Consider the following 288358-nt stretch of genomic DNA (forward strand, 5'->3'; position numbering starts at 1 on the left):
AAAAAAATAAGTCGGGGATATATGTACAGCATGGTAACTACAGTTAATTGCATATTTGTATTTTTTTGTATTTGTATATGTATTGCATATTTGAAAATTGCTAAAAGTCAATCTTTAAAGCCTCTCATTGGAGGTGGGAAAAAAATAAAAACTGTTAAGTATCATGACAGATGTTAACCAGACTTGCCGTGGTGATAATTTCTCAATATATAAAAAAACCTACTAAACATTATGGTGTATACCTGAAATTAACATGTCAATGTCAATTATACTTTGATAAAAAAAAAAATCAGAGTACAGGATCAGGGTAAGCTTGAAGTTTTTTACATAAATTTTGTCATTTGGGTTTTTTTAAAAGGCAAGAAATATCACATTTTTATAAATGAGAGAATGTAAGCTCAAGAGAGGTTAAGTGACCACTTCCAGAACAAAGGTCCCTGTTTCTGTACAACCCCACTAGTCTGCAATTCAATGGCCAAAATGTTTCTAATTCCTGAAAGCCTCAAGGTCATACACTGTCTATGACTACTTAAGTTTTAAACTTTTAATGATTTGTATGCATTCTCTAATAAGGTACAATTATTTCCTTCTCCAGAGGATCTTCCCCGCCCAGGAAACAAACTCAGGCCTCCTGCATTGCAGGCAGATTCTTTACCAACTGCAATACAAGGGAAGACCAAGGTACAATAAACTTCATCAAGTAACATATCCAAATGGTCAAGAGAATGGGCTCTGAGATGAGATTGTCTGAGTTCAAACTCAGGCAGGGAAGTGTTCTAGTTCTATTATCTTAGGCAAATTAACCACTTGTGCTCCAATTTTCTCATCTGCAAAGTGGAATCAAAGAAGTATCTTTGGGTTGCTCTGTATCCTCTGTGGCACCTGAAAGTCACAGAATAGTTTCCCATTAAATCACATTCACTCAGCCAGACATTTGTCAGGAGGACCGAATGAGATAATCAATGTAAAGTATTGTGTGCACAAGTACTCAAAGTCAGCTATTTTTATTTCAACTCCAACATGCTCAGTCACCTCAGTAACACTCACTGGTCACAGTCAAAGCCACACATTTTTTTCAAAATCAGACCCAAATCTGACAAAATAGGAAATGAAAGGCTCTAAGAGGAAAACATCTTAGAAGTTCACAATCCATAAAAGTAAATCAATTGTAAGCATATCACATGCAAAACAGATTCTACAGACTTAAACATTAATTTAACAGTTGAAATATCTGCTAATAGAACAACAGAACTACAAGCTTCTTGTTGGAATAATCCATCATCTAAATGCATAGAAGGAAAAATGAAAAATTATTGAAGTTACGTTACTTAAAACTTTGCTAACCTGAGAATAAGGAAATAAAAAACCCTATTCCACACACTCCACACAGATTTCAGTTGGCTTAATACAGTCAAAAGGTAATCTCAACTTCAACTACTAGCAATTTCCAGAATGCCTTTTAAAATAAATTTTTAATTAAATTCTAATCAAATAAATTATTTAAAGAAAATACAATTTTAATTTATCTGACACCGCAAAGCCACCAGCATACCTACTTTACCTTAAGTTCAGCATAAATCTAGTGTCAGCCTATTATGTTTAGTGAGTACTGAGAGATCAAAAATAAGAAAAAATGTAAAAATTATTACAAAAAAATGCAAAGTTACCAGAATTCTGTAAGTTTAAAATCACTCCCTCTCCCCCACCACAAAAAAAAAAAAAAACAAATCAATGAGTGGGGTGTTTTCTTTCCCTTTTTCGGTGGTACTTAAAATACTCGTAGTAACTTAAAAAAAAAAAAAAACACGTATACCTTGTTTAGTGTTCATTTTTAAAATCCACATTATTTGCAAAATTGTACCCCTTGTCCACACTCTAAATATTCTCCTCATACGCTTCTTACTGTGTTTCCGAGCTTTGTTTTTTGGTTTGGGGTTGTCTTTTACTTTTGGTGGGGGGTTTTGTTTTTTCTTTTTTGGTCTGTAATGCAAAAGACATTTTCCGAGAACACTGGTGTCTGAATAAACCGCCTTGTTCATTTATAAAGCGCCTAAAGCAACTCCTTGCTTCTACACTCAAGGGTCACAGAACAGTTTCCCATAAGACACAATCTAACTTTCCCTCTCAGCTCCCCAAACGTGAATCCTTCCACCCTAGCGAGAGAATTTCTCCAGGTGTTATCAAGCAAACTTTAAACTAGCTTCAAGTGTTTGCTCAAAATTCAGACTCCTGGGCCCCAGACCAACTCAATCGGGGTCTTTGGGGGTGGCACCTAAGCGGTCCCAATGGTTCTTTTTCACTAAAGTCTGAAAACTCCTAGAGATCCCCTCCACACACTCAACCCAAACTCCCAACAACTCCCACCACTCCCAAGTGATACCGCGACAGGAATCGCCAGCTCCGCTCCCGGACGGTCTCAGGGCGACCCTGCCCCTGTCCCGGGAGCCCAGCCCCTCAGTCCCGTCCCCACACCCCAAACCTTTCTCCTCACTTCTTCATATCGCTGCTAAAGAGGCCGAAGGCGCCGGAGGGGGAAATGGTTGAGGTCGCCTCCTGACCCAGCTCCGTCGCCTCCCCTCCTCCCGACTGCTCATTGTAAGCGAAGCTGTTGCTGGACATCGCTGCGGGGTTGCCGGGTGTCGAGCTGGTCCTGCCCGGGGTTCTCTCTGACGGGCTCCGGTCCCAGCGACTGGAAACAAAACTAGTTCTCGTGCAGAGGGGCGCGCGCAGGCGCTTCCGGACTCGTCACCGCTCCCACAGCCGACCCGGCGGGCCACCCTCTGCGCATGCCCCGTGTGCGCGCGGCCAGAGCCCACCCCCCGGCCACTCCCCGGCCGGACTGGAGTTCCCGCCTCCGGGCTTTTGAGGTAGCTGAGCGGCTCGAACCCAGCCTCTGCGCTAGGCAGGCCTTCAGCGTGCTAGAGACTAAGCTCTTTTTAGAGGTGTGTTGTTTGTTTTTTTTTTTGGGGAGACAGATACCCACTTATCCATTTTGGTCCCTTAAGAGATTCCCCGGGCCCGGACACCTCTTTTTTGGATTCCTGTTGTAAACCAGAAGCTTTCAGATTTCTCCTGGAACACCATTTAACACACCAGGTCAAACTTGGCTAAACTGAATCAGGATTGCTTTTCCTGTTTAGGCTGGTTTCTAATGCTTTCCCTCCAGCCTGCTTAGTCTTGCTGTTACATCTGCCCCAGGCAATCTTTATGCAGAGCTCTGCGTTTTAAGGAAATATCTAAAACCCTGTCTTTCTGGGATCTGCCACCTCCAAGATGGGATCATCGTAGCTTCAAAGGAAAATCCTGGGGCCATTGGTTCCAAGGAGCTAAAGGCATGCTTCCTACTGGCGTCTGACTACCAAAAGTAGAATGAAAGAAAATAGAGCTGTCCGGAACACCAGAAGTAGCCCATTATCTGGGCACCTCTTTGTGTTCTTCTTGTGGTAGCACTTACTAAAGTCTTAAGAGGAGTCAAGGCAGAAAGTTGCCTGGCTCCAGAGTAGCACGTGAGAAACTTTTTCAGGAGTAACTTGCCCCCCGAACCCGATATTTCAGGTGAATTTCAGAGCATGCTGCTGCTTCTAAGTCGCTGCAGTCATGTCCGACTCTGTGCGACCCCATGGACTGCAGCCCACCAGGCTCCGCCGTCCCTGGGATTCTCCAGGCAAGAACACTGGAGCGGGTTGCCATTTCCTTCTCCAGGGCATGAAAGTGAAAAGTGAAAGTGAAGTCGCTCAGTCCTGTCTGACTCTTAGCGACCCCATGGACCGCAGCCTACCAGGCTCCTCCGCCCTTGGGATTTTCCAGGCAAGAGTACTGGAGTGGGGTGTCATTGCCTTCTCATACTGCGCACTATTTCCACTGCTTCCCCTTTAGGCAGCTCCGAAACCTAGAGCCCGGAAGTTAGAAACTGTAAGGGGACTAGTGAAACACAGGGAAGCCCTGTTGGTTCAGAAGGTGAAGAATCCCCTGCCACGCAGGAGACCTGGGTTCCATCCCTGGGTGCGGAAGTTCGCCTGGAGAAGGGAATGTATTCTTGCCTAGAGAATTCCATGGACAGAAGAGCGTGGTGGGCTACAATCCATGAGGTCGCAGAGAGTCAAACACGACTGAGCGGCTCACACACACACACAGTGAAACACAACCCAGAGGGCCAGTGCATGGGGCATGTCCGAAGTGTTGTATAAGGATCAGAATGTGGTCTTCATGTCCTCTAATGGCCACACTGAAAACAATAATCAGATATCACTAATATCTTCCCTGATGGCTCAGCAGTAAAACCTACAAGGCAGGAGACACAGGTTCAGTCCCTGGGTGGGGAAGAGCACCCTGGAGAAGGAAATAGCAACCCACTCCAATATTCTTGCCTGGAAAATCCCATGGACAGAGGAGCCTGGTGGGCTACAGGCCATGGGATCTCAAAAAAGAGTAGGACATGACTTACTGTCTAAACAACAACACATACCTACTACTACTAAAATTACCAAAGTCCATAACAATAACAACACCAAATGCTGGTGGGGATATAGAGCACGAGAAACTCTGATTTATTGCTGGTGGTAATGCAAAATGGTACAGCCACATTGGAAGATAGTTTGGCAGTTTCTTACAAAATTAAACATACTTTTATCATATAATCCACCAATTGTGCCCCTTGGTATTTATCCAAAGGAGTTTAAAACGTGTCCACACAAAAGCATGCACAGATGTTTTTAGCATCTGTATTCATAATCACCAAAATGGTAAGCAATCAAGATGTATGTTTAGTGGGTGAATGTGTACTAAAATGTGGCACATCCAGACAGTGGAATATTATTCAGCACTAAAAAGAGAGGAGCTATCAAGCCGTGAAAAGACGTGGAGAAATCTTAAATGCACATTACAAAGTGAAAGAGGAGCTTCCCGGGGGGGCTCAGTGGTAAAGAATCTGCCTGTCAATACAAGAAGATGCTGGAGATACAGGTTCAATCCCTGGATCGAGAAGATCCCCTAGAGAAAGAAATGACAACCTACTCCAGTATTCTTGCCTGGGAAAACCTATAGACAGAGGAGCCTGGTGGGCTACAATCCATGGGGTACAAAGAGCTGGACATGACTTACCAACTGAGCATGCATGCCAGTGAAAGAAGTCAATCTGAAAAAGTTACATATTCTGTGATTCCAACTATATGGCATCTGGAAAATGCCAAACTATATGACAGTAAAAGCATCAGTAGGTGCCAGGGATTCATTTGGGGAGAGGAGGGATGAATAGGCAGAGAAGAGAGGATTTTTAGGGCATTGAGAATACACTGTATACCATGATGATGAATACATACCGGAATACATTTCTCTAAACCCAAAGAATGAATAACACCAAAGGTGAACCTTAATGGACACCGTGAACTTTGGGTGATAATGATGGGTCAGTAAAAGTTCATCAGTTGTAACAAATGACCACTCTAATGAATGCGGTAATGAGGAGGCTGCGCATGTATAAGGGCAGGGCATATATAGGAAACCTCTATACTTTCCTCTCAATATTGCTGTGAATCTAAAACTTCTAAGAAATAAAGTTTTAACAAAAAATAAGAGTTTAGTTTTAAAAAGAAAAGCCACACTGTTACATTGGAAACAAGCATGACTGCAGTTCTAGGCCCTCTAATAGAGAGAGAAGAATGCCCTCCATATTTCATATTCTGATCAAAACGTGGCAGGTTTTTTATTCATGTTTGAATATCCCTCCAGGGATGAGACAATGAACCACTTAAAATGTGTTGTTGTCAATAATGATGATATTGATCGAGCTATGAAATTTAATCTACAGCTGATTATTCATGATGATAATGATGATAATGTTGATGATGATGATATATGCTTAATAGATGGCTTAGGGCTTCCCTGGTGGTTCTGTGGTAAAGAATCCGCCCGCCAATACAGGAGACACGGGCTCAGTCTCTAATCTGGGTAGATCCCACATGCTGCAGAGAAACCAAGCCCGTGGGCCACAACTATCCTGTGCTCTAGAGCCCAGGAGTTGCAGCTCCTGAGCCACATGCCACAGCGACTGAAGCCTGCACACCCTGGAGCCCATGCCCCTCAACAAGAGAAGCCACTAAAATGAGAAACCCATGCACTGCAACTAGAGAGCAGTCCCCATTTGCCACAACTAGAGAAAAGCCCAAGCAGCAACAAAGACCCAGCACAGCCAATTTAAATAAGTAAATAAAATTATTAAAAAAAAATAAATGGCTTAATATGTACCAGGCATATAAATGATTTACATATATTAGTTCATTTAATAGTAAAAGAAGCTAAGCGTTCGTTTCACTGATCTGTGAAATGAGGACACTGATACGTGCATACCCTAGAGAATCTTTGGCATATATTTCTTGGCATAGAATGTCTTGATTGTACATTATATGTACCTTTACTGAATATCCTAAATTGTTCTCCAATATAATTTTACCGGAGCTATCCTTGGTAGCTCAGACTGTAAAGAATCTGCCTGCAATGCTGGAGACCCAGGTTTGATCCCTGGGTTGGGAAGATTCCCTGGAGAAGGGAATGGAAACCCACTCCAGTATTCTTGCCTGGGAAATCCCATGGACAGACCATGGGGTCACAAAGAGTCGGACTCGACTGAGCAACTAACATATAATTTTAACAGTTTACATTCCCACAGCAATGCATGAGAGATCTTCTTTCCTCACATTCTCACTAACACTTTCTTAAAAGTTTTCATCATCATCAATATGATAGGTATGAATATTGTTTTATTATACTTCATTTTCATTTTCATATTCATAATGAATCTGAGTACCTTTTAAAATTATTGTTCCATCTGCATTTTGTTTTCTGAGAATTGCACATGAACATACTTATTTGATTTTACATTGAGTAGTTTGCTTTTCTTATGGATTTTAAGTTCTTTATTCTTGAGTCTGTTATGTTTAATTCACTGCTTGATTTTATTTGGTAATATTTTAATTTTTTCATGCAGACTAGTATAGGAAATTGAGGTACAATTTTTTACATTGTCCTTAAATAGTGTGAGTATTATGATTATATATTCCTCAAAATACTTTTGGGGTAATTTTTCTCTGGATTCTTATGTATAGGGTGCAAAATAAATATTCTTTGGAAAAACAGATGAAACTTTATCACTGAAAAGATGCTAGAGAATTGACAAGAGAAGACTTGAATTCCTTTATGCCTTAAGATTCTAAGATTGTTACAGAAATATTCTTACAGAAATGTACAAAAATACACAAAAATAGTAACTACATAGGTTGAGGTCAAGCTCTCACATTCCTTCAGAATTCAAAAATCTTACATATAGTTGTGATATTTTCTGACAGGAGAAAGGTCATGCTTCTAACCAGAAGAAACTTCAGCTCTAATAGAACCAAATTATTCTTTGATCTCTGTTACCAAGCCCAAACCAATTTTTTCTGTCTCCTATTGACATATATAGAATCTCAGGATCATTGTTAACCATGCTGTTTTTTTCAAAATGTTTTTTTCCCTAACATTTTCATAAAATCTTTATTGAATTGTCTAATTTCAGTTTCTGTTCATTTGAACCCCCATGATAATACATGTTAAATTTGGTATATACATATTTTTGAACTTATTTTCTAAGCATAGAAAAACAAATTATACATGTGTATATTTTACCAAATGTCAGTTAAAACTGTATTATCAGTCTGCATCTTATTTTTTTTAGTGTATTATGGAGATCTTCCAGTGCCAATTTATATGGCTGCCTCATTTTTTAAAACATATATGTAATATTTCATTCTGTGGACACACTTTTACTTGTTTAGTCAGTAGCCTATACAATAACATTGCCCATACATGTTTTTGTACACTAGCATCAGTTTTTCCATAAAGTAAGATCCCAGAAGTCCAATAGCGAGGTCCAGTGATGTACACACTTAAAACTTTTGATAGTGCCAAATTTATAAGCCAAAAGGAGGATTCCAATTATCCCTTCTACAAATATTCCTCTGTTTCATCATACCCCTTCCAGCAATGAATACTGTAAATCGTTTTAACATTTGTTAAACTCATGGGCAAAGTATAAATAATAAGATCCTTATTACTGTTTAAATTCTGTTTTAATTGTTGTTCAGTTGCTAAGTCATGTCTGACTCTTTGTGATCCCATGGACTGCAGGACGCCAGACTCATCTCTCCTCCACCATCTCCCAGAGTTTTACTCAAGTTCATGTCCATTGAATTGGTGATGTTCATATAATAATGCATTGTCCAAATTTCAAACTTTTAAGACTCTTATGAACTAGTCATAATTTTACTGAAAGAACACGTGTAAACTAGGCCTTTCCCAGGGAAGCAGGACTATATAATTACTCCAAATGTGATGGAGTTAAAGCATACATTAAATGATTTTTTTTCTTTTAATTATGTAGAGTTGACATTTGCTTATTTTCAAATGAGTTATAGGTCTTTTTTATTTGTAGGCACATTATAGATAGTAAATGTTAACCTTTTCTCTTTATTTTCTGGGAGAATATAAGCTATAAAATATGGTTCAAAAAGTAGTAGGAAACATGAATAGACTAAATAATTATAGAAAAAAATTTTAAAGTTGTCAAAAATCTACCACTAGAAAGATACTAAACCAATATAGTTCTATCAGGCCTAAAATGATTTCCAGTTTCAGTTATATTCAACTATTACTGAATTTTTAAAAAGACAAAGCACTTTCAAATTCATTTTGTAAGACTAGTATTACTAATGGAGAAGGCAATGGCACCCCACTCCAGTACTCTTGCCTGGAAAATCCCATGGACAGAGGAGCCTGGTAGGCTGCAGTCCATGGGGTCGCTAAGAGTCAGGCACGACTGAGCGACTTCACTTTCACTTTTCACTTTCATGCATTGGAGAAGGAAATGGCAACCCACTCCAGTGTTCTTGCCTGGAGAATCCCAGGGACGGGGGAGCCTGGTGGGCTGCCGTCTATGGGGTCGCACAGAGTCGGACACGACTGAAGCGACTCAGCAGCAGCAGCAGCAGCAGCACCAGTATTACTAATATCCAAGCCTGATTTTTTAATACCAAATAAGGAGACATACAGCCTTTCTAAGTAATATGCTAAACTAATATTAAAGGAAAACCTAAAACTAGCCAGTAGGTTTTATGTATAATAAAAGAACCTTAAACATTAAAAAACTGATTATACTTAGTATATATATTAATAGATATTAGAAATGGATTTAATAATACTGAATCAGTTTTCCTGACTTAAAGACATGCTTGATAGCCCAGGAAATGGAAGAAGTAGTGTCACCATTATTGTGCATATACAGAAGTCCCCATTTGTCCACAGTTTGCCTTCCATGGTTTCAGTTACCTGCGGTCAACCACAATCCAAAAATATTAGATGAAGAATTCCAGAGATCAACAGCCATGCATTTGAAGTTGCATGCTAGCCTGAGTGACACGATGAAATCTTGTGCTGTCCCACTCTGTTTTGTCCAGGACATGAATTATGTTCGTCTAGCATTTCCACGCTATATACCCTACCTGCTCATTGGTCGCTTAGTAGCAATCTTGGTTATCAGTATCACAGGGCTTGTTTTTAAGTAAACCTTATTGTTCTTAATAATGGACATGCAGGAGTAATGTTATTGACAATTTGGATATTCTCTTACTGTGCCTAAGTTAAATGTTATCATTGTTATGCACGCATAGAAAAAAAATCATAGGGTTTAGTACTACTCATGGTTTTAGGCATCCACTGGGGTTTTTTTTTTTTAACATATCCACGGTGGATAAGGAAGTGTGCACTAAGTCACTTCAGTTGTGACCAACTCTTTGTGACTCTATGGACTGTAGCCCACCAGGGTCCTCTGTCCATGGGATTCTCCAGGCAAGAATACTGGAGTGGGTTGCCATGCCCTCTTCCAGGGGATCTTCTCGACCCAGGGATGGAGCCATCATCTCTTACATCTCCTGCATTGGCAGGCGGGTTCTTTACCACTAGGCCATCTGGGAAGCCCGGATAAGGGAGTACTACTACATAAATGTTGTATGTATAGATTATGTTAAAATATTTCCACAAACATACAGAGTAAAACACATTACTGCTTAATAGTGAAACACAAAACTATTCCAGCTACAGTCAGAAAAAGAATAGATATACCTAGTAACAGCATCACAATTTAATACTATCAATTCTAGCTAATACAATAAGAAAGATACACAAAAAATAGGTAGTGGAAAAGAAAAATTACAATATTTATAGATACTATGATTATCTTGCTGGAAAATCTAAGAGAAAAAAAATAGGCCTTTATGTTGATTCAGCAGAGTGGCCAGATTCAAAATCCAATAGCAATCCCACACACCAATATCCACTTATAAAATGTAATTTTAAAAGACCCTATTCCACAGTAGCAACAAATAAGCCTTACAAGTTTATAAGACATAAGTGAAGAAAAACTATAACATTTTACCAAAGGGTGGACAGTGGGGAAAACACCTGAGAAGAGAGTCTATGATTCTGGATAGGAAAGTGGACCTGTAATATTTAACACAATTACCATCAAAATTCAAACTTTTTTTACCAGACAAACTAAACCTAAAGTTTATCTGGACGAATAAACACAGCTTGAAGAAAGAAACTGGAGATGAACGTTAGGAGGAGTACAGCATGATGAAGGAATTACCCTTCTACTCACATAAATGTACTATAAAGTTGTTGCAATTTAAAAGTTTGGTAGTGTCTCAAGAATCAATAGACTGATTGATAAAATAGAAATAAACTAACTCTGAGTGAGTATTGACATTATGATAAAGGTAACATTTCAGAACACTTATGAAATAATGTATTAGTCAATAAATGGTACTGGGACAATTAATTAGTTAGCTATAGGGTGAAAAATTAAGTTGGATTTCTGTATTCATTTCTGATGACTGCTGTAACAAATTACCACAAATCTAGCAGCTTAAACCAACATAAGTTTAATCTCTTGCACTTCTGGAGCTCAGAAGGTTGAAGTCCAGGTAGTAGTAGTAGAGTTAGTCGCTCAGTCGAGTCCGACTCTTTGCAATCCCATGGACTGTGGCCCTTGTGATCCCATGGACTGTAGCCCGCCAGGCTCCTCTGTCCATGGGATTTTCCAGGCAAGAATATTGGAGAGGGTTGCCATTACCTCCTCCAGGGGATCTTCCCAACCCAGGAATCGAACGCACTTCTCTTACATCTCCTGCATTGGCAGGCAGGTTCTTTACCACTAGTGCCACCAGAATGAAGGGGTACATTCTAAAGTATGGGCAGGGCCACTCCTCCCAGAGCTCCAGGGATAAGACCTAAGACCTTCCTTGCCTTTTCTAGCAGCTAGATTGCATTCCTTTCATTCCTTGGCTCTTGGCCCTTCTTTAATCTTCAAGGCCAGAAGCATAACATCTTCAAAACTCTCTGCTCTGACTTTACTTTGCCTTCTTCCAATCTATGACAAACTCCCTCGGCCTCACTCCTACATGGACATTTGTGATTATATTCGGTTGGCCAAAAATTCGTTCGAGTTATATTGGTTCAAGTGTTTCCATAACATCTTATACAAAACCCAAATGAACTTTTAGCCAACCCAATATTTAGGACCTACCTAGGTAATTTAGGGGCTTCCCTGGTGGCTCAGTGGTAAAGAATCCACCTTCCAATGCAGGAGACGTGGGTTCGATCCTTGGGTCAGGAAGATCCCTTGGAGAAGAAATGGCCATTCCAGCATTCTTGCCTGGGAAATCCCATGGAAAGAGGATCCTGGTGGGTTACAGTCCATGGGGTTGCAAGAGTCAGACGTGATTTAGCGACTAAACAACAAGATAATCCAGGTTAATCTCCTCATCTCAAAAACTTTAATCATGTCTGCAAAGTCATTATTGCCCTATAAGGTAACATTCATAGCTTCTAGAAATTAAGATTTGAATATATTTAGGGGTTATTACTACCTAAAAATAAATTCCAGATTGCTGAAAAATAAACCACAAAACGAGTAAATTTTCAGAAAATATTTTCAGGATTGAGGGTCGTTAAGAATTGGGGTAAAAAAGACTCTAAGTAAAAAAGACTTTCTAAATCTAGACTAGAAACAGTAAGTAAATTTACATAAATAGTTTTAGCAGCCTTTATAATTAGAAAGTGACTCTCTTCTGGTTTTTAGCAGAATTTAAATTTCACAGGGTTAGTGAAGACTCAAATTTCACAAGCATTTTTCTAAGTGCTCCCACTTCAAAAAATATTTAAATTTGAATTATGAAGGAAACAATAATTTGTTCTCTAATAGCAAAGATTTTCCATTTATTGAGCTCTTTAGAAATTTCAGAATCCTGGAGAAGGAAATGGCAACCCACTCCAGTATTGTTGCCTGGGAAATCCCACGGACAGAGGAGCCTGATGGGCTATAGACCTTTGGGTCTCAAAAGAGTTGGACACAACTTAGCGACTAAACAACAACAACAAAATAAATACCTGAGTAATAGAATTTTGAATACTGCACAGCCCTGTTATTCTCAATCAGCTTGTTACCACTAACGTCCAAAAATAGCTTCGTGATTATGCTATATATCCGTTGCCTTCCGTGGTTTCTTTTACTTTGCCCTAAACCAGTTCCAAGATGGTAATCTGAAGTGCCACTCCAATATCAGAAAAAAGAGGTTAGATGGAAATATGTTTCCTGTGGTTTTAGAGTACAAAGAATCATCCTACTCTCTGGTTAGTGTACATGTCTGTGGTGTGTAATAAAAATAAAAATGAACTTGCAGAAAAAAAAATGCAGGATTGAAATTAGCTCCATGTGCTTACTGTGGTTCTGCATGATCCTCACTCATATCTAAAGACTTCACTGTGACCCGCTCCCCCTAGTTTACTGCACTCCAGACAGTCGGTGTATTGTCCCTTGATCCAGCAAGTTCGTTCTGACCCAGGAGACCTTACTTACTCAGTGAAATAAAGAACATTGTTTCACTGGGTCTTCAAAAGCCTGATGCCTTCAGCTTTATTCAGGCTTCATTCTATTCAGCTGTTCACTCAAATATCACCCAAGCAGAGGTCTTCCCTGTCCACCCATCCTAACAGTGCTCTTGCCTTCTATTCTCACTCCCATTAGTAATAGAACTGTCTGGGACAGCTGAGTCTTTTAGTTATCTGTGTCTCTCTCTGCAATACAAACCCCTCTGAAGGCTTTGCATTGGGTTAAAGAGGACAATTTTCCCAATAGACTACAAAGTTTCTTTTGCCAAATGAATATGAGATATAATGCCCTCCTGTTTAAAGAAACCCCATGATCAATTATTTGGAAACATGAAGAACCCTTCTGTAATTGAATTTATGCAATTCTCTAATGTATCAAGTATTTGGGGATTTTCACATTTCAGGTTTTCTAAAATGGTACACACTTGTAAATTTACGATTTGAAAATGCCATGATTTCATTATTATATTTTATAATGAAATTGCTCTGGAAAATGCAATGTGATAAGCCCGACTCTAGACAATGACTAATATTTATTTGAAATGATGTTAGAAGACTAGAGAGAAACTATTATCACTAAATATCACAAGGGGAACCTTTAGGCCACTTATCACCCTCTTATTTAAGAATTTCAGAGGGGCTTAATCTCAGAGGCAAAGGGTTAAGTTATACAAAATGATTTTGTTGTTGTATTTTTCCTCATATTCTTAATATATTGAGTGTTTTTATTTAGTCCTAAGTTTTGAAAGAAGTTTAGATACCTAGGGCATGTGCTCAGCAAAGTGAAGTTCAGTTGAAGTAAAAATCTAGTGAAAACCTCTTCCTCATTTCTTTTCTCTGAGGTTTACTTACAAAGTCAGTGAATGTAGCTTTCCTTTCTGCCTCCCTCTTGCGGCAGAAAGAACAATTAACTAGATCCGGGTTTGAACCCTGACTCTGTCACCAGCTAGATGTACAAAGTCAGGCAAGTTTTGATCTTTCTCAGACCCAAAGTTCCTAAAAAGTATTAGCTCTTTTCCTCATTTAAAAATAAAACTGTTTTTTTTTAAAGGAAAAGAAAATGCTTTCAGGATACTGCTCCTCCAGGTATAAATAAACTTTCTAACTTCTTAACAAAATCTCTAGACTTGTTCCTAAATGTTGAAATTATAGAATCAGCTCCATTAGATATCTTCTTAAACTCCTTAAAGTGTGAAAGCTCTGAAGATTCTATATGCAAAGAGCAATCTGAATGTTTTATTAATGTAGTCAATATATACATATGGAGCTTGCATATGGCATGTGCTGGAGACCACGTTTGGCACAAAATTGAGGAAAAGCCAAGCCTTTTCCTGAAAGACAAGACCTTTTCCTTTTGCCTTAAAAAGAAGTGATAACCCTCTACATGAATCTGTGTAATACTCAAGGTGGTAGTGTTGAAAATGTCATATATTGTAAAAGATGAATATATTCAAATTATTTCAGTATATTAAAAAGATTAATTTTTACTTTATTAGTTATATTAAATAATTCAAAACCAATCATTAACACCCCATTGTTATAATTCTGCTGTTTTACTATAAGCCAGACACTCTCTGGGCTTCCCTGGTGGCTCAGCAGTAAAGAATCCACCTGCTAATGTAGGAGACGTGGGTTCAATCCCTGGGTTGGGAGTATCCCTTGGAGAAGGAAATGGCAACCCATTCCAGTATTCTTGCCTGGGACATCCCATGGACAGAGGAGCCTGGCAGGCTATAGTTCATGGGATCACAAAAGAGTCAGACACGCCTTAGCAACTAAACAGCAACAACAGTGACAGACACTCTTCTAAGTGCTTGGCATATATTAACTCATGTGATTCTCATACAGTCCTGTGATGCAGTTACCATTCAGTTCAGTGCAGCTCAGTCACTCAGTCTGACTGTTTGCGACCCTGTGGACTGCAGCACGCCAGGCCTCCCTGTCCATCACCAATTTCTGGAGCTTGTTCAGACTCATGTCCATCAGGTCAGTGATGCCACCCAACCATCTCATCCTCTGTCATCCCCTTCTCCTCCCACCTTCAATCTTTCCCAGCATCAGGGTCTTTTCCACTGAGTCAGCTCTTCACATCAAGTGGCCAAAGTATTGGAGTTTCAGCTTCAGCATCAGTCCTTCCAAGGAATATTCAGGACTGACTTCCTTTAGGATGGACTGGTTGGATCTTGCAGTCCAAGGGACTCTCAAGAGTCTTCTCCAACACCACAGTTCAAAAGCATCAATTCTTCGGCACTCAGCTTTCTTTACAGTCCAACTCTCACATCCACACATGACCGGTGGAAAAACCACAGCCTTGACTAGATGAACCTTTGTTGGCAAAGTAATGTCTCTGCTTTCTTTATAGTCCAACTCTCACATCCATATGTGACTACTGGAAAAACCATAGCTACCATTAGCATCCTCATTTCATAGGTGAAAAAACTGAGGAACTAGGCTTAAGAAATTTGCCCAAGTTTGCACAACTAATAAATAGCAGAGCCAGTCTTTGAACATAGACCAGACTTCGGGTCCAAAATTTTTACCTTATTATATCATCTCTTCAGATACTTAATAATATATCTTGGAAATGTATCAGTGTTTATAAAACTTATTTGTTCTTTTTTCCAACTACATAGTATTCCATTTATGGCTATATCATACTTCATTAAATTAGCCCCCTAATATTGAACATTGATTTGCTCCTAAATTGTTGGTATTATAAATTATGCATCCATAAATTTGATGGTAATATATTTTGTAGTGTAGTATATTGTGACCTACTATTCTCTGAAAGGCAAGTCCATGACTATTACAATCAAGGTATACTTGACTACCTAAATTGGCACTAACCCCATTATTGCATCAACTCTCCTAGGTAAAAGGTAAATTTACTAATGAGAGGTGGAAACAAATTGGAGGAAGTGGTAAAAGAAATCGCATAGAAGGCACTAACATTTGTGCTAGACTTTAAGATGTGGAAAAGCTAATTTATGCAGGTAAAGCAGGTACGTATAGACTTCATAGGAGTGAAACAGTCAGAGACATTTTTCACAGACATTAGGATAATAGAGTAGTATCGTACCTTAAGTGACTGTAAAAGTTTGAAAACTTAAAATTGAACAATATTGGCCTTGCAGTTAATAGTTAAAAGAAATCATAAAGCAGGTCCTACAAGAGTCAGAAATAAATCTTCACAGTACCATAAAGAATTTCCTAAACCACTGACATACCACACTACTGCCTTCAAATGTGCCCATACAGCTGGAGCAGATACTGCCACAACAGTTGGTATAAGCACAGATGGAATGATTGCAATAGAAGTATAAAAGCGAAAGAGAATAAAGCAAAACCAAATGGCCTTAAATTAGATGGTAAATCATTCAATTTTAAATCTTGTAGTTCAGAATTCAAACCAAGGGCCCACGTTTGAGGAAACTAATGGAAAATTTACTAGAAGTCATTCAAAAGGCACTGAAAAAGAGCACTGTATTTATCATGGAAAAAATATCTCAAATCACTTTTAAGTTCAATGTTAGCAGAACAGTTAGGGAAATCATGGCACCACAACTTGAATACTATTTTCTTAATCAGGACTTTTTGCTGTTGTTGTTGCAAGTGAAGAAATCCTTGTTAAACCATCTTAGTAAAAGAATGAAAAAAAAGGGGAGGGGGTTGGGGTGGGAGAGAGTTATTGACAAGGATTTCACTGCCCTTAGATGTGAATGGATATAGAGACTCAAATGATACCATCAGGATTTTCTCTCCCATCTTTCAGCCCCTGCTTTCTGTCTCTGTTGGCTTCATTCTCTTGAACTGCAGATAAGCTGATGACATAGCTGCAGGGAGCTCCAATGTTACAAAGTCACAGTTTTGGTAACCCAGATGAAATAGAGTCTTCTAGCAAATTCACAGGAAAGGGCTTTGACTGGCCCAGTTTGGGTGATATGCCTGTCACTGAGACTGACCATGTGGCTTTGGAAAAGGATTATTATGACTGGTCAGGCTTGATTCACTTGTGCCTGGAGGAAGGACCCTAGAATCAAATGACTAAAGGAGATGCAATTCCACAACAGACAAAGGGGTCCTGTTGCTGGAAGAGGAAGCAGGGTAGATAAAAACAACAAATGTCTGTGTCATACAGCAACAGTGAAAATACTTACTACAAATCAAGTGGAAAAAATAGAATAACATTGCATCTATGCTATGATCACAACTCCATAAAATTTTGAACTCATATTGACTTGTAGTAAAAGCAGAGTTGGTAAATAAAACAAGAACCACTGCCAAAGAAAGAAGCACTTGGCAGGAGTTCTCAATCAGGGATAATTTTGTCCCCACAACCCCATCCCCCAAACCCGCAAATATTTGACATTTTTGATTGTTACAAAGAAAGGAGTGCTACTCGCCCCAAATGGATAGACTCCAGTGACGCGGCTCGCCCCAAATGGATAGACTCCAGTGACGCCACTAACTATCCTACAATGCGCTGGACAATGCTCCATCACAAAGAAACACCCGGCCCAAAACGCCAGTGGGGCTGCTATTGAGAAAATCTGGCTGAAGTGTAACAAAAGTGAATTGGGTTTTGTTTGTTTGTTTTTTATTTGACTGTGCCAAGTCTTAACTGTGGAATGTAGGATCCTCGCTGAGGCACGGGGGATCTACTTCCCTGACCAGGGATGGGACCTGGGCTCCCTGCGGGGAGGGGAGCAGGAATCTCAGCCTCTAGATCACCAGGAAAGTCCCAGAAGTGATTTGGTTTTGTTTTTTTAGTTTGCTTTTTAAAAAAGATCTGTTATTGTTTGCTTGATAGAAAGACGAATGGAAAAAGAGGAAAGGAAGGATTAGAAAAGAAAGGAGATAAAAGGGATGGAAGATGATGGCAGAGAAGATAATGAGAGAATCAGGGACATGAGGATATTGGAAATCAAGACATCTTATTTCTAGTTCCACATTTACAATTAACTGGTGGTGTAACCTTGACAAATTACAGACTTTTTGAGATTCACTTCCCTTACTGCTAAATAAGGAATTTAGCTACTTAATTTGCATCTGAGTTTCTTCCAGCTCAAATATTCGAACGCTATCTTTAATAGTTAAGCACATTCAGGGAAATCTTAATGATCTCTGTGCTCATGGCTAGTTTTAAATCCCAGCATTCCCAATTTCTTGTTATTAGAGAAACATAGGATTTCTGCTTTTTGTCAACATTTTTGATATATTATTAAGTCAAGTTGCCAAGCTAAAGAAGTTAGGCCCAGTAGTTAGGCTTCTTCTCAGGCACTGGCAATAGAAGAAGTAACATGTGGTCCATTTATCTTTACTCTTTTCTCCAAAATTTTTTTTATTAAGACAGAACGCATAGACCTGTACACTTTAAAAAATTCTGTTATGCATATAGAAAGGCAGGGGAACTACTTTAGGATAAAAAATATTAGAGATGCAAAAAACAAATGCAAAGTGCAAAACACCATTGGATCCTGCATTCAAAAAGCAACAACATGAGAAATATCTTGTGGACAATTAGTAGAATGAGGATATGGACTCTGTTCACTAGATGGTATTATTGAACTAATGTCACCTTTTTAGGTATCATAACGGTATTTTGGATAGGCGGGATAAAGTCCTACTTTTTCCCAGAGATGTATGCTGAAACACCTATGGGTAAAATGTCATGATATCGACAACTTATTTTCAAGTGGACTGGGTGAAAAAAAGTCTTTTCAAAAGTATGTTTGTATCTGGACTGATGTTTGAACATGGAAGGAGCCTAGCATCTTTGGTTGATTATGATATATAATGGTTTTTATGCATTGCTAAATTCTATTTGTATAGTTTTCAACAAGGCTTTTGTATTAATATTTATGAAGGTCTTTTTTCACTATTTATTTGGCTGTGCCTGGTCTTAGTTGCAGCAGGTGGGATCTAGTTCCTTGACCAGGAATTGAACCCAACTCCCTGCGCTGAGAGTGCAGTCTTGCTGCATGTCAAGTATATCTCAATAAAACTGAAGGAAAAAAAAAATAAAAACTTAAAAAAAAAAAAACAGTATATATGTATCAAGAGAAAAATGTGACAAAATATAAATATTTGGTGAACTAGGTGAAGAGTACTTATGTATCCCTTGTTTTCTTCTTTCAACTTTTCTATGAAGACAAAAGCAATAAAGAGAAAGCACAGATACCTAGGATGTCAAAGTTGTAGAAGTTCTTAAAGTTATATACAACTTCTTCAAAGTACCTAATTGAGGACAGACTACAGCGTGAATTGGAAAGCCTCCGTGACCTGCTTCACCCGCAGAAACTGCTGGTCTGTGTGACTGTGTTACGTTGGAAGAGTCACCCACTAATACCACTGGTAAAGGAAATGGATCATTAACTTAAAGTTAAATGTGATCACAAAGGAAATTTGACAATCATGTAGGGCCTGATTACCAAGCAAATGAAAAACCAGAAAGATACACTTAGAACATTTTTCCAGGAAATAAACTTACCCAATTATCCCCATTACTTATTTCCATATGTCCAATTTGCAAAGGAAAAAAATTCTGTTCCTTCACCTTTCTCCAAGTCGTGTTGAAAATCAAGGTAAAACATCTCATGATACGAAAACCTTTTCTTTATATTAACATGTGATGATTACTTCTGTATTAGAAAAACTTGATCTCTTTTGACACATGATGTCTATTTCATGGAAATGTTAAGTAACATTTCTTTTTCATACAGAAAGCTTTTTTAATCAGGCATAGAGTGCATTACAATTTCAGCAGTATTTGTTGGCTAGCTTCTTTAAGAAGAGAGGGAGGTGAGACTATAGTTTACTGATGCAAGCATGCCATCGTATTCAATGATAAAGGATTTCTTTCAAGTGGCAGACTTGGAAAGCCCGTCCTTTAGCACAGCAGCTGGAGTAAGAAAGAGCTGCCAGTGATAGTCATACCGCCAATTAGTTGCAGAGATGGGACTGAACTGTTTTTCCAAGTTACCCAAATAAAATGCTCAGAGGATTAGTATTTTAGCTTCTTGGGATCAATGGACTTCATTCTCTTTGAAAAAAAAAAAAAAGATAACTAGTGACATCTGCATTATCTTTCAAAACAAATGTTTATATCTCAGTAAAGGTAGGAGGTAGAATTTATCTTAAGATAACTTTAAGGTGGGAATCCAATATTACCCATATGTCTCCCCAATGAACGACTATTGGTCTAAAATACTTTATATAATAAATCAGAGGATTAAATAAATTGTTATGGGCCAACTTCAATGAATCTAAACAGCTCCATTTAGGCTATAAATTTCCCAAGGCCAGGGACCATAACTTATATATCTTGTTGTCTCTGTCTACCTAGCAGAGTGCCCTACAGATTCAATAAATGCTATTAGTGATCATGCTTGCAATGAAAATAAAGAAACATGCTAAATCTATCAACCCAGCAGAATTTTTGGATGATAATGAAGTTCTTAACCATCATTTGCTATCGCCTTGGTAAGATTCTATTGTTTGAAGAGTTTAGCAAAGGTTATAAAATTTAATTAACTCAGAGAGAGTGAAGAATACTTGAGAATATTTTATTTTCCCTTCATAATTGCAATCGATATAATAAAATTGTCCTCAAGCAGTCATTCCTGTCACATTAGCATATACAGTTACTTTGAAGTCCCAGCTGATATATTCCCCCATTGTTTCATGTTTCTTGACTGTTAAGGTTAATAGAAAGGGCCCACATTCATTAGAATAAAATTGCACTAAAAATATAATCTGACCCAATTAGGAAAAGAAGCTCTTGTCTGGGATAAGTGGCAATTCCAGTTGTAGGCAGCAGAGGTAGTTGTTTTCACAGAAAACATGAGATACTAATTGCTCACACTTAAGTTTCTCTTCTAATTATAATTTCAAATATTAAAATCTTATAATTATTGATCTTCAGCCTTATAATTCCCCCTCTCTCTCCTTTTGCCCTTTCTTTAGAAAGTATGTTTTGCTTTAGGTCAACACAGTCAATTCCTTTTTGTCTACTCAGTGTTCAACTTTCTAATTGCGTCCTCAATTACTCTGACAAGCATAAATATCCCAGGGTGGACACTCCTGTAATTATATCACTATTATAAAATGACTGTTTCCTGTTGCTCCTGTAAGAAGATTTTAAATCAAATTTAACAAATATTTACTAAATAATCGTGATGTACATGGGAAGGTGGCATGGGAAAAACAAAAATGAACAGATGTCTCCTCTAGTATAAGAGGTTTAGAGCAAGAGCCTGGGGATAATGAACACAAGACATTCACCTCTGGAAACCGTTTGATTTCAGATCCTCTCATGTGACCATCTTAGGGCTGTCGAGTCCCGAGATGAGACTCTACTGTCAATATTTAAAAGGACAAGACCAAATCCATGTTGACTTATTCGGTTCCTTCTTTCTCTCTAACTAATGTTGCTGCCGGAGCAATTAGTTTTATTTACTGCATGATGAGTGGAACTCTGGATGAGTTATTTAGTTACTCTCACCTTCAATATCTCCAACAGTAAAATGCAGATAATCACACCAACTTTAGCGGATTATCGTGGTGATCAAATGAGGCATGGAATGTGAAAGTATCCATGCAGTGCCGGTCACCTATAGGTGCTCAATAAATATTAGTTCTTTTTCTCCATTTGAGTGTCTCCCAGCAGCACACCTACCCAATTGGAACATCTAGGCATTCTGAACCACAGGGAAGTACGTGTAAGATAAATGATAATACTAGGCTGATGCCAGTGATAATTCTAGATGCGACTATTAAGATTTTGACTTTAAAGCTTCTCTATTGAATAATTATTTTCTAATTGTTTTCTTTTCCCTCTGCTGCCCTTACTCCTCAACCCCTATCACCACGCCAAGAAACCCAACAACCCAAGGCTCATTTCTGAGTATCCTGTTTTCATAAAGTTCACTCGTTAAAAAAATTTGGAGCTATAAACCCAGAAAAGTACACAAATGTTGATAAAAGAATAATTTAGACGGTACCTTGAGAGCAAAGACAGAAATAGGATGAATAGCAATTTAACATAATTCATTTTCCTGATATGCAGAAAACTGGGCAAATTCCTAAGAGAGAACAAGTAAATTTGATCATTTTAAGTATGGTAAATCATTCGAAGGCACTGCCAAAGAATCAAGAGATGGTGATAATGCCCTCTTCTACTAGGTCGTATTTGTTTTTATCATATTCACGATGAACTGTAGCATTTTTACTACATTCGGGTAGATACGAGCATGTGCTATCTTCACATGTTTGAAACCCTAGTCAAATCAGTAAGAAAAGCCCATTGTTTTAACCTCTTTTAATAGAGGAGGGAAATAAATAATTCAGCCAAAAACTGGTGTCTCTTACACTGACCATGCATTCACTTAAAAACAAAAGGAGAAAAATCCCTGATATATACAACATGAGATCTATATTGGGCTGTACTGGAGAAAACCTTTGTTTTGTCTTGATTACAGTAAATGAATTGTACAAAATTGAGGTAGCAAGTGCTAACATAACTATAACATTTGGAAATATGTTTATCAAAAACATATTCCCAGATGTTTTTTATTCAGTGATTTTTTTCCTAACAGGATACTACTTTACAGTAAAAATGTTTGACTCCATTTTATTTTTTTCTGCTGAACTCAAGGGAAAACAATTAAACCTATCAATTACTCGAGTTCAGCAATACTAAAATAGCTAAACAGCTGCAGTGATATTGATTAATTAGTCATGAAAATGTAATTTTGATGATTTAACATTGCTTAGTAAAGGGCTTAATTTCCTATCTAAAAATGATTATATCCAATGAGAAAATCTTTCTCCAAATAATTTTGTATTTTGCTATGTAGTAGCAACATATTACTTGAAATGGCTGGAGGCAAAAGTGGAATAACTTGCTGAACCCAGAAAGTCATAACATTTCAATATAATCTAATGAGTAGAGTGAATCAGTAACGCAGAATCATTGTCGACTGTCTCTGCTCCTCTCCCTGGCACCGCAGTGAAGCACTGAGATTGGAATATTGAGCATTTCAGGCAAGAGCCAAAGTAATTTAAATTTTTATTGCTACATTTAGTCCTCGGCTTTAAACAAACCAAAAGAGAAGAACCCTCAAAAAAGTAATTTACTGAATCATGGTATCAATCAAATCATGAAAAATCAAATGGCAGTATTTGGCTTTCCTTGGGTTCTTTCTGTGTTGCTAAGACATTAGACAGGTCTGACTGACAAGCAATATTTTGTTCTCTTAACAAGGCTGAGGATAGGGGCATGGAGGCTGAGGCTATCTTCTTTTTTGGTAAGATGCCTTTGCTGCATGTCCCTCTTGCTTTAATTGCCCATGGAATGATTAACATTGGTTCCAAACTTCCAGTCCACAGGCAAATCAATTTGGTGAGGCTCTAGTAAACTTGCTAGGCAGCTTAGGCCAATGACCATCAAAAATTCTGATTCCTTGGAGAAGCCGTTGAAGAATAAAGATTTTGGTCATTAGAGTAACACACCACACACACACACACACACTCACACTGCAACAGTGGTTTTTAAACATAGCATAACCTTTTTTTTTTTTTTTTCTAATTGAAAACTTAAAAAAAAATTATTTAAAGGACTAGGTATGTTTGGTCTACAGGAGATAAAGCACTGGATGATGTAATAACTGTATGTCTCTAAATAATTTAAAAGGCTTCCAGGAAGAAAAAGGATTAAGCTTCTTCTGCATGACTACAGTAGAGAATTTGGATTAGTGTGTGGGAGTCTGAGAGTGGAGGAGACCTATCTGATAGATACAGTTTTCTGGTTGTCATAGCAGGACTGGCTTTTCTTGATAAAGAGTGAATGTCCTGGCACTTGAAGTCGGTGGTCATGGGCCAGCGGTGAGGGAGGTGGAAAGATGGGAGGGGGTAAGCATGTGAAGATGATTTCAAGCATTGGAAGGACAGGTAGACCACATAACGTTTGAGTCTACTCTAGTTTGGAAAACCTAAGAGTAATTCTTACTTTAATAAAAATAACCACGATAGTCATCATTATCTCAGAAGAGAAAATTAAATCTGGCTTATGATAAGTTAAAATCCAATGAAAATACCAAAATTTTGTCATTACTTTAACTTTCACTTTTTATTCTGTCCTCTTTCATTTTCAGAAATGAATTCATATGAAGCAAATCTATAAAGGAGAGCGGTAGAGGTGAAAATATCACCGAAAAGGCAAGTCATTTGACTAGTAAACTCACTGAGTTGAGACGAGTGTGAAAACTCATTATAACCTGAATTTATCACATATCTCAGTTTTTTCTCCTTTTAAAACTTCCTAATAGAAAAAGTTGAATTCACATTATTGGCAACTCTGCTATTTGCCCTCACTTCCATCAAAAAAATTAGAAATCCCCCCTTTCCCACATTTATTTTAATCTATAATGTTGTGATCCCTCAAGATTTATTTTATGGCTTCTCAAAAGACCAAATCTTAGAAATCTCACTCTTAAACCTGTGGGGAATATGTCCATTTCTACTTTATTTGGTCAGATGAATTGAGAGAGAATGGGGTTTGATTTAATACCTGTTAAATTCTTCAGTCCACGTATCAAAGGTGTTGCAGAAAAAGTAAATACTATAATACAGCTCTATTTCATTTCACATTTGAAAACAATATTACTGACCACTGTATTCCTTGTATATTAATGAAACTGAAAAATACATTTATAATCTCATGAGCATTTATCAGTGATATATTTTTTCTTTCTCCAATACATCTTGCTAACTAACAGCAGGAAAAAAAATCTTTTTTTTTTAATTACTAAATCTCTAACAAATCACAGGTAAAATGACAGTGATTCATTGAGCCCCTCTTCTGTGCCAGGCGCTTTATAAGCATAATTTTCTGTCATTAACTGCTTTTCATTTACAGATGAGAAATCTGATGCTTAGGGAGTTCTAGTTTCCAAGGTCACATAACCAGTAAGCTGATGGGCCTGGATTCAAAGTGTGGCTTCTGTTACCCCATCCAGCACTCTTGCCGACTATGCTACACTCCCCACAAAGCTTGCGGTGGGAGTTGTTTTCACCTACCAAAGATCCATTCTCTCCCTCTTCCTTACTGGAAAAGAACTTGCTCCTGGATTGGTCACCTGGAGATACCCCAAATGGTGACTCTCATCACTGCATGTTCTACAGAATTCCTTTTAAAAGTCTATTTTGAGTAGATTATATATTCTGGTTTAAAACAGAAAGCAATATTAAAAGGTATACATGCTAAGTTGCTTCAGTCGTGTCCAATTCTTTGTGACCCTATGGACTGTAGCCTGCCAGGCTCCTCTGTCCATGGGGTTCTCCAGGCAAAAATACTAGAGTGGGTTGCCATTCCCTCTCCATGGGGTCTCCCTGACCCAGGGATCAAACTCGCATCTCCTGAGGCTCCTGCATTGCAGGCAGATTTTTTACTGCTGAGCTACTAGGGAAGTCATTAAAAAGTATATTAGAAGTAATGCACTCACTCCTTGCCCTTAATTCTCTCAGGGTTTTGTGCACCTTTTCGAGGTTTCTTTATGTTTGTCTTACACCAAAGCTAAAGCTAGAGCACAAACTCTTTGGCACCTTGTTTTATTTAAGTTAACATGTCTTAAGAATCCTTCCATATTAGTGCATAGGGACTGTTTTCTTGTTTTTAAAAATGCACAGCATTCCACTGTGTGGATGTGACCTGGTTTATTTAACTAGTCCTCTATCCATGAGCACATTGGTTGTTCCAACATGTTTTTGCTATTACAGATAACACTGTAAAAAGTAACCATGTAGTTAAACATAAGAGTTGACAGTCATCTAGCAATTCTACTCCCACGCATACAGTCAACAGTATACATTCACATGAAAACTTGTACATAAATGTCAAGAGAGACATTATTCATAATAGTAAAAAAGTGGAAATAACCCAAATATCATCAGCTGATGAATGGAATATTATATAATGGAATATTATTCAGCCATAAAAATACTACTATAACATGGATGAATCTTGCAAACATTATTCTAAGTAAAGAAGCCAGACACAAAAGGCCACATATTGTATGACTCCATTTCTATGAAATGTCCAGAGTAGGAAAAGCCATGAAGACAGGAGGTGCGTTAGTGGTTGCTGGGGGCTGCGGGTGAGGGGAATGTAAAGTGGCTGCTAATGGGTGCAAGGATTTTTAGGACAAATGAAAATGTTCTGGAATTAGACAATGGCACTGATTGTGTAAATTTGGGAATATACTAGAAATCACTGAATTATACATTTTAAAATAGTGAATTTTAGGGCATATGAACTATATTTCAATTTGAAATGTAACTTTGCACTTATCATTTTATATGAGTGTAGGTTTTCCTGTAGGATAAAATCCCAGAAGTAGAATTGGTGGGTCAAATGTCATATGCACTTTTTTTTTTTTTTTGCGACCCCATGGACTGCAGCCCACCAGGCTCCTCGGTCCATGGGATTTTCTAGGCAAAAGTACTGGAGTGGGGTGCCATTGCCTTCTCCAAACATATGCACTTTTAATTTGTAATTTTCATACATGTTGCTGAATTTTTCTCCCAGTGTGTATATGACACCCTTATGGCAGAAAGTGAAGAGGAACTAAAAAGCCTCTTGATAAAGGTGAAAGTGGAGAGTGAAGAAGTTGGCTTAAAGCTCAACATTCAGAAAACAAAGATCATGGCATCTGGTCCCATCACTTCATGGGAAATAGATGGGGAAACAGTGGAAACAGTGTCAGACTTTATTTTTCTGGGCTCCAAAATCACTGCCGATGGTGACTGCAGCCATGAAATTAAGAGATGCTTACTCCTTGAAAGGAAAGTTATGACCAACCTAGATAGCATATTCAAAAGCAGAGACATTACTTTGCCAGCAAAGGTTCGTCTAGTCAAGGCTATGGTTTTTCCTGTGGTCATGTATGGATGTGAGAGTTGGACTGTGAAGAAGGCTGAGCGCCGAAGAATTGATGCTTTTGAACTGTGGTGTTGGAGAAGACTCTTGAGAGTCCCTTGGACTGCAAGGAGATCCAACCAGTCCATTCTAAAGGAGATCAGCCCTGGGATTTCTTTGGAAGGGATGATGCTAAAGCTGAAACTCCTGTACTCTGGCCACCTCATGTGAAGAGTTGACTCACTGGAAAAGACCCTGATGCTGGGAGGGATTGGGGGCAGGAGGAGAAGGGGACGACAGAGGATGAGATGGCTGGATGGCATCACTGACTCGATGGACGTGAGTCTGAGTGAACTCTGGGAGTTGGTGATGGACAGGGAGGCCTGGCGTGCTGCGATTCATGGGGTTGCAAAGAGTCGGACGCGACTGAGCGACTGATCTGTACCACCAGGGAAGTTCTGATGGATTTTTTTAAGTGGTAACTTGGTGTAGTTTTTGTTTGCTACCCTCAACTATAAGTGAAGTTGAGTCGTTGTTGGAGGTTTTTTTTTCTTTTTCTCACAAAACAGATTAAATTCATTGAAAATGCTTGCTTGTGCTGAGCAATGTTTTGCTGTGTAGGAATCTGTGATTCCTATGGCAGGAAAAAGTTTGCTCTGTTTCCAACCCTCTCAATCAACCCCAATTTCAGTTCTACCCTACCATTCAGTACATAATTATTCAAATTTGTGATGATGCTCTGGCAACCAATTAAACCTCTACAGAAAATGAACCAACTCCAATAAAAGGAAAATGAAAGCTGAATTTATAACCTTGAAATCTGAACTACTGAAAACCAAACAAAAGGCTGCAGCCTTTCTAAACTACTGACTATACAAAAATTTTTGTGTCCTGATATCTGATTTTTCCCAAGGTTAAATAAATGAATTGTAGCTCTTCTAACTAGAAAAATAAACATATAAACACTGTTCATTCCTTAAATACATTTATTTGCAAAGTTCTTCCATCACTGAAGACTCAATCTTCTCTGTAGTAACTTGCATTGCAAAATGTGCCCATTTTCTGGGTAGAAAAACAGGTTCTGATGAGAATTCCCTTATTAAGGCCAATGGCAAGTTTGCATGCCAGTAAAGTATAACCTGGGCTTCCCTGATAGCTCAGTTGGTAAAGAATCCACCTGCAATGCAGGAGACCCCAGGTCAATTCCTGGGTTGGGAAGATCCACTGGAGAAGGGATAGGCTACCCACTCCAGTATTCTTGGTCTTCCCTTGTGGCTCAGCTGGTAAAGAATCTACCTGCAATGCAGGAGACCTAGGTTCAATCCCTGGGTTGGGAAGATGCACTGCAAAAGGGAATGGCTACCCACTCCAGTATTCTGGCTTGGAGAGTTCCACAGACTGTATAGTCCATGGAGTCCCAAAAAGTCCCTCACAATTGAGCGACTTTGAAAAAAAAAAAAGTATAACCTATTCCAATTTTCAGTAGCAATACTTTAGAATCTATAATTACAAAACAAATACTTTTAATGTAATCTGAAATACTATTAGTAAATTCATTTCTAAGCAGATATGTAATTTAAAAGTTATTTCATCCCCAGTGTTCCTCTAGGTAGCATTTTTCCCTAACCAGATCTGACGTCAGTCTCTGAGTCTTGGGATGCTTGTTAAAGACTGAAGAGACAATGAAAGCCGGAGATGGAAGAGTAGTGAGAGGTAACGTTTATGGAGCACTTCCTACGTGTCAAACTTAAAGTTCTAGGAACTTTAAGTATGTTAACTGATTTAATTTTCACAGCAGCCTAAGAGATATGGGTTTTAATTATTTCCCCTTCCTACAGATGGAGAAATCAAAGCACCTGGCAGTTAAGCAACTTTCTAAAGGTCACCTCGCTGGTAACCCTGATGGTTCCCATCTAGAATGTCTGATTCTGTTGCTCCTGCTGTAATCTCTGTGCTGTGCTGTACTCAGTCGCTCAGTCTTGTCCGACTGTGATCTCACAGACTGCAGCCGGCCAGGCTCCTCTGTCCATGGGATTCTCCAGGCAAGAATACCGGAGTGGGTTGCCATTTCCTCCTCCAGGGGATCTTCCCGACCCAGGGATCGAACTCACCTCTCCTGCATTGGCAGGCAGATTCTTTACCACTGAGCCACCTCTGTATTATTTAAAACATCCAGGGCAACCTGCTGGATTAAGACAACCATTTTAGAAGCAAACCGCCTAAGGCCCGAGAGGCGAAATGCTTTGCGCTTGAACTCCAACCCCTTGTTCTTGGTACAACAACCATAGGAGAGAGTGAGACAATTTCTCTGTCAAATCTTACATGGATTATAAATTAACCCAGCCTGGCTGAGTTCAGAGAAATGACAATGTAATTAGTTTGGGACTCTGTATATCTAAGCTTGGCAAATTTAGCAAATAAAAATACAGACATGGGATTAAAATTGAATTTCAGATCATAAATGAACAACTTTTTAGTATATTCCATGCAATATTTGTAACATATTTATATGAAAAGATTATTCATTGTTTATCTGAAATTCAAATTTAATGAGACAGCCTGTATTTTATCTAGCACCCTAACACATAAGGTAAAGTGTTAACTGTGTGTTTTGGGGAGCTTTTACTTCTTACTCTATCAAATTCTATATCATTTGATTTATTTACAACTACCTATCATTTACATTTATTTACAACTACCTATTCATTTACAACTACTCTTTAAAAATTCTATATCATTTGATATATTTACCAACTATAATTTATTTATTTACAACTATCTTTCCCCAAACACCCCGCAGACCTCAGCTTACAGCCAGCGCTGAACCAGTCTTAGTCAAGGGTAATAGGATGACTGTGCTTTATTGGATTTACTTTAGGTTAGGAAATACTTTGGCCAAATTCTTGAAGAGGTGATTCACTGGAAAAGATCCTAATGCTGGGAAAGATTGAAGGCAAAAGGAGAAGGGGGCAGCAGAGAATGAGATGGTTAGATAACATCACTGACTCAATGAACATGAATTTGAGCAAACTGCAGGAGATAGTGGAGGACAGAGGAGCCTGGTGTGCTGCAGTTTATGTCTTGCAAAGATTCAGACATGACTTAGGGACTGAACAAGGCACACTTTGAAAGATACATTGGATTAAGTTAATAATAGTAAATATTGTTAAAGCTAATAGTTATTACATGCCACACACTTTTGTAAGAGCTCTAGATGAATTAACTTACTTAATTCTCAAAATAAACCTGGGAGGTAGGTAATATTATTACATCAATTTTACAGGTGACAAAACTTACATAGCAATGGGATTAAGTAATTTTCCCTAAATAATTTATAACCTATTAGGTGTTGTGCTGTCAAACATGGTACCCATGAGACACACGTGGTTATTTAAACTACAGTTAGTTAAAGTTTTAAAAATTCAGCTCCACAGTTGCATTAGCAATATTACATTATAAAGGCCATATACGGCCTGTGGCTACCATATTCAAGGTTCCATCATGACAGATGGGACCAGCTTCATGTGCACAGGGCCCCAAGATTTGAAGGGCCCATTTTTAGTTTAATGCTTTGCTGTTGCTGTTTTGAAATTCTTAATAATTTTAAAGCACAGTGAAAGTCGCTCAGTCGTGTCAAACTCTTTGCAAGCCCATGGACTATACAGTCCATGGAATTCTCCAGGTCAGAGTACTGGAGTGGGTAGCCTTTCCCTTCTCCAGGGGATCTTCCTAACCCAGGGATCGAACCCAGGTCTCCCACATTGCAGGTGGATTCTTTACCAGCTGAGCCATGAGGGAAACCCAAGAATACTGGAGTGGGTAGCCTATTGCTGCTCCAGCAGATCTTCCTGACCCAGGAATTGAATAGGTGTCTCCTGCCTTGCAGGCAGATTCTTTACCAACTGAGTTATCAGGAAAGCCCTTTTAAAGCAAAGGGCCCTACATTTTCATTTTCCAGTGGGAAATTAGGAAGCAAGTCCTAAAGGCAGAACATTGTATTAGACAACACTGTTTTGCATTGAAGAAGTAAAGAGGACTTCCCTGATGGTACAGTAGATAAGAATCTGCCTGCCAATGCAGGGGCCATGGGTTCAATCCCTGATCCAGGAGGATTCCACATGCCACAGCACCACTAAGCCCAGCACCACAGCTGCTTAGCCTGTGCTCTGGAGCCCACACTCCGCAACTACTGAAGTCTGTGCACCTAGAGCCTGTGCTCCACAGAAGGAGGAGCCCCGGCATTGAGAAGCCCGTGTAAAGCCAGGAAGAGTAGACCCCACCCACTGTGACCAGAGAAAGCCCTGTACAGCAATGAAGACCCAGTGGCCAGAAAAATAACATAAATAAAAATTTAAGAAAAAAGAAGTAAAGAAGACAGGCTATAATTAGAATTAGAATAGACCTTATTGAAGAAGGGAGATTTGAGCTGCTCATTGTTGCCATGCTAAGAGTTAGTTTCTCCAGCCTGGAGTAAAAACACTTTTTCCCATCTCCCTTTGCCCCAAAGGGTCAATCAGATAAGACTCTTCCCAGGGGATTTGTATTCACACAGTATAGTTGGGTCCTGACCTCCCTTTAGAACTGCCTAGAGCTGACCAGCTGCCCCCGCTCCATCCTATGTTTGTCCTGGAACTGACCCTACAGGAAATTTCCCAAAAGTAATTCCTAAAAAAAAAAAAAAAAAAAAAATCTAAATTCAAGATCAGTGAACAAGCTTTCAAGAAAATTCTCATGTGGACACAAATATCATTTGAATCCAGTCTTCCCAGTGCCTGAATACTCCTGAATAAAATGCCAAGATGAGAGGCCAGGCCATACCTAGATTCTCAGTTGCCCCATAAACCGTAGCAATCCAACCCATAATGCAGGCTGACTTAACTCGCCTACAACACCCAGGCTTAACAGTTCAGATTCTGTGCCTGTGTTTGCCTGTATTCTATGCCTATATTTAGTATTGAATAGCATACTAAACAAACTTGCTCCATCACGGTGACAAGAGCTTTTAGAGAAGCAGGGAGTAACAGAGAGAGCGTAGCAGCAAGTTAAGATATTTCTGAGGTGGTTTCTTTGAGGTTTAGCAGTTAGGAAACTATCATTTGTCAAAGAGAACATTAAGATTTCTAGATGTAAATCATTGGTTAATTTATTTCCAGGGGTATTGAGAAATTAATAATGAAACTAGCAAAAGTCATGCCCCTGGGAGGAAAACTTCAGGACAACAATTAACCAGATTATAATGCAAATCAAGTGGTGATTAGCTCCATTAAACTAATTAAGTGAGCAATAAATACTTTAAGAAAATAAAACTTCAGATGTTTAAGGGTAAGCTATTTTTATTACAATTTCAGAATAGTTCTGAGAACATGTGAGTGTAATTTAGAGGATTTGTTGTTGTTGTTTAGTCATTCAGTCATGTCTGACTCTTTGCGACCCCATGGACAGTCGCCCACCAGTGGACTACGGTCCAGGAACTCTTCAGGCAAGAATCCTGGAGTGGGTTGCCATTTCCTTCTCCAGGGGATCTTCCCCACCCAGGGATCAAACCCGCGTCTCTTGCATTGCAGGAGGATTCTTTACTGCTGAGCCACCAGGGAAGCCCAATTTAGAGGCTGTGTGCTCAGTCGCTCAGTTGTGTCTGACCCTTTGTAGCCCCCGAGGACTGTAGTGGGAATCATACCATATGCAGCCCTTTCAAAGTGGTTTCTTTCACTTAGTGATATGCATTTAAGGTTCCTCCATTTCTTTTGATGACTTGAAAGCTCATCTCTTTTTAGTGCTGAATAATTTCCCATTGTCTAGATGTCTGTCTTCTTATTACTGAGTTCAAGTATTCTTTGTGGTTTGACTGTGACTGACATGCATATATATAGTTTTTTAGGCATTTACCCTGCTTGGTATTCTCTGAGGTTCTCAGATGTGTGGTTTGTTGTCTGACATTAATTTGGGGGAAATTCTCAGTCATCATTTCTTCTAATATTTCTTCTTCTTTCTTCTTCTCCTTCTGGTGTTCCTGTTGAGTGTATATTACATCTTTTGTCCCACAGTCCTTAGATGTTCTGTTCTACTTTATCAGTCTCATGTCCAGTCTACAGATAAACTCACCAAAGGCAGTCTTCATTTCTGTTGCAGTGTTTTTCATCTTTAACATTTCTGTTTAGTTCTGTCTTAGGAGTTTCATTTCTCTGCTTACTTTGCTAATCTGTTCTTACATGTTAAAATCAAGGGCCCTTAATGTACAGTTTTTCTAAATTCCTGTTCTAATAACCCCAACATTCTTACCATGTCTCACTTTGATGTTTGTTCTAATGTCTTTAAATTGTGTTTTTTGCCTTTTGATATGCCTTGGATTTTTTTTTCTTGATAACTGAGCATGACATGTAAGGAGGCCTTCAGTGATGTGGTGGTGAAATGTAGGAGAGGAGGAGCGTTCTGTATTCCTACTGCTGTGTGTGAGCTCAGTTGCTTCAGTCGTGTCGGACTCTTTGTGACCCCATAAACTATAGCCCACCAGGCTCCTCTGTCCATGGAATTCTCCAGGCAAGAATACTGGAATGGTAGTCATTCCTTTTTCCAGGGGATCTTCCTGACCCAGGGATTAAACCTGCATTTCTTATGTCTCCTGCATTTGCAGGAGGGTTCTTTATCACTAGCATCAACTGGGAAGCTCAGTCTTTTATTGAGCAGATATCTCTGGACTGTGAGCTTCACAAGTGTTTCTCAGTTTTTTTCTTCCCTTTTAAATGGAACAAAATGGTGAAAGTGGGTTGGAGCTGGCGATATCCCTTTTTCCAGGTCAACTGGGCTCTGATAATATCATCAGGTTTTTGTTCACTCATATGACTCTTTGCAACCCCATTGGGATAGGCTCTAGTTAGTTTCTCCTGAGGACAGACCTTGTTAAGAACAGAGTTCTCTGGCATTACAAACTGATTCCTTTCCCTCTCCTCTGCCAAAAGTACGCAGGGATTTTCCTCTGATAATCATTGTGAGAATCTACCTGATCGGGCTCTTAGAGGGAAAAGCGTGGAGGCTCCCCAATGCCTGGGTTGTTCCGGAGTTTTTAACTCTCGGACTCGTCCTCTTTGTGTCTTCAGCAATTTGTCAGTTACATTCAGATTTTCCTACACTGGCACTCTTCCTGGAGTGCCACTCTCAAGGCAAGAATACTGAATACTGAAAGATGAAATACCCAGGTCGGTAGGTGCCCAATTGCTACTGGAGATCAATGGAGAAATCACTCCAGAAAGAATGAAGAGACAGAGCCAAAGCAAAAACAGTACCCAGTGGTGGATGTGACTGGTGGTAGAAGTAAAGCCTGATGCTGTAAAGAGCAATATTGCATAGGAACCTGGAATGTCAGGTCCATGAATCAAGGCAAACTGGAAGTGGTCAAACAGGAGATGGCAAGAGTGAACATCAACATTTTAGGAATCAGTGAACAAAAATGGACTGGAAAGGGTGAACGTAACTCAGATGACTATTATATCTACTACTGTGGGCAAGAATCCCTTAGAAGAAAGGGAGTATCCATCATTGTCAACAAAAGAGTCTGAAATGCAATACTTGGATGCAATCTCAAAAATGACAGAATGATCTCTGTTGGTTTCCAAGGCGAGCCATTCAATATCACAGTAATCCATGTCTATGCCCAGACCAGTAACGCTGAAGAAGCTGAAGTTGAACGGTTCTACAAAGAACTACAAGACCCTCTAGAACTAACACCCAAAAAAGATGTCCTTTTCTTTATAGGGGACTGGAATGCAAAAGTAGGAAGTCAAGAAATACCTGGAGTAATTGGCAAATTTGGCCTTAGAGTACAGAATGAAACAGGGCAAAGGTCAGCAGAGTTTTGCCAAGAGAACGCACTGGTCATAGCAAACACCTTCTTCCAATAACACAAGAGAAGACTCTACACATGGACAACCCCAGATGGTCAATACCGAAATCAGATTGATTATATTCTTTGCAGCCAAAGATGGAGAAGCTCTATACAGTCAGCAAAAACAAGACTGAGAGCTGACTATGCCTCATATCATGAACTCCATATTCAGGCTTAAATTGAAGAAAGTAGGGAAAACCACTAGACCATCCAGGTATGACCTGTATCAAATCTCTTATGATTATACAGTGGAAGCGAGAAATAGATTCAAGGGATTAGACCTGATAGACACAGTGCCTGAAGAACTATGGACACTGTAGTCCAAGGTGTCTACTGAGTGACACTGTACAGGAGGCAGTGATCAAGACCATCCCCAAGAAAAAGAAACACAAAAAGCTAAAATGGTTGTCTGAGGAGGCCTTAGAATTAGCTGAGAAAAGAAGAGAAGCGAAAGGCAAAGGAGAAAAGGAAAGATATACCCATCTGAATGCAGAGTTCCAAAGAATAGCAAGGAGAGATAAGAAAGCCTTCCTCAGTGATCAATGCAAAGAAATAGAGGAAAACAATAGAAATGGAAAGACTAGAGATCTCTTCAAGAAAATTAGAGACACCAAAGGAACATTTCATGCAAAGATGGGCATAATAAAGGACAGAAATACTATGGATCTAACAGAAGCAGAAGATATTAGGAAGAGGTGGCAAGAACACACACACAGAAGAAATATACAAAAAAGATCTTCATGACCCAGATAATCATGATGATGTGATCATTCACTTGGAGCCAGACATCCTGGAATGTGAAGTCAAGCAGGCCTTAGGAAGCGTTACTATGAACAAAGCTAGTGGAGGTGATGGCGTTCCAGTTGAGCTATTTCAAATCCTAGAAGATGATGCTGTGAAACTGCTGCACTCAATATGCCAGCAAATTTGGAAAACTCAGCAGTGGCCATAGGAACTAATCCCAAAGAAAGTCAATGCCAAAGAATGTTCAAACTATTGCACAATTGTACTCATCTCACATGCTAGCAAAGTAATACTCAAAATTCTCCAAGCTAGGCTTCAATAGTACATGAACCATGAACTTCCAGATGTTCAAGCTGGATTTAGAAAAGCCAGTGGAACCAGAGATCAAATTGCTAACATCCACTGGATCATCGAAAAAGCAAGAGAATTCCAGAAAAAACATCTACTTCTGCTTTGCTGACTACACCAAAGCCTTTGACTGTGTGGATCACAATAAACTCTGGAAAATTCTTCAAAAGTCAGGAATACCAGAGCAGCTTACCTGCCTTCTGAGAAATTTGTATGCAGGTCAAGAAGTAGTTAGAACTGGACATGGAACAACAGACTGGTTCCAAATTGGGAAAGGAGTACATCAAGGCTGTATATTGTCACCCTGTTATTTATCTTCTATGCAGAATACATCATACAAAATGCCGGCTGGAGGAAGCACAGGCTGGAATCAAAATTACTGGGAGAAATATCAACAACCTCAGATAAACAAATGACACCACCCTTATGGCAGAAAGGGAAGAACTAAAGAGCCTCTTGATGAAAGTGAAAGAGGAGAGTGAAAAAGTTGGCTTAAAACTCAATATTCAGAAAAGTAAGATCATGGCATCCAGTCCCATCACTTAATGGCAAATAGATTTGAAAACAGTGGAAACAGTGACAGACTTTATTTTGGGGGGCTCCAAAATCACTGCAGATGGTGACTACAGCCATGAAATTAAGACAATTGCTCCTTGGAAGAAAAGCTATGACAAACCTTGACAGCATATTAAAAAGCAGAGACATTGCTTTGCCAACAAAGCTCCATCTAGTCAAAGCTATGGTTTTTCCAGTGGTCATGTATGGATGTGAGAGTTGGACTATAAAGAAAGCTGAGTGCTGAAGAATTGATGCTTTTGAACTGTGGTGTTGGAGAAGACTCTTGAGAGTCCCTTGGACTGCAAGGAGATCCAACCAGTCCATCCTAAAGGAGATCAGTCCTGGGTATTCATTGGAGGGACTGATGTTGAAGCTGAAACTCCAATATTTTGGCCACCTAATGTGAAGAGCTGACTCATTTGAAAAGACCCTGATGCTGGGAAAGATTGAAGGTGGGAGGAGAAGGGGACAACAGAGGATGAGATGGCTGGATGGCATCACTGAGTCGATGGACATGAGTCTGAGTAAGCTCTGGGAGTTGGTCATGGACAGGGAAGCCTGATGTGCTGTAGTCCATGGGATCACAAAGAGCTGGACAAGACTGAGCGACTGAACTGAACTGACGCTGGCACTGGCCCCCCTGGCAGTTTCTGCTTATGGGTCTCCACTCTGGTAAGCCATCACTTGCTGTATTTTCCTGTCTGTCTCTCCAATCTTGGTGGCTCTGGTGTTCTCTGTGTCCTATTCTTTCACAGATCCAAAGAGGACTGTGGATTTTTCAGCCAGTTCAGATTTTTTATTTATTTTTAGGATGGAGCAGCAACTTCCAAGCTCCTTACATACAGAACTGGTAACCAAAAGTAGCATATTTAAAATCTTATAGTATTTTGAATGTCAGATAAGGGAACAAGTTATTTTTTAAAAATTTCAGATACTTCCCTGGTGGTTCCTTGTGGGACTCCCTGAGTTTCCACTGCAGAGGGTGTGGGTTGGATCCCTGGTGGGGAAACAAATATTCCACATGCTAGGTGGTACAGGCAAAAAATAAAGTTTTCACTTCCCCAGCTTCTGGTGAGATAAGACGTTTTTAAAATGTATTCCTTTGAACCTAATCTTCAAATGTATTCCTTTGAACCTAATCTTAAAAGATGAATCAGTGTCCAGCAGAGGGCAAAGTGTGAGCACAGGCATACATCTATTAATCGCACAGCATCAGGGTGTTTCCGGGGGCTGAAATTGCTTCGTATAGGGGATCAGACTGTGAATTTAAGAAAAACGAGGCTTATAGAAGGTTAGCTATTTGACCTTCAACCTTTTACACAATGGGGAGCTACTGAAGTGCTGTCAACAGAGCTGCAAAGGGCCACAGCTTTCGGCTGTGAGAAGAATGGAAGGAAGTGAAAGCACAGAGACTGAAACAGAGCCAAGCTGAGCGAACTAGAGGGGCTCACGGAGGGAGCAGCGTGCCGGGTCTGCAGGTGGAGGGGCGGGCGGGCGGGCGGACCGGAGGTACTGAGTCTGCAGAGGGGTGAGGAGGACGAGCAATGGTCCGTCTGCACGTCCTCTGTGAGGACGGGGAATGGGGAGGCCGACACGAGAATCAGTTTTCCATCAAGAGTATTGATGTGAGTGGTTTTCCAGGAAACGCCTGCTGTAGCAAAAAAAAAAAAAAAAAAGTTACAGAGCGGTTCCAATTAAACTAGTTCACTGTAATTTCACTATAGTTTTCTACAGAGCTGAATAGTTAAAAGAAAATCAGGAAAAAAAAAAAAGTGCACCCTTACTTAAGAGAGGGAGAGGACATTGGTTGAGAAGAGTCAGGAATAAATGAGTCTACAAGGAAAAAAATGGAAGAATAAGAAAAACCTTTTTTTTTTTTTGTTTTTTTAAGGAAAAGGGAAAGAAAAAGTAAGAGGTGGGTGGATGAGGATATGAAAGAAAAAACTAAGGGGGTTAATTTTTATATTTTTTACATTTCCTTTTACATTCATTAACATTATGTCTTGAAAATGATATATTGAAAATTTAGGTCATTAATTCATGGAAGAGAGTAGATTCTGAACCACATTTGACACAAATCTCCAAGTGCTGGTGCTGGTAACCTCCACCCCCTACCCACCCCTGCATTGTTGAGTTCTCTTTGAGAACCAGAATTTCACCAGGCAGCACTCTCTTTACCTCCTGATGTTATTTAGCAAAAAAAAAAAAATCACTATCTCTAGTTTATACAGTGGAGTCCTGAGGCATGAAAAATTTGCTTGTATATGTTATTAGTTAGATATCTGATTATGTTATTTACTATTAGTCATTTACTTGATTGCTGGGGTATTTTTCATAGGAGTTCTGAAATCCCTTGACATTTCAATTCCCTTTATCCTGAACGGAGGTTGCACTCCTCAGAGTCTATTTCTTAGATACAACAATTATTGCTGCTCTATTTTTATATCTGTATATGCCAGTCTTTACACGAATAATGATTTATTTTGGAATCAGTGACACTTTTTAAATGTATGTCTGTAAAAGCCATCTTTGATTGAAGAGTTCTGTGTCAAAACATAATGCTTTGCTATTAACCATCATCATAAAAGTGCTATGGAATAAACAAACAAAATATTAACAGAGAAAGAATGTATAATAGCAATGTTGGGTATTCCTGTCATTTTAATTGATTAATTTAATTTTAGGAAATTTAGAAAATATATAGAAGCACTGGTATGGCCTGAATGTTTGTGTCTTCCCCCAAAATTCATTTATTGAAATCCTGATGCTTGAGTGAGGTGTTAGGAGGTGGGGCCTTTGGGTGATGTTTAGACCATGACAGTGTAGATTCCAAGAACAGGATTAGTGTCTGTGCAACTAGAGATTACCATGCTAAGTGAACCAAATCAGAAAGATAAAGACAAATATCATATGATATTACTTATATGTAGAATCTAAAATATGACACAAATGAAGCTATCTACAAACGACTCACAAACATAGAGAACAGATTTTTGGTTGCCAGAGGAGAGTGGGTTGTGGGTGGGATGCAGTGGGAGTTTGGGGTTAGTGGATGTAAGCAGGTGTAAGCTATCGTGTATGGAATGGATAAATAGCGAGGTCCTGCTGTGCAGCCCAGGAAACGATGTTCAGTATCCTGAGACAAACCATAATGGAAAAGAATACTTTTTTAAAACATAGTGTGTGTATATATATGTATGTACATATATATATAACTGAACTACTTTGCTATATAGCAGAAATTAACACAACATTGTAAATCGATTACACTTCAATTTAAAAAAAAAAAAAGGAATAGGATTAGTGTCCTTATAAAAAAGACACTGGAGAGATTCCTAGCTTCTTTCACCAAGTGAGGACACAGCCAGAAGGTGTGAACCAGAGTGTTCCTATCAGAAGGTGGCCATGCTGACGCCTTGGTCTTGGACTTCTAGACCCCAGGACTGCAAAAAATAAATATCTGTTGTTTATAAGCTACTAATCTGTGGTGTCTTGTGATAGCAGCCCAAATGGACTGAGACAAGCACAAAGACAAACTAATAATCCTCCATATTCCTGCCTTTCAGAACTAAACATTATTTTCATATTGGCATTTTTCTCACATTTTAAAAGAAAAATTAGTTCATCTTCACACTTACTGTATGAATTCACATAACAATATTGCACAGAGATTACAGTTCAAAAATCACTCATATTAAACTTAATTTTAACTTATTAAACTTAATCTATCTTGAATCTAACAAAAGAAAAAGAGAAATTGAAGGAATTGCTGAATTTCCAATAAATATTTCTCTGCCACAAGGTATATTATTTTCTGTGCTGTGCTGTGAGTAGTTGCTCAGTCTTGTCCAACTCTTTGTGACCCCATCATCTGTAGCCCGTCAGGCTCCTCTGTCTATGGGGATTCTCCAGGCAAGAATACTGGAGTGTGTTGCCATGCCCTCCTCCAGGGATATGATTTTCTAAAGGATTCTAAATATTCTAAAATACTTAGAATAGATTCAGTGTGCTTTAAGAAAGAAAAACAGACACACATTTCAATTGGATGGATCTTCAGTGATTCTGCTCTAAAAGATGAGAGCATTTTCACGCTCCCATTCATCTCTGCACCCTGCCCCAGTTCAAGCCATTTGCCTTCTATCGTATAACCATAATTCTCAGCTTTGAGCAGGCACAGCCAGTGTACTGAAAAAATCCTCTGTGTATACCTCTGCCATTCTCAAGCAGCTGCCCCAGAAAACTCTGTCCCCTGCACTGCCAACTCCCAACCAAGACCTTCCACCACGACCCCATGTCAGCAGCTCTAAATGTCCTTCCCCGCCTCCATCTTTCTAATAGGCTAGAAAGAAAGGTAAGTGGAAAAATGCCTAGAGAATGAACAGCTCCAGAATTCTATTTAACTTGTAGAGAGAAAGAAGCTGTGGACACTCGTGCATTAATGAGTTTAACCCTCTATGATTTAAAAGTTTTTTGATGTATAGTTATTTTACAATGCTGTTAGTTTGGGCTGCATAGCTGTATGATTCAGTTATATATATGAACACAGTCTTTTAAGTATTCTTTTCCATTATGGTTTATCACAGGATATTGAATATGGCTCCCTGTGCAGCAGAGTAGGACCTTGTTGCTCATCCATTCAATATATAATAGTTTTGCATCTGCTAATTCCAAACTCTAATCCTTCCCTCCCCCACCCCCACCTCCCTTGGCAAGCACAAGTCTGTTCTCTATGTCTGTTTCTGTTTTATAGATGAGGTCATTTGTGTCTCTATGACTTTTTGGAACACTGAATTCTCTGGAACGACAGATGTTCCAGAGGGAGTGGGGGCAGGAGGGAGTGGGGGCAGGAGGGCCAGGGAAAATAGTGTCAAAAGGCAAGGAGTGAGGGGAAGAGTACCCTGTCTCCAGGGTTAGCAAGCCTGGCAGAGGGGCTGCACCTCCATCTCAGAGAGCGGCCAGTCTCAGCTCCAGAAAGCTCAGCATGTAGAGCTAAACATCTGGCTTGACAGCAGGGAACATGCTGTTAATGGCAGTTCAGAGGAATTTCTGTGTTTGCAGCTGCTTCTTCCTGATAAAATAATTGTTGTTTCGAATAAGAAATTATTACGTAGAATTGGAATCAAATGCACAGTGCTGTCTTATCACAGCTTGATTTAGTGATATATAAATAGGTTTTGGAAAGGGAAGGTATAACATTAAAAAGTGAGAGCATTATAAACGGTAAATAGGCACTTTCATAAAGAGCAAAAGGGAACAATGCCAGGGAAATGTGACATGTGACTGAAGAGACACAGATCACATGTCAAATTGATGACTACACACATTTTCTAACCCCTTTTCACGGAAAACACATGCCTTTAAGACTGGTATTTGGTAATCTGTTTTGCCCAGAATAAAAGCTCAGTTGTTTCTGGAAGACACAAGAAAGCTGGTAGGAACAGCTATGTATATGGCTTTAAAGTATTCAACGGTCTTATATCAATGGTCAAGCTGTAACTTGCTTGCAATAACTATTAGTTGAAGAAAATTAATAAACGAATGATGTATCTATTTTTTGCTTGTTTCTACAAAGAGCAACTGAGGGAGTACAGAATGACTTAGGCCCTAAGGTGAGAAGGGAGCCCGGAAGACCTAAAAAGAAGAGCAATTAAGTGAAAGAAACAGAGGCTGGGAAAGAGATTTCAGAACACGCTGCATGCCCTGAGTTTCTCTTCCAATTAAACATGGCCCTGGTAAAGAGCCTAAGTGGGCTATACATTGAAAATTCATAGGCCCTGTGTGAAAGAGCAGAACAGGGAAGGACTTGGTAAATATGGAGTAGCAAGAATCTCAGAACCTGGGGGGCTCAGACATGGAGTCTGGGTGAACTGTAGCCTGTTTCCAGGTACTGATGGGAAGGAGCAGGGAACTCTCCCTAGGGTTCCTTTATCAGGGAACCACTGGACCCAGAGAAGTCCTTACCCTGTGTCTTCCCCTTGACCCATCCCAAAGAGTATCTGAAAGAAGTCACCAGAAGGTCTGGCTCACTCAGTTGCATCTTTCATTGTGCTGTTCACATTTCCTTTTGGCTTTTTTTGCTTGTTAGCTTTTATTGAAGTACAGCTGATATACAATACTATCTAAGTTAACAGGTGTACAATACTGTGATTTACCATTTTAGATGTTATACTCCATTTATAGTTATTGGCTGCATTCCCCGTGTTGTATAATATATCCTTGTAGCTTATTTGAAACCTAATAGTTTGCACCTCTTAACCTTCTACCCTGCATTGCTCCTCCCCACTCATTTTGATTTTTGGTAAAATTTATGACAGATCAAATCACAGTCCACTGATTTCCTTTTTGTCATTCAATTTCCAAACCCAATCTTCTCAGACTTGGCCCCAAGACACCTAAAACCCCTTTCATGCTTTTAGCTTCTGATCAATGTAGCTTCAAAATAGTATACACTCCTTGTTTCATTTGTTAATAATTCTATTCTGCCCTGTTCTCTCCATATTGTTCTGGGCTTCTTGAGATTTCCTTTTTCTCCTTAGTGCCAATTAGTGGAATCCTAGGTGTGGCCTTTAAAAAACCTCGAGGCATTTGTAACTGCTCCCTCTTTCTGCAGCTCAAGAGAAAAACAGATAGTATCTTGCCTGTAAAATCATCCTTTTAGAAGTGATTTCCATCAAAAGAATATTTTCTTAAAGGTCCAGATAGTTAATATTTGAAGTTTCCAGGTCACGTGGTCATTGTTGTGACTACTCAATTCTGCTCATGAAAACAGCCAAATGAATGGATGTAACTGTGTTCCAATAAAACTTTATTTACAAAAACAGGAAGCTGGACTGGGCAGTGGTTTTCTGAATTCCTTAGCTGCCAATTCCTGTTAGATATCTGGAGTCAAGTTTGTTTCTATGGCCTGTGAAAGCAATGCTTAATAGGTTATAAACTAGTTGTCTTATTAATAATGTGTTGCCTAGTAATAAATACTTAAATTGTCATCCCTGGTTTCAAGAATACATAAATACTTGAGCATTTTCTTTGTTGAACAGAGGATTTAGGGCCTTCTCTCTTTTCTCTCATGCACCAATGTAAAACAAAATGAGTCTATCACAAGTAAGGTTCTCTAGGAGCAAACAGTGAGGCAGAACTTTGGAAGCAATTTGTTTTATTAGGTGCAATATTTGTGAAAAGCAAGGAAGGACACAAGACAGGACAGAGAGAGGAGAACTATGTTCAGTTCAGTTCAGTCGCCCAGTGACACCACCCTTATGGCAAAAAGTGAAGAGGAACTAAAAAGCCTCTTGAGGAAAGTGAAAGAGGAGAGTGAAAAAGTTGGCTTAAAGCTCAACATTCAGAAAACGAAGATCATGGCATCTGGTCCCGTCACTTCATGGGAAATAGATGGGGAAACAGTAGAAACAGTGTCAGACTTTATTTTTTGGGGCTCCAAAATCACTGCAGATGGTAATTGCAGCCATGAAATTAAAAGATGCTTACTCCCTGGAAGGAAAAAAGCAGAGAACTATATTATATAGGTCCAAAAACCTCATCCGACCTGGTATGGAACTCTGGGAGACTAGGACCCCAAATGGTGAAGACTTTATATTCCCTGCTTCAGTCAGGCGTCACATGCAGGCTGCCCCAGGAAAACGGAGGCTTCCAGTAAAGCAGCTCTCAGGGAAAAGCTCCTGGCTAGAGGCCGCCTGCTGGCTATACTCCCCACTGCCAGGTTAAAAGTCCTTTCTTGAAGGGTGATCTGGACAGAGAATCTTCATATCTGCCGTAGTCAGAGTTTTTTATTTAAACAGAAATAAAAAACTTAGAGTATACCTCATATAAGTTAATACCAGAATGGAATAAGAACAGCTGCAGAGCTATTGAGCATGTTAGTCTCATCCTTTTTATTCTGTTCCCACTTTTCATATCTTTTAGGAGAGGGGAAAAAAGACTGTGGGACACTGATATCATGATAAAGAAACATCTGGGCACCTTTTTTTTTTCTCCTCTATTTCTGCATTTACCGCCCCTCCAGTGATCGTTCATCTTCGATTCTGCTTTCTTCCATTCTACCTCTTACCTTCTGGTTTCTGCATCTTCCATTCACTAACTCCTTATTCTATACAAGGTTGTTAAATAGCTTCATGTATAAGCAATACCTAGAGTTTGTGATGGTGGAAAATTTTACAAACTTCATTCAATTTTATTTTCTGGTTTCTGTTGTTCAGTTGCTAGGTCATGTCTGAGTCTGTGACCCCACGGACTGCAGCACGCCTGGCTGCTATGAACATCCATGTACAAGTTTTTGCATGCATATATGTTTTCAATAATCATGCTTATATACCTATGAGTGAAATTTCTGGCTTTTATAGTAACTCTAGGTTTAGTCCTTTGAAGAACTGCCAACATTTTTTCTAAGGAAGCTGAACCATTTTACAATCCCACCAGCAATATACAAAGGTTCCAATTTCTCCACGTCCTTATCATTACTGATTATTGCCCATCTCTTAAATTATAGCCATCCTAGTGGGTCTGGAGTGGGATCTCATTGTGGTTTTGATTTGCATTTCCCTAATGACTAAAGAAGAAGGCAATGGCACCACACTCCAGTACTCTTGCCTGGAAAATCCCATGGATGGAGGAGCTTGGTAGGCTGCAGTCCATGGGGTCGCAAAGAATCGGACACGACTGAGCGACTTCACTTTCACTTTTTACTTTCATGCATTGGAGAAGGAAATGGCAACCCACTCCAGTGTTCTTGCCTGGAGAATCCCAGGGACGGTGGGGCCTGGTGGGCTGCCATCTGTGGGGTCGCACAGAGTCGGACACGACTGAAGCGACTTAGCAACAGCAGCAATGATGAAAGAGTCAAGGCTATGGTTTTTCCAGTAGTTATGTATGGATGTGAGAGTTGGACTATAAAGAAAGTTGAGCGCAGAAGAATTGATGCTTTTGAACTGTGGTGTTGGAGAAGACTCTTGAGAGTCCCTTGGGCTGCAAGGAGATCCAACCAGTCCATCCTAAAGGAAATCAGTCCTGGGTGTTCATTGGAAGAACTATGTTGAAGCTGAAACTCCAATATTTTGGCCACCTCATGCGAAGAGTTGACTCATGTGAAAAGACCCCAGTGTTGGAAAGATTGAAGGCAGGAGGAGAAGGGGACGACAGAGAATGAAATGGTTAGATGGCATCACCAACTCAATGGACATGAGTTTGGGTAAACTATGGGAGTTGGTGATGGACAGGGAGGCCTGGCGTGCTGTGGTTCATGGGGTTGCAAAGAGTCAGACACGACTGAGCGACTGAACTGAACTGAACTGAATGACTAAAGATGAATATCATTTCATGCCTTTGTCTTACTATTTCTCTTACCATATCTTTTTTTGAGTGACTTTCTTAGTGTTTGCCCAGGAAATTACAATTAGTATACTAACTTGTACCAATTAAGTTTAGATCAATAGCAACTTAATTTTAGTAATATACAAAAACTTTGTTTCAGTATAGCTCCTTTGTGCTATTATTGTTATACATATATGTGTGTGTATACATATTTATACATTATAAGCCTATGAATATAATTTTATAATTATTGCTTTATGCAACTGTCTTTTAATTAAGGAGAGAAAAAGAGCTATAAACAAAAACAATATATATAATCTTTAATATTTACTTATGTAATAACTATTATTAGTGCTCTTGATTTTTTTGGAGTAAATTTGTGTTAACATCCAGTGTCCTTGGGCTTCTCAGGTGGTATAGTGGTAAAGAATCTGCCTGCCAGTGCAGGAGATGCAGGTTCGATCCCTGGGTTGGGAAGATCCCCTGGAGGAGGAAATGGCAAGCTATTCCAGTGTTCTTTGTCTGGCAAATTCCACAGACAGAAGAGCCTGGTGGGCTACAGTCCATGGGGTAGCAAAGAGTCAGACACGACTGAGCACACACACATGCCTGTCAGTATCCTTTCATTTCAGCATGGACCCCTCTGTAGTTTCATTTGTAGGGCAGGTTTGCTAATGAGAAATTTGCTATTTTGCATTTTTTTAAATTGACAATGTTTGCATTTTTCTTTATTTTTAAATTTCTCCTTGGATATGGAATTCTTGGTTGACAATCCTTCTTTCAGCTCTTCAACTCTGTTATTCTATTGCCTTCTGGCCTCTGTAGTTTCTGATGAGAAGTCAGCTATAAATTTTATTGTGTATCCCTTGTACTTGTGAGTCATTTTTCTCTTGCTGTTTTCAGGATTCTCTCTTTGTCTTTTGACAGTTTGCCTATGATGTATCCAGGTTTAGATCTCTTTTAATTTATCCTACATGGAATCCATTGCACATCTTGGAAGTGTGGATTAATGCTAACGTTACATTTGGTTTGTTTTTGGCTGTTATTTCATTCTCTCTGCCTCTTCTTTCCTCTCCTTCTGAGACTTTCCTTATGCATATGTTGGTATGCTTTATGAAGTCTTGAAGATCTTCTAGGATCTGTTCATTTTTCTTCTAATAAAGTAAGACCTACTTACAAAATTATATAAGTTTCAAGCATACAACACAGTGATTCAATATTTTTATATATTACAAAATGATCACCATGATAAGTCTAGTTACCATACAAAGTTATAAAAATATTATTGATTATATTTGCTGTGGTGTACATTAATTCTTCCAATGCATGTGCAACAGATATCTAGGAAACTATAGATCATTTGGAAATTAATGATAATGACAAGAATACACTTGAAACACATCAGAGTGGTTCCTACATTTAGAGGCCAATTTGTAGATATAAATGCCTTTATCATTAAAAGTTTTTTTAAAGATAAATAGGCATTCATCCCAAGAATCCAGGAAAAAGTTGAAAGGTAAATGTAAAAAATAGAATTAATAAAAAACATAGACAATGAATTAGAAAAAAGAAAAACAATATGTAAATTCTCTTTACAAAAGTCATATGCTTTTGGTCTTTAAGCTTGTTCTTTATAAATACTAGTAAAATAGACATATTTTGGTAAAAGTCATAGATAAACTAGGCCACATCTAGGGCTTTACATAGGCCACTGCTGTGACAGCTCTCCTAAAATAATGCTTAATAGTCAGTAGCTTAAACTTCACAACATTTCTGTTTCATTCACACACATGTTGTTGGAATACGCCATACAATATCAATGGATCTGTATTTTCATCCACCTCTATGGTGGAGGTATGTTTATGAACATTTCTATAGCAGAATAAATTATTAATAGATAATACATTGTTAGAAAAGAAGTACTGTTTGAAATCAAAGAACATATACATGTTCTTCACTATAACTGGGGTTTCTGGACTTTGGACTCTGTATAAATAACTGATCTTCTGGACAACTAAACTTTCAGAGAATTCAACCAGTCAAGACTGAGCCAGATTATAATCACACACCAGTGTAAGTGGTGCCTTAGGGAAATTGTTGAAACTGGAAAACCACTCATTCTTGAACACTGGAATTTGTCCTTGAACTTGGAACTTCTCTCTTCTTTGTCCTGGTTGTGGCTACTTTGATAAATTTTTAAAATAACTTTACTGTAGACAAGTGCCTAGTCATGTTCTTAAGGACACACTGAATCAAAGGCAGGTATTTCTGATTTTAGATAGTAATTTTTAGTTAGCAATCTAAATTGCGTTATGTCTTTCTAGGATGAGGCCACTACAGAGTTAAGGGGGAAACTCTTTCTACTAATTCAAAAAGAATTGTTTCTGACAGACTGGTGCCTTTTTATTCAGTTATTTCCTCACAGGAAATCATGGGACTAGGACCAGGCCCGAGGGGATGCATAGGTCTAATCTCTTTCTTTCAGCATACTGAGACTATGAAGTGAAACTGCACGGGATTGTTTTAGCCTACCATGAACTGAATAATTAATGTCTCACATGAGGTACCATTTACAACTGAATGAGTCAGAGTTTGGGATCCATACTGTAAACTTCTGTACTTGTTTACTCTGCATAGTTTAAGGGACCCACAGGGTCTGAGGTGAGGGAGGGGATATCTCTCCTGAAGAAAATGGTGGAACCATTGCTAGCTTCCTAGAGAAAGAATGAAAATAGCCTTGGATTAGGGAAGGGAGGACTTTATCCTCTCCCCTTGTTGGTGGCATTTTGGGATGTGAGTCTGGTTAAGAAGGACATGATAGAAATAAATGACTGTGGAATATAAGATAGCATTGGCTACTTGTTGTTGGGAAGATCCCCTGGAGAAGGAAATGGCAACCTACTCCAGTATTCTTGCCTGGAAAATCCCATGGACGGAGGAGCCTGGTGGGCTATACCCCACTGGGTCGCAAAAAGTTGGACCCAACTGAGTGACTAACACACATGTGTTAGTTAAACCTAGGGAATCAGTAGCCATTTCTCCAGGGGAACTTGTTTCATGCTAAGGGCTAAAGAGAGAAATGGCTCTGGGGGCACTCAGTGCAAAGCAATGACTGATTGACTCCAGCACTAATATAAAAATTTCCATTTTATAATTCTTCTTTTGTATGCTCTAAGTCTCCTTTATTATTTTCAACCTTCACTAAAATTTCAAATGATACGGTTCAAATTATTCATGTTGTGAGATGTTAGGAATAAGCCTGTGTTCACTGTTGAAACAGAGTGGTGGAGGAATGTGAGTCCTCCCCAACTGTGTCCTCTTCTCTGAAGTCAGCTTGGTGGTAGTTGCCAGAAAATTGAATGGGCATCTTGGCTGGGTAGAGAGTATTTGTCATACACCAGACAAGAGCTGAGTGCAAATGGACACTATATTGTCAATGTGAGACATCTTCCCTGCCAATATTCCAAAAGGATGAAATTGGTCAGTGTTGGGAGATATTCTGACATCATACAGATGAGACTGATTATCTAGCCAGTAGACATTTTAGTTACAGCAGGTCCATCTCATAGAGTCAGTCAAGCCAGTAGGATATCTTGGCAATTAAATTGTACTCAGTTCAGTTCAGTTCAGTCGCTCAGTCATGTCCGACTCTTTGCGACCCCATAAATCGCAGCACACCAGGCCTCCCTGTCCATCACCAACTCCCGGAGTTCACCCAAACTCATGTGCATCGAGTCAGTGATCCTATCCAGCCATCTCATCCTCTGTCATCCCCTTCTCTTCCTGCCCCTAATCCCTCCCAGCATCAGGGTCTTTTCCAAAGAGTCAACTCTTAGCATGAGGTGGCCAAAGTATTGGAGTTTCAGCTTTAGCATCAGTCCTTCCAATGAACACCCAGGACTGATCTCCTTTAGGATGGACTGGTTGGATCTCCTTGCAATGTGAGGGACTTTCAAGAGTCTTCTCCAACACCAGAGTTCAAAAGCATCAATTCTTTGGTGCTCAGCTTTCTTCACAGTCCGACTTTCATATCTATACATGACTACTGGAAAAACCATAGCCTTGACTAGACGGACCTTTGTGGGCAAAGTAATATCTCTGCTTTTTAATATAAATTGTACTAGTTTGGTACTAAATACTAACCACAGAAAATTCAATGAAAAATGAATTTTTGTTGCTGTGTGGTTCAGTCACTAAGTTGTGTCCAACTCTTTATGACCCCATGGACTTTGGCACACCAGGCTCCTCTGTCTTCCCGGAGTTTGTAGAGGACAAATTCATTTCCACTGAATTGGTGATGCTATCTAACCATTTCATCCTCTATCACCCTCTTCTCCTTTTGCCTTCAGTCTTTCCCAGCATCAGGGTCTTTACCTATTATTCATGGTTAATTATTAATAATAAAATAATGAGCTTATTACCTTCTCAAAAATGTCTAATACTGAGAAAGAATGTGACAAGAACAGATAGTTGAATTATGCTAAAGCAAGTGAAAGTTGCTCAGTTGTGTCTGACTCTTTGCAACTTCTCCAGGCCAGAATACTGGAGTGGGTAGCCTTGCCCTTCTCCAGGGGATCTTCCCAGCCCAGGGATTGAATCCAGGTCTCCCACATTGAAGGCAGATTCTTTACCAGCTGAGCCACAAGGGAAGCCCAAGAATACTGGAGTGGGTAGCCTATCCCTTCTCCAGGGGATCTTCCTGACCCAGGAACTGAACCCAGGTCCCCTGCATTGCAGGTGGATTCTTTACCAATTGAGCTCTCAGGGAAGCCTCATGCCAAAAGAAAACCAGATTTAAAAATGAATGTGATCTGTTTCCCCATAGGATTTTTGTTCCTTTAATCTCCTTGACTAGAATGAAGTGACATGTTGACCAAGGCATGTAGATAAATGTTTGTATGTTAAAAACAGATGTTGTTTGGCGTCTCTTTGTTTATGGACTAAAGGTACAAATTCTTCCTGTTTCCCAGGAAAATTCTAGAACAGTGAAGACTGTTACTAACCCAGTGTTTTCTATGCTTTTTTTTGCATGTCAGGATTCCTATTGTGCTCTTCTAAACACATGCTGAGGGGGTTATTTCCTTACTACAATAGCACTGTGGGAAACTTGGTTTGATTTACAAAGCATTATAATTCTTCAAAAGCACAAACATTAAAAAAAATCTAATTGGAGATGGGCAGGAAAGAGGGAAGCACACATACTAATATATATATATATAATTTTGTTTTCAGCATGAGTTCTGTCACAAAAATGTTGCAGTTCAGTTACTCTGTGTATATATAAAATATCTAGCAAATTTTGGCAATTACAGATTTTACTTTGCTTGGTAGAAGATTGTACTTGTTTGGACACAATTATACATTATAGGCAATGGCACCCCACTCCAGTACTTTTGCCTGGAAAACCCCATGGACAGAGGAGCCTGGTAGGCTGCAGTCCATGGGGTTGCTAGAGTCGGACTCGACTGATCGACTTCACTTTCACTTTTCACTTTCATGCATTGGAGAAGGAAATGGCAACCCACTGCAGTGTTCTTGCCTGGAGAATCCCAGGGACAGGGAAGCCTGAGGGGCTGCTGTCTATGGGGTCACACAGAGTCGGACACGACTGTAGCGACTTAGCAGCAGCAGCAGCAGCATACATTATACATAGAGAAGGAAATGGCAACCCACCCCAGTATTCTTGCCTGGAGAATCCCATGGACAGGGAAACCTGGTGGGCTGCAGTGCATGGGGTCATGGGGAGTCGGACATGACTGAGCGACTCAACACACACATACATTATACATGCCTCACAGCAAAACACATGTGCAGAACTTATGTTGTACAGATATTTTAAAACCCGAGGGCCAAGCCCAGTCACACCCATCTGTCTGCATATTACCCACATGCCTGGAGTTGCCCAAGCAGCAACGTTTCGGGGCACAGTCCTTAAGACTGTGCTCAGTTCTGATGCCAACTGAAAGTTTGAGGTGTTCCTAAAATCATCCTCAGGTTTGATCACTCCTTAGAACAATTCATAGAACTCACTGAAACTTATTATACTCATGATTATGGTTTATTACAGGGAAATGACACAGATAAAAACCAGCAAAAGGAAGAGATTGATAAGCACAGTTTGGAAGAGCTCCAGACACAAAGCTTTTGTTGTGCTGTCCCCTGGAGTGATGACTCATTAACCTCTCAGCACTGACATCTGACAATATGCAGGGAGTACTGCCAGGGAAGATCGCTTGCATTTTGGTGTCCAGAGTTTTATTGGAACTTTATACCATCGGCATAATTGATTCATTTCTTGCTTCTGTGGTTGACCTCAGTCTCCAGGTCAATGGATACTGTGTGAGTCAAATCACATGGCTGATCTCTCTGATATGGCCAGCTTCCACCCTAAACAAAGACAGTCCTATTGGTTATGATGTAGGTCACTTTTCAGAAGCCTTTTTGTATCTATTTATAAAAAATTAACTAAAGATTTAAAATATAATGAATGCCAGTATCAATGTGTGGTCCTAAGATATTCACAGGCAAATCATACTGGTAAGAAAAAGGACGTACATAGCGAGTCCCCTTGCTAAGACTGATTAAACCTCTGAACATTGTTTTACTTCACACAGAGTACAGTGATTAAGTTTTGGGAAAGAGTAGGTAGTAGGGACTTCCCATGCCATCAATAAACGTTTATCGAGGGCCTCCTTTCAACAAGGTAACTGCCAGGCACACATGTTCTCCAATCTTTCACATATTTGTTCCAGACTATGCAGGGGGGAAAAAAGTGATTTTAAACTAATGCAGAAAATTATTTTATTCAAAACAGTTTATTCTAGATCTGTAAAGTAATTTTTTCAAATCTGGGCCCTGTGAAGATTTGGGATTTTTTACACACTTAAGCATCTGAATGCAGAGTTCCAAAGAATAGCAAGGACAGATAAGAAAGGCTTCCTCAGCGATCAATGCAAAGAAATAGAAGAAAACAGAATGGGAAAGACTAGAGATCTCTTCAAGAAAATTAGAGATACCAACGGAATATTTCATGCAAAGATGGGCTTGATAAAAAACAGAAATGGGATGGACCTAACAGAAGCAGAAGATATTAAGAAGAGGTGGCAAGAATACACAGGAGAACTGTATAAAAAAGATCTTCATGACCCAGATAATCACGATGGTGTGATCACTCATCTAGAGCCAGACATCCTGGAATGTGAAGTCAAGTGGCCCTTAGAAAGCATCACTATGAACAAAGCTAGTGAAGGTGATGGAATTCCAGTTGAGCTATTCCAAATCCTGGAAGATGATGCTGTGAAAGTGCTTCACTCAATATGCCAGCAAATTTGGAAAACTCAGCAGTGGCCACAGGACTGGAAAAGGTCAGTTTTCATTCCAATCCCGAAGAAAGGCAATGCCAAAGAATGCTCAAACTACCGCACAATTGCACTCATCTCACGCTCTAGTAAAGTAATGCTCAAAATTCTCCAAGCCAGGGTTCAGCAATATGTGAACCGTGAACTTCCTGATGTTCAAGCTGGTTTTAGAAAAGGCAGAGGAACTGGAGATCAAATTGCCAACATCCGCTGGATGATCGAAAAAGCAAGAGAGTTCCAGAAAAACATCTATTTCTTCTTAATGACTATGCCAAAGCCTTTGACTGTGTGGATCACAATAAACTGTGGAAAATTCTGAAAGAGATGGGAATACCAGACCACCTGACCTGCCTCTTGAGAAACCAATATGCAGGGCAGGAAGCAACAGTTAGAATTGGACATGGAACAGCAGACTGGTTCCAAATAGGAAAAGGAGTACACCAAGGCTGTATATTGTCACCCTGCTTATTTAACTTATATGCAGAGTACATCACGAGAAACGTTGGGCTGGAGGAAGCACAAGCTGCAATCAAGATTGCCGGGAGAAATATCAATAACCTCAGATATGCAAATGATACCACCCTTATGGCAGAAAGTGAAGAGGAACTAAAAAGCCTCTTGATGAAAGTGAAAGAGGAGTGAGAAAAAGTTGGCTTAAAGCTCAACATTCAGAAAACTTAGATCATGGCATCTGATCCCATCACTTCATGGCAAATAGATGAGGAAACAGTGTCAGACTTTATGTTTTTGGGTTCCAAAATCACTGCAGATGGTAATTGCAGCCATGAAATTAAAAGACGCTTACTTCTTGGAAGGAAAGTTATGACCAACCTAGATAGCATGTTCAAAAGCAGAGACATTACTTTGCCAACAAAGGTTCATCTAGTCAAGGCTATGGTTTTCCCAGTGGTCATGTATGGATGTGAGAGTTGGACTGTGAAGAAAGCTGAGTGCTGAAGAATTGATGCTTTTGAACTGTGGTGTTGGAGAAGACTCTGGAGAGTCCCTTGGACTGCAAGGAGATCCAACCAGTCCGTCCTAAAGGAACTCAGTCCTGAATATTCATTGGAAAGACTGATGTTGAGGCTGAAACTCCAATACACTGGGCACCTGATGTGAAGAGCTGACTCATTTGAAAAGACCCTGATGCTGGGAAAGATTGAGGGCAGGAAGAGAAGGGGACAACAGAGGATTCGATGGTTGGATGGCATCACAGACTCAATGGACATGGGTTTGGGTGGACTCTGGGAGTTAATGATGGACAGGGAGGCCTGGCGTGCTGCGGTTCATGGGGTCGCAAAGAGTAGGATACAACTGAGCGACTGAACTGAACTGAAGTCATGTTCTTTTTCCTGAACCTATTTTCAAGTTAGTAACATAATCGATAATTATTGGATAAATAGAAAGTAAAGTAAAGGAAGAAATAGTCCATTCTCATCTATCTTTCAATTTTAGATTGTAAAAATGAAGTTGTATCTCTACACTTTATATTTAATAATGTCTCACCTTTCCCCCATTCATTATTATACTTATTTTTTCATGTTATTACACATTTAAAGAAAACATTTTGATGGTTATGTAATTTGTATTTAACATTGTTGATTTAACCATTTGACTTTAGTTTTATATGCGTGCATACTAAATCACTTCATTTCTATGTTCTCAAATAATATTTTTATTTCTTGGTGGGATAATGAATGATATGTTATGCTATGCTAAGTTACTTCAGTCGTGTCCGACTCTATGTGACCCCATAGACGGCAGCCCACCAGGCTCCCCCATCCCTGGGATTCTCCAGGCAAGAACACTGGAGTGGGTTGCCATTTCCTTCTCCAATGCATGAAAGTGAAAAGTGAAAGTGAAGTCGCTCAGTTGTGTCTGACTCTTAGTGACCCCATGGATTGCAGCCTAACAGGCCCCTCTGTCCATGGGATTTTCCAAGCAAGAGTACTGGAGTGGGGTACCATTGCCTTCTCCGTAATGAATGATAACATCACTTCAAATTTCTTTTTTCTTTTTTTTAAATATATGCAAACAGATAGGGTAATTCAGAGCCTTTCTTCTAATAAATATCAATTGCTTATATAATTAAACATATGTATTTACATATGAGGGCTTCCCAGGCGGTGCTAGTGGTAAAGAACCCGCCTCCCAGTGCAGGAGACATAAGAGACACGGTTTCAATCCCTGGGCCAGGAAAATCCCCTGGAGGAGAGCATGGCAACCCACTCCAGTATTCTTGCCTGGAGAATCCCATGGAAAGGGGAGCCTGGCAGGCTACAGTCCATGGAGTTACAAAGAGTCAGACACAACTGAAGTGACTTAACACACACACACATTTACATATGAATTAAATTTAATAATCAAGTCAAATAAGCTCTCTTGCTTAAGTTTTTCTTGACTTTGACAATTACTAAGAAATATTTATTACTATGTCTTATTTGTATATTTAGTCAAAGTGAGTTTCCAGAAGATTTCCACATAAGGAAAAAGAAATCAATGTTGTCTAGTAAGGAGTGATGGTCTCGGGCAGTGTGGTTTGGCCTGAGGAGAGTAGTCACAGGGATAGAGGATGGGAAGACCTCCTTTATGATTCTGCCACCCAGAAGTCAGAAAGTGTGGTTTTGATCTCAGCTCTGCCTCCTAGCTGGTGGCCTGAAGGCTTCCACCCTCTCGTCTTGTTGTTACTACTTTTCTCTGTAGTTCATTCCATCCTGACCTCCCTCTTCCGCTTAGAAGTACGTGACATTGCCTTCCTGTTGCTCAGCCTGATCCCTTCTCTCCATTCCTCCAATATTGGCAAGGTTCTTGGTTCTGAAGTGAGCTTCTTTCTTTCCTCATGTGACACAGAGCTATCTCTTCTCAGTATCTTGCTGCATTTCTAGTGATAATAGCTCTTTATTTAGTTTCCTCTCTATTACAGATTTTCTCTCCCTAGGAATTGGGCATGAGTTTCTGAGGGCTGCATGGGAAGGCAATCAAGTGCTATATCTCCTGCTGTATCCAGATTTGTCCTCCTTCTCAGACCTGAGCCGTGGGTTCTCCCATCCCCTCCTCTGGGCAGAACACTTTCCCCACCAAGTACATTGCCGGTCAGAGGGTAAAGGAAGACTTTCTGCTCCCCAGTGGGGTCAGGGCCTCAGGCCCAGAGGCTGGCTGTCAACATCTCCCACTGTTCTTTCCATGATGTTCCTTCAGTCCTCCTAAAGCTGTGCTCTGGTGAGCCCATCTACAGGCCACCCTGACATGCTGAGACCTGTCTGAGTTCTCAACTTCTCAACTCCAGCTAACTCTCTGGGACCCTCACTCCACTGGTTTAGAAATTACTGGACTTGATTACAATCTCACATCACTAAATCTTCATTGAGTTTATTTTTCAAATTCATTTGTGTACCAAACTACAATTTAGTCAGGAAACTGGTCTAATCCCCTTGTGAAAACGTGATTAATTTCTTTGGAATCTTGCCTAACCGAGTAGACATTTTCTGTTCTTATTTTATGATCACTTTTTCCTGTTGCCCTTTACAGTGAAAAGTGGGTGACAAAGCAGGCAATAGGAAGGGAAATAATTTAAAAAAAAAATTTATCTAGAAATGTCGTTGTTCTTAAAAAAAATCTCTTTAGAAATTTTCCCTACAGCTTTTATGTACTATGATAAAATGTAGCACTTATGGCAAAGTTTCAGAAGGTACAGTAAAAACTATTATTAACAAGGCAAGTGATACAAAGAGATCAGAAAAGCTGTTGGGTGAGTGCTAACCTCACGAGAACGAAATTTCTTTTTTAACCCTATTTATACATCTATCCCTGCAATCATTTAGTTTTCAGATTATACCAGATACTGTTCTGGGTATCAAGGCTGTGAATGATCAAGATGTGGTGTGTGCCCGGGAAGGACATATAATCTAAAAAAAAGACAAAGATGTGTCAGATCTTATAGAGACGGTGGATGCCCAGGTCATATTCCTTTGGCCACCTCTGACTTGAGCTGCGGTAGACAGTAACCACGGAGAAGGCAATGGCACCCCACTCCAGTACTCTTGCCTGGAAAATCCCATGGATGGAGGAGCCTGGTAGGCTGCAGTCCATGGGGTCGCTACAAGTCAGACACAACTGAGTGACTTCACTTTTACTTTTCTCTTTCATGTATTGGACAGGGAAGTGGCAACCCACTCCATTATTCTTGCCTGGAGAATCCCAGGGACGGGGGAGCCTGGTGGGCTGCCGTCTATGGGGTCGCACAGAGTCGGACACGACTGAAGTGACTTAGCAGCAGCAGCAGCAGCAGACAATAACCAAGCATGTTAAAGGCTCCTCACTACTGGTGTCTACTACGTTTCTTAGTTTTAAAGTTACTTGAATGCATATGGTGTGTGTGTGTGTGCTGAATGCCCCACAGAAAATCCCAACCAATTCCCACTGGGATTCAGCCCCAGTTACCCACAGTTATAAACTGCTTAATAATTCTTCCTTTACTGACTTTCTCTGTCTGTCTCATTGTTCCTCTCTCTCACTCTGCCTTCCTGGGAATACCACCTAAATAGGCTACATGTACTCAAGCTCCTTGTCACTTTCACCACAGATCCCGATTTTGATAGAACCCAATTCTGGTAGTACCAGTACAAAGTAATATTTTTGTTGCTGTCCAGTTGCTAAGTCATGTGTGATTCTTTGAGATCCCATGGACTGCAGCATGCCAGGTTCATCTAGGAGATGATGAAGGACAGAGAGTTTGCTCAAACTCATGTCCATTGAGTCAGCAATATTGAGTTGGCCAAAAAATTCATTGGGTTTTTCTGTAGCATCTTAAAGCATCTAATGTCTGTAGATGATGAAGATATACACAGAGTTCTCTTGTTCTACAGAGGATGGAGTAATTAATACCCTGGGTAGGAGTTTCCAGGAAAGACTATTACAGGAGCCAAGGAAAGGGAGAAATTAGAAATTGATAGTTAAAAGATAAGTGTCTCCAATGTCTTTAACTATAGCTCAATATGAGATAGCTCTGGGATGATACAATAGAGGTACTTTGCATATCTCCTGTTATGTGCACAACTTTTACATGTCTGAGCCTTTCTGGACTTTCGAGAGGAGTGAATGATGAGAAGTTGGAGCTAATACTCAGCTCTCAGACTAAGAAGATTTCAGAACTAAGAATAGGAACAGTTCTATGCTTTGACCTTTGAAACGAACCCTGGATCAGGGAGGATACTTCAAGGTAGGAGAAGGTCCAGAGATAACAGCTGTGGTCATGGATAAAAGGACGGTTTGCTTGCAACACTGTGTGTGGTTTTCTATTGTCTTGTAACCAAGCTCCTAGGAGAATGTGTGCCAGGTTCCATGAGAGGAGGACTGTGAAAATTTAAAGAGAAGGTCAGAAGAAAAATCTGTGATGTGTCAAATCATTGTAAAAAGAAAAAACAAAACTCTAAGATTATGAGAGACTTCCGTGGAAGGCCCATTCCCCAGGAAAACCCAGTGCTTTGACTAAGGCATCTGGAGAATATTAGAGGCCTGCGTTAACATTAACTGCTGTATTTTCTCAGCTCTAGAGCCTAAAACCATGCCAAGAGGCAGGCAGAGCATCAAAATTCCTGAGGCCACAAACGGGAGAGGCCAACCATGGCAGGTGCCCCATCAACTGGGCAGATGAAGGAAGTTACACAGTGGGGGTTGGGTGAGAGTGCAGGTTCTCGGACTCAGACACTGTGACTATGGTTATCTATGCCCCTGCCATTCTTTCCCTGCCCCTGGTCATCTGGTAGTTGGATACTGGAAAGCATGAGTTACAATGGCCTGCTTAATGAACCAACAAGATTATGCCACTTATTTAAAAAAAATAAGAAACCAACACGGACTTCTTCATTTGGGCAATACAATAAAGCTTAACGCAGCATATGACGACAAGCAAGACAAACTCCCAGATAGGAAGCCTCTAGTTCTCAACATAATTCTTCAAATAACTTTCAGATCCACTCACCTCTCTGAGTTTCCATTTTCTCATTTGTAAAATGGAAATAATAACACTTACCTCCCAAAGATATGTTCAGTTCAGTTCAGTTCAGTCGTTCAGTCGTTTATGAGAAAATGTCTGTTGAGCCTCCAGCGTCTCAGTGCCTGACATAGACCAGGCATTTAAGAAATTTTAGCTTAAATTTAAGAAATTTTACCCTCTCTTCTCATGAGACAAGGAAGAAAATAGCCATTTCAAATATATCTGATTTCTTAAAATTCTCAGCATTAGATATAAGGAGAACCTGAAAGAAACTTTTCTTGCCTTGCTGCTACTGCTGCTAAGTCACTTCAGTCGTGTCCGACTCTGTACGGCCCCATAGACGGCAGCCCACCAGGCCCCGCCGTCCCTGGGGTTCTCCAGGCAAGAATACTGGAGTGGGTTGCCATTTCCTTCTCCAGTGCGTGAAAATGAAAAGTCAAAGTGAAGTCGCTCAGTCGTGTTCAATTCTTAGCGATCTCATGAACTGCAGCCTACCAGGCTCCTCCGTCCATGCGATTTTCCAGGCAAGAGTACTGGAGTGGGGTGCCATTGCCTTCTCCGTTTCTTGCCTTAAAGGCCTAATGATCAGATTAGGGTATTTCTTTCAGGAGATCAGAAAATGTGTTAGATTGCTCTGATTATTTCCTCTTTTACAAGAGTCTCCTGAAAATTTATGCCTAATTTGCAATCTAAGAATTATAAACTGTCCTTACTTTGAAGACTTTTATGTAATTGCATAGACTTTAGGTCATATCCAAAATCACTGCAGATGGTGACTGCAGCCATGAAATTAAAAGACGCTTACTCCTTGGAAGAAAAGTTATGACCAACCTAGACAGCCTATTGAAAAGCAGAGACATTACTTTGCCAACAAAGGTTCGTCAAGTCAAGGCTATGGCTTTTCCTGTGGTCATGTATGGATGTGAGAGTTGGACTGTGAAGAAGGCTGAGTGCCAAAGAATTGATGCTTTTGAACTGTGGTGTTGGATAAGACTCTTGAGAGTCCCTTGGACTGCAAGGAGATCCACCCAGTCCATTCTGAAAGAGATCAGCCCTGGGATTTCTTTGGAAGGAATGATGCTAAAGCTGAAACTCCAGTACTTTGGCCACCTCATGCGAAGAGTTGACTCATTGGAAAAGACTCTGATGCTGGGAGGGATTGGGGGCAGGAGGAGAAGGGGATGACAGAGGATGAGATGGCTGGATGGCATCACTGACTTGATGGACGTGAGTCTGAGTGAACTCCGGGAGTTGGTGATGGACAGGGAGGCCTGGCATGCTATGATTCATGGGGTCGCAAAGGGTCAGACACGACTGAGCGACTGAACTGAACTGAACTAGGTCGTATCAAGTACGATTATACAATTCATGGTTCATGGAAAAAAAATCAGTTTTCTGAAAATTTACCTAGATAAAAGTACTAGTGTTCTTTCTGTCCACACAAGAACAAATCAAATGTCCAAAGAAGTCACAGGACTGTAATACTCCTTTTACTATTTTACTGTATTTATATGTTACTATATATATTCTTACATATTATTAAACATAACTATATATCACTATACATGCATATATTTTACTATTACTATATATTATAGTACACACTATATAGAATATAATTTACTATATAATTTATATATTTCACTATAAGACTATTTTGCTTTTTAAAAATAGTATTTTAAATACGATTATCGGTAAATGCCTCCTTACTATTTAGTTATACAAATATGGTGGCACTAATGGTAAAGAACCTGCCTGCCAATGCAGGAGATGCAAGAGGCATGGGTTCGATCTGTGGATGGGGAAGATCCCCTGGAGTAGGAAATGGCAAACCACTCCAATTTTCTTGTCTGGAGACTCCCATGGACAGAGGAACCTGGTGGGCTTCCGTTTATAGGGTTGCAAAGAGTCAGACATGAATGAGCACATGTGCACACACACACATACACTGTGTGTGTTACATAATGTATCAGTTCAGTTCAGTTCAGTCGCTCAGTCGTGTCCGACTTTGCAACCCCATGAATCATAGCATGCCAGGCCTCCCTGTCCATCACTAACTCCCAGAGTTCACTCAGACTCACGTCCATTGAGTCAATGATGCCATCCAGCCATCTCATCCTCTGTTGTCCCCTTCTCCTCCTGCCCCCAATGTATCCCAGCATCAGGGTCTTTTCCAATGAGTCAACTCTTTGCATGAGGTGGCCAAAGTACTGGAGTTTCAGCTTTAGCATCATTCCCTCCAAAGAAATCCCAGGGCTGATCTCCTTCAGAATGGACTGGTTGGATCTCCTTGCAGTCCAAGGGACTCTCAAGAGTCTTCTCCAACACCACAGTTCAAAAGCATCAATTCTTCGGCGCTCAGCCTTCTTCCCAGTCCAACTCTCACATCCATACATGACCACTGGAAAAACCATAGTCTTGACTAGACAGATATTTGTTGGCAAAGGTCTGCTTTTTAATACGCTGTCTAGGTTGGTCATAACTTTCCTTCCAAGGAGTAAGCATCTTTTAATTTCATGGCTGCAATTACCATCTGCAGTGATTTTGGAGCCCCCCAAAATAAAGTCTGACACTGTTTCCACTGTTTCCCCATCTATTTGCCATGAAGTGATGGGACCAGATGCCATGATCTTAGTTTTCTGAATGTTGAGCTTTAAGCCAACTTTTTCACTCTCCTCTTTCACTTTCATCAAGAGGCTTTTTAGTTCCTCTTCACTTTCTGCCATAAGGGTGGTGTCATCTGCATATCTGAGGTTATTGGTATTTCTCCTAGCAATCTTGATTCCAGCTTGTGCTTCTTCCAGCCCAGCGTTTCTCATGATGTACTCTGCATAGAAGTTAAATAAGCAGGGTGACAGTATACAGCCTTGACATACTCCTTTTCCTATTGGGAACCAGTCTTGTTCCATGTCCAGTTCTAACTGTTGCTTCCTGACCTGCATACAAATTTCTCAAGAGGCAGGTCAGGTGGTCTGGTATTCCCATCTCTTTCAGAATTTCCCACAGTTGATTGTGATCCACACAGTCAAAGGCTTTGGCATAGTTAATAAAGCAGAAATAGATGTTTTTCTGGAACTCTCTTGCTTTTTCCATGATCCAGCAGATGTTGGCAATTTGATCTCTGGTTCCTCTGCCTTTTCTAAAAGCAGCTTGAACATCAGGAAGTTCACGGTTCACATATTGATGAAGCCTGGCTTGGAGAACTTTGAGCATTACTTTACTAGCGTGTGAGATGAGTGCAATTGTGCGGTAGTTTGAGCATTCTTTGGCATTGCCTTTCTTTGGGATTGGAATGAAAACTGACCTTTTCCAGTCCTGTGGCCACTGCTGAGTTTTCCAAATTTGCTGGCATATTGAGAGCAGCACTTTCACAGCATCATCTTTCAGGATTTGGAATAGCTCAACTGGAATTCCATCACCTCCACTTGCCGGGAGCAGTAGCTCTGCCAGTGGCAAAGGTCATGAGGAAGGAGGCTCGGCATACGCAAAGGCAGGATCGAGCCTCAGGAGTCTCCCTGGAAATTCTCAAGCATCTACCCCCAAAACCAGAGTCTGCCTACTTTCTGCTTTGTGCTCTCACCTACACCTCTGACTTTACGGGGGGCTGTCCTCCACTACCTCTCTCTGAAAAAAGAGTTAACTTACAGCTCCAGTTAATAAAGTTCCTGGGTGTGATAGTGTTTCAACCTACAAACTCCTTTGGAAGTCCTCTAGCCTGCCTGAATAGGTTTTTCTGGCCACATGTGATTGCTCAGAGCCTCCCAACTGTGAGAGGCATGAGATGTTCTAAACTGTCTAAATACAGATTCCTTTGAGCAGTTAAAAGATTGATCAGAAATTGTATTGATGAAGGGTTTTTCACTTGTTGGGCCAATGTTTGCTGCTAAGTCTCCATATCCCTTACCTGCTGTGTCCCTGGCAGTGTATTGATTGACATAATTGGTGTAAGTAGTAGCTTTAATGTTTGTAACCTTGGACCCTTGAGTTAATTCTTTTCTTGTTATAGCCCACCACACCTTTGCCCTATAGGAATGCAACTTTATCTAATGCTTTTGGAGGGTGGCGCCTGACTTTATAATAATCACCTTTAGAGAAAAATAAGTTTCTTAAAATGTTAACAGGCCTCTTGGCCAGAAGATGATGCAAATCACCTAAACTTTTGCATATGATAAGTTTGCAGGAAGAAAGCCTGGCTTACTGCATGACTCTACCACTTCCCCCATTATCCTCTATGCATAACTTAAGGTATAAAAACTACTTTGGAAAATAAAGTGCAGGCCTTGTTCACCGAAACTTGGTCTCCCCATGTCGTTCTTTCTCTCACCTTCTGGCTGAATTATTCAGCCTCTTTTCTCCACTGAATTTCCTCACTGAGCTATGCTTATTCTAGTACTCTTTATATCCTTAGTTAACGTTTAATTAAGCAGTTGTTTCCTGATCCTCCCCGACGCCGTCCCCGCTTTGAATTCCCTGGATCCACTGGGGCTGGACCCCGACATCCACTAGCTTTGTTCATAGTGAGGCCCACTTGACTTCACATTCCAGGATGTCTGGCTCTAGGTGAGTGATCACACCATCGTGATTATCTGGGTCATGAAGATCTTTTTTATACAGTTCTCCTGTGTATTCTTGCCACCTCTTCTTAATATCTTCTGCTTCTGTTAGGTCCATCCCATTTCTGTCCTTTATCGAGCCCATCTTTGCATGAAATGTTCCCTTGGTATCTCTAATTTTCTTGAAGAGATCTCTAGTCTTTCACATTCTGTTGTTTTCTTCTATTTCTTTGCATGGATCACTGAGGAAGGCTTTCTTATCTCTCCTTGCTATTCTTTGGAACTCTGCATTCAGATGCTTATATCTCCTTTTCTCCTTTGCTTTTTGCTTCTCTTCTTTTCACAGCTATTTTTAAGGCCTCCGTTCTATGAAGACCTACAAGATCTTTTAGAACTAACACCCAAAAAAGATGTCCTTTTCATTATAGAGGACTGGAATGCAAAAGTAGGAAGTCAAGAAACACCTGGAGTAACAGGCAAATTTGGCCCTGGAATATGGAATGAAGCAAAGGCTAATAGAGTTTTGCCAAGAGAATGCACTGGTCATAGCAAACACCCTATTCCAACAACATGAGAGAAGACTCTACATATGGACATCACCAGATGGTCAACACTGAAATCAGATTGATTATATTCTTTGCAGCCAAAGATGGAGAAGCTCTATACAGTCAGCAAAAACAAGACCGGGAGCTGACTGTGGCTCAGACCATGAACTCCTTATTGCCAAATTCAGACTTAAATTGAAAAAAGTGGGGAAAATCATTAGACCATTCAGGTATGACCTAAATCAAATCCCTTATGATTATACAGTGGAAAGTGAGAAATAGATTTAAGGGACTGGATCTGATAGATAAGAGTGCCTGATGAACTATGGACGGAGGTTCATGACATTGTACAGGAGACAGGGATCAAGACCATTCCCATGGAAAAGAAATGCAAAAAAGCAAAATGGTTGTCTGAGGAGGCCTTACGTAATGTATACATATATGCAATACTGTCTTTCTGTCTTGCAAAATGAGGATAATTTTCACCGTAATGTTGTTATTCAGACTATTTTAGGTAATACGATGAGCACCAGTTAGTTCTTGCACCTCATTGGTCCATACCATTTGGAATGATTCCACAGTCTTTCTATGAAGTCATTGTTTAGAATTCAGACTTTCAGTCCAGAAGACTTTATCACAGTAGCTGCACAATTCTGTTTGTACTGACTCTAAAATGGTTACTCTTAATTTTATATTTGGACTTACTCTGACCAAAGATATTAAGTGGCAATCTCCTTTATAAGCTAAGACATTTTAGCAGTAAACCCACAATTATTTGTTGAGGATCTTCTTTGAACAAGATGCTGTGCTTGGCTCTATAAATAATATAAATGGAATTTCTCCCTGCATTCAGAAGCTCACATCATAGAGAGAGACAGATATAGTCATCTGATCCAAATATCGATTGCTACCATACATGCTGGGCATTTATCAATACTAATTTTATACCCATAGGAGATGGTATATTGTGAGTTCTGAAACAGAGATACAGAACTGTTTAGATACTATGGGAAAGTGAAAGTGAAGTCACTCAGTCGTGTCTGACTCTTTGCGACCCCATGGACTGAGCCTACCAGGCTCCTCTGTCCATGGGATTTTCCAGGCAATGGTACTGGAGTGGATTGCCATTTCCTTCTCCAGGCGATCTTCCCGACCCAGGGATTGAACCCGGGTCTCCCGCATTGTAGACAGGTGCTTTACTGTCTAAGCCACCAGGGAAGTCAGATACTATGGGAAGGTAGAAATAAGTCTGGATTAGGGATAGCCAGTAAAGATTTGTTCAGGGCATGTTATTTGAAATTGACCATGAAGGATTGGTTGGACTTCGACAGGTGAGAACTGAGTGGGAAATGGACATTCTTGGTACCCAGGACTGTATGTGCATGTAATCATAGGTAAACGGAGACTCAAAACATACATTTATTTTTGCTAAGTTTATTGTGTTCCCATACTATACAATACTTGATGCAATAAATCATAAGAGAATGCCACTATGATATAATTATCTTAAGGATACTCAGACTATTCAGCCTCTTGAATCACGGAAAAGGTGATAAGAGAGAGCTGGTTGGGATGAGTTTAGCTTAGGTGGTGACTTTAGAAGGCTGTAAGCTGGAAAATGGGTGGTGATGTGAATGAATATGTCTATGGGTCTCATGAGGCTATAATCAAGGTGTTGTTGAGGCTGAATCCCTTTTTGGACACTCTCAGGAAGAATCATCTCCTTGCTCACTAAGGTTGTTGACAGAATTTATCCTCATAGTTTTAGGATGGATGTCTCCATTTCCTTGGCTGTTAGCTAAGAGCTGTCCCCAGCTGCTAGAGGCCACTCACATGCCTTGGCTCATGACCTTTCTCCATCTTCAAAACCGACAATTTTTTTGCTTTCCTTTTCCACTTTTAAGGACTCATGTGATTCCATTGGGTCTACCTGGATAATGCAGTATAATCTCCCCATCTCAAGTCCTTAACCTTAATTGTATTGGTAAAGTCCCTTTTGCCATGGAAAGTGACATGTTCATAGGTACCAATGAGTAGAATGTTAACATCTTTGAGGGACTATTATCAGGACTACCACACAGCGCCTTCAACTCCTTTGATACCTTCTTGAAGTATAGCCGGTGGCCAAACAGAGACCACGTACACTCCTGTGGGTGTGTGGTTGGTATCAGTAGCAGGAGACACAGCAGCACAGCTGGAGACTGAGTCTTCTGCAAGAGATGATGGGTTTCAGTTTTAACCCATTTGTGAACCCAGAGTCCAGTGAAACTTTTGAGGTTGGAAATGCAAATTTCCAACTTGTCTTCTCAATATTCACCAGCTGTCAGTACAGGAAACATGGAATTCAGACTAAGCCCTTGTCCAAAGGATTCACAGGTTAAACGTGTCAGGCTGAGGGAGAAGCAGTATGATGATGGAGTATGACAGAAACTGAAAGAATGGACAGAAATTAAAGGGTCATGGACAGAAATTAAAAGAATGCTGATTAGCAGAATGTTGTGTGTGTGCTCAGTCGTGTCTGATGCTTTGCAACCCTATGGACTATAGCCTGCCAGGCTCCTTTGTCTATGGGATTTCCCAGGCAAGAATACTGGAGTGGGTTTCCATTTCCTTCTCTAGGGGACATTCCAGACCCAGGGACTGAACCCGCATCTCCTGTCTCCTGTATTGGCAGGCAGATTCTTTACCATTGAGCCCCTGGGAAGCCCTTTAATAGAATGTTGCTGCTGCTGCTGCTAAGTCACTTCAGTCATGTCTGATTCTGTGCGACCCCAGAGACGGCAGCCCACCAGGCTCCCCGATCCCTGGGATTCTCCAGGCAAGGACACTGGAGTGGGTTGCCATTTCCTTCTCCAATGCGTGAAAGTGAAGTTGCTCAGTCGTGTCTGACTCTTCTCGACCCCATGGACTGCAGCCTATCAGGCTCCTCCGTCCTTGGGATTTTCCAGGCAAGAGTACTGGAGTGGGGTGCCATCGCCTTCTCCGTTAATAGAATGTTAGAGCTGTTTAAAGGACACGAGGGACTTCTCTGGTGGTCCACTGGTTGACTCTGTGCTTCCAACGCTGGGGGCACAGGTTTGGGGGGAAAAAAAAGGACCTGAGACATCATTTAGCCCTGTTCTGGGCCTTCTAGGTTTACAAAGTTTCTTGGGAATAGACCCTACCCTTACAACTTGTTCACTGCTTTATCCCCACTATCTAATACAATATTCACCACTCAGTAGTAAGTACTTGTAAGTAAGTAAGTACTTGTAAGTAGTAAGTACTTGTTGACTAGCGTGGAAACTCAGGTCAGAGAGGTGAACTGATATGATCAAGGTCACAGAGCCTATTTATGCCAGAGCAACTAGTTTGACTCTTCATTTGCTCCATCAGGTGGGGCAGTGTTATAAAGGATCTTCTTGCAGTGCAGGAGGTGCAAGAGAGGTGGACTCGATCCCTGGGTTGGGAGGATTCCCTGGAGAAGGAAATGGCAACCCACTCCAGTATTTTTGCCTAGAAAATTCTATGGACAGAGAAGCCTGTGTCTGGACACAGGGGGCTCCAGTGTCGAACACAACTGAGTGTGTGTGAGCACCGGTCCATCCTTCCTAGAAAATGAACTACTCCAACAAATAAAGCCTCCTGTATGCTTTCTCTCTACCTTGCACATAGCATTCTTCTTCCTCTATGAAATAGTACCAACTAGATCTATGCATTTAATGTCTGAAATGTGATTTGATAGATTTGACTTCTGTTTCTAGTTCCTCCATTCACTTCCTTTGTAACTGAGGCAAATGACTTAAATGTTCAAGTTGAGTTTCTTCTTCGGTCTTGAGAGGGGCTAAAGGTTCTTTCAGTTCTCATAGCCTGTGAGTCTACATTTCATGAAAGGTACTAACACGCTCACCTGTGGACCATGTGTCTGAATATCCTTTTATCATTGTCCTTGAAGTATGGTCATTGTATCACCTCTAACAGAATCACCTGGGGTCCTTTATACTGATTTTGTAACTGTTCGAAAGAATAAATAGATGTATACTTGTTGATTTGGAGATATTTCCATTAAACTATGCTTCCCAGCCAGAGAAGGCAATGGCAACCCACTCCAGTACTCTTGCCTGGAAAATCCCATGGACGGAGGAGCCTGATAGGCTGCAGTCCATGGGGTCACTAAGAGCTGGACACGACTGAGCGACTTCACTTTCACTTTTCACTTTCATGCATTGGAGAAGGAAACGGCAACCCACTCCAGTGTTCTTGCCTGGAGAATCTCAGGGACGGGGGAGCCTGGTGGGCTGCCGTCTATGGGGTCGCACAGAGTCAGACACGACTGAAGCGACTTAGCAGCAGCAGCAGCAGCATGCTTCCCAGTACTTTTCACCTTTATAGTAATGGTACACATAAAAAGAGACAAATATTTATGTGGTGTACTGGGGTAAGAAACCATAGATTGTCTCCTTGTCAATGCCCATCTCACCGAAAAACTACTATTGAGTGAGAAGAACAATTTGCCAAAAAAAAAAAAAATCCTTTTTTTCAAGACAATACCAAAATTCTATATGACTATATATAAGCATACCTGCATGAATATGTATTATGTTTGCATATGATTATGTGAGTTACATTATGTGCTTGTAGATAGACAGTATTATAAAAATAGAGAGGAAGAAAAACAAAAAAAAATTTTTTTAAAGGTTAAAAACATTAGTGAGTATGCTATGAACCCATTTATGTAAAAGAATATAGTCATATGTAAAGGCATTTAAAAATAGAAGAAATATGTAAGAGTGGGATGAATGGAAAAAGTAGCATCGACATATATACCCTACCATGTGTAAAATAGATGGCTGGTGAGAAGCTGCTATATAACACAGGGAGGCCCAGTCTGGTGCTTTGTGATGACTGGGAGGGGTAGGATAGGCGGAAGGGAGGGAAGGTCAAGAGGGAGGGAAGGTCTAGAGGGAGGTGCTGTGCTGTTTTTAGTTGCTCAGTTGTGTCCGACTCTTTGTGACCCAATGGACTGTGGACTGTAGCCCACCAGGCTCCTCTGTCCATGGGGATTCTCCAGGCAAGAATGCCCTCTTCCAGGGGCTCTTCCCAACCCAGGAATGGAACTCAGATCTCCCACATTGTAGGCAGATTCTTCACAGTCTGAGCCACCAGGGAAGCCCAAGAGGGAGGTGATATATGTATAACTATGGCTGATTTGCATTGTAAGGCAGAAAGCAACACAACATTGTAGAGCAATTTTCCCTACAGTTAAATTTTTAAAAATGCAGATCCACGGCCCCTATTGTAAAGCCAGTCTCAGGCGTAGGTGATACAGAGCGGTGGGAGTCTGCACCATTAACAAATAGTCCAAGTGATTCTGTAACGATGAAATCTGTAAAATTTTGCATTAAGTGCTAATATCATTAGGTGTAAACACAGCATAGTTGGAAATTTCCATCCAGAAATGCAGACTTAGCTAATCTCCTTTGTCTTGGAACATAGTAGATGCATAATAAACAGCTGCTGATTATTTGAGTCATTTGAAGGACAGGTGAAGGGAGTGAGGGCCAACGTGGTGAGAGAAGTCAATCCATGCTCAGGCGTGATGAGGAAACATATTTAAGAAAGATGGACTGGGCCCCCTTAGCATTTTCACACATTCAACAGTATTTGTTAGGCACTAAATACCTGCAGGTAACTTTTCTCTATCTTATTTTAAATAAGTCTTAAATAACCCTTTACAAACTCAGAGAGGTGAAGTATGTGGCACAAGTAGTATTAAAATTGGGATTTGAACTCCACACGTGTTTTGAGCACTCAGCTACAGACTCCTGGGAGCTGCTGAGGATAGGAGTCCAAGTACAGTAGATTGCATGCTGTTTTCCATGCCCACAATCTTGCAGTTCTGCCATGATCATTCTGTTCTGTTGTCACTTATCAGTTGACAGTCCTAGTCTGTGGCCTAGAAGCTTGTCATGTATCCCAGCCTGGATCCCAACAAAGAGATTACAGCAAATGTGTTTTTTGTTTTTGTCACTAGCTAGTATTTTCACAGTGGGGAGAAACCATTTCCTAGGTGACTTTGAATAGTGCAGGAAGACCAAGAAAACCAACTCTAGTTCCTTCCAAGTGAAATAATTCTGGCTTTTTCTAGTTTGGTCTGCTAAATGTTTTGCTGTTAGAGCAAAAGGAACGTGAGAAGGGAATAATACAGAGATGCCCTTTCATTAAGTTCAGGGGTGAGACAACACATGATACAAATAAATTTCATATCATACTCATTTTTTGTAATCGCTGGTGTTGGGTGTGTGCGTGCGTGCTAAGTCGCTTCGGACCCCGTGGACTCTAGCCACAAGGCTCCTCTGTCCATGGGATTCTTCAGGTAAGAATACTGGAGCGGGTTGCCATGCCCTTCTCCACTGGTGTTGGATAGTGACTAGGAAAACAGAGGTGTATATTTTGCCCCCAAAGGCCTGAATGAAAACAAAGACGGCATCTGTTTGTCATCTAGTAAGTAGATGATTACTTGAAGGCCTTGATCTCTGGACCTGTGCCACCCCGCGATCATTTCCGGAGACGTAGACATTTTGCAGATTCTGGAGGATGGTAGAAAGGGCCAGACCCTGGTATTGACTCGTTCTCAAACCTCCGCGGAGCCAGTCCAGATCGGTGGCATCGAGGCTGGTCTCCGTGACTTGGCAGCAACCCAGGGGCGGAGAAACCTGAAGGCTGGGATTCCCAGGTGGGGTCAAGGGTGTGCGAAATTCATCAGCGAGGACTGGGCATCACGGGGAGTTGTTTTTGGAGACAGGTTCCCCGCTCCTCTGCGCCCAGTAGCCACTCCTTCCCGAGGTGTGTAGCCTGCGTCTCGAGCTGCCTTTCTAGCCTTGAGACGTGGGCTCAGTGTATCTTTTTCTTACTCGCAACGTGCGACCTCTCCCCTAAGTTACGCTCGGCCTCAGGGGGCCGATTTTAAACCAGTAATACAACCATATCCAGAGAGACGCCCCGCTCATTCAAACGCCGAGCCTCGGCAGGGCGCTTAGCCCCGAGCACCTCGGCTCGCGGCCTCCCCAGCCCCTGGTTCCTACTAGGTCGCCGCGAAAGCCCGGATCGCGGGACGCGGTCGGGAGGACCGGGGCCGCGAAGGCGGCGCGGCGCCGACGGCCCGCCGCACCGGGCATGCTCAGTGGCGCGGCCTGCCGGGCGGCCTCTCGAGCCGCCCCCGGATCTGCGCGGCGGCGGCGGCGGCGGCGACGTGAGCGCGCAGGGGGCGGCGGCCTCGCCCGTCTCTCTCTCGGCGCCTGGGTCGGGTGGGTGACGCCGAGCGCGAGATGTCGGACTTCGACAGTAACCCGTTTGCCGACCCGGACCTCAACAACCCTTTCAAGGTGAGCGTCGTCCCCAGCATCTCCCGCCGCGGTGACGCGTCGTTTGTGTAAACCGACAAGTTTCCTTCGCGCCCACGGCGCCCGCTACTCAGCCCCTGAGACCGAGGCGCGGGGCCGCTGCGGCCCCTGTGTCACTCGTGTGGGGGTCAGAGTGGGACCTCCTGAGCTCTCCATGCAGCCGGGCTCCCCCCTCGTCCCCGACCGGAGAGGGTCGTGCCCTGGCCCGGGAGTGGGGGCTCCCGAGGCTGCGGGGTTCCCGGCCCGCCTCCCGGGAGCGGGGCGAGCGAGCGCCCGGAGCAGGTGGACTTGTCACCTGCCTGGCCGGTGGGCTTGTCACCTGCCAGGCCGGCGCGGCCGGGCCGGGCCGAGGGCCAGCACGCCGCAGCAGAAGGGGGCTCGCCCTCGGGAGGGGTTGTCATGGGGACCCGAGGCGGCGGCTGCGGGGAGCTGCGTGGGGGTGATGGCAGCGATGTGGAGGAGAGGTGAGGGCACCGAGTACAATGTAATTTTTAAAAAGGGTTTTGTTTTTATTTTCTTAACTTGTGTTGCGCCCGGATACCACACGCGGCGCTGCCATTCCTCCTCCCCACCGTTTGCCTGAGGTTGGAGGTACTGATATCAAAGCCTAAGTTACATATAAATAAACGCACCTGGAAAACAATAGTGCACGTGGACGATCGTCTTCCTTTCTAAGCGCTCTTAGTAAGGTAAACGGGATATTTTCCAAGCTTCTGGGGCGTCAGCTGTTCTCTGGGCTCTGTGAGGATAGCATTTCCACCGTGAGCTTCTTTCCTTCTTGGTAGTCTGCCTTGTAGATTCCAGCTTCCGAAGGGCTTGGCTTAGAAAAGGGTAAAGGAAGGTGGCTAAGACGTTCATTATCTGCGCCTAAATTAATGCAACGTCAAAGGAACTATCTTTCTAAAAAGTACCACTCCAGGTTTCTTAGTGATCGCATTTGTTTAGCACGTGTAATTTGTTTCTATTTCTTGAAGTTGGTTCTTTAATTTCCCCTGCATATGTATCAATACAGTAGTAACAATTAGTGGTCATACAAGGATCACTTTTCTGGCTTGTTGAGTTTACATCTTTTCTTTTTACTCCTGGTTTTATTAAGAATTCTAGAAAAGGAGAAACACCCCTTCCCTGATGATCGCCTGCTAATTTCATGGAGGATTATCTTAAGTAAATGATTCTGGTTGTCATCGACAGTTTGACTCACTCTGTAGAAATGTAGAATGGACTCAGCTATTCGTTGCCTCTAATATCACTTAAGAAAATTCTATACACCTAGCCTGAAACTTTCAGGTTTTAGAGATAATATGGTTGTACTTTGAGGAGAATTTTTTTTTCCCCCTAGAAATTAGTATTTAGTATTCCATCATTCCATGTTGTGGAAAATTAGATTATTGTTTAATCATAGGCATTCTGAAGCGACATCTCATAACTTGCCAAATGGGTATTTTAGAACATTTTGAGGTATAACACAGAATCTGTCAGCTCTTCCTAATTCAGACAGTTCATTGATGCTATTTAGCATCTGACCGTTTTGCTATTTTCTATTATACGGTTCCATTTCCTGGCTTTTGTTAGGTAGCTAATTCTCTTGTTAGGGCAAGACAATGTTGCCTTTTTAGCCCAGACTGCTTTTTTTTAATTAGTAATTATTATTGGACTATAGTTGCTTTACAGTGTTGTGTTAGTTTCTGCTGTACAGCAAAGTGAATCAGCTACATGCATGCATATGTTCTTTCTTGTATTTCCTTCCCATTTAGGTCACCAAAGGGCTCTGAGTACAGACTACTTTTTCGTCGCCTATAATGTTTCCACGACTCTTTCCTCTTCTGCAGTACTTAAGGTTGCTGTAGCAATTCTAAACCCCAAAGTAGCTTTAAATACTCATTCGTTGTGGCATAAAATTATAAACCGTTCTTGTTCTTTATAACTGGATGCATTTAGAGGACAATGAGTATTTAGGTTCATAAAATTCTTCGAAGGATAGATCAGTTCAGGCCTAAAGGGGTCTTGGTAGTACACCTTTATCTATTTTCGTTGACTGTTTTGTCATTGTGTACCTGACCTTTTATCTTTCCATTTAAGTTCAGCTGCCTTTTTCTTCTCAAAGTAAAAGTTTACCTTTATAGCATATTCTTTCTTCTTGCTACTGGTGGTTTCCTTTCATGTAAATGTTGATTTTTGAAATAGCATTTGTGGTCATCTCTACTTAAATATAAAACATTCCCAGATTCGTCTTTGTGTTACCTTAGCATCAACTTTCCCTACAAACCTGTTCGTATTTTCAATATTTGAAATATTTTAGTATTCAAAAATAAAGTTCATATTTGAAAAATATATGTATTTCACATTTGTCAGCCATCCTAATTTCTTCTTGATTTAAAACTACTTGATTTCCACTGCTAAATTGCTAACTTGCCCAATGTCTTACATCCAGATGTGGGTCGTGTGGAATTGGCATTAGAATTTAGATCACCTGATTCTTGCTGTGTTGCTGATGGCACTATATAATCTTGCCTATTTGCAGTTCTGACATCAGAATTCTTGTGTTGTGTTTGGTGCTAGAACTTGAGGGTCTCATATTGTATTTAAAAGTTTTGGCTCAAGAGTTAAAAACAAAAACACTGCTTTTGATTCTGGCTTTGTTTCCAACAGGCCAGCTGCAAAACCTTGGAAAGTTGCTTAGCCTCTATACCTTAGTTTACTGTTAGGTAGAATATAGTAATAGTACTGAGAGGGTAACAGGCAGGAAGGCCAGGGGTCTCCAAAGGGAGGAAGTAGCCAGCAAGTGTCAGACATTTTTATCTCTCTTAAGCGGCGGGAGGAAACACACTAGCGATATTTTTTCCTTCTCTATACAAATTTAAAAGGAGGTTTCTCTTAAAATACAGTGTTGCCAGAATGACACCTGGTTTCGCCTGAAGTTAACTATTCTCAAACCTAGAGATAACCAATGCCTTTTTCTTGTGGAAATGTTTGTCTTAAGCTATGCTAATATGCTATGCATTTACCCCAGACTCTGTCTTCAAGTCAGTTCCGCCTCTTGGCTCAGAACCTACTTGACAAACCAGTATGTTATACTCAGATACTGTTCCCCTAATCTATGTAAATTAAACTATTTGTATGGTGGTCTGCCCTTCTTCAAGATTCAAGTTAATCTTTTTATGGTCCAGGATAAACCATTTTGTGCCAAGATTATCCCAAAATGCATCTTATGGTTGAGGGGCCTGGTGCCATTCTGATTTTTAAGACATTCCTTTCTTTCATTAACAGACTGCTAGTGACTATATAACATCCAGCTGAAGACTAGCAGGGGGGCACTCTTTCTGCCCCCTTCTGATGCCTATGTCAGAAGCTTTCTCTATCTCCTTTATACTTTAATAAAACTTTATTACACAAAAGCTCTGAGCGATCAAGCCTCGTCTCTGGCCCCGGATTGAATTCTTCTCCTCCGGGGGCCAAGAATCCCGGTGTCTTTGTGTGATTCAACAACAACCTTTCAGTACCTTCTTCATAGGATTGTTAGTAGGATTAGGTGAACATACATTTAGTGTGTTGTAACACATTTAGTGTGTTATAACTACTCAAAGCAAGGTGGCTTTAATTAGATAATTAGTATTAAGAGTAATTCAAGGGACTGTATAGTTAACCATTTTATTTTTGCTTATTAATTTCGTGAAATTCATATTCCCTTTGAGTCTTCTAGAATGCTGTTAGAAGCTGTTTGGTGGGTCATAACTGAGGAATCAAGGTCAAAAATAAGTGGTTTGCTTTACTTCGTTCTACTAGATCAGACGCAGGTTGTCTGAATTCTAGTGCTTTGTCACTACACATGCTTCCTCCTCAATAAAAAAATCTCTGTTTTAAAATTGAGCAACTGTCCACTTTAACCTCAAAAATTAATTCTACTCTATTGAAATAATCTATTTAAAACGGCCTACAATTCAGTGTTCTTATTTAAGTTGTCTTTTTAGTTTCAGTAATACCAGTGGTATCCTCAGAGTTTATTTGAAGTTGAAAATCGAAAACCTTGTCTTAAAAAGAGGTCCATAATTCATGAACATTACCCATTTTGTGTTCATTTAAAGTAAGTGGATAGCACTCTTACCCATTTAAAATGTTAAGACTGGAGATTGGATAGCACTAGGAAAGGACTTTAAGGAATTTTTCTGTGGTAGTCTAACTTTGGAAACTTTATCTTTCAGCATTAATCTGGGACATATTGGTAGTAATTTATGGTATTTTATGTTCATGTCAACTGCATGAGTTCCCACTGTTTTCCTCAGGTCGGTATTTTTAAAAAGCTTCCATTGAGCTGCTGATTGTATTTCATCAAATAAAGATGCGTCATTATTTTATTTACCTCTCTCAGTTACCTATGGAGAAGGCGATGGCACCCCACTCCAGTACTCTTGCCTGGAAAATCCCATGGACGGAGGAGCCTGGTAGGCTGCAGTCCGTGGGGTCGAGAAGAGTCGGACACGACTGAGCGACTTCACTTTGACTCTTCACTTTCACAGATTGGAGAAGGAAATGGCAACCCACTCCAGTGTTCTTGCCTGGAGAATCCCAGGGACGGGGGAGCCTGGTGGGCTGCTGTCTGTGGGGTCACACAGGGTCAGACACGACTGAAGCGACTCAGCAGCAGCAGCAGGTATCTATTGCTGTGTAACAAATATTCAATACATGCACAATCCTTGAATTTGGAGGCCAACTACATAACACTGGCTTATATAAGGGACTTGACATCTGTGGATTTTAGTATCCAAAGGGGCTCCTGAAACCAATCCCTGCTTATATACTAAAGGATGATTGCCTGTAATCCCAAAATGTAGTGGCTTAAAACAGCATTTATTTGTTCAGTATTTTGTTATTTGAGTTAGATTTAGCTGCGCAGTTTGTTTTTAAATGTTATTGTCTAGAGTCACTCATGTGCCTTCAGTCATCTGGCAGCTTGGCTAGGGTTGGGTAGCATAAGATGTCCTGGTGGTTACCTGGGGCTATTAGTGGGCGCAAAATAGGTTCTCTTTCATGTGGCCTCTCCTAGGAGGAGTCTGGGCTCTTTTCATGGTAGCAGCAGTGTTTCAAGAGGAAAAGAGTGAAAGCCACAAGGCTTCTTGAGTCATTTCACTTCTGCTAGAATTCTGTTAGTAAAAACAAGCCCCCAAACAGTCCAGATTAAAAAAAGGAGTTGGGAGGATGAGACTTCACTTCTTGATGAAAGGAACTGTGTCCCTCTTGATATAGACCTGGGAACTGAAACGATAAACCCAGCGTACAGTGGTGAGACACGTACAGGATAACGTGAGTAGAATTCCCACCATATGGAGGAGGAGTGGGAGGCACATCCCCAGCGCTGGTAAGATGTGTGTGCATCCTCGTCGTGTCTGACTCTCTGTGACCCGTGGACTGCAGCCTGCCAGGCTCCTCTGTCCGTGGGATTTCCCAGGCAAGAATCCTGGGGTGGGCTGCCATTGCCTTCTCCAGGGGATCTTCCCTAGCAGGGATCGAACCTGCGTCTCCTGCATTAGCAGGCAGATTCTTTACCACTGAGCCACCTTCGAAGCCCACTGGTGTGAATAGCAAGTATGAAATCGAGCCTGGCTCATTAGTTGGGGTCCCCTGCTTTGGGGGCAATGCATGTTCTTTGATTGGGGCCCATTTCTGTTACTTTGGAAATATTTCCTAATCTTTTATCTTCTTCTGCTTGTGGCTCTACCCTTTAAGAAGCCCTTCTTTTCTGTAAATTATCCATTTGTGACTGAGTAGTATTTTTCAATCTGCTTCCTTCTCATTGACAATTAGGAGTCCAAAAAAACTCTCTTCAATTTGAAATTGTTTCTTTTAGTCCAGGCCGGTACAACTCTCTTGACAATTTTGTTCCTCTTGTTGTTCATTTGCTCAGTTGTGTCCAACTCTGCGACTGCAACCCCACGGACTGCAACATGCCAGGCCTCAGTGTCCTCACCGTCTCCTGGAGCCTGATCAAACCCATGTCCATTGAGTCGGTGACGCCGTCCAACCATCTCATCTTCTGTCGTCCCCTTCTCCTCCCGCCTTCAGTCTTTCCCAGCATCAGGGTCTTTTGTAATGACTTGGCCGTTTGCATCAGGTGGCCACAAGTACTGGAACTTCAGCTTCTTCATCAGTCCTTCCGATGAATATTCAAGATTGGTTTCCTTTAGAATGGACTGGTTTGATCTCCTTGTAGTCCAAGGGACTCTCAAGAGTGTTCTCTAGCACCTCAGTTAAAAAGCATCCATTCTTCAGTGCTCAGCCTTCTTTATGGTCCAACTGTCACATCCATACATGACTACTGAAAAAATCATAACTTTGACTATATGGACCTTTGTCAGCAAAGTAATGTCTCTGCTTTTTAATATGCTGTCTCAGTTGGTCATAGCTTTTCTTCAAGGAGCAAGCGTTTTTTAATTTCATGGCTGCAGTCACCATCTGAAGTGATTTTGGGGCCCAAGAGAAAAAAGTCTGTCACTGTTTCCACTGTTTCCCCATCTATTTGCCATGAAGTGATGGGACTGGATGCCATGATCTTAGTTTTTTGAATGTTGATTTTTAAGTCAGCTTTTTCACTCTCCTCTTTCATTTTCATCAAGAGGCTCTTTAGTTCCTCTTTGCTTTCTGCCATAAGGGTGGTGTCATCTGCATATCTGAGGTTATTGATATTTCTCCCAGCAGTCTTGATTTCAGCTTGTACTTCCTCTAGCCCAGCATTTCTCATGATGTACTATGCATATAAGTTAAATAAGCAGGGTGACAATATACAGCCTGACGTACTCCTTTCCCAATTTGGGACCATTTCGTTGTTCCATATCCGATTTTAACTGTTGGTTCTTGACCTGCGTACAGATTTCTCAGGAGGCAGGTAAGGTGATCTGGTATTCCTATCTCTTGAAGAATTTTTCACAGTTTGTTGTGATCCACATAAAGTCTAAGTCAGTGAAGCAGAATTACATGTTTTTCTGGAATTCTCTTGCTTTTTCGATGGTCCAGTGGATGCTGGCAATTTGATCTCTGGTTCCTCTGCCTTTTCTAAATCCAGCTTGAACATCTGGAAGTTCTTGGTTCATGTACTGTTGATGTCTGGCTTGGAGAATTTTGAGCATTACTTTGCTAATGTGTGAAATGAGCACAATTGTGCGGTAGTTTGAACATTCTTTGACAGTACCTTTCTTTGGGATTGGAATGAAAACTGACCTTTCCCAGTCCTGTGGCTGCTGCTGAGTTTTCCAAATTTGCTGGCATATTGAGTGCAGCACTTTCACAGCATCATCTTTGAGGATTTGAAATAGCTCAGTTGGAATTCTGTCACCTCCACTAGCTTTGTTGGTAGTAAAGCTTCCTAAGACCCCTGTAACTTCACACTCCAGGATGTCTGGCTCTAGGTGAGTGATCACACCATCATGGTTATCTGGGTCATGAAGACCTTTTTTATATAGTTCTTCTGTGTATTCTTGCTACCTCTTCTTAATATCTTCTGCTTCTGTTAGGTCCCTACTGTTTCTGGCCTTTACTGTGCACATATTTACATGAAATGTTCCTTTGGTATCTCTAATTTTCTTAAAGAGATCGCTTGTCTTTCCCATCCTTTTGTTTTCCTATATTTCTTTTCATTGTTGTGTTAGGAAGGCTTTCTTATCTCTCCTTGCTATTCTTTGGAACTCTGCATTCAGATAGGTATATCTTTCCTTTTCTCCTTTGCCTCTAACTTCTCTTCTTTTCTCAACCATTTGTAAGTCCTCCTCAGACAACCAGTTTGCCTTTTTCATTTGTTTTTCTTGGGAATGGTTTTGATCACTGTCTGCTGTACAGTTTTACCAACCTCTGGCTATAGTTCTTCAGGCACTCTGTCTATCAGATCTAATATCTTGTTCATTTTATACAAATTCAAACTATCCTTTAAAACACATCCATAATTCTTTTTGAGACAGTCTTATTTATTTAGGGTAGAGTGTCAGGGTGCTATGGATCAATACTCTAAAGATATGTGGAAGCCTTTTGTCTAGATTGAGTGTCTCCTACCGCCAGTGAAAGCTTTCAAGCTGCTAGGGTGGGTGGGGTATCTGTCACAATAACTAAATGACGAAACTAGTGTTTGAATATGTTTTGTAATATTTTGGTCCTTGCTTTTAACAATAGTTGTAACAGAAAATGTGATTGTGAGAATTTTTAAATATAAACTGTTCTTTTGCTGATGTTGCCTCCCACCAAAAGGTCTTTTGGAGTATATTTAATATTTTAGTAGTGTTGAATGAAGATCCAGGAAATTTACTGGGTATTTTCTTAATATGAATCACAGTGTTAGGTGGTTCTTGAAAAATATATATTGGATTAATGAAGTTAGTTACCAGTTCTTAAAAGTGAGTCTACAATGTTCTGTTTTTGTCCATCCAATGGGTATTGCTTTTAGTTTCAAGTACATGTTTAAAGAGTGGTTTGAGCAAGATAGGTTGTGCCTAGGACAAAGTCAGAATGACCATGCGTATGGAATTAAGTCCTCGGAAGAATTATGTAAGTTTATTCAATGGGTTTAGTCTATAGAAGACTAAAGGGAAATTTGAGATATATAGATACTTGAAGGATTCTTAGTTGGTTGAGTGAATAAATTTGTTCTTGCTTCAGAAAAAAGGCCAAATGGCAGAGTTTATGTGAAAATAGATTTAGTCCTAACCTAAAGATGTAAAAAAAATAAAAAATCTATTAGAATAGTCTGACAATGGTTTTTAGATATGGAGTTCCTTAGCACTTGAAGGAATTCTTGCAGAATTTGAATGACTTATCACAGGTGCTAAGGCAGAGATTTTCGTGTTTTGAGTTTTTTTCCCCCCCCTCATTTTAAAAGTCTCTGTTACATTTTTATACACTTATGGACCATTTGTGAATGCATAAATTCTTTCATGTTTTAATATATCGGATATCAGAATTGAGTCTGGTCAGCTCAGAGAAGAGGGTTTAAGTTCTAGGATGCTATTATGCTCTGTGTCCCAGCATGTACCGAGGGAGCAGCCTGAAGTGACTGCTTCCGCCCAGGCTGTCATCTCCTTTATTGCGTGATGCTTGCCATGCTGGCGGTAGCTGACTGATCTTATCAAAGGCTCAGCAGAAGCAGGTCTTTGGGCTGATCAGGAACAGATAAGAGCTCTTGGTCCAAAGATTTTGCCCCAACAAGAACAGTGATAGTTAACTGAACTTTTTCTCTTACGAACATGAACTGAGAGCACAGAGAAAAAGTTACAGAATAAAGTAGTGGGGATAACTATGGAAAGACATGAGAAGAGAGCCAGATTATCTTAATCATGAAGCACCGGAGTAGGAATCATATGACCAGGGCTTCTGAGGTCATTTTCTAGAACTGCAGTCCTTATTAGAGCTGCTCTTGAACCACAAGAGATATTGCCATGTTTTGAAGAATTCCAGCCTTTGTGAAACATGGAATCTTTCTTTGTATGCAGAATCCGTTTTTTTTCGAGCAGAATTGCTTACAGGTAAATGCAAAGTAACATCTTCTAACCAAAATCATGATTGAATCAAGCCTATATCTAGACTGAGTACAGATATAAATGATAGAATACGGGTTGTCATGATACAGTTAAAGTTGTACTTAGTTTTTGGTGATAATGAAAATTCAGACACTATGAGGTGTTTTTAAATTCCAAGAAGGAAATTTCCCAATGTTTCATAGGTGTGGAATGTAAAAGACAATGTGGAGGTTGGCTGGATTTGACTTTGTACCAAATCCCCTTCCCTGTGCAAGGAATGCCACAAGAAGTCCTCGTAAACGTGTGCAGAGAGCAATCCAGTAATCTCTCTGGCATTTGGCTTTGGGTGCTTGTAAGAATTAGTAATGCCAGTTCATCAGTTGATGGATATTTGAGTTGTTTCTACCTTTTGAGTATTATGAATAATGCTGCTATAAACATCTGTGTACAAGTTTTTGTTTGAACATTTGTATTAATTTTCTTGGGTGTATACCTGGGAGTAGAATCTCTGGGGCTTTGGTAAATATATTGAATCCTTTGAGGAATAGCCAGACAGTTTTTCAAAGTGGCTGCACCATTTCGTATATATTGCTGCCTGCAGTGTATGAGGATTCCACTTTCCCTATGTCCTAATCATCACTTGTTACCTGTTAATAATTCTAGCCATCCTAGTGAATGTGAAGAATCTCATTTTGGTTTTGACTTGCATCTTGTCATATAATGTTGAATTTATTTTTATGTGCTTATTGGCCATTTGTATAACATCTTTGGAGAAATGTCTATTCATATCCTTTGCCTATTTCAAAATTTGGTTGTCTTTCATTGAATTGTAAGAGACTTTTAAAAAATATATTCTGGATTTAAGTTCTTTATGCAGATAAATGATTTACAAGTGTTTTCTCCCATTTTGTTGGTTACTTTTTTGTTAATGTTCTTTGAAGCACAAAAGTTCTAAATTCTGATTAAGTCCAAGTTATCTATAGATTCTTTGTTTTGATATTGTATCTAAGAGTCCTTTGTCAGACCTCAGGTCGTGAACATTTATCCCAGTTTTCTTTAAGCAGTTTTATAGTTTTAGCTCTTATGTTTAGCTTTCTGATGGATTTTGTGTTAATTTTTGTGTAGGGTGTAAAGTAAGGTTCAACTTCACTGTTTTGAATGTGGATATCCGGTTATTCCAACACCATTTGTTGAACAGACTGTTCCTTCCCCTTTGAATGAGCTTGGCACCCTTGTTGTAAACTTTATTCATAATCTATGTTTTTGCAAAAGAAATGAAGTATTTTTGTTAAAAAGCCCTTCATATTTCATGCAAAATGGCTCCCAAGAACCTGCTGAAGTCCTGAGAGAGAGAGAGAGAGAGAGAGAGAGAGAGAGAGAGTGTGTGTGTGTATATGTGTATATCTATTAGCTTGCTAATCTTCCCAAATCAATAGAGCTAGTGTTGCAACTGTTTCTAATCTCTGCTTGTTTCAAAACTTAAAAAAAGTATAATAATGAGTTTAATGCTTGTTTTTGGAATGTAATTATGAATACATCAGTATTACCAACTTGATACTTTTTTTTCTTTATAAGAGACTTCTGTTTATTTTACAGGGTACAGATGAATTACTGAATTTTTTTTTATCAGCAAAACTGTTAGAACCTCTTAAAAGAATAAAGCACGGAATAAGTGTAAATTATAAATGTGTTGTGCATTTTGAGTATCGCTGAGATCAAACACTGACTTTTGGTGAGATCAAACTAGGAAGAAAGGATTTGTGATAGGTATATATTGATAATTTTAACTTGATTGTTAATAGAAGAAAAATAAATTAGACATTTGAAAGCAATGATTTAGTATATGTAGCTGTTAAAGATTTTTGCTTATCAAACAGTGCATATCATACGAACAGTATATACTCAACGAGTATTGGATGTTTCTTTGTTCAAGAGAAATAAGCAAAGGTAGAGTTATACATATGCTGTTGGCAGTCCTTTTGTCTGCAAGAGTCCTCCAGTGCTGGTTAGAATTCTCATACAGTGATGTGGGGTATATGTGGGGAGTGGTAGGTGATAGGAAAAGAGGATCAAGAATATGGGCCAGTCATGGCTGGGGCCGGCATACTAGCAGAAATTTACTGTTTTCCCCAAGTAGTTTATGCTTGTTTTAGCTTGATTTAGCCAGTCTTGTGGTTTTATTTATGGCCTACCATGCCTAATTTTTGGCATCTCAAGTAGTCATAAATTTTAGTGAATTGCTTACAAGTAAGGGGCATATTATAAAAGTGTAATTAATGTATTCCCTAAACTTCAAAGAAGTGTTACATGCTTTTTCTACTTGATTAAAAAAAATGTATGGAAATGTTTATATTTGAATCTCAGGGGAGCTTAACCACCATTTAGAGTTGAGTTCGTAAGAAAATGTTCCTTGAGCTGTATGTATTGCAGGCAAATATTTATGTGTTCTTACCCCAGCGCTGGGGGCTTAGAGGAAGGAGTTAGTGAAATCTACAGAGGTGGTCCAGGGAGTAGGTAAAAGGGTGGCATTGGAGCCAGGCAGCCTGAATTTGCTTGTCCACCTCCTAGCTAGGTGACCTCAGGCAAATTGCTTAATTTTTCTGCTTTCCATATTTACTTGATTTTTTTTTTTTTACACTTCTTATAGTTACAGGAGTTTGCTTTTGAATTAAGACAAAGATACGCTCTTAAAATAACAGATAAATGAACTAAATAATGGTGCAAGTTTCTCTTTGGTTGCAACACGTGATTATTTATTCTTCTCCTTTATTTTATCCCTAAATTGCCTATATTTTCTAAGGCAGACTCTAATTTTTATTAACTTTTAAACTTTTGGTATTAACAGAAATAGCAACAAAAACAAAACATAGAAATTACTGGTTGTCTTACAAAGCATGGGAATTTGAGAAGCTATTATGTATCACAACTTGACCTGAGAATAATAATGAGAGTTCATTTTATTTTTATGACAAATTACCTTGTGGTGCAAACTTTGTTTAAATGGTGAAAAGTTGTAAACTTGGTTGTTTAATGTTGATTTTTAAAAAGGATATCTATTTTTTTTATTATTATATTTGAGGCTAAGTAGTTTTTAAAGTTGTGATTATGATTACCTTTTGAAGTCATGGGAAGCTGGCAGGATGAATCCCTGGTGTCACAGTTGGAATGCTGAACCTTTTCTCCCCATGGATATGTTGTTGTAGATTTGATTTGCTGGTCTGAAGAGCTTAACCACTAAGTTAGTAAGAGTAGGTTATTTATTTAGCCAGAATTCGTTTAAGAAAATGTTCCTTACAACATGTATATTTTCTGTGGTAAAGCTACACTTGAAAGTTGACTGCCTATGTGTGTGTGCTCAGTTGCTAAGTCGTGTCTGACTATGTGACCCCATGGACCCCATGGACTGTAGCCCACCAGGTTCCTCTGTCCATGGCAGTCTCCAGGCAAGAATACTGGAGTGGGTTGCCGTTTCCTTCTCAATGACTGCCTGTAATATGACCAAACTACTGAGACATTTAAACATTTGTTCATGGGTATTTGCTGGCCACATTTAGTGGTAATTGTTTTGCTATTTCAGTATTTAATATGAATGACAGAAAACTCATTAATCTTGGTGCAGAACCAGTATATATGACAAAACAAACTTTTTTTGGTGCGAAAACCTCTTGAGAGTCTATTGAAAATAAGGGGTGTCATCCCGTCCTTAGGATGTCAGTGCAGTGGCTCATTCTTTAGTGCTCATTTGAGTCCGCAAGTCAGTTGAACAAATATGATCAAATATTTTCCTGGTTTTTGCCATCATCCTTTTTCTTTTTATGTCTGTATACTTTAGTGCATTTTTGATGGGCATCTAGCTCTTTTAGCTACCCAGTTTCTCAAATTTATAAGAAATTTTCATGATTCCAAAGAGCAGGATGCTAAAATAAAGTATCCAGTTAGTAAGTACGCAAACTCTGGTATCATTGTAGTCTCTGAGAGCCAGATCTCCTACCCAATCTTTTTCACTTCTTTCCTAATGAGTGTTTCTGTAGTTAATAAGGGCACTGAGTGATTTGGTATTTAGATTTTGAAGACGTGGATTTTTTTAAAAGGCTTGCTGCTTATTTATGGCTGTGCTGGCTCTTCTTTTCCATGTGTGCGTGCTCTAGTTGCAGTGATCTGGAGCTTCTCTTCATTGTGGCACGTGGCCTCGCATTTCAGTGGCTTCTCTTGTGATGCTGAGAACAGGCCCTGGGACACGTGGCCTTCAGTAGTTGCGGTGTGTGGACTCAGTAGTTATGGTGCAAGGGCTTGATTGCCCCCCAGCTTGTGGGACCTTCCCGGACCAGGGATTGAACCCATGTCCCCTGCATTGCTCGGTGGATTTTTAACCACTAGACCACCAGGAAAGCCCTGCATATGGATCTATAGCTGGTTGGCACCATTTCTTCCAAGAAATGTTACAACTGATTATCTTCTTAAAAACAACTTTGAGATATAATTAATGTACCATGAAGAAGTGAAGTGAAGTTCCTCAGTCCAGTCCGACTCTTTGCGACCCCATGGACTGTAGCCCACCAGGCTCCCCCATCCATGGGATTCTCCAGGCAAAAACACTGGAGTGGGTTGCCATTTCTTTCTCCAGGGGATCTTCCCGACCCAGGGATCAAATCCAGGTCTCCCACATTGCAGGCAGATGCTTTAACCTCTGAGCCACCAGGGAAGCTGTACCATACTGTTAACCAATTTAATGGGTACAATTTAATGATTTTTAGTGTATTCACAGTTGTGTGGCATCACTATCAATTTTAGAACATTTTCATCACTCTGAAAAGAAATCTCATGACCTTTCACAGTCATTACCCATTTCCCTCCCAACTTCTCCAGCACTAGGCAGCCACTAATATTCTCTCTGGACATTTCATATAAATGGAATTGTAAAAAATGTAGTCTTTTATGACTGGCAGTCTTTTATGACTGACAGTATCATGTGTTTAAGTTTTATTCATATTGTAGCATGTATCAGAAATTCATTTGTTTTTATTGTCAAATTATAATTCCATTGCATGGATATACTACATTTTATTTGTACATTCATCGGTTGATATAAGTTTGGCTTGTTTCCACTTTTGGCTGGTAGGAATCATGCTGCTGTGAATATTTGTACAAGTTTTTCTGTGGATATATGGATATGTGTTCCAAAGAATAGCAAGGACATAAGAAAGCCTTCCTAAGTCAACAGTGCAAAGAAATAGAGGAAAACAATAGAATGGGAAAGACTAGAGATCTCTTCAAGAAAATTAGAGATACAAAGGAAACATTTCATGCAGAGATGGGCTCAATAAAGGACAGAAATGGTATAGACCTAACAGAAGCAGAGATGTTAAGAAGAGGTGACAAGAATACACAGAAGAACTATACGAAAGAGATTTTCCTGACTCAGATAACCACAATGGTGTGATCACTCACCTAGAGCCAGACATCCTGGAATGTGAAGTCAAGTGGGCCTTAGGAAGCATCACTGTGAACAAAGCTAGTAGAAGTGATGGAATTTCAGTTGAGCTCTTTCAAATCCTGAAAGATGATGCTGTGAAAGTGCTGCACTCAATATGCCAGCAAATTTGGAAAACTCAGCAGTAGCCACAGGACTGAAAAAGGTCAGTTTTCATTCTAATCCCAAAGAAAGTGTCAAAGAATGTTCAAACTACTGCACAATTGCACTCATTTCACACACTAGGAAAGTAATGCTCAAAATTCTCCAAGCTAGGCTTCAGTAGTACGTGAACTGAGAAACTTCCAGACATTCAAGCTGGATTTAGAAAAGACAGAAGAACTAGAGATCAAATTGCCAACATCCATTGGATCATAGAAGAAGTAAGAGAATTCCAGAAAAACATCTACTTCTGCTTCGTTGGCTTCTACATTGCTTCATCTATATCTGCTTCCTTTGACTGTGTGGATTACAACAAACTGTGGAAAATTCTTCAAGAGATGGGAATACCAGACCACTTTACCTGCCTCCTGAGAAATCTGTATGCAAGACAAGAAACAACAGTTAGAACTGGACATGGAACAACAGACTGGTTCCAAATTGGGTAAGGAGTACGGCAAGGCTATATATTGTCACCCTGCTTATTTAACTTACATGCAGAGTACATCATGCGAAATGCTGGGCTGGATGAAGCACAAGCTGGAATCAAGATTGCTGGGAGAAATATCAGTAACCTCAGATATTGCAGATGACACCACTCGTATGGCAGAAAGCAAAGAGGAACTAAAGAGCCTCTTGATGAAAGTGAAAGAGGAGAGTGAAAAAGTTGGCTTAAAACTCAGCATTCAAAAAACTAAGATCATGGCATCCAGTCCCATCACTTCATGGCAAATAGATGGGGAAACAATGAAAACAGTGATAAGACTTTATTATCTCCGGGTCCAAAATCACTTCACATGGTTGACTGTAGCCATGAAATTAAAAGACAACTGTTCCTTGGAAGAAAAGGAACCTAGACCAACCTAGAGAGCATATTAAAAAGCAGTGACATTACTTTGCCAACAAAGGTCCATCTAGTCAAAGCTATGGTTTTTCTAGTAGTTATGTATGGTGTGAGAGTTGGACTATAAAGAAAGCTGTGCTTGTTTAGTTGCTCAGTTGTGTTGGACTCTTTGCGAGTCTGACACACATGGACTGCAGGCCACCAGACTCCTCTGTCCATCGGGATTCTCTGGGCAAGACTATTGGAGTGGGTTGCCATGCCTTCCCCCAGGGGATCCTCCCAACTCAAGGATTGAACCCAGGTCTTCTGTACTGCAGACTGATTCTTTACCATCTGAGACACCAGGGACCTTGGCGCCAAAGAACTGATACATTTAAACTGTGGTATTAGAGAAGACTCTTGAGAGTCTGTTGGACTTCAAGGAGATCCAACCAGTCCATCCTAAAGGAAATCAGTCCTAAATATTCATTGGAAGGGCTGATGCTGAGGCTGAAGCTCCAATACTTTGGCCACCTGATGTGAAGAACTGTCTCATTTGAAAAGACCCTGATGCTGAGAAAGATTCAAGGCAGGAGAATAGGGGGCTGACAGAGGACGAAATGGCTGGATGGCATCACTGACTCGATGGACATGAGTTTGAGTGAACTCCGGGAGTAGGTGATGGACAGGGAGGCCTGGCGTGCTGCAGTCCATGGGGTCGCAAAGAGACACAACTGAGCGACTGAACGGAACTGATGGATATGTACCTAGGAGTCAAATTGCCTGGTTATTTGCTAATTGCCAAGCTATTTTACTAAATGGCTGTACCATTTTACATTCTTACTGTGGAGTATGAGGATTCTAGTTTCTTTCTTTTTTCTCTTTAACTTCCTTTTTTTAAACATCCTTGCCAATGCTTTCTTTTTTATTGTAGTCATTCTAGTAGTGTGAAGTGGTATCTCATTATGACTTGCATTTCCCTAATAGTAATGTTGAGTGACTTTTCATGTACTTAGTGGCCATTTGTATAGTTTCTTTAGAAAAATGTCTATTTGGATCCTTTGCCCATTTAAAAATTGTCTTTTTGAGATAAAGTTTTAAAATATATTCTAGATACAAATCACTTATCAAATATAGGTGAAAATTTTCTTCCATTTTGTAGGGTTTTTTTTTTTTTTTTAAACTTTTTTGATTTACTTTTCAGCAGGAAAGTTTTAAATCTTAATGAAGCCTAATTGTATATTTTTTTGTTGTTGCTTGTGGTTTGGGTGTTATATCTCAGAAATCATTGTCTAATCCAAGGTCATGAAAATTCTCTTCTGTGTTTTCTTCTAAGAGTTTTATAATTTTAGTGCATGTATTTAGGCTTTGGTTCATTTTAAGTTAATTTTTGTATATAGTTAAAGGTATCAGTTGTATATTTAAAGTTACTTAACTGTTTTAATTCTTAGGGATTTATTATAGATGTAGAATATTTTGATATTATCCAAGTTTTTAGTGCTTTACTGTGGTCTAAAAAGTCATTTGTTTAGGTTTCTTGCCACTGATCTATCTTTAGACATACTCTCTTCTTTTGACTAGCTTTCATATAGCTCATGTAGTGCAGACATGATGCCACATAATAAATACAGAATTTGGAGTTCGGGCACCCTTTACTTGAGTGACATCTCATAGCATTTGTCAATAAAGCTTCTAATTCTTCTGCCAGTGGATTATTTTCTATGATTTTGGTTAGATGGTTCATGTGACTGAGTGGATCCAATGGCATAATTTTAAAAGCAAACATATTCTCAGTCTTTTTTTTTCTTTTAATTTTTTTTTTAACTGAGAATTTTTGTTTCAGGGAAGAGCCAATCAGCAATGTTGTGCTACTTTCAGGTGAACAGAGAAGGGACTCAGACACACATACACATTATTTTCAATATTTATCAATCATTATATTTAAATTGTAGCATTTGCCAGTTTGATCAGGTCTTTATAGTTACCTAAAGTTTTTATGTAATTGCTGTGACTATATTAGAGAATAAAGTGTTTCAAATTCAGTTGTTTTCAAGAGATTTTTATCATTGAAGATGGAATAAGAGTGGATAATTTAGCCAAAAATATATGGAGTGCTGAAAGTGAATTAGACACCGCGATAGACACTGTACTATTACCAGGAATACAAAGTTGGAGAAGTCACTAATGTCAAGGATCCACACTTGAGTTGGGAGACATAATGTGCTTTGGCATAGTCAATAAAGCAGAAATAGATGTTTCTCTGGAACTCTCTTCCTTTTTCTATGATCCAGAAGATGATGGCAATTTGATCTCTAGTTCCTCTGCCTTCTCTAAATCCACCTTGAACATCTGGAAGTTCATGGTTCGTGTACTGTTGAAGCCTGGCTTGGAGAATTTTGAGCATTACTTTACTAGCGTGTGAGATGAGTGCAATTGTGCAGTAGTTTGAGCATTCTTTGGCATTGCCTTTCTTTGGGATTGAAATGAAAACTGACCTTTTCCAGTCCTGTGGCCACTGCGGAGTTTTCCAAATTTGCTGGCATGTTGAGTGCAGCACTTTCACAGCATCATCTTCCAGGATTTGAAATAGCTCAACTGGAATTCCATCATCTTCACTAGCTTTGTTCGTAGTGATGCTTCCTAAGGCCCATTTGACTTCACAGTCCAGGATGTCTAGCTCTAGGTGAGTGATCATACCATTGTGGTTATCTGGGTTATGAAGATCTTTTTTGTACAGTTCTTCTGTGTATTCTTGCCACCTCTTCTTAATATCTTCTGCTTCTGTTAGGTCCATACCATTTGTCTTTTATTGTGCCCATCTTTGTATCTCTAATTTTCTTGAAGAGATCTCTAGTCTTTCCCATTCTATTGTTTCAAGTTTAGTTAGGAATTAAAGAACTTGATGAACACTGTTCCCTTAATGACTTTAGTAAGGATAATGTGAGAAGGTTTCTGTTAGTTCCTGCTCAGAATGTTGTTGACAGTATAAAATAGAACAAAGAAAACAACACATCTCTTAATTTCATTTTGACTGTGGACTTCCCAGGTGGTACTAGCAGTAGAGAACCTGCCTGCCAGTGCAGGAGTTGGAAGAGACATGGGTTCAATCCCTGGGTTGGGAAGATCCCTTGAAGAACGGCATGGCGACCGACTCCACTATTCTTGCCTGGAGAATCCCATGGACAGAGGAACCTGATGGGCTACAGTCCATGGGGTCACAAAGTGACTTAGCATGCACATGTGGATTAAGAAATAGTTCTGGATTAAGAACTAGTTTCTTGCATTCTATATTATTTAAGTCCCTTTTTGTTCAGTTGCTTAGTCATGTCTGACTCTTTGTGACCCCGTAGACTGCAGTAGGCCAGGCTTCCCTATCCTTCACTGTCTCCCAGAGTTTGCTCAGACTTATGTCCATTGAGTCGATGATGCCATTCAACCATCTCATCGTTTCCATACACCATTAATTATCCAGATGAAATTTTCACTAAATTATATTAGTCTGGGAGATAGTGAAGGACAGGGAAGCCTGTCATGCTGACGTCAATGGAGTTGCAAAGAGGAACATGACTGAGTGACTACACAACGAATATTATATTCAGAAATAATGTTTCCAAACCATTCTTCCTTTAGAATATAGAGGGGCTAGAAAATGAAATGATATTTTTGGCACTTAATGCTAGTGTTAACATGGACAAAAAGTGCAGTTTAAAGTTTTGGTTTTTAACTTTTAATTTGCATTTATGAGGTATATTTGCTTGGATGTGTTTGCTTCAATTGTTTCTAATTTATTGAGGAGCGGCTTGGTCTATAAAAATGAGTTTTGAATCTCAAGTTTAAGATTTTCATGAGTGACAGTGAAAATGAATATTAACTTTTCACTATCATGATTTATTGAATAATTCCCAGTGATTATTAAGCACTCCTTATAATGAGTTATAAAAGTTTTGCTAAATGTTGTTTTAAAGTTTTGCTGAGATTTTTAATGACTTCTCTCATAGTACTGATAATTCTTCCTCCTCACGCTCAGTGTCTTTTAAATTCGTATGATTCCAATAGCTCTGAGAAGTATAGAGTAGGAAAAAATAATTTTACTCTCTGAAGGTAGCACCTCTTACAGCCCCTAGCTTGGGCATTTCTTATTTAATCAAGTTACCTAGTCCAGTGTGTAATATTGATTGGATTAGGTAGAGTTTATGGAGCAATGCAGTATTTAATTCAGCCCTTTTCTTTTGAGGACATATTTGAAACACCAATTTGTATACTTTATTAGATTTTCTTCTAAAAACTTGGTCTTTGGAGTGAGATTTGAAATTGAATCCTTGACCCCATCACTTGTTAGCCATATGATTTTGGGCAAATTACTTAAATATCTCTGAGCTAGTATTCTCAGCAGTGAAAGAAAGGATATAGAATGAAAGTCATAGGGTTGTGTTCTGGGGATTACATGAGATAATTAAAGAGTCTGAAAGTGAAAGTGAAGTGGCTCAGTCATGTCCAACTCTTTGTGACCCATGGACCATAGCCTACCAGGATCCTCTGTCCATGGGATTTTCCAAGCAAGAGTACTGGAGTGGGGTGCCATTTCCTTCTCCATGGTATCTTCCTGACCCAGGGATCGAACCTGGGTCTCCCGCGTCGTAGGCAGACGCTTTACAGTCTGAGCCACCAGGAAAGTCCTATTAAAGAGTCTGTTGCTGCTGCTGCTGCTGCTAAGTCGCTTCACTTGTGTCCGACTCTGTGTGACCCCGGAGACGGCAGCCCACCAGGCTCCCCCATCCCTGGGATTCTCCAGGCAAGAACACTGGAGTGGGTTGCCATTTCCTTCTCCAATGCATGAAAGTGAACGTGAAGTCACTCAGTCGTGTCAGACTCTTCAGTTCAGTCGCTCAGTTGTGTCCAACTCTTTGTGACCCCATGAATTGCAGCACGCCAGGCCTCCCTGTCCATCACCAACTCCTGGAGTTCACTCAGACTCATGTCCATTGACTCAGTGATGGCATCCAGCCATCTCATCCTCTGTCATCCCCTTCTCCTCCTGCCCCCAATCCCTCCCAGCATCAGAGTCTTTTCCAATGAGTCAACTCTTCGCATGAGGTGGCCAGAGTACTGGAGTTTCAGCTTTAGCATCATTCCTTCCAAAGAAATCCCAGGGCCGATCTCCTTCAGAATGGACTGGTTGGATCTCCTTGCAGTCCAAGGGACTCTCAAGAGTCTTCTCCAACACCACAGTTCAAAAGCATCAATTCTTCGGTGCTCAGCCTTCTTCACAGTCCAACTCTCACATCCATACATGACCACTGGAAAAACCATAGCCTTGACTAGACAGACCTTTGTTGGCAAAGTAATGTCTCTGCTTTTGAATATGCTATCTAGGTTGGTCATAACTTTCCTTCCAAGGAGTAAGCGTCTTTTAGTTTCATGGCTGCAGTCACCATCTGCAGTGATTTTGGAGCCCCCAAAAATAAAGTCTGACACTGTTTCCTCTGTTTCCCCATCTATTTCCCATTAAGTGATGGGATCGGATGCCATGATCTTTATTTTCTGAATGTTGAGCTTTAAGCCAACTTTTTCGCTCTCCACTTTCACTTTCATCAAGAGGCTTTTTAGTTCCTCTTTACTTTCTGCCATAAGGGTGGTGTCATCTGCATATCTGAGGTTATTGATATTTTTCCCAGCAATCTTGATTCCAGCTTGTGTTTCTTCCAGTCCAGCGTATCTCATGATGTACTCTGCATATAAGTTAAATAAGCAGGGTGACAGTATACAGCCTTGACGTACTCCTTTTCCTATTTGGAACCAGTCTGTTCCATGTCCAGTTCTAACTGTTGCTTCCTGACCTGCATATAGGTTTCTCAAGAGGCAGGTCAGGTGGTCTGGTATTCCCATCTCTGACAGAATGTGGTCCACTGGAGAAGGGAATGGCAAACCACTTCAGTATTGTTGCCTTGAGAACCCCATGAACAGTATGAAAAGGCAAAATGATAGGATACTGAAAGAGGAACTCCCCAGGTCAGTAGGTGCCCAATATGCTACTGGAGATCATTGGAGAAATAATTCAAGAAAGAATGAAGGGATGGAGCCAAAGCAAAAAGAATACCCAGCTGTGGATGTGACTGGTGATAGAAGCAAGGTCCAATGCTGTAAAGAGCAATATTGCATAGGAACCTGCAATGTCAGGTCCATGAATCAAGGCAAATTGGAAGTGGTCAAACAAGAGATGGCAAGAGTGAATGTTGACATTCTAGGAATCAGCGAACTGAAATGGACTGGAATGGGTGAATTTAACTCAGATGGCCATTATATCTACTACTGCAGGCAGGAATCCCTCAGAAGAAATGGAGTGGCCATCATGGTCAACAAGAGAGTCTGAAATGCAGTACTTGGATGCAATCTCAAAAACGACAGAATGATCTCTGTTCGTTTCCAAGGCAAACCATTCAATATCACAGTAATCCAAGTCTATGCCCCAACCAGTAATGCTGAAGATCTGAAGTTGAATGGTTCTATGAAGACCTACAAGACCTTTTAGAACTAACACCCAAAAAAGATGTCCTTTTCATTATAGGGGACTGGAATGCAAAAGTAGGAAGTCAAGAATCACCTGGAGTAACAGGCAAATTTGGCCTTGGAATACGGAATGAAGCAGGGCAAAGACTAATAGAGTTTTGCCAAGAAAATGCACTGGTCATAGCAAACACCCTCTTCCAACAACACAAGAGAAGACTCTATACATGGACATCACTAGATGGTGAACACCGAAATCAGATTGATTATGTTCTTTGCAACCAAAGATGGAGAAGCTCTATACAGTCAACAAAAACAAGACCAGGAGCTGACTGTGGCTCAGATCATGAACTCCTTATTACCAAATTCAGACTTAAATTGAAGAAAGTAGGGAAAACCACTAGACCATTCAGGTATGACCTAAATCAAATCCCTTATGATTATACAGTGGAAGTGAGAAATAGATTTAAGGGCCTAGATCTGATAGATAGAGTCCGACTCTTAGTCCTGTGCTAAACCAGATGAATTCTTTCTCGCTCCTTCAGTCCGTCTTTGCTTTAGTCTTCTTCAGTTTCCCATAGGTTTCCTTGATAGAATTGTAAATATTAATTTTTTCAAAATTATTAAATATATTCAAATTATTGTCTTCTGGTAGCTCATGAAGTGTGAGGACAGTGAAAAAGCATGTTGGAAGTCTGCTGCTGTGTTGTATAAAAACATTAGCTTGAGAAACTTCTGATATGGTCTCTTACCATTTTTTATAATTTCGAAAAACTTCAAGGAAATTTAGTTTTAAATCTGAGTTTATTGCTTTCCTTTTTGTGACATAATTGAATTTTCCCAAATGAATGAAAGTGAAAATTTAGCCATTCTTGAATAAATTATAATGACTAGATCAGCACTGTTCAGTTGGAATATTATTTGGGCCACATGTGTAATTTAAAATTTTGTAGAAGGTATATGAGAAGAAATCAGGTGGAATTAGTTTTAATAATATATTTTATTTAACTTCATATGTACAAAATCTCTTTCAACATATAATTGACCTAACAATTGTTAATGATATTTTACATTGTTTTGTGCTTCAAAATCAGAAATATCACGTGTTTTATACTTTGAGCACATTTCAGTTTGGACTAGATACATTTCAAGAGATACATGTGGCTAGTGGCCACTACATTATATGACATAGGTCTAGGTAAATAAAATGTAATATTACAACAATAGTGGGCTTTAGCTGTGTGTGATAGAACGTCAATAGTTATCGCTGGTTTAAAGCTTGTCTTTATGTTGTAGCAGTCACTTATGTGGATGGTGAAAATTTACCCATATTTGCAATCTCGGTCCCATAAATGATTTCACCAGTTATTCATTTTTCATTCCCAAAGACTTGTAAGTTTTCATAGGCCTAAAATATGCTCTTAGATGATTGAGAGAGTAAACCGAATTTAGTATACATTTGTTCTCTTCACATTCATAAAATCTGTAGGTGTGACATGAGCAAGTTTGTATTTTGAGAAGCTCCTCTTGGTTCACTGTGAAGAGATTGGAGAAGGTGTGACAAGGCGGAGAGATAGTGGGAAGGCTATTGCAGTTTACAGCCCCTGATGGGAGGGTGTGTGGGTGGGAGATAAGATAGAAAGAAGGGGGCTTATAGTAGTAGCTTGAGGGTGACTGAAGAAATGGTTTTGTTTTTCTTTGCTTGTGTGCATTTTAAAGATGATTGAGACTTAAAGTGTAGATGTGAGGTGTCCTGTTGAGAAGAAGAAGATGAACATATGAGAGAAAAGGATAACTGATAGGGTAATCCAGAGAAAAGATGGGAAGAGATGAAACTTGTATATAAAGATATATATTTTTTTTGCATAGGTTTTGTCAAGTTGCCTTAAACTTTACAACTGTGGGAAATATCTGTCACTGAGAAAATCAAAGGATAAATTAAAGACTAGAGTTGTATTCTCCTCCATCTCCTTAGAAGGGAGAGAAAAGGTGAAATTAGAATTAAAATAAGAAGTGATAGAGAGCTGACTTGTGGTGCCAAGGGGGTGGGGGTTGGGAGAGGGATGGAGTGGGAGACTGGGGTTAGCAGATGTAAGCTGTTGTATTTGTAGTTCAGTCGCTAAGTTGTGTCCAGCTCTTTATGACTCTGGATTGCAGCACCGCCAGACTCCCCTGCCCTTCAGCATCTGCTCGAGTCTGCTCAGATTCGTGTCTGTTGAGTTGGTGATGCTAGCTAACCATCTCATCCTCTGCCACCCCCTTCTCTTTAGCTTCCAGTCTTTTCCAGCATCAGGGTCTTTTCTATTAAATATGGAATGGATAAACACCAAGGTTCTACTGTATAGCACTGGAAACTAAATCCTATGCTAAACCATGGTGGAAAAGAATATACATATGTGTGTGTAACTAGATCACTTTGCTCTACAGAAGTTGACACAACATTGTGAATCAACTTCAATTAAAAAAAAGTGATTTAGCAGCAGTTTGGATCAATAAGTATGTTTGAGACCAGAATGTATACTTGGCATCAGTAAATGGTAATACTTATTTAAAACTTTCTCACTCAGAAGATTTTATTTAAATATAAAATCTTAATGAAAGTAAACTGTTTTTATGTAAAGTTTTAATAGAACACAAAATGGCCAAGACCATTGGTTCCACCTGTGCTGGTTTTAAGGCATGGAGACATGCTCAGGTTACCTCAGGTGATGGAGGATTTTTGTTTGGATTCTGAGGGAAGGAGGCCCAACACAGTCAGTGTCTGCTGTTGGGATGAGACAGTTTCTGGGAGATCACATGGTGTCTCCTCAATCCACAGTCCCTGCCCTTGACCTCCCTCCTGCCAACCCGTGGAAACCCTTTTCACACAAAATCAGTAGTTAAAAGACATACAAGAATTGAGCTTCACGGATTTGAGTGAAGTTAGGAAGCTGATCTCTGCCAGACTTTTTTGTCTCTTCTGCCTCTCTGAGGTATCTTCCTTTTTTCTTCTTCCTGTGGTCTTCCTGGGGGTCTGTAGGAATGTGTGAAGACTTCTCTAACACCAGTCATTCCTCATCAGCTAGAAGAACAGCAATTCTGTTGCCACATTTTTGCTTTAGTGGCTCATTGGCAACTCTAGTAAATGCCATTCCCCTTGGCTGCTGAACCTGACTCCCCTTTTTCTGGTCACCTTCTTATGACTTTGCTTCTGTCTGTCATTATACTGTGACTAGTGTCAGCTTCTCCTGCTAATACCATCTTTATGTCTCATTCAAGTGCCTCAACAGACAAGCCCTCATTGAATTGATTAGTTAATATCCAAGCAGAATCACTTCTGTAGGGGTCTGCCGGGCTCCCTCATGTCTGGTTCTAAAAGTGGCTGCCGTTGGCACAGAGGCCAATTCTTCGTCCTTTGGCATGCCGCTAAGCTACTGGGGGCACATGGCATAGTGACTGGGTGGAGGACTCCACCTTCTGCTTTCCTCAGAAGGTGGCTGTGGACGGTTTTTGGCCTATTCATTACATAGGACGCTCTTTACTTACTTTCTTGATACCACAGTTAATAAAAGATGGAGCACTTTTTTATTTGACTCTTCTTTTCTTGTTGGTAATAATGATAACAGCCTAAGCTGTCACTCAGGTGTTGTCCATGTGCAGGGACTGTATCAGTCATTTTACACGCAGTAGTTCATGAACTATGTGATACGTCTTACTGATGAGAAAACTGAGTCACATTGAAATGTGAAGTGCCTTGTTTAGTGCTTACATCTTTTCACTAGTAGGGTGGGGAGGGTTAAATATAGGCAGTTAGCTTTCCAAACAACCAAGACTTAAAGTCTAGCATAACATTTCAGAGCTTCAACTGACCAGGGCGATCATATATCATATTTCTCCTATTTTATGTATGAGACGAGAGTTTAGGTGACTTGCTTAAGTATGCAGAGGCAAACTGCATTCAGTTCATTTCCAGTGAACTGAGTTTCCAAATCCTAGATGAGTCCTCTTTCTGCTTTTAAACAAGTACCTAAGATACAGAAACTTTTGAGTGTTAATCAGGAAACCCAAACTTATTAAGTGTTAGCAGATATAGTAAGTGCATACATAATGTGTGTTATACACAATCATCCCTGGAGTCTTTTGTGTTTTTAGACTATTATTTAGCTTGAGGATGATATATATACTGAAAAGACACTGAGGTTGATTACTCACAAGAAATGTGTATTGAAGAAACTATTACCATTATTTTTGGCCGCACCGTGTGGCATGTGGGATCTCACTTCCACAACCCGGGACTGAACCTGTACCCCCTGTGGTGAAAGTGTGGAGCCTTACCGCCAGGGAGGTCCCAAAGAAACTGTTACTGATTTAATGTCCCTATGACTAGCTGAAGGTGAAAGGATTTTCTTGCCAGGTTTTAATTTTCCGGTGAGGTTATATGTGGCAGTGATTGAGACGGTCCAACGTGAAGCATGATGGAGGAAATCAGTTGAAATTCAGTGAAGGTGCACTCCCCCAGTCAGTTCAGTCGCTCAGTTGTGTCCGACTCTTTGCGACCCCATGGACTGCAGCCCGCCAGGCTTCCCTGTCCATCACCAACTCCCGGAGCCTACTCAAACTCATCTCCATCATGTCGGTGATGCCATCCAACCATCTCATCCTCTGTTGTCCCCTTTTCCTCCCGCCTTCAGTCTTTCCCAGCATCAGGGTCTTTTCCAGTGAGTTGATTCTTCACATCAGGTGGCCAACGTATTGGAGTTTCAGCTTCAGCATCAGTCCTTCCAATGAACACCCAGGACTGATCTCCTTTAGGACTGACTGGTTGGATCTCCTTGCAGTCCAAGGGACTCTCAAGAGTCTTCTCCAGCACCACAGTTCAAAAGCATCAATTCTTCAGCACTCAGCTTTCTTTATACTCCAACTCTCACATCCATACATGACTACTGAAAAAACTATAGCCTTGACTAGACAGACCTTTGTTGGCAAAGTAATGTCTCTGCTTTTTAATACTGAAGAACATGCTGTCTAGGTTGGTCATAACTTTCCTTCCAAGGAGTAAGTGTCTTTTAATTTCATGGCTGCATTCACCATCTGCAGTGATTTTGGAGCCCCCCAAAATAAAGTCAGCCACTGTTTCCACTGTTTCCCCATCTATTTGCCATGAAGTGATGGGACTGGATGCCATGATCTTAGTTTTCTGAATGTTGAGCTTTAAGCCAACTTTTTCACTCTCCTCTTTCACTTTCAAGAGGCTCTTTAGTTCCTCTTCACTTTCTGCCATAAGGGTGGTGTCATCTGCATATCTGAAGTTATTGATATTTCTCCCGGCAGTCTTGATTCCAGCTTGTGCTTCATCCAGCCCAGCGTTTCTCATGATGTACTCTGCATATAAGTTAAATAAGCAGGATGACAATATACAGCCTTGACGTACTCCTTTTCCTATTTGGAACCAGTCAGTTGTTCCGTGTCCAGTTCTAACTGTTGCTTCCTGACCTGCATACAGGTTTCTCAAGAAGCAGGTCAGGTAGTCTGGTATTCCCAACTCTTTCAGAATTTTCCACAGTTTCTTGTGATCCACATAGTCAAAGGCTTTGGCATAGTCAATAAAGCAGAGATAGATGTTTTTCTGGAACTCTTTTGCTTTTTCCGTGATCCAGCGGATGTTGGCAATTTGATCTCTGGTTCCTCTGCCTTTTCTAAAACCAGCTTGAACATCTGGAAGTTCATGGATCACATATTGCTGAAGCCTGGCTTGGAGAACTTTGAGCATTACTTTCCTAGCGTGTGAGATGAGTGCAATTGTGCGGTAGTTTGAGCATTCTTTGGCATTGCCTTTCTTCGGGATTGGAATGAAAACTGACCTTTTCCAGTCCTGTGGCCGCTGCTGAGTTTTCCAAATTTGCTGGCGTATTGAGTGTAGCACTTTCACAGCATCATAAAAACCTGTTTACTGATTTCTTGTATTCAAAGATGTCACAGTCTAATTTGGGGAAAAAAGACTTGCCTGAAGTTCATCATGGTTCAGTGAAATAAATGCTCATGGAGGTAAATACCAAGTTATGTGGAAACATTGAGATTGCGACGGAGTGACTGGGTTATTAGGCAGGTATCAGGAAGATTACTGGTTAGCATATGAGGTAGTCTTCGGGTTGAGTCTTTAAGGAAGAGGAGGAGATTGCCAGGCTGACTGTGCCTGGAAGAGTATTACTGCATGAGGAAGCAATGCCAAGGAAGCACATGGTGTCTGAGGACTCAGGTCACCTGGTTTTGTGGTGGATGGTGGTGGGCTGGGCCTCATGACTGCAGCTGGACCATCCAGATTCACTAGGTCTCCACTTTTTGACCCTGAACCCACTTCCAAATTTTAAGCACAGCAATGTCAACTTGATCAAAAATTGTATCAGAATATTCATGTTTCTTTTTTTTTCTTAATTCCACCCCCCGAAGCATACATCCACTCTTGATAATCTTTCTAGTCATTTTTTAAATAAACTTGGGGGGGAAACCCTGAGAATTAGAGGGATTTCATTTCCTCCTTCCCATTTTATTGTTGAGCAAACCTAAAGCCTTTACTTTTCATTTGTGCTGTACTTTTAATTTATCTTTACCACTTGCTTATTGCCAAGTGTGAGGCTTTTTATGCAGTAGCTTGTTTTGTTTGGTTAAGAGAAAAGGACTGGCAAGGTGAGAATGGTTGTAAGAATTGATAAAGCTGGAAGGTAGGCGGAGGCTAGTTCAGATAGTCAGAAGCCTTGTGTCTCATTTTGAGGAAGCTGTATTTTATAGTTGAGAGTCTCTAAAAGTCTGAAATGGATAAGGGGCGGAGCGGAGGGATTGGAGGAGGGGAATGAGAAGATCAGCTTTACATTTTTGAAAGGTAATTTTGGCTTTGTTGAGGAAGATGGATTAGAGAAGGAACAGTGTAGACAAGGGAGCGGTGGTCCCTACCAGCAGCATCACCTGGGAATTTGTTAGAACTGCAGATTCTCAGGTCCCACCCCAGACATATTGAGTCAGAACCTCTGGGAGTAGGGTGCAGCAGTGTGTGTTTCATTTGATTCTGATGAATGCGAAAGTTTAACTAACGTGATGTAAAGGCTGATGAGGCTGTACATTATGGTTTGCATTTGCCTTTCATGTTAATTATGTAGTCAATTTTGTTGAGATGTTCATTATATTAGTATCTTACATTTCACAATCAAGAGGAATAGAATAACTAGGATTTTGTGATTCAGTTATTTATATGAAAGCCTAATATTAAGATTTGAAAAGTTGGGATAGTGTGGTGATAATACTTGGAAAAGGGAGGCAGTCTAGGATCATGTGGAACAGTATAAACTACAGTCATAGAGAAACACTTTGTAGAATAAAAGGAGTAAGAGGGGCTTAATCTTGAGTACTCTAGGTGTTGCCTGTATGTGACACTGATTTGTACTGTGGTGCTTAAATCTGCAGTAGGGAACACTGAAGACATTGTTTTCAAGAAAAGGGGGACATGAACTCTTTGTGGAGCCCAAAGGAAGGGATGGATTTACTCAAGATTTGCTAAGATGCAATTGGTTCCACACAACTGTTAAGAGGTGGTCTATTTTTGTTCTTTAAATAATAGCAGTTGATTTGCATCTAACCTAGTTTTCATTTCTTTTTGTTTGAGGGTGTGAGGGCTGTGGGTTTAAATTTCAACTTTGTGGAAATGGGACTGAGTAAATCTGATAATCTTCTTTATTTTCCCTGTTAGCTTAGCTGGGTGACCAAACATACAGATAAAGCAAATGCTTTGTAAATATTAATGTATCTTAAAGGATAAGTAACCTTTTTTTCTCCTTTGAATTTTATTCCAGGACCCATCAGTTACACAAGTGACAAGAAATGTCCCACCAGGACTTGATGAATACAACCCATTCTCAGATTCTAGAACAGTAAGACTATTCTTAATTGGACTACTTTTAAATATTAAAATGGAAATTAAATGGGATTTATATCTCAGTTATGGTTTCTTTTAAGTTGATTGTTAAATTTATATAAAACAAGCTGTTAGTGTTTTATTTAGAATTTAGCAAGTTCTCTTTTTTAAAAAAAAGGAATATTCCAAGTAATTGAAAATACCATGATGGTTCTACAAATTGCTAATAACCCCTCTAATATGTTATATTGCTACAGTTTTTTAAACAGGGGAGATTTTTTGCTATCCATGTTGTTTTCATGGTAATACAGGGTGATGTTTTCTTACAGAGATGTTTGTACAGAACTGTACCATTAATATTTGTATGATTGTCATCTGAATTAGGTGATTCTGAATAAGACTAGCCTTCTTCTCTGGTCAACTAGAATCTCTGGAACTTTATCTGGCCTAGAAACATAATCTTCTCAAAATGAAGTCTTGGTTTATAAAATGAAGGAGTATGGACAAATCCGTCAAGGACGGGGTTCTCTACCTTTAATGCATGTTAAAAGCAGCTGGGCAACTTTATTACAGTGTCTGTTAGGGCCCTAATCCCTCATAAGGCAGCTTTTTGTTTTTCCTTTCATCCTTTAGATAATTTTATTGTGAGCCAGTTTTGAGGACTACTGAAGATAGGTTGAGAATTCTCTCTCAAAAATTCTCTGGCAAATAATTTTGTCTCCTGTATTTGAGCCTTTAGCTTAAATATCACACTCATGAGGCCCTTAGTTTTAAACATTGTTAGCTCCTGAAATTTTAGTCATCCTGATATTAAAGGTATTGAAGTTCTTCAGTTCCGTGCTTGCATTTACATGTCAGCATAAGGATGCTTAATTGATCATCTCTTCCTGAAGATCATATTTTTCATAATCTAGAAAATAATCCTGGAAGATCATATAGGGTTTTGCTTGGAAATATCTTCATGGTTTATTAACTTTTTAGTTTTAGGAAGAAGTTTGTGCAAGATAAAAGCCCTAAAATAAGGGTGAACTTTTAAATTTCACTGTATTTCGAAGTCCTCATTTATTTTAACAGCCTCTGTTTAGCAACTGCAACCCAGGCTGAGATCATTAAGTTTTCACTGAGCATGTCAGTTTCATACTGAACCCTGTGAAATGACCAACAAGTTGACCAGTGTTGACATGTAAAGATAGCAATGTCGTATGGCACAGCCTTATAGAAAACTGTGAAAAAGTACGAGATTGCAACTTGGTAGGAGTTGAAGAAAAAGAGCCTGGTATATTTTATTCTACTATATGTAATTCTTCTAACATGATTTCTGGAGGGTAGAGATTTGAATGACTGTTAAAGTTTGCTGGTGATGAATAAAGAGAGATTTTTATATACTTTTTGGGAAGATTTTACTAGCAATAAATATGTTTAACCTTTTTACAGTAGTAGTTTTAGATTATTCTTTGTGGTAATGTTAATAGTAGTGTTCTTCAACAAGTTGTCTACTTTGTGCCCTCTGCTTTTACCTGTATTATCAAATTCTTATGACAACATTGAACATGGATATTTTCTGTTTCCTTTCACTGATAAAGAAACTGAAACACCAGTCATCTAGTTAGTAAGTGGCAGAACTGGTTTACGTAACTCATCTTTTTTTTTTTGTAAAGCTTTTGCCTTTTCCATTTTGCTCCTGCTGTCTTTAGAGGCAGATGCCTAAGAAGGCAAGCACCCCACTCCAGTGCTCTTGCCTGGAAAATCCCATGGACGGAGGAGCCTGGTGGGCTGCAGTCCATGGGGTCGCAAAGAGTCGGACACGACTGAGCGACTTGACTTTCACTTTTCACTTTATGCATTGGAGAAGGAAATGGCAACCCACTCCAGTGTTCTTGCCTGGAGAATCCCAGGGACGGCGGAGCCTGGTGGGCTGCCGTCTATGGGGTCGCACAGAATCGGATATGACTGAAGCGACTTAGCAGCAGCAGCAGCAGCCTAAGAAATAGCAGGTATAGTCTTGGTCATGGAAATTTTCTCACCTAATTGGGATTTTAAAAAATTACACAAAGAAGATATATCCAGGAAAAAAAATATAAATTATGATTTTAAATGTTTGAGACTTTACAGTCAAGGAAAGATTTTCTGAAAGAATAGCTAGGCAATAATGAACAGCCAACTTACAATGAAACTTCTCTTAGATTTTATGAGCAATGATACAGTGTCAGAACCAGGAAAATTATTGATGTAAGAGCACTGATGCATTTTGCACTGAACTTTTTACATTGGGGAAAACACAGGTAAAATAATTTAAAATTTCAGAGTTCTTTTGTTTCATAAGGTATGATTTTAGAAATTTGTTTCCCCTCCTTTTCTGCAGCTGTGACTATTTTCTAAGACAGAGCAGGTGTACTTGGATAATTGGATTAAGTGATATTTTAGAACTCCAAATACTATTTTAGTGGATTGTTGTTATCCATATTTGTCGTAGAAAAATATTTGTGACAGGGAAGCAATCTTCTAGATTGTTGCATAAGGGTGTGGTGAACTACTTGAGGTCTAGTAGGAAGATCCTTTAGCAGAATTAGTGTATAGCTTTGTTAAGACTTTAGAAAGTTCCTTTCTTTCTTATTTTTCTTTTTAGGTTTCCTTTTATATATAATTTTCTGTTTGAGTGGAAATTTTAAGGAAAGTAACAAATATTTAAATAATTTTAATAATTTATATATTAATTCATAAAATACCATGTAATTTTTAGACTGAGGGTTGGCAGGATACTGTAAATGTGGTAGTCTGAATTGAGATGTGCTATGAAGTGGAGGATAGTCTTTGGTTATGAAATAATTTTTTTTGTTTGAACTCAAAATGCAGTTTACCTCTGGTATTATGTTGAGCATGATGGGTTCCCTGGCTTACCCTCTAAAACTTAATATATAAATTACTAGAAGAATTAGTTCATCCTTGAGAATTGTTACATATTTAGGGGGAATGTTTTCCTTTTAAATTAGGCAACAGTTTAAAATGCCTGTTGCAACTTGATTCTCAACAAGCTTCAGCCACTGGTGATGGCATTCATGGCTTCAGACAGGACTTTTTCTGGCAAGTATTGAAGCGTAGGAATATGGTGACAGCCCTGTCTGTGTGTATGGAGGAAGTGTGGTACTGTTGGTAAAATCTTCAGTGACGCTTCTCATGGCCTCGTTTACTGTCATGCTGTTTTCCTTCAGGAATAGGCTGTTTCGTTTCTTTCCTGTTCTGCTGGTTGTTGGTATTTATGATTTCTGTCACATAAAGCAGCAAGATCTGCAGAAGAACCAAGAGAAGAAAATTCCAAGTACTAGCATGCTTAGGCGGTCATTTATGACCGTAAAGGACATAGGTAATTGATTTATGTAAATAGGAACTGCCTCTAAGTCAGTTCAGGACATGGAGTAGACTGAGAATCATAAGACCTGGATTCTAGTCTAGTCCCTACCACTAATTAGTTGCTACCTTTAGGAAGCCATCTAACCTCTTTGGGCATTTTTAAAAAATTTTATTTTTAATTGAATGATAATTGCTTTACAATGTTGTGTTGGTTTCTGCCATACGTCTACATGACTCGGCCATAGATATCCACATGTCCCCTCCCTCTTGCGCCTAGAACCTCCCTTCCACCTCCCACCAGATCCCACCGCTCTCGCTTGTCGCAAGCACCTGCTCTATACACAACTTCCCTTTAGCTATCTGTTTGTGCATTTTTTTTTCCCCAAATGTGTAACAGTGGAACTAGAGAGGAAGATTTGAGTTAAATAATTTCTAATGTCAACTTTTCTTTTGATAATGGATTAAAATTTTAGCTCCAGGAACTGACTGGTTAGTACATAGTATTTTTACCTATTTTTAATACTGCAAAAGCAATTTCTGTACTGTAATAACTTTTCATTTTCTTTTGGCATACATTTCTGTAAATTTTTTTTTTTTTCTCCTTTGCTTCTTGTCTCTCTTGGAGCTCATAATCTGTCCCTTCAGAAACCTTTGTTTTTAGTCTCATTTAATGTTAACTATTGCCTTCTAGTGTCATCGGCTGGAAGCACCTGAGTCTTCTTTGTCTCAAACAGCTTCGTATCCTACATCTAATCAGTAGCCACATCCTGTCATTTATACCTCCAGGAGAGATTATGTGTCTGTCCTTTTCGTTCCTACTAAACTGTCCTAATTCAGGTACTCATGTGAGATAATACAATGGCCTATCTACTTACCTGTCTCTAGTTTCTCTTCTTCAAATCTTTTTTTTTCCGGCTGTGACTAGAATTTTTTTTTTTAAGGCCAAGTTCGGATTAGGTCTTCACTCCTTAGAAATGTGTCATACGGGAGACCCAGGTTTGATCCCTGGGTTGGAAAGATCCCCTGGAGAAGGGAAAAGGCTACCCACTCCAGTATTCTTCCCTGGAGGATTACATGGACAGAGGAGCCTGGCAGGCTACAGTTCATGGGGTTAAGAATAACGAATGCCAAGTACATTTTTTGCTTCCCTGGTAGCTCAGCTGGTAAAGAATCTGCTTGCAATGCAGGAGACCCTGGTTCAATTCCTAGGTTGGGAAGATACCCTGGAGAAGGGATAGGCTACCAACTCCAGTATTCTTGGGCTTCCCTGGTGGCTCAGACGGTAAAGAAACCGCCTGCAATGTGGGAGATCTGGGTTCGATCCCTGGGTTGTGAAGAAGAGGAGGGCGTGGCAACCCACTCCAGTATTCTTGCCTGGAGAATTCCCATGGACAGAGGAGCCTAGTGGTCTGCAGTCCATGGGATCTCAAAGAGTTGGAAACCACTGAGCGACTAAGCACAGTATCTTTTTTTTTTTTTTAATTTATTACTTTATCTTTTAGAGCAGTTTTAGGTTTGTAGAAAAATTGAGCAGAAAGTAGAAAGTCTCATCAGACTTCTCCCCTTGACTGTCTTTTAAATCTTATCTTCTAATGTGCTGTTTGCTCCAGCTAAAGTCATCTACTTTCTAACTCACAACCCATTGAGACTACTTCCTCTAGTCATTGAATGGAGTAAAGAGATACTGTGTGCTCATAAGCCTGGCTCCCCTAGACTATGCTCACCTCCTTTAATGGGTCAAGATGAATCTCTCATAGTAGATATATTCATTTTCTACTGTTATGTAACAAATTACTACAGACTTAGCAGCTTGAAAAAGCACACATTTATTATTTTATCATGTCTATAGGTCAGGAGTTTGGACACAGCTTAACTGGGTCATTTGTTCAGGGTTTCACACGGTTGTGATCAAGGTGTTGTCTGGGCTCCATTCTCATCCAAAGGCTTGATGGGAAAGTTTGTTTCCACGCTCATTCAGGTTGTTGGCAGAATTAATATCCTTGTGGTTGTATGACTAGGGGCCCCAGCTGTTGGCTGGCTATCAGCTGGAGACCACCCTCAGGCTATTGATGCTGTCCACAGTTCCTAGAGGCTGCATGGTTTCTTGCCACAGGGGTTTCCCCATCATGGCTACTCATTTCAGAGAGTCTGCAGAGTTTCTCACACTGTTGTACTAAAATAGAGTACCTCTATTATATAATGTTGGAGAAGGCAATGGCACCCCACTCCAGTACTTTTGCCTGGAGAATCCCATGGATGGAGGAGCCTGGTAGGCTGCAGTCCATGGGGTCACTAAGAGTCGGACATGACTGAGCAACTTCGCTTTCACTTTTCACTTTCACGCATTGGAGAAGGAAATGGCAACCCACTCCAGTATTCTTGCCTGGAGAATCCCAGGGACGGGGGAGCCTGGTGGCTGCCGTCTTTGGGGTCACACAGAGTCGGACACGACTGAAGTGACTTAGCATAGCATAGCATAGCATTATATAATGTAATCAAGGGAATGATACCCTGTCATTGTTACCATATTTTGTTGATTAGAAGCATATCACAGGTCATACATACACTCAAGGAGAGGGTATTATATTAAGACATGAACATGAGGAGGGGAGAATCATTGAGGTTCATCCTAGTTTTGTGTGCCACACTGGGAATAAGATGGTACTTTAGGGTTAAGACTGTATTACTTCATATCTCTTCATCCCTATTTAGACGGAGCCTCCAGAACACTTTTCCCTCCCTGCCCTCCACACTTGACTACTCTAAGTTTATCAGGACCAACCTCACTATGTCCTTGATTCCCATTTATGTCATTCTCTACAGGAGGCCCTAGACTCTTACATCTCTTGGATTTTAATCCTCATGATGCTTTTGCACATTACTGATTCTGAACCCTTCTGTTTCCTTAATTCCTAAAACTTTACTTGTGCTCTCTGGAAGTCAGAGTCCAATTTCACCAAAATCCCCTATATCTTTATGTTTTTCTCTGAATGTTTTGTCCTTTGCCCTGGCCTTTCTATGAGGACACTGCTTCCCCTGTAACCTTCTCAAAAACCAGCTGCTCAGACAACTGGCATAAAATTTGGGTATATGTTGTCTTGATTTCTAGTTGCTACTTCTAGACAGTCTTCCTCCTTTCTGTCAAAAATATTTCATGTCATCATTTGAATCTCATGTCATCAGATTATAATTGGATCCCAGGACTTATTGTGGGTATCATCTACTGATACCTGAATTATTGCCTCTTATTTCTCTATTTTTTTCCCCATTTTCTTAAGTTTTCTTCTTGGTTCACTATTACTCTTTTTTTTTTTTTAGTCTATTTGTTCTGCTACTGGCTTATTTTATTTATTTATTTTTAATTTAAATTTGTTTATTTTAATTGGAGGCTAATTACTTTACAATATTGTATTGATTTTGCCATACATCAACATGAATCCGCCACGGGTGTACACGTGTTCCCCATCCTGAACCCCCCTCCCAACTCCCTCCCCGTACCATCCCTGTGGGTCATCCCAGTGCACCAACCCCAAGCATCCTGTATCCTGCATTGAACCTGGACTGGCAATTCGTTTCTTATATGATATTAAACATGTTTCAATGCCATTCTCCCAAATCATCCTACCCTCTCCCTCTCCCACAGAGTCCAAAAGACTGTTCTATACATCTGTGTCTCTTTTGCTGTCTCACATACAGGGTTATCATTACCATCTTTCTAAATTCCATATATATGTATTAGTATACTGTATTGGTGTTTTTCTTTCTGGCTTACTTCACTCTGTATAATAGGCTCCAGTTTCATCCACCTCATTAGAACTGATTCAAATGTATTCTTTTTAATGGCTTAGTAATACTCCATTGTGTATATGTACCACAGCTTTCTTATCCATTCATCTGCTGATGGACATCTAGATTGCTTCCATGTCCTGCCTATTGTAAACAGTGCTGTGATGGACATTGGGGTACACATGTCTCTTTCAATTCCGGTTTCCTCAGTGTGTATGCCCAGCAGTGGGATTGCTGGGTCATAAGGCAGTTCTATTTCCAGTTTTTTAAGGAATCTCCACACTGTTCTCCATAGTGGCTGTACTAGTTTGCATTCCCACCAACAGTGTAAGAGGGTTCCCTTTTCTCCACACCCTCTCCAGCATTTATTGCTTGTAGACTTTTGGATCGCAGCCATTCTGACTGGTGTGAAATGGTACCTCATAGTGGTTTTGATTTGCATTTCTCTGGTAATGAGTGATGTTGAGCATCTTTTAATGTGTTTGTTAGCCATCTGTATGTCTTCTTTGGAGAAATGTCTAATTAGTTCCTTGGCCCATTTTTTGATTGGGCCGTTTATTTTTCTGGAATTGAGCTGTAGGAGTTGCTTGTATATTTTTGAGATTAGTTGTTTGTCAGTTGCTTCATTTGCTATTATTTTCTCCCATTCCAAAAGCTGTGTTTTCACCTTGCTTATAGTTTCCTTTGTTGTGCAGAAGCTTTAATTTTAATTAAGTCCCACTTGTTTACTTTTGCTTTTATTTCCAATATTCTGGGAGGCGGGTCATAGAGGATCCTGCTGTGATGTATGTCGGAGAGTGTTTTGCCTATGTTCTCCTCTAGGAGTTTTATAGTTTCTGGTCTTATGTTTAGATCTTTAATCCATTTTGAGTTTATTTTTGTGTATGGTGTTAGAAAGTGTTCTAGTTTCATTCTTTTACAAGTGGTTGACCAGTTTTCCCAGCACCATTTGTTAAAGAGATTGTCGTTTCTCCATTGTATATCCTTGCCTCCTTTGTCAAGGATAAGGTGTCCATAGGTGCGTGGATTTATCTCTGGGCTTTCTATTTTGTTCCATTGATCTATATTTCTGTCTTTGTGCCAGTACCATACTGTCTTGATAACTGTGGCTTTGTAGTAGAGCCTGAAGTCAGGCAGGTTGATTCCTCCAGTTCCATTCTTCTTTCTCAAGATTGCTTTGGCTATTCGAGGTTTTTTGTATTTCCATACAAATTGTGAAATTATTTGTTCTAGCTCTGTGAAAAATACCATTGGTAGCTTGATAGGGATTGCATTGAATCTATAGATTGTTTGGGTAGTATACTCATTTTCACTATATGGATTCTTCCAATCCATGAACATGGTATATTTCTCCATCTATTAGTGTCCTCTTTGATTTTTTTCACCAGTGTTTTATAGTTTTCTATATATAGGTCTTTAGTTTCTTTAGGTAGATATATTCCTAAGTATTTTATTCTTTCCGTTGCAATGGTGAATGGAATTGTTTCCTTAATTTCTTTTCTTTCTGTTTTCTCATTATTAGTGTATAGGAATGCAAGGGATTTCTGTGTGTTGATTTTATATCCTGCAACTTTACTATAGACATTGATTAGCTCTAGTAATTTTCTGGTGGAGTCTTTAGGGTTTTCTATGTAGAGGATCATGTCATCTGCAAACAGTGAGAGTTTTACTTCTTCTTTTCCAATTTGGATTCCTTTTATTTCTTTTTCTGCTCTGATTGCTGTGGCCAAAACTATGTTGAATAGTAGTGGTGAAAGTGGGCACCCTTGTCTTGTTCCTGACTTTAGGGGAAATGCTTTCAATTTTTCACCATTGAGGATAATGTTTGCTGTGGGTTTGTCATATATAGCTTTTATTATGTTGAGGTATGTTCCTTCTATTCCTGCTTTCTGGAGAGTTTTTTTCATAAATGGATGTTGAATTTTGTCAAAGGTTTTCTCTGCATCTATTGAGATAATCATATGGGTTTTATTTTTCAATTTGTTAATGTGTATTACATTGATGGATTTGCGGTATTGAAGAATACTTGTATCCCTGGGATAATGCCCACTTGGTCACGGTGTATGATCTTTTTAATGTGTTGTTGGATTCTGATTGCTAGAATTTTGTTAAGGATTTTTGCATCTATGTTCATCAGTGATATTGGCCCATAGTTTTCTTTTTTTGTGGCATCTTTGTCAGGTTTTGGTATTAGGGTGATGGTGGCCTCATAGAATGAGTTTGGAAGTTTACCTTCCTCTGCAATTTTCTGGAAGAGTTTGAGTAGGATAGGTGTTAGCTCTTCTCTAAATTTTTGGGAGAATTCAGCTGTGAAGCTGTCTGGACCTGGGCTTTTGTTTGCTGGAAGATTTCTGATTACAGTTTCCATTTCCATGCTTGTGATGGGTCTGTTAAGATTTTCTATTTCTTCCTGGTTCAGTTTTGGAAAGTTGTACTTTTCTAAGAATTTGTCTATTTCTTCCACGTTGTCCATTTTATTGGCATATAATTGCTAATAGTAGTTTCTTATGATCCTTTGTATTTCTGTGTTGTCCGTTGTGATCTCTCCATTTTCATTTCTAATTTTATTGATTTGATTTTTCTCCCTTTGTTTCTTGATGAGTCTGGCCAATGGTTTGTCAATTTTATTTATCCTTTCAAAGAACCAGCTTTGGCTTTGTTGATTTGTGCTATGGTCTCTTTTGTTTCTTTTGCATTTATTTCTGCCCTAATTTTTAAGATTTCTTTCCTTCTACTAACCCTGGGGTTCTTCATTTCTTCCTTTTCTAGTTGCTTTAGGTGTAGACTTAGGTTATTTATTTGACTTTTTTCTTGTTTCTTGAGGTGTGCCTGTATTGCTAGGAACCTTCCCCTTAGCACTGCTTTTACAGGATCCCACAGGTTTTGGGTTATTGTGTTTTCATTTTCATTTGTTTCTTTGCATATTTTGATTTCTTTTTTGATTTCTTCTGTGATTTTTTGGTTGTTCAGCAGCGTGTTGTTCAGCCTCCATATGTTGGAATTTTTAATGGTTTTTCTCCTGTAATTGAGATCTAATCTTACTGCATTGTGGTCAGAAAAGATTCTTGGAATGATTTCAATTTTTTTGAATTTACCAAGGCTAGATTTATGGCCCAGGATGTGATCTATCCTGGAGAAGGTTCCGTGTGCGCTTGAGAAAAAGGTGAAATTCATTGTTTTGGGGTGAAATGTCCTATAGATGTGAATTAGGTCTAACTTGTCTATTGTATCATTTAAAGTTTGTGTTTCCTTATTAATTTTCTGTTTAGTTGATCTATCCATAGGAGTGAGTGGGGTATTAAAGTCTCCCACTATTATTGTGTTATTGTTAATTTTCCCTTTCATACTTTTTAGCATTTGTCTTACATATTGTGGTGCTCCTATGTTGGGTGCATATATATTTATAATTGTTATATCTTCTTCTTGGATTGATCTTTTGATCATTATGTAGTATCCTTCTTTGTCTCTTTTCACAGCCTTTGTTTTATAGTCTATTTTATCTGATATGAGTATTGCTACTCCTGCTTTCTTTTGGTCTCTATTTGCATGGAATATCTTTTTCCAGCCCTTCACTTTCAGTCTGTATGTGTCCCCTGTTTTCATGTGGGTCTCTTGTAGACAACATATGTAGGGGTCTTGTTTTCGTATCCATTCAGCCAGTCTTTGTCTTTTGGTTGGGGCATTCAACCCATTTATGTTTAAGGTAATTATTGATAAGTATGATCCTATTGCCATTTACTTTATTGTTTTGGGTTTGAGTTTATACACTCTTTTTGTGTTTCCTGTCTAGAGAAGATCCTTTATCATTTGTTGAAGAGCTGGTTTGGTGGTGCTGAATTCTTTCAGCTTTTGCTTGCCTGTAAAGCTTTTGATTTCTCCTTCATATTTGAATGAGATCCTTGCTGGATACAGTAATCTGGGCTGTAGGTTATTTTCTTTCATCACTTTAAGTATGTCTTGCCATTCCCTCCTGGCCTGAAGAGTTTCTATTGAAAGATCAGCTGTTATCCTTATGGGAATCCCCTTGTGTGTTATTTGTTGTTCTTCCCTTGCTGCTTTTAATATTTGTTCTTTGTGTTTGATCTTTGTTAATTTGATTAATATGTGTCTTGGGGTGTTTCACCTTGGGTTTATCCTGTTTGGGACTCTCTGTGTTTCTTGGACTTGGGTGATTATTTCCTTCCCCATTTTAGGGAAGTTTTCAATGATTATCTCCTCAAGTATTTTCTTTCTTTTTGTCTTCTTCTTCTGGGACTCCTATGATTCAAATGTTGGGGTGTTTAATATTGTCCTCGAGGTCTCTGAGATTGTCCTCATTTCTTTTAATTCGTTTTTCTTTTTTCCTCTCTGATTCATTTATTTCTACCATTCTATCTTCTACTTCACTAATCCTACCTTCTGCCTCTGTTATTGTACTATTTTTGCCTCCAGAGTGTTTTTGATCTCATTTATTGCATTATTCATTATATATTGACTCTTTTTTTATTTCTTCTAGGTCCTTGTTAAACCTTTCTTGCATCTTCTCAATCCTTATCTCCAGGCTATTTATCTGTGATTCCATTTGGATTTCAATTTTTTGGATCATTTTCACTATCATTATTCAGAATTCTTTATCAGGTAGATTCCCTATCTCTTCCTCTTTTGTTTGGTTTGGTGGGCATTTATCCTGTTCCTTTACCTGCTGGGTATTCCTCTGTCTCTTCATCTTGTTTATATTGCCGAGTTTGGGGTGGCCTTTCTGTATTCTGGCAGTTTGTGGAGTTCTCTTTATTGTGGAGTTTCCTCTCTGTGGGTGGGGTTGTACTGGTGGCTTGTAAAGGTTTCTTGGTTAGGGAAGCTTGTGTCGGTGTTCTGGTGGGTTGAGCTGGATTTCTTCTCTCTGGAGTGCAATGAAGTGTCCAGTAATGAGTTATGAGATGTCAGTGGTTTTGGAGTAATTGAAGCTCAGGGCTGTGTTCCTGTGTTGCTGGAGAATTTGCATGGTATGTCTTGCTCTGGAACTTGTTGGCCCTTGTGTGGTGCTTGGTTCCAGTGTAGATATGGAGGCATTTGATGAGCTCCTGTCGGTTAATGTTCCCTGGAGTCAGGAGTTCTCTGCTTTTCTCAGGATTTGGACTTAAGCCTCCTGCTTCTGGTTTTCAGTCTTATTTTTACAGTAGTCTTAAGAGTTCTCCTTCTATACAGCACCATTGATAAAACATCTAGGTTAAAGATGAAAAGTTTCTCCACAGTGAGGGACACCCAGAGAGGTTCACAGAGTTACATGGAGAAGAGAAGAGGGAGGAGGGAGTTAGAGGTGACCCAAATGAGATGAGGTGGAATCAGAAGGGGAGAGAGCAAGCTAGCCAGTAATCACTTCCTTATGTGCACTGCACAGTCTGGACCACTCAGAGATGTTCACAGAGTTATACAAAGAAGAGAAGAGGGAGGAAGGAGACAGAGGTGGCCAGGAGGATAAAAGGGGGGAATCAAAAGGAGAGAGACAGATCCAGCCAGTAATCAGTTCCGTAAGTGTTCTCCACCGTCCGGAACACACTGGTGATTCACAGAGTTGGATAGAGAAGTGAAGGGGGAGGGAGGAGACAGAGGCGACCTGGTAGAGAAAAAGGAGAGAGCAGTCAAGCCAGTAATCTCACTCCCAAGTAAAAGTGGGTACTGAAGATTGGATTCTTAAAGGTACAAAATTGAAAACAAATACCAAAAAGCAAAGATTAAAAATCTAGAGTAGAGGTTGGATTTTCAAAAATACAATTTTAAAGAAAAGAAGAAAAAAATAAGCAAAACAAGACAAAGTCACAAAAATTATTAAAAAAATATATATGAAGTTTGCTTTTAAAAACTAGGGTCTTTTTTTTTTGCAAAGTAATAGTAGGTTATACAAATGAAAATTAAAGGAGTAAAGAGGACTTAAAAATTTTAAAAATTAAAAAAAATGATCATAAAAATAGTAAAAATATATCTAGGATTTTCTCTAGTGTTGTGGGCAGTGTGGGGTCAGTTCATTTTTGGATAGTTCCTTGGTCCGGCTTATATTTCTCAAGATCTATAGGCCCCTTCCTATGTAGTCGGCACTAACTACAGGGTTTTAATCTACTGCACCTGTCACTTCCCAGGCAGTTCCCTCGGTTTTAGCTTCTTCTGTTTGCTGGTCTCTTCGGCGTCTGATTTCCGCTCTGACACAAGGGGGCGGTGGTGGACACTTTTTTAGGCTCACTTGTTCAGTTGGGCTGTGGGGAGGGAGGGACGCTGCAAACAAATAACACTGGCGTGTGCTCGCAATGTCTCAGCCACACTGGGACTGCCTCCGCTCACGGCGTGTGCACCCTCCCTGCACACACAGCTCAGGCTCTAGGTTGCTCCCCCGGGAACCGTCTGAGGCCGGCGCTGGGCTGCATGCACCTCCCAGGTCTAAGCCACTCAGGTTCAGGCACTGGGGTAGTCCTCAGAGGCGCAGACTGGGTTGGGCCTGTGTTTTGTGCCCTTCCCAGGTTTGAGCAGCTCGGGTGATGAGGTGTTTGGCGAGCACGGTCACTGCAACTTATCGCCTCCCCCGTCCCTGTTGCTTGGTTTTCTGGGTGTACAACTGGCGGGCCTTCTCAGGCGGATGTTGACCGTCCAGAACCCCAAGAAGTCTTAGTCAGCAAAGACGCTTCTTTGCAGTTTGGTAGATAATGTCTCTCTGGGGTTGTGATCGCCCCCCTTCCGGCTCTGGCTGCCTTTCACCAAGGGGGTGGTCTGCAGCCGGCTAGTTCTGTTCAGTCCTTTTTTCTGTGTGCGGGCCTGGTGGTGTCTTAGGTTAGGACTTTTCATGTAGCTCTAGTCAGTCCTTTGTTCCATGCATAGGCCTGGCGGTGTCTTAGGTTAGGGCTTTTTGTGTGGTAGCTATCCCACAGCCTGGTTTGCTATCCCAAGTTAGTTCGCTCAGATTGCGCTTGGGGCATTCAGGCCCGGTCCTTACTCTAAGCAATGCAGCTTGCGCCTCCCTGCCCAGCCCCTGCTTGCTAGTGGCAGGCGCAGGCGTCTGCACTGCTTCTCCGCTGGGGGAGTTACCTTTGGGCTCGTAATCTGTGGGTTTTAATTATTTATTTGTTTTTCCTCCCTGTTATGTTGCCTTCTGTGCTTCCAAGGCTCACCGCAGACTCGGCAGTGAGTGTTTCCTGGTGTTTGGAAACTTCTCTCTTTTTAAGACTCCCTTCCTGGGACGGAACTCCATCCCTACCTCTTTTGTCTCTTCTTTTGTCTTTTGTATTTTTTCTTACCTCCTTTTGAAGACGATGGGCTGCTTTTCTGGGTGCCTGATGTCCTCTGCTGGCATTCAGAAGTTGTTTTGTGGAATTTGCTAAGCGTTTAAATGTTCTTGTGATGAATTTGTGGGGGAGAAAGTGGTCTCCCCGTCCTATTCCTCTGCCATCTTAGGACTGCCCCACTATTACTCTTTCTAATGCTGTTTGTATTTTGTAATTTTAAAAATTTTCTATTTTTAATTGATGGATAATTGCTTTACAATATTCTGTTGGTTTCTGCCATACATCAATACGAGTCAGTCACAGGTATACATATGTCCCCTCCCTTTGGAACCTCCCTCCCACCTCCCCCCCATCTCACCTCTCTGCGTTATCACAGAGCACTAGGTTTGCGCTCCCTGAGTCATACAGCAAATTCCCACTGGCGATCTGTTTTACATGTGGTAGTGTATATGTTTCCATGCTACTCTCTCCATTTGTCCCACCCTCTCTTTCCCTGACTCTGTGTTTGAAAGTCTGTTCTCTATGTCTGCATCTCCATTGGTGCCCTGCAGATAGGTTCATCCTCCTCATTAGAACTGACTCAAATGCATTCCTTTTTTATGGCTCAGTAATATTCCATTGTGTATATGTCCCACAGCTTTTTTATCCATTCATCTGTTTATGAACCTTTTGGTTGCTTCCCCGTCCTTGCTCTTGTAAATAGTGCTGCAATGAACATTGGTATAATGTGTCTTTTTCAGTTATGGTTTTCTCAGGGAATATGCCCAGTATTGGGATTGTTGGGTTATATGGTAGTTTTATTTCTAGTTTATTAAGAATCTCTATACTGTCGTCCATAGTGGTTTACATTTACTTAACATTTTACATTCAATTTACATTCCCACAAACAGTGCAAGAGACTTCTCTCTTCTCCACACCGTCTCCAGCATTTATTGTTTGTAGATTTTTTGATTATGGCTATTCTGAGCAGTGTGAGATGATACCTCATTGTAGTTTTGATTTGCATTTCTCTAATCCTGGGCAGTTTTGAACATCTTCCCATGTGTTTATTAGCCATCTGTATGTCGTCTTTGGAGAAATGTATGCTTAGATCTTCTGTCCACTCTTTAATTGGGTTGTTTGTTGAGCTGCCTGAGCTGCTTATATATTTTGGAGATTAATTTTTTGTCAGTTGTTTCATTTGCTATTATTTTCTCCCATGCTGAGGATTGTCTTTTCACCTTGTTTATAGTTTCCTTTGCTGTGCAAAAACTTTTAGGTTTAATTAGGTCTCACTTTTTTTTTTCCCTCCATTACTCTTGGAGGTGGTTCATAGAGGATCTTGCTGTGATTTATGTCATATGTTTTCCTCTAAGAGTTTTATAGTTTCTGATTTTATACTTATTTTCAAGTTTATCTTTTTGTATGGTGTTATGAAGTGTTTTATGTAATTTCTTTTACATGTAGCTGTCCAGTTTTATCAGCACTACTTATTGAAGAGACTATCTTTTCTCCATTGTATATTCTTGCTTCTTTTGTCAAGGATAAGGTGCCCATTGGTATGTGGGTTTATCTCAGGGTTTTCTATATTGTTGCATTGATGTATATTTCTGTTTTTGTGCCTGTACTGTACTGTCTTGATGACTGTAGCTTTGTAGTGTATTCTGAAGTCAGGAAGGTTGATTCCTCCAGCTCCGTTCTTCTTTCTCAAGATTGCTTTGATTATTAAGGGTCTCTTGTCTTTCCACAATTCCATAATTGTGAATTTTTTTGTTCTAGTTCTGTGACAGATGTCATTGGTAATTTGATAGGGACTGTATTGAATCTGTAGATTGCTTTTCGTAGTCTAGTCACTTTCACTATATTGATCCTTCCAACCCAGGAACATGGAATCTCTCTGCATCTGTTTGTGTCGTCCTTGATTTCTTTCATGAGTGTCCTACAGTTTTCTGTATACAGTTCTTTTGTCTCCTTAATAGGTTTATTCCTAGGTATTTTATTCTTTTGGTTGCAATGGCAAAAGGGACTGATTCCTTAATTTCTCTTTATGATTTTTGTTTGTTAAAGTATAGAAATGTGATTTCTATATATTCTATATAAAAGTGATTTCTGTGTGTTGATTTTGTTGATATTGATCATGCAACTGTAATAAATTTACTGATTATATCTAGTAATTTTCTGATAGTATATTTAGGGTTTTCTATGTATCATAGAAAAACAAACAAAAATTAAAAAAGGAAAAACCCCACAGGACTGCAGAGAGCCAAAATAGAACAATATAAATGAAATAAAAAATGTGGTTTAAAAAAGTTCTCCAAAGCTTAAATACAGTTAATAATGAATCAACAACCACAGCATCAGAGGAAAAAAAGAAGAAAAAAATCCAGAACCAATTACAGAACAGATCAAAATATAAGAAGAATGATAAATGCTTTTCTCGGGTCTCAGCTGTCACTTCCTTGCCCTTGCCATGGAGGGCAGTTCACCTCTGCCTCCCGACGAGACTCTCCACTACTGGTCTGGTCTCTGGAGTGCGGTGAGGACAGCTCAGACTCTAATCTGGCCCGACTCCTGTGTGTTCTTGTCTCCAAAGACCACAGCAGCCAGAGCTAGGGTGTTTCCTTTTGTGGGAACTTTGATTGTCCTTTTATGTATTCCATAGGCACAGGTAGAAAATGCAAGAGAGTTACAGAAAAACATCTACTCCTGCTTTATCGATTACACCAAAGCCTTTGACTGTGTGGATCACAACAAACTGGAAATTTCTTCAACAGGTGGGAATACCAGATCACCTTACCTGCCTCCTGAGAAATCTGGTTGCAGGACAAGAAGCAGTTAGAACTGGACATAAAACAACAGACTGGTTCCAAATTGGGAGAGGAGTACATCAAGTCTGTATATTGTCACCCTGCTCATTTAACTTATATGCAGAGTACATCATGCGAAATGCCAGGCTGGATGAAGCACAAGCTGAAATCAAGATTGCTGGGAGAAATATTAATAACCTCAGATATGCAAATGACACCACCCATATGGCAGAAAGCGAAGAGGAACTAAAGAGCTTCTTGATGAAAGTGAAAGAGGAGAGTGAAAAAACGGGCTTAAATCTCAGTATTCAGAAAACAAAGATGATGGCATCCGGTCCCATCACTTCATGGCAAATAGATGGGGAAATAATGGAAACAGTGAGAGACTTTATTTTCTTGGGCCCCAAAATCACTGCAGATAGTGACCACAACCATGAAATTCAAAGACGCTTGCCTCTTGGAAGAAAAGCTGTGATCAACCTAGACAGCATATTAGGAAGCAGAGACATTACTTTGCCAACAAAGGTCCATCTAGTCAAAGCTATGGTTTTTCTAGTAATCATGTATGGATGTTAGAGTTGGACCATAAGGAAAGCTGAGTGCCGAAGAATTGATGCTTTTGAACTGTAGTGTTGGAGAAGACTCTTGACAGTCCCTTGGACTGCAAGGATAATCAAACCAGTCCATCCTAAAGGAAATCAGTGCTGAATATTCATTGGAAGGACTAATGCCAAAGCTGAAGCTCCAGTACTTTGGCCACCTGATACGAAGGACTGATTCATTAGAAAAGACCCTGATGCTGGGAAAGATTGAAGGCAGGAGGAGAAGGGATGACAGAGGATGAGATGGTCGGATGGCATCAAAGATTCGATGGACATGAGTTTGAATGAGCTCCGGGAGTTGGTGATGGACAGGGAAGCCTGATGTGCTGCAGTCCACGGGGTCGCCGAGCTGGACATGACTAAGTGACTGAACTAAGACTGAGATAGACAAAGAGTTTGCCAAGTTGATCATGTGGGTTCAATCCGCTTGTACAGCTCCTGGAAATGTTGTTGATCCTCTTCCTTAGCCACACTGCCCCTGGAGTTCAATTGTGGTTTTCCCCACCTCTGTACGTGAGTCATCCATAGTCTCTGCTCCAGAGGCTGCACTGGAGGACTTTCTGTGGAAGTGGTGCTGCTGCTTGGATGGCCGGGGCCCTGGCAGCACCGGGTGTGCACGGGAGCTGGTGCCCACAGGCGCAGCAAATATGGAGCTTGTTGTTGTTCATTTGCTCAGTCATGTCTGGCTCTTTGCAGCCCCATGGACTGCAGCATGCCAGGCTTCCCTGTCCATCACCATCTCCCAAAGTTTGCTCAAACTTACGTTCATCAAGTTGGTGATGCCATCCAACCATCTTGGCCTCTGTTGTCCCCTTCTCCTCCTGCCTTCAATATTTCCCAGCATCAGGATATTTTCCAATGAGTTGGCTCTTCACATCAGGTGGCCAAAGTATTGGAACTTCAACTTCATCATCAGTGAATATTCAGGGTTGATTTCCTTTAGGATTTGCTGATTTGGTTTCTTGCAGCCCAAGGGACTCTCAAGTCTTCTCTAGTACCACAGTTTGAAAGCATCAATTCTACACTCAGCCTTCTTTATGGTCCAATTCTCACATTCATACACGACTACTGGAAAAACCATAGCTTTGACTATACGGACTTTTGTTGGCAAAGTAATGTCTCTGCTTTTTAATGTGCTGTCTAGGTTTGTTTATGGGGGATGGAACTCACACCCCCTGCTTTGCAATTAGAGTGTTAAGCACTGGACAGCCAGGGAAGTCCCTCTTTTCATTTTCTTGATAGTGTTCTTTGACATACAGAAGTTTTAAATTTTCATGTGAGATTTGTCTATTTTCTGTTTCTTTGCTTCTGTTTTTGTTGTCATGTGTAAGAAGCCATTGCCTAACTGAAAGTCATGAAGGTTTACTCTGGGATTTCTTCTAAGAGTTGTGTAGTTTTAGTGCTTTCATTTAGGTTTATGATCCATTTTGAATTCATTTTCGTGGATGGTATGAGATAGATCGCCAGCTTCTTTCTTTTGCCTGTCGCTGTCCACTTGTTCTGGCACCATTTGTTGAAAAGACTTTTCTTCCCCATTGGATTATTTTGACCCTCTTGATGAGCATCAATTGATTGTCAATATAAGAGCATATTTGGGGACTGCAGATTCAATTTAATTTTCTGTGTCTATCCTTGTGCCAGTCTCACACTGTCTTGATTACTGTAACTTTGTAACAAAACTTTACCTTGATCTCGTTTCCCTTTCAAGTCTAATTCTCACATCTCTGTTCCTGAAAAACTTTTTCTGCTCCCAAGTTTTGCTCTGCAAAACTCTTCTAAAAAGTTGTCTGCTTTTTTTTTTTTTTCCCACCCTGCAAACCTTTCTCCTAAAAATATTTCAGTAAGTCTTTTTCTCCCCCAGTTCAGTTCAGTTCAGTCGCTCAGTCGTGTCCGACTCTTTGCGACCCCATGAATCGCAGCACGCCAGGCCTCCCTGTCCATCACCAACTCCTGGAGTTCACTCAGACTCACGTCCATGCACTCCACCACAACACATTTGTCAAGGTAGCCAATTGACTTCCACATTGCTAAATCCGGTGGTGAATTTTCAACCTTACTCCCCATCTATCAACAGTTCTGACAACTGATCACTATCTCATTCTTAGTAAACTTTCTTTCTGTGGCTTTCAGAGCACTTGTTTTTCATTCTCTGTCTCCTTTGCTATTTCTCTCCTTTCCCTGCTCCTTCACCCCCAGTATTGAAGTGTGCCAGACTTTGCTTCTCTTCTCTTTGATCATTCAGATGGTTATTTCATCAAATCTTATACTTTAAATACCATCTTTGTGTTGATGACTCCCACATTTACATCTCTAGCACAGACCTCTGTTCTGAACCCCACATTCATGTATTCAGCTGTGTACTAGATACTCTGTCATGGCTGTCTTAGAAATTGCAAATTCGTCTTACCCAGTACTGAACTGAGCCCCCTCACTGGAATTCTGCTCATTTTCAATGTTTCTTATTTCTGTCCTGTTAGTTACTTAGGTGAATACCTTGGTGGTATTTCATTATTTCCATTTCCTTACACATCACATTTCTGTCCAGGAATCCTGTTGGCTGTCTTTTACAGATACATACTGATCTGATGCCTGGTTTCCATAGCCACTACTTGGCTTGAGCTGCCATCTTTCCTTGCCTGGATTGCTACAATGGTGGTTTCTTGACTAGTCTCCCTCCTTCCACCTTCAATCTATTTCTAGTTCAGTAGCCAGTGTGATCCCTTGGGAAAAAGTTGATCATTTCAGACTCCTGCTTAGAGTTCTTCACTAGCTTTTGATTTTCTTCAAAGTAAAACCAAATATCCTTAATATAGCATATAATCTAGTATGTAATATCTCTCACTCCTTCCCTATATATTCTTTCCCAGCACTCTGGACTTCTTAGTCATTCTCCTGACTTTGTATTGGCTGTTCCTTATGCCTTAAATGGTCTTCCCCCAGATATCTGCAGAGCTGACTTCTTCACTTCCATAAAGTCTTTGCTTGAATATTGGCTTCCCCAGCCACCTTTGTAAAATTATCCCTACTCAACTTTTCATGACCCCTTTATCCTATTCATTTTTTGTTCCATAAAATTTACTGCCTCCTAAAATACTCTATAATGTATTTAATTTTCTACATACATATTCATATGTATTATTTATCTTCCATTGCTAGAATGTAAGCTCCTGATGGTAGGGATGTTTGCCTGTTGCGTTCATTAATGTCTCCCAAGTGTCTGTAATTGTTTGTGGCACACTGTAAATGATCAGTGAATGTTTGATGAATGAATGAGTATGTCTCGCCACACCTCTCTTCCTTTATGTGCCTTTCTCTCTTTGAAAGCTCTCATTCTTGTATATCCCTTCTTTTCTCCTATTATAATCTTTAAAAGCCTTGTTTTAAAATGGACATATATTGTGATAAAATGATTTCTACTTATTCTGATTTTGACATTGGTATGTTTAATTTTCACCTCCCGTAATAACAAGAGAATCTGTGTTGGGCATAGCCTCAGTCAGTTCTGTCTGCTCAGAGACTGATAAAGTCAGTGGAGGCTGCACGGTTTTAGGTTTCTTTTGGCATTCTCTCCATTAGGTGAAAGAATAGACAGTGGTTTACAGAACTGGTAAACTTTGTTCCTTCAGAGAGGGCTTCTCAAATTTCAGGGGGTATAAGAATCATCCTGGAGAGCTCACCTTAAATGTGAGCACCTTGAAAACACAAACCCCTTCTCTTCAACCCCTGAGTTTTTGAATCAAGATGTCTATAGTGGGGCCTAGAGTTTGCATTTTCAGTAAGCACTGGGGCTTTCTGATGCAGGAGATCTATGAACATGTAAAGAAACATTGCTTTAGATCTGAGTGTACTTAGAAATGTTATTGGCTCACAGATGGAAGAGAAAGAGCCAGAAAAAGGAAGGAGAAATTTTCTTGAATAAATGTTTCAAACACTGGAAAGAAACCAAAAAAATGAGTATTATTTTTTTATGCATGATAAGGACAACTTGTAGACCTCCCATGCCTTAAAGAGATTTTATATACTCATTTATTTAATAATGAAACACCTTTGGAATTTCTGATGCAAAGAGCTCACTTTATAACAGAAAAGTCTCTTCACAATTGTATTTCTGTGATCATCATAATGTTCTTAATTCTGTTGACTAAAAATATGTCTATAATTTTTATCTCTTGGTCCTGGTTGAGGTCTCCAAAGCCACATGAACAGGCAAATGTAGTTGTGTAATCTGTGTTAAAATATGAAATAACCATATAAATTATAAGAGAATTATAACTTTTACAAAGATTTAAGAAACGTAGTTTATTCTTAACATGTGGAATTTCATCTTCCATGGGAGAAAGGTGTATGGCCTTGCTCTGGCCAGAGCTCTGCACCCAACATCACTCTCCTATTCTCCTGGCTTCTCTAAAGTTTTTTCTTTCTCTCCGTCTTTGGACCTACTGCACTTTTCTCAATGCTTCAGGTTTTCCTAGAGCAGCAGTGACACAGTTTCAGGGTAGTCAGGAGAAGAGGTTAGCATATCCAGGTGCACTAGAGTATATTATTTTTTTTCCTACAGATAGGTTGACTTTCCTTCTGTATCTTCAGTTTTAACGAGTGTAAAATGGAGATGCTATACTCAGAAGTGTCCAGTGAGGCAGAAAGATGCTACTTCCTGCATCTTGAATATTCCTTCTGGTACTAGCTTTCCTATTCCTAAAATTAGAAGTTCCTTTAGTGAGGGTCTGTTGGTAGTGTCAGGTTGGTTTATTTCTCTCCCTTGGTTCTTGTCTCATTGCAAGAAAAATTTGGAAGGACAGACTAAAAGGTTTTAAAACAATAGACAAGTTACAGCTCAGTTACAGCTCAAGCAGACAGATCTTTTATTAAACAAACACTCCCAACACATGGAAGCAGGCCAGCCCCAAAGGAGTCCTCATCACAACCCATTTCGGCTTCCCTTTTTTTATACTTCCTGTCTCCTTCTTTGGTTGTGCCTGTGCAAAATAGGACTTGTACCCACCACCAATGAAGAAAGGGAATGCAAATGGGCTTACACTCAAGGCTGATTGACAGTTCCAAGTTACACAACAACAGGCTCTGCTGTGCATGTCTTCTTATAATCCAGTCTGTTATAATCAGATGTATATATGTATAGAATATTTATGAACCTTAATGGGCTCCTACCTGCCTAAGGTCACTTGAGGAAGCCCCTGTGGTTGGTTTGTATCCACTGTGTGCTATCCTGGGCAGAGTCTGGGTTTAGAGATCATCTTGCCTCCTTTTTTGCTAGGTCATCCCTCAATGCTCATGCCAAACTTCCTACCTAACAGTAGAAGGTCTTTTAATATTTATAACTATTTAGTATTTCACCTTGGTTCTCAAAAGCTAATTTCAGTGGACTTAGAGGTTGACATTGACAGTTACTTTCTCTCATCAATTTGGCACCTTCTACGTAGGCTCCCATTGTTGTTGTTGAGAAATAGCTCACTCTTACTGGCATCCCTTTGTGCAGGTATTGTATCTTTCTGGTTTTTTTTTTTCCCCTCCTTCTTCTTCCAGTTTTATTGAGATACAGTTGACATATGGCTTCCCTGGTGGCTCAGTCGATAAAGAGTCTGCCTGCAATGCGAGAGACCCGAGTTCAATCCCAAGGTGGGAAGATCCCTTGGAGGAGGAAATGGCAACCCATTCCAGTATTCTTGCCTGGAGAAACCCATGGAGAGGAGCCTGGTGGGCTACATTCCATGGGGTCACATAGAGTCGGACACGACTGCGTGACTAACTCTTTGTTTCACTTTGACGTGTGACACTGTACAGCATAATTTGACTTATAGGAGTTCTCTGGTGGTCCAGTGGTTAGGACTCTGTGCTTCCAATGCAGGGTTCAATCCCTAGTTGGGGAACTAAGATCCTGCATGTGGTACAGCCAAAAAAAAAAAAAAAAAGACATATGCAGTGATTAACACATCAAATTTAGTAAACATTTATCTCATATAGATACCAAATGAAAGAAATAGAAAAAAATTTTTTTTCCTTATGAAGAGAAGTCTTGGGATTTACTCTCCTAACAACTTTCATCTATAGCCTGCAGCAGTGCTAATTGTTTATCATGGTGTACATAACATCCCTTGTACTTATTTTTAACTGGAAGTTTGTACCTTTAAACTACTTTTATCCAGTTCCTCACCACCCCCCATTACTGGCAACCACAAATCTGATCTCTTTTTCTGTGAGTTTGTTTTTGAAATACATTGGACCTACGACACTACTTTAGTTCCTATTATGCAGTGTAGTGGTTCAGTGTTAAATGCTCACCACAGTCGCTCTAGTTAACATCTGTCACCACACGAAGTTACTGCATAGTTAGTGACTGACTGCCCCACTGTCTACATTTTATACCTTGAACCCTATTCTTTGTAACTGGAAGTTCATGCCTCTTAATCTCCCTGACCTATTTTTGTTGTCCCCGTCTCCTCTCTGGTAACTACCTGTTCTCTGTATTTATGAGTTGGTTTTGATTTTATTTTGTATGTTCATTTGTTTTGTTCTTGAGATTCCACATACAAGTGAACTCACCCAGTATTTCTCTTTCTCTGACTCACTTGTTTCACTTAGCATAATAGCCTCTAGGTCTGTCCATGTCACAGATGGCAAGATTTCATTCTTTTTTATGACCGAGTAATATTCCATGGTTTTTATGTACCACGTCTTCTTTATCCATTCATCTGTTGATGTTTCTGGGCCTTATGGTGAACTTGTCTGTGTCCCATGGCAGCTGGGACTGAGGGGTCCTAGGACAGCTGGCCTGCTGGTGGGCAGGTCCAGGTGCTGACACTAAGCAGCTGGAGAGAGGATTCTAATATGGTACTTGCCAATACCAGTGTCCTCGTGATAGGATGATACAGTTCAGTTCAGTTGCTTAGTCATGTCCAACTCTTTGCAACCCCATGAACCGCAGCATGCCAGGCCTCCCTATCACCAACTCCTGGAATCCACCCAAACCCATGTCCATCGAGTCGGTGATACCATCCAACCATCTCATTCTTTGTTGTCCCCTTCTCCTCCTGCCGTCAATCTTTCCCAGCATCAGGATCTTTTCAAATGAGTCAGCTCTTCACATCAGGTGGCCAAAGTATTGGAGTTTCAGCTTCAACATCAGTCCTTCCATTGAACACCCAGGAGTGATTTCCTTCAGGATGGACTGGTTGGATCTCCTTGCAGTCCAAGGGACTCTGAAGAATCTTCTCCAACACCACAGTTCAAAAGCACCAATTCTTCAGCGCTCAGCTTTCTTTATAATCCAGCTCTCACATCCATACATGACCACTGGAGAAACCATACAGTGCGCTCCCCCAAATGGCTGCCACCAGCATCTGGATCCCCGGGGTGAGTCCCAGTTGCTTCCCCTTTCTCTGGGAGGCTCTTCTAGGAGTAAGTGGGTCTGACCCAGTCTCCTTTTGATAGCTTATGGTGAACAATGTTGGATTCGTGATCTCTGAAGAAGATTTAGCTTTGGGACCAGGGACCAGGCTTGAATCCTCAGAGCTCTTGTGTGGTAGAAGTTTTATTACAGTGAAAAATGACAGAGAAAGCTTCTGACATAGACATCAGAAGGGGGCAGAGAATGCCCCCACTCCCCAGTCTTTATCAAGGCCTTATATACTTTTACCAGACCCACTCCCACAAAATACATCTTGAATTAACAAGATTAGAACTAACAGTAGAAAGGTCTTACCAGATCCACTCCCACAACATACTGTCTTAAGATTAGTCAGAAGTTTCTTGTTAAGAAGGAGAAACATGTCCTTGAGCAAGATACATTGTTGTTATACTACATTCACTGGTGCAGAGCTTAAGGAGAAACAGACCCTTGAGTAGGATGAGTTGTTTTGTTGTAATCATTAGCTCTGGGCTTAAAGAAAAGTAACAAAGCATTGTAGGAAAAAAGTTTGTCTTTTTCTCCTCCTCAAGAGCCCTGGACCTCCTCCTCCTCCGGCCCAGCCTTCTTATCAACCAGCCTAAGAATTAACTCTCTGGCTTTCAGATTACTGCTTCTGCCCTGGATCTTGGAGCAGGTGACATTTTGTGTGAGCCCTTTGAGAGAGGAGTCTCTGTTTGCTGCAGCCCTCTGCCTCTCCTGAACGTGAGCCCTGCTGGCCCTGAATGTTCCTGGGGCTTGTCCTCCCAGTGCAGGACCCTCAAGGTGGGGCACCTGAGGTGGGGCTTGGTCACCTCACTCCTTGGGAAGAACCTCTGCAGTTGTGATTGTCCTTCTGTTTGTGGGTTGCCTACACAGGGTTGTGGGTCTTGACTGTACCACAACTCCGCCCCTTCTCCATGTTTTGTTGTGATTCCGTCTTTGTATCTTAAGTTGGAGAAGATCTTCTCTGCTGGCCTTCAGGTCATTTCTTCAAGAGTTGGTTTGTAAATAGTTGTCATTTTGGTGATGCTCATAGGAGTAGGTGAGTTGAAGGTCTTCCTCCTCTCGAGTCTTGGTCACACCCCCTTTCTTTTTGTGGTTTTAAGATCTCTTAGGATTTACTCTTCCACTCTAGTATGTCTAGTAGCTCTTAACTTAAAAAATCTGGTGTGGGTTTTGGAGTTTGGAGTCCAAGTATTAGTGTCCTCACGATTCCTTTGAACATTAATTTTCCCTCATTCTCTCTGTTTGCTTCCTGTGGAACTCTCGATCACACCTTCCCACTCTCTTCTCATTTCTCCTAATGTTTCACGTTTTCCTTTTTCCCCTTGTTTTTCTGCTACATTCTGTGCAGTTTCTTTAGACCCAGTTCCATTTCCCTAATTATCACTTCATCTTTGTGTAGTCTGCTGTTTCATTTTTGTCTATTAAATTTATAATTCTAATTATTATAGTTTTCATTTGTGTAAGTTCCATTTGTGTTATTCCAGTATCTCTGGTCTTACTTTTTAGTTTGTGGATCTGTAGATCTTTGCTCATGATGACTTGCTTCCTTCTGTATTTAAATCAGCAGTCAAAGTTACTTGGAGGTTGAGCTGTGAAAATTCTTTGAAGCTTAGTTCTAAAGTGTGTTCCTCTACTTTCACCAGATACTTGCAACCTGGGCTATCTTGAAAATTTCAACTTGGAATATTTTGTCTGTAGTGTGAAACCTGGCCTCAAGTTTTCAGTGTGGTAGGTTTAGGATTACTAGTTCTTGAGGAAGATTTTTATTTTAATTTTTTCCTTTCCTATCCAGAGTCGAGAGCAAGAGAGGCAAGTATTCATACCATTTCTTTTTTGTGAAGCTGCTCTTTTGCTTATCCACTGAGAATGTTGGTTTTTTAGAAGTCCTGGCTTTACATAGTGATCTCAGATTGATTTTTACCTTGTACAGACTTCCAAGCTTTGTCTCTAGCTTATTGAATTTTGGTGATTTTGTTAATGAGATGACATCAAGGCTCTTCTTTGTTTGGATTCACAGTTTTACCTAATTTCTGGCCTCTCAGGATTTTGTGTTAGCTAAGTCATGTATTTATAATATTATTTAAGTAAAATTTGATTCAGGATTTTTGTGCTCAGTCCTGTCCAACTCTTTGCAACCAACCCCATGGACTGCAACATGCCAGTCTTCCCTGTTCTTCACTGTCTCCTGCAGTTTGCTCAGATTCATGTCCGTTGAGTTGATGATACCATCCAACCATCTCATTCTGTGTCACCCCCTTCTGGTCTCAGTCTTTCCTAGCTTCAGGGTCTTTTCCAGTGAGTTGGTTGTTCACATCAGGTGGCCAAATTATTGGAACTTCAGCTTTAGCTCACTCCTTCATCAGTGAATATTCAGGATTGATTTCCTTTAGGATTGACTGGTTTGATCTCCTTGCAGCCCAAGAAACTCCCACATCTTCTTTAGCACCACAATTCAAAAGCATCAATACTTTGGCGCTCAGCTTTCCTTATGGTCCAGCTTTCACATCTGTATATCACTATTGGAAAAACTGTAGTTTTGACTATACAGACCTTTGTTGGCAAAATGATCAATGCTGTGTCTAGGTTTGTCATAGCTTTTCTTCCAAGGAGCAAGCTTCTTTTAATTTCATGGCTGTAATCACCATCCTCAGTGGTTTTGGAGCCCTAGAAAATAAAGTCTGTCACTGTTTCCATTTTTTTCCCCATCTGTTTGCCATGAAATGATGGGACTAGATGCCATCTTAGTTTTTGAAATGTTGAGGGTTTTTTTTTTTTAATTTATTTTAATTGGAGGCTAATTACTTTACAATATTGTGGTAGTTTTTGCCATACATTCACATGAATCAGCCATGGGTATACATGTGTTCCCCATCCTGACCCTCCCTCCCCATCCCATCCCTCAGGGTCATCCCAATGCACCAGCCCTGAGCACCCTGCCTCATGCATTGAACCTGGAATGGCGATCTATTTCACATATGATAATAACATGTTTCAGTGCTATTCTCTCAAAGCATCCCACCCTCACCTTTTCCCACAGAGTCCAAAAGTCTGTTCTTTACATCTGTGTCTCTTTTGCTGTCTCACATATAGGGTCATTGTTACCATCTTTCTAAATTCCGTACATATATGTTAGTATACTGTATTGGTGTTTTTGTTTCTGAGTTACTTCACTCTGTATAATAGGCTCCAGTTTCATCCACCTCATTAGAACTGATTCAAATGTATTCTTTTTAATGGCTGAGTAATACTCCATTGTGTATATGTACCACAGCTTTCTTATCCATTCTTCTGCTGATGGACATCTAGGTTGCTTCCATGTCCTGGCTATTGTAAACAGTGCTACGATGAACATTGGGGTACACGTGTCTCTTTCAGTTCTGGTTTCATCAGTGTGTATGCCCTGCAGTGGGATTGCTGGGTTGTATGGCAGTTCTATTTCCAGTTTTTTAAGGAATCTGCACACTGTTCTCCATAGTGGCTGTACTAGTTTGCATTCCCACCAACAGTGTAAGAGGGTTCCTTTTTCTCCACATATTCTCCAGCATTTATTGTTTTTAGACTTTTGAATAGCAGCCATTCTGACTGGCGTGAGATGGCACCTCATTGTGGTTTTGATTTGCATTTCTCTGATAATGAGTGATGTTGAGCATCTTTTCATGTGTTTGTTAGCCATCTGTATGTCTTATTTGGAGAAATGTCTGTTTAATTCTTCAGCCCATTTTTTGATTGGGTCGTTTATTTTTCTGGTATTGAGCTGCACAAGCTGCTTGTATATTTTTGAGATTAGTTGTTTGTCAGTTGCTTCATTTGCTATTATTTTCTCCCATTCTGAAGGCTGTGTTTTCACCTTGCTTATAATTTCCTTCATTGTGCAAAAGGTTTTAAGTTTAATTAAGTCCCATTTGTTTATTTTTGCTTTTATTTCCATTACTCTGGGAGGTGGATCATAGAGGATCCTGCTATGATTTACGTCAGAGTGTTTTGCCTATGTTTTCCTCTAGGAGTTTTATAGTTTTTGGTCTTACATTTAGATCTTTAACCCATTTTGAGTTTATTTTTGTGTATGGTGCTAGAAAGTGTTCTGCTGCTGCTGCTAAGTCGCTTCAGTCGTGTCCGACTCTGTTCGACCCCATAGAGGCAGCCCACCAGGCTCCCTCCGTCCCTGGGATTCTCCAGGCAAGAACACTGGAGTGGGTTGCCATTTCCTTCTCTAATGCATCAAAGTAAAAAGTGAAAGTGAAGTCGCTCAGTCGTGTCCGACTCTTAGCGACCCCATGGACTGCAGCCTACCAGGCTCCTCCGTCCATGGGATTTTCCAGGAAAGAATACTGGAGTGGGGTGCCATTGCCTTCTCTGAGAAAGTGTTCTAATTTCATTCTTTTACAAGTGGTTGACCAGTTTTCCCAGCACCACTTGTTAAAGAGATTGTCTTTTCTCCATTGTATATCCTTGCCTCCTTTGTCAAGGATAAGGTGTCCATAGGTGCGTGGATTTATCTCTGGGCTTTCTATTTTGTTCCATTGATCTATGTTTCTGTCTTTGTGCCAGTACCATACTGTCTTGATGACTGTTACTTTGTAGTATAGCTGGAATGTTGAGTTTTAAGCCAGCTTTTTCACTCTCCTCTTTCACCTTCATCAAGAGGCTCTTTAGTTCCTCTTTGCTTTCTGCCATAAGGGTGGTGTCATCTGCATATTTGAAGTTATTGATATTTTTCCCAGGAATCTTGATTCCATCTTGTGATTCATCCAGCCTGGCATTTCTCATGATGTACTCTGCATATAAGTTAAGTAAGCAGGATGGCAATATGCAGCCTTGATGTACTCCTTTCCCAATTTTGAACAGTATTTTTAGGTACTGCAAATCAGAGGTGTTTCTACAAATGTGTGATCTGCTGTGTTGCTGTAAATGAAAATGTTGAGTGGATTGTTTTACTTTTCTTTTTATTTGTATGTGCAGATGTGAAAAGTTGGAAAAGAATTTGGAGCCATTGTCAGAGCAGGTTGTTAATAATGACAAGAGCTATACTCAGCTTGAGGTGGCTAATCACGCATATTGTGGCTCATGAAAATACTGGTTCCAGAGCTGGGCAGAAATTTAGCTAGCATTGACAAATTTGAAGAAATTATTGGGATACTAACTATCAGGTTAATGTCAGTGTTATTAGAGATTTGTGCTTCTCCAGCCCTTCTCATCGTTGCTATACCCTTAGCAACTATTACCTCAGATATATAAAATACTAGCTCTAAACCAGTCTTCATTCTTACCTACTAATTCATTATACTTAATACTTCATTTGTCACTTAAAGCAGTAAAGAATTTATTCTGTAGTTTCATGAGATATCACCTCACACTGGTCAGAATGGCACTTATCAAAAAGTCTACAAACAATAAATGCTGGAGAAGGTGTGGAGCAAAGGGAACACTCTTGCACTGTTGGTGGGAATGTAAATTGATACAGCCACTATGGAAGACAGTATGGAGATTCCTTAAGAAACTGGGAATAAAACCACCATATGACCCAGCAATTCCACTCCTAGGCATATACCCTGAGGAAACCAAAATTGAAAGAGACACATGTATCCCATTGTTCATTGCAGCACTATTTACAATAGCTAGAATATGGAAGCAAGTTAGATGTCCATTGACAGATGAATGGATAAAGAAGTTGTGGTACATATGCACAATGGAATATTACTCAGCCATAAAAAGGGACACATTTGAGTCAGTTCTAATGAGGTGGATGAACCTAGAACCTGTTTTACAGAGTGAAGTGAGTCAGAAAGAGAAAGATAAATACCGTTTTCTAACACATTTATACAGAATCTAGAAAAATGGTACTGAAGAATTTATTTACAGGGCAGCAATGGAGAAACAGACATGGAGAATAGACTTATGGCCATGGGGAGAGGGGAGGAGAGGGTGAGATGTATGCCAAGAGTAACATGGAAACTTACATTCAGTTCAGTTCAATTGCTGAGTTGTGTCCGACTCTTTGCGACCCCATGAATCACAGCATGCCAAGCCTCCTGTCCATTACTGTAAAATAGCTAGCCAAGAGAATTTGCTGTACGTCTCGGGAAACTCAAACAGGGGCTCTGTATCAATCTAGAGGGGTGGGGTAGGGAGGGAGGTTCGAAAGGGAGGGGATATATGGATACCTATGGCTGATTCATGTTTAGGTTTGACAGAAAACAGCAAAATTCTGTAAAGCAATTATCCTTCAATAAAAAATAATTAATTAAAAAAAAATAATTTATACTGTAGTTTCACAAGGGTGAATTCTTGAATAATTTCTTGTATGATTTTTCTGAATTGTGCTGCCAAACTAACTTTGCCAGCATTTTATTTGGTCACTGTTTTGTTGTTGCTGCTCATTAAACCAAGAGGGTGATACTTCAGGGCTCTGATTTTCTAGTTGAATAGTTAGGATTGATCAGTGTCAGTTTTCTGCCTATTAAAATGAAATATTGGAGTCAGGGAATAGGCAATTGGAACAGAGAGTATATTTCTTGTGATAATAAAAATTATAATAGAGATAAAAAATTACAAGAAAAAAACTTTAAATTCCACTAGTCGGAAATAATCACTGTTAACATACTGATGCATTTTAAAATAAGAAATTGGGATTATGGTGTATATACAGTTTTGTTTTATAACTTCTGTGTAGAAGCTTTTCTCATTTCATTATTCTTTCAGAATTTTTAAATAGCTTCATAAATACTGTCCTATGAATGGATCATAATTTATCAATTTATCTGTATTTTATCTATTATTGGACATTTGGGTATATGTCTAACTTTTTTGCCTTTTTTTTTTTTTTTTTTACTTTTTTTCTTTTATAAATAATGCTGTAGGGAGCATTTTGGCATACGCATATTTATGCATATCTTGCATTATTTCTGTATGCTGTTTTTTAGGAGTAGCTGTTTATGGGTCATAGGGTATAAATACTTCAGTGGCTCTTAATATCAGATTGTCTCCAGGATTATTTTATGAGCTAGTTTATATTCCCAATATCAGTGTGTGAGAAATATCCATTTTGTCACATCTTTTCCAAAATATGTTGATAGTCTCATGGTAATGATTGTGTAAAAAATGTTAGGTGAAATTTGCATTTTTTTGATTACTGATGAGATTGACATTTTGAATATATTTATTTTCTCTTTGTATTTCTTTTGTGTAAGCAGCCTGATTAAGGATATTTAAAATGCATTTCTGCCCGTAACATGTTCCTGTATTTCTTACTGATTTGTACATAATGAAAAATATTAACGAATTGTCTATATTTGTTTATTATTTAGATCTTGGCTTAAACTCATCTATGAAATGCTTTATATCATTGGAGCTCTAAATTTTTATGTTGTCAGGTGTATTTTCTTTTCATTGTGATTTCTCATTGTGAATCTCTACCCTGTGGCTTTTCTCCAAGCCAAGATCAGGTAGTCATCTATATTCTATGTATTTGTACTATTTCTAGTATCTTTATAGTTTCTTTTTTTCCTTTTTACATTGAACTTTAATCCATTTGGAATTTATTCTGGTGGGATATGGATCTGATTTTTTTTTCTCCCAAACATTTAAATAATTATCCTAGCATTGTTTACCAGTATCTTTTCTTTCCCACTGACTTGAAAAGCTTCTGATCATATGCTTTAATTTTTATACCATCACTGTGTATACACTGTAATTACAAAGTTTGGTACTTCAGGCTTTGCATTTTCCTATCTCATGGTTTTGGAATGGTATGTCACTGTTTTTATATTTCTTGATTACTAGTGAGGTTAAACCGTTAGTTCATAATTTTATTGGCCATTCCTGTTTTCTTTTCTTTGTATTGTCTGTTCGCGTATTTTGCCTGTTTTACTGTTAGTAGTTTGTATCTTTATGGATTTGTAACAGTTCTTCCTGGATTCTGAGCAGCAGATATTTTTGGTGAAGTCTGTTGTAACCAGTTTTTCCCAGTTTGTGAGTGACTTTTCACTTTGTTACTGTATTTCAGTATAGCTGAATTTGTTAATATTAACTTTATGGGTTATGTATTTGCTAATCTTATTCTTTGTCTAAAAGCTGAAGAATTGATGCTTTTGAACTGTGGTGTTGTTGCAGACTCTTTAGAGTCCTTTGACTACAAGGAGCTCAACCAGTCAATCCTAAAGGAAATCAATCCTGAATATTCATTGGAAGAACTGATGCTGTAGCCCTACTACTTTGGCCACTGATTTGAAGAGCCAGTTCATTAGAAAAGACCCTGATGTTGTGAAACATTGGAGGCAGGAGGAGAAGGGGATGACAGAGTGAGATGGTTGGGTGGCATCACTGACTCAATGGACATGAGTTTGAGCAGGCTCTGGTAGATAGTGAAGGACAAGGAAGCTGGCGTGCTGCAGTCCATGGGGTTGCAAAGAGTTGGACATGACTGAGCTACTGAACAACTACCACCTTAATTTTACAAAACTTATTGATCATTTATGAGTTCCAGGCTGCTTTCCAGTCCAGTCCAGTTCCAGTTGAGTCGCTCAGTCGTGTCCGACTCTTTGCGACCCCATGAATCACAGCACGCCAGGCCTCCCTGTCCATCACCAACTCCCAGAGTTTACTCAAGCTCATGTTCATCAAGTCGGTGATGCCATCCAGCCATCTCATCCTCTGTCGTCCCCTTCTCCTCCTGCCCCCAATGCCTCCCAGCATCAGGGTCCTTTCCAATGAGTCAGCTCTTCGCATGAAGTGGCCAAAGTATTGGAGTTTCAGCTTTAGTATTCGTCCTTCCAATGAACACCCAGGACTGATCTCCTTTAGAATGGACTGGTTGGATCTCCTTGCAGTCCAAGGGACTCTCGAGTCTTCTCCAACACCACAGTTCAAAAGCATCAATTCTTTGGCGTTCAGCCTTCTTCACAGTCTAACTCTCACATCCATACATGACCACAGGAAAAACCATAGCCTTGACTAGATGGACCTTTGTTGGCAAAGTAATGTCTCTGCTTTTGAGTATGCTATCTAGGTTGGTCATAACTTTCCTTCCGAGGAGTAAGCATCTTTTAATTTCATGGCTGCAGTCACCATCTGCAATGATTTTGGAGCCCCCCAAAATAAAGTCAGCCACTGTTTCCACTGTTTCCCCATCTATTTGCCATGAAGTGATGGGACAAGATCCATGATCTTAGTTTTCTGAAAGGCAACTTTTTCACTCTCCTCTTCTACTTTCATCAAGAGGCTCTTTAGTTCCTCTTCACTTTCTGCCATAAGGGTGGTGTCATTTGCATATCTGAGGTTATTGATATTTCTCCCGGCAATCTTGATTCCAGCTTGTGTTTCTTCCAGCCCAGCATTTCTCATGATGTACTCTGCATATAAGTTAAATAAGCAGGGTGACAATATACAGCCTTGACGTACTCCTTTTCCTATTTGGAACCAGTCTGTTGTTCCATGTCCAGTTCTAACTGTTGCTTCCTGACCTGCATATAGGTTTCTCAAGAGGCAGGTCAGGTGGTCTGGTATCCCCATCTCTTTCAGAATTTTCCATAGTTTATTGTGATCCATACAGTCAAAGGCTTTGGCATAGTCAATAAAGCAGAAATAGATGTTTTTCTGGAACTCTCTTGCTTTTTCCATGTTCCAGCGGATGTTGGCAATTTGATCTCTGGTTCCTCTGCCTTTTCTAAAACCAGCTTGAACATCAGGAAGTTCACGGTTCACGTATTGCTGAAGCATGGCTTGGAAATTTTGAGTATTACTTTCCTAGCATGTGAGATGAGTGCAATTGTGCAGTAGTTTGAGCATTCTTTGGCATTGCCTTTCTTTGGGACTGGAATGAAAACTGACCTTTTCCAGTCCTGTGGCCACTGCTGAGTTTTCCAAATTTGGTGGCATATCAAGTGTAGCACTTTCACAGTCATCTTTCAGAATTTGAAATAGCTCAACTGGAATTCCATCACCTCCACTAGCTTTCTTCATAGTGATGCTTTCTAAGGCCCACTTGACTTCACATTTCAGGATATTTGGCTCTAGGTGAGTGATCAGGCTGCTTTACTCACTTTCAATACATCATAGACAGGATATACAAATATTTCTATAGCTTATATATTTGAGAAGCTCTTATGTGCTTTGAATTCATGAAAATATTCATGTATATTTTTTTGCATCTTGTTGTTCATTTGCCAAGTCTTGTCTGACTCTTTGTGACCCCATGGACTGCAGAATTCCAGGCTTCCTTGTCCCTTACCATCTCCCAGAGTTTGCCCAAGCTCATGTCAGTTGTATTGGTGATGTCATCCAACCATCTCACCCTTTGTTGTCCCCTTCTCCTGCCCTCAGTCTTCTCCAGCATCAAGGTCTTTTCCAGTGAGTCAGCTGTTCACATCACGTGGCCAAAGTATTAGAGCTTCAGCTTCAGCAGCAGTCCTTCCAATGAGTATTCAGGGTTGATTACCTTTAGGATTTACTGGTTTGATCTCCTTGCTTTCCAAGGAGCTCTCAAGAGTCTTCTCCAGCACTACAGTTAGAAAGCATCAATTCTTCGGCTCTCTGTCTTCTTTATGGTCCAGCTCTCACAACCATATGTGACTACTGGAAAGACCATAGCCTTGACTGTACGAACCTTTGTTGGCAAAGTGATGTCTTGAACACAGTGTTCAGCTTTTTATAGCTTTCCTGCCAAGAAGCAATTGTCTTCTAATTTCATGGCTCCAGTCACCATCTGCAGTGCTTTTAGAACCCAAGAAGAGGAAATCTGTCACTGCTTCCACCTTTTTCTCTTCTATTTGCCATGAAATGATAGGACCGGATGCCATGATCTTAGTTTTTTTTAATATTGAGTTTTAAGCCAGCTTTTACACTCTCCTTCCTCTGTCTCATTGAGAGGTTCTTTATTTCCTCTTCACTTTCTCCCATTAGAGTGGTATCATCTGCATATCTGAGGTTGTTGGTATTTCTCTCGGCAGTCTTGATTCCAGCTTGTAACTCATCCATCCTGGTATCTCTTATATGCTCTGCCTATAAGTTCATTAAGCAGGGTGAGCATATGTAACCTTGTCATACTCCTTTCTCAATCCTGAACCAGTCAGTTGTTCCATACAGGGTTCTAACTGTTTCGTCTTGACCCAAATGCAGGTTTCTCAGGAGACAGGTATGATGGTCTGGTATTCCCATCTGTTTAAGAGTTTTCTACAGTTTGTTATGATCCACATATTCAAAGGCTTTAGCGAAGTCACTGAAACAGAGGTAGATGTTTTTCTGGAATTCCCTTGCTTTGTCTCTGATCCAGCAAATGTTGGCAATTTGATCTCTGTTTCCTCTGCCTTTTCAATGCCCAGCTTGGACGTCTGGAAGTTCTCAGTTCAAATAATGCTAAAGCCCAGCATGCAGGATTTTGAGCATAACCTTAGTAGCGTGGGAGATGAGTGTAGTTATCCAGTGGTTTGAACATTCTTTCGTACTGCCCTTCTTGGGAACTGGGATGAGGATTGACCTTTTTCAGTTCTGTGGCCACTGCTAGGTTTTCCAAATTTGCTGGCACTTTGGATATTGAGTGTAGCACTTCAATGGCATCATCTTTTAAAAAATTTAAATAGCTCTGCTGGAATTCCATCGCAGCCTCCACTAACTTTATTGAGAGCAGTGCTTCCTAAGGCCCACTTGACTTCATTAATGTCTGGCTCTGGGTAAGTGACTACACCAACATTGTTATCTGGGTGATTAAGATTTTTTTTGTACTGTTCTTCTGTGTATTCTTTCCATTTCTTGATCTTTTCTGTTAGGTCTTTACTGTTTGTGTCCTTTATTGTGTCCATATTTGAATGAAATGTTCCATTGATAGTTCCAGTTTTCTTGAAGAGATCTCTGGTCTTTTCCCCTTCTGTGGTTTTCCTCTACTTCTTTGTGTTGTTTATTAAAGAAGGCCTTCTTGTCTCTTCCTTGCTGTTCTCTGGAACTTAGTTGGGTCTACCTTTACCTTTCTCCCTTGCTTTTCACTTCTCTTCTCTCTTCAGCTATTTGTAAAGCCTCCTCAGACAACAGTTTTGCCTTCTCGCTTTTGTTTTTCTTTGAGATGGTTTTGTTCACTGCCTCCTGTACAATATCATGGACCTTTGTCCATAGTTCTTCAGGCACTCTGTTTACTAGATCTAATCCCTTGAATCTCTTTGTCACTTCTACTGTATATTCATGGGGGATTTGATATAAGTTGTACCTGGCTGGCCTTGTGGTTTCCCCACTTTCTTTAGTTTAAGCCTGAATTTTGCTATGACAAGCTGATGATCTGAGCTGCAGTCAGCTCCAGCTCTGTTTTTGCTGTCTGTAGAACAGCTTCTCCATCTTTGGCTACAAAGAATGTAATCAATCTTATTTTGGTATTTACTATTTGATGTTGTTCATATGTAAAGTCATCTCTTTTGTTGTTGAAAAAGGGTGTTTGCTATGAGCTGTGCATTCTCTTGGCAGGGTTCTGTTAGCTTTTGACCTGCTTCATTTTATACCCCAAGGCCAAACTTGCCTGTTACTCCAGGTATCTCTTGACTTCCTGCTTTGGCATTCCAGTCCCCTGTAATGAAAAGGACATATTTTTGTTTTGGTATTAGTTCTAGGAGGTCTTCTAGGTCTTCATAGAATTGATTAACTTCAGCTTCTTTAGCATCAGTGGTTGGGGCATAGGCTTGAATTACTGTGATATTGAATGGTTTGCCTTGGAAATGAACCGAGATTATTCTGTCGTTTTTGAGACTGCATTCAAGTACTACATTTTGAGCTCTCTTATTGACTGTGATGGCTACTCCATTTCTTCTAAGGGATTCTTGCCCACAGTAGTAGATATAATGGTCATCTGCTGTAAATTCACCCATTCCCATCAATTTTAGATCACTGATTCCTAGGATGTCGATGTTTACTCTTGCTGTCTCCTGCTGGACCATGTCCAATTTGCCTTGATTCATGAAAGGTTGTTGCTGAATGAAAAAAGACGGCCGGGATTCTTGGCCCCCGGAGGAGAAGAATTCAATCCGGGGCCAGAGACAAGGTTTGATCGCTCAGAGCTTTGTGTAATAAAGTTTTATTAAATTATAAAGGAGATAGAGAAAGCTTCTGACATAGGCATCAGAAGGGGGCAGAAAGAGTACCCCCTGCTAGTCTTCAGCTGGATGTTACATAGTCACTAGCAGTCTGTTAATGAAAGAAATGAATGTCTTAAAACTCAGAATGGCACCAGGCCCGTCACCCGTAAGATGCATTTTGGGATAATCTTGGCAACAAATGGTTCATCCTGGGCCATAAAATGATTAAGTTGAATCTTGTGGAAGGACAGATTACCATACAAATAGTTTAATTTACATAGATTAGGGGAACAATATCTGAGTATAACATACTGGTTTGTCAAGTAGGTTCTGAGCCAAGAGGTGGAACCGACTTGAAGACAGAGTTTGGGGTAAATGCATAGCATATTAGCATAGCTTAAGACAAACATTTTCATAAGAAAAATGCATTGGTTATGCATTTTTCATAAGAAAAATGCAAGGTTTGAGAATAGTTAACTTCAGGAGAAACCAGATGTCATTATGGCAACACAGTATTTTAGGAGAAACTCCTTTTAAATTTGTATAGAGAAGGAAAAAAATACGGCTAGTTTGTTTCCTCCTGCCCCTTAAAAGAGATAAAAATGTCTGACAGTTGCAGGCTATTTCCTCAGTTTGGAGACCCCTGGCCTTCCTGCCTGTTACCCTCTCATTCATGGATCTAGCTTTCCAGGTTCTTATGCAACACTGGATTTTACTTTCATCACCAGACACATCCACAGCTGAGCGTCATCTTCACTTTGGCCAGCCTCTTCATCCTGGAGCTGTTAGTAGTTGTCTTCCCCTCTTAGCCAGTAGCATATTGGACACATTCCGACCTGGGGGATTCATCTTTCGGTGTTACATCTTTTTGCTTTTTATATGGCTCATGGGGTTCTCATGGCAAGTATACTGGAGTGATTTGCATTCCCTCCTAAAAGTGTTTAAATTTTGTTTTTTCACCTTTACGTAATTGATCCACATAGAATTTATTTTTGTATGTGATTGTTGTTCAGTTGCTCAGTCATGTCTGACTCTTGGTAACCCCATGGACGCAGCATGCCAGACTTCCGTGTCTTTCACCATCTCCCAGAGCTTGCTCAAACTCATGTCCATTGACTCAGTGATGCCATCCAACGCTTTCTTCTCCTGCCTTCGATCTTTCCCAGTATCAGGGTCTTTTCTAATGAGTCGACTCTTCACATCAGATGGCCAGAGTATTGGAGCTTTAGCATCAGTCCTTCCAATGAATATTCAGAATTGATTTCCTCTGGACTGACTGGTTTGATCTCCTTGCAGTCCAAGGGACTCTCAAGAGTCTTCAGCACCACAGTCCAAAAGCATCAATTCTTCTGTACTCAGCCTTCTTCATGGTCCAACTCTCACATCCACACCTGACTACAAAAAAATCATAGCTTTGACTAGATGAGCCTTTGTCAGCAAAGTCTCTGCTTTTTATGTATTTGTATGTGATATCAAGTAGGAAATCTAGTTTAATTATTCCATCTGGTTAACCAGTTATCTCAGCTCCAGTTATTGACTAATACATTATTTCTCCACTGTTTTGTGGTATGACTTCTATTAGGTATTAAGTTTTACAGGGTTTATTTCTGTTTTCCTGATATATATTGGTGTTTTCTATGTCTTTGGCATTTGTACCACACTGTTTATTACTATATTGAATCTTTTTCTTTAAAAAAAATTATTATGATTTTTTTTTGGTTGCAGTGGATCTTCATTGCTGCTCATGGGCTTTCTCTAGTTGGCCAGCGGCAGCTGCTCTCTAGTTGCAGTGCTTGGGATTTTCATTCTGGAGGCTTTTTTGGTTGAGGAGCATGGGCTCTCGGGCACACAGGCTTCAGTGGTTGTGGTGCACAGGCTTAGTTGCCACGTGACATGTGGGATCTTCCTGGACCTGGAATCGAGCCCGTGTCCCTCAAAACAGCAGGCAGATTCTTAGCCGTTGGATCACCAGGGATGTCTCTACGTTAAATCTTTTTTTAAAATTTTATTTATTTTTAATTGAAGGAGAGTTGCTTTATAAGATTGTGTTGGTTTCTGCCGTATATCAGCATGAATCAGCCACAGGTATACATACATATGTCCTCTCCCTCTTGAGCCTCCCTCTCACCTCCCACCCCATCCCACCCCTCTAGATTGTCTCAGAGCACTGGTTTGAGCTTCCTGAGCATCCAGCAAATCCCCAGTGGCCATCTGTTTTACATGTGGTTGTGTATGTTTTCATGGTACTCTTCATTCGTCCCACTCCCTCCTTCCACCCTGCCCCTGCCCATGTCCACAAGTCTGTTCCTGTGTGTGCGTCTCCATTGCTGCCGTACAAATGAGTTCATCAGCACCATCTTTCTAGGTTCCATGTATATGCATTCATATATGATATTCAGATATGACTTCACTCTGTACAATAGGCTCTAGGTTCATCCACCTCATTAGAACTGACTCAGATGCATTCCTTCTTTTGGTTGAGTAATACTCCTTTGTATATCTATTCCACAGCTTCTGTTCATCTGTGGTGGACATCTGGACTGCTTCCATGTCCTAGCTGTTGTAGATAGTGTTAAGGTAAACATTGGGACACCTGTGTCTTTTTCGGTTATGGGTTCTCAGGGCATGTGCCTGGTGGTAGGATTGTTAGGTCACATGGTAGTTTCAGTCTTAGTGTTTTAAGGACTGTCCATAGTGGCTGTATCAGTTACATGCCCACCAACAGTGGAAGAGGGTTCCCTTTTCTCCACACGCTCTCCAGCATTTATTGCTCATAGATTTTTTTTTGATGATGGCCCTTCTGACTGATGTGAGGAGATATCTCATTGCAGTTTTGACTTGCATTTCACTAATGATGAGTGATGTTGAGCATCTTTTCATGTGTTTATTAGCCATCTGTTTGTCTTCTTTGGAGAAATGTTTGTTTAGGTCTTCTGCCCACTTTTCGATTGGGCTGTTTGTTTCTGGTATTGAGCTGCATGAGCTGCTTGTCTATTTTGGAGATTAATCCTTTGTCAGTTATTTCATTTGCCATTATTTTCTTCCATTCTGAGTGTTGTCTTTTCACTTTGTTTGTAGTTTCCTTTCCCATGCAAAAACTTTCAAGTTTAATTAGGTCTTATTTGTTAATTTTTTTCCCCCATTACTCCAGGAGGTGGGTAGTAGAGGATCTTGCTGTGATTTATGTCATAGAGTGTTGTTCTGCCTTTGTTTTCCTCTAAGAGTTTATAGTTTGTGGTCTTAGATTTAAATCTTTAATCCATTTTCAGTTTGTCTGTATATGTTGTTAGGAAATAGTCTAATTTCATTCTTTTACACATAGCTGTCCAATTTTCCCAGTACTGCTTATTGGAGAGACTGTCTTTTTGCCTTTGCATATTTTTGCCTCCTTTGTCAAGGATAAGGTGCCCATAAGTGTGTGGGTTTATCTTTGGGCTTTCTATCTTGTTGCATAGGTGTATATTTCTGTTTTTTTGTGCCTGTACCATACTGTCTTGATGACTGTAGCTTTGTAGTATAGTCTAAAGTCAGGAAGATTGATTCCTCCAGCTCCATTCTTCTTTCTCAAGATTGCTTTGGCTATTCAGGGGTCTCTTGTGTTTCCATACGAATTGTGAAGTTTTTTGTTCTAGCTCTGTGAAAAATGCCATTGGTAATTTGATAGCAATTGCACTGAGTCTGTAGATTGCTTTTGGTAGTCTATTCATTTTCACAATATTGATTCTTCCAACCCAGGAACATGGAATATCTCTCCATCTGTTTTTGTTGTCTTTGATTTCTTTCATCAGTGTCTTATCATTTTTTTGTATACAGCTCTTTTGTCTCCTTAAGCAGGTTTATTCCCAAGAACTTTGTCCTTTTTGTTGCAATGGTAAATGGGATCGATTCCTTAATTTTTGATGCTTTGAAACTGTGGTGCTGGAGAAGACTCTTGAGAGTCCCTTGGATAGCAAGGAGATCAAACCAGTCATTCCTAAAGGAAACCAACACTGAAGTTCATTGGAAGGACTGATGCTGACCCTGAAGCTCCAAGGAATACTTTGGTTATGTTGTGCGAAGAGCTGACTCATTGGAAAAGACCCTGATGTTGGGAAAGACTGAGTGCTGGAGGAGAATGGGGCTATAGAGGATGACATAGGTGGATGGCATCATTGACTCAGTGAACATGAGTTTGAGCAAACCTCAGGAGATAGTGAAGGCATGCTGTTCTTCATGGGGTTGCAAAGCGTCAGACACAACTTAGCAAGTGAACAACAACAGCCGCATGTGGGTCATCCACAGGAGTTTGCTCCTGTGGCTCCCCTGGAGGACTTGGGTCTGCCCCAGTGAGTACCAGGTATGGAGGTGACCCAACTGCTTGGATAGCAGGGACCCTGGTAGTGCCAAGTACAGAGGGGATCTGGCAACCACAGGCACAAGAGATGTGGGACCCTTAGGATTTTTTTCTAGCCTCTGGAAACTGTGGCCCAGTAAGGACTGAGCGTGGAGGTGGCGCAGCTGCTTGGATTGTAGGGAGTCTGGCAGTGCCAAGTGTGTAGGGATGCCAGCAGACTTAGGTGCAGGAACTATGGTACTAGTAGAGTCTTTTTCTAGCCTCTGGTATCTGGTGTTCAAAGGTCCTTCTCTAATGCTTACTGCATCAGGCACTTAAAGGGCCACCCTCTCTGGGGTCTTTATTGGTCAGCTGCTTGTGGTGGAATATGGGGGGACAGAGGCTATAGTGATGGCTCCACCCACTGTGAGTGACTCAGAAGTATTGCCTTGACTCCATCATTGCCCAGCTTTCTTCCAAAGGCATTCACCACTGCAGTCTTCTCCCTCATGTCCCCTTGGGCCATCTCCTTGCAGTCAACAGTATACTTTGCCATGAGATTGCACTCCAACCCATAAGCTCCTGCTCTTAGCCACCATGCATTCCAGGGGACTTCTGTCCCTTTCCAGGGTATGTAGGACTGTGGTGAGGATTGGTTTTGTGAATCTCACTCCATTCAGACTGTCACAGGTCAGCTGCTGCACTCTCCAACGGCCTCAAATGCTACCCCTCTGTCCCAAACAGTTGCTCTAATGTATCCATCTGACCCCTGCTCCAGTTCCCCCACCCCCTGAGTGCAGGTCCAGTCCTGCTTACTCTCCTCTTTTTCCCTGCCTTCCTTCATTCTACTGAGTTTTGCTTGGATTTATAATTCCTTTCTGGTGGTCAGGGGCTCCTGCCAGTTCTTAGCTGGTGTTCTGCAAGATCTTCTTGTATCTGAATGTGTTTTCTTGATGCATCAGTGGAGAAAGATGTACTCCATGTCCACCTACTCTTCTGCTATCTTGTCTCCTCTCCGTATTAAGTCTTGATATTATAAGTCTGCCTACCTTCATCATCTTCAGAATTTTTTGACCTATTCTTAGCTCTTGACATTTCCATAGGAATTTTAGAGTCAGATGTACTCCATTTATATCTTTGGTTGTGTCTGGCTTCCTTTTCAGGGCTGCTGTTTGCTGTGTCAGAGTAAAATCAAGCTGCATGGGTGGTGTCTTCGAGTTTAATAGTTCTTCTGATCATTGAACTTCTCTCTGCAGCTGATTGCTTGCATGTTTTGTTTTCTTTTTTTTCTTCTTCTCCTTCCCTTTCTTCTTGTCCTCTTTTTCTTGTGGCTATTTTATAGAATATCTACAATTATTTTTTGACAGAAGAAAAAGTAGTATAGTGAGGAGAGAAGGCAATTAACAGAGAATGTATAAAGCAAAAGGAACAAATCTCTGATAGGTTGCTGGGACATTCTAGATATTTTTCTGGACATATATAACTGTGTTTATTAAAAAATTGGACGTATACAACTGATTTCATAAAAGAAAAAAAAGTTGGTCATATGCAAGCTGGTCTGTAGTTGGCTTTATTTCATTTAGTATTTAAAGGGCGTTCTTCTGTAGAGCTAACTCATTCCTTTTGATGACCGCATTATATGTGTATATAGTAATGTAACCAATTCCCTACTTGTAGATATCTACCTACTTTTTGAAGTTCAGCTCCTCATTGGCAGAGTGGAGCTGTGCAGTTTATTTTCCATCTCCCTAATATCTTCCCTCTTATTCTTTTCAAGGAGTATTACTGGGGTTCTGCCAAGACTGTTCGTATTTACTTTTCAGGGTCACTGGCACATAACTTTGTTAGATGGAAAGAGTGGACAGTTAACCTAGTGCACAGTTAACCTTGGTATAAATTCTTCAATTTGGTGCTATCTGTATTTTACTAAAAAGACATACTTGCAGGGTTTTTTGTTTTCGTTTTGTTTTTAATGTATAGTGTTCTGCAGGAGAGTGCCAGTGCTGTAGTGCTGGAAGTAGCAGCCAAACTGAAGAGTTAAGAAACGAACAAGTTTGAGAAAATGGAGATGAAACTCTTAAGTAGCTCATTGCCACACACTTGATTATGAGAAGTTAGGGGAGCAAGTGAGGCAGTTCTTGGCATTTTGGTTTTTATTGATATACTTTTTGAAAGAAGTTGAAGTTGGGTTTCTATGCTATGTAATTTGTCCTTTTCTTAATCTCCTAGCCTCCACCAGGTAATGTGAAAATGCCTAACGTACCCAGTACACAGCCAGCAATAATGAAGCCAACAGAAGAACATCCAGCTTATACACAGATTGCAAAGGTTAGTTCATGTTACATGTGTTAATTCATATGGGAAATTACAATATCAATAACATTTGCTTTCAGAGCAAAATATTTCTTTATATAGTATTCCTTATTATTTAATTTTATTGGAATGTGGTTGATTTATCCTTCTTGTTTAATTTTTAACTCACTTTTGAAGCTGGGTTAGTAGTTTCTCAGCCTTGTAATACTCATACCTCATTTTTAAAGTATTGATTTGCTTTGCTCCATTATTAGCAGTTATTGAATTCCTGTCATCTTGGTGTATAACTTGTGTAGTGAAATTTTTATTGCTTTTGGTCTCACTTTTTAATACACAATTCCATTACAGTAACAATGATAAGATCAGATAGATATTATTGGAAGAGAGTTAGGATGGCTAAGCAAAGTATATTGGTAGTCAATAGAAGGTGGCAGAAATACCGAGAAAAAAGATGAATAAGATGCCTGGTATTACATAAAGGCAGATGGAGTTATAAACCCGAATTTCTTAACCATATCTTCCTTGTAGCTCATTGTCTTGTAAAATATAATGTATTATATGGTATTCTTGCGCTGGGAACCTTGGGTGCCATTTAATCCAGTTTGTAAGCGCTAAATTCAGTCGCCCTTTTCTCCATTTGTCCCTTTTCCTCATCTGTTCTGTCTCTGTCCCTCATTTGAATTTAGCCATGGTTCCCCTTAATTTCATTTTCCCAATTACCTTAGGATTATAACTTCTCTTACTGAGAGAATTTTTTCTTGTCCTAATGGGCCCAACATTCCTATTGAGGGTTTTCATAACCAGAAGGCCAAACTGGGCCAAATAGTTCCATAATATTTTCTAAAACTGTAATCTTCAGTGAATTCCTATAATGTGGAGTAGTAGTTGAATTAAGTTTCTAGCATAGTAGAGAAGTAGGAGTATAGTAGAAGCAGAAATATTACTGTATTTTCTACTCCTGACAGCATGTTCCCTTATTTTCTGTTTAGGAACATGCCTTGGCCCAAGCTGAACTTCTTAAGCGCCAGGAAGAACTAGAAAGAAAAGCAGCGGAGTTAGACCGTCGAGAACGAGAAATGCAGAACCTCAGTCAACATGGTAGTGTCCAGAGATGTTTGAAATAAAAATGACTTAACCTCTTTAATAGACCTGCACCAGCTCTAGGTCATTTGGTTTGTAGATAAAATTCTACCCTGTTATTCTACCAAGGAGCTCAGACATGGCAGATTTCCTACTTGATACTCTGTAGTTCTCTGATCTTGGCTGATTTGCAATGTTTTAATAGATTAGAACAGTGTTAGACTCTTCACAAGTGAATGAAAATATGGTTTTACTTTATTGTAAATCAGGAGCCTTTCATTCTGCACTTGGACCTTCAGCTGGGTCTACTGAAGCTTTATGAGTACTTAGGAGTATACCCTATGTTTTGACTGCATTTAGCTGGTAACTTCTGGTTTATTCAGACCAATTTCAAGTTAATCTGCCTCTGTCCTCACAAGTATATCTATATATGTCAAACCAAGTTTAAAAAATAACACCTATGGTAACTCTCGGAAGCTTGGGTATTTTGATGGTGCCAAATAAGTAACTTCCCTGGTGGTTCAGTGGTAAAGAATCCGTGTGCCAATGCAGGAGATGTGGATTTGATTCCTGCATCAGGAAGATCCCCTGGAGAAGGAAAAATCCCATGGACAGAGGAGCCTGGTGGGCTACAGTCCATCAGGTCTCAAATGAGTTGGACACAACTTAGCAGACACAGCAACAGCAAAGAAATAAGTAAGAGGTGAATCGATTATTTGATGTGAAATCCATTTAGGCTGTGACTGCCAAAGATCAGTGAGTTCAAAGGAGTAGCTTAGGGAGAACTAGAAAGTCTCTGGATACGAAGGGATGAGAGAGCTAGACAAATTACTGTGAGTATGTCTGGATAGTTATGGCATGACAATGTTAGAGTGATAATATACTACCTGTTTTTTCTTTATCTTAGAATATATAAGTCTAGGGCCTCATGTCATATATCTTTGCCTTTTCATACTAAAAAAGCTATGACAATTAAAAAGCAGAGACATTACTTTGCCAACAAAGGTCCATCTAGTCAAAGCTATGGTTATTCCAGTAGTCATGCATGGATGTGAGAGTTGGACCATAAAGAAGGCTGAGCACCGAAGAATTGATGCTTTTAAACTGTGGTGTTGGAGGAGACTCTTGAGAATCCCTTGGACTGCAAGGAGATCCAACCAGTTAATCCTAAAGGAAATCAACCCTGAATATTCCTTGGAAGGACTGATGCTAAAGCTCCGATACACCTGATGTGAAGAGCTGTCTCTTTAGAAAAGACCCTGATGCTGGGAAAGATGGAAGGCAGGAGGAGAAGGGGATGACAGAGGACGAGATGGTTGGCAGAGGACAGAGGATGGATGGCATCATCGACTCAATGGACATGAGTTTGAGCAAGCTCTGGGTGATGGTGGACAGGGAAGCCTGGCATGCCACAGCCCATGGAGTTGGAGAGTTGGACATGACTGAGTGACTGAATAGCGACAAGGGCCTCATAAGGACACATTTATCCTGGGCCGTTTCTCACTTGCAACATCAGAGACAGCATCTGTGAAAGGAGGAACTAAAAGTTTAATTGAGAGCAGTGTTTCTAAAATTAATGTAACAAAAATCTGTCCTGTTCCCTTAACTTTGACTAATACAAATTGCTTCTATGAGAGATGTTTTAGTAAATGAAATAGTAATGAAGTGTGAGAAATTAAGGGACTTGCTGTATGTTATACATTTAAGTACTTTTCATCTGTTAACTCATTTCATCCTCAGTACAATTATAGGAAGGGTGGTAAGTTGTTCTCACTTTACAAATGTAGAAACAGAGTCTTCAGGAGGTTGAGTAAGTTGTTCAGGGTCTCCTAGACAATAGATGTGTAGGTGTTTCTAGTTTCAGAGCCTCTGTTCTTTACTACTCTTCTCAGCTTCTCAAGTAGTATGAGACTTGTATGAGAGATGTGTGAACTATATAAAGTTTGAAAGGAGTGAGAAAACAGTGGAGGCATGTTGGGAAGAATCAGAAATAGAGGATGCTTTTTTTCCACTATGAAAATTTTCCTGATCTATGAAAAAGTATGTAAAATCTAATTTATGAGTGTGGGATATGATATGTAAAATGAGAAAATGGCCTTTAGGTGCTGTTTTTACTTTTTGTTTTCAATGTTTTGACTTAATTTTAGTTTTTTATCTCCCCACTCTCGCCGCCACTTCCCAAGCCCTATTTTTGGTCTAATTTCTTTTTATAGACACATTTTTTCTCCTTACAATTGGAATTTTTTTCTCTAGGTTTTTGAAGGTGCTGTAATTCCTTAACTTCTTTCTCATGATTGTTTCATGTAGTTTTCACATATTTTTATGCTTTTCTTACATCTCTTCTTTTGACAACTTTTTCCAGACTTGGGAGATTTCCAGATTTGATTCTTTGGTATTAGTTAGCTTGTGTTTCTTCATGGAGTTAACAGAAGAAAACTCAAAAGTTTAAAAGCAGGTTTTGCCTCTCTATGTGGGTTAGGAATTATATTTAAAGATTGTAGATACAGAGGAGGAAATGGTAGAGACTTAAAATCTGCATGGGTTTCATGTGAGAGCCAGAGTCTTGGGACTTTGAAATAAATCTCTTTTTAGGGAAGAGTCACAGCATATGTCCCTATGCCCTTTTTTTCTTTTCTTGTTTCAACTTACATAACTGGTATGGTATGACACTGGAAAATTATTTTACCATCTAATTGATATTCTGGGAAAATTTTTAAAAACAGAAAGCTTGGTTTTCAGAGTTGTAGGAATGTAGATATTACAGTGTTATATTTTTAAACTCCTATTAAAAGAATAGATAATGTTCTTTATTATGAAACAAATTACATGCAAAAAGAATTGCAATATTTGTACTTATATAAATAACTTCCTTTGTTTTTAATTTGCAGGCAGAAAAAACAATTGGCCACCTCTTCCTGACAACTTTCCTGTGGGCCCTTGTTTTTATCAGGATTTTTCTGTAGATATCCCTGTAGAATTCCAAAAAACAGTAAAGATTATGTACTACTTATGGATGTGTGAGTATAGAATAAATTATATATTTGTTTGAAAGTGTTTATATTTTATTGTCAAAAATCTACTTTTAAAAAACTCATATATTAAGGTAGCATCATTAATTGGTCCTTTCCTGTAGATATTTTAAATTTGAGTGACACATATATATAGTTACTTCAGAATTGTGCAGTATGTGGTGGTCTAAGTTCTTATCTGAGGAAGGTCTATGTACTGAGAACTGGCATTCTTTTGAGGAAGGGACTTCCCTATCATATGGTGGAATTTTGCAATGATCCTTTTTCTCTGAAAAATCTTATCTAGGTAATAATCCTTTGAAATAATTATTCATAGTATTTTATGCAAATGAAAGCTGTAAAGCATTATGACTATCTTATAAAAGGGCATAAACTGTTGAAATATTACAAATTATTTCTCTTCGAGCTTTGAGCACTATTTACTGTTCACTTTCAGATGGAGAGGAACACTTTTATTATTGAAAGTGCTGAATTAATACCGGATATTTCATTAAATAGAACAGTAGGACATACATTTTAGGCTGTGATGTTCACAATACTTCGGATATAATTACAGCACATGGAATATTAAAACTAAATGTCAAGCTGTTACCAGTTTTTGTGTGTACACAGAATTCCCACTTATTGTTTTATTTTTATTCCAAACAGCAGTCTCAGCCCCATTTAACATCGTTGTTTTGGTAGGGGAGGTAGCTGCCATGACTTCTTACTTGCGCAACTGCTGAGTTAATGAATGCATTGTGGAGTACATTCTTGTTGGAGAAAATTTGTGTGTTCTTGTTGTATGGTTAAGGAGCCTCTCTCCACCAAATATATGAAATCATTTTCCTAAAAATCTTTCAGCAGCATTGCGAGGTTGCTTTGGAATGTGAGAAGCGATTCCTTATGGATAGTACATGTTTAGCTCTTGATTTTAGTTTCTTTTGAGATTATGTTGTCAATCTGACTTCTTTGGTTAATCCTGAGTGTCAGTAGTGTTACATATGTTTATTAAAGGTTTTGATTCCATATCTGTCCATACTAACAACTCATATTTTATTTAATCAATATATCATTAAATATATGCAGATTAAAATAATTGGGCTTCCCTGGTGGCTCAGACGGTAAAGAATCCATTTGCAATGTGGAAGACCTGGGCTTGATCCCTGGGTTGGGAAGATCTCCTGGAGGAGGGCATGGCAACCCACTCCAGTAGTCTTGCCTGGAGAATCCCGATGGACAGAGGAGCCTGGTGGGCTACAGTGCATGGGGTCGCACAGAGTCAGACACAACTGAGTGACTAAGCACAGCACAAAATAATTCTTTTCTTAATTGGCAGAAATTAGCCTAGCATTTTAAGTATAAGTTCTTTGACTTATTAGTGAAAAAATATATTTTAGATAGGGGAGATGGGTGTTAGAAGAAAATTCTATAGGGAATTCGGTAAATATAGATTGAATGGGGAAGATGATGAATTTTAACCGAATAGTTAACTGCTTTACAAGTGCTAATTGTTTCAAAATAGGTCTGTTTTGTCCTAGTTACATAGAACTTTCTGAGGTTCTTACGAATAACATAGTTGGCTATAGTTTTTCCCAACCCTGTTCAGTTGGCAGATCTGTATTCAAAGAGAGCTTAAGATTCCATCCAGTTAAGGTTCTGATTTGAAAAAACATTATCTGCAACAAAGTACGATCTAGTGCTAACTTAGTAATGTCTCTCAATTTCATAAGATATAGGCTGTTTTAGTAAGTTATTTTCAAGAAGTATCATCTTGTTACTGATTTTGGAGTTGACTAATGCTTTCACACTGTAATGGGCTTCCCTGTTAGCTTAGTTGGTAAAGAATCTGCCTGCAATGCAGGAGATCCTGGTTCAGTTCCTGGGTTGGGAAGATCCGCTGGAGAAGGGATACGCTACCCACTCCATTATTCTTGGGCTTCCTTTGAGGCTCAGCTGGTAAAGAATCCACCTGCAATGCAGGAGATGTGAGTTTGATCCTTGGGTTGGGAAGATCGCCTGGAGAAGGGAAAGGCTACCCACTCTAGTATTCTGGCCTGGAGAATATTATCACACTGTAACAATAATTCTAACAAGAGATAACACTTATCCAGGATTTACTTTGTGTGAAGCACAGAGCTAATCACTGTATATATATTACATTATTAAATCTTAACCACACTATGAAGCAGGTACTATATTATCTAGTTTTATAGTTTGAGAAACTAAAGCTTAGAGAATCTGAGCTAACTTGCCCAAGATTACTCAGCAAGTAAAGTTGGAGTTGGATGGCTTGATTCTAGATCCCAGAGTTTAGATTTCCATGTTATGCCACCTACAAGGTACCAAAATAAAGAAGTAATTTACATTTTAACCTCAAATATTATGAAGATATGCTTTCAATGGTACTTTTCTTGAGGCAAGTAATCTCTGTAAAGGAACTGAAGCAATTAGAAATACCAATATGAAATGAATCTCAACCTCTTTTTGACTATATTCTTGAATTTAAAGAAGAAAAAGAAAATTTAAAAACATCAGCTACGTTAAAGACCATTTATTGAAAAAGATAATATACTGTCCTAAAATTGTTTATTTTAGGTATCTATATTGTAATGCAGGACTTAGCAAGAAGAATATTCCAATGATGGTTGCAAATTTAGGTCCACTAATACCAGATTTGAGTGCTTAATAAAGCAAATTGAAATTTTATAAGAAGGAGGAGCATTCAACTTGGGAATCATATAAACAAAATGGCCTAAAATTTTCTTAAGTATTTTACCCGCAATCGGAATCCATCAAGTGGACTGAAGTTGGATTGAAATTAACAACATAGAATCGTGCATTTTACTTTACCTAGACCTTCTGTGTGTTTCTGTGGTCTCTGTGTAAGAGGACTGATTGTTTAGTAAGTAGACCTACATATTTTACTCTTCATTGGGATACAAATGAATGACTTACTGATCATAGTTGCTGGTTACTATGAAAACATATAGAAAAAATTTTAATAGATTACACAAAATTTAATTGATATTTTAATCTATTATGAAAAGAATTTTTGTGAGCTTTAAAATATACATACTGTGGATTCATTTCAATATTTGGCAAAACCAATACAATATTGTAAAGTTAAAAAAAAAAAATACACATACCGGTATATTCTGTCTTTTTTTCTTAAACAGATTAGGGGATAAACCTTAAAAAGTTACTTCTTTAGAGGCTGAAATTTGACTTAATGTTCTGAACATTTATAATGGTTTTAGGCAGTTGGTTTCCATTTAATATTACAGAATAATATCACACAATATCTCAAATTCTGTTTTTAAGCCCTTAACAGAACTACTTTTATTTTGAGGCCAAGGATTTTGAGTAAATTTATTATAAGCTAGCTTTCATGACTTAGGAATCCTAATGGGAATAACTAAGAGTCTTTCCTGTGTGGTAGAATGGGATGGAATTTTAAAGCTGGAAGGGCTTGTGCCCTTCTCGAGTTGAAAACCTGAAATGCACTGAGGCTGCTTAGCTCAGTATATGTCACTCGAACCCATGTATTTTCATTCTTCCTCTGGGGCTCGCTCTCCTTCCCTAGCATTTGTGTATTTATCTGGTTGTTAGATAAAGGCAAATTTAGAGGCACCCTGGAATGTGTTTATGTCTTACTTCATTAACTATCAATTTTTTGATTAATAATTTAAAGAAGTTTTAAAGTTTTTTTTAATGTATGTTGAAAATGTATTTTTGAAATTTATACTCACTAGGTTTTCCATTTGTTGTTTTTAATTAAGGTAGTAGTTTGTTAACATTTTTACTGTACTGATAATTTACATTAAACAGTACTTTAACTTTTGAAATGATTTATTTCTTATAACAAATTCAGCCTGTGAATAAATTTTTTAAAAAATCCTTTAAAAAAGTTACTAATTATAGATGTTAGATGTTAGATATTCTTAGATGTTACTCAGATTTTTGGGTTTTGGTCCATCAGGCAAAGCAATTATTAAGATTATAGGAAGAGTTTGCCAAGATCTATTTGTATTAACAAAAAGAAAGATCTGCCAAAGTAGGTAAAGTGCATCATGGTAAACTTTACTTTTTTAAAATAAATGTAATCCCCTACCAAAACACTGTTTTTAATGCCAGGACTTTTAAAAATGGGCAACTTTATGAAAATGAGTTGATAATCCTTATAGATTGACTGTATAGTCATTGGAAGTTTCTACTGTATTAGTTTCAGTCCAGTCATTCTAATTAATTGTATTGCTTAAAAGTGTTACAATGAGATTGCACAGGGCACTTCTCTAGTATTCTTTTGCGTAATTCATGCTGGGAGGAGCCTGCAGCCCTATGCTATAAAAATTATAGTTCTAAGTGTAGAATCTTTTTCTTCACAAGTCCTGGTTCTTTTCCTGGCAGCCACTACGTTCCTGCTTGGGCTTTGGATCAAGAGACACATCACATGTTTCCTTCTTAGGGAAGAAGCCCTTAAGGTTGTGCTTCTCTGGTTTAGCTGTGTAATTGCCCATTAGGAAAGGGCCAAAAGAATTTTTGCCAAACAGTGCATGTATTAGAACTCCTTTTCCTGTGAATACTCTGTTTTCAAATCAAACGTGTAAAAAACAGCAATGTTTCGAAAAATACTAAATGGAAATGGGGTAGACTGTATGTGCTTTTAGGAAGTATTTTTTCAATTATAATTTCTGTTAAATGAATACATACATTGAACATAAACATTTCTTTTCTGTTTTGTTTTTTAATTCCACAGTCCATGCTGTAACACTATTTCTAAATATCTTCGGATGCTTGGCTTGGTTTTGTGTTGATCCTCCAAGAGGGGTTGATTTTGGATTGAGTATCCTGTGGTTCTTACTTTTTACTCCTTGTTCATTTGTCTGTTGGTACAGACCACTTTACGGAGCTTTCAGGTAAAATGTGTGTACTTTAAAATGTGCTCTTTAAACCTGTGAAGTAAATAATTTGTAGTGCACCTTAAAGGTAAAAGTGACGTATGTTCATGTTTTAAGCTTTTTATTATTGTACAGTATACCTTCAGAAAAGTCTGTATATAACATCTCTGTGTATTAAGTCCATCTCTAACTTGCTGTATATTCATTCGACCTTGTAACTAACAATATCCTATTCTTTTCTCCCACTTGAGAAAAAAGACCAAACATGAAAATGAATGAGGGGAAAATGAGAACAAACTTAAGTCTTAATATTTGTAAAAGATTCTTTTCCATAAGAATATTTTACTCCTATTTTTGCCTTCAAAAAAAAAGTCAAAAGTGGTGATTAATCCTAATTTTTTAAATGGATCTGGGTAACCTAGCTAAGGTAAATATACATGTAATATTTAAAGTGAGTCACTTCACCTAGCAACTTGGTAATTATTTTCTGTGTAAATTCATTTTTGGTTTTTCAAAAGGCATTGACATTTTAAAACCATTTAGACTGTTGGAGAAGGAAATGGCAACCCACTCCAGTGTTCTTGCCTGGAGAATCCCAGGGACGGGGGAGCCTGGTGGGCTGCCGTCTATGGGGTCACACAGAGTCAGACACGACTAAAGTGACTTAGCAGCAGCAGCAGCAGACTGTAAGATTAAGTATACTATTTTGCATGATATATTTTAATGAATGGTTAGGATAAACATTTCCTAAATGCGTGTTCTGTGGGATATTACTAGGTGTTGTAGAAAAAATGCTCATTAGCTTAAGTTTGGGAAGTTAAGTGGGATAATAAAACTAAATACGTTTCTTCATTTCAGAATTTCTTAGGTTTCTTTAAGAGCTTGGTGTGCTTCGTGGTGTAACCGTGAAACCATTATATATGTCTGTATGTGGAGTATCTTTTATTGTTTTAGAAAATAAACATTGGGAAATGCTGATTTAGATGCTGGCCTTAGATGAGTCCGTGCATTCAGTTGTTGATCAGCTTTTATTTGAGTAAACTGGTTTATGAATGACAGACCTTTTTCAGCTCTCATGCACATGGAGCAACATTACTATGAAATAGGTGTGTATTGTACAGATGATGTATTAGAGAAATTAGAGGGCCACATTCAGTTGTTTAACTTCTTCTTTTCCTTTTCAACAAAAAATATCTTTGATTATCCAGAATGTATATCACCGCCCCCCGCCACCTTTACCCCTCCCAGTCCCCCAAACACTTGCCAAATGGAGTTAGAAATGACAACATGGAAACTGAAAATGAAAAGGAAGGAAATGGGGAATATTAGGGAATTTGGAGAAAAAAGTGTCATGCAACAGAAAACTAAATTGGTTAGAAATGGAATGAAGGGAAAAAAATATATGGGCGGAAGGAAGGAATCTTTGGATCTAATGGTAAATAACAGGTTGGTTGTCAAGGAATGAGAGAGGCACCCCTATAAGATGTAGGTTGGAGAGGAATAAAAGGGTCCTTGCATAAATAGGAGAAGAGTTCCTGCTGCTCTTTTCCTTGTTATCCTTTTCATGTATTGTTGAATTTGTTTTTTGCCTCTATGTTAATTAGGAATAGTGGCTGGTAATTTTCTTTTTTTGTAGTGCACTTATCTGGCATTGGTATCAGGGTAATGCTGGCCTCATAAAATGAGTTTGGAAGTGTTCCCTCCTCTTCTGTGTTTTGGAAGAGTTTGAGAATCATTGTTATTAATTCTTCATTAAATGTTTGGTGATTTCACCAATGAGGCCATGAGGTCCTGGACTTTTGTTTTGGGGAAGTTTTTGATTACTAATTCACTCTCCTTACTAGTAAACGGTCTGTTCAGATTTTCTATTTCCTTATGATTCAGACTTGGCAGGTTGTATGTTTCTAGGAATTTATCCAAGTATAAACTCATGTATTCTTAGTTTCAGTAGTTTCTTTCCCTTTTGCCATGTGTACTAGAAATTTTTTAAAGATTTCATTCTCATGAAATTTTTTTTTTAAATTTTATTTTATTTTTAAACTTTACATAATTGTATTAGTTTTGCCAAATATCAAAATGAATCCGCCACAGGTATACATGTGTTCCCCATCCTGAATGTCTGTATGTGCACACTTCAGTATCTAGAATGCTCTGTGAACCTGTTTTGTATTGTTCATATTTTTCTCTTTGTTTTTAATCATATGGTGCAGCTGTTGGTATACTTAACATGACTTGACTGAATCTGGTTGTGGTGAGTAAAGAATTGTGGAGGCTTCTGATGTTGGCCAGTTGTTTCAAAAGAAGTTCACCTTTGCCCTGCTTGTCAGCTAGAGGATAAGTTAGGGGCTGAGCTGAGCTGTAGTCTATTAAGCCTGACATTAAAGAGGTTTGCAAAAATATAAAGTAATGCTACTCTTTTTGCTTCTCCCACTCCTCCAGTTTTCATGAAAGTGTTATTTTATTATAAGAAATTTATCTAAAAATTAGTTAAATGCTTTAACTATTTCTCAATTTTAGTTTCTCATTTGGTAAAGCAAGAGCTACAACCTACATTATCAAAAGTTCCTTGTGATGCTCAATAATAAAGAAGTGCTGAGGCCAAAAATTTGAGAATTACCGTTCTAATTCTTTTCCCATTGGGGAACGCTGCGGAAAGCCTATTCTGCTTTCAGAGGGTCTTCTGACTTGTTAGCGTCTGTGTTTGGTGCATGCCTTGAGAGAAAAGTTGGCTGCATGTTTGGGCCCGTATTGTGCCTCTCACTTCTCATTACTCAACATGTGAATCTGCTCAAAGCTTCTGTTGGTTTGTCTTTTCCCTCACAGCTGCGTTCTGTGCAGGCAGAGTCTGAATTTTCAGCCTATTGTCTTGTATTCAGCAAAAATGGATTGAAGCTGTAGAATGCCAGCTTACATCTCTGTAGTTGTCTCTTCCACTCCAGAACCATGGACTCTATTCCTGGATGCTTCAGCAGCTCTTCAGTGGATTTTAGCAGATTTTTTTCCATTTTATCCTACTATTCTAGTTGCTCTTGGTGGAGATACACACACTAGCCTTTTCTCTCATATTTGGAACCATAAAACTAAAATTAGTTTGTTTGGTTCTTAGGATTTCCGCCTCTGTTTACATTGCTAATCTGTTCTTGCATACTGTCTAGTTTATCCATTAGAACCCATAGCATATTACATTCCTGATGGTAATTCCAACATCCTAATCTTATCTGACTGTGATTCTGATGCTTGCTCTATATTTTCAAGCTATGTATTTTTTTGCATTTTTGTTATGTCTTGTGATTTTTACTTGATTGCTGCACATAATGTAAAAGGAACTGCTGTAAATAGGCCTTTAGTAACGTGATGGTAAGGTATGGGGGAGGGGAAGCATTCTGTGGGCCTATGAGTAGGTCTCAGTCTCTTATTGAATAGTTAGCCAGTGCCTCTGGACTGTGAACTGCACCAGTGCTTCTCAGTCCTTCCCTCTCCTCAGGTGGGACAGGGTATCATAGAGTGGGCTGGAATTGGGTATTTTCGGTTTCCCCGTATAGGATCTCTAAAAATTTTCCCTGTAGCTCAAATGGTAAAGAATCTATCTGCAATGCAGGAGACCCAGGTTCAATCTCTGGGTTGGGAAGATCCTCTGGAGAAGGGAATGGCCACCCACTCCAGTATTCTTGCCTGGAGAATCTCATGGACAGAAGAGCCCGATGGGCTACAGTTGGTGGGGTCACAACGAGTCAAACACTACTGAGCCGCTAACAGTACTACTACATTATATAGGTCAGGCTGTAATAAAACTTATTCCAGAGTGAGTTGGGCTCTGGTTTCTCCTGAGGGCATACCTTGTTAAGAACAGAGTGCTGTAGGCAGGGCTCCCCAACCTCTGGGATCTAATGCCTGATGATCTGAGGTGGAGCTGATGTAATAATAGAGATAAAATGCACAATAAATGTAATGCATTTGAATCCCAAAACTACCCCCCCCCCCCCACCTCCCTGCCCTGCAATCCCTGGAAAACTTGTCTTCCATGAAACTGGTCCCTGGTGCCAAAAAGTCTGGGGACCGCTGCTCTAGAGTGTTCCCAAATGATTCCTTTCCGCCACCTCCTTCCAGAAGCACGAAGGGATTTTTCTCTAAAGAAATCACTCAGAGCCAGGGTGAGCTGTTGTTGGTAAAACTCACAAATGTGTGGATTTCCCGAATGACTAGGTCTCCTTGGAGTTTTAACTCCGAGTTGTCCACTCCGGGCCAACAGCATTTTGAGAGTTACAGTTCAGGTATTCCTACCCTGCAATGGTTGCTGCAGAGGTTTCTGCTCCAATAACTTGATTCTCTGTATCCATCTGTCTGTCTTTCCAGTTTGGGGTTGCAGTTTGCCTTCTGGCTTCTCTTCTCTTTCAGATTTAAGAAGAGTTGTTGATTTTTCAGTTTTTCCAGCTTTTTACTTGTAGTTAGGATGATATACTACTTCTAAGCTTCTTCCGGGTATACTTTTTAAAAGCAAGCTACCTCTGGGAAGTAGACAGTATTTTTTTGGTTCTATTCCTTTATAACATAATATCTGTGGCGATTTCATACCTTTTACGTTAGAATATTTTGCTAATTGAAATTAGAGATTAAATATGATTGAAATAGAAAATCATTTTAGCATCCTGAAAAATGTTATATTAGCATATGAGCCAGGAAGTCAATTTAATTTTTTCTATAGAAAGATACTTGATATTTGATTTTAACTATAAAAACATATTCAAAGCCCTAGTCCATTTTCATGTTGTTTAAATAGTCTTCCAAGTGAGTTTCAGTTCAGTTCAGTTCAGTTCAGTTCAGTTGTTCAGTCGAGTCCGACTCTTTGCGACCCCATGGACTGCAGCACTCCAGGCCTCCCTGTCCATCACCAACTCCCGGAGTTCACTCAGACTCACGTCCACCGAGTCAGTGATGCCATCCAGCCATCGCATCCTCTGTCGTCCCCTTCTCCTCCTACACCCAATCCCTCCCAGCATCAGGGTCTTTTCCAATGAGTCAACTCTTTGCATGAGGTGGCCAGAGTACTGGAGTTTCAGCTATAGCATCATTCCTTCCAAAGAAATCCCAGGGCTGATCTCCTTCCGAATGGACTGGTTGGATCTCCTTGCAGTCCAAGGGACTCTCAAGAGTCTTCTCCAACACCACAGTTCAAAAGCATCAATTCTTTGGCACTCAGCTTTCTTCATAGTCCAACTCTCACATCCATACATGACTACTGGAAAAACCATAGCCTTGACTAGACGGACCTTTGTTGGCAAAGTAATGTCTCTGCTTTTGAATATGCTATCTAGGTTGGTCATAACTTTTCTTCCAAGGAATAAGCGTCTTTTAATTTCATGGCTGCAGTCACCATCTGCAGTGACTTTGGAGCCCCCCAAAATAAAGTCTGACACTGTTTCCACTGTTTTCCCATCTATTTCCCATGAAGTGATGGGACCAGATGCCATGATCTTTGTTTCTGAATATTGAGTTTTAAGCCAACTTTTTCACTGTCCTCTTTCACCTTCATCAAGAGGCTCTTTAGTTCCTCTTCACTTTCTGCCATGAGGGTGGTGTCATCTGCATATCTGAGGTTATTGATATTTCTCCTGGCAATCTTGATTCCAGCTTGTGCTTCTTCCAGGCCAGCGTTTCTCATGATGTACTCTCCATATAAGTTAAAGAAGCAGGGAGACAATATACAGCCTTGACGTACTCCTTTTCCTATTTGGAACCAGTCTGTTGTTCCATGTCCAGTTCTAACTGTTGCTTCCTGACCTGCATATAGGTTTCTCAAGAGGCAGGTCAGGTGGTCTGGTATTCCCATCTCTTTCAGAATTTTCCACAGTTTATTGTGATCCACACAAAGGCTTTGGCATAGTCAATAAAGCAGAAATATATGTTTTTCTGGAATTCTCTTGCTTTTTCGATGATCCAGCAGATGTTGGCAATTTGATCCCTTGGTCAATAGTATCCCCTGGAGGAGGAAATGCAACCCACCCTACTATTGTTGCTTGGGAAATCCCATGAACAGAGAAGCCTGGTGGGCTACAGTTCATGGGGTCGCAAAGAGAGTTGGACAGGCCTTAGTGACTAAACAGCAGCAACAACAGCTTACATATAAAGGAGGAAAGTGAACCGATCTTTACATTCCTTCATCACTGTTTGAGAGAAACATTTTAGAAATATTTTCCTTTTATTAGGACAGCTTAATTTTTGTATTTTTTAAAATTTATTTTTAATCGAAGGATAATTGCTTTACAGTATTGTGTTGGTTTCTGCCATACATCAACATGAATCAGCCACAGGTATACATGTGTGCCCTCCCTCTTGAACCTCCTTCCCTACTCCCCCCGCCCCGCCCTCAAGCTGTCAACAGAGTTCTAGGTTAGAGCTCCTGCGTCATAACAGCACATTCTCACTGGCTGTCTACTTTGTGTATGGTAGTGCATATGTTTCTGTGTTACTCTCTCCGTTCGTCCCACCCTCTCCTTCCCCCTCCTGTGTCCAAAGTCTTTTCTCTCTGTCTGTGTCTCATTGCTGGCCTGCAGATAGGTTCATCAGTGCCATCTTTCTGCATTTCATGTATGTATGCATTAAAATATGATACCTGTTTTTCTGACTTCACTCTGTATGATGGGCACCAGGTTCATCCACCTCATTAGAACTGACTCAAATGCATTCGTTTTATGGCTGAGTAATATTCCATTGTATAAATATACCGCATTGTATAAATATACCGCAGCTTCTTTATCCATTCGTCAGTGCACATCAGGTTGCTTCTGTGTCTTTGCTGTTGTAAATAGTGCTGCATTTTACATTGGGATACAAATGTCTTTTTCAGTTAATGGTTTCCTCAGGGTATATGCCCAGTAGTAGGATTGTTGCATCATATGGTAGTATTATTCCTATTTTTTTAAGAAATCTCCATACCGTCTTCCATAGTGGGTGTATCAATTTACATTCCCACCAGTGGTGCAAGAGGGTTCCCTTTTCTCCGCACCCTCTCCAGCGTTTATTGTTTGTAGATTTTTTGATGATGGCCATTCAGACTGGTGTGAGGTGATTCTTCAGTGTAGTTTTGATTTGCATTTCTCTAACACTGGATGATGTTGAGCATCTTTTGTGTGCTTATTAGCCATCTGTATGTCTTCTTTGGAGAAATGTCTGTTTAGGTCTTCTGCCCATTTTTTGGTTGGGCTGTTTGTTTTCCTGATGTGATCTGTATAAGCTGCTTATATATTCTGGAGATTAATCCTTTGTCAGTTGTTTTGTTTGCTGTTATTTTCTTCCACTTGAGGGTTGTCTTTTTAATCTTGTTTATAGTTTGCTTTGCTGTGAAACATTTAAGCTTAATTAAGTCTCATTTGTTTATTTTTATTTCAAAGAGGATCTTGTTGTGATGCCTGTCGAAGAGTATACTTCCTTTATTTTCCTCTAAGAGAGCTTTATAGTTTCTGGCCTTACATTTAAGTCTTTAATCCATTTTGACTTTATTTTTGTGTATGTTAGGAAATGCTCTGTTTCATTCTTTCACATGTAGCTTTTTCAGTTTTCCCAGCACCACCTATTAAAGAGGCTTACTTTTTAAAACATATTCTGTACCTTGTAAAAAATTTCTTAGAGGTTTTATTAGGTAGATTCAACTTCTAGAATTTATCTGTGAGTTTGGAACTAACTAGAAAGATCCCTGTTAGGTAACTGAAATAGCTGTTGTGATGCCTTTAGACATTATTTTATTTCTGAAACTCTCTTCAGAGTACATGTTACATATATCATTTTAACCACTCTGATACTCTGGTTTCTTGGTACACAGGTAACAAAGCAAAAACATTAATAAGAAAAAAGAACATATATATGTATGAGCCACGCTCATATTAATATAAATAAATGATTGTTAAATAAATGAAGCAGAAGGGACAAATCTTCCCTAATGAAGACTTCCAAAAATGTGTTTTGGGGTTGGAATAGTCACTGGGATGAGCAGAAATGGAGTAGACTTTGGACAGTTGAAAATCTTGCCAAAGAATCTAATTCTGTGTTTAAAGATGTTGTGTATGTTTAAAGATATTGTGTCACGATCAAGTGAGTGTAGCTTATTCTAGGAATTTAAAATCGGTTTAAGATTAGAAAAGTAGTTATCATAATTCATGATATGATCATCTTAATTGATGCAAAAGAAACATTTGACAAAATCCCAAAACCTTCACTTTCATGTTAAAAATACTCAAAGTTAGAATAAAAGGTAACTTTCTCAACTTGATAAAGGGCATCTATGAAAAACTGTAACATTTAACATCATACTTAATGGTGAAGGACTAAAAGCTTTCTGTTTAAGATCAAGAAGAAGATAAAGATGTTTATTCTCACCACTTATTTTAAACTTTGTAGTAGAGGTTCTCACCAGTATAAACAGGTCAGAAAACCAAGTAAGAAGCCTCACATTAGAAAGGAAGGAGTAAAATTGACTTTATTCATGGATTACATAATCATCTATGTAGAAAATATAAATGGAGAGATATACCTTGTTAATGGATTGGAAGACTCAGCATTATTATATGATGTGAATTCTCTCCAAAGGGATCTATAGACACAGTGCAATCCCTATTAAAATCCTTTTAGGTTGTTTTATAGAAGTGAGCCAGGTGATTCTAAAAGATATATAGAAACGTAGTAGCCTAGAATAGCCAAAACAACTTTGAAAAATGACAGCAAAGCTGGAAGATTAACATACCTAATTGGAAGGCACACTAGAAAACTTAAGCAATCATAAAGGTGTGATACTGACATAAAGGCTGACAAATAGAACGATGAGACAGAGTGTCCAGAAATAACCCACCCAAATATAGATGAGTGATTTTCTAAAGAAAGGTACAGTGTAGTGCAGGGAGAATAGTCTTTTTAAGAAATGATGCTGGAATAATTGGCATTTATGTTGGAATAAAAGAACTTTAATCCATCCCTTATACTGTATCTTAAAACTTAACTAAAAAAGGGGACATAAACTTAAATGTTAAATCAACAAATATAAAACTTCTTGAGAAAACAAGAAAAAAATCTTTGTATCTTTAGCACAGATTTCTTAGATAAAACAATAAAATCAAGGTTCATAAAAGGGCAAATTGATAAATTTGAGTCCATAAAAAGACAAAACTTTGTTCTTTAAAAGGCATTCTTAAGAGAATAAAAAGATAAGCCACAATCTGGGAGAAAATTCTACAAAGCATTTATCTGATAAAAAGACCTGTATATTCAAACTCACAAAACTCAACAGTAAGGGGAAAAAGCAAATTAAAACCTTGGAAAAATATTTTGATAGTTTGCCATGGATGACAAAAATGTGGATGAAAATGTGCTCAACATTAGTTATTAGGGAAACGCAAATTTAAATTGAGTTACCTCTATACAACTCTTAGAATGGCTAAAATTTAAGGAATTGATTGTGCCAAGTCTTAATGAGATGTGGAGGTAACTGGCATTCTCATATACTGCCACTGAGAATATGAAGTAGAACAACTCCTTTGGAAAACAATTTTACAGTTTCTTAAAAAGCTAAACTTATCTCTAACATGGGTTCTAGCCATTCCACTTCTAGGTAATTATTTACCAGGAGAAAAATAAATGTTCATATGTGGACATTAATGTCCATGGCAGCTTTATTTGTAGAAGGAGAAACCATAAACAACCTAACTGTCCATCAACAGATGAATGGATAGGTTACCTGTAGCATACTGTGCGATGGAATACTGCTCAGCAGTATTCCTCAGAAGAGGAATGGACTCTTGTTACATGGCAACATCATGAGTGAATTGGAAAATAACTGTGCTGAATGAAAGCAGGCAGACAAGGAAAAATAGATATACTATATGATCCGATTAAATAAAACCCTTAAAATAGGTAACTATTGTGACAGAAAGCAGTGGGTGGGGAGGCAGGAATTAACCAGGTACACAAAATTTTGGACTATGTTCACTATTTTGATTATAAAAGGTTCATGGTTATATACTTAAGTCAAACCTTACAGAATTGTATATTTTAAATATTTGCAGTTTATTATATTAATTATAATTCAGTGAAGCTATTTAATAAAAAATAAAAGGAAAACAAAATAATTTTCCTTTGCCAAGGTGTTTTGTGGTGCACTTGGAAATTTGTGAGAATAATAGTAACATCGTCTAGCATTTGTGCAGACAGTTCAAGTAGTTGCCACTGATATTTTTAAAAATGTTTTTTAATTTTGTATGTCAGTCTACATGTGAATGTAAACATACTGAGAAAAATGCTGACGTTTTCTCTTTGTCTCCCTATTCCCGCTCTTTCCCCTTTCTTTTTAAAACCAGGAGTGACAGCTCCTTCCGGTTCTTCGTGTTCTTTTTCGTCTATATCTGTCAGTTTGCTGTGCACGTACTCCAGGCTGCAGGATTTCATAACTGGGGTAACTGGTAAGTCATTTACTTTAATTAGCTATAATCTCTTCTTCTAATATCTTAATATAATTTTTGAATTCCTAAAAAATACTTGACATAGAAAAACCAGATTAACAAAAGTAAACAAATATTGAAAAAGGCAATTAAAAAATTTCCTAAGGACTAACCTTTGAAGGAATTTAAGAAAAGAGTACTTGTTATGTGTAAAGTGGTATTTTCGGTATGTAAACATGTGTCTTCCTAGACACATAACTGCAAACATACATGCACATGTCTGAAAAGTAGAGTCACTGCATGCTTGTTAAGGATCTATCTTTAAACAATAGAGTCATTCTTAGTATGGCAAAATGCTCACTCAGTGGGGCACCCTCAGGAACTGAGGCTCTTTAGACCCCAGTTAGAAGGTAATAGATTTTATGTCTCTCTTCAGATACTCTGGAGCAAACGTTCTTTGAGTGGTGGTGCATAGAAGAATACATACTTATAAAATCATCCCTCTCTCTAACTGTTGCATGCAGTTGAATTTTTGTAAGCCAACAGCATATACAAAGCAACTTTGCTGCACTGTGTATGTGAACTACACTCATCATGTAACTAGAGTGTATCTGAAGCCTTGGATGTAGTATGTAATGCTGAATTAGAGTAGACGCTGAAAGTCACAACTGTCGATACCTTTGAAGATCTAACGAGCACATATACATGCATGTAATTTATTAGGGTATTTTAAATCAGAAAAAGTAGCATTCATTATCATTTAAAAGTTTTAGTCTTTAGCATTTGATAGAAAGATGTTTTAAATGTTTAATTAAAAAAAATACACTGTTTATGTTAGTGCTTTTTTATTTATAATGAATCCAAAATAATTTCTTTTGCTTTTTAGTACAGACAGGAAAAAGTGTTAAAACTGAGCATAGAAGCTTGTGAGGAGACTAAATAGCACAGGAATCCGCTAGTGAGGGTGCATACAAGGTGACCTGTTATAAGATAGATCTCATGTAATTCTGCAGACTAAAAAATTAAGCTGTTTATTCTGAGATAATTGTTGAGTCACAGACTCAGTAAGAAATGAGAGATCCCCAAGTTATCCTTTATTCCTTTATTTTCCCCAGTGGTAACATATTGTAAAACTAGGGTGTAGTATCAAAATCAAGATCTTGACATTGATACAGTAAAGACAGAGGATGTTTTCATCACCAAAAGGTCCTTTATTCTGCTGTTTATTGCCACACTCATGTCCCTCCTTAGCCCTGGCGTCACTGACCTGCTTGTCCCCTCGAGTATGTTGTATAAGTGGAGTCATACAGTATGCAGCCTTTAGCTGCTTTCACTAGGCATAATACTCTGGAGATGCATCCAGGTTGTTGCGTCTGTGAGTAGTTATCCCTTTTCATTGCTGAACGGTGTATGGTATGGACAGACCACAGTGTGTTTAACCATCACCAGTTGAAGGACCTTGGATTGTTCCCAGTTTGGGGCTATTCTGCTATAAACATTCATGAACAAGTTTTTGTGTGAACATAAATTTTCATTTCTCTGTGGTAAGTACCCAAGAAGAAGAGTGATGTTGCTGGTTCATATGGAAGCTGCATGTTTTTAATTTTTATTTATTTATTTAAAAATGATCCCTCCCCCCACCCCCTGCCCCCTACTGGGGCTGTTCCCTAACAAGGGATTGAACCAGTGAGAGTGCAGAGTCCTAACCACTGGACCTTCAGGGAGTTCCGTGTTTGGTGTTTTAAAAAACTATTTTCCAGACAGTGCTCACCAGAATAGCTGCCCCGTTTTACAGTTCCAGCAACAACATATGAGTCTTCAGCTCCACGTCTGCACCAGGCGCCGGTGCTGTCACTCATTTTTTGTTTTCCGAGCCAATCTGATAGCTGTGTAGTGATGTCACACTGCGGCTTTAATATTCATTTCTCTAATGTCTTAGGTTTTATCTTTTTTTGTGCTTGTTTGCCATCTTTATATTCTCTTGGTGAACTGTCTCTTCATGTCTTTGTCTACTTTCTAATTGAAATTATTTTAAAGATTTACTTTTAAGGTTGAGATTTGAAGGTTCTTGAAGATCCTCTGGAGAAGGGAATGGCAATCCACTCCAGTATTCTTGCCTGGAAAATCCCATGGATGGAAGAGCTTGGTGGGCTACAGTCCATGTGGTCGCAAAGAGTCAGACACAACTTCACTTTATATATTTTGAATACTAGCTCTTTGTTGAATATGTGGTTCTCAAATATTTTCTTACATAATTAAACAGAATTTAAAATAAAATTAAAAAAAATAATGAACTCACAGGTTTAAAAAATGTAAAATCTTGTGTTCATATTTAAGGCTCTGGATTTTGGTGCTTAGGTTTGAATTCAGACTATGCTGTTTTTATTAGCTGTGTGGCCTTGGGCAAGTTACTGAATAATCTTGGTGACTCAGTTTCTCATCTGTGAAATAGGGATTAAATATAACATATATCATAGGGAGTTGTTGTGAGAATTAAATGAGTTAATGCATACAGAGAACTAAAATGTTCCTTGGCTCATAAAAGCTGAGTATGTGTTAGTTATTATGTGATTGTTTTTAAAATTGTGTGTTAACTTATTTGCCTGATTATACTTTTTTAAAATTTCATAGTGGTTGGATTTCATCCCTTACTGGTCTCAACAAAAGTATTCCTGTTGGAATCATGATGATTATCATAGCAGCACTTTTCACAGCATCAGCAGTCATCTCACTAGTTATGTTTAAAAAGGTAAGTGAAGTTTTATGTCTGTAAATTTTTTTAGTGAACCTGATATTCGGTTCTCATTTCCCCATCTTGTTAATTTAGTGTAATCTCAAGTCATTTTATTGTTGTTCTTATGCAAGTTTGCTCTCTGAAGATTACTTTTCACAATTAGTTATATATAGAATGGGCTGCCCTGGTGGTCCAGTGGTTAAGACTGTGCTCCTAGTGCAGGGGCCTGGGTTCAATCCCTGGTTGAGGAAGATCCTGTATGCTAAATGGTGAGGCCAAAAAAAAAGGTTATGTATAGATAAATTTTAGAAAATTGCATCACATTTTAAACTTGCTGTAAAAAAGGAGTATTTTAAAATTTTATTAACTGAAACCTTCTTTTATTGATTGAAGAATCAACCTCATTTTTAAAACTTGTTATCTTTCTGTATATTCTGATTTCTTTTTTTGAATATGGCATTCTAGCTCAGTTAATAAATAGAAGTAACCATTCTGTGTGTAGTGCATACGTTTTATTTGTATTTAAAATTTGAAAATGCTAGATTATTTTACCTAAGAGTATATGAGCTGGTAACAGATTCAGGCTGAAATACAGATTGAATTTTGGTTTTAGTAAAAATCCCAATTAGCTATACAGTTGGCCCTCTATATCCACAAGTTCCATATCTTCTAATTTGAGTAACTGTGAATTGAAAATATTAGAGGAAGAAATTCCAGGAAGTTCCAAAAAGCAAAGCTTGAATTTGCTCCACATCGGCAGCTATTTAGATACTACCTAATTGGTTTAACAGCTATTTACATTGTATTAGAGTATATAAGTAATCTAGAGGTGATTTCAAGTATACATACAGGGAAGATGTGCATAGGTTATATGCAGATACTGCCCCACTTCGTATAGGAGACTTGAGAACATCCTCAGATTTTGGTACCCTTGGATGTGAGGGTAAGGGATATCATGGAACCAATACCCCACAAATACTGAAGGATGACTGTTTCCTCCTATAGAATTCCCATGGCTGTTTTCATTGCCTTAAAAAATGATTACATAGGGTAGTGGGAAAAAAACAAATGTTTTTATTTTATATGAAGTTTTACTATGTTTTAGATATGTAATTCAGTTCAGTTCAGTTGCTCAGTTGTGTCCGACTCTTTTCGACTCCATGGACTGCACCTCGCCAGGCTTCCCTGTCCATCACCAACTCCTGGAGCTTACTCAAACTCATGTCCATCGAATTGGTGATGCCATCCAACCATCTCCTCCTCTGTCGTCCCCTTCTCCTCCTGCCTTCAATCTTTCCCAGCGTCAGGGTCTTTTCCAATGAGTCAGTTCTTTGCATCAGGTAGCCAAAGTATTGGAGTTTCAGCTTTAGCATTAGTCCTTCCAAAGAATATTCAGTACTGATTTCCTTTAGGATTGACTGGTTTGATCTCCTTGCTATATTATTATATTATCTAATACATTAGATATATATTAATATATATTTTTACTTTTTATTGGTGTATAATGTTTATAATGTTGTGTTAGTTTCTGGTGTACAGGGAAGTGAATCAGCTCTATGTATACATATATCCCCTCGCTCTTGGACATTTCTCCCACCCCTCTAGGTCATCACAGAGCACCAAGCTGAGCTCCCTGTGCTATGCACCAGCTTCCCACTAGCTGTGTGTTTTACACGTGGTAGTGTATACATGTCAGTCCCACGCTCCCCTTCCCCCACCATGTCCATATGTCCCTTCTCTATGTCTGCATCTCTATTCCCACCCTGGAAATTAGTTCATCTGTACCATTTTCCTAGATTCCACATGTTCCAACATGGTATAGAAACCTTGTGAATAACACCTATGTTTTAAAATGATACTTTTTGATGTGTTTCACATTAAAATAACATTTTTTTTTCCTTTACTATCTCGTAACTTAGAATATATACAAGGATTGCATAGAAATAACTGTACCTTATATTTAGGAAAACTGAATTCTTGAAATATTTGGCTTGCTGCTACTGCTGCTGCTAAGTCGCTTCAGTCGTGTCCAACTCTGTGCAAACCCATAGACGGCAGCCCACCAGGGCCCGCCGTCCCTGGGATTCTCCAGGCAAGAACACTGGAGTGGGTTGCCATTTCCTTCTCCAATATTTGGCTTGTGTTTGCCTTTAATCCTTCTCAAAACTGTGAAACTTATTCTATATTCTTCCTGTCCATATTTTCCTGCATTTTAAGCTTTTACTTCCTTTTAGACATACATACGCATGACTACTGAAACTCTGCTTTCTGAAGTTACTAATTCCATTTTCCTCCTCCTTGGACCCGGAGGCCTTCTGTGTTGCTGGTGGCCCCTCTTCCTCAGCCTTCTTAATTATGTCCTGATTCTCCTGCCTCTGAGACTAGTCTTCCTCCTCCATTTCTTCATTCCGCTCATAAGTGAAAGTCGTCTTCAGTGCAGTCAGTTCTCTGCTCTTTGTGCTTTTGCTGTGCAGGCTTTTTTCCCTTGGGGATTTCAGCCTTCTGCGTGTTTCAGTCTCTTCCCTGCCTGCATGGACTCTGGTCTTGGAGTTGGAAGAGTGCTTTACCAGCCGTTCAGTGGCATCGTCAGGTGACTGTTGCCCTGCTCTGGTTGATTGGTGTCATTGTCTCACAGTAATACACCATAAACTCATCCTCTTTTCAGAACTAGCAGAACTTCCAGAAGTTCCGATTCATATTCAAAGAAACATTTGTTAGTACCACATATTGCATGAATCCATTTTCGTGAACTGTCTAGGGGTGGGCTGGAGGGTGACTGCAAATGGGTATTGTTCAGTCACCAAGTTGTGTCTGGCTCCTTGCCGACCCCATAGACTGCAGCACGCCAGGCTTCCCTGTCCCTCAGACGGTTATAGAATTTCTTTTTTGGAGGTGATGAAAATGTTCTAAAATTAGATTGTGTGTATACACACATATATTCACAACACTGAATATACTGAAAACCACTGAATGGTATACTTTACAAGGCTGAACTGTATAGTATGCAAATTTATCTCAAGCAGTGTTTTAAAAAGAAAATTTATTAAGTACCAATTGTGAATGAGTGATTCTGAGTGCTTTCTCACGTGATTGCATTTAACACTTAGGTCAGTTCTTTGTCAGTGCTTGCATGACTTTTTTAGTCACTTTCTTAGAAACTGTCTTAGTGTCTGCTCCATCTTTCTTCTTTTCCATTTCCAACCTCAGCTAACCCAGAAATTGTTTTTACAAATAACTCATACCCCACTTCCTTCAGTTCACTTTTTGTATAGTTACTATATTAATCTATAAAAAAAAAAAATCCCAAACAAACCCAGCACTCTGAAGCTTTTTGAAAGTGAACCTCATGCTGGGAAATGAGATTGTGGTGGTTGCGGTCATGGGGCTGGGGTGGCCTTTCACAGCGCTGCCGGAGCTGGGCTTTCTACTCCACGTGCGGTGTGCTGCTCGGCTTCTTTAATCCATCGTAGACATTCCTTTGCCTTGATTTTGTGCATGGCATACTTGACCTCTGGGCTGCTCTGTCAATGGAAGACTTACAAGCGCTCTTTCAAGACCTGTTCCAGTTTCATATTCTTTGTAAAATAAGGAATTTAAATGAGATGATTTTATGAAGTATAATAAATGGAGATAATGTATGTTAAAATATAGTTTGGCCAGATTTCTTATTTGTAATGGCAAGAATTTCTCTTAATTTAATAGCAGTTGAGAGCCAATGAAAACACCTGATTTTTCTTTTTATTTTCTTTTCCATGCTTGCTCAAAACTTGCTGTTTTTTCCTTCCCTTTCAGTTTCATTGAGATATAAATGACATACAGCTTTATGTAAGTTTAAGGTGTACAGCATAATGGTTTGTACACTTACATATACATATATATGCATATATGTAAGCATGGTACAGCACACTTACATATATCATGAAATGATTTAATAAGTATAGCAAACATCCATTATCTTATATAGGTACAAAATAAAAAACTTTAAAGATTTTCCCTTGTGATGAGAGCTCTTAGGATTTACTCTTAACAGTTTTCATATATAATATACAGTTCGGTTCAGTCGCTCAGTTGTGTCCGACTCTTTGCAACCCCATGAACTGCACACAGCATGCCAGGCCTCCCTGTCCATCACCAACTCCCGGAATTTACCCAAACTCATGTCCATTGAGTTGGTGATGCCATCCAACCATCTCATCCTCTGTCATCCCCTTCTCCTCTTGTCCTCAATCTTTCCCAGCATCAGGGAGTTTTCAAATGAGTCAGCTCTTTGCATCAGGTGGCCAAAGTATTGGAGTTTCAGCTTCAACATCAGTCCTTCCAGTGAACAGCAAGGACTGATCTCCCTTAGGATGGACTGGTTGGATCTCCTTGCAGTCCAAGGGACTCTCAAGAGTCTTCTCCAACACCACAGTTCAAAAGCATCAATTCTTCGGCACTCAGCTTTCTTTAGAGACCAACTCTCACATCCATGCATGACCACTGGAAAAACCATATCCTTGACTAGGTGGACCTTTGTTGGCAAAGTAATGTCTCTGCTTTTTAATAAGCTGTCTAGGTTGGTCATAACTTTCCTTCCAAGGAGTAAGCGTCTTCTAATTTCATGGCTGCAATCACCATCTGCAGTGATTTTGGAGCCCCCCAAAATAAAGTCAGCCACTGTTTACCCATCTATCTGCCATGAAGTGATGGGACTGGATGCCATGATCTTAGTTTTCTGAATGTTGAGCTTTAAGCCAACTTTTTCACTCTCCTCTTTCACCTTCATCAAGAGGCTTTTTAGTTCCTCTTCACTTTCTGCCATAAGGGTGGTGCCATCTGTATATCTGAGGTTATTGATCTTTCTCCCAGCAATCTTGATTCCAGCTTGTGCGTCTTCCAGCCCAGCGTTTCTCATGATGTACTCTGCACGGGAGTTAAATAAGCAGGGTGACAATATACAGCCTTGACGGTGTACTTTCCATGTTGTACTTACATCTCTAGTACTTACATATGTTATAACTTGAAATTGGTACCTTTTGAAGGGGGGATTGAATCATCCAGTTCCCGCCCACCCCGCCCATATAACCTCAGATTCGACATCTTTTTCTGTGAGTGAGTTGAAGTGTAGTTGACCTGCAGCACTCTTTGTGTTTCTGGTGCACAACACGGTGATCCAGTATTTCTCTATGTGTCAAAACGATCATTGCAAGAAGTCTAACTGCCATCTATCATGATACAAAGATAGTTTATTATTGACTGCATTCCCACAGTGTATGTTTTAAAAGAAAAAAGTCCTTTGAGGGGGTATGTGGCCATAGTTTATAACCACTACGGGTCAGGCTTTTCATAAGCAGTTAATGCCCTCTAAAAGTTATCTATGCACACTGTTTTGGCTCTAGAAGAGTTAGTTTCTTTTTTTTTTTTTTAATATAAATTTATTTATTTTAATTGAAGGCTAATTACTTTACAACATTGTATTGGTTTTGCCATACATCAACATGAATCTGCCACAGGTATACACGTGCTCCCCATTCTGAATGCCCCTCCCACATCCCTCCCCGTACCATCCCTCTGGGTCATCCCAGTGCACCAGCCCCAAGAAACCAGTATCATGCTTCGAACCTGGACTGGCGATTCGTTTCATATATGATATTATACATGTTTCAATGCCATTCTCCCAAATCATCCCACCCTCTCCTTCTCCCTCTCCCACAGAGTCCAAAAGACTGTTCTATACAACATCACTCATTATCAGAGAAATGCAAATCAAAACCACAATGAGGTACCATTTCACGCCAGTCAGAATGGCTGCCATCTACAAGTCTACAAGCAATAAATACTGGAGATGGTGTGGAGAAAAGGGAACCCTCTTACACTGTTGATGGGAATGCAAACTAGTACAGCCACTATGGAGAACAGTGTGGAGATTGCTTAAAAAACTGGAAATAGAACTGCCTTATAACCCAGCAATCCCACTGCTGGGCATACGCACCAAGGAAACCAGAATTGAAAGAGACATGTGTGCCCCAATGTTCATCGCAGCACTGTTTATAGTAGCCAGGACATGGAAGCAACCTAGATGTCCATCGGCAGACGAATGGATAAGAAAGCTGTGGAACATATACACAATGGAGTGTTCAGTTCAGTTCAGTTCAGTCGCTCAGTTGTGTCTGACTCTTTGCGACCCCATGAATCGCAGCATGCCAGGCCTCCCTGTCCATCACGAACTCCCGGAGTTCACTCAGACTCATGTCCATTGACTCAGTGATGCCATCCAGCCATCTCATCCTCTGTCATCCCCTTCTCCTCCTGCCCCCAATCCCTCCCAGCATCAGAGTCTTTTCCAATGAGTCAAGTCTTCACATGAGGTGGCCAAAGTACTGGAGTTTCAGCTTTAGCATCATTCCTTCCAAAGAACACCCAGGGCTGATCTCCTTCAGAATGGACTGATTGGATCGCCTTGCAATCCAAGGGACTCTCAAGAGTCTTCTCCAACACCACAGTTTAAAAGCATCAATTCTTCGGCACTCAGCTTTCTTCACAGTCCAACTCTCACATCCATACATGACCACTGGAAAAACCATAGCCTTGACTAGACGGACCTTTGTTGGCAAAGTAATGTCTCTGCTTTTGAATATGCTATCTAGGTTGGTCATAACTTTCCTTCCAAGGAATAAGCGTCTTTTAATTTCATGGCTGCAGTCATCATCTGCAGTGATTTTGGAGCCCCCCAAAATAAAGTCTGACACTGTTTCCACTGTTTCCCCATCTATTTCCCATGAAGTGATGGGACCAGATGCCATGATCTTTGTTTTCTGAATATTGAGCTTTAAGCCAACTTTTTCACTCTCCTCTTTCACCTTCATCAAGAGGCTTTTTAGTTCCTCTTCACTTTCTGCCATAAGGAGTGTTACTCAGCCATTAAAAAGAATACATTTGAATCAGTTCTAATGAGGTGGATGAAACTGGAGCCTATTATACAGACTAAAGTTAGCCTGAAAGAAAAACACCAATATAATATACTAATGCATATATATGGAATTTAGAAAGATGGTAACGATAACCCTGTATGCGAGACAGCAATAGAAGAGTTAGTTTCTTTTTATTAGGCTATTCTGTGTCTCCAGCACCAGCTGAACCGTGATCTGTGGTATATTTTCATTTCATTGACAATGAATTCAATTTTGATAACTTTTGTTGGCATTCTGAAATCTCACCTAATTGGGAGTTCGCTAATCACTGGCGTCTAAAGTGCCAAGTAGGAGCACTGTGGGGCCTTTGTTTTCCCTGTGGTGTCATCTTTGAATCTAAATATAAAATAATTGAAATGCAAGAGTGTCTTCTCTTGTACCTCTTTAGATAAAGGAACAGTTTCTTTTAGGTTATTCCCAAGCAGTATTTTTTTATGTTTTTAGAGTAGACTATTCAAAGAATTAAATACTAGTTATGGGTCAAATAACAAATGGACGAGTCATAGGAGATTGTATATTAAGGGAATACAAAATTTTCTTTAATTGATATAAAAGCTAGAATAATTTAGTGTGGAAGAGATAAATACATAAAACATTATTTGTATTTCCTTTGGGCCCTAGTTTTGAATGGTTATTTCTTCCATTGTTAATATACCTCATCCATATTAACAAAATGATTGTTAATAGTGACTTTTTGTACTTCAGAAGAATTTTAGAAAAGGTTATTTCATTTCTTTAAAAAATAAGCTTTTAAAGCATTTAATTTTTTTTCTATACAAAAATGTCTGTTTTGCAGATACTCTTTTATTTTCTGTTGTTTGTTATTGTTCAGTTACTAAGTTGTGTCCAACTCTTTATGACCCCATTGACTGCAGCCCACCAGGCTCCTCTGTCCTCCACTATCTCCTGGAGTATGCTCAAATTCATGTCCGTTGAGTCAGTGGTGCTATTAACCGTCTCGTCCTCTGCCACCCCCTTTTCCTTCTGTCTTCAGTTTTTCCCAGCATCCGGGTCTTTTTCAATGAGTCAGCTCTTCATCAGGTGGCTGAAGTATTAGAGCTTTAGCTTTAGCATCTATCCTTCCAATGAATATTCAGGGTTGATTTCCTTTAGGGTTGACTGGTTTGATCTCCTCGCAGTCCAGGGGACTCTCAAGAGCCTTCTCCAGCAACACAGTTTGAAAGCATCAATTCTGCGGTGCCCAGCCTTCTTTATGGTCCAACTCACATATGTACCTGACTACTGGAAAAACCATAGCTTTGACTGTAGGGACCTTTGTTAGCAAAGAGATGTCTTAGCTTTCTAATAAGCTGTCTAGGTTTGTCATAGCAGTCACCATCTGCAGTGATTTTGGAGTCCAAGAAAATAAAATCTGTTACTGCTTCCACTTTTTCCCCCATCTGTTTGCCACAAAGTCATGGTTCTGGATGCCATGATCTTAGTTTTTTGAATGTTAAGTTTCAAGCCAGGTTTTTCACTCTCCTCTTTTCACTTTCATCAAGAGGCTCCTTTGTTCCTCTTCACTTTCTGCCATTAGAGTGGTATTATCTGCATATCTGAGGTTGTTGATATTTCTTCTGGCAGTCTTGATTTTATCTTGTGAATCGTCTAGCCTTGTATTTTGCATGATGTACTCTGCATGTATGAGCACTGAAAAATTGATACTTTTCAACTGTGGTGTTGGAGAAGGCTCTTGAGAGTCCCTTGGACTGCAGGGAGATCCAACCAGTCCATCCTAAAGGAAATCAGTCCTGAATATTCATTGGAAGGAATGATGCTGAAGCTGAAGCTCCAATACTTTGGTCACCTGATGCGATGAACTGACTCACTGGAAAAGACCCTGATGCTGGGAAAGATTGAAGGCAGGAGAAGGGGACGACAGAAGATGAGATGGTTGGATGGCATCACTGACTCGATGGACATGAGTTTGAGCAAGCTCTGGGAGTTGGTGATGGACAGGGAAGCCATGGGGTCGCGAAGAGTCAGACACGGCTGAGTGACTGAACTGAACTGAACTCTGCATATACGATAAATGAACAGGATGAAATACGTATCTTTGTGATAGTCCTTTCCCAGTTTGGAACCATGTCCTGTTCTAACTGTTGCTTCTTGACCCACTTACAGGTTTCTCAGGAGACAAGTAAGGTGGTCTGGTATTCCTATTTCTTAAAGAATTTTCCAGAGTTTATTGTGATCCACACACTCAAAAGCTTTAGAGTAGTCAGTAACGTAGAAGTGGATGTTTTTCTGGAATTCTCTTGCTTTTTCTATGATCCAGTGAATGTTGGCAATTTGATCTCTGGGTCCTCTAACTTTTCTAAATCCAGCTTGAACATCTGGAAGTTCTCAGTTCACATTCTGCTGAAGCCTAGCTTGAAGGATTTTGAGCATTACCTTGCTAGCATGTGAAATGAGAGCAACTGTATGGTAGTTTATACATTCTCTGGCATTGCCTTTCTTTGGGATTGGAATGAAAACTAACCTTTTCCAGTCCTGTGGCCACTGCTGAGTTTTCCAAATTTGCTGGCATATTGAGTGCAGCAGTTTCACAGCATCATCTTTTAGGATTTGAAATAGCTCAACTGGAATTCCATCACCTCCACTAGCTTTGTTCGTAGTAATGCTTCCTAAGGCCCACTTGACTTCGCATTCCAGGATGTCTGGCTCTAGGTGAGTAACCACACCACTGTGGTTATCTGAGTCAATAAGACCTTTTTTTGTACAGTTCTTTTGTATTCTCGCCACCTCTTCTTCTTCTTTTCTGCTTCTATTAGGTCCTTACTCTTTCCGCCCTTTATTGTGCCATCCTTGCATGAAATATTCCCTTGATATCACCAGTTTTCTTATCTAAGACATATCACTATAAACTTCACTCTTCAAAACTTCTTTTGCTGCTTCCTATAAATTTTGAATTATAGTGGTTTCCTGTTTCTTCAGCTGTTTTTTTAATTTCCTCTTTCATTTCTTCAGTGGCCCATTGTTTGTTTAGTAGCATATTTAGTCTCCACGTGTTTGTGGTTTTTTGCATTTTATCCTTGTAGTTGGTGTCTAGTCTTACAGCATTGTGGTCAGAAAAGACGCTAGATATGAGGCCAGCTTTCTTAAGTTTATTGTGACTTGTTTTATAACCTAACATGTGAACTATCCTGGAGAATGTTCCTAGTGCATTTGAAAAGAATGTGATTCTGATACTTTGGATAGAATCCTTTCTGTATATTTATTAACTTCATTTGGCCCATTGTGTTAAGGCCAGTGTTACCTTATTGATTTTCTGTCCATTGATGTAAGTAGGGTGTTAAAGTTTGCTCCTAATATTGGGTTGATGTCAAATTTCTTTTTATGTGTGTTAGTGCTGTATGTGAAAGTGAAGTCACTCAGTTGTGCCCCACTCTTTGCGACCCCATGGATAGTAGCCTGCACCAAGCTCCTCTGTCCATGGGATTTTCAAGGCAAGAGTACTGGAGAGGGTTGCCATTTCCTCCTCCAGGGAATCTTCCCAACCCAGGGATCGAACCCAGGTCTCTCACATTGTAGTACTTTGCATATTTAGACTCCTATGTTGGGTGCATGTATATTTCCCACTATTATATGTTTCTGGATTGAACTCTTGATCATTATGTAATGTCCTTTTTTATCTTTTGTTACTGTTTGTTTTACCATCCGTTCTGTCTGATACAAGTATTGCTCCTCCAACTTTTCTGCTTTTGTTTGCAAGGAATACCTTTTTCCATCTCCTCACTGTCAGTCCATGTGTGTTACGTTAGGTCTAAAGTGACTCTCTTGTAGACGGAACATATATGAGTCTTATTTTTGTATTCAGTCAGCTGCTCTGTCTTTTGATTGGACCATTTAGTCTATTTATGTTTAAAATAATTACTGATAGGTATGTTCTTATTGGCATTGTGTTAACTGTTTTTCTGAATAATTTTTGTAATTTATTTCTTTCCTTTGCTCTCTTCCTTTGTGATTTGATGACTATCTTTAGTGTTATATTTGAATTCCTTTCTCTCTTTCATGTGTGTATCAATTACACACTTTTGGTTTGTTGTTACTAAGAGGTTTATATATAGCAATCTATATAAGTTTGAACACATTTTAACTCTGAAATTTTACTCTTCCAATCCATCACATTTACATCATATTTTACATCTTATTTCGTGTATTCCTTAGCTAATGGTTGTGGATATAGATAATTTTTCTGCTTTTGTCTTTTAAGCTTTACTGGGCTGTATAAGTGGTTAATTTACTACCTTTATGCTTGTCTTTGCCAGTGAGATTTTTCCTTTTGTAATTTTCATATTTCTGGTAGTGGCTTTTTCTACTTTGAGAAGTCTCTGACATTTCTTATAAATCTGGTTTTGTGGTGTTGAATTCTTTCAGCTTTTGTGCGTCTGTAAAACTTTGGATCTCTCCTTCAAATGGGGAGGAAAACCTTGGTGCGTCGTCTTAGCTGCAGGTTTGTCCATTCGTCACTTTAAATGTGCTGTGCTGCCCCCTCCACCCTGTAGAGTTTCTCTTAAAAAGGAAGCTGAAAGCCTTATGGGAGTTTCCTTGTATGTAACTTGTTTCTTTTCCCTTGTTGCTTTTAATACTCTGTTTTATCTTGACTTTTGCTATTTTAATTACAGTGTGTCTTCCTAGTCCTCTTTAGGTTGATCCTCTTTGGGGCTGTCTGTGCTTTGACCTAGATGTCTGTTTCCTTTCCCAGAGAAGGGAAGTTTTCAGCTATTATGTCTTCAAATATGTTCTCTGCCCACTTTTTTTCTTTTTACCTTCTGTGAAAGGGACCTCTATGAAGTGAATGTTAGCATATTTGATGTTGATTTCAAGATCTTTTAACTGTCCTCATTTTTTAAAATTCTTTTTTTTTCTGTTCTGTTTGAGTGATTCCACTGCTCTCTCTTCGTGTTCTCTGATTTGTTCCCCGCATCATCTAACCTACTATTCACCCCTTGTAGTGTAGTTTTAATTTCAGTTACTGTATCTCCAGCTCTGTTTGATTACTCTTTGTACTTTCTAACTCTTTGTTAATCTTATCACTGCCCTACATTCTTTATTATGATCATTACCTTAAATTATTTTTTGTGTAGATTGCCTTTCTCCACTTTACTTACTTCTTCCTTTGGGGTTTTATCATATTGTTGAAACATATTCCTCCATTACCTCATTTTGGCTCAGGTACTGTCTTCATTTCTCTATATTTGGTAGGTTTGTTACATTTCCTGATCTTAGAGAAGTGGTCCCTACATGTCCCAGCAGTGCACTCCTCTCTTATCCCCAGAGCTACGTGATCTGGGGTTGCCCCCTATGTAGGTTGCATGGGCCCTTTCATTGTTGCATACCGACTACTGTGGGCAGTCTGGTAGACATGGCCGGCCCTCAGTCTGGTTGGTTGCTATGCCTTGCCTTAGGTGGGCCAGGCTGTGTCATGCAGTGGCTGATTACAAAGCCCCAGGGGTCCCAGGGCTAGTGTTGGCCCTCTGTTGGGTAGAGTTGTGTGTCATGGTGGCTGGTTTGTATGCTGGGTGTCCGAGATCCCATGTTGGCCTTCTGCTGGATGGGGCCAGTTTCTGACATAGCTGTTTGCCAGGTGCATAGTGTTCAGAAGCTGGTGTTGGCCCTCTTTTGGGTGGGATTGGGGTCCAAGGACTCCCAGGTCTGGTGACTGCCCTTTGCTGCGTAAGTCTGAGTCTTGGGGCTGGTGCTGGCCCACTGGTGAATGTAGGCGGGTCCTAGGTCTTTGACTGCAGAACAGGGGCATCCTAAACCTAGAGTCAGCCTGTTTGTGGATGGGGCCAGGATACAGGGGGTCCCAGGGCTAGCGCTGTGTCAGTGGAGGATGGACTCAAGCTCTGGGGTCTTTGACTGCATGGCTATGGAGATCTTGGGGTTGATGTTAACCAGTGGTTTGTGGGGCTGGGTCCTGAGTTAGCTGGGGGCTCAGAGGAGTCTGTGGCTTCTGGCCTGGTGGTGCGTTAGGCTGGGTCCACCTCTTAGAAGCTTGGCCTGAGGTGCCCTCATTCTGGTGCTGACAGGTTGGTGGGTGGGGTCAGGTCCCAGCCCTGATAAGCAAGAAGGAAGATTCCAAACTGGCATTTTCTATTACCACTGTCCTCGTGGTGGCACAAGTTCCCCAAATTGGCTCCCACCAGCATCTGTGTCCCCAAGGTGAGTTCCACTTGCCTCTTTGTCTCCAGGAGGTTCTCCAAGTGGGTCCCACCCAGGCTCTTTTCAGATGACTTCTTCTGCCCTGGGTCTCAAACCAGGTGGCATTTTGTGTGAGCCCCTTAAGAGCAAAGTCTTTGCTGGGAGAGCTATCACCAACCTCAGATATGCAGATGATACTACTCTAAAGGCAGAAAGTGAAAGGGAACTAAAGAGCCTCTTAATGAGGATGAAAGAGGAGAGTGAAAAAGCTGGCTTAAAATTCAACATTCAGGAAACTAAGATCATGGCATCCAGTCCCATCACTTCATGGCAAATAGAAGGGGAAAAAGTGAAAGCTGTAAGAGATTTTGTTTTCTTGAACTCCAGAATCACTGCAGATGGTGACTTCAGCCATGAAATTCAGACGCTTGCTCCTTGAAAGAAAAGCTATGACCAACCTAGACAGCTTATTAAAAAGCAGAGACATTACTTTGCCAACAAAGGTCTGTCTAGTCAAAAGTTTTGGTTTTTCCAGTAGTCATGTATGGATGTGAGAGTTGAACCATAAAGAAGGCTGAGCACCGAAGAATTGATGCTTTCAAATTGTGGTGCTGGAGAAGACACTTGAGAGTCCCTTGAACAGCAAGGAGATCAAACCAATCAATCCTAAAGGAAATCAACCCTGAATATTCACTGAAATGACTGATCCTGAAGCTGAAGCTCCAGTACCTTGGCCACCTGATGCAAAGAGCTGACTCATTGGAAAAGACCCTGATGCTTGGAAAGATTGAAGGCAAAAGAAAAAGGGAGTGGCAGAGGATGAGATGGTTAGATAACATTAGTGATTCTGTGGACCTGAATCTGAGCAAATTCCAGAAGATAGGATAGTGAGGGACAGGGAAGCCTGGCATGCTGCAGTCCATGGGGTCGCAAAGAGTCAGACACGACTGAGCAGGACTGAACATCAGCAGCTCTGTTTCCTGCAGCCCTCTGGCTCCTCAGAAAGCAAGCCTTGCTGGCCTTCAAAACCAGAAGCTCTGGGGGCTCACCTTCCCTGATCAGGAACCCAGTGTGGGACTGGACCACCTCACTTCTCAGGGAGAATCTCTGTGATTCTAATTCTCCTCCCGTTTACAGGTCACCCACCCAGGGTGTTAGGCCTTGACTGTACTGCATCTGTGCCTCTATTATCATCTTCATTTGCTTCCTTCTTTATAGCTTTACTTTTAGTAGGTCTTGTCTGCTAGTCTTCAGGTATTTCTCATTAATAGTTGGTCTGTAAGTAGCTCTAAGGTGGGTTCGCCTGTGGGAGAAGATGAGCTCAGCATTTTCCTTCTCTGCCACCCAAGAAGATAGTTTCTTGACATGGTGTTCCACAAGCTTTAATGGAAATAATACACGTGAATTGTTTTGTTTAAATAAAGTACCATGATTTTTAAATTTTCACAGTATATAATATTTTGCGTGTCATTCAACCATGTTGTACACTAAGGTATTTTTGAAGATAAATGAAGGATGCAGAATTCTCTCTGGAGTTGTGTCTCACATGTTGGACTTCTCAGATGACACTAGTGTGTAAAGAACCCGCCTGCCAACGCAGGAGATGTAAGAGACACAAGTTTGATCCCTGGGTCGGGAAGATTCCCTGGAGGAGGGCATGGCAACCCACTCCAGAGAATGCCATGGACAGAGAGAGGAGCTTGGTAGGCTACAGTCCAAAAAGAGTCGAACACAACTGAAGCGACTTAGCATGAATGTGGCACTTTGGCAGACATTTTAAAGTTTATTTTGAGTTTTACTCATCTAGCGTGTTCTCATTTGATCCTCAGGAAAACTCTGAGAGATAAGAAGTATTCTTTGTTGTATTGGAAGTTAACTTGAGGTTTTCAGTGGTGTCCAGCCCTGTAGAAAGTAGTGGAATCAGTAGATATAAAATCTAGTGTCTTTTCTGTGATACTCCTAGGACGAAATATGTAGGTTAGTGCAGTTCTCATAAGCAGAAGAAATAGCAAGTATTTCAGTTGTTCAGTTTTTGTTTTTGTTTTTAATTACATTGCTTTACCTTAAAACCGTATTTCCGATTTCTTAAGGAGCGTGTTATTAATAGGTTTCACTGAAACAAAACAGGGAAATGGTAAGCTTTTTGCGATGTTGAACCTTGTAAGTAGCCCATTTTGCTGGGACACTGAAATGAGGAATCACCCTTTCACATGGATATTGTGGATTAAACCAGTGTTTGAGCATTGTGCACGATACATAGGTACTGTTTTCCCTCTAGGTGGCTCCCTGGGTCTGTACAAATACAGATCATTGAAAACTGTGTTATTCCTACCTCTCTTTTCCCTCCCTGCTCTGTGGGGCTATGCGTTACATTTTAAGTAATTAAACCGTAAAGTCCACTAGGATATAATATCAGCCACTCAATTTAATATAAATTTAAAAAAAGGAATAAGCAAGTTAGAACAAATGTTTGTTAATTACATGCCCATAAATTGAGGGGGACAGGGGGGAGGGTAAAGGGGAAAGACAGATAAGTAAAAAAGGTTTATTAGATTTCTGTAATACATGTAATTTGTAGGATGTAATTATATGTACTCGTTATGAGATAAATTGCTTGAACATAGGTGTAGTAATTTATCTGCACATATATTTTTTATAAAAGAACTTGGTTGGGAAAGGAATAAAAATAGTGCCATATTTATGATACTGCCTTGGTACTAACAGAATTTTAAGATTCAACCGTGTAGGTATTTGAGTGCTCTTTTTCTCCCTGACCCTTTAGTACTTTGATCCATAGTAATATGGCATTTGCTTCCGCTACTGTCTCAGAAGAACTGGGGGCTTTTACCCCTTTATTCCCGTAACGGCTCTTCATTCCTAAACTGCTTTCTTCCCTTGGCATCTGTGAAAAGATCCCTGGTTTTTCTCATTCCTCTCTCAATCATTTCTTGTTGTTACGAGTATGTCTTAAATACAGGTGCCTTCACAGGCTTCGGTGCTTGATTTCCTTTTGTTTCTGCTTTCTGTGCTCTCTCACCATGCGCAGTTAGCTGACGTCAGAGTTGCAGCTACCATTTACGTGCCGTTGGTTTCCAAGTCCCTGTCCCTAGTCCATTTCTGTCTAGCTTCCAACCAGATTTTCACCTGTCTGCCATGGCAGTCTCATAGTAGGTATTCCATAAACATTTGTGCAATGGATGAATGCTTAGAACTTAGCGTGTGCTCTCCCTACTAAAACAACCTGTCCTCTCTCTTCTCTTGAAACAGTGTCTCAGTATCTAAGCTTAACCTGAAAGCATTTGACTCCTTCGCCTTTCCCTCACTCTGCCTTAGCCGCAATTACCAGTTCCTATGTCTCTGCGCTTGGAGAAAGGGCTGACTTGGGTGCGCTGCCCCCATCCTGCAAACCTGCTTTGATGACATTCTAGTCAGGCTTCTAATTTAGGCCTTAATCACAAGGCAGTGTAATTACAAGTTCACTTTTGTGTCTCATCTTTCTTCCCCCCAAGTTTGTAGGCATGTAATAAATAAATATTTGTCCTAATATGTTTTGTTGTTATTTCCTTTCTCAAATTTGTGTTAGATTGAGTGGGTGATGTTATGGATTGATGTGCTTCGTAGTTTATTGCATCTTAGAAAGAGATGCTAATAGAGTATTTTTGAACCCTGCTTGTAAGAATCTAAGATTTGAGTGAAGAATCAGTATGGACAGATAGTTCTCAGAAGTATTTCCTCTTAAATCCCTTAAAACCTGACCATACACAAAATGTTAAATAGTGTACAGAGTGAATAGCACAAGTATCTTTAAGGATATACATATTGTGTTGTACATTAAATGATAAAATGATACAATTTGATATATAGGGTCAGTGGTGTATATGTAGACGACATAGAAATAGTAAGGTATTGTTTTCTTGGCATTGTCTTGGGTAGTAAGTTAATGTAGTTAAGTCAGAATGTCTCTTGTTGTGTTTTTTGTTGTTCAGTTGCACAGTTGTGTCTGGCTCCTTGTGACCTCATGGATTGCAGCACGCCGGACTTCCCTGTCCTTCCCTATCTCCTGGAGTTGGCTCAAACTCATGTCCATTGAGTTGGTGATGCCATCCAACCATCTCATCCTCTGTCATCCCCTTTTCCTCCCGCCTTCAATCTTTCCCAGCATCAGGATCTTTGTCAATGTGTTAGTTCTTTGCATCAGGTAGCCAAAGTATTGGAGCTTCAGCATCAGTCTTTCCAATGAATATTCAGGACTGAGTTCCTTTAGGATGGACTGGTTGGATCTCCTTGCAGTCCAAGGGACTCTCAAGAGTCTTCTCCAGCACCACAGTTCAAAAGCATCAATTCTTCAGCACTCAGCTTTCTTTATAGTCTAACTCTCACATCCATACATGACTACTGGAAAAACTGTAGCTTTGACTGTATAGACCTTTGCTGGTGAAGTAATGTCTCTGCTTTCTATCTAGGTTTGTCTTAACTTTGCTTCCAAGGAGCAAGCATCTTTGAATTTCATCGCTACACTCACAGGCCACAGGGATTTTGGAGCCCAAGAAAGTATAGTCTGTCACTGTTTCCATTGTTTCCCCATCTATTTGCCATGAAATGATGGAACTGGATGCCATGATCCTAGTTTTTTGAATGTTGAATTTTAAGCTAGCATTTTCACTCTCCTCTTACATCCTCATTAAGAGCCTCTTTAGTTCCTCTTAACTTTCTGCCATAAGAGTGGTGTCATCTGCATGTCTGAGGTTATTGATATTTCTCCTGACAGTCTTGATTTCAGCTTGTGATTCATCCAGCCTGGCATTTCGCATGATGTACTCTGCATATAAGTTAAGTAAATGGGGTGACAATATACAGCCTTGACACACTTCTTTCCTAATTTTGAACCAGTCTGTTGTTCCATGTTTGGTTTTAACTGTTGCTTCTTGACCTGCATATAGGTTTCTCAGGAGGCAGGTAAGGTGGTCTGGTATTCCAATCTCTTAAAGAATTTTCCACAGTTTGTTGCATTCCGCACAGTCAAAGGCTTTACTGTAGTCAATAAAGCAAAAGTAGATGTTTTTCTGGAATTCTCTTGCTTTTTCTATTATCCAACGAATGTTGGCAATTTGATCTCTGGTTCCTCTGCCTTTTCTAAATCCAGCTTGTACATCTGGAAATTTTCAGTTCACGTACTGTTGAAGCCTAACTTGAAGGATTGGTTAGTTTTCTGTGATTGTGGTTTTCAGTCTGTCTGCTCTCTGATGGAGAAGGATAAGAGGCTTATGGAAGCTTCCTCATGGGAGTGACTGACAGAGTGGGAAACTGGGTCTTGTTCTGATGGGTGGGGCCATGCTCAATAAATCTTTAATCAGTTTTCTGTTGAAGGGAAGGGCTGTGTTCCTTCCCTGCTATTTGACCTGAGGCCAAACTATGGTGGAGGTAATGAAGATAACCTCCTTCAAAAGGTTCCAGGCACACACTTTTACCTTCAGTGCCTCCAGCCCTGCAGCAGGCCACCACCAACCCACGCCTCGGCCGGAGACTCCTGGACCCTCACGGGCAAGTCTGGGTCAGTCTCTTGTGGGGTCACTGCTCCTTTCTCCTGGGTCCTGGTGCACACAGGGTTCTGTTTGTGCCCTCCAAGAGTCTGTTTCCCCAGTCCTGTATAAGTTCTGGCGGCTCTGTGGTGGGTTAATGGTGACCTCCTCCAAGAGGGCTTATGCCATACCCAGGTCTTCTGCACCCAGAGCCCCTGCCCCTGCAGCAGTCCACTGTGAACTCGTACCTCCTCAGGAGACACCCAAACACAGTTCTGTCTCAGTCTCTGCGGGGTCTCTGGGTCCTGGTACACACAAGTTATGTTTGAGCCCTCCAAGCGTCTCTGGCAAGTACGGGGTTTGGTTCTAAATGCAGTTTTGCAGTAGACAGACTGAAAACCACAGTCGTGGAAAACTAACCAATCTGATCACATGGACAGCAGCCTTGTCTAACTCAGTGAAACTATGAGCCATGCCGTTTAGGGCCACCCAAGACAGACGGGTCATGGTGGAAAGTTCTGACAAAACGTGGTCCACTGGAGAAGGGAATGGCAAACCACTTCACTATTCTTGCCTTGAGAACCCCATGAACAGTATAAAAAGGCAAAAAGATAGGACACTGAAAGATGAACTCCACAGGTTGGTAGGTGTCCAATATGCAACTGGAGATCAGTGGAGAACTAACTCCAGAAAGAATGAAGAGATGGAGCCAAAGCAAAAACAACACCCAGTTGTGGATGTATGGTGATGGAAGTAAAGTCTGATGCTGTTAAGAGCAATATTGCATAGGAACCTGGAATGTTAGGTCCATGAATCAAGGCAAATTGGAAGTGGTGAAACAGGAGATGGCAAGAGTGAACATACACATTTTAGGAATCAGCGAACTAAGATGGACTGGAATGGGTGAATGTGACTCAGATGACCATCATATCTACTTCTGTGGCCAAGAATCCCTTAGAAGAAATGAAGTAGCCATCATAGTCAACAAGAGAGTCCGAAATGCAGTAATTGGATTCAGTCTCAAAAATGACAGAATGATCTCAGTTCATTTCCAAGGCAAACCATTTAGTATCACAATAATCCAAGCCTACGCCCTAACCAGTAATGAGGAAGAAGCTGAAATTGAACAGTCCTATGAAGACCTACCGGAGAAGGCAATGGCACCCCACTCCAGTACTCTTGCCTGGAAAATCCCATGGATGGAGGAGCCTGGTGGGCTGCCATCTATGGGGTCACACAGAGTTGGACACGACTGAAGCAACTTAGCAGCAGCAGCAGCAGCATGAAGACCTACAAGACATTCTAGAACTAACACCCAAAAAAAGACGTCCTTTTCATTATAGGGGACTGGAATGCAAAAGTAGAAAGTCAAGAAATACCTGCAGTAGCAGGCAAATTTGGCCTTGAAGTACAGAATGAAGAAGGGCAAAGGCTAGCAGAGTTTGCCAAGAGAACACACTGGTCATAGCAAACACCCTGTTCCAACAACACAAGAGAAGAGTCTACACATGGACATCACCAGATGGTCAACATCAAAATCAAATTGATTATATTCTTTGCAGGTAAAGATGGAGAAACTATACAGTCAGCAAAAACAATTCGGGAGCTGACTGTGGCTCAGATCATGAACTTCTTATTGCCAAATTCAGACTTAAATTGAAGAAAGTAGGGAAAACCACTAGGCCATTTAAATATGACCTAAATCAAATCCCTTACAACTTTACAGTGGACATGAGAAATAGATTCAAGGGATTAGATCTGATAGAGTGCCTGAAGAACTATGGACAGAAGTTTGTGACATTGTACAGAAGGCAGTGATTGAGACCATTCCCAAGAAAAAGAAATGCAAAAAGGCAAAATGGTTGTCTGAGGAGGCCTTACAAACAGCTATGAAAAGAAGAGAAGCGAAAGGCAAAGGAGAAAAGGAAAGATATACCACATTGAATGCAGAATTCCAGAGAATAGCAAGGAGAGGTAAGAAAGCCTTCCTCAGTGATCAGTGTGAACAAATAGAGGAAAACAATAGAATGGGAAAGACTAGAGATCTCATCAAGAAAATTAGAGATACCAAGGGAACTTTTCATGCAAAGATGGGCACAATAAAGGACAGAAATGATACTAACAAAAGCAGAAGATATTAAGAAGAGGTGGATAGAATACACAGAAGAACTATACGAAAATGATCTTAATGACCCAGATAACCACAATGGTGTGATCACTCACCTAGAGCCAGACATCTTGGAATGTGAAGTCAAGTGGGCCTTAGGAGGCATCACTACGAACAAAGCTAGTAGAAGTGATGGAATTCCAGTTGAGCTATTTTAAATCCTAAAAGATGATGCTGTGAAAGTGCTGCACTCAATATGCCAGCAAATTTGGAAAACCCAGCAGTGGCCACAGGACTGGAAAAGGTCAGTTTTCATTCCAATCCCAAAGAAAGGCAATGCCAAAGAATGCTCAAACCACTGCACAATTGCACTCATCTCACATGCTAGCAAAGTAATGCTCAAAATTCTCCAAGGCAGGCTTCAACAGTACGTGAACCGTGGACTTCCAGATATTCAAGCTGGATTTAGCAAAGGCAGTGGAACCATAGATCAAATTGCCAGCATCTGTTGGATCACTGAAAAAGTGAGAGAGTTCCAGAAAAACATCTACTTCTGTTTATTAACTATGCCAAAGCCTTTGACTGTGTGGATCACAACAAACTGGAAAATTCTGAAAGAGATGGGAATACCAGACCACCTGACCTGCCTGCTGTGAAATCTGTATACAGGTCAAGAAACAACAGAACTGGACATGGAACAATATACTGGTTCCAAATCTGGAAAGGAGTCAAGGCTGTTGTCACCCTGCTTCTTTAGCTTATATGCAGAGTACATCATGAGAAATGCTGGACTGGATGAAGCACAAGCTGGAATCAGGATTGCTGGGAGAAATATCAATAACCTCAGATATGCAGATGACACTACCCTTTTGGCAGAAAGAGAACAACTAAAGAGCCTCTTGATGAAAGTGAAAGAGGAGAGGGAAAAAGCTGGCTTAAAGCGCAACATTCAGAAAACTAAGATCATGGCATCCATCCCATCTCTTAATGGCAAATAGATGGGGAAATGATGGAAACAGTGAGAGACTTTATTATTTTGGGCTCCAAACTCACTGCAGATGGTGACTGCAGCCATGAAATTAAAAGATGCTTGTTCCTTGCAAGAAAAGTTATGACCAACCTTGACAGCTTATTAAAAAGCAGAGATATTTTTTGCCAACAAAGGTCCATCTAGTCAAAGCTATGATTTTTCCCGTAGTCATGTATGGGTGTGAGAGTTGGACTATAAAGAAATTTGAGCACCAAAGAATTGATGCTTTTGAACTGTGGTGTTAGAGAAGACTCTTGAGAGTCCCTTGGACAGCAAGGAGATCCAACCAGTCCATCCTAAAGGAACTCAGTCCTGAATATTCATCGGAAGAACTGATCCTGAAGCTGAAACTCCAATACCTTGGCCACGTGATGTGAAGAACTGACTTATTGGAAAAGACTCTGATGCTGGGAAAGATTGAAGATGGGAGGAAAGTGGGATGACAGAGGATGAGATGGTTGGATGGCATCCCTGACTCAGTGGACATGAGTTTGAGTAAACTCTGGGAGTTGGTGATGGACAGGGAGGCCTGGCGTACTGCAGTCTGTGGGGTTGCAAAGATTCAGACATGACTGAGCGACTGAAGTGAACTGAACTTGAAGGATTTTGAGCATGACCTTGCTAGCATATGAAATGAGTGCAATGGTGCAGTAGTTTGAACATTCTTTGACATTGCCCTTCTTTGGTATTGAAATGAAAACTGACCTTTTCCAGTCCTGTGGCCACTGCTGAGTTTTCCAAATTTGCTGGCATATTGAGTGCAATACTTTCACAGCATCATCTTTTAGGATTTAAAATAGCTCAACTGGAATTCCATCACCTCCACTAGCTTGGTTTGTAGTGATGCTTCTTAAGGCCCATTTGACTTCACACTCCAGGATGTCTGGCTCTAGCTGAGTGATCACACCATTGTGGTGATCTGGGTCATTAATATCTTTTTCTTATAGTTCTTCTGTATAGTCTTTCCACCTCTTCTTAATATCTTCTGCTTTTGTTAGTATCATTTCTGTCCTTTATTGTGCCCATCTTTGCATGAAAATTTCCCTTGGTATCTCTAATTTTCCTGATGAGATCTCTAGTCTTTCCCATTCTATTGTTTTCCTCTATTTCTTTACATTGTTGACTTAGGACTGCTTTCTTATCTATTCTTCCTGTTCTTTGGAACTTTGCATTCGGAAGTGTATACCTTTCCTTTTGCCTTTCACTCTCTTCTTTTCATAGCTGTTTGTAAGGCCTTCTCAGACAACCAGTTTGCCTTTTTAATTTCTTTTTCTTGGGGATGGTTTTCATCTTTGCCTGCTGTACAACCTCCATCTATAGTTCTTCAGGTACTCTATCAGATCTAATCCCTTGAATCTATTTGCCATTTCCACTGTATAATCATAAGGGATTTGTTATGTTTAAACCAGTCTTTTTAAGGATGTAAATATCTTAACTTGGTACAGTGGAAAGCATAGCTTTTTGCTTTTGGTTAAGCTGTTTTTTAAATTATTCTTGGTTTGGCATAGGCATAATTATCTCTTCTGCATTGCAGATAAAAAGGAAAAATCTGTTTTAAGAAAATATTTACATGCAGTGTTGTGTTCCAGTGTTGGGGCTGATGCCCTTGATCTTAGGACTCCTGCCTCACATCTATTCTTTGTATCTCTGAGTCATGTTGAGACTAATTGAAGAGCTGTTGCTAAAGAACATGCAAGATTACCACTCATCTTCTCCCACTTTTTTGTGCCTCCCTAGGTACATGGACTGTATCGCACAACAGGTGCTAGTTTTGAGAAGGCCCAGCAGGAGTTTGCAACAGGTGTGATGTCCAACAAAACTGTCCAGACCGCGGCCACAAATGCAGCTTCAACTGCAGCGAGCAGTGCAGCTCAGAATGCGTTTAAGGGTAACCAAATTTAGAGAGTCTTCCGACAACGCACTGTTACCTTTTGATTGTACTTTTTTCTCTAGTTACTGTATTCTATACATTTTTTTTTTGTTCCAAACACACAGTACACACAGCACGTATATTTCCTAATCTCTTGTGCATGGGCTAAAAGCAGAAAAACTTCCTCGTCTTATTATTTACCTGACAGTTTCTCAATAGTTCAGTGCCCCTTGCAGAAAAAATATTACATACAAAATAAACATTCTCCATATTTTTGGGGGGATGAATATTCAGCGAATTATTTCAGTGGTGACACACTGAAATTAACATGGCACTTACTAGAAAATGCACTTAGTACTTGCTGCAGTCCTTCTGTCCAGAATCTTAGACATAAAAATTACACATTTGAGCAGTAAAGCAATGCTTCATTCCTTTTCCTTATTTATATTGAAAGAAATAGGACATCCGAAATTTAGGGACTTTTAAATTGGCTTGCTTTTTAGCGGTTTCAGTCACCGATGAAGAGCCTGTGCTTTTCAAAGCAGATAATGTAAATTTTATCTTTTTATTTTCTTTATTTAGAGTAGTTGATATTTTGATAATCAATCTCTGATCTTGCATGGATACCATGTTTCTTAAAAGAATTAGTATTTTGGGTTATGCACTGCTTATGGTTGTAGGATTGGGGACTTGTTTATAGAATCATAGAAATGATTTTCTATAATACTTTCTTTTAAATAAAAATGTACTGGGATGTAATATGAAGATATAATATAATATGCAGTGCATTATCCAAAAAAAGTAGATAATTGGTGGAATAGGATGTAGTGATGATAATACCTTTTTGTTTTTAATTTTCAGTATTCATGCCATAGTAAAATATTACTGTTTGGAAACTTTGGTATATTCTTGTGGCTACTCTTTTTAATTGAACTGAGCTTGTGTTGGGCAGCTCTCTTTTGGGGTATGCTTGTGTACTTTTTAACAGAGGTGTTAAAGTCTAGCCTGACTCCATGTCCTGAAAGAACATAACAGTATTTAAGATATTATTTTTTTTAGCCTCTCATGTCTAGTTGGCATTAAAAAGACCCTGATACTTCACTATACTTGAATCCCTAATGCACCTCAGTCTTTGAATTTTTGAGACACACTGAACACACTAAAATCTGTAGCAATAGAAAAAATAAAACATTTAACTTGAACCAAGCAAGAAAATACAGATATAGTTGAATGCATTAATTATGAACATAATCATGTTAAAATTGTTACTATGCAGCACAGGACTTCATTCTTATAGTATACTTGGATTGAAACTTTGAATCATTTTTAATAACTGATTAAATGCCTCAAAGACACTTGTAAAGTCATAGTACTATTGTTTTGGAAGTCATTAGCAGACCTCAGATTGCAGAATAATGAGTATGTTGTATGCAATTTGATTTTAAGGAAGGGTAGTCTGTTGGATTATATTATTTGATACTAAAAAATCAGCTGGGTGTAAATGGTTAAATCATTTTTATTCTTCCCCCCAAATTTGGAGTTAAAATGAGTTTCATCCTAGAGGTAGGAAGGTAAATTCTCCTATTTATGAAAGAAGCTTTGTGTGATGCTAGGTATAACTCAGCTTCATCCAGATGGTGTTTACGTTTGATTTATTTGGGGCTTTGTTGAAGTAATATACTTGGAAGATATTTCTTTTATTCTGATGAAAATAGGATTCAGAGTATGAATTTAAAGCTGTTTTTATGAATATTTCTGATCAGTGATAATCTCTACCTACTTTCTCAACCAAATAAGCCCATTCAAGTTTTTTAGAGCCTATAATCTTACTGAAAAATGTTTCATCAGTATGCTTTGTTGAGTGTGGATTTTACAAATATTCAAAACATTAACCACAAAATACAACAAAAGCACTTAGGTCTGTCATTATCTTTCAAGTTCCTTTTGTTTCTCCTTAAACTACAGATGAAAACTTTATCATAGAGACTTTTGAAGAATACTGAGATATCAATACTTTTCTTCAAGAATTATGAATGCTTCTCTCTCTTCTGTAGAAATCCTCTATTGCTAAGTAGCAAAGAATAATTACAACCAACAGTTTTTTTTTGTTTGGATGGCGGAAGTGTTGTTTTAAATTCCAGTTATTTGGGTTAATACAAGCTTATAAAGAGAAAAATGTTTTTTAAAAACATAAATGTGCATTAAAATGATGGCACTGCTTAACAGTTTGATAAGGTAGAGGAGTTTTTAATTCTTATAATCTCTATTCTCTTAACAACTATTAGTAAATAGTCACATTTGCACTCAGTAAAAGATTGGCATTTGTTAGTGGTTTATATTTGATATTAGTATTACCCAGTATCACAATCATGAAATGGTCTTCACATTGTAAGGAGCCACGTCAGTTTTCAGTTTGTAGTATTGTTTTGGCTATTTTATTTCAAACGAAAGTTTGAACACTGGAAAATCATTGCTCAGTGGTGTTTAATTTGGAACTTGGATTATTTATCTAAGGATGTCTGTATATTTTGTCAATGAGTACTATTGCGCTGCCATTATGGTGATTGTCATGGTTCTATATAAATGCCCTCCATCTGTCCCTCTACTGTTGCATGTTTTCGGTGGTTTGGAAGTTTTGTATATTTATTGTATTAACACAGAGTGTCATAAAATAAAATGCTGTTTACTGGATGTTTGTTTGTGTAATTTTAAATACTGTATTAGCACTTCAGAGGCAGTAATTATACAGAGGACTCAATGTATATAGAAATACCACATTTGATTTTTTAAAATGACATGACAGTTCTGTTGCTTTAGACCTTTGTAGGTAGTGGAACATGAGATTCACTAGTTAAATAGTTCGACCACTGTAAGGTCAAAATACGCAGCCTAGAAGCTAGATTCAAAACAGAAAACCCGTGTTGTGGCCCAGACCTCCCCTGCGGGCTCACATGGACGCCTCTGTTCTAGTATTGTGTTGACGCGATTGGGCTTGTTTTCTGTTCCCTAAACTCACTACCTGTTGTTGTTTTATGTACTGATGAAAGTACCAGTTTGTGTATTGTTGGATTTTTCATCTGATTATCTAAAGAGGATATAAAAAATATAGTCTAAAAAAAGTGTTCATGGTGAATCTCATTTGAGAAATTCATGTTAAATTAAAATAGGAACAGCATTTTAGTTTTCTGGGTGTTACCTAAAAGTGACTTTGGACTTTCACTGGATATAGGCCTTTTGTAAATCATGTTGATATAATGTATGGTTTGCATTTTAGAGGGAGTTTATGTTTAATTAAGTTTTAGTTTCTGTAAATCATTTGTAGTACATAATGCTTTTTATAGTTATTGCTTTATCTTTTTCTGAAAACACTGGCATTAGCACCTAATTTTGCATTTTTATTGGTAAAAATCTACACTGTTTCTGTACAGAATCTGTTGCATTTTTGTGCAGTTTTCCCTTATTAGAATTTCTGTGCTGTCACTCATCATTGCACTGTGATTCTTTCATTTTTTCCTTAAGCTAAATGTTTAAAGGAATTTACTGATTCCTTGTGATTAAGAACTTTAGAGGTGAAATAAAAGCGGTTAATGTAAAAATAATTGAGGATGTTTAAAAATCTGTACTTTGATAGATTTTTCAAGTGCCATAGTATAAATGTATTTAGAGTAGAACTGTATGTTTTAAAACACTAGAATTTTTTATAATACTTGTTTATTAAACTAAAAGGTTGTATCTCGGTGGTTAAATATTATGGAAAGTGAAGTATTTCTACCAGGATTTTAGGGTACATTTTATACAACAGCACACTTTTTGTTAAGAATGAGTATTTTTAAACTTTAAGATTTATCACAATCTATAGAAAGATAGAAAGGAATCTGTAGAAAATTTCTAAGCTAGCCAGATGTTGCCTCTAATCTATCCTAGATAAATACAATAGATGTCCTTGATTAGAAGATTCTAGCAAAATAGGGAAAGGCTCCCCTCTAGTGTTCTTACCCCTCTTGTGGGCTTCATATTTACAGTTTAACTATGTGGTTTTGATAAGACAAAGCCTTCAACTTAGAGAATTTTCATCAGCACTGTTTATGTTTTCAAATGGCAAGGGGCATAGGAGCCAGCAGGTAACAGTGCAGTGAGTGTTAAATTTTATCTAAATCTTGATTTATTTTTCAGCTCATAACTTTCTGGAGTTGGCGTAGCTGATGGTGTAGTTAAAATTCTTCTGCTACTAAACCCATTTTATCTTTACTGGAGATAGAAAGTCGTTAATCCTCTTCTGCCTTATAGTGTTTCATATGTTGACTATTATCTTTTGTACATTTAAACAGTTGAATTTGTAGAACCATAGAATGCACATTTTATTTAACTCTTTGTTTTATAGTACTTAGCTTTAATCCTAGAATTCCTCCAGAACTCTTTAAAAATTTTGTGGGCCAGTAATTCTCAAGATAAATCATGGTCATGAGTCGTTGTTACCGTGACAGTTTACATTATTATTCAGGAAGAAAATGCCCCGAATAACTGTTTTTCTTCTGGTGGTTACAGAAGTTCCCACAACATTATTGTCTCCTACACAAAAACTGAGCCCACTGGGCATACACATCCCTCCAACAAGTTTTCTTCTAGTATGAAAGAAATGTGTATCTGTTGTAGGACTACTGAAAAATGTGGAAAACAAGTGAGAAAATAAAGCAATATGTAATTTTTCTCATCTAGAGATACCACTTTTAATGCTTATTGTACTTTTTGCTTTCTTTTTGTATACATACATATTTTATATAGTTAAAGGATATAAATAGTGGGAATTTTTATCCTGTTTTTCCCTTACTTGGTATTATATCATAATGACCTGCTAGTTAAGCTTTTAAAATTAACTTATTTATAAAATTAAAATTACATTTCATATAAATTAAAAAAAATATTTACAGCAAAAGGAGTTACAGTGGTTCATAATTTTATACCCACAAATAGGTACTGTTAAAATTTGGTTCATTTCTTTCCGTTAATTTTCCAGGAAGGCCACTTTTTCCCCTAATATTAAGAAATAAGATTTCCCTCTACAGCCTTGTAATTGGTCTTTTAAGGATGTCTGTCTAGCTTTCACAAACCCCATTTCTTTGGACCCCTGAAGACCACATTGGCACCGGATGTCACCTGGCCATAGTGGACTCATACATGGCTCATTAAATTTTTACTCTGAAAGTAGATTTGTCTAGAATTATACTGTTTCAGAGTTGGGCCATGTGGATAATCATATTCTGCCAAGACTTTGAAAGAGTTACCAGAAAACTGATGTGTGCTGAAAGTGGAGAATGAAGCAGACATGCAGAAGAAGTCGGATGAAGGACATAGGAAAGGCCTTACCAGCTCTCTGTTTCCTTTGTGAGGCCTGGCTGTTCACCCCTTTTTTGTTAGCTGGATATCACATTCTCCAAGTAATATTCTTACCCTTTTCCTTCTGAGCTATCTTGAGTCGATTTCCTATGGCTTTTTGCTAGAGAATTTTAACTTACACAATGGTTTGTAATCTTTTTTCCAATTCTGATAGAAATATGTTGAATTTTTCCTCTTGATGAATTAGTTCTGTAACAGCGGCTGTATATGCATGTATCACATGTTATTTTTCAAATCCTGTTACTCTTTTAGGTTCTGAATTTCAGTTTTTTTCTTTTTTATTATAAATAACTTACCAAGAAATATATTATTGCTAAATTGCAGACCCAAGCTTGTGTTCTTTCCTTAGGACAATATGCTTGGTCAAAGTGTAAGTATAGATTTTTATGATCTTGGATGTGCATTGTCAAATTGCTCTCCAGAAAATTGTATCAATTTACGCCCTCCATCTCAATCTTTATTTACACTGTGCTGTGATTGGATGTTCCTTTTCTAAGAAGGCTTTGGCATCAGTAGGCTTTAACAAATAATCGGAGGGTTTTCTGAGCATTCTGGTTTCCCACAGATGATGGGCTCAGCTGATACTCCTTGTTTATAAATAGGAGTGACCACGTATCTTGTATCTACAGAGGAATCTTCTACTTGCTGAAAGCCCTAAGCTAAAGATGACTAGTACAGGATGGAAAAAAAATTGCTGGCCAAGGTAGCCAATCCACTGAGGCTCTCTAGGTAAAAACTAGATTGGGTTTAACAACAGGTTATATTATTCTTCACAGTTTTTAGGACAATGCTTCATTTTTAAGATCGACTCTAAATGATATTAGTCTGGACAGAAGATTCTTTTAACTTTTTTCTAAAAATAACATACTATTGGGGACTTTCTGTATATCAGAAACTGTACTAAATGCTTCACTTAAGTCGGTTACTTAACCCTCACACCAAGCCTGTGCTGGAATTTCTGTTCTTGGGCCCCGTTTTAGAGGAATAGGAAATCACCCCAGTCACTCAGTGAGTGGTGGCGGTGGCAGGGGAGAGGCAGCCAGCACAGGCCCCCGATTCTTGGCGAATGTGGGGTTGCTTCCACCACCCGGTGCCACCTCTCTCCAGTTCTCTCTTTTCCATCTTCCACATTTCCAGTAACTCATATCCATCCTCTAGGGACAATGGACTCTAGAAAACAATTCAGTAATCAAGAAAAAAAGTACAGCGTGTATTTTTGAAAATCTGCAGACCAAGGCCTACCTCCACAACCTGTGGGTAAGTACCTGCTGCCTGCTCCTCACAGCAGTGCTGCTTCCTCAGTGATCCTTGGCGTGTGTGCGTGTGGGTGTGTGTGTGTTTGGAGAAACTTAAGTTGCAAACAAATCCTCATTTAATTGTCATATTAGCTATGAAGAAAATAGGCCCCTTATGTAATCATAATGGCTGCTTATTCTTGATGAGAGATTATTTATAATTTTTTTATGGAAGTATAGTTGAAAAGTACAATTTTGTGTTTATTTCTGCTGTGCAGCAAAGTGACTCAGTTACACATATATATACATTTAAAAAAATATTCTTTTTCCATATGGTTTATCCCAGTATATTGAATATAGTTCCCTGTGCTATATACAGATTGTTTATAATAAAACTATCATTTTTTATCACTGTCATATACTTGATGAATTTTTAATGCTGTTCTCTAGATTGAGCAAATTGAGATATATGTTGTCATCTTGGAAAGTATGAAAAATTACCAGGTTTTTCTCTGAAAGGGAGCAGTGTTTTCATCAGTTGTCATCTCATGGTGTGGCTTTTTTGGAGTTAAATTTGGAAGTTATTCTAAGAGTTTAGTATGCAGAGATGTTGGTGTCTCCTTGGGGTTTGTATTTGTTTTCTCTCTTATGGGTAGAAAGAAACTACAGCTGTTGGAGAATGTAGTCTTTGGTGTCAAACCTGTATTTGAACTTGGGCTTTGCCACTTACCAGCTTTTTCATGTGGGATAAATTACTTAACCTCAGTTAAGTTACTTGGGTGACAGTTAATATATCTATAAAATGAGGATATTAGTTTCTACTCACAAGGTTTTAATGAATAAATGAATTAAAAAGAAGTGCTTAGCACAGTACCAGCCCATGAAACATGTATAAAGGTTAAAAGTTCTTACTGCCTGTCCATGTTGAAGACTCCCAAGTCTCTGTCACCCAGCTGGTCTTCTCTCCACTGTGTGTTTCTAGCTGCGCATGGGACTTCACGTTGGCAGCCTAGGCTGAACCTTCATGCCTTCACTGTCCCAGTCCCGCTGGCTTCCTGATCTGGGGGAAGGCACCGCGTTCTGCCCAGTGCCCAAACCATCTTAGACTCCTTCCCCTACTCCCTGAACTGCTTCTCATCGCTCCCCAAGCTGTCCCTTCTTTCTCCCTAACGTCTCTTCATCTCATTGTCTTCACTATCTCCTGCCTTCATTCGGGCTTCCTTCTCTTAAGGGTAAAGTTTAGTGGTTTCTCCCAAACATACGCCCATGGTGGACTGCTTGTATAGATACTAGATTTTTCAGGATATTTGACTATAAAAAGTCAAAGAGCTACAAATTATTTGATTGATTTTTCTATTCCATGTGGTTTTACTACTTCCTCTTATTCATTTATGCTTTCATTTACATCCTGTGTATCTAAGCAAAGTGAGCAGGTCATGTCTTAAAAGACTTATCTTGGAGAACTCTCCAGGGTGAGGAGGAAGCTGCAGTGAGGAAGAGAGTAGGGGCACCCGCAGATGGCCACAACTGTGTGACGAGGCAACCGGGGGTCCTGAAATGCAGACATTACTGGCTGCTTTGGGAGGAGGCTAGAAATCTGCTTTGAGGCTCTTACCCTTTAGTGTTTGGGAGTTAAAAAAAAAAGGTACTGAATTATTGGAAACTGCTGAAATAGCTCCCTTAAAGGAAATGTCCAGGATAGTCAAGACTGTTGTTATGTTAAGCAGAGATTTCTAAGGAGAGCTAGGAATGAGTTGAATGCAGTGTGTTCCAGGAAGATCAAGCCATGGAAGATCAAGCTGGTAGCAAAATTGCTAAGTAAGAACTCAGGGTGAAATGTGAAGCACAGGTGTGGGTTGCCCAGCCTGTGCTGAAATATAAAATCAGGGTCCTTTGTCTTGTGGATTAACTTTTGAAAAAGATGTTAATAACATCTGAGAAAGCAACTGAAAATGTCCAATTTCACTTAGATTATTTAGATTGTAATTTGTTTGGAAAAAACTTGCCTATATTGATTTGGGTAATTTTGTCAGCTTTTAATGTTGATTCCTATTAGAAATCCGGCACATGTCAGGAATGTTAAAATGTCTCGAATGCCTAGAAGCCAAAGCATACAGTAGTTTCAGCTGTCACAGGCCCTAGATCAAGAAAATAAAGCTATTTTTGTATGTTCTAAGTTCTTCACATGATATGGAGAGTTGAATAAGAGTTTATGAAAAGGGTTGTACGTGTCTTGAGTTTGTAAGTGGAGTCCTGTTTCTAGATGAAGCTTTTTATGGGCAGGATTACCTTCAGGAAATGTGGATGTATATTGCTCCATGATTGGCTTTTAATTGTGGTATTCTTGTTGGAAGAGGAGAATGTGTCCTTCAGTTGACTTTTCCCTTGTTGTACACATTTCTTTACATTATAGTCACAATACTTTGAAGTATTTCCATATTTCTTCAAAATTTAGATAACTAAGTAGCATATGAGAGGGTTTTAATTTTTTTTTCCTATTTATATTTACATCAGTGCTTCTCAGGGGAAGAAATATATACTTCATGTTAAAGCTAACATCACGTAGGTGTATATGTTATTAGTGAATGGCAGAGTTAAAATACTTGAATATCTTATCACCAGTATCACATATGTTAATGTTTAAAATTTGGTAGATATTTTCTTGATCAGATTATACACATCATATTGAAACAATATAATGAGACTTGAAAGAATGAGAATAAGTTTGCAAAATCTGGTTTAATTCATATCTGGGGAGGGTGGGGAGCATGTGGTGAAAATACATATGCACAGGAACCTAATCAATGCTAGACAAATAATGTATTAGTTTACAATAGGATGACCAGAAATTCGAAGGCTCTGATTGAGTCCGTCAGCGGTAACACAGTTTTACATTTGGCTCAAGTGGCTGCTGAATAATATCAAGTGGTGCCAAGTTCCTCCAGAGCACCGCATGACCCCCAGCCTTGGAAGGCGCTTCACCACAGTCTCAGAAGAAACCCCAGTCGTGCCCTTCTTGTGCTGCCCCGGTACAAATGCAGGCCTGGGATTTCCAGGGGCCATATGTTATTGCACAGAGAGGTCTGGTCTAAGCAGACCCTTATGGCTAAGAAGGTGTGAGATTAGCCCTTAAATAGTGGTCTAGCATTAACGTGGTCTATCCAAGCAGGTTAAGAAATAGCTCCTTAGTGATTATGTACCAACGACTAGTTATCACGCTAACAGAAAAGGCAACACGGCAGCTTCACATTTCACACGAAAGCCTGGCATCACCTGGGCCCGGCCGGCCAGCCTAACCTTTCACATACGTCTAGTGATTAATTCAGACCCAGGGAAAGGTGATTTCATACCAGTCTTTTCTTCACATAGGTCTGTGTAGCATTAGAATTGTTCTGGGTTAATGACTAGGCCATGAAGGCAAAATGTTTTAACTCTCCTTTGCCAAAACAGAAACAGTCTCTGTTCTGACTCCTGTCCAGTTCCCAAAAAAACAGAACATACATACACCTTTGTTATTGCACATCTCTCACACAGACTCGTGTATGTATAATATATAATATATATTTTAAATATGCTACACACATTAAAAAAAAGGACTATGGCACTTTACAGAATACATGTTTCACAAAGATCATTACACCACAGATGTTTGATAAGTATACAAAAACCCTTACACAGTTCATGAAGATTGTTGAATTAGCACACAGGTTTAAAGAATCCACAGAATCCAAAGCAAACACTTCTGCCTTCTTGGAGTTCGTTGAGAAGCCCAGCCCCATCACAAAACTTGAAGCACAAATGCAGGCGAAAAATAAATAAGACTTTTTCTGGTAGCAGTGATGGTCCAGGTATATTAGATTTTTAGACTGAGGCAATTATGTGATTGATAGAAATTTATTAGAAAAATAGATGTAGGTCAATGATTGTCTAATTGTTTTCAATCTGTTTCTAACACATTCCTCCCATTCAGTGGTTTTTAAACAGCCATGCAGTTTTCATCTAGGCTAGCAAGATTTTGATATTCCGTTTATCCCAACTGAAGCCTGGCTAAAGGGACTTGCAGGTTCAAAAGGCCCACCTTTACCTTTACTCTTTCTCTGCTAGAGAGATTTCATCTGTGCTGTGCCTGACACATCAGTGTTTTAAGTGGTTTTTAGTGGTTTGGGGTTTTGTGTATGTGTGCATGTGCTTTTTTTGGTCTTCTGTGACATTCAGACCAATGAAGTAAACACTGTCAACTGACTTTCTTCTGGCCAAGAGAGGGCACATTTTCACTTATGACTTGTTATTAGAGTGATCTAGGGATATACCTCCACCCCACCGCAGTGGAAAAGCAATCAGTAAAGACGATGGACCTGCTCAGAGGATCCTCTAGGCTTATGACTTTTCTCTGGGAGGAGAGTGAGAGTGTGCAATCAGCATTGTAACATAGATTCTCTAAGTTGTATAGAAGGAAAAGTGAATCTTGTGAAAAAAAAAATGTGTATTATTTTTAATCAAGATTATTTGCCTGGTGGAGGGAACTTTATTTTTGGAATTGCCTTTTTTTTTTTTTTTTTTTTAAATTAATTTCCTAGTGTTAAAAAGGGATAAGTATGATGGCATCAGGACTTTGTGCGTCCCTATCCAGCAGGGACAGGAGCCCTGTTCGGTGGCCGCCATCACCTCCTTCTGTGTGATGTCAGACACAGGTCTTGTTTCCCGAGTCCGGAAGGCAGGCTGCCGTGAGCACACATATTTACCCCTTTGTTTTTCAAAAGAGTCACAGAGGTACACTTTGCTTATTCTCAGTTTTGGTCTAAGAATGGTGAACTCATTAAAGGCTGGTTTCCCCACCCCTACCTCTCCTGCCCTTTAGGTCATAATCTGTGAGATAAAATGGTTTCTGGTCCAGGCCGACGGCCAGACGGGAATAAAACTTCAGTTCTCCATCCCATCTATGTATTAATATAAAGCAATTACTCGTTCTGCAGCAAGGCGTGGTTTTCAGACTCACACAGCTTTAAGATGATTTTACTCAGGGCAGGGTTGTAAGATCTGAATCAGGGTTCTTCTGTGCCTGGTGGCGCTTAGCACACAATACCTCGCCCAAACAAGGTTCATTAGTTATTTGTTAAATTTTCAAAACAAAGCAAGCCCTCAAGTAAGCAGATTCATAAGCCTAAAAAGACCCATACTTTTAATCCTTCCAGAAATTTGGTGGATCCATCCCATTTGCTTAAGTTGTAAGGAAGCGTCGCTGTAGCATCCCGCAATTCTGAAGTTCAGGGTGATACCAGGCTAGGTTCCCTTTGGTCCCTTTGATCATTCCAGGGTAAGGTTGAAGTGATGGCTAATACCATTTTCCTGAATCAGTTATATTGGTGACTTATAGAAACTAGATTAAAAGCCCCTGGATCCTTTTTAATAGTGGTGTTTCATTCTTTCTGTAAACAGTTGTAGGCAGGTGCTAGGAGCTTGGTTGAGCACTCATTTTTGCATGAACCTTCTACTCTATGCTTTCCTGAGAATGAAGCCTTTGCTGTAAACTCACCGGTTAGAGCAATTTAATGATATCTGAGTCTGCATCCAGGACCAACGCCAGTAACTACAGAAACATAACTCCTGTGACCAGCTCCTTGTCATCTGCTGCTGCCGAGGGCGGGAACACGGCTGAGTGCTGCTTAGTTACCGCACAGCGGGGAAAGGTCTCCCCGCAAGGGCTGGGATTCGGGCATGCTCTCTGAGTGAGCCACAGCAGCCTGGAGACCTGGGTCCCTGGAAGGAGGAAACACTGAGGTTTCCCCCGGCAGTCAAAGCGCAGTCCTAGCCCTCGGGGAAAACACGGGATTTCTGGTGGCAGAGGAGACTGGGCCAGTACTGGTGCTACGCCTGGGAAGTGGAGTGACTCTGTCTCTACTAATAGGAGTCTGTCTGTGCTTTTATTCTCATGGTGGGACAGGTCCTCATCCTTTCTCTCCTCAAATTTCTAGACACTCAGAGTTCAGTGGACCCACCTGACTCTGGAGTTCAGCCTAGAGTAAGTCCCACAGTAGAATTCCACACTGTCCGTGCTGACTGCTCAGGTCAGCTAAGCGAGAGGCAGTGTCTTGGTGTGTGCCCTGTGGCGCACGTCATGTCCCCGGTAAATGTACGGTCTTCACTGTGGACCCCAGAGGAGACAGTGTGAAAGAACGAGAGGAAACAAAGCCCCCGCCCCAGAGGCAGAGATGCCCGCGGCACACAGCCTGTGCAGGAACACACGTCTAAAACCGCCCGCAGATCCGGCCTGTGGTCCCTTCTGTTACCAGAGAACCTGTTGCTTTCATGTCAGATCATCATCCTTCATTGAGCCTTGGGGGGAGATGGGGTCCGACGGAACGAAACTCCACGTCAGGGCTTGTGTGCGGTTTTCTCGTTCCATCTCTTACGATTTGCACTGTGGCCCTCACGTGCAGTGCTCGGCGTGGCTGGACGCAGCCTGCCGTCGGTCCTGGGAGGCTGTGGAATGTGGCTTCGGTAGGTAAAGGCTAGTTCTTCACTTGACCCAAATGACGGAACCAGAAGTGAAGTGTTTCACAAGGTTACGGTGAGCAAGAAAACGGCGTTGATGTCTCTTCCAAACTAAAGGAGGCAGATGAGGTTTTTCCCCTCTTCGATTTCTTCCTGTACTTTGTCACTGGAGGTGGCGATCTCCGCTTGGGCGGAGAAGACAGCGCAGATGAAGGTGAGCACCGTGCCCCCGATGGCGGTGTAGAAGGCCCAGCCCAGCGAGCAGTCTCCAGGTTTGTAGGCCGACGCGTAGTGTCCGCAGTAGCCTATGGCCTTCTGACAGCCCCAGCCAGCGGGGTAGAGTATCAAGCCCAGGATGAGGAAGAGGCCTGCAGGGCAGAAGAGAGAACAGATGAAAACCCCGTGGCGAGTGAGTGACGGTACTGTCTGTGTGATGGTTATCTGATGTGCCTGCTCTGGCCTGTGGGGTCCGGGCTGCAGTAGCGGAACGATACTGAGTCTGCTTCCAGGACCAGACTCTGCGAGTGTCAGTACTGTTCTGTGCAACTAACCTGGCCTGATCAAGATAGTCACCTTATTAGGAATACTTTTAGCCTCGGGCTTCCCTTATGGAAGCTCGTAAAGAATCCACCTGCAAGGCGGGAGACCTGGGTTCGATTCCTGGGTTGGAAAGATCCAGTATTCCGGCCTGGAGAGTTTCATGGACTGTGTAGTCCATGGAGTTGCAAAGAGAGTCGGACACAACTGAGTGACTTTCACTTTAGCCTCGTATGTACGTGTCAGAATGTGAACCCACTAGTAATTTCTCTTCTAGGAAAGCAGGTGACTCTGTTACTACTTCCTCCCATAGGGCTCGTCTTGCAGTAAGGCTGCTGCTGCTGCTGCTAAGTCACTTCAGTCGTGTCCGACTCTGTGTGATCCCACAGACGGCAGCCACCAGGCTCCCCCGTCCCTGGGATTCTCCAGGCAAGAACACTGGAGTGGGTTGCCATTTCCTTCTCCAATGCATGAAATTGAAAAGTGAAAGGGAAGTCACTCAGTCGTGTCTGACTCTTAGCGACCCCATGGACTGCAGCCTACCAGGCTCCTCCATCCATGGGATTTTCCAGGCGAAGTACTGGAGTGGGGTGCCATCACCTTCTCCATGCAGTAAGGCAGAGGTTGGCAAACTAAGGTCAAGTGGGGCCTTGTTTTTGTAAGTAAAGTTTTACTGGCACACAGCTATGCCTGTTCATTTAGGGACTGCCCGTGGCAGTGCAGGAACAGCACAGTGAGCGGGGTGGTACAGGCCCTGCGGCCTGCAAAAATCTAAAATATTTACTGTCTGGCGTTCAGCAGAAAATATGTGAATTCTAAGAGAATTCACAGAGAACAAGAGTCAAATGCAAGAGACCAGATATTAACTTGGGTGTCATGCTTTAAAGATAAGCCCACGAGGGGTCAGTTTGCTGGCATTCATCAGCAACCAACCTCATACCTAGGACAGTGATTTCTATATTTACATAGACATTCTGAAACCACATGCAAACTTCATGAGAATTTTTTGTCTGATTGCTTTTAAGTAAGTGCAGCTTTGAGTAGACACTAAGAAGCTCTGTTTCCATTCTGCTGATCTCACCACACTGACACACTAAAGGTCCACTATTTTACTATCTCTGCAGCTTTACTGCTCACTGTGCAATCAACAGTTACCTTCCCTGCCAGCTCGGGGCCGAGGTGGGACAGGGTACCTCGCCTGCTTCACCCTCACACAGCAGAAGCTGCTTATAAGGAAGTCTAGATCCCAAGATGACAAAGAAAACTGAGGGGCCCCAAAGCTAACCCAACAAAACTTTCTTGGTAGAAAGGATGCTGCAAGAAGATGATGGCTTTATTCTGTTGGGTTGGCCAAAAAGCTCATTCGTGTTTTCCCATTCGATGGTATGAAAACCCAAACAAACTTTTTGGCCAATGGTATATGCAGCAGGAAAAGACAGTTTTATTTGAAAAATGATATCTATATAACCAAGATTATTAATTCATAGACAAAAAGACCTGTGTTTTAGATACACTGGAATAGCAGTTCTATCCTCCTAATTTAAGCTTGACTTTCGATTCTCTTTCCCTACCTTTACCGACCTGGAGAAGGAAACGGCAACCCATTCCAGTATTCTTGCCTGGAGAATCCCATGGACAGAGGAACCTGGTGGGCTACAGTCCATGGGGTCGCAAAAGAGTTGGACGTGACTGAACAACTAACTTAATAATCAGGGGAAAGGCCAGGCTACAAAAAAGTACCCTTGAAAGAATAAAGGACTCTCCATCTGAACAGATGTAACTCAGCTGGGGGGATCTAGGATGACTGAGCTAATTCTTTTGTATCTTTAAGGCCTATGATAAATCCTGATTAATCCCCATCTTGTTCCCTAGGAAACCTCACCCCAGGCACAGGGAACCTGGGAAGTTTCCTCCCTCAGATCAGATCAGATCAGTCGCTCAGTCGTGTCCGACTCTTTGCAACCCCATGAATCGCAGCACGCCAGGCCTCCCTGTCCATCACCAACTCCCGGAGTTCACTCAGACTCATGTCCATCGACTCAGTGATGCCATCCAGCCATCTCATCCTCTGTCATCCCCTTCTCCTCTTGCCCTCAATCCCTCCCAGCATCAGAGTCTTTTCCAATGAGTCAACTCTTCGCATGAGGTGGCCAAAGTACTGGAGTTTCAGCTTTAGCATCATTCCTTCCAAAGAACACCCAGGGCTGATCTCCTTTAGAATGGACTGGTTGGATCTCCTTGCAGTCCAAGGGACTCTCAAGAGTCTTCTCCAACACCACAGTTCAAAAGCATCAATTCTTCGGCGCTCAGCCTTCTTCACAGTCTAACTCTCACATCCATACGTGACCACAGGAAAAACCATAGCCTCGACTAGACGAACCTTTGTTGGCAAAGTAATGTCTCTGCTTTTGAATATGCTATCTAGGCTGGTCATAACTTTCCTTCCAAGGAGTAAGCATCTTTTAATTTCATGGCTGCAATCACCATCTGCAGTGATTTTGGAGACCAGAAAAATAAAGTCTGACACTGTTTCCACTGTTTCTCCATCTATTTCCCAGGAAGTGATGGGACCGGATGCCATGATCTTCGTTTTCTGAATGTTGAGCTTTAAGCCAGCTTTTTCACTCTCCACTTTCACCTTCATCAAGAGGCTTTTTAGTTCCTCTTCACTTTCTGCCATAAGGGTGGTGTCATCTGCATATCTGAGGTTATTGATATTTCTCCCGGCAATCCTGATTCCAGCTTGTGTTTCTTCCAGCCCAGCGTTTCTCATGATGTACTGTGCCTTGACGTACTCCTTTTCCTATTTGGAACCAGTCTGTTGTTCCATGTCCAGTTCTAATTGTTGCTTCCTGACCTGCATACAAATTTCTCAAGAGGCAGATCAGGTGGTCTGGAATTCCCATCTCTTTTAGAATTTTCCACAGTTTCTTGTGATCTACACAGTCAAAGGCTTTGGCATAGTCAATAAAGCAGGAATAGATGTTTTTTTCTGGAACTCTCTTGCTTTTTTGATGATCCAGCAGATGTTGGCAATTTGATCTCTGGTTCCTCTGCCTTTTCTAAAACCACCTTGAACATCAGGAAGTTCACGGTTCACATATTGCTGAAGCCTGGCTTGGAGAATTTTAAGCATTACCTTACTAGCGTGTGAGATGAGTGCAATTGTGTGGTAGTTTGAGCATTCTTTGGCATTGCCTTTCTTTGGGATTGGAATGAAAACTGACCTTTTCCAGTCCTGTGGCCACTGCAGAGTTTTCCAAATTTGCTGGCATATTGAGTGCAGCACTTTCACAGCATCATCTTTCAGGACCTGGAACAGCTCAACTGGAATTCCATCACCTCCACTAGCTTTGTTCGTAGTGATGCTTTCTAAGGCCCACTTGACTTCACATTCCAGGATATCTGGCTCTAGGTCAGTGATCACAACATCGTGATTATCTGGGTCGTGAAGATCTTTTTTGTACAGTTCTTCTGTGCATTCTTGCCATGTCTTCTTAATATCTTCTGCTTCTGTTAGGTCCATACCATTTCTGTCCTTTATCGAGCCCATCTTTGCATGAAATGTTCCTTTGGTATCTCTGACTTTCTTGAGGAGATCCCTAGTCTTTCCCATTCTGTTGTTTTCCTCTGAAAACATTGCATTGATCGCTGAAGAAGGCTTTCTTATCTCTTCTTGCTATTCTTTGGAACTCTGCATTCAGATGTTTATATCTTTCCTTTTCTCCTTTGCTTTTTGCCTCTCTTCTTTTCACAGCTATTTGTAAGGCCTCCCCAGACAGCCCTGAGTTACTGCCTTGGGAACAGGAGTACCCCTCACCTTGACCTTTATCAGGATGCAGAGGCATGCAGCCGGGGGCAAGGGAGCATTACCCGCTCTTTCTTTTAAAAGGCCAATGTGTGTGTATTTGAATTGTGGACGTCATTTGTATTACGTGGCTTAAGTCCAGTTAGTAAATGAACGCATGTTAACATGGAGGAGCTAGGGCGAGCAGGACTTGCCGTCACCTAGCAGCTCTGCTGCCCTGTGCTGGGCCCTGGCTTGTTGTTCGGTGCTCAGTTGCGTCTGACTCTTTGCAGGATGCACAGTGACATGGCTATCGCAGATCCTTCCGGGAAATCTTCTAATATCATCAGACCCCTTTTTTTTTCAGCACAGTCAGGTATATTTACCCCTGTACTTCTCCTGAGCTGTTCCCTGACTGGTAGCTCAGGTGAGGTTCCTCAAGTGCTTCAGGCCTACTTAAAATCCTGTGGTTGCTATTGGCCAATCCATCTGTGAACAGCAGGGAGTCTGTCATAAAAGGGTGCCATGCTTAAGAGTCTTTTGAAAGCCCCAGCTTGATTATAAGCTCACAGGGCAGTCCGCACAGGTGGGTGACAGGAAGTGGCTCTGGTACATCTGTGAGCCCCCCAGTGCACATGACGTGTGTTCCCACCTGGGCGGCCTGGCTGCGAGGATTCTGCTCCTTGCACACAACAGAGCCGAATGGAGCATGATCAGTGCCATGAACACACACGACTGTCTGAGCGCGAGAGAAAACTGCCGGCCTTCAGGTGAGCAAGAAGAGACGTTTGTCATCCCTCTAGGTATTTAGAAAAGACTCTTCTACCAAAGGAATTCCAGAAAGCTTCGTGATTCAGGTGGCCACACAGGCTCCTCACTTCCCAAGGTCCTGACTCCCCACTACTCCTGGGGCACTGGTCCCCAGGCGCTAACAAGTGTCCCCTAGTCACAGCCACCAGCCCAGCAGGTTCTTTTTGCCTCCAAGTAAAGTTCTCAAGAAGCCCATAAAGGCTTCCCAGCTCTGAGTAAAGTCCACAGCCCTGCAGTCCTCTGCGTCAGCTCTCTGTCGCCCACCTCTCTCGCCCCCGCTGTCTGCTCCAGCCTTTGCTCTCGCCATGCTCCCCTCGGATGATGCCGCCTCGTCTTCAGGTCCCACCTACTCACAGTTTCAACCGCCTCCCTTCCCCTGACTTGATATCCCCGTTCCCTGCTTCGGTATGTTTCCATATCATTTCTTTTTTTTTAATTTAAATTTATTTTAATTGGAGGCTAATTACAATATAGTATTGGTTTTGCCACACATCAACATGAATCCTCCATGGGGGTACACGTGTTGCCCATCCTGAACCCCCCTCCCACCCCGTACCATCCCTCTGGGTCATCCCAGTGCACCAGCCCGAGCATCCTGTATCGAACTTGGTAACAATCTATTACCTTGTCATATGAAACTATTTGTCCATTTTTTTTAACCTATAAAAATGGTGGTTTCATGCGGCTCAACCTGATACTTCACTTATTTTGACTGTTAATCCATCTCCATTCTAAACTAAGCTCCAGAAGGGCAGGACATCTGATTTACTACTAGAAAGCCAGGGTTCAGAACGGTGCCTGCCACAGAGTAGACTCTTAATAAAACGTTATTAATGTCAGGGCAGCTTGTTCTGCAATAGAGTTTTTCTGAACCACAGTGCCCTGGAGGAGAAAGAGTAACGTAACTCTGGCAGATGCCAGTCAACAAGAATGAACCACCCCACCAGGAAAAGAGATGCAGCCTCTTGGTGGGTTGGCTTCCCCTGTCACACTGCCCGTCTGAGGCCTGTGAACCCCAGGGGCTAGAAGTAGACATGTGCCTCAGAGTCCACATGAGCTTGATGATACCAGCTACGGAGACAGAATGGGCACATCAGACCACAGGCAAGACACGCTGTAAGACATACACCAAGTCTGTGGCAAATGTGGCGTGGCTCCCCTCATCCGCGTTTGGAGTGCCCCAGGGACAGCTGGCGAGGTGTGCTCTGGACTGAGTTTCACATAAGAGCCACGCAGACACTGGTCTCTCCCTTGGAAGTATTAAAGCAGCAGCTCCTGCAGCGAGGCCAGCCCGTCCCTGGGGCCTTTCTGTCCCCTTGCTTTTTACTGCATCAACCTTCAGTGTGTGCGTGGGTTTGGAGGGTGACAGAGAAAACGGACTAGGCCAGCGGGCATCTGCTTTTCTTCTGACTGGCCTCTCTTCCTGGGGCCTGGCTGACCTGCAGCAGGCCCAGCTGGGAGGGGGAGGAAAGGCATCGAGGATGCTGCTGGACAACTGCTCAAGACAGCAGCCATGGCTCCAGGAAACCTGGCAGTGGAGAGGGCTGGTAGCCCCTGCGGCAGCTCCACTCGGGGGGTGGCACCCAAGTAGGTACGATTCTCCCCAGCCTTGAGAGATACCCTCCCCCTTGCAGCCTGTCTTTTCTCTAACAGCCTCAGTTCCTTGTGCCAGGAAGACTAGAAGGTGCCAGCATATGCTCACCATGGGGTCACTGGGGGGTGATTCAGCCTTATCTGGGGAAGAAAGACATTAACGGAAGTGATGGCCAGTCACTTGGATTGCCTTACAGATGCTACCCCAGCCCAAGTTAGAGACAGTCCTGACAGTTTACTGAAGCCCACCATAGGATGCTGGCTGTCATGGGTACCAGCAGTCACAATGCAACATCCACTGTGTCCCTGTGGCATTTTAGTAAGAGTTTCCCTGGCCTGGAAGGAGCTTTCAGACTCAACCTGGACACCCAGCAGTTCTAGCCTGCTACAGAGAAATCTTAGTCTGTAGGCGACATACACACACGGCTCTGGTTTAACTCAAATAATTAGACTCCATGAGCTCTAAAAAGAGAGGGTGGGAGCTGGGTCTCCTGGCTGAGTTTCCAGTGCCTAAAACAAAGAAGGTGCTAAAAAAGAAAATGAATGAAGCACGCTGGGAAAAGTAAAGCCATAGTCTTCCTGATCAACAGCCCTGACTATGATTAGACCAGCCACAAAATTATGTATCTTAGGGAATTTTCTTAATGCTGCCCTGAAATCAAATAATATGTTACCAAATATAAGTGTCAATCAAATCCCTTAGGTAGGGGGGGAACCTCCATAATCCTGCCAAGCCCCCAATTTTGGAAAGACCAGCAGCTGCTGAATACAATAAAATAATAATGTTTTACTTGGTCTAAAGATGGCCACCTCCAGCTTTAAGAGTAGGGGATGCTATTGAAACGGGGGAGCCGAGTCTGCACCGCCGCTCACAGCTGGTGAGGGAAGCGTGGGGAAGGCTGTGCAGTGACCTCCCAGTCTCCCTGCTGTGTTGGTGCCAGCCCTCCTGCGGCTCTGTCACGGGACCACCACCTGCTTGCCGAGGGACGGACTCCAGGCGGCCTGCCTTTTGTGGGTCGCCCACTGCCTGTCCAGAAGGAGGCCCTCTTCCCTGGCCCACCAAGGGAGAACTAGCACTAACGCACTCGTTACTCTGCGGAACAGCAAGTGCGTCTTTGGCCATCATATTCCTGTTTCCTCCTCAGACAGGCTTCCAGACTAAACAGTAAAGACCGACTAGACCTCAGTTGGCAAAGAAAAATTTCTAAGGACAGGAAGGAAAGACGGCCGTCTGTTATGGCTACCGGCAGTCTGGAGAAGCCCCCAGGAAATGATGCCCACTCAGCCAGCACTAGGTTGTAACGTGCTCATTCTAAAGCTGTGAAATATCCTAGGATCTCTGGAGAGCTCACAGCAGACAGGGCCTAGCAGACATAGCATCATTCAATAGATGTGGGCTCCAACTAGGTCATCCTGGGGAGTGCCCACTCCCCAAGCAAGGGGTGTGTCACTCATGCTGACCCCTTGGGCACTCATCCACCTGGAAATACCCCCCACTCCCCGCGTCCCGGCTCACGTGTTACCTGTGTGACATCTGTCGCCACTGCTGCCAGAATGTTATTCTCTGTGTTCCCACTGCCGTGTACACCCTTCTTCAGCTCGTCAGTGTGTTACTTTGGTGTATTTATTCAGCTCAATGTACTGAGCTGCCTAGTAAGTAGCAGGCTTTATCCTCAGCCCTGGGACAGAGTAATGCCCTAGCAGGACTCTGAGCCCCTTGAGGGCAGAAAGGCTGGCTCCTTCTGGATTTCTGCCACAATTTTATCTCTGCATTTACCATAAACCTCTGATGCATGTGTCACAGTTAACTTTGGGTAACAGAGGTCAAGAGTTCAACTTATTTCTGGCTTTCAAACAGCCACTGACTCATTTAAGAACCTAGCAGGAAACCATCTAACTATCAAACATTCATTTCCCATTCAACACAGCTAAAAAAAAAAAAAAAAAACCAAAACCCTACCTGGTGACGTTTATCCCTACCAGGTCTACCCTGTGACTCAAACTGAATGCTGGTCTGTTGAGCGAGCGTCTCTCACTGGGCACATTGCCAGGAGGCAACCCCTGCCCCTTCACCTCATGCCCAGGCGGGCATCTCTATAACAAGACGAATCAGACAGGAGAATGACTAGCTCCCGGCATCCCAACTCTACTCTGGGACACACCTCAGAGAGCATTCCAGGCTCACTGGGAGTGACAGCTTCAGTCCACAAGTTCTGACAACGTTGGATTAAAGGAAAACCAAGGTGGGAAGGCCTGCTGACTTCCCCTTCTCGGTTCCTCCTCACCTTTCCAGTCTCTGAACACTGGAGGGCCCAAGGCCTGGTCTTCCATCCTCTACATTCTCCTTGCTGATCACACTTGATCCCACAGCTTTAGGTACTGCCTCTGGGCTGACATCTCCTGAACCCTGATCTTAACTTTAGCTCCAGAGTTGCATATCCAACTGCCCACTTGATCTCCACTTGGATGTCTAACAAGATACTTGAAAACTATGTCCAAACCTAACTCTTGATTCCTACTCCCCACTTCAAAACCCGGTCTTTGTCCCATGGGCTTCATCTCAGTAAACGGGAGTCCCATTCCAGAGCTGCTGAGGTAAAAAATCTTCGGATCATCTCTGACACCTGCCCTTCTCCTCGAGCCCACTTTCCTCCACTGGCAGAGCCTGCTGGCCTTCATTCTAGCTGTTCCTTGGCCAGGAGAGCGCTGCTTCTTGACTGCCCATATGGCTAACTCCTGCATCTCCTTAAAGGTCTTGGGTTGAATCTCTTCTCACTGAATCCTGCCCTGAGACCCTATTTAATACTGCAGTTTACCCCCGCCCCCCGTCACCCCAGCACACCCAGCCTGTCTTGCCCTGGCTTTTTGTTCGTTCCTTCCATAGCACCCGTCATTTTTTAACATACTATATAATTATTTGTTTGTTGTCTGTCACCAGCAGCTTGAATGTAAAGCCCATGAGGACAGAGAACTTGGTGCAGTTTATTCTTTATGTGTCCCAACTGCCTGGAGCAATGTCTGACATGTAATAGGCATTCAATAAATATTTGTTGGATGAATGAAAAGATAGAGTGCTGTGATGTAGATTTGTTACATTTTAAAATGAAGCCATTTTAAGTTCTTGCCATGCTTTTAAAATGGTTGCAGGAAAAGCTTCATTCAATAACATGAATCCTAGGGGTTGGCAATTCTGGCTAACAGCACACCAGCCACATGTACTAATGAAACACGTGGAGGGACCAAATCATGAGACTGCATGTGCTGAAAATCTCCTTTCTGGCTACAAAAAAATAGATCTCTATTGGGAGATCCCATAAAAAAAAGCAATAAATCAATTAAGTGTGATAAGTCTTCAGTAATCTAGATCATTTAGCCTCAAAACTCTGAAACTGTTACCAACTATGCTTGGCTGCAGCCACGACCTGTACAGATGCGCTGAGGCTGACTGTGGGCACCACCCAGGGTGCCAGCAGGGAGCAGAGGAGCAGCGCAGGGGTAAACCCGGAGAAGTTCGGCAAGATGGCAGGTGGCGGTGGGGGACGAGGGGAGACGAGGAGGGCGGGGGACCACGCAGCTTGCAGAAGCAATAAGGTAGTGTCCAGCAGCGCGAGCCCAGAGAATGGAGAGGCCAACAGAAAGTGCTGGCACCGAAGGCGGGAAGGTAGACTTGCTGACGGCCCAGGAGGACACCCACTCCGGCCCTGAGGGTGGTGTCACAGGTCAACCTCCAATGGAGTCGGGGGAGGCAGTTGGGGAAGGGAGGAGATGATGCCCTGCTCCTGCGAGGAATAACACATGTACTTATGTGGCTCTAAGTCTGCGACCACCATGCGGCCCAACAGTTGACATACAGAGTGACACACGACAGCCCTAGGCCTGCTAGTTAACAGTTAACATTGGTCTGTATGCTTACCTCTCCTTTCTGTCTAACTTCCCATTTTTTCCAAAGTCATCTTCCATGCTGACAGCTGGAAGTCATTTTGGCAGTCGCTAATAGCTATCTGAAAGTCACCCACTGTTGTTAGCTGGGGATCTTTTCACTTGCATAACACCCCAAGGCACACTGTCCGGTACTAAGGCTGCTTGGAGGAGCGCACCGTGTCAGACCATCCGGTTCCCCACCCACCGAGTCTGCCATCTAGCTCTTCTCTTCCCAGAGATGACCACCTGAAACGGTCTGCTCCTCATGTGCAGGGACTCTGCAGACACCCCGCAGTCATGTCTCCACAGTCACCAAGGCAAGGCTGAACTAGGTCCCTTACACTCTGTTTTAAAAGAGGCAGCTCAATTTCGTGGGTAAAATGTTTAAATGGTTAACCATCTACCTGGACAACGAAAGTAAAAAACAGGACTCTTCCTGTGACATAACATGCATTTGTCCCATAAAAGAAGAGCACTGGTCCCAAGTCTCCTGGATGCCTCCAAGTACAAACTTTTGGCTGAGATGAACTCCCGCTGGAGCGTAAACCGGAGAGCAGGGAGGAGTGTATTCTGCTCCCTGGCTTCTGTCTCCACGTCCCCTTCAAACTCACACTCAGTGCCCGTGACACAGCCCCTTTCTCACACTATGCTGCTCACCAGCTTCACAGGTCATCTGTGATTCCCATTTCCTTTATAGTCTTCTCATATTTGGAAGAACCTTTTGGAAAGATCTGCTATAAAAATGGTAGATTCCAAACAAAGATGACATGGAGTTTAAGCTGTAAACACCCTCCCTCTATTTTCCACATTTGTAACTAATACTTTAAAGGTGGAGCTTTATACAGGTGATTAGAACCCCTTAAAGATTGGAATGGTAACTGTTAGAGTAACTGTGAAAGTGAAGTGAAGTGAAAGTGAAGTCGCTCAGTCGTGTCTGACTCTTTGTGACCCCATGGACTGTAGCCTACCAGGCTTCTCTGTCCATGGGATTTTCCAGGCAATAGTACCAGAGTGGGCTGCCATTTCCTTCTCCAGGGGATCTTCCCGACCCAGGGATTGAACCCAGGTCTCCCGCATTGCGGGCAGACGCTTTACCCTCTGAGCCACCAGGGAAGCTATGCAACTGTGTTGCCACCGTAGTGACTATGGCAGCAGTTAATACTCACTGAGCAGTACAAAGTGCCACGCACCAGCTGAGCCCATTACAATATAACTCCTTTAGTCCTTGAGAGAATCTGGGAAGGTTGGTACTATTAATCTCATCTTACAGATGAGGAAACCAAGGCACAGAGGGATTAAATAAGGTTACACTGCTAATCAATGGTGGAGCTGGGACTCAGATCCAGGCGGCAGGGCTCCGTGGCCCACTCCGGAGCCATCACCCTCAGCCGCTGCTTTACTGCGAACCCTGTCCAACTGAGGAGGGGAGGTTGCTGAATCCTCAAAAGCCGGCTTGCTTACACCCATGAAACATTCAGGAGCACATGACAAGCACTTATCAAGTGGAAACACCACAGGCCTGCTGTCTAGGGCTGACGGGGAGGGGAAGGCTTGCCTCGTGTCAGGCTGGCTGACCTGACAACCCTATAGCAAGATGGCAACAAGATAAAGGATGTCCATCCACTCCTTGTCTTACACTGCAATCTGAGTGTCATCAGCCTCCTTATTGCAATATAGATGCCACCTTGGAATGGCTGTCATTGGCCAAAAAAAAAAACAAAACACTTCTAGAAAGAAAACCTATGAAAAGGTCAAAGCAGCACGGTGTTCACTATGATGCCCTCTCCTGCAGAATCTGTGTGAGCAGAAAAGTGGAAATAAAGCACAAAACCCATCAGACGAGAGGGAGAAAACGGAAGCTGTATAAACGGAAGCTGTATAGCCTGCTTACATTTCAGTCTTCGCTCTTAGAGTCTGTGTGCTTGGGAGCTATCTGAAACTGCACATCCATCTAGAACACTAATGCCATCCACATAGTGATCCACAAAAAACCACGTCCTATGAGCCTTCCAGCAGAGACACTCAGCTGATTAGACAAAGCCGAGCACCAAGAGTGTGCTCAGACAGCCTCCAAATGACATCCTTGCTTGTGCATCTCCCCTCCTCCAAGTAGCCCTTCTTAATTCACGGAACAGAGCTGAGGAGCTCTGGCTTGACCCCCTAACCCTGAACCCTCGCACCACTACCTACCTACACGCAGCAGGTTCAGTTAATCCTGTGTTAACAAGAGACCTGCTTTGTCCCAGTGTCTGCATTCAAGGAGTGCTGCTCTCAATCTAATGCATCAGGCTCTCATTCGAAGTCTTGCTTACGACAACTACAGACACCGGGACAGGCCCCCCGGGCTCCGCCGCCCAAGGAGAACTCAGGTCCTTGCCTCCCAGCCCCAGCACTAAGCTAGCGGTGCTACCCCGGCCTGCGTGACTTCTCCAGGTGCCCGGACACTGTCCTCCGCACCAAAATGCCCCTTAGCCATTCAGAGCCAGAGCTCTCCAAGCAGCATTCACACACTGGTGTGATACAACAAAGCGTTAGCCATCCCACCAATCGAGGCCTTCTGCCTGTGAATGCCCCTTGGGTGAGTCTCGACTTTGGAAATCACGTTGCCTACTAAGGCTTTTCAATTTTTCAATGACAATTTATTCTGTAAAGCCCAAACAGAACTTGGTCTTAGTGACAGCCAGCTCTGAAATGATTCTTACTGGTTCTTTGGATGATGACCGCATTAATGACTATTTATGCTCTAGCTGTCTAGGAGGGCAGAGTTCATGCTAGGATTGAGACTTAGCAGCATTTACTACAACCTTTACTCTTTCAAAATCCCAAGAAACTCATGGTTTCTAGCACAGATTAGTGAACACAGAACAGACTCTGTTTCTGTCAGTGAACAACAGTTATTGAGCATCTAGTGTGTATGTACCCAGGCCTCATTCCTTGCTCATATTCTAGAAGAGTCGTTCCCACACTTTAGGACTTCGGACAGTAACACAACAGCCATAAAAGTTACTGGGAGTCAGTATTTCTCTGTTGCAAACATAAAGACACTAAAAATACCACTATCTCCTCTTATTATCATTTCACGAAAAAAGGCATTTTAACAAGAAAGGGTAAAGGATGCAACCTAAGAATAAAGGACAGGTCTTTAAGTTGAACACATATAGCACTATGAAATCTTACAACACCATCCTCAGTTTTCTCTTTTTTGTTGATGACTAGCCTGGAGAATCCCAGGGACAGGGGAGCCTCGTGGGCTGCCGTCTATGGGGTCGCACAGAGTCGGACACGACTGAAGCAACTTAGCAGCAGCAGCAGCAGAAACTAAAAACTGTCACTTGCCATCTGCCTCTACAAGGATGAAGTCACGGCCACGGCAGCTGCTAACTTCAACACCCTCTGACAAGAGTTCAGGGTGCAGGTTGGGAACGAAGCACTCTGTGATATTTTCAGAAGATTTGATGGGCCCCAATTCCTGTATCCCTTATCTGGAAAAGCAGTAAATTCACTAACAGAGACATCTGCTCCCTATGACTAGTAGTGACCTTCACCAGACGAGCAGCAACCTTGTGCAAAAATGTGTGCTGGCCCGCACACAGCCCACTGCACCAGAATCACGAATGCTGACCTTCCCCTGCCTCTGTGGAGCAGCTCCTCAGAGCTCTCTGAGGTGCTGTCTCCTAGGCTATAGCCCTCATTTTACCGCAAATAAGCTTAACTCACACTGTGCATTGTTTTTATTTTTTTTAATTGACAAAACCTTAGCAGAGTGGACTGGCATTTGTTCCAAGGCAGTGAGAGGCTGCGAGGGTGTGTGTCTGTGTGTGTGTAGCTGTGTGTGTTTGAGAAAGAGAGAGGCAGGTCTGAGTTAGGATGGGGACACCTCTCTGAAAAGCCCGATTGTTGACTGCACAAATAAAAAGGTAGAGTGTAAAGAGGCTCTGAATTCCATCGCTTTGGCATTCAGAATATAAACCTGTTTTCACTGCATCTCATTTTAAAGTTTCAAGACTGGACCCAACTTTGACATTTAAAAACTGCTCTGAAGGCCAGATCAGAAATAAGAGGTCAGAGGGTTCACTAGTAATGAAAAGGGTTTTCAGCTGATAACCACAGTGTCTTAGAGTAGATGATACCTACATGTTATTTTAGTATATGATCAATAACGTTAGAGGCTTTTAACCAACAAGATTTTCTGATGGGAAGGAGAGAACAATTGAAGGATCGGGTGTCAGTAATTTTTTACTTAAAGCTTCTGTTAATGCTTACACCATCTGCCTGGAGGAGTCTAGTAGGGCACTTGTTTTCTACTAAAAACACTTCCATGGAATTATAATTGGCAAGAAAAATATTCTTCTAGGGTCGGGGGTGGAGAACGGATGACAGCAATAAAGAGAATTCTCTGGAAGACAATCAGAGCATAGTTGTCATAAAAAGACCTTGCAGCCAAGCCCCCGCCCCAGAGGAAGTTTCTTCTATAATTACTCAAAATTAATGACCATCAGTTAAGAGTTGTCAAATGCCCCTATGTGGTGAAATATGTGGTGAAATAAATATGTGGTGAAACAATCCATGAGAAAGATGCAGTTTCCCCACACTGAAGCCTCCCTAAGCCGCCTTCAGCAATGATTCACGATTATATGCAAATTACTTCATTAGTAGTTTCTAAAGCCTTAACTTTTACTGTTAAAATGCAGCCCAGCAAAGTAATTTACTGAGATTATTCCTTCCCATGAGTTAGTGATAATATTTTACCTTGCATTCCAAGTGAGGTGTTTCCTAAACTGTGTCTATGTAACTGGAAGAACTTCATAAAATATTTCTTGATAAATTATTCATCCAACATGTAGGATTAGAAAGAGCTACTATTTGACTATAACCAAAATACACTTATAACTTAAAATAAGCTGCCGCAAAAAATAAAATGCAGTTTATAGCAGAATACAAGAGACTATAAAAATGTAGTTATTGAGCTCTGAAATTTTCAGGACAGTAAGTAAATTTCTTGTCTACTAAAGATTCTGGGGGTCCAGATAATGTTAAATAATCCCTGCAACCAAGCAGGTGCTATCTTTTCAACACTAGGGCCCTGATGTTGGTCTCTAAACCCTGAACACATATAGCCACTAAGTATTTTGGTTTGAAGTTTTTAATATTGAATTGTTTCTCAATGTGTGTGGTTTAGGTTTCATCTGTACTAGGAGCTATCTTTGAAAAAAAAAAAAAAAAGATTGTGGATTGTGGGCCAGTTAGTAAAACCACTGGGAAGCCTCTATACAACATCCAAACTCATAACTGTGCTGTGCCTGAGCACAGAGAAGTCTTCAGAGGAGATGCAGATTACTTCTGCAGTGACATCAGACCTTAGAACATCACCACTGTTGCATCAAGCTTTTAGAACAGTGCCTGAACCACTTGTGTAAATATTCAGAGTCATACTTAAGTGATGATTTGTTACTGGAATTGGAACACAGATCGCCATAGCTCACAAGATTATTTGTCCACAATTAAGTGGTTACCATAGCAAAATACTTCATTTGCGTATCAACTGCATATTCTATCTGAATTTTAAGAGAGTTTGCGATTTTCTTCTAGCGTTCCCAACTGATTCTTCAAATTAATACCTGTTTGGTCCACTTGCTCTTAGGCAGTAGTTTTTCCTCTAATGATACAGTTGAACGCTTTTCTTCCCTTTATATGTGATGATATTTTTTGTTTGCTTTTCTAGGGTACAGCTTCTGAAGCAATGACTCTCTAATATGGCTTGGGAGCAGAGAAACTCAAGAAATTGTAGACCTGAGTCTAGAGGTCTTTGTATTTAGCAGGCATTTAATAAAAGATCCTTGAATTGAAATTTAATTCCGGCCTGTCCTTTAACATTTTAACATTTCCTCAAGGTGGGTGAATCATTACATGTGGTCCTCTTAAAATGACTCAGATATAGAAGGGTTAGACCCCACTTCCGGTGGAGGCATTCTGACTGGAGAGCCAGCAATTCAGAGCCTCCTTTTGACAGCCAGATCTACTGGGGCCTCGTTCTCAGGAGGAGAAGCAGGGGATGCTCCCTTGACTTCCTTCATGCCTTTTCTGTGACGATGTCTTAAAGTCAGGCAGTCAAGGTCACACTACCTTCTCGGAGAAAAGCAGGTGAAAAGCGGCTTTGAAGACAGTCAGGGATCTCTTCCCCTCTTCCCAAGCCCTTGTTCTTATCTCTCTCCTCGCCAGTGACTGACTTGGTCTCTGGGAGTGAACAGGTAGGGCAGGGCATACATCAGAATGGATGCTGCAGTCAGGTTGAGTCATGGGTATCTTCCTGATGCTAAGGTTAGCGTTCACCCTGTGAAAAACCGCAGTGAGAATGCCAAGCCCCGGACAGCAATCACGGCATATCTCATATGACAACCCCAGCCTCCTCACGCAGGCCGGACTACACCAAAGCCACTCTCCAATCAGCACGGACAAAACCCGCCGCTTGTCTTCTGAGATGCTTCTTTTACTCCTTTCCCATCTTTTTTTATATTGTCCTCCTTCCCCCTCAATCATGGCTCACCTCCAAGGAAACTGAACCCGCGTGGCAGGCCCGGAGCTCCCACGGCAGGGAGCGATGCCCGCGTGCACGGTCCCACAGCCAGCCATCCAGCCGGACGGGTGGGCAGCTTGCTGGGGCCATCCTGCTGGGCTGAAATGGGTGCAGGCAGAGGGCTACAGGGACTGCAAAGCGGGAGAGCCAACAAGACACGAAGCAGCAGAGAGCCTGTGAAGGGAACCTGAAGCCAGCAGGCAGCCTGGCCGGCAGCTCCTGAGCTCGCCACGCCTTGTAACCACCCCAGGGGAGCAGCCCAGGCTGGGGCCAGCGGGCCTGCTCCTGAGATCATCGTCGTGGCTCCATCCCAAACCTGAGTCACTGGGGATTCCACGGGCTGCTAAGAGGGCCCTACGTGTATTTCCAAACCCACACTGCTTGATGCGGTCATGGAAAACTTGGATCTTTGCATTCTACGCTTTTGCTGTGGACCACATCCAGGTCACAGCCTAAGGAAGGCAGCTGGCGAAAACGACCCTGCTGGCCGATTCCCCAGCTTTTGTAATGAATCCCAGAGGGCTGCAAACTGACGTGTGCTGGTGGCTCTGCCAAGTTCCTGGCGAGCCCTCACCCAGTGAAGACCAAGCAGCCTATGATTTATCCTGCAAGGGGAGCCTGAGAAGCCTCCTGCAGCCAGGGCTCAATGGCTAGAAGCTGCCTCCAGAAAGGAAAGGAAGGAGGAGAATGTTCGTGTCAGGGGAAGAGGAGTGAGAGGAGGAAGTTCTGTGTTGTCCTATCAATTCAGCTTCCAGAAACCGGCCCGAGGACACCAGAGGCACATGAGAGTCACAGGGCTGCTCTGGGCTCTTCAGTCCCCAAACAGGCGGCCTACGAAGGGCCAGGGAATGACTCGAGACGATGCAGTCACACTGGGTTTCAACAGAACAAGGCCAATTCTAAAGACACCTCTACTTCTTAGAATGTAGCAATTGTTAAGCAACACAAAAAAACATACTAAAAACCTGCCAAGAAAGCATAAATACTTTTATAATCATCATGTAGCTACCACTTACTATTTACCATATGCCAAACACTGTGCTTAAAAGCCTTTCTCATATATGATCTAATTTAATCCTCAACCCTGAGATAGGTACTACTATTAAATCCATTTTCCAAGTGAGAAAACCGGTCAGCATTTCACAGACACTTCAAGGTGAGGTCAGGGCTGATCCAGGGCCAGGTGAGGCTTGAGCTCCAACTGCTGTGGAGAGAAAGCTCTGAACAGCCAGGGCATTTGTGCATGAGCGTTTTGGAAGTGTCGGCTAGGTGCCACCACGAGGTGAGGCCATAAGGGCAAATCCTGCCATCTGGATTAGCTTAATAGTCAATAGCTTTTTTTTTTTTTTTTAAAGTAACTCAGATTTTGAGATTTTTCACTGAGGTATGTTCTTTTACACCCAACTTCTAAAATCAAAATACTAAGATTTCGATGACTTATGTTACACTCTGAACAGTGACAGCTATACAAGCCTGTGGCCTTTAAGACTAGGCATAGTAAAGGAATACATTGTTGTCGTTCAGTTGCTCAGTTGTGTCCGACTCTTTGCGACCCCATGGACTGCAACATGCTAGGCTTCCCTGTCCTTTAGTATCTCCCAGTTTGCTCAAACTCATGTCCATTGAGTCGGTGATGCCATCCAACCATCTCATCCTCTGCCACCCCCTTCTCCTCCTGCCTTCAATCTTTCCCAGCATCAGGGCCTTTCCAATGAGTCAGCTCTTTGCATCACATGGCCAGATTATTGGAGCTTCAGCATCAGTCCTCCCACTGAATATTCAGGGTTGATTTCCTTTAGGATTGACTGGTTTGCTCTCCTAATATATGATAGCATATAATTTTTCACCCAGTTACATTTTACAAAAAAAAATGTCCTTTTTGCCAAAATGCAAGTTGTAAGAACAAACACAGGCTGAGTATATTTCTAGAGAATCCTTTGGTTGCTCTGGCACCAGCCTCCTCTCTCACCATTGGTTTCAATGTTGAATAGATGCAGGGTTGAGAGAGGGTGTGTAGTGGAGAGGCGAGAGCGATGCTCACAGCTGTAGCAAGTCCTTGGCTGAGGCTGGGGCCTGACCAAATCTTACAGACCGGCCAAGAGGACAGAAAGCCAGTGGGCTGCTTCAGGCACTCGGGGGCAACTCTCTGAGCCACAGATTCAGGGCCACATCTGCCATTGACGTTGGCTTGCACTGCCTGGTGGGGACCTCTTATTAGAGGAGAAAGAGCCCACTGGAAATCCCTAACAGATGTGGCCCCCACCCACCACGAGGGAGCTGGCTGACCAGCAAACGTTTGGTTCATCTTTCCCCTGATTTCTTCTCAGAGGGGTGCTGCTGGGCTGGGTGGTGAAGAGAAACCCCTTTTCTTAGCCTTAGCTCAGTGGTCCCTAGAGAGGCAGGACCTAACTGTACAGGAATCTTTGCCTTCAGCCAATTTTTAGCAATTTCAGGCATTCTGAGATGCCACATGTGTGCATGGGGAACATGAGTGAAAGAAATGAGGAGCAAGCTTTTAGAAAATCAAGACTTCTGCAAGACAGGTGACCAATAGACCAGTATCCAGCCCTTCTTCCTAGAGGCCTGATACGGAGAGAAAGAGAAACTTCAAGAATAACTCATTGGAGTGTATGAATAATACCTAAAATATGTACTCATCTCTGTGCCAAAATGAACACTCTTGCCATTTATGTGAAATAGCAAACAAGAGCACCAAAAGATGTGGTGGAGTACTCCACATTCCTAGAGACTAAAGTTCACTGGAATAACACCTTATTAAAAACTGCAGGTAAACAGTCTTTGAGACTGAAGGATATCTATAATCTGCAAAGTGATGGTGACGGTACATCCCAAGATGTCCCACCCTACTATAAACGGCTATTCCTTGGCTGAAAGGCAGTGAGTTTCTCAGGATGAAACACATTCCTAGGGATGACAAACCAGAAGCCTTATCTGCATACCAGCATATTGATATAACTCATAATAAAGTCATGAAGTCACAGGAGATGAGCAAATTCACCAGAGTCACGCAAACTGAGCAGAAACAACTCCTCTCTGGCCAACGGGGGCTCTTCAACAGGATTAATAATTTGTGTAAATTGGCTTCCCTTCATCTACGTGTTTATTTTGAGTTTTCAAAAAGCTTTGGTAGCACTTTGGTAACACTCCTCAGCAAAAGTTTTAAGACACACACACACTTGCACACCCCTGAGGCCCTGTGTGCCTCGGGGAATAAAGTAGGGACATTTCTCTGACAAGAAAAAGATGATCCATTATGGAAACCGAGCTTACTGAACATTTTTGGAAGGTGAAACGCCAAGCCGAAGGGGATGAATGTCAGATTTGAGAAGTCAATCAAAAGGAGGACAGTGAGTTTCACAGCAGCAAAACTCCAAGATCAGATCGTATTTTCCAATCTCTTGATCTTTAAGAGGAGGAATGCCAACATCCAGAGAAGTGGGTGCATTTATCTCGAGTGAAAGTGCAAGTCAGTAGCAAAGCTGAAAATCAGAATCCTGGCCTCCCAAATTCCCTGAGTGCCTATGAGTGCCTGGGTCTCTCATGGTAGGCTGGTCCTGGCAGAGAAAGAGACGGGGGTCCTGAGATCGGCCATGAGTGTATCCCCCACACAAAAGCACAGGAGTGCGGTGCAGGTCCTCTGTCATTCCTCCGGGCCCACTCCCCTCTCCCCAGCATGCACACACAGGGCTCCCTAAGCTCTGGGCAAGGACAACACCTTATCAGCTGGGTTTGGGGAAAAACTGTTGTTGGACCCGTTTGTTTGGAAGCCGGCCCTGCTGAGCTCAAGTTCGCCATAAAGCAGGGGAGAGCTGCTTCCTTCGGGGTCTGCTTCTTCACAGGCCTCGCGCCAGGCCCAGGGCTTATCTGCACCGTCTGCAGCCCTGGCTCACAGCTGTGGGATGCGCCCTTCAGTGACAGGTGGGGGTGGCCTGCTGTTTCTCCCGGCAGACTTCAGATTAAGAAATACTTTGGTTGCAGTGTTTAAAAAGTGGATTTTCCCCCTGAGAATCAAAGCAAGAGTCTATTCCTCTGCTTCCTGAGCATGTCTCCAAACTCTGGGGTGTGGGGGTTGTGTGTCTGCCACCCAGAACAAGTCCCTTGAGTGTGGACAGACTGATAACCCTCTTGGTTCCAGATCCACTTTTTAACCCCGCATGGGACAGTCTGTGGAAATGCTGGTGGCCATGGAAGTCGTCTTGGCGCTCACAGCCTCCCCTCTGGGATCTCTGTAAGGCGCTCATACTTCTCTTTCCACCCACTTCTAACAAGCTCATTAGTGAGAAACTCCCAGAAAGTGGGAGAGTTAGTTTGTAATTTCTGATCCGAGTGCACAGAACATTCTGTCAGGCTCCAGGAGACAGTCAGTTTAAACCAGAACAGTTATTAAACACAGAGCAGCGGATACTAATTCCCTCCTGGCCCGCGACCTCCCCGCCCAAAGCTGAAATCATCCCGCGGTGGGGATGGGGAGGTGGGGGCGGGGTGGGTGGCAGCACCCGGCTCACTGCCTGGGAATGACTGCCCCTCCCTGACATCGGTCCCAGGACACAGTCCACTGCAGGGGGCTTCCTGCACCGCAATTCCTCCCTGGACGCCCGAGGGCGGAAAGCATGCTTTTAATTTAGTGGGAAAAGCAAAAAGTAGGAGCTCATTTGTTTGCCGAGCTTATTGCCTTCATGGGCTCAGACTGGCTGATCGGGAAAGCCAAGCCCCGTGGCAGCTTTCTCAAACAAAACCCAGCAACTTAGAACCAGGGGATACAGGCTAAGAGGAGGAGCAGGGGAGAGTAGAGAACAAACAGCCTTGCCTTTGCTTCAGGGGAGTGAGACAGGGCAAAGGGAGCGATGAGGGCAGCGCGTGGCTGCTGCCTAGCCCCGGAGAGAAGACAGCGCTCGTAGAGACGCACACGCAGCAACGCAGTGAGGCGTGGCCGTGCCGCACACACGCAGTGGCACCCTAGGGCCACCCCTAGGGCCCCCTCCCCTCCGCGCACGCTTACCTGCGATTCCTTGCAGCAGCCCACACACGTTGAAGATGCTTTTCTTCATGATGCTCTGCACACACATGGTGAAGACAGACACCAGGGCCACAGTGCACAGAATGAAGATGCCCACGGCTAAGAAAATAGCGGTGGCCTGCCAGAAGCCGCTGGCGATCTCGCCGAAGCTCTCAGCGTAGGGCCCGCACAGCGTCTCGCGCGGGAGGTGCTGCACGCCGGGGTTCCGAATGCAGCGGGCGTAGATGCCCAGCGTGGGGTGGTAGGGCTCCGGGGTGCCCGCGCCCTGCTCGCCCGGCTCGGCGCTGCCGCGGGGCTTGGCTTTCCCGATCAGCCAGTCTGCGCTCATGAAAGCAATGAGCTCGGCGAACGCCACCACAATACTCAGGAGGGTCCAGAGCATCGAGCGACAGGTGACAATGACATGACACATATTGATGCTCAAGGCGGAGGGAGTCGGGAGTCCAAGGGGTGAGCAAGCTCAGCTAGCCGCGCCGCGGCAGTGGGGAAGGCGCGGGAAGGCGGCTCAGGCAGGGGCTCCCTCGTCCCGGCGTCGTTGGGCAGCGCGCCCCGGGGCTGTCATGCTGCCATGTCGCAGCTCCGCGGCCGCAGCCTCACCCTCACCTGCGGAGAGACGAGAGGAGGGCGGTGAGCGGCGCCAGCCCCGCCCTGCCGCCCGCCCACTGGCGGGTCGGGACCCCAGTGCGCGCCGCGCCCTGGCGAGCCCCGCGCCCCGCCAACACGCTGCCCCGGCTCCGCGAGCTGGCCGCCTTCTTTGTTTCCAGGGCGCTCCTGTGGTGCCCCTTATCTCTAGGCTGCACTGCTCACTCACCCGGGCCATCTTGCGCGCTGGGCTCCGGCCCCGGTTGTGCGCTCTTGGGACGCCGCTCCTGCTCCATCACATCTTACTAGAAAAAGTCCAGCTGCACAGGCTGCGTTCAGACGGATCAAGATAGGCTGCTAGGGAACTGTGTCCACGGACGAGCCGCGATTTAAAAGTTTACAGGACTTGGTACTAGATGAGCTGAATTTGCCAAATTTGTATCAAAAGCTTTTGCTTATTAGCAGCTTTTGCAACTCCCGATTTTACTGTATGGGAATCAACTTACTAGCAGAGGCACAGGAGGGAGTCTTTGCTTCAGAGGTAATGGAGAATTTAAAAGGAAAATAATGCCATGATAAATAATAAAACTTTGCCTCGCAAACTTATTTTTCATGCATTTCTCACGGGGTGATTTTTAGACAAAATAAACTACAGAAGTTAAAATGTGAAGAAGAGGAAGAAGAAAAAAAACAAAACTCCAAGAACTGTTGACTTACTCACTTATGGGAATTATTCGAAACAGGGGCATTAATGACCGTTGACTAAGTATCATTACCACCGAGGGGACGAGGGGACGTGCTGACAACAGAGCCTTGCCAGTGAAGAATGTGTCCCTTGAACCGCCCCAGTCCATCACAGGGCCTCTCCCCGAGCTTTGGTTCACACCAGGTCTGAAACTCAACACGCCCATTGTTTCTGATCTCACAAGGCCTCATTCTGTTCCCAAGGACAAACGGCTGGCTTCATTACCAGAGGGCCCTGCTCTGACGGCTCAAACCTCCTTCAGGGAGGCCTGAACCCTGAAATGGGCCACAGGGCTCCTCACAGCCCCATCTTCCTGCCTCTCCCCGCGCCCCACCTCCCCCGAGGTCAGGAAAATCCCACAGCTTGCAATGGACATCTGGGCGCATGGCTCTGTTATGAATGATTACTTATTAACCCAGGTCACATCAACTCCCTAAGAACTACAGACAGCCTGGTGGCCTGTGGGCCATGGCTGGGCAGGGAGTTACAGAGGAGGGAGGAAGTGGGGAAAGAAGGGAGTGGGTGTCAAAGCTTCACCACCATGCTGGCTCACAGCCTAGTGAGCGGTGATGATTTATAAAACAGTGGATTTAACACTTACACAAGATGCTGTTTTGAGAAATTAGCTAGTGCAAAGCTAGGAACACAGGAACTTAACGGTCACATGTACACTTGTGTGTGTGTAGCACTGGGGAAGGGAGAGATGGTGTGATGCACCACAAAGGTTCCTGGACACACGGCATGTAACTTCTCGGAGCCTTTGCTGTCAGCTCCCTCACCACATGGAGAAAGAGAGGGGCCCCTGCCTCACGACACTGTTGTGAGAATGAAGCGGGAACAGTGAAAGCGCCTGCACAGCGCCTGGCACCGTAAGTGCTCAGTAAACATCAACGCCTTTGCCTCGACAGTTTTTCCCCTAACAGGGCTGAGACTGGTCAGCGGTTTAGCCAGTGGAAGTGCTCGGTGGTAACTGAATCTTGGCCCTTACACATAGAGGAGGATCAAGCCCAGGCTATTTAGAGATGGATGAGGTCACTCCTGGTGTCCAAGCTTCCCTGGTGGGCTTTGAGGCTGAGGTCCTGGGTCTTACTTCCTGTTTCCCTACTGCCTAACACAGCTGACAAATTCAGCTGGGGAAAATAAATTAGCACGAGGCCAGAAGTATAATCTAATCTCACTCAGTCACTCTTACCCTCTCACCCCATATTACCAAATAGAAATGGCTTCTGAGTAAGAAGTTACCAATGCAAAAGAGCTCTGGAGGAGACCTGTGTATAATGAAAGCGATCATTTCAAGAGAACAAGAAAACAAGCGAGGATGACTCCCACGAGGAGCCTGCACTTCATCCAAACAGTTCCCACCCACCGGGCTTACAAACGCTTCTAATTCACAGGTGGAGAGTCTGCTTGTTAGAGACAGAAGCTCTATCCAACCTTCCCATTTGATTCTCTGGTCTGCTCAGTCGTGTCCAACCCTTCTGCGACCCCACGGACTGTAGCCCCCTATGGGATTCTCCAGGCAAGGATACTGGAGGGGCTGCCATGCTCTCCTCCAGGGGATCCTCCAGAGATCCTCCAGGGATCAAACCCACATCTCTTGTGTCTCCTGCATTGGCAGGTGGGTTCTTTACCACTAGCGCCACCTGGGAAGCTCCCCATTTGAATAGAAAGCCAGTTTACTGGTGCCCCCAGTTGCCACCAATCCCTGCCCCTCGACTGTTCAGTGGCACTTCTTCAATGTGAATATAAAACCTTTACATATTTGTCCTCTTGCAGAACCTCAGACTCTGCTACAGCCCCTCAGGTGACTTGGATCTTAACGAAGATGCCAAATGTACAGTGTCCTGCTCAGCAAGGTCAGCTTCCAGCCAGGGGTGGGATTAGGCTGCAACTTCTAAGAGAAAGGATGCGAAACTTCAAGAGAAGGGAAGAAGGCACATTTAGGCTTAGCACGGTTCTTAGCAATGGTTCTTGCCAAACTTAAGGCAGAATTATTCCAGGACCCCTGTGTGTAAATTCAGAAAATTCAGTTCCCTGTCCATCTGTGCTAAAACAAGTCCCCCTCCACTGTACCAGATTGTTGCAGCCACCCCAGAGTGGCTGCAATGAGGCCTTCACTTTTCTGTTTGGAAAAGGGAGATAAGATGCTTTGGTCTCCTCAGCAAGTCTGCTAATGACTACTTTAGAGGAATAGCCATGATATGCAAGGCGGACAAAAACTGGCTTTCCTGAGGATCCAAGAAAAGTCCTTGGGTCAGGGGAGAGGCAGCAAGGGGATTCTACAGTGCTCCGCGCTCTGTCACATGCCCCAGCGGGGAAGGCGTGCCCTGAGATAAGAGCCACATCAAAGGGGAACAGGATCCAGGGTACAGATCTCGTTAACCGCAGGATTCAGCACAGCGCTCCTTCGCAGCCCTCCCTGCTGTTCACTGCGATTCCCACTCCCATTCCCTTGCTGAGCTTCCATGTAAACATCTTCTCTCTACAGGCCACTAAACACATGCCCCCTCCAGGATGCTTGGCTTTACTACCACATCCCTGGTGTTTATGGATAACGTGGACAGCCCTCCAACTTTCAGAAAATTATGCTAGTCCACAGAGGAAAACCTCTTAGCAAGGGATAAACAAAAAACAAAAAAACAACAGCCCTAAACAAATGAGACTTTGGCAGAAACCTAGAGTAATATACCAAAGTCAGAATACAGAGCCAAGAGAAGTGACAAATGGCCGGTCCATGGGCGTCTGCAGCCCTCTCCACAGGTCCCTACTATTTAGAAGAAGGGCTGCTATTAGCAGAGCTGAATGGGGTCCTTTCCTTGGCAGCTTCCTGCTGTCAGTGAGAAGGGAAGAGAGTGCGTTCGGGCGGAACTGCCCTAAGAGATTACAGTCTGGAAGCTTGGGAGCAAAGGCCAGAGCCTCTAGAAAGGCGGGGCAGACCGAGTGGCCTTGCGTCAATGCTGCCTCAGTGGGACAGTGGGGAGCGGAGCTGCCGTCCGCAGCTGGCTGGCATGCCCACACTCTCCACCATCACGCCAGCAGCGATGCCCAAGAAGGGGGCCATGCAAACCACGTTTTGGAGTAGAGCACCACCTCACTTACCTGGGTGTTGTGCTTCAACTTCATTAAGACAATCTGCCAGCATAGACAGAAGGTGAAGACAATGAGCACTGTGCACTGAACACTGGCTTACACGCTGCCCTGTCTGTTCCATCCACAGTACACACACTCACACACAAACACTTGTCCCCTGGACCGTTTGAAAATGAGTTACAGATGTCTTGACGCTTCACCCCTAAACATTTCTGCATATACGTCCTAAAAATGAGGACACTCTCCTACGTAACCAAAATAAAATTAACACACCCAAGAAAACTGACAATAATTTCCTTATATCTGTAAGCCCGGTCCACACTCAAATTTCCCTACCCTGCCCCAATTTTTATAGCTGTTTTCTTAAAACCGTGACGCAATCGAGGCTCATGCATCACTTTTAATTATGTCTTTAATCGCTTTTAGTCAAAAAATAGTCCTTACATCCCTAACCTACCCTGCCCTGCCTTTATTTTTTTCCCTTGACGCTGACTTATTTGAAGATACCAGGCCAGTTGTCTTACAGGATACCCAGCAATCTGATTTGTCTATTTCCTCATGATGCCATTTAAACTTGTCCTCTATCCTCTATCACAGAGAAAATGGAAGTTAAATCTAAAGTTAATCTCGTTTAGATTCAGCTTAAGCATTTTTGGTAAGAATCCTTCATAGTTGATGCTGTGTAATTCCTACCGCATCACATTTGGGAGGAATATGAGTGAGGCTACACCTCAGAATCAGAGGAACTTGACACATACATCCGTGTATACACATGTGTAAAAGTGCTATGTGTGTGTGCACAGAAAAAGACAAAAACAGAACAGTCTGTACGGCCCTCTCCAGTCCTAGTAAAATCCATATTTGGTGAGGAAGTGAGCAGAAAGCTGCTCTGGGTAGGACTCTTTCTGTTGTTGTTGTTTGTTTATGGCTGTGCTGGGTCTTCGTTGCTGCTTTCTCTAGCTGCGGTGAGCAGGGGCTACTCTAGTCGCGGTGGGCCGGCTTCTCGTTGCAGTGGTTCCTCCTGTTGCAGAGCACAGGCTCTAGGGGCACAGGCTTCAGTAGGTGAGGCTCACAGACTTATCAGCTGTGCCTTACGGGCTCCAGAGCTCAGGCTCAGTGGTTGTGGTGCATGGGCTTAGTTGCTCTGAGGCCGGTGGAATCTTCCCGGACCAGGGATCGAACCTGTGGCCCCGGGTTGGGAGATGGCTTCTTAGCCCCTTGCCCAGCAAGGAAGTCCAGAACTCTAGTTTCTTTTTTTTTTTTTTTTTTTGAGTTTTGAATATTTATTAACTTTGGTTTTTTTAAATTTTATTTTAATTGGAGGATGATTGCTTTACAGTGTTGTGTTGGTTTCTGTGATACAACAACATGAATCAGCCGTAAGTATGCACACGTCCCCTCCTTCTTGCACCTCCCTCACACCCCCCACCCCATTCCACTCCTTTAGGTTTCAGGACCCTCTTTTTTAAAGAGCTCCTGGGACGGTGTGTGGGGGAGGTGGTTCTGATGTCACAGTTAAGAAGCTCTGTTTTGAGGGGTGCCATCCTGGAAGCTAAACAAATTCTTTACCAAAGGAACTTTACACAGTATCTGTGGTTCAGTAAGTACTAAAAGAATATGAGCGCCTGTGATTAATAAGAAATTTACTACACTGACCCACGTGGCCCAAATAATCGATACACTTCGGAGCAGGCTGCATTTTACTCCCACGTCACTGGTAGTTTCTTGGCCAACGTCCACATCCATTATTACCACCTCCCTCAGATATACAAGTCGCACAGAGGCTCAGCACCGTGGCCTCCCGCACAGTGTCTTCTGGAAGGATAAGAGAATTAGGAAAGTAGAATTTATGTGCTGTTGCCTTCCAAAAGTTAGAAAGACCCTCTAGAGTGCTGACTCGAAGAGTGTGGTCCCCGGGCCCCCCCAGCTCCTAGAGGGGGATATGGGCCACCTGTTTCAAAGTGCATAAGTTCCCAGCTCCCACACACTGAACCAAACTTTCTGGAAGGGCTGCCAGAACTGCGTCTCTAACAAGCCCCCAGGAGATTCTTTACACACTGAATTCTGAGAGTCAGTCAGCCGGAAGGTCTCAGACTCGGTGAGGTCCGCCTGCACGAGAGGCTGCATGGTGCTGGGTCGGGGTGGGGATGGGGCAGGGCTGCTGAGGCTGCAGAGACGGGCGAGGATGTGTGTGGCCCAGCGCACCATCGCAGAGCCAGACTTGCGTGCCCCGCACAGCTCACGAAGCCACACGAGGGCAGGAATGAGCGATTCTGCAGGGCAGCCAGCTGTCCCCCCGACCTCCAGCCCCTTGCTCACAGGCTGTCCAGGAACACTCCTATGGCAAGGGGCCCCCATCCATCAGCACCTCCTCTCCAGAGCACAAAGCAGAGTGACAGCCGATGGGACAGTGCTGGTGTGAACAGCTCGGCACCTTACATGTTTTGTTTTTTTTTTTTAAATCAGCTACCAAAGGAAGTCTGCAAACTCTCACTTGCCCTGGTTACTCCCTAAAATACACTGACTATGGTAATGCAGACACGTTGACTCTATTGAAGCAGAGCGTCCAAATACCCTAGAAATTACACTGTTCCTTAAGTCATGGTCTCAACAGGCTCACCCCTCCTCCTGGCTGCCAACACCCTTTCCTCAGGGATAACTAGTCCCACATCCCACCTCTGACTCTGTGGGCAATCTCTCAACTGGGGGCGACTGTGCCCTCCCTGCCTTGCAGGGAACGCTGGCAATGTCTAGAGACACTGTTGGTTATCACAGCTTGGGGTGGGGAGGGGTGCTACTGGCATCTAGCGGGCAGAGGTCAGGAGGCCAATATCCCGGGCCGCTCCCCTTGACAGAGCCAGTCGGTGGTGTGGATGGTGAGAGCCCACGCAGGGAGCTTCCTGCAGTTTTCATATTTGTAGGTACAATTTAAGAACAGAGCTCTAAACCCTCATATTTTAGAAACGTCTGCTCTGAAGAGTAAGTCAAGCTCTATCATCTGGATGGACATGCATAGCCTTCACTACATTAAGTACACTTTCACTTGTTTTTCTGAAATTTGTTAAAGGTCCAAGCTAATCTGTATCAGGCTGTGCAAGATGTTAGGCTGATCTGTCCAAGATGTCAGGCTGACAGGACATGGACTCCAACTGGCCAGCATCAACAGAACTGTGACCCGGGCTCTCCTGGGGTCCTGGCAGTTTCTCTGGACCACACATGGAAGTCAGTCTTTGTTTTCAGTAAATCTCTACAAAATGGGGCTTCTCGAAACTTCGCTTGGCCGCACGGCTTTTATTTCTCTCGAGCTCTCCTTCTCCAGACTTGGGCTGGCCACTCAGGACGTGCTCAGGTGGCCGTGCCCGCTGCGGATGTCAGGGACTCTCAAGGAACTTACCGAGTGGACCTAAGTAATCTTAGGCATTCCAGGTCTTACTGACCCCAGCTCAGCTCCCCTCTGTAGGTGGTTCTATCTCCTGCTGAACCCATCGGTGGTTTTAGCTGCCTGGTGCCCCGCCCCGCCAGAGAAGCAGAGACTCCACTCTCCAGAACGCCTCAGCAAGCCTCTTTTTATCTGGGTCTGGAGCACTTGGTGAGGAGTTGCTGACTGTCAAGCTGGTTTTTTAATCCCCCAGTCCCGGCCAGTCGGATATTTCTTCCTTGATGCCCACTTCAACTCCTCTGTACCCAGTCAATCCACTTTCTAAGCACACATTTCTGGAGGAGTCATTTTTATACTCTCTCCTGAGGCGTCAGCAACCAAGGTCAACAGGTCCACCTATCTGGTCCCAGTTTCTAAATGATCCGTTCTTTAAGATTTGTCAAGCCCACTTACATATTTCATAACTTTTTTTCTTTCCACAAATGTCATCATCTAAAAACCTGTAGGAGGTCGAGGAGACCTTTCGGAAAATATCATCATCTTCCTTTAGTCTCTTTCTGTCCAGCAGGAGTGACTGGAGAACCGACTTCCACAGTAGACTCTAAGGTGTGATTCAGTCAAGATCCGATTAGCCAGGGGCTTATGCCCTGCACGCACTGTGGGATGGCAAAGGCTTCAGGTTTAAGTGGAATCAGAACTTGAGCTTCAAGAGCTGCCTTTCAATGTCCCTGTTATATATAAGTTTAAACAGAAAGTGTTTTTCATATTCATAATGAATTCTGGAAAAATATGAGCCCTTAAAGTGAGCCTCACCAGTATTTTCAGGATCAATAAGAAAGCACAGAGTTTGGGGACTTTCCGGGTGGTCCAGTGGTTAAGAACCCGCCTTTCAATGCAGGGGATGGAGGTTCGATCCCTGATCAGGGAACTAAGATCCCACGTGCTGCAGGGCAACTAAGCCCGTGTGCCACGAGTACTGAAGCTGGTGGGTTGCAGCCACTGAAGCCTGCACGCTCTAGAGCTCATGCTCTGCAACGAGAAGCCTGCACACTGCAACTAGGGAGCGGTCCCCACATGCTCACCGAGAGGACGCCTGCATGCAGCAATGGAGACTCCGCCCCCAATTTTTTTTTTTTTTCAATTTAAATAAAAAAAATAAAAGAAAGCAGAGAGTTTTAATGGACAAAGTAACAAAGGGTGAAAACCAAAAAGCTTATAAGAACTTACATATAAAATCAAGATACTTCCTGCTTCATGAACTCCCTGGTGTCAATAGAGGGGAGACTGCCAAGTCCTCTGCTCCCGTGACCCAAGCCTGAGAATCAATAACCCTTAGAGGACGGGCTTCTGGCTCATCAAAGTGACAGCTGGGCAGTGCCCCCAGCATCAGGGAGTTTGGACGTTCATTCAGACAGCAGCTGCAGGCTTTCCTGTCCCCTCTGCACAGAGGCAGAAAGAATCGCTGCTTGTTCACAAGACACACGGCCATCAGCCAGGTTCCCTTCCAGCAGCTTAAGAAAACCCAAACACGATCAATGAAGAGGATTATGCCGTCGGTTACTTCTGAGCCTCTCACACAAACCCATAAAACACCAAGTAAACTCAAGAATCAAGTAGAACAAGAGTCATCTCCTTACTGGAAGCTTCCAGTAAAGCTCTTGTGAAAGGACGTATTATTCTTTCAAATATCATGTCTCTTCTTGGAGGAAGATATTTCCCGACCCCAGTGACATGAGACCAGATCATGGGACTCGTTCAGCCAATTCAGCGTGGGTAGAAGTCACACAAGCCACTTCTGGGCGGAAGAGCTTGGGGGAGGGGTGCCCCGTTGTCCAGCTCGCTTCTCTCTCCCATGAAATAAGAACAATCCCAGATGAGACCTCTCTGACAGCCTGAGTCTCTGACAGCATGAAGCAGAGGAACAGCTGACCCTTGACGGACAAGTGGAGTGGCTGAAAAAACCAAACCCCTGTGGTTGCCAATGCTGAGATTTTAAGGTCACACACAACCCAACTTCCTCCAAGGGCCGAGCTCCTGGCAGAGCCAGGGCCCGTCTATTCTGTCTTTGGTGTCGAGATACATTCAACTCCACCGTCCTCTGTGATAGACACGGCAAAGTAGTTTGCAGTTGGAAAGCAATAAAAGTCATCCAGTGACCCTCAATCTGTGTGTGTTAGTCACTCAGTCGTGTCTGACTCTGCGACCCCATGGACTGTAGCCCGCCAGGCTCCTCTGTCCATGGGGATTCTCCAGACAAGAATACTAGAGTGGGCTGCCATACCCTCCTCCAGGGGATCATCCTGACCCAGGGATCCAACCTGCATCTCCTGCACTGCCAGGCAAATTCCTTACCACTGAGGCACCGGGGAAGCCCCATTAAAGACTGGCAACTATCCCAGAAGCATTCACTGTACAATTCAACAACGTAGACTGCTTCAATAAAAAGTTTACTTTCTTCATATATTTATCTTAGGGTTAATGCATGGAGTTACTAAGAAAAAAGAAAAAAACCCCTACTGAGCAAATGAGGACAGTGAGAAGTGACCCTGAGGGCTGCAGCTGCAAGAACCACTTTCCACATCAGACGCTTCTCCGAGCCTCTTACCAGAGAGTCCTGACTCACTCACGCTGCCTCCCTTTCCTTCTCTGCTCCCATTTCTTGCATCCTGGGGTGGCTCCAGTCACCTTGTGCAGCCGCCAGCTAGGATGGCAACTTGGAAGTGTGCTTCTAACAGGCACAAGAAGAGAGCTCTGAGCTCCGCCTGCAGGAGGCTCGGCCAGGCTGGCAGCTCAGGAGACACTTCCAGGGCCTGCTGGTACCAGGTGTCAGCCCGGGACAGAGGTCTTTCCTGGGAATGGAGCGCATGGGGCCAGAGTGAGGAATCTATGAACTGAGGGGGCAAGAGACTAGAGGAGAGCAGTGGGATGACCGACAGCCTCAGCCTCTGGCTGGGAACTGGAAGGAATGGTGGCTGGGCAGGCAGTGCAGAGCGTGAAAAGCTCAGCCCACAGGGCGCGAGGTAGAAGGAGCGGCTCGCAGGCAGAGAAGTGGCCTTGACCACACTTTTAACTGGTTTCAGGCCATCTCCATCATGAGACTCCAAATAGTCCCTCTAGGAATACAGTCATTTCAGAGATGGAGGAAAAGACCGTGGAGCATTAGGGTTAAAAAACTGGTAGCTTCTATGAGGAAGGTGAGCGTCAGCTAACGGTGAGAACGCCCGTCCCTTTAAAAATACAGTTGTTTGAAGTTAGGTATCACCTCTTTTTGAACCATGTATATGTAGAGATACACAAGCATACATATGTGGTATCACCTTACAAGCTCAAAAACTAGTAGTAGACAAAAACGTTAATCTGGAAATAGCCACAGGTGGTTAAAGAATGGCAGAAACGGTTTTCTTTCCTTGCACCTCCACTGGCCCTGAAAACCTGACCCGTGAGCGCTACTGGCAGAGGCAGTGGCGGCGGTTAACGTTCAAGCTGGGCCTTGGAGCCAGGGTTCCGAGCAGCCGTTAAGGACGTGATGGGTGTGAGCACAAGTGCAGCGGAAACCTCGTCCCGGGGTGGCCCAGGGGACCGGCCCGCTGCATGATGCACAGACAGGGCTGCCAGCCCAAAGCCCAACAGCCCAGAACTTCTCAGGGGCACAGGGCAGGAGCAGCTTGCGACGGCAGCGACCTTCACCCAGAAGCCCATCAAAGCAAACACTGCAAACCTTGCCGCTGTCATTGGGTTTACTGGCAAAGCTCTCAGCAGAATGACACGTTTCTAATTACCCACTGAGGGATATTATCAGTGAACTGGGCCCAATGATGTAAAATAACCGGTATCCGTAAAAACCAAGATCTAATTTGTGATTTACCCAGGGACTAGGACAATGCCTGGGCTTCCCTGGTGGCTCAGACGGTAAAGCGTCTGCCTGCAACGCAGGAGACCCGAGTTCAATCCCTGGGTTGGGAAGATGCCCTGGAGAAGGAAATGGCAATCCACTCCAGTACTCTTGCCTGGAAAATCCCATGGACAGAGGAGCCTGGTAGGCTACAGTCCATGGGGTCACAAAGAGTCGGACATGACTGAGCGACTTCACTTCACTTCACTTCTTCAGGACAATGCTAGCCACTGCTCACTTTAAAAACAAAAAGAAAATCTTTTATATTCTCACTGAGGTCACTTCTGCTTCTAACCAACATTGTTAATGAATTTTAGAAAGTTTCTGAGTGACAAAGTAGAGTCAAAGTCTATTGTAGGCTATGTTCATATTTCTAAGGATATCACTCAAATGTTCAAACTCACTGTTTTTATTATTTCTCTCACACTGATGCTGGCTTTTCACAACCAAAGGTACAACCTGCAGCATTAAGGTCTAAATTGCCCTGTGAGTCCCTAACACACCCTTCTTGAAAGACAGCGCTCTCATAGAAGGAAATGGAAATAGCCTAAGGCTTTATGTGTTGAATGCATCTGCAATTTAAAAAAAAGAAAACCACACAAGTGGATATTCACAAACACGGCTCATTACTTATGTATCAAGAATCTCCCCTCTCTAGTGCCTTACTTCCCTCTCAAGTGTTTAAGACCCATGAAATACTGTGTGATGAGGAATGCACACACTCACAGACACACTCATATAGATACACATTCACACACATTTGTAAGGTCAGATTTTTTTAACGTCTAAAAAGTCAGCAAGATAGATTTGTACGTTGCATCCACACCCAGTTCATCCCACACTGTCTGTCTCAGCGACTTCACGGCCAGAGATCAAGCCACACAGCATTTTTCAACTTCCCCTGAGAATGTCAAATTCAAAACCGTAGACCGGTTTAAGCTTCCTTCATTTATTAACTAGAGGAATTCCCCAGACATTTAGGATTCAGATGGTGTTTTGAAAACAGACGAGCTTAAGTGTTGCTCCCAAAGGGATGCAACACTCTTCGAGAAAAAGCAAGTTCAGCATAGAGCTGCCAGCAGCTTCAGACCCTCGTACATTCTGAACCACCCTCGACGGCAGGCAGGGCCTCGGCCGGCGCAGCTGACCTGGCCTGAGGACACAGGAATGTGCCAGGCGGGAGGCTGTGTGCTCACAGCGGCCCAGATGAAGTCAGTGCAGATCAAAGTTCAAGCCGGTCACAGAAAACCCCGTTCTGCCAGGCTGAACCCTTGTCCTTGTTTGTGAGATGGTCTACTCTTTCTGGGAACAGGGACTTGTTGTCACAGCTTCTAACAGCAGTGCAGCCTCATCAACAGAGATGAACTCAGAAGAAGAGAGTACAGGTCAGAGGACCGAGCCACTTCAGAACAAAAATGAAAGTGCTGGAGAGCCTGGGAACACAAAGGACTTTAGCTCCATGTCCCAGAGACACTCCAACCCCAGGTGCTCACCTGGAAGGGCTGCTAAGGAAGGCGGGCAGAGAGGAAGCCAGCCCCGGATGACGCACATGTCCAGTGCCCTGGACTCCGGAGGCTGCCAGGGGCTCCTGCCCCAGCCTCCCCGGTGTGCCAGGCTGGAGTGGGTGCTTCCCCTTTGAACCCACGTGGCTCAGAAACAGAAAGGTGCTTGGCAGGGGAGCTCCAGGCAATCGGAGGAGGGAAAAAGAAGACCGTGTTCTGGTTAGGTTAGAAAAAGGAGCACCCCTGGGTGCTGACACATGTTTCTCTGAAGTGTTTGGAGCTAACAGGCTTCCTCACAGCAAACGTTTCCCACAGCTATGATGACCTCCGGCCTTGTGAGATGACACCCAGACAGGGCAGAGAAAGTGCCAGGCCCGCACGAGCAGGGTGGCTGACCACTCTGGGTCCCCGCAGAAAACGTGGGCAGGACCTGGGGGGAGGTCTCTCAGGCTCACGTACAGGATGAGCGTGGACTCAACAGTCACTCTCCCAAGACTGCTACCAAACCCACTGCCCCACCCTTCCAGCCAATGAGCTCATCCAGAAAGCCACCTCGGGGAGCGATTATTCCGTCTGGAGCCAGACTGTCTGGACTTGACTCCCAGTTCTAGCACTTGCTGGGCAGTGACCTTGGGCCCAGAGGTGGTGCTGTATCTCAGTTCCTGGGTCTGTAAAGCGAGGGTACTAATAGAACCTACCACATAGGCTTGTTGTGAAGGCAACTACGTAAACCATAAGCTTAAACAGTGGTTGGCAAAAGGAAAGTACGCAGGGCAGGTGCAGTAGACTTCCTGGAGCGGGATCCGGCCTCCCCACCCCCAAAGCCCACATCAGCGTGGCCACCTATGAGGTCAGCGAGGGCACTCCTTTCCCCATTTAGATCTTCCTTAGGGCCCACCTGGCCTGGGGGTAAGTAGTTTCACCATCAAACACCAATTTTCTCCGTGTAAGAAGAGTTCTATAGCATAAAGGATACAAACAGATATAAAAAGGGCACAAAAGATCTCTTTCAATACTATCACCCTGTCTGTACCTGTAGCTCAGTGTCTTTCAGCAATGAAGTGAGAGTGTTCAAAGGATCCACCTCAAAGGGTGTTACAGGATTAAAAATATGTGCATGTAAAGCAAGGTATAATTTTAAATATTCAATAGGTGGTAGGAATTATTACTATTATCATATTTGGTCAACATTCATTTATCTGCTCTTGGAGAGCTGTCTCCACACAGCCACACACACAAAAATCACCTTTTAATATCAGTGACTGTAGACTGAAGCTTGTCAAATGGTAAAGTCATAGGTGGGGACAAAAACACTATAGACAGGAAGCCGGGGGCCACGGACTGTGGTCTAGGCTCTTGGCTAATGGTGTGTGAGCACACTCGGCATCCTTGGCTGCTCTAGCTTCAGAGAGTCAGGGGCAGAGCTGGGGAGGATCTGCAGATGACCACCGTCAGTCCCCAGAGTCAAGCCTTTGAAGTGCATGACCACCTTGTATCACCTTCTCCCCCTGAAGCAGGCGGCTCTCCCAAGTCCTACAGATGGATGGGAAAGGGAGATACCCTGTCAGTTATAAGAGCTGCCGAGTGCAGAGGCAGAAGAGAAGGTCATATCTGAGCACATTTGTCCAAGGGCCATGGTCAAAGGGCGTGGGCTCGACTGGCACCCTGTTCTTGTAGCGTTATTACTTCCTCTGCCCTTTCATTTCCAGGTCCAGAGTGCCTCTCATTCTTGGAATCACAGCAGAGCAGCCTCCACTCCAGTCTTTGGGCTGCCAGCTGAAAACGAGGCCCTCTCTACCCTTAGCTGCAGACATGGAGCCAGCAGTTAAAGAACCCGTACTTGGTTTGGAAAAATCACAGTCATATACAGGCTCCTTCCTTTCTCAGATACTGTGGCTTCTGTTGTAGACAAGTAAGATGATTGGTTAGAAAGGATTTCATAGCCATATGCCAAAGGACATGATAGAACACAAAGCTGTAGTCACTATTTAAAGCGTTTACATTTTGGCTTCTTATTTATGGCAAGAAGGGTGCCAACTGATTAACAAAGGCATCTGAGAACAAGTTCCCCACATGGAGATGCCAACAGCACGAGGGAGTCCTTTCTCAGTGCTTTGGTTTCAGGCAGGAGTCAAGTCATATCCCTTTTATTTCAAAACATAAACCGTATGAAACTGTCCAATAAAATTAATGTTTGCTGCTGTTTATTCTCTGTTCCTGGGTGAATTATTAAAGTCAAGCAGTGCAATTCTCTCATCAGTTATAAATGGCCCCAGAAGGCTGATTTACATCCATCCAGGGGCACTTACTTCTGGTAAGTATTCTTATTAATGATCTAATAAAATGTCTTGTTTTGTTACGATCATATGAAATGATTCAAATGATATTTAAAAATTCAGCACTCCAACCCAACAGCCTGGAGATGAAGCTGCTGAGCTGACATTAATTTAAAGTGATTTTCAATTTTACTTGGTACTGTCAATGAGATCATGGATGGATTAAATTTTCTTTTTTAAATTTTGGTCTCAGTGCTGTCAAAGGCAATATTTTACCAAGATTTGGTAAAACTGGTCTGATTACAATGATAATTGCAGATAGTAAAGGCTGGGGTGGGAGGCTCTGGTAAGAAATTATTTGGCGGTCAACCACACACATCCTAAATCGCAGAGGTAGACTGTGAGAAGAAAGCTATGTCAACAAGAATAACCCTCATAAACATGTCCAGTTTCACTCCTCCTGACTTCCTGACCTTTATTTCAAACTGCCCTTTAGCGGAGGTGGCCATTCCCAAAAGCGAGGGCTGAGGTCCACGGATTCGGCCTCTGCGACAGAGCAGGAAGAAAAGCGCAGCCCTTCTAAGGCCACTCTGCGTAGGTGGGTGATGCGCTCAGACACACCACCCACCCCATCACCCTAACCCACCTGCCAAGAAGCCAAGGGTCCAGAGGCTTCAAAGAACAGAAGCAATGAATGGCTGAGGTACTCGGTGAAACTGCCTCAGTACTGCAAAAATAGCTCTTATTTTCCCCAGGATCCAGAATATTTGATTTTTGGATTTTTCCTCTGTTCTTATCTCATTACACCCCACCCTTTTTTGGGAAATAATGCTCATTAAACATCTGCTGAAACAAAAGCATTTAAAAAGGAGTCGCCTATTGTGGGCTTCCCAAACTGGACAACTCCTGTTACTGTGCATTGTTTATCATGGTGATTAGCCACTGCTAACTTGTATTGAACTAAGCACTGAAGCTCTAAAGAGGTAAGGCCAGGCAGGCGTCGTTGTCCAAGATCTGACAGTCCAAGGTGTGCAGGGAACAGGCAGGGAAAGCAGGGTGGGAGGGTGGGTTGGGAGGAGACACAAAGGTACTCCTGCTGGCCTCATGGAAATGTCATTAAAGTTGGAATCAGGAAACACAGAGACATTAAGACAGACCAAGGCCAAAAGGAATGGGACTCGCCACAGAGGAGTGCTCTGGTGGGTGGGGCAGCACTCCCAGATCAGGGAGAACCATGAGGAAGCCATGATAAGGATTTTATCAGGACTATAATAACTGCAAAGTAAATCTATCATCAGCTCAAAAGGGAGGCTCACAGTTGGGGTGGAGAAAGGCTAGAATTTTTCTGCTTCTGTTGGATAACCCTGAATGCTGGCATTAAAAACACTTAAAAGAAAACTAAAGGACTAGATTATGCTGACACTGCTTATGTCCTGAGCGAAACAGAAGTAGCTGATGATCTTCATTTTTTTTTGTATATTTAAGTAGAAACGATGGCTGAAAGAGTGAATGCTTGTTAATTCAGGCATATCTGCTAGCTATTTAGTACGATGAATTTTAAACAGAAGAATGAAAATTAACTTTATGCTCTAACAGCCCCCTTATCCATTCAAATTCACTTTTTAACTTACAGGGTTATTTGTAAACTTTTATAATGATTTCAAGGAACTAGGATGACAAGTGAGTGTGGCTTTCTGATCCAAATTCAATCAAGAAAGAAACCCCTAGGACACACGGAGTTTTGGCTGTTGTAAGAGATAAACGTGTCAGAGATAAACACTGACATCAAGCCAGGACGGTTTTAGGAGGCTAGTGGGGTCTGCTTTGCCCCTTGCCGCTTCCAGAGCATGATATTCTCTTTTGCATAAAGAAATAAAAACCACTGTTGATGGAAGTCTTTATCACTCAAAGAAATAGTCTGTACTGGATAAATATGTATCAATTTGGCTCAGGAAAAAATTAAATGAGCACATCAGAGGAAGAGTCTGCGGGTACAAAGTGTGGTCCCAAAAGGAATTTGCAACCTTTTTTTCAAGCTGTCCCCTCCCACTAAATTCTCTCTCCACTCCTGACCACATGGGACTTTTTTAGGAGAGGAAGGAAGGGGCTCCAACGGATGCGGTTAAGAAGTGTGACTGATCCGCGTTGATGTGAGGCAGAGACCACAGCATTGTCAAGCAACTATCCTCCAGTTAAAACAAAAGACAAGTTTTCCGGTGTCTATGGGTACCCTAACTGCCTCATCAGAAAGAAGGCAAAGTTGAAGCAGCCTGGCTGGCAGTGTTCATTTCTCAGAAACCGCGTGCTCTCATGTCTGAAAGACAAATCCCATTCACATACTAACGACAGTGGCTTCTGAAGTACGTCCGTGTGCCTGGTTTGGGACCAGTGCTTGGACACCAAAATGATGGCTCTCCATCCTCAGAGGGGTCCCAGGGCAACAGGGAAGTTGGCAAGTGGGCCCAGCACAGAGCCCTTGGTGCCACTGAAGCAGCAAAGAGGGGCACCCCGTTCTGCCTGGAGGAGAGAAGGCCGCTGGGGGCAAATGCCAAGCATAGGGCCCGCCAGGGTCAGGGTCGTCCCCTGAAGCCTGGGGCGGGGTGGGGAGGATGGGCAGGAACGCAGCAGGAGGAGTGAGCAGCAGAAGGAGTGAGCAGAAATCACCCTGGGAGGGACGGATGAGTCATGATTGGGATTCTGCACTCCGTGTTGTCCGCTACAGTGAGGGGCCCCTACAGTGTTTTCAGCCAAAAAAGTAACACAATCCGGCTTACATTTTAGAGAACTCATCTCTAGGACCCCTGTGAGGAAGAAATGTTCACATACTGGATATGGGGAAGTTGATCTGGCTCACACATGATTTCACTCAAATTCTATGCTAACTAAAACAGCCTGCTGGTGGCCCATCAAACACACATCATACATATGCTTTAATTATTAAAGGAAAGGATCCCATGACCAAAAGAAAAGCATGTCCATGTTAAAAATAAAGATGAAATACCTCTCTTCCTAGGACGCCAGTGCTGGTTCTCCTTCAATGATAAGACTCCCTTTCTAGGTGCCAAGGCCATGCTGACTTGCTGTGTGCATGCTGACCTGTTCTTTTAAACCTTGAAGGACTGCACCTCTGAGTTGTTTGATGTTCTTTGCTATGACCAGTTATGACCCTGTGCTGAAAACCACGCTTCTCTGGGGCAGCTCCTTGGTTATCTGAGCAACCGCAGGGCTGTCATCCTCAGTGTGGCTCAAGTAAAACTCATCCCCGTTTCTATTATAGGCTACTTAGCGATGATTTCCGTGGACCCTTGTGAGGGGCAGGCAAGGAAAGGTAGGGATAAGCACGTGCCCCGTGCACACGTGCACACAGAGCTGCACACAGGCTCAGCGGGAGCCAAGGATCAACAGGTCTGTGTGATGGAGGCCACTGCCCCTACCCCATCCTGAGGACTGCTGCCAGCGATGTGGAAGGGGCCCACCTGCAGAGCCAGGACGGCCAGTAGGAAGCCCTGGCAGGGATCCAAGCAAGAAGGGAAAGGGCCAGAACTACTGCAGTGGAGGGTAAGACTCAAGAGACTAACTGGTCCTGAAGGGTGTTGGGAAGAGGAGTCAAGGAGCACTCCCAGATTTCTGTACAACTCCTCGAACGTTTCCATTCCCTGGATCCAGAATATGGGAGGAGGGACAAGATCACAAGTCTATTCTGGGTAGAGTGGTTTCTGCGGACCTCGCCAGGACACGCACCAGGCCCTGGGGCACCTGGGGTACCAGGGATGTCAGGGGTATGGATGAGACCTCCTGAGTGACGGTGTGGAGTAAGAAGACAGGAGGACCAGGGCGGACCCTGGGGATACGAGAAAATTGCCAAAGGGATCGAGGGCCAGGTCAAGGGGGAAGAACGAGGTGACCATGTGTCCTGGAGGGCAAGGTGGAGGGAGCTGGTCACGCGTGGCCGTCATCTGCAGAGACCAACGCCCAAAGGGATGTTCATGACCCAGGAAACACACACACAAACCTAGACAAGAGGTAAAGAGACAGCTGAGTGGGGGCTGGTCCGTTTCACTGTGGTCTGAGATACACTTCAAAATGCTGTGCACTGCATTTTAGCTAGATCCTCAATTTCCTGGCCCTAAGCATTTACTAAAAAAAAGTCCCAAGGAGTACCTTATCTGAGGAGTCATTACAATAAATAGGCAGTTTGCACAAGGTCAAGATGAGGAAGAATGGGAACAATACAGCGCTTCGAGGCTGCTGGGGGCGTGCGGAGCAGGGCTGGGGGAAGGAAAAGGGCGGACCATGCACAGATGTGGACGTTTTCTCTGCCAGGAGTATCAGACAAACAGGAAGACCTTAAACTTCTCCAACTGGGAACTCTTGGTTTTGCCTGCTGAGCAGAGGGGCCAAGCACGTGACTGGAACACAGAGACAGGAGGCCGTGATTAAGGCTGGGAGGACTGCTCCACACGGAACGTTTGGGCAGCCCGCGGACCCTGCCTCGCCAGCCGGCGCCCTCCCCTCCTGCTCTGTGGGTCTTTGTGCACATGGCCTGTGGGACCACAGGAGCCTCACCCATTCGTGAGACCCAAACGAGGCCAGGATACCACATTTCACAATTTTCAAACTTCCTGCTGACATCTAGCAGAGAATTTATGTGTATAACACCTCTAAGTGGGTACCAAAGTCAAACTGCCTGATGGAATTACCAAACGGCATGATTCCAATAACCAAATCACAGCAGAGATAAAGGAATTCTTAGATCTCCTCCGCACTTCAAAAGTTGGGAATTCCATGAAATCTTTTCTCCCTGTAAACAGTTACATATATTTTCTACCCATGGAGCAATTTAAAAATAGTTCTTAAAACTATACAAAGGAATATTTCCTGAAATAACTGAAGTTTCAGAATATCCCCTGGATGGTTTCCCTTAACTGTTAAACACAAATGGTCTGCTCTATCTATAACAGAGTTTCTCAACCTCGGCACTTCTGACATTTGGTGCTAGAGAATTCTTTGTCTTATAAGCTGGAGGGTGTTTAGCTGCATTCCTAGCCTCTGTGGTAAAGAACCTGCCTGCCTGCCAATGCAGGAGACACAGGAGACACGTGTTTGATCCCTGGATTGGGAAGATGCCCAGGAGGAGGAAATGGCAACCCACGCCAGTATTCTTGCCTGGAGAATCCCACGGACAGAGGAGCCTGGCCGACTACAGTCCATGGGGTTGCAAACGGTCGGACAGGACTGAGTACCTGAGCACCCACACATTAACCTCTTCCCACTATATGCCAGTAGCATTCTCCTGGTTGGGACAATATAGATTGTCTTAAGATACCGACATATGCCCTGGAAGACAATTGGGCCTTGGAAGGTGGTTACGGCATAGGATCTAGACTGAGATGAGATTCAAGTCCTGGCGAATGGCACATACTAGCAGAATGATGCTGGGCAAATAACCAACTTCCCTGTGCCTCAATTTCTCCAGCTGCAAAATGCAGACAATAAGACTGTCGACTACAAATTAGCACTTGGTTGCTTGCCATCCACCTCTACAAGGATTAAGTCATGTGCTGCTGCAGCGGCTGACCTCAACACCCCCTGAAGGAGTTCAGGGTGGAGAGCAGAAGTGAGGCATCTGTGCTCTGGGAAAACTGGCAGGACAGGTCTTCAGAGAGTTGCATATTCTCGGGAGCTGACTTTATGAGCCCAATTCTTGTATCTCCTCATATCTAGAGAAGCACTAAAATCCTTCATGGTGATGACTGTTTCTTGTGACTAGCAGAAGCTTCACAAAACGTGCTTGATTGCATGTACTCCCCGCTTTACCAGAATAATTTATATACCGACCTTTCCCTCTGCCTCTTTGGAGCAGTCTCTCAGCTCTCTGAGGTGCTGTCTCCCAGGCTGCAGTCCTCATTCTGCCCCAAATAAAATTTAACTTGAAACTCTCACATTGTGCATTTTTTAAAAGTTGACACTATCTACTTCATAAGATTGATATGAAGATTAAATGGAAAGTAAATGTTAAATACTTGGCACAGAGCCTGACACACAATAAGCTTTTAGGAAATGGCAGCAATGATACTGTTAAAAATGACAGTTGTACTCCCTTGACCTTGGAAGACAGAACGGAGCAGGTCATTTGACAATTGGGTAAGAACAAACTGCCCACATCTGAACAGTCTTTCCAAGGGCACTTAGGGCTAGAACGTTAGGAACACAACCAGCACGATACTAACCTTGATGGAAATCCAGTTGCTTTAATCCCTGTGGGGACGAAAGGGGGGTAAGTATCAAGGGAAAAGAAAAGAAATGAAAAAATAGCTATAGACCAAAGGGAAACATTCTGACACAAAGAGGGAAAGGTAAAAAGTCACACCTTTAAAAACCAACTTAGGCCACAAACGATGCTGAATCTGGGGCGGGGGGTCGGGGGGTGGGGGTGTCCCATGGTAAGAGCTGGTGAGCACCTAAATAGTGACAGCTGGTCACTGGGAGGGGAGAGACAGCCCTAAGTTGAAGCAGCAAGGCAAAGTAACAGGAGCAGATGCTGAAGAAGTGGGGAGAGGCAAGCACTGGAGCCTTGTTCTCTGCCAGAAGCTGTTGTTCAGCTCATTCTGGCAATGCCACCAAGCCTCCTGAGAAAGGTAGCAGTGCCCCAGGGCTGCCCTGAGGCCCCTGCCCTTGAGAGGAGGGCTTAGGAGCTTCCGACTGTGCCCTGGCCCCCTCAGTGGGACAGGCAGACCTCACGCTGCTGGGCGAGAACAGCACCACTGGGACAGCAGCCCCCTCAGCCCCGGGCTGCCTCCCCTCTGCGGCCAGGAACAGACCGTCGCCTCTCCAACCCAGCCCGTGTCATCGGCGCTTCCCACGCGGCCTGGGTTTGATGGAACAGTCAGAACGCAAACACTGTGACTCAATCAGCATCCAAACATCTTGGGTTTGGAAATAGCCAGTGACTGTACCCGGCAGCCGAAGTCTGAAATAAGCTGTTTCCAACGGTCATCTGAGTCACAGAGAAGGCAGCAGGAAATTGGATCTATCTCCTAATTAGCCACTCTAAAACACCACCAAGACTTTGTGAGACAAAGCCTGGAAATATTTAGTGAGACATCCTCTTCACTGTCTTTTTCTGACCATGATTTACTTACAACTCAAGAACATGCAGTTGTCTATTATTATGTCATTCAAGTGCACCATATTTTTCTTTGCTCATTAAAGTGAAATAAATAACCCAGAATAGTAGTAGGCTTGTGCCCAGCGTTGAAGGCTACACACATCAACACAAGACCACGCGCCCACACATCTAGAATCTTCTGATCCCAAGTCTTGTCCACCCAAAAACCCCATGGAGGCAAGTGATCTTTAGCCCTATACACTATTGTGTGGTTGCTGGTTGAATGCACGCTGAGAACCAAATGAGCGAGGCAAAACAAGCCTCCATTCTTTCCAGAAGGAAGGTCACACAGCGGCCTGCATTTGACCCCAACATCAAACCAAAGACATCATAGGGCATTTACATTCCAGGGACATTTTTACATGATAAAAACTCCCACGGCATAGCTTAGAAAGAAAAGTATTTGACGCTAATGAAGCCCCCCGACAGGTAGTAGGGCTTAGACACTGGAAAAAGAGCCAACACAGAGTTGACTTAAAATACCCTAAATCATTTTGAGAAACTCCAGAAAGTCGACTCTAAACTCACTTTGTCAGAATTAATTTGGGAAACATTTAGTCCTGCTTGAGGGGGAACTGGGCTTCCCCAGCCAACATTTGGTCAGGTTTCCAGAGCTCGTTCCTGTCAGTGAGGAACGAAGTGTTCCTCTCCCGCTGGGGCTGGGAGGAGGAACGTGGGGCCCAACACCTTGGAGACAGAAAAACAAACGGAGTCAGTTACTATGTTTTTAACTCAGTTCTGTCTGGAAATCAGGATGCAAGATGCTCAAGATCCAGCTTCAGGGAAGCTCTTAATGCTGAGGAGATTTTTTGAAAGTTCAAAAGAGAAGTCCAGGAGAGCTCAGCCATGAGGAAGGCTGACAAATGGCAACGTGACTTTCTGACTGCCTTCCAGGAGCTAGAGTCCACTCTCCATGCTAAGGACACTTTTTAATTCAAAAAGGATCAAAATTTGGATCAGCTTACCATCACATGATTTTTACCTCACCCCTTTTGTGTTCCCAAATTTGATACAAAAAGTCCTCTGCCTAAAAATTAGTAAAGATGGCCAGCCTCACTGTACTTCTCAGTAGTGCCGAGGAATGAAGGATTTTAGATTTTAGTTCAGTCACATAGAAAGGAAAGAAAAAAGGTGGTAAAAATTTTGGATTTCATTATTGCAACAGTTTTTAGTCTCATCAAAAGAGAAATTGACCAATGTCATTCAAATGGAAAAATCATCTATATCACTCCATCTACCTCCCCCGCCCCCACCCGCCAGCTTTATTTATTCAGATCCATGATGCTGGTTGAACTGCGTGGAAGAGAATGTGAAGTGTCACCAACATTTCCCGTCCCAAGTCCTGAAGACAGGAAGCATGGATAGGAACTGCAACACCCAGCATCATCAATCTCTGCTTTCCATTTCTCTTGTTTTTCAGTTCTGATAACCCTCTTTCTTTATTTTTTGAACCTGACAGCTGCCAGGACCTTTTACGATTACAACTGATCTCTGAAACACCACCATCTGTCTGCAGTTGGGTGGCTCTTTAGTATAACTGTGCTCCCAGAAACAGAAAATCCGGACATGTTTAACCCCGCACATTTTTTCAAGTAGGCATTCAGCCTCAGAACTGTATCTGCTGTGGCTCTCTGAGTACAAAATAGATACAATGGTCCTAACTCAGCCCGGCTTGCAAGCTCCCTACTTCCTGCTCTCGCCGTTCTTTACCACATTCTTTGCAACTCACAGCCATGTTTGTGTATTTGGTGCAGAACATGTTCAGGCAGCACTAACTCAAAGTCATGGTGCCGTTTGTGGGCTTTATAAAGCAGCAGTTGCAGGGCTAATCAAGGACCATGCATGCACTGCAGCTCAACTTCCTCCCTCAGCTTTTAGGTAAGCACTAGGATCCTGCTTCATGGAAGGGAAACTGTGGCATGGGCCATTTAATCGAATCAATAAATACAGAGCATCCCCTCCAAGATCCAAGACACAGTGTTCACATTCGAAAGAGCTAATAGATACTAACAACAAAGATACTTCTAAATTAACCAGTCCAATGCTAACAAAATTTGAAAAATTGTGTTTTAGCAATTCATTCTTCAACTGGACACAGACAACCAAATGTTAATTGGCAGAGTCATATCAAAGACAACCCCTTCATACCTTAAAATTAACTGTTTGCCTTGGCCAACACCTGGAATCCTACAGCAGGTGTCTTCTTAAGAACTAAAAAGTACATTTCCTGATGTCTTCATTTCACTGTCACAGCATTCCTGTGAAAGGTTGAAAAGAACTGACAAAGTAGAGTACTTTCCCTGAAGCGTGATGCCACAGAGCGCCTCTGAAAAGTGTTTTACAGTCTGCGGGCAACAGGGCTTAGTGTAGGATGGAGCCAGGCCATGCAGCAAGGCTGGTGTGGGGCTGGGTGATAAAATGCTCACAGCTTTAAAAACAGAAAGTATTACACAAGGAGGCAGATGAAAGGATTTGTGAAACAAATTGCTGAATTTTCACAATACTACAGTCTCAAGAAGGGAAATCATCTGACAGACTGAATCACGAATTTCTGCAATGCAAGAATTTATATGAGCATCAGGGTATGAATCATAGCCACAAAATGTTTTAATATCCCTGTAAAAATCAGTCCTGTGAATGCAGCAACACTTCCAAAAGCACTTGTCTGTTTTAGGTACTGATTCATTTAACAATTTGTAAAAATAATTTTTAAAAACCTACCTGAAGTTTCTGGAAGCTAGAAGAAGAAAGGGGGAAAGAAATAAAGTAGTTTCAGTCCCCATACAGTAGATGGTTTGCATGCCATTTTGTCTAAGGCAGAAGCATTACCAAAAAGGGAGATTATCATGGTATTTTTCCTGACTATATCACATTAAGCTATAAGATCCACTTATGGCTTTTATTTTTATTAGACATTTTATTTTTGATATACGTATTCAAGGGCACTCCAATTCATAACTAAATACCATCAGTAGAACTCTTCTAAAACTACAAATGATTTTGTCATGAAATTTAAAATGAGTTTCTCTGAAATTCTAGATGATTGTTTAAAATTATTTTTAAAATTCTAGACCAATAATCAAATTACAGTTTCCACTTCAAGAACACAGGAGGTTTTCCTCTGCACAGTCAGAAAATCCAAGTATAACTTGTAGCTGAACCTCCATGACCTCAGTCCCTCTGTATCCAGGGTTCCACATCGCGGAGTCGACCTATGGCCAACTGTGACCTTAGGCTAGTAGCAGCTGTAGTAGTGTTAGTCGTTCAGTTGTGTCCGACTCTGTGACCCCATGGACTGTAGCCCACCAGGCTCCCCTGTCTATAGGACTTTCCAGGCCAGAATACTGGAGTGGGTTGCCATTTTCCTCCTCCAGGGGATCTTTCCAACCCGGGGATCGAACCCAGCTATCCCACATTGCAGATGGATTCTTTGCCAGCTGAGCCACAAGGGAGGCTACTCTTCTCCAATACTCCTTGTAGAAAGCATTATATCAACATGAAATCAAGTTGAACCAGATTCATTCATTCTGAGAGGTATGACCACACACGCAGTGAGGAGCTGGACAGTTCTCCTCTGACGTGATGTCTTCATTAATTTCTCTCCCAGTGAGGGCCCATCCTTTATGAGGTCATTATTGCCACATGGATCCCAAAGTGACCCCTCTGATCACACACACTCATTCTTGGTCAGCAATCGCATCTATACTCATCTGAGAATTCTACCTAGGGATATACAGTTGCTACTATAAGTCTACTCCCAAAAGACTGCGGTGGTTTGTGAGCAGTTCTTGGGTTGTGGGAATTTCGCTCCCTGCAGCCCTGCCAACAGTGCTCCCCCAAAATGAGTTCACTCACTCCGTCAGCAGTGGGGAAGGAGGTAAGGATATGGGTGAGCAATGGGATCTCTCCCTTGCAGGGACTGGTTCCTACCCAGTATCTATTCTCTTCTTCTTCACTAAGAAAACCACTGGCTGGGACTGGGATGAGGAGAGCAAGGCGCTTGCCTTGAGCACAAAATTAAAAGGGATGCCAAAAAACTTATTAATCTTGATGAATATTTTAATAAGCAATAATGTAAAACATTGTATGGATGTGATAAAGAAGGCTGAGAGCCAAAGAATTGATGCTTTTGAACTGAGGTGTTGGAGAAGACTCTTGAGAGTCCCTTGGACTGCAAGGAGATCCAACCAGTCCATTCTAAAGGAGATCAGTCCTGAGTGTTCATTGGAAGGACTGATGCTGAAGCTCCAGTACTTTGGCCACTTGATGGAAAGAGCCGACTCATTAAAGACCCTGATGCTAGGAAACATTGAAGGCAGGAGGAGAAGGGGACGACAGAGGCCAAGATGGTTGGATGACAACACCAACTCAATGGACGTGAGTTTGAGCAAGCTCCGGGAGTTGGTGAAGGACAGGGAAGCCTGGCGTGCTGCAGTCCATGGGGTCGCAAACAGGTGGACATGAGTGAGCGATTGAACAACAAATGAAAAAACATAAAAATTTTAAATAAAGATTGGATCAGCATGATCGATTTTTTCTTTTGCCTCAGGCTCTAATATGGTACTATAACATTGCATTGAGACATCATTTTCCTTGATTACTGAGGTTTTTGGTAATTCCTTACATTTTACGCTGACAGAGAATGCTTAATTTGCCTCACCTCATTCCTACGCTTGAAAGAAACACTATGGGGTGGTGTGGGGGTGGGGTGGGAGTTGGCAACGTGCCTAGCTAAAAAAATCCACATTTCTCAGCCTCTTTTTGCAGATGGAGTGGCCAACGAGATTTAGGTGGACAAAATGGGGAATATTTTCTGGAAAAGGTATTCAAATGGATCTGGCTCTCTTATCAAAAACATTTTTAAAACCCCCAACAAAGGCAAAACAAAAACTTTGTGAGGTGATGAATGTGTTAATAGTGAGCATCCTTTCACAATGAAAAATGTATATGAAATCGTCACACTGCAACCTTAAATATATTATTAGAACTTCACCTGTTAATTACACCTCAAAAAAAAAACCCACAAAAAACCTGAAGAAACCAAAACCAAAAAAAACCGTGAAAAAAACAAAGGACCCTACTCAGCTTTGGCACAGGTTCCTCTCCGGCTGGGGGATGTGACCAGCAAGGCTCTGGATGGGGACTTCAAGAATGAACAGTGCTGCGCTAGAGAAAGCGGAGCAGGGGGAGCCTGGGTCCCGGACAGCATCATGAAGCTAACATCTGATGGCTTAGCGGGTAAAGAATCCTCCTGCACCGCAGGAGACAGAAGTGGGTTTAATCCCTGGGTTGGGAAGAGTCCCTGGAGGAGGAAATGGCAACCCAGTCCAGTATTCTTGCCTGCAGCACCCCATGGACAGAGGAGCCCGGTTACAGTTCAGTGGGTTGCAAAAGAGTCAGACACAACTGAGCACAAAGCGCGCGCACACACACACACACACACACACAACATCTGACCCACCTGTCTCAAGACCTGCTTTTCACCTGAAAACAGCAAAGCTCTTGCATTAAAGCATGTAGTGTGTCTCAGCTAACCGACGAGTGCAGTTCTCAACCCTTGAACCACACAGGGGTTAACCTGTGTTAAAGTCAGCCCTTTGTATCCACGGTCCCTCCACATCTGAGGATTCGACCTGCTGGGGATTCTGCCATCCTATAGTACTTACTACTGAAAAACATCCACACACAGTTCAAGTGGACCCACGCAGCTCAAGCCCATGTTGTTACAAGTTCAATTACACTAGGAATACATAGAAAAAAAAAAAAAAACTAAACAAAACAACTAAACCCAATGACAAAACCAGTTAGAAGAGGTTGTTTTGGGAGGTACCACCACCACCTCAGTCAGATCTCTCTCTTTGCATCTTTTTAACCAAAACACCAGTGTTTCCATCCAAATGACTCTAGGGTCAGTTTACTATGGGAGGTCCATTTCACTGGTTTTCCAAGTAATTACAGAGGCAAATGTTCAGGGAAAGACGTGGACCAGTAGTATTTCCCCTGGTCGTGAGCAGGATGGCAGCAGACTTGCTTGCTGCGCGCCGACAAGCAGACACGCTGAGTGAAGCCAAGGGTGCCAAGCAAGCCCTGTTTCGGTGTAGACCCGGCGCTGTGCAGACTGGGCCTCACCTCAACTGACTTCAGAGGCTCATCTGTTCTCTCCTTCGCTGAGGCCACATACACCCTTACCAACGGGGTTCAGGAGACGAATTCTGTCCTTCCTTGGATGTTCAGGCATTCACCAGTCAACTACAGGGAAAATTAACTTAGGTCTAACTCAGTACAGTTCACCCTTCCAAAAACCAAGGTTTGAGAAGACTTCTTTCACAGTCCCCCACAAGAGGCATGTTCGTATATGAAGATATCCTGGAGCGCACTGACCATTAACTGGCTTCCCTGGTGGCTCAGTGGCAAAGAATTCTCCTGCCAATGCAAGAGATGCAGGTTCGATTCCTGGATTGGGAAGGTCCCCTGGAGAAGGAAATGGCAACCTGCCCCAGTATCCTTGCCTGGAAAGTTCCATGGACAGAGGAGCCTGGCGAGCTACAGTCCATGGGGTAGCAAAGAGTCGGACATGAGTGATTGGACACACACATTTACACTGACCATTAAATCTTAACTATTGAATAATTTTTAAACAAATGAAGCTTTGTCCCATTAGGTACAACAGTAATTCAAACCAAATGAACAAAGTGTTGGCCTGTGACATTTCTTAGAAGACATGTGAAAAATGTATATGAGAATAAATCAGAATGAACAATACAAGTATTAGTTTGTAAATGTACTGTTAACATTATGAGAGTGTGGGAGCTGGGAGGTGTGGGACACCCTGGGAAAGGTAAGTAAAAGCGTTAACTTTTCAATCTCCTCCAACAAAGGAAATAAGAGGAAAAAGCCCACTCTGGCTGGAAAGATGTCAGTGCTTAAACTAAAGGCTCGTATTCCAAGGTCAGAGCCCCCTTTTCAGCAGAAGAAAAGAAAAGAACAGCATCATTTACATTTCTCTCTGCTTGTATGGGTTGTTAAGTAATAAGCCATGTGCCAAAACCCTAATCTGCAGGATCAGCTCTGAAAAGAGGAAAAGAACTCTGCCAAGCATTTATCAACACCTTAAATTGTTTCTTTTCATTCCCAGAACTAAGGCTGTTTTATTAAATTTTTTAAGCCCCAGGTCCACCATTCCCTTCCAAACCTGCAGTCACTGCCTTAGATTTTAAGCCATTGTTCTAAGAAAGAAAGGAAGGGGAAAAAAGGCCAGAGAAGCTCTTAGAGCAAGAAAAGAGTGGAGGCCCCGAGACAGGCGCAGCCTGGCGGGGGTGCAGACCCCACAGCTCCCACTGTGAGCCTTGGCGGGGCTGCTCCTCACCCAGCCTCAGTGCGGGGGAGCAGTACCCGGCACTGCTCGGAGGCATCCTAGGAGGCAGAAGCTGGGCGGCTGCAGCCAAACCACCGCCTGACGCTGGATGCTGGTGGAGGGAGAGGAGGGCAGGACAAGGACGCTGGGCAGTCTGCCCCAGAGGGTCCCGGTGGGGCATCTCCGGGAACCAGAGCCCTGTCTTCATGTTACCCTGCAGACCCTCCTGGAGGGAAAGAAGAGAGGCTCTCTGGGGGTCAGAGGCTGGGAAAACAGGCAAGGGCAGCGGCCCAGGTCTGGACCCAGCAGCGTGCTCGGGGATGCAGACCAAACGGGCACGTGAGCGGATCCTGGGAATCACGCTGGAGCACTGGACTATGAGTCGGGAGTCTGCTCCTCTTCCAGCACCTGTCCCCAGTCAGGTGTGTCCCTGGGCGGGTCCTCTGCTCTTCCAGGGCCTCCGTGGCGCCTCCATAAGTGAGGCGGTTACGAAGGAGCTGTTGTGGGGGTAGGACTCTCGCAGCTGCAGTGCCCATGACTCAGTGATTCCCCGTCCCACTCCTCACCCATCCCCCCGGTACTGACTCACACACGGTGTGACTGCTGGCTGTTCTTTCCCGGCCATCCTTTGGATTCAAAGAAAAATAGGAACACAAAGGCAGAACCAGATGTAGGGTCCATCTTCCTTACTTCCCATGTTACTAAAACGGGTGCAGATCCGTAGGGCCTAAGCTTGGGCCCCAGGCCCCCCTCTGCCCAAGTAGGCCTTGGCCACGCCCCTCCACTCCGGCAAAACTTGCCGTTTCTGCCAACCCGTGACGGGGGAGGTAGGGGCTGAGATGAGGTGCAGGGAGTTCATGTAAGGAAACACTGCCAAAATCACACAGCCGCCTCAACTTAAGCTTTTCAAATCTCAGAATATTATTTTTCACCCTGTACTGTAAGTTCATGGCAAAAACTTAAAAGCTTTCATGGCATTTTGTTTCAAGTTGAACAAGTGTGCTGGAATGTAGGAAGAAAAGCCATCAACTTCATCGGAGTGAAAGGGAAAGAAAAAGCAACACATTTTTCTAGGGCCCCAGGACTGTTCCCCCACCCCGTCCCATTACATGATAGTTCTCCGTATCCCACAAAGAGAAACACAGCTTCTTCTGAGTCCTGGGACACAGCAGAGGGTCAGACATGAAAGCATGGGGTCCCAGAGAAGGCAGTTCTGCCGAGGAATCACAGAGACGGTCCTGAGCTGGAGTGGGACAGTCGGTGCCCACGTGCACGGAGCCTGGCCTCCCACTTAACTCACACCCTGAGCACATCACAGTGGGGGGAACTGAGGTGAAGATGACCCTCAGAAAGCCCGCTCTGGACCCCTCTGGTGCTGAGACCCCAACTCAGTCCCTGCTCCTGCAAGTCTCATGTTCCCAAAAGCGTGGTGGGGACTGTCTACAGCGGCCGGCAGGACTGGTGGGGAGGGGCTGGAGACGCGCAAAGGCCTGGGTGCCCACCAGAGCTGCCCAGAGCCACGGGAACCTGAGGGATCAGGAGAGGAAATCACGCACAGAGCTCGTGCCCGTCCACCCCGCTGCCAGCCCACAGCCCCGCCTGCCTAGGCCATCCAGCCTGGGGCCCCCACGCAGGAAGTGGGAAGGCCGAGCCCTGGCTCCCCTGCCAATCCTGGCTGGGGGTGTCTGTGGGTTACCACAGACACATCGTGGCTACTGCCCCCTGGACTCCACCCCCAGGGGCAGGCAGGCTATCAGCTCCTCTGGTGGGCCCAATCATAGCATTTCCCCAAGACAACAGGCTCTGCATCCTGACACAGAGAGATAATCATCTCTGGAACACAGCAAGATCAAAGCTGGAGCCCTGCAGTCTCAGAGTTGTAGTAATCAGACAGACTGCTGATACCCTGGGAAGGGACTTCAGCATCCTCCCATGAGGGAAGCGGGAGTGGATCAAAAGACCTGTGAAGAGGGCGCTTGCTGGGCTTCCTTCTATGAAGGTCACCCCGTCACGGCTTCCACAGCCAGACTTTGCTACAGTTCGTGAGGAGCCCATGCCAACAACAGACTCATGTCATAGCCTGAAAACAGGCAAGGGGAGAAAACTGGACCGCTTGAAGACTGAGAGGATATGGGACCAACACACACAGGGTGCGGGGAAGGATGCTACTTATTATTCAGGCACAACTTGGCCATGGTCTTGCTAACAGATAGAGCCGCCACTTCCAGATACAACCATCAACACTTGTTCGAGAGATGGGATAAGGACCCCGGCCTCTCAAGGAATGGCTGTGTTCCTCTGCACAGGGCAAGTGACCTACATTCTCATCCAAGTTTTTAAATTATCAAAATGACTTTTCATCTCCCAGATCTAATGCCTGAGCTCTTCTTTGGCTCTAAAAATGTTGCTAAAATCTGCTCCATTATTTCAGCAGAGCCTCAGTTATACATCAACTAACACAGGCTGCATTTTACTGAATTGTTACATAGACAATATTTAGAGTCTGCCCAACCATATGCATTTCAACCAGCAAAATTATAATACACAACACTCAATTTTGTTGTTACTCTAAAGTGTCACCACCATCACCAGGCAAGGAAAACATCTCAGTATGATGAGAAACAGCTGTCAAAGCACTTGCCATTTTTTTTTAGCTCAGGCCAAACTCAAGATGATACAAATGGAGTGGGGTAACTCCCCTGCCTGTGTGCCTTCGCCCTGCCTCAGAGTCCTGAAGACCACGGTGGACCTGAACCCTCTGCCCCGCAAAGTGTGCTCCCTGGACCAGCATCCTCGGCAGCCCTTGGGAGTGTGTTAGACCTGAGGAACCTCAGACCCCAGCCAGAAGTGCTGAATCAGAATCCATGTTGACATTCACAGGCGGAAAGTCTAAGATGCGCTGGCCAAGCCCTCTCCCCTCCCACCCCTCACACTCTCCCATCCTACTGGCACATACACTTGGGCTTCAGATCTGAGGTCGGCCTCCACTCCCTGGAGGCCCCTGAAGCTTTCTCCAAGGGGCCCTGTTGTCATGGCAACCTCATTCTGGCTGGCATTCCATCCACCTGGCTGTACCTTGGCCCTGTTGGCCTCCTTTGCTGACCTGTCTGGGATGGCTAGAAATGTGCACGGCATTTTGCCCCCCAAACATGTTTATTCATGAGGAAAAAGATCTATTTTTAGGTGTCAACTGCCAGCCCATCCTGGCTCACCCAGTCCCTCTCCTCCCACTTGCCCAATTAGAAAGAGCATCTTGTTTCCTGGCATGCAATTCCAAGGGCACTGAACACAGGCAGGGGACCTGAGGAGGGCTCCAAGAACAGCTCTAAGTGAATGGAAACAAGATGATTTCTGCTCAAAGCAATTTCCTCGGCACCCACCCTTTCCTCCCACTACGGACCCCATGCTGAAGGGACGCCAAGGCCATGTGGAAGTAACAGAACACCAACATATGCAAGACATAGCTTTTATCCTCAAAATACAGCACAAGGAAGGGAGGGCCAATCAGTTAAGTCTCTTTTTATCCCACCCAAGTTGCAAGTCTGATAGTCTTATCCCAGTTTCCCAGAAGACAGAGAGACGAATCCAAGTTCTTACATGGAGGACTGTGTTACAAGTAAGGAAGGGTGTAAAATTCAAAAGCTTCTGACCGAGCTGTGTTCTCAAATTCTGACTTTTTAGGGGAACCCTGGAAATGACCAGAAACACACAACTGACTTTATCACCTTGCTGTACTACAGGGATGGAAAGTATGTCAAGTCATTTCCCTTTCCTTTGCTCAGAGTAGAAGGCATTAATTTATCACAGCGCCTTTCCCCACTAAGCCCAGAATCTTTTCAACAGACTTCCCCCCACACTCCCGAATTCCTGAGCCAGGATGCACACTTGACCAGGACCCTAGGGGGCTCACATGCACACTGAAGTGTGAGAAACACTGGGGCCAGGTGGACCTGAGGTGAGATGTACTTGCTACTGCTGGTCTGCTGACTTGGGACTCCCAACCTCCACACCCCCACTTCTATTCCTGTTCTTTCAGAGAGTTCAAAAACTGGAGGCTTACATACAACAGCTGATCCATTAAATGTTTAAAAATTAGCAGCAAACATTCAAAATTGAAAGACAATGTGAAAATTCAAATTTTTGGCTTTTCTGTCAGGGGAGAAGATCAGTACACTGGCAATATTGGACTTACATTTCCACATGACAGATCACTGGAGTGGGGTAGTGGCTGTTCTCTTTAGACAGGGCATGCTGCTGCAGCTGCTGCTGCTAAGTCACTTCAGTCGTGTCCGACTCTGTGTGACCCCATAGACGGCAGCCCACCAGGCTCCGCCGTCCCTGGGATTCTCCAGGCAAGAACACTGGAGTGGGTTGCCATTTCCTTCTCCATAGATTCCCCAATTTCCCCCAGTCTCTACCAGTCCATATTGCCTCATGGTACAGCAGCCTGTTTTACTCCTTCAGCTGCCTACCTGACTGTGTGACTATGTTTCCAAAATCAACAAGAACCATTGCCCATGGCGCCTACCTTCACATTGAACTCTCTGTACTAATTCTGAAGGTAAGCCACCACACCTGCATTGGCAGTTCGCCCTTTTCCGTATTTCCCTTTCTTCATATGATCCCTGTGTTGACACAGTTTCCCCTTCTCCATATGCTTGGGGGAGGGGCACGTGCAGTGTGATTTTCACATGGTTCTTGTTCACGATCCACAGATTGCTGAGATCTGTGACCACACGCCACGAATCCTGCGTTGTTTGGTGCCCGGCACCATCTCACCAGGAGACACAATCCTGTCTGTAACCTAGTCCAAAGGCTAGCTCTGCCATTCAGTGGCAGTGTGATGACTCTAGGCAAGGCACTCTCTCGCCTGAACTGAGGAGCACTTAACTCAGCACTCCACTGAGTTATTGTGGGAAGTTAACATTTGTATGCACAAGGCTTCATACAGGACTCTGCATACCAAAGCACTTAATAAAAGTGGCTATTCCTCTTCATTATATATAGTTGGTGCTCAACAAAGATTTGCTGACCCAACACCGCTCAGCAGTAAAGAACCGGCCTGCAGGAGACAGGAGACATGGGTTCCAGCCCTGGGTTGGGAAGATCCCCTGAAGTAAGAAATGGCAACCCACTCCAGTATTCTCTGAGAAATCCCATGGACAGAGGAGCCTGGCAGGCTGCAGTACCTGGGATTGCAAAGAGTCGGACACGGCTGAGCGACGAAACACCACCGCCACCACCTCTGACCATCCCACTCCCCAGAGAAAGGTCAGCTTCTGCACCCTCTGCAGCGACACCTAGGGGAGGAAAGGAGGGGCTGCAGCCCCTGGGGGTTGGCGTTGGGACAGGCGGCCCACATCAGGTGCAGAGGATGTGGGCCTGTGGGATGGAGCCCTAAAACCACACGGCCACGCCCAGCACTTTCCGCACCCCCACTCACAGCTTCTACACACACCAGCCAAACATTTTGCTTTTTGAAAAAGTTATTAGCATTTCCATATGTCTGCCTTTGAAGTTAATAAGGTATATTTTAAAATTCCATTCCAACCCACACAAAGCTCTCCCTGCTCTGATCTTCCACTGCACTTGGTGAGGACCACACAGCTCAGCATTTAAGGCTCTCTCCATGTTGTATATAGAGAAATGACGTGGCCTCTAAAGGGATTAGCACACTGTGTGGCAAACAGAAGGTGCTTTTAAAAGTACATACACCTACACATATATCCATACACAACAATTTCCTTGTTTCAGGAAAAACAGACCTTTCTCGGCATTTGTTTTGCACCAGCGAAGTGCTAAGCACACAGCGAACATAATACACACCATGCCCATCCATAACCACCCCCTGTGTGCTAAGAGACATGTTTCATGTTAACTGAACTATGAAGTGGAGCCCGTCCAGCTTTCTTTGGTAATGTTTGAGCCATACACTGTAAGATAAATGAAAAGGGACTGAATTGGGTCATGGTCTTGTTTGTTTCCTTAAAAAGGGACTGGCGATGATCTCTGAGTTTGCAACATTCTGTCTGCCAACGCAGCAAAACTGATGGAAGAAACATGTGTCCTTCCAAAAGCAATGCAAGCTCCCATGCAAGTTCCTCTTTTCAGTTCTAAAATATCAGTCACAACAGGCCGCAGACCTTGGCCTCAGCCATTCTTTTCAGGAACCACAGTGGCCTCTCACAGCGTGTAGGAGGCGGAGGGCCTGGTGGTCACCAGTGGGAACTGGCTGGGAAGAGAACCGCCCTGGCCATTTTTAGTCTCCTTAAGATGGGGAGGAAACAGAGGTGCCTGGGATCATTCCTGGCACCTGTGGTCATGGCACTTATTCAGACGTCCACTGCTGTGGCTGGTGCTGCTACATAACCAGCCTTGACTCCTAAGTGGCACATTAAAGCCGCTCCCAAATTCACTGTTTTCATAGCAGCCCTGGACAACAAGCTCCTCCTCTGTGGGGCAGACGGTGGTCTTTTTGAAGTGGCTCTCTGGGACTGATTCGGAATAGTCTGCCTGTCTGATCAAACCATGCAGGCCTGGAATGCAGCCGCTACCTTGCTATGGGGACCAGGGAGGATGTCCCACATTCTTGGCCTTCAGCAACAAGGAAGACCCAAGGACTGTGACTTCCCCGTGTCTCTGGTGACGGAACAGTGCTGATCTCTAGCCTCACCAGAGGGAACCACGGAAGCCTTTCTGAGCCCACCTGAGGTGTCAGTGAGGGAAAATGGAATGTTAGCATTAAAAACAAAGGAACGTGGATGGACCTAGAGACTGTCATAGAGAGTGAAGTAAGTCAGACAGAGAAAAACAAACATGGTATCAGTTCAGTTCAGTCACTCAGTTTTGTGTCCGACTCTGAGACTGCATGGACTGCAGCACACCAGGCTTCCCTGTCCATCACCAACTCCTGGAGCTTGCTCAAACTCATGTCCATCGAGTCAGTGATGCCATCATTCCCTTCTCCTCCTGCCTTCAATCTTTCCCAGAAACAGGGTCTTTTCCAATGAGTCAGTTCTTTGCATCACGTGGTCAAAGGACTGGAGCTTCAGCTTCAGCATCAGTCCTTCCAATGAATATTCAGGACTGATTTCCTTTAGGATGGACTGGTTTGATCTCCTTGCAGATCAAACATGGTATAGTAATGCACATATGCGGAATCTAGCAAAATTGTATAGGTGAATCTATATGCAAAGCAGAGAGACACATATGTAGAGAACAAACATGGATACCAAGGGAAGAAAGGACGGGTGGGATAAATCGGGAGAATGGGATTGACATATATACATTATTATGTATTAAGTGGATAACTAATGAGAAACCACAGTATACACAGGGGGAAGGAAAAGAAGATACAATCTGTTTGTAGGACATATACTGAGTTAGCATCAAAAATGCATTACAATATACATTAGGTGCAGACAGATATTGTTTGAGTCCATTTATAGGAGGCACCTAGAATAAAATTCATGGAGACAGAAAATAAACAGTAGATACCAAGGGTGGGGGAGGGAGAGTGTGGACTTAGTGTCCAATGGGGACAGTTTCTGTTTAGGAAGATAAAAAATTTCAGGAGACGAATGATGGTGAGAGTTGCATAACAGTGTGAATGTACTTAGTGCCCCTGAAACGTATAGGTAAATATGGTTAAAATGCTATGTTTTATCTTTTTAATATAAATTTATTTATTTTAATTGGAGGCTAATTACTTTACAATATTACTATGTTTTATATTATGTGACTTCTACCAAATTAAAAAAAAAAACATTAAAAAAGAAAAAAAGGACAAGGGAACAGAAAATCCCTGACCTCCCACTGAGAGGAAATACATCTCTTGATTAACTGCTTGAGGTATCGCCAGGGAGTCTGGGCTCCCACGTCCCAGCTACTCATCACCCCCACTTCTCCAGGGAGTCTGGGCTCCCACGTCCCAGCCACCCACCACCCCCACTTCTCCAGGGAGTCGCGGCCCCCACCTCCCAGCCGTCCACCACCCCCACTTCTCCAGGGAGTCGCGGCCCCCACCTCCGCAGCCACCCACCACCCCCACTTCTCCAGGGAGTCGCGGCCCCCACCTCCCAGCCGTCCACCACCCCCACTTCTCCAGGGAGTCGCGGCCCCCACCTTCGCAGCCACCCACCACCCCCACTTCTCCAGGGAGTCGCGGCCCCCACCTTCGCAGCCACCCACCACCCCCACTTCTCCAGGGAGTCGCGGCCCCCACCTCCCAGCCGTCCACCACCCCCACTTCAGCCCAGATCCATCCCGGTGGCAGTGACTCACAGGACAGACTCTAAATCAGCTGCTTTGAAAGAAATCGTCTACGGGACTTCTCCACTGGCCAGCAGTGAAGATGGGAGAGAGAAAACTTTGGGGGAACTAGAGAGAGGGCAGCGAGCACCTCTCAAGTATTTATTGACGACAAACTATGAACACTCAGACCGGAGGCCCAAGGCTGTTTTCTCTGACGTTTCCCATTCCTCCCGAATGGCCCCTGAGAGCAGGCCTGAGACGCAAGAGCCACTAGGGGAGGTTCCAGAGCCCCCACAGACAAGCCGCCTTTACCGCCATGTGGAGAACATTCCTGCACTCATGGTGGGGCCAGTCACAAAGTCCCTGGGAAAGGAGGCAGGGGTCCTGGCCATAAACTCCCGCAGGGTCACCAGCCTAGCACCTGATAAATCAGTTACTAAAACAGGTCCTGGCCTTCTGGGGACTGGGGATCGAGTAACACTCAAAAGGGGGAAAACATAAAAACTAAACCGTGCTGCAAACCCCAGAGAAAAGAGAACTTACAGTTCAGACGTGCACGGCAGGAAAATGGAAATAATTAAAGAGAGCTGCTGAGAACACGCAAACTTCCTGAAGTGAGGGCAGTCACTGCCTTGTGTCCACCAAGCCGACCGACGGCAAGAACTAGAGCCACCAAGCTTAAGTTTAACTTAAGAAAACAGAAAAATAGCAGCTCCCCCGCATTAAAAACTGTATTTCTGTAGAAGAAATGACATTAGAATGCTCTGAGTTTGAATTATGACAAGGATCCACTTTAGGAGGCAAGCCATTTATAATTCCAGAATCCTTAAGTTATAGAAATTTAATAGCTATGACCTTGGATGTTAAACAAAAAAAAAAAACCCATTGTAGTTAGGCTTTTGTCCAACTACCTCCATATCCTTTGGAAATAAATCCTCCAGCATTGTGTGATGGCTGTGACTGGCCATCAGGGAGAGAAAAGCTAACAATCTCGTCAGGGCCTCACGTTAACCCAGAGCACACTTCCTCCAGCACGGTCCCTTGAGAGGCTTGGGTTTCTGAATGGGGAACAAACACACCCACTTTTTCAGAGCTGCCGACCCCCTGGCCCTCGTCCCTTTGTGGAGTGTGGAGTCCACTGGCAAAGGCCACTTGTAAACTGTCAACTGTGTCCCGGGACCTTCCAGGAATCGCTCCTCGGGGCGGGGTTCCCGCCTGCGCCCCGCTGGGTGCTGTCGTCTCCTGACCCCTTCGTCTCCGAGCATCCCCCCTCCCAGCTGTGGTTCAAGGTCTACCTCAAATGCCCTCTCTTCCAGAAAGCCTTTCTTTTTAGCCGGTTTCCTGCACCGAGGGGCCCAGGCCTGACTGGAGTCCTTTGGACGCACTGCGCTTTCCAGGGCAGGCTGATGAAGAGCAGTTTTTCTCCCTTACTGGACCGTCTGCACATTGGTTCTCCATCCCCATCTGACTCAGCGTCACACCGCACGGGGCCGCGCACGCAGGGTCTGCTCAGTCCACACCCTGGCACCTCCCTGCAGCGCTGTCCCCCCTGCAGGGGCCAGGGCAGGCGCTGGGACCCTGGTCTCCAGTCCTCCCGGCCATGCGTTCTGGGCATCCCACCCGTCTCGCCGCCCCTCTGAGAAAGCAGTGTGGTGGGATGGCCCTGCCCTCAGCCCCATCCACAAGAGACTCTGCCGGCCACCAGGCCTGGCCTCCTGGGCGCAGGGGCACAGGGCTAGGAGTGGGTGCAGCTCTTTCTGCAGCCCTACCCTGGCCTTGTGATGCGGCAGGGAGGCCACCCAGAGCGAGCCCTTCCTCAGCCGTCAGGTCACCTTCGGGTCCATACAGCTGGAAGAGGCGGCGGCAGGGAGAGCTGCATGGTGACAACCAGGACAAGACGCAGGAGGGTGCGGCACGCCCCGGCGGCTTGGTCGTCGGTGAACAGAGGCCAGAGGAGGCGACTCTGGAGGTGACCTTTGTAGCTGGAGGCAGGCCCAGGCCGTGGGAGGGGTGGGTGGCGAGCCCTCCCGCCCCTGGTGGTCCTGAGGGGCTGACGGCACTGCCCACTGACCGGGGAGCCGGAGGGGCCTGAGGAAGGGGGCTTCGGAAAATCCCCGACCACCCACCAGCACCAAGGGAGCCATGAGGAGGAGACACCCGACTTGCCAAAGAAGGGGCTCCGGGTCCTCAGCCCTGTCCAGCTCCCTGGGTGGCTCTCTTCTGGGTGCACGGTTTCCTTAATGCCCAGACCCCAGGCTGTGAGAGGCTGCAGACCGTGCCCTCCAGGAAGGTAGGGACCGCGTGCGTCTCCCCTGCTCACTATTCCATCCTTGCACGGCATTTGGCACATGCAGCTTGTATCTCATAACAACCTGTTGGATGACTCCTCAGCAGGCAAAACAGAGCTTAGGCCTTTGGTTTGGAATCATCGGAAGTTGCACATTGTGAACACAATTTACAGAGTAAATCAGCACCTCCAGTCCATGGTTTATACAGAGGGGACAGAGTAGAGAAAGAAAATCTCTAAATCAAAATCAATAGACATTTCCTGATAGTTAACTCAGGAAAATCTCAGTTGTGATTTCTGTCAATAGGATGAATACATATGACAGTAGTCCCTCTTATCCATGGTTTCATTTTCTGTGGTTTGCTACCCACAGTCAACCGTGGTCTGAAAATATTGAAAAATTTCAGAAATAAACAGTTCACAAGCTTTAAATTCAGCGCCTGGGTAGCATGATGAAATCTGGCAAAGTCCTCCTCCATCCCTCCCGGGACATACATCGTCGTCTAGTTCAGCCTGTCCCGCCTGTTAGTCACGCAGTGGCCTTGCTGTGATTGTCAGGCATATCTCAGTGCTTGTGCTCAAGTCAGCCTCACATCACTAAACTGTGGCCCCACAGGGGAGAACAGGGATTCTGCCAATTCGGATCCACCAAAGAAAAGCCGGGAAAGACTTCTTCTTTAAGTGAAAAGATGAAAGTTCTCAATAAGAGAAAGATTCATATGCTGCGGTTGCTAAGAGTCAGTAAGAATGAACCCTCTAGCCACGAAGTCATGAAGGGAAAAGAAGTTTGTGGTAGTTTTGCTGCTGTGCCTCTAACTGCAAAAGTTGTAGACACAGTTCATGACGAGTGCTTAGTTAAGATGGAAAAATCATTAACTCTGTACAAGAAGGTATTCTGACAGAAAGAAACCACGTTCACGACTTTTATTACAGTATATTATTAATAAGCGCTCTATTTCATTATTAATTGTTGCTGTTAATCTCTTACCATGCCTAATTTGTGAATTAAACTTTATCACGCATGCTTGTATGTAGGAAAAACACAGGACATGTCAGGTCTGGTACAGCCTGAGGCTTCAGGCATCCACAGGCAGTCTTGGAAGTATCCCCTGTGGATAAGGGGGCTGCTGCATTCGTTTGAATCTTCAAGTCACTGACTTGTGCAGAAGCAGCGAGGATCCACAGCTCTGCTGACTACAGCAGTTTTAAAACTGCTCGTGTGGGTGAGGTCAGGCCACCTTGGTGGGGATGTAGGGCCAAGGGCGGAGAAAGCATGTCAGTAAGTCCTGGGCCATTTTCTTGCAAACATGCACATGTACACACCCCAGAACACACACACACCACACACACCCCAGAATATACACACATACACCCAGCACACAAGAGCAGCAAACTGAAGTGGCTGTTTCAGCCTACGTTAAATTTCATCTCCGTCTGCTATTAGTAACCTGGTCAGACTCTAAGCTTTTTTCTCGTCTTCCCTTTTAAAACATTCCCTAACCAAAATATGGAATTCATCTGCATTGTAATCCCAAGTGGAGCACAGACTCATTTCCTCTTGATCTGTGTTTCAATTACTCCCACTCACTCTCGTTTCTCATGGACAATGACTGGAAACACTCCCCAGTAGGAATTTCAACCGCCCTCTTTGAGACAGATGTTTTGGAAACCACTGACAAGCTGCCCGTCACTGAGAGGAACTCTCACAACCATTCAGGTCCAAGCTGTGCTGACTTCCCCACGCCCAGCTCTACCACCATCTGCAAGACCTTAGGTTCTGTTAGATCAGCCAGATACCTGTTATGTAGCAATTTTTTCTCCACATCCCCTTTAACCAACACATTCCCCATTAGGAGGCCACATCTGAGGCCTTATCTCAGCAAAGTCATCCTCATCTGCTACGGCATCAAGAGTGGGACTTCTCAGGTGTGTCTCTGTAACAATCCAGTACAGCAAATCTCTCGATGAAAACATGACTTTCAGGAAGTGCATGAGGCACTTGGGAAAGAAAAACGAATTTGTGTGAGCCGCTAGGACCCGTTCATAAATTTCTGCTAGGCAAATGGGGCCCTGGTGGCTTGAGAGAGTTATTGCTCAATACTTCCTAGCACCCACACAAGTTCATGTTTCTCCCGAGGTGGGGGCGCCTCACTGGCTCTACAAGAGAAATGCAGTACAAGCTTCAGTCTTGTTCTGGTGTGATGCATGGAGGCCGAGTGTGCAAGCCACCTGGATGTGCTGTGAAACAGTTTCTCAAACAGTTCCAGCTTTCCCAAATGTACCTATAAAAATAAAACTAAATGCCAGTTAAATTCACTCTTTAGGGGATCTACCTTGCTCCAACAGAGTCAACGGATGGGAGAGAAGTTTCAGCAGAACCTAGCCCTCTCACTGGAAACATCTGGTTACTGGGAGGAATAAGGAATAGGTTCGTGTGCATTTGGAAGGGCACCACGTGAGAAAAGAACATACCCTCCCAAAGATTATCCTTACCCAGCCTTTGCTAAGGCCATGATACAGAAGAGGAACTGGAGAAGCCGCACTGCCATTCGAGAAAAACATCCGACATTTAAGAACTTAAAACTTGTGCAAAAGTTTCCCATCTGCCTTAGCAATGCTACCTGCTGCTGTGGCTGCAAGAATTCTAATTTCTCCTGCACCAATAAAACTGTGGGTGACTGTGAGCCATCAAATTCAGGCACAAACACACACTTCCAGGGCTGCATATGCCTGCTTAGTATTAGTACACACAGGGACGGTTAGACCTTTGGCTCCTTTTCTCTACATTCTTTTATTTTTCCCAGTGAGGATCATGTATATGCAACACCACATGTCAACTTTATACGCAGCAAACTTGGAGAGGGTTGATCATGTGGTTGTATAATAAGTATGACAAGAAAGACATTTTTCAAACTAGGTATCCTTAGGTACTCTACTTAGCAAAACCATTAGGGTGGAAAACCCACACAAACATAAAAATTAAAAAAGGGACTAACAGAGAGAAGCAATATAGCAGAACACTGACGGACATAACTCTAGCCAAAGGGCCCTATCCTCAGCTCCATTACTTTATCAGCTATGTGACCTTGGGCAAACAATTCAGTCTCTGAGCCTCAGTTTACCCATATGTGAAATGGGGAGAATAGAACCTACATTTAGTAGCACAGACATGGATCCAAGGCACGGCGCTCAGCCAGTGGAAAGCTCTCAGTAATGGTTGCTTTTATCACATGACTCTTCCTAAGCTTCAGCCCTGGACTCACTGGGGTTTACTTAAGAATGACAACCTGGCAGAGCCACCGGCAGTGATGACTGGAACTGGCCTCATGTTCCCCTTGCCATTTAGAGGTCACAGTCTGCATGCTCTGTTTATCCTGACTAAGTTTCCTGGTGACATAGTAGTTACCCAGAAACATGTATTTGTTTAGTTCTTTGCTTTTTCGCTGCTTCCAAATGTCTGTGGATTGATCTATGCAGATCCCAGAAATGTAATCATTACTTGCTTGGCTAAAAAGGCTTCTCTCTGTGTTTGTTTTTACTAGAAGTCAGTCCTCTGAACCTGCGGTTTGCAAACTTTCTTCTGCACACAGAACACGATTTATCAAACGGAATCTGACGAGCAACCCTAGTTCTGTGTATGAGACAGATCAAAGCAGAGTGTGTTGATTAAAAAGAGGCTGACAAGGGCCACCTTGCTCCCATCATGACCGTTACCTCCAGGGAGCCCCTAAAATGCTCCCAGGAACTGCCGCACTCTGGCACATGCTCAGAAAAACTCGGCTCTAAATCACTCTGGCAACTCTCCTCACGGCCCTCAAACACCACATGGCCTGACCTTGAAGAATCTCAAGGCGGAGCTCCAGCTTTTCTCCTCCCAGCCTTATCAGTGACAGCAAAGTCAGAGACCCACACAAGCACGATCCCTTGCTTGCCCAGCGTCCCTAATGTGGTGCCGGTCTGCGAGGCACACGGGCCTGATTTTCTGTTTTGCTGACTTACACCTGAGACACATCGATCCCTGAAAGAAGGGCACCAGGATCACCATGTCCACACGGAAACCAGGGTATGGGCTTCTGCGGGAGCCAAGTTCCACTTGGACTTTTTTGTACCCATTAGGCCATGACGGGCTTCCCTGGTTGCTCAGACGGTAAAGAATCTGCCTGCAATGCAGCGGACCCGGGTTCGGTCCTTGGATTGGGAAGATCTCCTGGAGGACGACATGGCAGCCCACTCCAGTATTCTTGCCTGGAGAATCCCATGGACAGAGGAGCCTGGCAGGCTACAGTCCATGGGGTCGCAAAGAGTCAGACACGACCGAGCGACTAACACACACACACCCAGGGCATGACATATAAACCAGGGTCAGTCTAATGTAACAAAAACTCCAGGGAACTTTCAATGAAAATGACATTGCCACGGTGGAATATATACTCCTCATAGGGCCTGTGAATTCCCAGCACAACGTTCACACATATGACATGTAACAGGGACAAGAGATGAGAGAGTCTGAGCAGGGGATGAGAATACTGAAGCCACTGGAGAAAGTCATGGCTTTAGAAACTCAAGACTGGGAGGCAGTTCCCCCCGCCTCCCGCTCTGCTGCACGGCTGCTCAGCGGAAGCCAGCAGACACGTAACTGTGGGAAGGCAGGGGGGAGAGGGAACTAGTCCAGGGTGGTCCGAGGGGAACCGGCCAGGAGGGATGAGGCTGCAGCCAACCAACGAGAGGTCCCAGCCAATCGTGAGGCACGTCCTTCCTCCACCGAAGAAGCTGGCCCTTCTCCCTAGGGAAAGGCTGCAAGACTCCCAGCCTGAGTCACTTGGAAACAGATTTTACAAAGCACTCCGGAGTTTCCCGGGGAGCCATCTGGTCATGACGAAGGAACAGGCTTCTCCAGCTCCAGCCTCCCATGGTTCTCGCATCCTTCTGCTTCTCCCCAACTCACTGCAGCCAGCATGGCTTTGGTGCGACTGTCACGATCCTCCAGCTTGAGCATCTTAAGATGGACATGGCTCTGCCTGAGGCCTCCTGCTGCAGGGTGTGAGGCCTGCAGCCCCAGATCACCCTGTCCACAGCCCGACCTGGCCTTGGAGCACTGAGAGGACGGTGGGGGTGACGGCCCAGGACCCAGTGCCGCCAGGCCCAGGCCCTCTGCAGTCAGGCCATGGCAGGCGGCAGCACCCAGGCCGCATCCATTTCCGCACCTCACCAGGGCCTGCCAAAAACGGGCCCCTTCGACATCTGCTAATCACATTTGCTCCACGGAGCCAGGAATAATTACACCCGCTCGGTGCCGGGAACGCTGGCACGGTCTCACATCCCCACAGCTGGTCGGCGGGTGGAGCAGATGTCTGCTGGAATCTAATCACTAAGCTAGAAGAACAAGCCCTCAGTGATACCGGTCACCTTCAGAGAGAGCCGTCAGCCCAGCCGTCGGCAGAGCGTTGGGTGTGGGGCTCCGCCAGCCCGTCAGCCCTTCAACCTTCCTGAGGCCGTCCGTGCCTTCTCTGATTAGGTACCACTTCCTGGTGCCATGACTCACATGCCACGTACATTAGGTTGTTGTTAACTATTCACATGACTCGGGTTTCTGGAAAATCCCTGTCCATAAATTTAGTTTTAAGCTGTAAAAGTTTCATAGGAAGTATCTGATTAGATAAACAATCGTATTTTTTCGGTCTTGTTTCAAAGTTTTTATTGGGTGCTACTGCTTATGTTGGTGCGTCTGTTGACTGTGGGTGTGTAACAAAGCGCCTCAAAATTTAGTTGCTTAAAACAACAATGACGCGACACTTCTCACGACTCCGTGAGTTGCCTAGCCTCACTCACGCACTGTTCTCAGTTGGGTCAGCTGTGCCAAAGGTCTCAGAGGCTTCAGTCACACAGCTGGCAGGTAATGGGGACACCTCAGCTCTCCCCTGACTAGCCTCTCCTCCTCTTGCAGGTCAGACCAGCTTCCTCACGTGGAGGTTTCAGGGTGAAGCCTCAAGAGGGCAAACGTGAGGCGGGAGGACTTCTAGAGATCTGGACTCTGGAACTCACACCACACTTGGGGTGCGTCTGTCACTCCTGGCAAGTCAGAAGGGCATCTCAGACTCAAGGGGTACGGAAACGGCTCCAGTTCTGGATGGGAGAGCTAGAAAAATCTGAGCCCATCTACCACACATCAGCATCTCCCCCACCGTGTCTCAGTGGCATGAGTTCTGGGAGACAGTCTGCAGGTACTTTCAGATCAAAGGGGCCCCAGAACAAATGCTGAATGCTGTATGCCACCCTTGAGACGCCACAGTACCCATCAATCCAGTAAAGTCTCTGAGAGGTCCCACAATAAGAATAAATCCTGTTTAACGCTGATTGATGATGAACAAACACATTTATAGAAGCAAAGGATCCTAGAACACCATTTTGGAAAGTGTGGTCATGAATCCTGGATTTGGGGAGTGGTTTTAGTTGAGTGTAACTAGCCTTTTAAAAAATTATTTATTTATTTATTTGAGTGTGCTGGGTCTTCATTGCTGCCTGGGCTCTTTCTAGTCACAGAACGTGGACCTCTATTGCAGCGGCTTCTTTTGTAGACGAGCGCAGGCTCCAGTAGTTGCGGCCTGAGGGCTCAGTGCCTGTGGCTTCTGGGGTCTGCAGCACAGGCTCAGTAGCTGTGGCACAGCCACAGCTGTGATGGAGCCTCGTTGCTCCACGGCACAGGAATCTTCCTGGCTCAGGGATCGAACCCATGTCTCCTGCACTGGCAGGTGGGTTCTTAACCACTGAGCCAGCAGGGAAGCCCAACATACTTGTCTTGATGTCTTTTGAAACACCCCAGAAATGGCACGTGTCCAAAATACTCTCTAATAGGTGGAAGGGGCACATACTACCTCAAGCCCTGAGTTGAGGTCATAAAACTTAAGGTCACTACAGTTATCTTTCAGGTCATTAACCATGGAGAAACTTCTACTCAAAATCATTTTGATTAACCCTGAACAGTTTTTCTCAAAGTTGATGCACAAAGGTTTGGGGTCTTCACCTTCAGATATAATATTTTTGAGCATCAACAAAAGCCCTGATTCCTACAGAATGGATGTTGGGCTTCATGCTGCTTAACTTTCACAACCCTAAAAACTCAGTAAAAACAGCATAACCAATAGTCTTCCACAAGGAACTAATGAACCACTCAAGAACTACGCTGCTTATCTACAGCCCTCTGATCTGTACCCTCCCATACAATTTTCTGCTCCGGCAGAAAGAAAAGCTCATCCATCCTCAAAATCCTCAAAACTTGGCAGCTTTCGATGCTTATGGTATGGAAACAATGAATCTATTGGCCATTAGACTATGATGATCTCAACAGTGGGTGAGATTGATACAGGCAAGGCCAGGTCAAATCAAGATTTAGGGCTGTTAGGTTGACAGCACTTACCAGATTGGAAATGACAAGAGCAATCTCCCCAGATTCAATGACTGGACCCATCCCAGTCCCTGTACAAGGAGAAGTGTGCCAGGGCACAGTGAAGGCATGCTGCAAACAATGCTAAGTACAAGACTGAACACACATCCTATTTACTTCTGTTTTTTTCTCTTGTGCTGGGGATATTGATGGACAAGGGGTAGAGAGAAGGATTTGTGTGTCTGGCTGCTAGATCCATTTCTTACATTCGATTATTCTAACATTCATTCCCTAAAGGACAATGATTCACCCAAAGATACGCGGCAGCCGAGGCCCAGTTTACTAAATCAGACTCTAGAGGTCCTAACATTTCTCTCTTTGGCATCAGACACTTTTAAGTCTTCATCTTATGCTATGAAATCATCAGGGAAACATCTCCTGGAAGCCTGAATGCAGTTTCAAAGGATGGAATAAAAGTGAATCTACAGAGGGATGGGGAATTCCATGGGAAAAAACACTCCATGAATGATAAAAGAGGAAGTAGAAATTCCTAAGGGAAAAAGAACCATGAGTACACGGATCAGTTTAAGAAATAAACAAGGTGACTGTTCAGGGGAATTCTGTAGAAAAGCCACTTAAAGAGCCTTTTTGAGAGTGGCTGAACTGTAGGTAATTTTTAACTTGAGCAGCCAGAGGTCAGTCAGTCTACAATCAGTGGGATGGTCTTCAGTAGACTTTCCCTGGGGCTCCTAGTGAGGTGTTTGGGAATCATTTTCAGCTCCTGCTCCTAATTCACCCTGAGAAATGTCCCCAGAGCCTGGACACCACATTGAGTTCTTTTCCCCTCAACCAGGAAGTTACTCCATTGGAAATGAGACAAAAATGACAACTAATTGGATTAAACTGTTAAATGTAATAAGAGGGACAACCTGAGGCCAACTTACTGTTTTGTTCCTTTCCTCAATCCACATACTAAAGGATTCTAAGAGCAAGTGTGCCCCTGGAGCATACCCAAAGCACCAACATGCGAATGCCTGTGAGACAACCTGTATAGAAAAGGGAAGAAATTAGGGAAAAAATCAGATCAGATCAGATCAGATCAGTCGCTCAGTCGTGTCCGACTCTTTGCGACCCCATGAATCGCAGCACACCAGGCCTCCCTGTCCATCACCAACTCCTGGAGTTCATTCAGACTCATGTCCATCGGGTCAGTGATGCCATCCAGCCATCTCATCCTCTGTCGTCCCCTTCTCCTCCTGCCCCCAATCCCTCCCAGCATCAGAGTCTTTTCCAATGAGTCAACTCTTCGCATGAGGTGGCCAAAGTACTGGAGTTTCAGCTTTGGCATCATTCCTTCCAAAGAAATCCCAGTGCTGATAAGCACCACTAATTCCATATACTGTTAAATATAGCTAGATGTTTAGAACACGGAAATGTGGAACACTTGGGGCTGGATGGACTGACAGAGAAGACGTGGCAAAGAAAGGGTAAACAGCATATTTTATGCTTAATATTGACCACCTGCATGAAGCAGATCAATTTCCCCTTCAACAAGGCATTCACAGGCCTTACAAGGATCACTAACCAGCCACTTAGCACAAAATGTAGGTTTCACTGCCAGAAAGCTGCACTGATGGCATTTTGAACCTTGCACAGGTTCTATAAGCTCCATCCATCATCCTGCACCTAGGTTGCTTCCACAAGAGCAGGATGTTTGACGGGGACATGGGCACGAGCCGATAGAAATGGCGTGACTGCGTGGGGGACACCTGTTGGCACTGGTGAGGGGAGATGGCACCGGCAGGGGGCACGGATGCTCACAGGCTGACTTCTGCCTGCCTGCAGGACGCCACTCACACCAACCCATCCCGGCCGCCTGACCGCGTTCTGCACCTTCAGGCTCAGTGCCTTTGCCGCACTGGTCTCCACCTGGGCTGTCATTCTCCTCCGACATCCCTAGGTGAAACCGAGTCATCTAAGGCCCAAGTCCAATGTCACGGCTCTGGGAGGCCTCCCTAAGCAGCAGGATTAAGCGCTCTTTCCTTTGTCGGCTACTTCTCTGCTGGTTGCACGGCTGCACTGGTGGGGGTGGGGGTGGGGTCTTTCAGGGCAGGAATACCCTGTTACTCCACCATCACCAAACAGGTCTAAATAATCAGATACCTCGTGGTATCAAGGCCTTGTGCCTTCATCCCCTGGATGACACCAACGGAACAGCCAGGAGGGTGCGAGGACATACTTCCACGTTAGGGTGTGTCACTAAGACTGCTGTGTAGCAGAACAGGACAGACAGACACGAAGCAGAGAAGGATTCTTTTTAAGGTCCACTAAGCACTGGATTCCACCTTTTTTTCCTCCCCAGGAACTTCCCCAAGTAATGAAGGTGGCCTCGTTCACGCTTGGCTGGCCACAGATTTCCGTCAGATTTTTGTTTTCTTCCAGATCTGAGTGCATGGAAAAAATACCGTAATTTCCTATGGGCCTAACTATAATTCTGTGGGCTGGTTAGCACTGAGGAAACCACGAGCCTCTGAGGAGCCTGGACAATCCATCTGTTTCATTTGTTCCCGTTACTGGCTTATCACAACCTTTGTGACTAAGGCATGATATGTTATTTTAGGAACAACATCTAGATACCTCGCAGAGATTCCCTCTACATCTTCCCTTCCCCATTTCAAAAACAGTTGCTAATTTCCAGTATTTTTCAAATCCACCCTGACATCAATCAGGCACAGACATGACTTAAGTACTTTCTGCTAACACTCTCCGCCTGTGCTTTGTCTCTGACCACCTCAAGCGACCTAGTCCATCCATCAAACAACGTTGTCCACTAGTAACCTGGAATTTTATTTTGCTGAGTTGTTCTAACAACAACAAAAAGAAGGTTAAAGCAGCACACACAGCTGGTGCCCTGGTCGTACCCGCCTCAGCACCCTCTCCCACACATGCACACAGCAAGGACTCGGGGCCTTCCCCTGAGGGTTTTCTTCTGACCCCTGCAAGACACAGAGCTTAACCTCCGGCCTCGGGAGCAGCTCGCAAAGACACATGTGGGCTGGAGGAGATGTGTGCCAGTGTTCCGGCCCCTCAGATGGGATGTTTCTGAAGACTGTTTCTTAGAATTCACCAGGGATTGAGCAACCTGCTCAAGAGCACCCTTTTCTTGGCTTTCTTCTCCCTGCCTCACGTGCCTAGGCCCCTAAAAATGCTTTTCAGGATAAGCTCCCAGGTAGCTTCAGTTCAGTCGCTCAGTCATGTCTGACTCTTTGCGACCCCACAAATCACAGCACTCCAGGCCTCCCTGTCCATCACCAACTCCCGGAGTTCACTCAGACTCACATCCATTGAGTCAGTGATGCCATCCAGCCATCTCATCCTCTGTCGTCCCCGTCTCCTCCTGCCCCAAATCCCTCCCAGCATCAGAGTCTTTTCCAATGAGTCAACTCTTTGCATGAGGTGGCCAAAGTACTGCAGTTTCAGCTTCAGTCAGCATCATTCCTTCCAAAGAAATCCCAGGGCTGATCTCCTTCAGAATGGACTGGTTGGATCTCCTTGCAGTCCAAGGGACTCTTAAGAATCTTCTCCAACACCACAGTTCAAAAGCATCGATTCTTCAGCGCTCAGCCTTCTTCACAGTCCAACTCTCACATCCATAGCTTACTTGTGTTTAAATCTTTGTCACAGGATCTGTATTGGGGGAACCAGATCTAAGGAGAGTACCAACTTGATATCGATAAGGGAAGGCAGAACCCCAGGACATCCCATATTCATGTACGGTCAATATTCATAGTAAATAAAATATCATCATGGCATATTTGTGCTGAAGAACCTTTCCGTGTCTTGGTCATAAGGAGCCTGACAGCCTCAGGAAGCAAATGGAGCTGTCTTAAATCTCTGGGAATTAGTGTATCATATGTGTTCAAAAGACTGGATTTCAGTGGTTGTTTCCAGATTCCATGGTATTAAATTTCCTTTTATTCTTCCCAGCACCATATTTTCAATAAACCCTGAAAAAAAAAAAAAAACTACCCCTGGGTAAGGATATTTTGCTATCTTAACAGTCTTTCAATCTTTGGGAGATAACTCACCATTATTTTTATTCTCCAAAATATTAATTTTACTCCCTCAAAGAATCTTATTAAAATAACTGCATTTCTTGCCTCGGAGGTGAAGTTGAAAAGCTAGCTAAAAAGGATAATTCCAATATTACAGGAAAATAATACACATGGAATATGGAAATAATTAAGACCCAAAGAAAAAATGTCAAACCCTCAAGTCAAAAACACTTTAATTAGAGAATAATGCCAAGGGCCTCTCACTTGACTAATATGTGTTAGACATTATTCAAGGTGTAGTTTGCTTTAAGCCAAGCAGGTAGGTGAAGAATTCACATTTCTATAAAAGATAAATTATTGGAGGACGATTTACTTCACACAAAGAATAAATATTCCATTACAATGCTACGCCCTGAAAAACATAAATTTTATTTTTTAAAAAACCTGACTTACTTATTTTAAAGACTGTCTCTAACTGAGAAAGCATATATCATTCATTCACAGCATGAAATCTCAGCTAGGGCAGGGTGAGAGGGATGCAGAAGAAGGATAGGGAGGAGGCAGCAGCAATTAGAATCTCATGTAACCCATGGGGTGTTGTCCGTGAGGGAAAAGCAGGGTCTCAAGATGCTCCCCAGGTGTCTGACATGGAGGATGAAGCGCGGTCTTTGTACCCGAAGAGAGAATCCAGGGCCAGGGCCAGGCAGGGAAAGGGAACAGGTCCACCTGGGGGCACACTGCATTAGAAGTGCCAGTGAAGCAGCAGGTTCCTAAAATGGTCCTGATGCAGGAAAGGAATACAGATGCAGACGCAGAGAGTGAACTTGCGGACGCGGTGGGGGAAGGAGAGGGCGGGATGAATTGACAGTAGCACGGACATATACAGCAGCTTCTTCCCTGATGGCTCAGCGGCTAAAGAATCCGCCTGCAATGCAGGAGACCCCGGTTTGATTCCTGGGTTGGGAAGATCCGCTGGAGAAAGGATAGGCTACCCACTCCAGTATTGTTGGGCTTCCCTTGTGGCTCAGCTGGTAAAGAATCTGCCTGCAATGTGGGAGACCTGGATTCGACCCCTGGGTTGGGAAGATCCCCTGGAGAAGAGAAAGGCCACCCACTCCAGCATTCTGGCCTGGAGAATTCCATGGACTATATAGTCCATGGGGGTGCAAAGAGTCAGACACGACTGAGCGACTTTGAATGGACATATACAGACTATCATGTATAAACTAGATAGCTAATGGGAACCTGCTGTCTAACACAAGGAGCTCAGCCTGGTGCTCTGTGATGACCTAGAGGGGAGGATAGGAGAGGGTGGGAGGGAGGCTCAAAGCAGGGGGGGATAAATGCATACTTTTAGCTGATTCATACTGTTGTACAACAGAAACTAACACAATATTGTAAAGCAATTATCCTTCAATTTACAAAGGAAACACACACCAGGGGGAGACCCCCCCCACAGGCAGGAGGCTACACAGGTCTGCAGCCTGGAAGAGGGGTTTGGACCGGGCAGGTTTGGCCTATGGACTGTGGCTAAAGGCACGGAGCAGGCTAGAGAATTTGGAGACTGCAGGAAGATGCAGGAGAGAAAGGGGTCAAAGACTGCCTGAGAACAATACCAAGGGGCAAGCAAGAAAAGTCAGTCAAACAGCCTGAGAAGAAGCATGAGCAGAAACGGAGGAGGTAAGCATCACTTCCAGGAGTCAACGCACACTTCATCGTGAGCCAACATATTGTGTATTTATTATTCCTCTGTCAACAGGTATTATGCCATGCCTGCCTGGACAGGGTGCAGGGTGGCAGCCACAGGTCTGGGGGCTGGGGGAGACAAGGGCTCACCAGGTAGAGCTGGCTTTCCAGATGCTGACCATCACAACTGACAAGCCACATCGCGACCCCGAGCGTACTCTCTTTGACACTCCCACACTTGATTTCCCCTCAAATATGGCCAGCTTCCCTGGTGTCTCAGAGGGTAAAGAGTCTGCCTGCAATGTAAGAGATTAGGGTTTGATCACTGGCTTGGGAAGATCCTCTGAAGAAGGGAATGGCTACTCATTCCAGTATTCTTGCCTGGGAAATCCCATGGGCAGAGGAACCTGGCAGGCTATAGTCCACAGGATTTCAAAGAGTCGGACATGACTTAAACAGCTAACACTATTAGTGAGAAGACACTAGGCTCAAAGTTACACATTCCAATATATCCTTCTAGGAAAACAGAAAAAAATTACAGACGTCCCAACTGTCATAAATGACAATTTGACCTGAAAAGGACCATAAACGAACAATCACAAAAGAGGAAAAAAAAATGACTCTACTTACGAAAAACAATCAATTTTATTAGTAGTAAAAACAGTAAAATGTGAAATGACATACCATTCTCACTTCCCAAAGCGGCAAGATTTAAAGATCTGATCACCTCTAGGGTGTGCCAAGGCAATTACTCTCTTATAATGCCAATGAGAGCCCAACTTTCCTGGATAGATTTTAAAAACTGAACTTATATCTCTAAAAGGATAATCAAAGTTTATATTTAACACCTTTAAAAAACAGAAAACGTCCCGATTGTCAAAAACAAAAGATTAAAATGATTTAAATATATACCCTAAGACAGAATATTCAACCATTGAAATTGTAGACAAACTTTTTATGATATGGGGAAATGCTCATAATATTAAACAAAAAAGGAACTGAATATAAAGTTGTATGCAGAGCAAGTGCTCAGTTATGTGAAGAAAAGAATGCACAAAAAGAAAACTTGGCCTTTACACTGGCAGTGGTGACACCCAAGGGAACTGGGGTTTTTTCCCTTCTTGCTTATACTTTTCTGTATGAACGTGGATTATTCTGATAATCAGGAGAAAAACACATATAAACATTCTCTGGCAATTCTAGTCCAGCCACAAGTACATAAGATGGCTGAGTCCCTTGGCTGTCCACCTGAAACTATTAATATCACAATACTGTTAACTGGCTATACTCCAATATAAAATACAAAGTTTTCCTTTAAAAAAAAAAGTTAGGTATATTAAGGCTATTGCTTGGCTTTAAGAGTACACCAGTGTTCAAAAGCACAAGAAAGACTGAGGTGTGACCTTTAAGCAGATAAAAAATCATCTTTGCTACAAGCATAACACACAGACTATCAGAGCAGCTAGGTAAGAACGTACCTCTTGGTGTCTTGCCCAAGTGACTTTCTCTGTACCAAGTACCAAGTATTAGTCGCTCATGTCCGACTCTGTGCGAACCCACGGACTATACAGTCCATGGAATTCTCCAGGCCACAATACTGGAGTGGGTAGCCGGTCCCTTCACCAGGGGACTTTCCCAACCCAGGGATTGAACCCAGGTCTCCCGCATTGCGGGCGGATTCTTTGCCAGTGAGCTACCAGGGAAGCCCTGTTATTTGCTCAGCTGTGTTCAGCTCTTTGCAACCCATGGACTATATAGCCTGCCAGGCTCCTCTGTCCAGGAGATTTCCCAGGCAAGAATACTGGAGTGGGTTTCCTTCTCTAGAGGATTGAACCTGAATCTCTTGTATCTCCTGCACTGGCAGACAGACTCTTTACCACTGAGCCACTGGGGAAGTCCGATATGGGGTATAAGTGGTCACTAAATGGGCTACGCTGACCTTGAACAGTGACGAGGAGTCCGTGACCGCAGTCGGTCACCACACCAGTGGCCTGCATCTTTCCAACTCACAGTCACTCCATGAATAGTAGGAGAAAAATGGACTGAACGTCAACTGAATAAGAAATGTAGCTCGAGAAAGAAGCAAGGAGAGAGAAATGAGGCACTGCACCAACGAGAGAGAAGTCAGCTCTTTCAGATTAGCCACACTAGATTTCCAGAGTGGATTTGCAGTCATATTTGCCTTCATGACCTGTGAGTGAATGACAGGAAGTGTCCATTTCCTAACACAACTTGGCTGTGCATATGGTATAATTTGGACCCAAATCAGGCACGTTTCCAAGTCCACCTGAGGTTGCCAACTGAGACTTTTCCACAGGCTGCCCTGGGCTGGTAACACGAGATACAGAGACTGGGGCCAGTCCCACCTTTCCAGGCTGCCTGGCCCCCCGGCCCTATGCCACCTGGTGAGACGCTGCCCGTGGCTCAGGAGATGCTGGTGTCTGTAAGGACAGGTCCACTGGATGATTAGCGATCCCCCATAGCATGCGAGCTCAAGAGAGAAAAAAGAGCACAAACATTTGGCTTTGGTTACTGAATCAACCCCAGATGAAATGTAGATTAAATCAATATTTAATTCAGAAGTCAGCTTCTGTGAGAAAATCATGACAAAATTTCAGAGACTGGAGAGGGTGTTTATGGGAGCAGTACCTTGGAACTTCAGAGCTGTTTTACCGCCTTCTTCAGTGGGAAGAATGGATTGCTGTGGCTTAACATGGGAAATGATAAAAAATAAATAAATAAAATGCATGTGGCTACTATTTACCTGTATTAACAAGCTGTATATAAAAGCACAAATACATTTTATGGTGACAATGAGGAAGACACTTCTGCACTGTCCCAGTGTATGTTCATTCACCTGAGGTCAGTTCATCTCCTTCCTCTCAAGGAACAATTTAAAGAATGGATCATTAAAGTAGAAAAGCTTTCTGCATAAGGATGGGATATTTCTTCTTGGATATAGAACAGACAAGAGAGGTACCAGTTTGAACCAAAACAACTTACTAGAGGACTTGCAAATAGCCTTTTTCACAGACTTAGACACTTGATCACAACAAAACTATATGTTTATATTGTATGGCTGAGTCTCTCTGCTGTCTGCCTGAAACTATCCCATTATTAACCAACTATACTCCAATACAAAATAAAAAGGTAAAAAAAGACTCTATGTCTACTAACGTGAGACCCCAATTGTCCTTGTGGACCAGTTCCATCAGGTGGAGAACCAGAATTCCCTCTAGAATAATCCTTCAGACAAAGAACCAGAATTCACAGGAAGACAGCCACATCAGCACGGAGAAGAGTTCCTTTCCATGTGGGGAAGCATGGATTCTTCCTTTTAACCCCCGGCTTCACCTCCTCTCCCCAGTGCAGATGAACTTCCTACTTCTCAAAAGAACTGAAGCCACCCTGTGAGAATTCTCTTAACATCTATTCCGTGTAAATGCTTCATTCTTAGCAATGGCAGCCCCACCCTCTCTGCGCCAGAGAGCTGCCCAGTCTCTGCCCAGAGCTAATCCCATTCCCCTTCCCTTCACCCCCGCAACCCTCCAGACTGTGCTTCGTCACTTAGCTACAGCTGGCTTAGTTGCTCCTCAGCATGTGAGATCTTAGTTCCCCCATCAGGGATCCCCTGCATTGCAAGGGGGATTCTTAGCCAGTGGACCAGGAAGGAAGTCCCTCATGGTGCCTTCTCAATGTTCAACCTTACCTCTCTGCTTAAAAGAACCTTCCTGGCTCCCCAAATCATAAATGGGTTATATTCAGGTGGTCACTAAACTTATGGTGATCATTTCATAATGTATTTAAAATGCGGTCCACCGTGTTATTTACATGAAACTAACAAGATACTGCACATCAACTTTTGTTTTCAGTTAAAAAAAAAGAAAAGAACAGTAAAAGTCAAACAACAAAATGGGTAAATATAATTTGATTCTCACCACTGGTATCTGAGAGTTCATGGTGTTCCACACTCTTGTCAGGACTTGCCATTATCAGACTTAAAATTTTTTGCTCATCAGGTAGAAGTGAGTTTGTATCTCATGGAGGGGTTTGTATTCGCATTACTCACAAGGTTGAGCAAATTTTCATTTTACTGGTTCCTTGTGGTTCCTCTTCATGAAGCGCCTGTTCAAGTATTTCACAACTCTTCTCTACTCCTGGATTTTTGTTTCATTTGTCAGCCTATCCTCCTTATTAATACACAGGCATTCCTTACATATTCTCCTTTGTAAATTTATGAGTGTTTTAGATATTTTATCTTTTCACACTCTATATAGCCTTAAATAAAGTTCATAATTTTTAATGTAGTCAAAGTTATTGTTTCCTATGTGATTTATGCTCTTTGTTTCTAGAGTAAGGATTATTCCCTACTTTGTGTAGAAAGTGAAGTCACTCAGTCGTGCCCGACTCTGCAACCCCATGGACAGTAGCCTGCAACAAGCTCTTCCGTCCATGGGATTTTCAAGGCAAGAGTACTGGAGTGGGTTGCCATTTCCTTCTCCAGGGAATCTTCCCAACCCAGGAATCGAACCCAGGTCTCTCGCATTGTAGACAGACGCTTTACCGTCTGAGCCACCAGGGATAACTGAACCTACTTTGTGTAATGAGGATATTATTAAACAAACATATTTAAAAACACAGGCCATATTCCCAAAAGTCCTTTATAAACTAGAAGCTATACTTAAGCCCACAATTATGCCTCGATTTCACCAACATTTACTGTGTCCATAACATGTGTCAGGCACTGTGCGGCCATCTATAATGTACTGAAGTAGAGTTCTCTTCAGAGAATGTCACAGAACCAGCGCCACAGTCTAACCATCATTTATCCTCCACCCATCCAACAGATGCTCACTCAGCATCATGCATTGTACCGGGCACAGAGAGTGCAATAAAAGACTCAGACTAGCCCTCAGGAGGGTCATAGTCTACCTAGGGAGCCGCTTTTCATAGAAAGGGAAGAATTCTTTCCTGATGGGAAGAATGCTCAGGACTCTCCTTCAGACACACATGCTGTCTACAGCCAGACTTCTTACCAGAAAAAAAGGCAATTTGTCAACATGCAAGTAACAGAAATAGAGAAAGAACTGCACTCAGTTTAAGTCTGCAATGCATTTAATTACTTTGATTTGCTTTTCTTAAATCTTGCAAACCAGTGTCTATTTATACTTAAACACTTTATATTCAGAAAGCATATATTTTGTCCAATCTACACTCAGTAAAAAGAGAAGGCTTATTATAACCTCTCTCACTAAGTCTTCTCCTTGCCTATTAACTGCTTGCGAGCTGCTGGCAGAAATGAATTCCCTTAATATATTCTAATATTGGAATTTAAAAACCTCAATGCCATAACAGTTAACCTCTGCAAGGAAAAGCTACCTCTCTTTAGCTGAAGATTCTTCATGAAATTTGATAATGGTTTCTATCTAATATATAAATATCAACCCTGCTTAGTTCTTGGAGAGAGTTTACAGTACTGGACAGTAAACTCTCCTTCACTTCTTCAGTCTGGCAAAGTATGAGGACAGCAAGGTACTCGCCATGTGTATCAACCAAATGGGTGCAGGTGTGACAGATCAAGTAAATACAATGGAAAGATTCTACAAGGAAAGTGGCTGCTGTCGTTGGCACTGACTACACAGGGACACGATCAGAGAAGTTTGGAAACCCCAGTACTGTCCCACTGTGACACAGCCGGGATAAACCGGACCAGTACGATGATGAATCTAACACCCTCCTCCCCCACCTCTTAGAATACACTTCAGTGTCACCAAGGGCATAAATGTGAGACAGAATATTGATAACTTTAATTGTACTGTCTTCTCATGTTTCATGCAAAACTAGTACAACTAAACTTCAAGCCAGCACTTACTCCCTTTCTATTTCTGGTACTACAGGACCAGTACAGTTAAGTTTCTGAATAGTTCCTGGCTAAATATTTGTTGAAACTATCTAACGTTTGTGTTAGAATGCTTTTATTCATTTCTTTCAAATTCCTATTTATGTCTATTACTTTATTGAATAAGTGAGAAAAATGCCTTTTAGCAACGTCTTAAACTGGTACAGAAACAGAATTAAACATTCAGGTTTAGATATGTCCAGTAAGTTAGGCAATCACTTTATCTGCTTGTTCAGAATGTTTCAGGGCTTCCCAGGGGGCTCAGTGGTAAAGAATCTGCCTGCCAAGCAGGAGACTCAGGTTCGATCCATGGACTGGGAAGACCTCCTGGAGAAGGAAATAGCTACCCACTCCAGCTGCACTCATCTCACATGCTAGTAAAGTAATGCTCAAAATTCTCCAAGCCAGGCTTCAGCAATATGTGAACCGTGAACTTCCTGATGTTCAAGCTGGTTTTAGAAAAGGCAGAGGAACCAGAGATCAAATTGCCAACATCCGCTGCATCATCAAAAAAGCAAGAGAGTTCCAGGAAAACATCTATTTCTGCTTTATTGACTATGCCAAAGCCTTTGACTGTGTGGATCATGATAAACTGTGGAAAATTCTGAAAGAGATGGGAATACCAGACCACCTGACCTGCCTCTTGAGAAATCTGTATGCAGGTCAAGAAGCAACAGTTAGAACTGGACATGGAACAACAGATTGGTTCCAAATAGAAAAAGGAGTATGCCAAAGCTGTATATTATCACCCTGCTTATTTAACTTATATGCAGAGTACATCATGAGAAATGCTGGGCTGGATGAAGCACAAGCTGGAATCAAGATTGCCAAGAGAAATATCAATAACCTCAGATATGCAGATGACACTACCCTTATGGCAGAAAGTGAAGAAGAACTAAAGACCC

At 42.1% G+C, this 288358-nt stretch overlaps 3 protein-coding genes across 8 annotated transcripts in view; 1 reads left to right on the forward strand and 2 right to left on the reverse strand.

Moving 5' to 3' along the window:
• The window catches only part of AP3B1 (adaptor related protein complex 3 subunit beta 1), a 235658-nt gene extending 232863 nt beyond the window's left edge, over nucleotides 1-2795 (reverse strand). Inside the window, exon 1 of one of the 2 annotated variants that reach the window (XM_061430031.1) lies at nucleotides 2492-2795. In XM_061430031.1, coding sequence (XP_061286015.1) covers nucleotides 2492-2619 — 128 coding nt within the window. In that variant the 5' untranslated portion in view covers nucleotides 2620-2795. The remainder of the gene's footprint in view (nucleotides 1-2491) is intronic. The other variant, XM_061430032.1, reaches the window with a different exon arrangement.
• A 68557-nt stretch (nucleotides 2796-71352) lies between these two features.
• SCAMP1 (secretory carrier membrane protein 1) lies at nucleotides 71353-222145 on the forward strand. Of its 5 annotated transcripts, XM_061430043.1 has the most exons (11): nucleotides 71404-71561; nucleotides 101847-101924; nucleotides 146673-146771; nucleotides 147746-147854; nucleotides 150725-150853; nucleotides 155604-155763; nucleotides 166086-166187; nucleotides 168798-168915; nucleotides 192391-192541; nucleotides 199076-199174; nucleotides 201667-202938. In XM_061430043.1, exons 1-10 carry the CDS (start codon nucleotides 71505-71507, stop codon nucleotides 199135-199137), a joined length of 1065 nt encoding a protein of 354 aa, XP_061286027.1. In that variant the 5' UTR covers nucleotides 71404-71504; the 3' UTR covers nucleotides 199138-199174; nucleotides 201667-202938. The 5 variants fall into 5 exon arrangements, with proteins under 5 accessions (XP_061286029.1, XP_061286030.1, XP_061286031.1 ...); XM_061430044.1 differs by lacking the exons at nucleotides 199076-199174; nucleotides 201667-202938 and adding an exon at nucleotides 222015-222145; XM_061430045.1 differs by lacking the exons at nucleotides 199076-199174; nucleotides 201667-202938 and having other exon boundaries at nucleotides 71353-71561; nucleotides 192391-195214.
• LHFPL2 (LHFPL tetraspan subfamily member 2) lies at nucleotides 201873-228502 on the reverse strand. Its single transcript, XM_061430048.1, has 2 exons — nucleotides 227887-228502; nucleotides 201873-206012 (listed from the first exon to the last, which is right to left on the reverse strand). Exons 1-2 carry the CDS (start codon nucleotides 228314-228316, stop codon nucleotides 205756-205758), a joined length of 687 nt encoding a protein of 228 aa, XP_061286032.1. The 5' UTR covers nucleotides 228317-228502; the 3' UTR covers nucleotides 201873-205755.
• Between the last annotated feature and the right edge of the window lie 59856 nt (nucleotides 228503-288358).

The sequence above is a fragment of the Bos javanicus genome, chromosome 10 (assembly GCF_032452875.1).
Source record: "Bos javanicus breed banteng chromosome 10, ARS-OSU_banteng_1.0, whole genome shotgun sequence".
In the NCBI taxonomy this organism is placed as follows: Eukaryota; Metazoa; Chordata; class Mammalia; order Artiodactyla; family Bovidae; genus Bos; species Bos javanicus.

Excerpts from the sequence above, each read along its gene's own strand:
- SCAMP1 (XM_061430043.1), top strand. The coding sequence starts at position 71,505 with ATGTCGGACTTCGACAGTAACCCGTTTGCCGACCCGGACCTCAACAAC. Across the intron at positions 71,562-101,846 it reads ACCTCAACAACCCTTTCAAG|GACCCATCAGTTACACAAGT; the intron begins GTGAGCGTCGTC and ends ATTTTATTCCAG. Across the intron at positions 146,772-147,745 it reads CTTATACACAGATTGCAAAG|GAACATGCCTTGGCCCAAGC; the intron begins GTTAGTTCATGT and ends TTTTCTGTTTAG.
- LHFPL2 (XM_061430048.1), bottom strand. The coding sequence starts at position 228,316 with ATGTGTCATGTCATTGTCACCTGTCGCTCGATGCTCTGGACCCTCCTG. Across the intron at positions 206,013-227,886 it reads GCTGCTGCAAGGAATCGCAG|GCCTCTTCCTCATCCTGGGC; the intron begins GTAAGCGTGCGC and ends TCTGCCCTGCAG.